The sequence below is a fragment of the Manis pentadactyla genome, chromosome 11, assembly GCF_030020395.1.
Source record: "Manis pentadactyla isolate mManPen7 chromosome 11, mManPen7.hap1, whole genome shotgun sequence".
In the NCBI taxonomy this organism is placed as follows: Eukaryota; Metazoa; Chordata; class Mammalia; order Pholidota; family Manidae; genus Manis; species Manis pentadactyla.
The window spans coordinates 82539926-82783718 of NC_080029.1; the positions used below are offsets into that span (position 1 = coordinate 82539926).

Sequence of the window (243793 nt, forward strand, 5' to 3'; positions counted from 1 at the left end):
AGAATGCTTTAAAGATTTTGCACAACATCCCTCAATCTCCATCCAAAGCCTAATCTGCCATTCTCATCCCAGCAGCCTGACTACATGGATGTGTTCATACCCTCATTAATGTTCTCCTGTTTGTGATTAAGCGCTACTATTTTTGTATGATTTGTTCCACCTCAATCTCTTTACAAACTACAGATCTTCCTCGACTTACAGTGAGGTTACATCCCAATAAACACATCACAGTATGAAAATAGTAAGTAGAATATCCATTTAATACACCTAACCTGCTGACATCAACACCTTAATCCAGCCTATATTAAACATGCTAGAATACTTACATTAGCCTACAGTTCAGCAAAATTATCTAACACAAAGCCTATTTTGTTTTTGAGAGGGCATCTCTCATATTTGTTGATCAAATGATTGTTAACAACAATAAAATTCTGTATAGGGGACTCAATGCACAATCATTAATCAATCCCAAGCCTAATTCTCAACAGTCTCCAATCTTCTAAAGCATAACGAACAAGTTCTTACATGGTGAACAAGTTCTTACATAGTGAATTAAGTTCTTACATGGTGAACAGTGCAAGGGCAGTCATATCACAGAAACTTTCAGTTTTGATCATGCATCATGAACTATAAACAATCAAGTCAGATATGATTATTCATTTGATTTTTATACTTGATTTATATGTGAATCCCACATTTCTCCCTTATTATTATTTTTTTAATAAAATGCTGAAGTGGTAGGTAGATGCAAGATAAAGGTAGAAAGCATAATTTAGTGCTGTAAGTGGGCAAATGTAGATGATCAGGTCTGTGCCTATAGACTAAGTATTAATCCAAGCTAGACAAGGGCAACAAAACATCCACGGATGCAGAAGATTTCTCTCAAAACAGAGGGGGGTGAGATTCTAAGCCTCACCTCTGTTGATCCCCAATTTCTCACCTGATGGCCCCCCTGTGACTGTGCCTGTCTTAGATTGTTCCTCCCTTGAGGAATCTTACCAGTCTCTGGCTAACCAGTCATCTTCGGGGGCCATACAGGGAAATGTAAAGTTGGTAAGTGAGAGAGAAGCAATATTCTTTGAAAAGGTTAGCTGTGTACTTCTTTACAGATTTATGCCCTGTGGCTTCTATGCCTAGCATTTGTCTTGAGGTATCTTTACCACTTGGAAGAATTATGATACTCGGTAATTTTCTATATGAGGCACGAATTCTACTAAAGGGTTGTAATTAGGAAGGAAGAAGAAAAGCTATAGAAGTAGCAGATGGAAAAAAAACATGGGAAGATTGATTATTTCTTTGACATATCTTCTTGTAGAGTAATATAAGCATGTATAGGTTTTAACAAACTACTAATTAAATTGCGTACACTCATTAACAGAATAGGAATACAGCTACATAACAAAAGCAGGCCTACAATTACCAGCCATATCCAGTGAAACCAAGAAAACCAGTTAGACACCCTAGGCATTTGTGAAAACTTATCAATGATATGATGGATATTGTCTAACTGAATTTGAATAGTTTGAGAAAAGCCAGACAAATGAAAACAAACAACACATTCCTGGGAACTGTTCCCATCCCATATGTTCTTTTAACAGTAGATAGTCTATAGTCGCACGATTTTGGAGCACTGCAACTTGCACTTCTCCTAATTCTTGGTTGAGTACCAACAGTGTAGATCCAGTCCAATTTGTTGTTTAACTGTATGTACAGGCCAGCTTAGATATCTCCTTCTTTATTCCAATGGGAAGTCCAGGAACCGGTGGGATGAATGCAGCTACAACTGCAACAGCACCAGTATCTTTGTTGAAGTTTTTTGATGATAATCTTCTGGAATGACTCTTCCAGAGGATGTTGATGTTGGAAGTTCTTCATATCGTATCTTAATTCATTTTCTGGGTAGCCAAATTAGACTTTGATCCTCTGTATAAACACAAACAAACCTTTTGCCCACACTTTGATATGACCTTTATACCATTGTGAAGAACTTATTGGAGATCACCACACAGGGACTGCTTCTTTTTTTTTTTTAAGAGAAAGGAATATTATCAGAAAAATGTACTTCCATAGCTGATCATCTGACACCCTTTAAAAGATCAAAATTAAGGTTATGTAAAGCATGCAGTAATCGTTGATTTGCAGTTAGTTTTATCCTATCAGGGAGTAATCCCCCTTTTCTTTCTCTTTTTTTTTGTTATCTTAATCTACAATTACATGAAGAATATTATGTTTACTAGGCTCTCCCCTACACCAAGTCCCCCCCACAAACCCCATTACAGTCACTGTCCATCAGCATAGCAAAATGTTGTAGAATCACTACTTGTCTTCTCTGTGTTGCACAGCCCTCCCCTTTCTCCCACCCCCCCATTATGCATGCTAATCATAATACCCCCTTTCTTCTTCCCCCCCCTATCCCTCCCTACCCACCCATCCTCCCCAGTCCCTTTCCCTTTGGTATCTGTTAGTCCATTCTTGGGTTCTGTGATTCTGCTGCTGTTTTGCTCCTTCAGTTTTTCCTTTGTTCTTATACTACACAGATGAGTGAAATCATTTGGTATTTCTCTTTCTCCGCTTGGCTTATTTCACTGAGCATAATACCCTCTAGCTCCATCCATGTTGTTGCAAATGGTAGGATTTGTTTTCTTCTTATGGCTGAATAATATTCCATTGTGTATATGTACCACATCTTATTTATCCAGTCATCTACTGATGGACACCTAGGTTGCTTACAGTTCTTGGCTATTGTAAATAGTGCTGCGATAAATATAGGGGTGCATCTGTCTTTTTCAAACTGGAGTGCTAAAGCCTATTTTTTTTTGTTCTTGTTTTTTTACTTATTTATTCATTATTCACTTATTACTTTTTTATTAAAGTATCATTAATATACAATCTTATGTTGACTTCAAATGTACATGACTGTGGTTCAACAGTCCCCATGACAACTTATATTATTATTGTGAATTATTGTGCCCTTTTAACCCCAATTCCCTCCCCCTGCACCCACCCCAATCCATCCACCTTATTAAACACTAGTCACTTCTCAATGTCTATGAGTCTAATGGGAAACAATCTCTTTATCTTAACTCTGAGTCAGTTAGCATATGCAGTGGACACACTGTAGAGTGGCCTTATGATTCCTGCCTCCTTAGAGTGCATGCTTTTGTGGAGTTCCCTCCTGTGGAGTGAGGCCAAACCTGTAACTTGCTTATAACAATAGAATAAGGCAAAGGTGAACGTATTATCAGTCACATGATTATGTTACATTATAAGACTAAAGAGAATGGATTTTGCAAATGTAGTTTAGGTCCCTGGTTCCTAATTAGTTGACTTTAAGTTAGTCAAAAGTAATATTATCCTGGATGGGCCTGATCACACAGAAAAGAGTGAGGTGACAATGCTGAGATGAGTGGGATCCAAGCCCTCCTTCACCCCAGCTTACAGGCGGGAGAAAGAGGAACAGAGTGGGGAAGGGGTTGGAGCCCAGAAGCACTACATACCTGGTGCTGGAGATCGGCTCCAGGATCATGAGACCACATTGCATTGGGGGCTGGTGATTACTGGGGCTGGACATCAGGGGAAGGTGGAACACTCTGGGAGACTGAGACTCCAGCCAGTGTGGAGGACGGGCATGCTCTGCCAGTACTGGGACCCAAAACAGAGGCGTCAGTTTGAAAGACTTTCCAGCAGTGGGGAACCCCAGGAAGACAACAACAAGGCATATAATAATTAAAATGGCAAAGATCAAGGATAAGGAGAGAGTGTTGAAAGCAGCCAGAGAGAGAAAAAAGATTACTTATGAAGGAAATTCCATCAGGCAAAGTTCTCAACAGAAACTCTACAGGCCAGAAGGGACTGGCATGATATGTTTAATGTACTGAAACAGAAGGACCTCCAATAAGAATCCTCTAACTGGCAAGATTATCCCTTAAACTTGAGGCAGGCATTAAACAATCTCCAGATAAGCAAAAGTTGAGGGAATTCACCATCACTAAAGCATTTCTACAAGATCTCTTAAAGGGGTTGCTCTAGATGGAAATACTCCTATGACTAAACAGCTTTCACCAGGGAAAATAAACCCACAGTAAAGGCTGTTGACCAATTAATTGCTAAGCAAGTATGAAATTAAAACAAAAGAAGCAAAATCAACTATACACAAAATCAGTCAAAGGATACACAGAAAGTGCACACTGTGACATCTAATATGAAAAATGTGAAGGACGAAGACAAAGAAGAAGGAAAAAAAGTACCTTCAGATTGTGTTTGAAATAGAGTAATCAGCAAAATTAAGATAGACTATTACATAGTAAAGAAGCTATCCTTGAACCTTTCATAACCACAAAACTAAAGCCTACAATGAATACGCACACACACAAATAAATTAATTAAAAAAGAAGAGAGAAATCCAATTTCAACACTAAAGAAAACCATCAATAAAAAGTGAAGCATGTAAGAGAGGAAGAAAGGAAGAGAAAGGAAGAAAGGAAGAGAGAGGAACTATAAAAAATAGACAAAAAACAATTAATAAAATGGCAATAAGTACATATCTATCAATAATCACCTTAAATGTAAATGGACTGAATGCACCAATCAAAATGCATAGAGTTGCAGAATGAATAAGGAAACAAGACCCATCTATATGCTGCCTACAGGAGACTCATTTCAGACCCAAAGACATACACAGACTAAAAGTGAAGGGATGGAAAACGATATTCCATGCAAATAATAGGGAGAGAAAAGCTGGATTAACAGTACTTACATCAGACAAAATAGATTTCAAAACAAAGAAATTAACAAGAGACAAAGAAGGACATTACATAATGATAAAGGATCAGTCCAACAAGAGGATATAACCATTTTAAGTATCTATGCACCCAACATAGGAGCACCTAAATATGCAAAACAAATACTAACAGAATTCAAGGGGGAAACAGATTGCAACACATTCATTTTAAGAGACTTTAACACACCACTCACATCAATAGACAGATCAGCTGGATAGAAAATACATAAGGAAGCAGATGCACTGAACACTACATTAGATCAATTAGACTTAACCGATATCCACAGAACACTCCACCCAAAAGGAGCAGGATACACATTTGTTTTAAGTGCACATGGGATGTTCTCCAGAATAGATCACATACTAGGCCACAAGAAGAGCCTTTCAATAAATTCAAAAAGATTGAAAATGTATCAATCAGCTTCTTGACCACAGTGGTATGAAACTAGAAATAAATTACAGAAAGAAAACAAAAAGACCCACAAACCTGGAGTCTAAACAACATGCTTCTAAATAATCAATGGATGAATGAACAAGTTGATACAGGGATCAAGCAATACATGGAGACAAGTGAAAACAAAACACAACAACCCACAATCTGTGGGAGTCAACCAAGACAGTTCTAAGAGGAAAGTACATAGCGATACAGGCTTACCTCAAGAAACAAGAACAATCCCAAATAAACAGTCTAAAATCACAGTTAAAGAAACTAGAAAAAGAAGACAAATGAAACACAAAGTTGGTTGAAAGAGGGACATAATGAAGATCAGACCAGAAATAAATAAAATAGAGAAGAATAGAACAATAGAAAAAATCAATGCAACCAGAAGCTGGTCCTTTGAGAAAATAAACAAAATAGATAAACACCTAGCCAAACTTATCAAGGAAAAAACAGAGTGTACACCTAAACAGAATCACAAATGAAGAAGGAATAATCACAACAGTTACCACACAAATACACAGAATTATAGAGAATACTATGAAAAACCATATGCTAATAAATTGGACAACTTTGAAGAAATGGACAAGTTCCTAGAAAAACACAACCTTCCATGATGAACCCCAGGAAGAGACAAAAAATCTGAACAGACCAGTTACCAGCAATGAAATCGAATTGGTAATCATAAAATTCCCCCAAAACAAAACTCCTAGAAATTTATCCCAAGAGAACAAAATCCCTGATTTGAAAAGATATATGCACCCTTATGTTTATTGCCACACTGTTTGCAATAGCCAAGATATGGAAGCAACCTAAGTGTTCATCAGTAGATGAATGGATAAAGGGGATGTGGTACATATACACAATGGAATATTATTCAGCCATAAAAAGAAATCCTGCTATGTGCAATACCATGGATGGACCTAGAGGGTATTATGCTTGGTAAAACAGAACTGTTGGAGAAAGACAAATACCCTATGATTTCACTTATCTGTGGAACATACAAACAAAGCAAAACAGAAGGTACAAAATAGATTAGACTCATAAACAGTGAGATGTGATTAGTTGTTATCAAGAGGGAGGGGAGTAGGTGGGGTTGGTGGGAGGGGGAAGATGACTGTTGAACCACTGTGGTGAACATTTGATAATAATAAAATAAAATAAAATAAAAATAAAAATAAATAAATAGTACTTGTGGTTGCCAAAATGTTGTCAGGCAGTTTAATCCATGGAGATCTCCCTGCACACTAGGTGAGATGACCTCAAACTGAGGAGGGGTTCTTGATTCTGATCCAAAGAATTCATGAGCAGGTCATGCAGGTAAAAGCAAAGAGTAGTTTCATAAAGCAAAGTACACCCTCAAGGAGGAAGTGCAGGTGTGCTCCAGAGACAGACACTATGGTGAGGTTTGGGTTGGGTGGTCTTTTAACTGGAGTTTAAGCAAGGGTGGTATATTCATTGGGTTAGGTGGGGTTTTCTCAGAATAGGGAAGGGACTTCTGGGAAATAGTGTGGCACCCTCTTTTTGTCCTTAGATGGTCTTTCTCAGAATTGGCGTGGTGCCAAGGGTCTGATTTTTACTTTGAAGTGAAGTCAGGGTCAAGTTCTCCATGTTGGAACTAACCTAGTCAATTTCGGCAGGTCTGTTATCTGTGCCCTCCCTCCCCACATCCCCGAGAACAGTTTACACAGCATATTTAAAACATAAACAAGCATCTAACCAAATGTAAACACTGGCCAAAGTCCCCAACCCCCTTCCTGCTCATGTCTGCTGTCCACCTCCTACAACACTAGCTAAGCTGTGTCTGGACTTCTGACCTAGAGAAACTGTGATATTAAATAGGGGCTCTTTTAAGCTGCTAATTTTATGACAATTTGTTACACAGCAACAGAAAACTAATACAGCGGAGTTTTTTTGCATATAATTGAATCTCTGACTAGGACTGGCTTGATGAGCAAGGAAATTTATTTCTCACATAACAGAAATTCCAGAAGTACTTCAGAGTTCAATTTGGTTTGTTCAGAGGCTCAATTCTGTCATCAAAGGCCCATATTCTTTGTATCTCACCTCTCTGCCATTCTAAGTGGTGGTTGAACCTCACAGGAGCAGCAAGATGACTCCAGCAGTCATAGGTGTCACATTCAGAAACACCCAGAGGATAAATAGAGAGGGTTAATGTGTTAGGCATTCTCATCAAGAGTGAGGAAACTTTCCAGAAGCTCCTCAGAGGACCTCCCTTCATGTGTCCTCCTCAGGGTCACATGTCCATTCCAAATCAGTCACTGACAGGAGAAGAGGATTACCTCAGAGGGGTCCCCCCACCCTGGCTGCCCTGAGGCAAATGGGTGTGTGGCACAGCTAGATATCTGAACTACATCAGGGCTCTGTTAAGGAGGAAAAGGAACAAAGGACCAACATGTCCACTACAAATCCCATAGAGTTACTCTACACAAAAGACAAAATGTGTCAAACTGTTGGAGGCTCTGACCAAGCCAAACTCACTCTATTTTGAAACAAGCTAAGAAACTAAACCTCTCCCTCCATGTTGCCCTGTTTCACGAGTTTCAAGAATTCATCCAGAGTCCACTAGAAACTGCATATAAGAACATTCTTTTCTCAAGGCAATTTCAAAGTAGTCTCCTTGACACCAGCGAGTCTGCTGGAGACACCTTGATTCTATGAAGTTCCTTTTTAAAATACTCACTTTGAACCACCCTTTGGAGATGGTCTTGGGACACTAGTTCACCATCCCAGATTGCTGGCTTCCTGAATAAAGCAGCCCTTCCTTTTCCTGGTCTCTCAAGTTTCGGCCTTTCAAACGATGAGCAGCTGAACTTGGGTGGGTCTTGTAACAAAATCTCCCACCCATCAGTCTAGCACTGGCAGAATGAGTAATACTAGTGTGTAAATTAGAAAAAGGCAGAGAGAGTAGAAAGGCAAAAAGCAAAGAAATATTATGTGACAATAAGCAACTACATTTGGAGGACATTTTAGCAAAAATGAAGACTTATTTAAAGTATTTAAATACTAAAACTGCCACAAAGACTGAGATTGCACTGCAGTCATAGAAGAAATCTGAGACAATGAGTAACATGACAGGGAGTAATAAGGAACAAGAATATTGCAAGACATATAGAATAAGAACAAAACAAATGATGGAAGAATAGAAACCTACACCTCCTGTTATGGTTATAGATAATTACATTAATATTAAAGGCATAAAGCAAATTATTCCTAATTATGCATTTAATGAATTGCCTTAATGGAAGGAAAAGAAATTATTTAAAAAACTGGAGCTACCTTGCAAAACCTAAGATATACAGAAACCTGTGCTTCCTTAAATAGTAGATAGAAGATATACATGTATCTATCTAATCAGCACATCGTACACCTTAAACTTACATGTTACATGTCAATAGTTTCTCAAAGCTGGAAATTATTTTTAATAGTAGGTAAAAAAAAAAGTGCTATTGAATCTTTTCTGAGAACCTAAGTAAATAATTCTCGACTAGGATACCCCTTTATTTCTGAGAATGCTGACTGCTCTCTTAAGAATATAGGCAGGTGTATAAGAGTAAAGTATGGCGCAGGAAGGGAAGAGGGTCTAGATAGAAGTAGAGGTCTTCTGGCTTCTGCCTGGCTCCCCTTCCAATAAAAGATTAATGGTATCTAATGATCCGGCCGCCCATTGATCTTCCATTGCTCCCATGACCCTCATGAGACTGCAGCTGAGGGATGCAGAAGTGAGAACGAAAACAAGAGGAACTGAAGGCAGCTTCTTCCACACGCAATGAGGCTCTTACCCCTTTTCTGTCATGAGTATTATTTTTCTTGCATTATTTGCTGCGGATCACAAAGTCGACCCAATTCCCTGACATCCAGGGACTGGCCAGTTCATGAGTTTTCTAGTAGAGTTTGGTAGTTGCTTTGTCCTCTCACTGACAGTGGAGAGAAACGAGAAACCAGGCGGAAAAAGACGGCTGCTACCAGGGTCACCCCAGCTTTCAGGGTTCCCACTGTCCCTCCCCAGCCAGGCCCTGTCCGACTCATGGGAGGCACAAGGGCCCGCGTCGCGAAGGCGCTGGCGCCTCGCGGACCCCAGGAATCCCCCCACAAAAACAGGTGGCCCTGCCTAGCGCAGGCACGGTGTGAGGCGCAGCGCGGCCGCCAGAGGGCGTGAGCGTCTCAGAACCTCGGGGAATGCCGCCGCCGCGGCCTGGAAGGAAAAGTGGTAGGCGGACGAGGAGAGGGGGGCTGGGACAGAGAGCCCACGGGGAGGGGACTGCCGTCCCCGCCTCGCCCCCCAGCTGCAGCACCCGCCCTTCTTTCCCCGTCCGCCCGAGGCCCCACCCTGATCTGTGCTCGCGGGGTGACCTCCACGTGCGGGCGGGGTCATAGCGCGATCTCGGCTCCGCGCCCACCCCGCGGCCCCGAACCCGCCCGAGCCGGAGGACTGCGGAGAGAGGGGGCTGCCGGGTCTTGGGAGAGGAACGCCGCAGGGCCGGGCCCGGGACAGCCTGCAGGCTAACGCGGCACCGCGGCATCCGGCCGCCGCAGAACAATGGCCGGAGGGGCTGCGGGCGCCGCGGCGGGGAGCAGAGCGACTGGGGCCCTGCAAGCCCCGCCCCTCGGCCGTCTCCCTGACTACGCGGGCCTGCCGCTCCGCCCGCTCCCCGCCCCCCGCCTCCAGGCGGGGCCGGGTCCTGAGTGCCGCCGCCGCCGCCGTTGCAGCAGCCCCTACTCTGCAGAGCGGGGCCCGGGGCCGGGGCCGGGGCCGGGGCGCCCTCCCTCCCACCTTCTCCCGCCGCGATGAGCCAGAGAAGTCCGGGTGACTGGGCCCCCCTCGACCCCACCTCCGGACCCCCAGCGCCCCCCAACCCCTTCGTGCATGAGTTACATCTCTCTCGCCTCCAGAGGATTAAGGTAGCGTGTGGGCGGGGGCGTTGCGAGAACTCGGGGGGATCGGAAAAAGGCCGTTTATAGTCCTGGCAAAGATGGGGATGGAGATCCGGAAAGGCGGTGGGTGAGAGGCTTGCGGGGCGGGAGTCAGTGGAAGCGCACGTGGGGGCGGCGGGGTTTGCGCGAGTTGCCCTGCAGGTTTAGGCGATACACGAGACCGAAGGTGTGGAAGAATTGACTGGGAAAGGATGGAGGGCTGCAGGGGACGCAGGGATAGGGGAGATGGAGCTTACTGGGAATGCGGATTACATCCTGCGAAGGCCACTGCTAGGATGGAGGTGAAGGCTGTGGAAGGCCGGGGGTGGGGGCGGGGGCGTGCTGAGCGCTTCAACGAGGCTCTGAATTAAAGGGAGGAGGTTTGTGGACGCGGAGCCTGCGCCCCTGTGCCTCCCCAACACCTCTTTTCACTTTGTCTCTTCGCACTGCAGCGTCTCCTGGTTTGGGGGAGGGAAGCTGAGAAGCAGGTTGGCTACAGGAAGTGGAGGGCCTGCATCAGCCTAGGGGAACTGGGGAGTGGTATGGAAAGGGAGTGTCCAAGGTTGGCTGCCATCACCTCCCCTGAGGCGGGCTCCTGGGGCCCCATTTGTTTACCTGCGCTGTCCCCCGGGCAGCCCCTAGTCACCCTGGCTCCTGGCAACCCCCACGCTGCCGAGCAGGGCCGAGCTCCTCTTTCTCTCATCCTCCCGTACTAGGGGAGCGCTGTTGGGCAGAACTAGAGACTGGCGTGCGGCCCGAAAAGTGGACCTCTCCGTGTGTTTTCACCCCTCTGACTCCCAGGCCCAAAGTGGGAAGAACTGTGCCCCTGGCTTCCCAGGGACATGGGAGCTATTTATGGAATGGGGCTTGGGGGACGAGGACCTGTCTCCACAGGCACTTTACGTCGAGCAGTGTGCTGGGCTTGTTTTTCGGGGGTTATCATTAAATCTAATTAGCAGCTAGATGCATTTTGTGACGCTCAGTTATGTACGTGTTGTGGGGACCAATTGAAAGACAGGAAAATGAGGTCCCTGATCCTATTAATCTTTATTCTCTTGCCCTCATTGGTATCTTCATCGCACCTTGGATTCTAGCCCCGTCTCCTGTGCCCACACCACCTGTTTCCAGGTCTACAGGGGCTGATGGCTGTCTTCTCCTGGGCCCCTCGTTGGAGAGGGGGAGCTGGGGAGGGCGGCCTCCTCGCCCTGCAGTGGCATTCTCTCCCGCTCTTCACAGTTCTGCCTGCTGGGGGCACTGCTGGCCCCCATCCGAGTGCTCCTGGCCTTCGTAGTCCTCTTTCTCCTCTGGCCCTTTGCCTGGCTTCAAGTAGCTGGTCTGACTGAGGAGCAGCTTCAGGAGCCAGTTTCAGGATGGAGGAAGTAAGTGGGGGAATCAGACCCGAGAGGCCCCACTGCTCACTTCTTTTTGATGCTGTTCATTCCACTCCCTCTTTGATAGAAAGAGGAGGGAGGCTTCTGAAGCTCTCCTACCCAGTCTGGGGAGGTGAGAGGGGTTAGCCAGGCTCTGACCTGGTGCCAGGACCTCAGCCGTTACGTGGTGCACCCCACTATGTCCCGAAGTAGCCACAGAGACTTCAGCCCCTTGGCCCCAGTAATAGAGGGCAAAAGAAGAACACCTGCTTTCCTGGGTCCCTAAGCATGGGGGTGAGTGAGGGTGAGGATCTCTGCCTGCACTGACAGCCAGCCTTGCCCTGCAGGACTGTGTGCCACAATGGGGTGCTCGGCCTCAGCCGCCTGCTCTTTTTCCTACTGGGCTTCCTTCGGATTCGAGTTCGAGGCCAGCGAGCCTCCCGCCTTCAAGCGCCTGTTCTTGTTGCCGCTCCCCACTCTACTTTCTTTGACCCCATTGTTCTGCTGCCCTGTGACCTACCCAAGGTTGTGTCCCGAGCTGAGAACCTTTCGGTGCCTGTCATCGGAGGTGAGACAGTTTAAGACGTGTGAGGGGGAGAGAGAACAACTCTGGGCGAAAAGACAGGAGTCAGAGATACTCTGGAGAGAAGACCTGGCCTCCTGGAGATAGAAATTAGAGGGAATACTGACTGATGCTGGCAAGTGAGATGCAGATCAATGCCATTTGTGAACCAGCCTCTGACTTTGAGGGCTGGGGCTTAGAGAAGGCGTTAGAAGGGGCTCTGGTCTGTTCCTTAAAAGGACAATGTACAATAAAAGGAGCATCCCAGAGTCAGAGAGATAACTGCGAAACATCTCTGTGGAGGAAGGGGAGGCCACAGATATTAATACCCCCCAGGTAGGAGCCAACTGACACCTTGTATCCTCTCCGGACCCCAGCCCTTCTTCGCTTCAACCAAGCCATCCTAGTATCCCGGCATGACCCAGCTTCTCGGCGCAGAGTGGTGGAGGAGGTCCGAAGGCGGGCTACCTCAGGAGGCAAGTGGCCCCAGGTGGGTAAGGGGGTTCAGATCTCCTCCCCTTCCGTGTGCTCCCAAAGAGGCTTCTCCTCCCTTGGCTGGTTCTCTTCAGCCTGCCCTACCTCATTCTGGCCCCTTGGTGTTTTCCCCAGGTACTATTCTTTCCTGAGGGCACCTGTTCCAACAAGAAGGCCTTGCTTAAATTCAAACCAGGTGAATAAAGCAACACTGGGTAGGAAGGCTATAGGAAAAAGGAGCCCCGGATTTGGAGAGGGACTCAGGAAAAACCCAGGAGGTGGAGGCAGGGTTGGGGGGAGACGGAGCCTCCAGCTGACACTGAAAAGACTCTAGGAGTCATAGAGACAATTGTAAATGAAACGGCACCAGGCCAGGTCTCATTTCACAACTGCCCAAGACCCTACACTTCATGCCTCTAGTTCCCTCTATGCACTAACCTCTGCCTGGGGGGTGGGGGTGGAAATGGGATTTAGGAGCCTTCATCGCAGGGGTGCCTGTGCAGCCTGTCCTCATCCGCTACCCCAACAATCTGGTGAGTCTGACTCGGGGACGGGGGCACAAATCCACACGAAATGGGAATTGGTGAAAACCTGAGTGTCGTGGTGGGGTGTGGAGGTGGAGCAGGAACGGGTTCAGGGCTTCTGCTGATGGGGTGGGCCCATTCCCGGAAGAAGAGTAATGCCTTTTCTCCCCTCACCTCTGCTCCTCCTGTAGGACACCACCAGCTGGGCGTGGAGGGGCCCTGGAGTGTGAGTTCTGGTGTTCCTGGGGTGAGGGTGGGGAGCAGGGTCCCTCAGAGAATTCCTGGCCCCATCTTCTGATCTCCAGACAAGGTGAATGACCCTCTGGCTCTGACAGAGAACTCTAGAGAAAGGGAAGCCAGTTTCCCTTGGTTTTGTTCTGATCTCTCCATAAAATCTGGAAGTGCTTTCAGCTATTCACTGAATCATTCCTCCTGTGATTGTAGCTTCTTTTTCCTTACTTTTGAGTTTCTTAGTGATTTTGTCCCTCAGTTGCCCCCTCAGAACCACCACATGGGCCTGCCTCTCGCCTTTGCCCAGCTGCTGTAGCCTCCTCTCGCCTGCAGCCCTTTCTCAGGCCTGCCTCTGCAGCACCTCTCCTTCCCCGCCTTCTTTCTGGTCCCCGCACTGTCCTGGGGGTTGGGGCAATCGCAGCGAGTCCATAGTCGGACATTGGTGAGTATCTGAGGTCTCTCTTCTTTTAGACTCAAAGTTCTCTGGCTCACAGCCTCTCAGCCCTGCAGCATCGTGGACGTGGAGGTATGACCCCGTGGGTGGGTAGGAAAATGGACATCTGAGCCCTGAAGCTTTGGGAAAAGGTTGGGAATGGTCAGCCCTAGCTTTGAGGCCCTGGTAAGAAGTGTGTATGTGTGCATGTGTGTTTCAGTTTCTCCCCGTGTACCACCCCAGCCCAGAGGAGAGCAGGGACCCCACTCTCTATGCCCACAACGTCCAGAGAGTTATGGCACAGTGAGTGGCCCACACTATTTCTGGGGGTAGATACCACTGGGTGGAGGAACCACCGAAGCAAGGGTCTGAGGTCCTAAGGCCGAAGATGGGGCAGTTGGCAGTGGGGGGTGGGGGCTTTGAATGGCTAAGGCTGAAGGGAGCTGGTTAAAGGAACCAGCCCTTTCCCTAGTAAAAAGACAAGCCAGTAGTGAGCCTTCAGAAGATCTTTCTGCCTCATCCCCTCCCTCCCATCTCTCCTTGTGGCAGGGCCCTGGGCATCCCAGCCACCGAATGTGAGTTTGTAGGCAGCTTGCCTGTGATTGTGGTGGGCCGGCTGAAGGTGGCGCTGGAGCCACAGCTCTGGGAACTGGGGAAGGTTCTCCGCAAGGCTGGGTAAGTGACCTTGAGATGAGGGTGTGGACAGTGTCCCCAAGAGAAAAGGAGGAAAGGGACAGGTGGGAAGGAAGAAGGAAAGGCTTCAAAAAAAAAAAAAGATGGGAAGATAGAGGAATTTTTTAAGATAACAGAATTACCGGAAGGAGGGAAAAAGAATTACAGGAAGGAGGGAAAAAGAAAAGGCAAGATATGTAATGACCTCAGTGAAAAAAAGAGAACTGACTCTCAAGGGACTATGAGTCAGAGTACATCTTAGGAAAATGCCAGCTGTGTTTATGCTGGAAGAACTCTTGGGGCTGGGGCCACAGTCCTGCTGGGTGCTGTGTCCTTCAAGAAACTGAGTCAGCTCTCTGCCTTCCAACAATTCTAATGCAGGCTGTCCCCTGGCTGTGTGGACACTGGAGCAGAGCCAGGCCGGAGTCGAATGATCAGCCAGGAAGAGTTTGCCAGGCAACTACAGCTTTCCGATCCCCAGACGGTGGCTGGTGCCTTTAGCTACTTCCAGCAGGTAAAGGAGCTGGGACACAAGCGGGCAGAGCCGAAGGCTTGCTCTCCAGGCTGACGGCTCGGAATTTAAGAGTGGTGTCTGAGTGGTCATGTCAGTTGCTTGGATGGCCAATTTGGAGTCTGTGCTGTATATTCTAATAGGTAATCCTGGCATCTGTTGTTAAATGGCCATCTTCTCAGGTGCATTGGGGGATTCATTTCTTAAGAGAGTATTCAGTGCATTGAAGAGCAATATTTAACCTTTGTGGGGAATGATGGAGAAATAGTCAGTGAGGTCCGAATTTCTGAAGCCATGTTAGAGATTGGCAGATAGGGAGTCATGACCTTGTGGGGCACAATGTGAGGTTTCAGAGAAAAATCATGAAGGTTAAGTGGGAAGAAGACACAGAGAAGACAATGCCAGACAGGTCTGAGTTTGAGACCCAGAAGTAATTTGCAATCCTTAGGCAAGTTTTTTTTTAATTCCACAGTTTCTCTGGGGGATTCCTGAACTTTCTCAACAATCTTGGCAAACTATATATTTCCTGGGACTTAACCAAGTTTTTCTGTCCAATTAAAATAATCCCAGAAGATTTTTAATGTTCACAAACAACCACCAGTGATCCCATGGAGCTCTTTGTGATCTAAGGTGCCCACAGTGGATCTCAACGTCCTCCAAAGGGACAGAGTAACCTGGGTGTGTTGGTTCCTCAGATTGGATCAGACTGTCCCTGGTGAGAGCTTTTCCACTTAGTCTGTAGCAGAACAACCAAAATACGAATGCCAAGGTCCCTCAGTGTCGTTACAGCATGCATCCTCCTCGGGCTTTTCTTCTAAGAAATTATGCCAGTAGCCCCCTTTCAGTCTGCTGGACCAGTTCCTCCACATAGGCAGTCAGACAGAACCAGTTTTTCTAGCTTGAGGGCCATGAGGGCCATCAAATTCAGCATTCATGAGGGCTTCCCTAACATCCCTAGGAGATTCCATTGTAGGGACGTTTTGTCACCAGGTGACTGGAAGGTATAGCTTGAGCAAACACATTACCCAAGAGATCTCAGGGTTCATAGCTCTGAGGAAAGCAGACCTAGGGTTCACCCTCATGCCTGCCATGGAGGAAGAGGGAGAAGCCAGGGGTGGTCGTCACATTTCCCTGGTTTCTTTTTTACTCTCCAGGATGCCAGGGGTTTAGTGGACTTCCGAGATGTGGCCCTTGCGTTGGCAGCTCTGGATGGGGGCAGGAGCCTGGAGGAGCTGACGCGCCTGGCCTTCGAGGTATCAGGAGATTGGAGGGGCACATGTGGCTCTGCTTACCCCACGCGGAGACCTTTGGGATGTGCTGTTCCCAGTATCTTCTAGAAAGTAGGTGCTGGCCACCCCAGTGCCACAATCTAAGCTTCATAGCCACGTGTCTCTATGTTGAGGCCTCATTGGGAACAGGAAGAGGACCACAGCTATAAAGTTCACATTCTGCACAAAGGGCCCAGGGGTGTGGAGAGGCCCTGTGCTTTGCACTCTTAGAAACAGCTTGTTGGGCAAACCTGAGGGGCAGTGGCACAAGGCAGTGGCTTGACTCACGTCCCTTTTCTCTCCCAGCTCTTTGCCAAGGAGCAGTCAGAGGACCCCAGCCGCCTGCTGTACAAAGATGGCTTCAGCGCCATCCTGCACCTGCTGCTGGGGTCACCCCGCCCTGCTGCCGCAACTTTGCATGCTGAGCTGTGCCAGGCGGGAGCCTGCCAAGGCCTCTCCCTCTGTGAGTCAGCGCCTTCCGGCCATGTGGGCACTGGGCTGGTGGCCAGTGCTGGGGGTCAGAACACCTGAGAGGCAGCCTTGGGGGCAGCGGCAGGGCTGGGAGGAGCTGGCTGGGAAGGCAGAGAGGACAGAAGCTTGGCTCTGAGAAGTGAAGCAGAGATGAGAGGGCTTGGACATAGCAATTCTGAGAAAAGAGTAGGGGAACCCTCTTCCCCTCTTTTCCAGACCATTTTTCTCATCCCCATCTCACTCCTGTCCTTCCAGGGCAGTTCCAGGACTTCTCCCTCCGTGACCCACTCCACAGGAAGCTCTTCAGCACCTACCTGCGTCCCTCCCAGATACTGAATGCTTCGTCCCCAGGCAGCCCCAGTGCTCTGGCCAACGGGGCTGTGCCCGTGCCCAAGCAGAAGGGCGACTGAGCACCTCAGCCACCCCGCTTGCATCCAGCCTGCAGACTCAGGGCAGCACCGGGGGTGCGTCCCAGGCCTCAAGCCCATCTCTGCTCCTGCTTGGTTTTTGTTATTGTTGTTTTGTTTTTTAAGTTGATTTTCCTTTTTTTTAATGTAAGAAACTATTTTATATATAAATATATATCTATATCTATTTAAAAAAGTGATGTTGAGTCATGTTGCCAGTATCATCAGCTGGGAAGGAAATGAGTGAATGGTTGGTTGAATCCTGAGGGTTCCCAAGGTCAGTCCTCATAACCGCAGCTGCATGAATCCTCACTTCCAGCTGGATAGGCCTCTTCCTGCCCAGTAATCACGCAGTCTCATCTCCCCCCTCCTACTGTCATATCCTACAGCAGCTCATTTTGACAGGCTTGCTCATGAACCGCTTTTCAGCCTATTCCCTCTTGTTCTGTCCTCAATTAGAGATTAAAAAATAGCTAACTACCATTTCATATTTAATCTACTGAGAATAATTTCCCCTCCCATACCAGGAGCAGAGAGCTGTGTCAGTCAGTGGAGCCCAGCCTCCTCCGTGCAGCACAGAACAGTTCCACAGGAGGGTTTTCTGTCGTGGGATGAGTTGAGAACACTGAAGTCCAGCCTCTAAGGAAGAAGAAAACAAGTACCACCCCCCAAGAAGGTGCTGCATCTAGATAAAATTACAGAAAATGAATTAGATACCTGTATCAGACAGAGATCTGGCAGGTGAAAAAAAGCATCTTTCCATCTAGACTTTTAAAGGGAGTTAGTTAATGTTAGACCCTCCAGAGAAGTCCTTCTTTTGATGTCCAGGCTTTTGATGAGGGAGGAATAAGGTGACCACTGGGGACAACATGTCAGGCTTGCCAGGGAACCTAGATAGGGCGGGGGGCTGAAAAGGTAGCGAGTTCTGTCAAATCCAGAACCACCCTACTTCTTGCCTCGTTTCAGCGCCTTACCCATTTAGCAGCAAAGACATGAGTACAAACAGGCATATTGAGAGCATTTTCCAACAAAAACATCTTTATTTTTTTCCCGTACTCCTCCAAAGGTACTTACCCCTATCTCCCACCAAGGTGACTACCTCCAAACTAGACAGTCTGATGACCTAGCCCATGCTCACCCCTTTCACAGAGCAACAAAACGGAGGAAAGCTAGCCTGTTGGTGTGCGGCTGGGGTAAAATCTACTTGGAGGGTTTGGCAGGTGGGACAGGATGGTCCCACTTCCTACATTGTTTCTTCTTTCTGCCTGTGCCATAAGCGTCACACTGCCTTTTACAAGGCTGTGAGGGTTGAACACCTCCCGGAGCCTGGGATTTCTCCCCTGAGACCCCAGCCTCAGCTCCCACGTAGTGTTTCTCTTCAGTAAGGGCTGGACCTCCAGGTAGAGCTCGCTTCCCAGACTTGGCAACAGGACGTGGAGGCTGGCCAAGGCCTCTTCTCTCAGCAGAGTGGGAGTGGGATGCTCTCTGGACCCCCCGACCTGTGGAAGGCAGGCCCGTGGCAGGGTGAGGACCGAGCGGAGGCCTCTGTGACAGGCTAAGTTTAGAAGCCAGGAGGTAGGCAAAGGTGGAGAGTCCCTCATCTTCCTCTTCCTGCTGCTCCTCCTTTCCTTTGGCCCCATCTGCTGAACTGTTTGTTTCACTGGCAGGAGAGGCTTTGCTCAGAACTAAGGCATCCCTGGTTCCCCAGCTAAGGAAAGTGCTTCCAAGGCCCTGGTGAGGAGATGTTGGCTTGGGGTTCCCAGGTGCAGAAGGCTCTTGATTCCCTGGTAAGGGAACTAGGTCCTTAGGCTTGGATAAATCACTGACTTCCCTGCCTTCTCCCTGGGGGTCACAAGAATAAAGGTTTGGTGGACAAGTGTCTTCACTGACCCCAAGCTGGAAGCCATAGACATGCTTATTATCTAATTTGTTAATGTGTTTTGTGGTTTCTAACGGAGGAGAAATGGAATTGCCTCTGTTCCCTCCCTCCGGGCTGGTCTGGAAGGAAGAGGTATCCTGAGTCCCCAGAATAAGGACCTTGCCTTCACATGCAGGCAGGGGGGTTTCTTTGGAAGCCCCCAACGTGGAGGCACCAATTCTGCTTAGCAATGGGGAGAATCCATTAGCCCATGGATCACTGGGATCCCATATGGTCTCAGGGCTCTGCTCTCCATTTTCTTTAGGGCTCAAGGCTGGGCTATTGGCCCTCAGAGGTCCTGACAAGCTGCAGGAGTTTTTCTTTTCTGGGGCATCTGTGGTGTCTGTGCCTGCACAGGGAGTTGTACTGTTCCCCACAGCCCCAGGTGGTGTGGCTTCTCCAGGACCCAGAGAAATGTTGCTTCCAGAGTCTAGTGCCTGGCAGCCTCCCTCATGCTCAATTACACATTCCACATTGTGCTTCTCTATGACCTCGATTTGTAAGGGCAACTCCAAGCCTACAGAATCCATCTCACTGCTCAGCCCAAGTCCTGGACAGAGAGAGGTCCCATCCCCATCCCTGTCTCCATCCCCAGCTGCTCTAGAGGAAGTGTTGGGATCATAACTCTGAACCATGGGAGGACCTCTGTCATCTCCCCACATGGCTCCTGAAGAGCCTTCCTGGGACACTGCTAATGGCTCCTTCCCTTGGGGAGGCACTCCAAGACCCACTATCTGTTGTCCTGTCTGCAACTCAAGGACCTGCTTTTCGAACGCCTGTCCTTGCACAGGAACCAGCTCTGCAAGCCCAGCGTCCAAACTGGGAACTCTCTCGAGCTGGGGATCTTTCTGCCAGCAAAGGGGCAGAGCCATGGAAGTCCTGTCAGCCACCTGGGAGTGCCCAGGGGACGCAGCACCTCCCAGGTGGTCATTTTGATGGGATATCTGGTTTGTAACTTCCCCAGGCCCTCTTCTCTCCCTACCTACAGGCCCTTGAGTTCTCTGTGGACCTGCAAGTTCTAGCTGCAGGTCCCAGCTGCTGGGAGCTGGCAGAGTGTGCCCATCCCTGTGCACCCCCCTCAAGCTGTCTAGGGCCTGCTCCTGCCCACCATGCACATCTCTTGCCCTCTTCCCTGGAGAGGCAGGCTTTCCAAGACGAACAGTACCCCCAGCCACCCTAGGCCCAGGTGAGGGCCAAAGCTGCCCACCCCCATCTTCGTCCTCATCAAAAACAGAAGGGCTTGAGTCTGATTGAGCTCCACTGCAACTTGGAGGTGCCTCTGCAACCTCCTCTTCCAAGGCCAGGAGTCGCTTCTGGACCAGCTGGAAGGAGAAAGGACAAATAGCATTCTACACATGGTTGTGAGAAGGGGTAGCTGTCAGGGTGATGAGATGGCACTTGGGCAGGGCAGAGAATGTAAACAAGTGGCTTAAGTAGTTGGTAACATACTGTAACTTCTTTTCTGCCTTTTTGGGCCTTATTCCTCTGCTTTGAGCCCTCACACACACCCCTTTTCCTGCGTTTCCACAGTCCCTTGCCTACTTGTTCTGCATACAATACCCAATCCTGAAGCTGTTCATCTCCAGAAGTCATACCAACCAAGTCAATGTAGAGTTAAATGAAATCCTTTGAGCTTCCTGCTCTAATATACCCCACCTCCCAGGTTTACCTCGTCAAGACTGAATTCTTCTTCTTGCTCCAGCTCCTCAATTAAGGCCAACGGATCCCTCTCTTGTTCTGGGGACAGCAGATCTTCCAGAAATCGAGGATGAATGACACCCTCCACCTAGGGAACAGAAGGAAAAGTGATATGAGTCCTTAGGAAGTAACCTGTGAGCCAAGAGGCTCTAGAGAAGCCCTGTGCACCCCTTGCCACAGCCCAGATCCCCCACCACTACCATCCCTCGGAGCTGTTACAAACCATGACCACCACCAGCTACATACATGTGTTTGTGCATGCACACACGTTTTCAGAGTATAGTTCTTAAATGCCTTGGGCAAAACCAGTGTTTGGTTCCATGGAGTTCCCACCCCAGGATCTGCTAGAAACCAGACACCCAGGCCCAGCTCACCTTGGAGACAAAGGCCTCCTGAGAACACAGCTCATCAATATAGCTCAAGAGACCTGGATCTGGATACATCCCATCCTCCTGCTGCTGTTCCTCCTTTTCCTGTTCTCCATCTGACTCCCCAGCGGCCAGGTGACTCCTCACCAGCCCTTCCATGATGTCAGCATACTCTTTGACAGCTTCTGTGGGGATCTCCTTGGGTGCCTTGGGAGCTGGAGGCTTCACAGTTTTGCGCTGCCGCCGGCGGGGCGCCCGTGCTTTGGCGGTTGTCTTGGGAATGTACACTGAGGGAAGAGATGGAAAGGAAAAATAGGATGCAGCCAGTGACTGCGGCATCTGCCTCCCAACCCTATGTTTGTAAGGGCAGTAAGTGAGTACACTGAAATGGTTCTGGCTGGATCAGGCCAACCTAAAACAGTACCAGTACCAGCTGTGGGAGAAGATTTTTAGGAGCTAGAGAGTCTAAGAGAAGCACCGTATGAGGAATCTAGCAACCCCTGAAATTTCAAAAAAATCCCCTGATCCAACCCTCGTTTCTGAAGCAGATAAAGCATTTTGTGCCTTATTTACAATCTCAGTGAGCAAGTAGCTGGTTCACTTGGCCAAGATCAGTACCTAGTCTGGGACAAAGGGAACCTAAGAACCCAGCCTCCTATGTCTGTCCTGTGTGAGGGAAAGTGACAGAAGAGAGAGCAATGCCTTCCCTAATCCATGACTGGTTTCTGCACACCAGAAAGATTTTGAGTCTTTGGCCCACAGTTCCTAATGGAATTGGGTAGCCTTACCTGGCTGCTGGGAAACCTCAGGGGCCAGGGGCCCTGGAGGGTCAAGTTTCAGAGGTGTGGCAGGAGGTGGGCCCTGGGACCCATTCATCAGTTGTGTGTTCTGTATCTGCATCTCCTCCTCGGCCTCAAACTCCATGAACCTGCAGAGGGTGAGGAAGGCCCAGGCATTGCTGAAAATGCCAGACCCATTAGAAACTGAGATGCCAGACACCAGCAGGGAGCAGCTGAATAACACTTCTGGGGAAAACTTACAATGTCACCACAGAGTCCTTTCACTTGCAGTCATCATTTAGGAAGCTTGTTAAGAAAATGAACCATCTAGAGTTTACAAACTTCTCCAGGACAGACCATGGCTTTCACTTTTTTTCATACCCTAGCTTGCCCGGCATCACAGAGGGTATAAGGCAGCAATTAATACAGACTTGTTGAATTCAACCAGGCCTCTGCCCCTGCTCCATAAAGAATGGCCAAAATCCTGAAGCAGGGCCTCGGGTTGCAATTCAAGAAAGTTCCCACCAGAAGGCAGAGCTGAGATCCATGAGTCCTGAGGCTGGGACTGGGGCCCTGGAAGGGTAAATCTAGCAAGTCTGGGTCCAGATTTGGTGGAGAAAGTGGAAGATAAGCTTGGAGGAAAGGGTTCATTTTCCTCAGAGCTGTTTTTCTGACCAAGGAGATTGTCATGGAGAAATGGGAGATATGAACTAGGAGACCACTCTGGGAATCTAGGACATTCCCCTGACCAACCTCTTCAAGAACCAGCCCCTTCATGAGATGATGAGGTAAACTATTTCTGTGCCACTATTTCCAGAGGAGTGGTCCCAAGGTCTGCATCAATGGCCACTTGCTACCTGGTTAGTGAAACAGAAAAGAACCTGCCTAGTAGGGCCTGCTTCCTCATTGCTAGGTCCCTTCAGCATGAAATTTTTACATCAACTGGGCTCCAATCCCATCCTACCAGCTTCAGTATCAAGGCCTCTACATAATTCAAGACGTGGAGAAGGGGGAGCTTCTGAATGGAGATAGCACAGAAAAACCCAAGAGTCAAGGTTGTCAAAGCAGCAGCAAGGATCCAGGAAACCCTATCCTAGTCTACACCCCTCTTCCTCCGATCCCTTTTTAAATCACCCATACAGCCAGACCTAGGCCTTGGTTACCTGCCCCCATTCCTCAGCCACTCACCCCATCTGGGGGGAAGAGGGTTAGTCAGACTCACTTTTCTGCCATGTCATAAAAGATGATCCGGTCATAGTTGCTGGTGTGCTCCCACTCCCAAACAGCCCTTGACAGTCCCTCCTCCAGGGTCACAGTGGGCTTCAGCCGAGTCAGGGACCGAAGCACTGGGCTAAAACAGCCACTGGGTCAGTCATGTTCTACAAGTGTGACCCCATCCACCTGTCCTGACACCCACCTTGATACACACTCCCTGCCCCTCATCAGATCTGACATGTCCCTCAGTCCCTGCCACTTCCCACATCTGATGAGACTTCCAGACCCCAGACCCCCATCCATTCATTCACCATAACTGACCTTTCTTCCTACTGAGATTTACAAATCCCATACAAATCAAGAAGGTGATTCTTTTCCCCACCTTTTGAAATCAAGCACCCTTAATGCTCACAGTACTATCCTCAACGAAACATTAGGAAGAAAGCACTCCTTATTAAATGAATGGAGTTAATTGTAAAGTAGGCTTGGCCTGCCCAAAGGCTCTTGCCTTAAAAAAAAAAAAAGGCACTCACTAACCCAAATTATCTCTAATTAAAGGTTGTGTGGTATTTTTATTTGTTTATTTTTAAGTGATGGTTACATTTGGGATGTAGCATCTAACAAGTATGGGTCCAGATTTGGGGGAGAAAATGGAAGTTAAGCTTGAAGGAAAGGGTTCATAAGGAGTCAAATATCAGGACTCTTTGAGGTCTTTGTGATTCACAAAGACCTTCTGACTTCCCAGGAATCCTCAGCATTATTCTGCCTAGAACCTGGACAGGCTTTTTATAAAAATGGGTTCCAGTGCCTCTCCCAGGACTGAGCATTTTACCAGCTTCCCCGGTGACTGCTGCAGAGTGTCTGGACTATACCTGCCTACTGCTCCTGAGCATGGAGAGCAAGAATAGGCCAGGAGTTATAAATTCAGCCTACTGTGCCCTGACACAGAACTCAGAGTTATCTGGAGAAAGCAAGGAGTCAGGAAGATGATCTACCCCAAGGACTCTGAGAGAGCCTTCTGATTAATTCACTCCAGGGCAGAAAGGGAGATAGATTCCTTTAGAAATTCAGTCACTGGGGGAACAACACGTACATTTTTTTCAATCCAGTCAAATGCAGAATGCGTTAATAATGGTTTACACAAAATATTGCGAATACAGTGCAGTTGAGTGAGGCAGCAGGTCTGGGTGGGAAGAAGAGAAAATTCCCCAGAAGGCTAATGACTGCTTTATTAACACCACAGACAGCCCATGGCCTCCGGCTCCTTGGCTAAACATCCACTCACACAGACATTCTGGCCTTTTGTGAGATTTTTTCCTCTTCTAGATTGCCTTTTTGTAATCATTAATAATAATAATAGCAGCTACCATTTAATGAGCCATTCTCTGTGCCAGGCATTCTGCTAAGCACTTCACATATGTTAACTCATTTTATCTTCTTAGCAACCCTCTGAAGAGGAATGATCAATCCCCTTATAGATGAGAACACCGAGGGCCAAGATACTAAATGTCAGGCCCAGGATCACAATTCTAATGAGAGGTGGAGCCTAGGCCCTTGACCACTAGGCAAGGTTTACCACCTCCCTATTTCAACTTGAATTCTCCTGAATAAAATAGAGGATGGTGGAGGGAGTGACACATACAGGTTCTTTGCCTAACCCTGCACTGACCTCCCCCTCCCACGGAAATGGGTCAGGGCCCCGCACTCTGCATTCTGGCCAATGTGGATGGTTCAGCCCCATGTCAGAGGTGGTAAAACAGAACAGAAGGACCTGGCACTTGGTGTCAGAGACTTAACTTCCAACCAATGCTCCCCGCTTTATGGCAGTAAACCTCTCTGAGCTTCAGTCTTCTCATCTATAAATGAGATGATCATAAAAATGCTTGCCTGAGCTCACAGGGTTATGAAGAACACTTGAGAAGGCCACCTGCAGGCTTGTTACAATCAGGAAGTAGGTAAAGAGGCTTATCACCACCACCATCATCACCACCTTGTCATCATTACTCTTTGTTCTCAGAGCATCTCCACTGCACTCACGGACTGACCAGCCTTCAAATGCCCCTACAGAGCCTAATCTCTTTTCTCATCCCAAAGCCCTCCCTATTTAAGAGCCCTAGATAATTAATCTCAAGTCTCCCCACTTACATAAGAAAGCAGGAAAGTGCTTCTGTATCAGGACTTTGGGGTAAGTGCCTCCGAGCCAAGGCTTTGTGGCTCTGCCAGCCACGGAAATTCTCATAAACACCCTTGGAGGTATAGCAGAGGTCACCCAGTGACAGCTTGGGCCAGGCAGATGCAGGACTTCCTTCCTCAGCAGCTTGTGGCCCTAGCCAAGCCTTTTCCCGGGGCACAGTGGGGGCCAGTTGGGCAGCTGGTGGTGGAGCCTGAGCAGGCAGGCCTGGGAGGCCCTCCTGGATCCTCCCAACAGCCTTAGTGGACAGAAGGGTCTTCACATTAGAGGCTGCCACAAATTGAGGGGGAGTATCCTTAGGGCCCCTGCAGGGAGTGTCTGAAGTAAGCCAATTGAGGGCTGTCTGAGTAAGAAGAAAGCTCTGGGTTTGAGACGGCTCAGCTGGCCCTCCTTCTGTCTTGACTTTGACAATAACTTTGCCAGCTCCAGCCCCACTGGGGCCAGAGCCCACATCCCCTGTCACCAGCAATGGGCTGGGGAGAGCAGAGAGCATCACAGGGGTGCCTGGAGAGAAGGCTACAGGCACAGGGGGCTGTGGAGGTGGCTCCCAGGGTGGTTGATCTGGTGGGCCAGGAGCAGGTGGGGGGAAGGGAAATTCAGAGAAATGAGACAGGGTGGCACCAGGTGTCATGGTCATATCTGATCCTGGCAATGGAGATGCTGTTGAGACAAAGAAAAAAGGTGTGGGGGGAAATGGAGTAGGAGAAAAGGACACTAGAAGTTAGGCCATCAGAATTCTACTTTAGTCCTGAAAAATCAGAACACTGATTCTCAACAGGGAAGGGAGGGGAAGAACTATGGAGAGGGAACTTAAATGGTTTACAAATGTTCCCCAAGTAATTTTGATGTCCCTTATTCCTAACTGAGAATTATTGCACTAGAGAAGTTGAAGTGACCCTTGGAGCCATGAACTCATACCCCACAGCACATGCCACCCAGCGAAGAGGTAGATCCCTTAATCCCCCCCATTCCAAACTCATTCCAGCCACCTGAATCCTGCTCCTAGCTGCACTGTGGTCCCACCACCCACAGAAGCACTGTTTCCAGAAGTGGGTGTGTGGATTAGATGTTCAGTTCCCAGAAATGTTGTTTCTTAACAGCCAGAAATGAATAGAGATAAGGGCCAGGAAAAGTGAGGTGAGGGCAGTCTGGGGAGAGAGATGTCCAGAGCTTTAAGTAGCTGCTGGACATGTTAAAATTTGGCAATGCAGACTATCAGCAATCCTTCTGCTTGGAGATCCTGCCATCAGAAATGTAAGGCCCATACAAGGGAAACAAAGGCAAAAATGAACAAGTGGGACTATATCAAGCTGAAAAGCTTCTGTACAGCAAAAGACACCATCAATAGAACAAAAAGACACCCTACAGTATGGGAGAATATATTCATAAATGACATATCCGATAAAGGGTTGACATCCAAAATATATAAAGAGCTCACACACCTCAACAAACAAAAAGCAAATAATCCAATTAAAAAATGGGCAGAGGATCTGAATACACACTTCTCCAAAGAAGAAATTCAGATGGCCAACAGACACATGAAAAGATGCTCCACATCGCCAATCATCAGAGAAATGCAAATTAAAACCACAATGAGATATCACCTCACCCCAGTAAGGATCGCCACCATCCAAAAGACAAACAACAACAAATGTTGGCGAGGTTGCGGAGAAAGGGGAACCCTCCTACACTGCTGGTGGGAATGTAAACTAGTTCAACCATTGTGGAAAGCAGTATGGAGATTCCTCAAAAAACTCAAAAAAGAAATACCATTTGACCCAGGAATTCCACTCCTAGGAATTTACCCAAAGAATGCAGCAGCCAGTTTGAAAAAGACATATGCACCCCTATGTTTATCGCAGCACTATTTACAATAGCCAAGAAATGGAAGAAACCTAAGTGTCCATCAGTAGACGAATCGATAAAGAAGATGTGGTACATATACACAATGGAATATTATTCAGCCATAAGAAGAAAACAAATCTTACCATTCTCAACAACATGGATGGAGCTAGAGGGTATTATGCTGAGTGAAGTAAGCCAGGTGGAAAAAGACAAGTATCAAATGATTTCACTCATATGTGGAGTATAAGAACAAAGAAAAAATCTGAAGGAACAAAACAGCATCAGACTCACAGAACCCAAGAATGGACTAACAGGTACCAAAGGGAAAGGGCCTGGGGAGGATGGGTGGGAAGGGAGGGATAAGAGGCAAAAACAGGCATTATAATTAGCAGACATAATGTAAGGAGGTGGTAGGGGGAAGGCAGTACACACAGAGAAGATAAGTAATGACTCTATAGCATCTTACTACACTGATGGACAGTGACTGTAATGGGGTATGTGGTGGGGACTTGATGATTGGGGGTGTCTAGTAACCATAAAGTTGCTCATGTAATTGTAGATTAATGATACCAAAAAATAAAAAATAAATAAAAAATAAATAAATAAATGTATGGCCCTTAAGAACAAGCCATGAAACATGAAGTCTGAAGCAAAGTACGTGCAGAGGAGAGCTATGTAGAGTCCAGTCAAAGCAAGGATAAATACATAAAAAACATACCTAATTAATCAGGACATGTGCCTCCTAGGACTTAAAAATAATAATAGAATATCATCGGCCTGATTTCATGTTACTCTCCTCCCCCTTATATAAAGAATATTCCATGGGCAAACTAACGACACTCAGCTTCCACTTCCTAAGCATGAAGGAGCCATGGAATATGAGGAAACTCAGCTTCTCAACCATAGAACACAGGGCCGGGAGTATTCTACCCAGCACGCAACACAATGAGAGGGGTCTGAAGGCCTGAGTTCCATAAAAGGTAGAAAAACAGAGCATTTCCGGCAAATACCAGCTCTCATCCTGGCTGGAGTGACCCACCTCCACTGGCCCTGTGGAATCAAGGAAACCTAGTTGCTCCTCTAACTGAAAGAGAGCCATGTTTGGGACTGGAAGGAGCTATGAGGCTTTGAGCAGAGGCACTTAAAGAACCTTCCAGTCTAATTTGTGGGAGGACATTTCTCTACAGACTTGGCAACAGATTTCCAGCTAAGGCCTCCACACAAACCCCATGACCCCTCCTCCACCCCAGTAAGGTTAAGAGTAGTTCCAGCTTAATTCTCTAAGGGCAAAATTCTAGAGCAGGCTCCAGTTGCCTGAAGAAGACACAGGAGCCTGCGCCTTTCCCCTGAACCCTCTCTGTGCCACTATACCGCACAGGAAGTTAGGGGTAGGGCCAGGGTCCCTATTCCAGAGAAGTAAGTTGCTAACTGCAGTCTCTTCTCTATGCTCAGCCCGTTGCTCTAAGGTGCTTTGATCTGCCTCCCAGCGGACTCTCCATCCCACAACCTCCTCTTTAAGTGGTACCATCTTCCTCCCTAGCCTCCCCAAGTGTGAGGCCTTTGCTGAGGTCTAGTACCCTCACAGTCCTCTAGGTCTGCCCCGATAACTCCTTCCCAGGTAAAGTGTCAATCTGAGTCTCCAAGGATATAAGCAAGTGGCAGGGACTATCCACCACCTGCTGACTTTCCTTCTTCTGAAGCCATACTCTCAGGTTTTGGTACTAACCATGGCTGTCCAGAAGCTTCCAGAATGAGACAGTCAGGTTGAGCACCCAGAGAGTAACCTGGCTGCAGTAGATACACAGGGATCCAAGAAAGAGAAGGGAAAGATCAGATCAAAACACAACTAGAAAGGGACTGGGGAGGATGGGTAGGAAGGGAGGGACAAGGGCGGGGAAAAAGAAAGAGGGCATTACGATTAGCATGTATGGTGTGGCGGGGCACGGAGAGGGCTGTGCAACACAGAGAAGACAAGTAGTGATTTTACAGTTCTTACTACGTTGATGGACAGTGACTGTGAAAGGGGTATGTGGGGGGGACTTGGTGAAGGGGGGAGCCTAGTAAACATAATGTTCTTCATGTGATTATAGATTAATGATACCAAAATAAAATAAAAATAAAATTTTTTAAAAAATGCTCTTTACCGAATGAGCATTTCCAATGAAAAAAAACAGAACTAGAACCTAGGACTCAAGGCATTCTACAATGGGGGAGGGGGGAGGAAGATATTCCCCAAAGGGCTCTGGTAAGTAGGCAGTAACCAGGAATTCCCTCCAACCAGAATATTGGCAACTCAATTGTTGTATACCTCTGTGGGCAATTTGCAAATTCTTTCTCATATTCCCAACACTATGGTTTTACATCTCGGTTATCTATACAATTCTTCATCAATATATCTAGTTTGTCCCCTTCAATCCCACACAGTTCTGTAACTGACTTCCTTATTAGCACCAGGATGTGGCATACTCTTGACTTATTTCTATGTTGGCTAAATTTTCTGAACAACGATCAGAGCACATAGTCTGTATATTTAAGGATCAAAGGAACAGAATGTTTGAAATGAGGATTGTCTCAGAAGATCCTATGGTGTTGGGACTGCTGTATGCAGATCGTTTCCTTGGAAAGCTGTCCTCCAGTTCCCAAATCCAAGAAGGCTCAGCCTTACCCTTGGCTGAAAAGCCCCACTTCATCAAAAACTGCCATTCAGCCTAAAATTTCAAACTCCCAAGGTCCTTCTTTTTGTTTGCTAAATTATTTTGTTGTTTAAAATTTTTGTTAAATAATTTAAAAATTTTAAATAGTTGAATCAGCGCGGTTCAAAAGTCAAATTTCAAAATGGAACACACAACGAGTCTCCCCTCTGACTCCTTTCCTCTGGAACCGAGTTCTTTATCCCAGAGGAAACTTGCAGAACTATTTTATGCAACTACAAGTATATACAAATATTCTTAAAAGAAAAATTTTCATATTTTCTGGTTATAAAATTAACATGTTTCAACGGTTTTGCCATTATAAAAAATACTACAAAGATATCTTTCTAATGATATTGGGGCTCTTCAGTTACCACTTTTTTAGAGTCCTATAAGAATTTCTACATTTGTTGAGAAATTCTAAACACCCCCAGCGTGCATCTTATTATATTATAATTACTCACCACTAAAAGAAAAAGCGCTGAATTTGTGGTAAAGAGACCTGAGTTTGAATCTTGGTTCGACCACTAAAACATACTTCACCAGTTTCATAAAATCACTTCAGCGCTTTCTTCGCTGTACATAAGACCGAATACCCGTCATGCAGTCTTTACCGCCAATACTTTGCAATTGGGCAGGAGAACTGGACGTAAAAGAGGGGAGGAATAAAACTTTCTTCTTTCTTCCTCAAGGTAAAGGGGCTCTGAATCGTGGACTTCTTGTTTCTCTAGGCACTAGAAAAACACTGCCCCTGAAATGGGTGTGTATCTTGGGATAAAGACAGGATTTTATTCGTTAATATTCAAACCATCCCCATCCACACCCCCCTCTAAGTCATAGCAATGTCTGGTACACGGTGGGCACACTCCCCGTGTCTTAGAACACCTGCAAAGTTGCAACTGGGAGCCAACGCCCTCAATGTTGCAACTGGGCCAAGTCCTGCACTCTTCTGTGCGCCCCCTTCTGGCCAGCTGGAGAAAGGCCCAAACGGACTACATTTCCCGGCATGCCCTGAGAGAGACGTCCGGCTATTCGGAAGGAAATTGAGGAACACGTGAGGCAGTTAGTGAGACCGAGCTGCAAACCGAGCGGAACCTCTGGATTCGGTGTGGTAATGTTTCTCCAGTATTACCTCAACGATCAGGGAGACCGGGTTTATACACTGAAGGTAAGGAGAGGAAACAGGCTGTACAGGGGTATGACGAGAGGTGCAGGTGGGAAGAGCGGTCGGGACCAGCCCCTGAGCTGCCCAGCTGGCTGAGCGGAACTGGGGAGCCCAGGGGCCAGGCGCGGTAGAGGCCGGAGGGAGTGGCTCCTAGACCTGACGGTCCCGGCTCGTCTTCCCGTGTGCCCTTTATCGCGCGGCCCCCTCCTTATCCCAACCTCCGTCTATTGACGCCAGCGATTGAGTTTTCGTACTAAGATTTTGTTCTCACTTTTTTTCTCGAGCAGAAACTTGACCCTATGGGACAACAGACCTGTTCGGCCCATCCTGCTCGATTCTCCCCGGACGACAAATACTCTCGACACCGAATCACTGTCAAGAAACGCTTCAAGGTGCTCATGACCCAGCAGCCGCGTCCTGTTCTCTGAGGGCCCCTTACGTTTCATGCCTCGATGCCGCCTGCTGCCCCTCAGAGATAACGAAACCAGGCTCTTCAGTCTGTCAGCCTTGAAGCCTTCTTACCGCCCTTGCTCTTTGTAATCCGGTCTCATCACTGCATTTGATCATGCTTTTGTGAGGCAATCGCAGTAGCATCCCTCTTCAAGGGAACAAGATCGAATCTTTTCTTATTTTGAATCACTGCCCGGTTATTAAAATGATTTGAGAGAGCTCTTATTTTGTATGTTGTGGGAAGAAAGGAGTGGTTTAAAAACAAAAGCAAAAATGGGGGAGATGAGAGTGAAGAGTATCCCGGGCATACAAAAGACCACCTTGAAAGAAAAACCAGTCACTGCTGAAGCAGGAGTGCTGTGCAGTTAGTGATAGGTAGATGCTGGGGAAGAGGAGGAAAGGTGGAAAACTGTCAGCATCCACTGGAAAATACCTGTTGTCAGGTGATTTCTGGGTCCTTTAAATGACATTTTGACTCGGAAGAGTTATTGAAAAAAATAATAGCTATAATGTAGAAGGGAAGGCATTACACAAAGATTCTGCCCTGTGTGTATGACTTTCAGAAAGTCAATCTGTTTAATCCCATTTTTCTCATCATTTCTAAATTGTCTTCCAACTCTAAACTTGGTAGGGTTCAGTGGTGGATCTTAGTATGTCTACAGTGTTTGTCCAGTGCTTGTGAATAGGAATGCTTTTTTGCACATTTATTGCCCCTCTGGTAATATTACCAGGCGTTTAGTTCTCTGCATCAAGGAATTGTCTTCTAGGTGCATACCTAACTATATCTCTTTGGCAGCTAGCTGCTATGTGCAGCTCTACATAGATCTTAATTTGAAAGATGAGATATGAAAAATTCAAGCAGGTAGTTTGTTGTCTTTCAGGCTATAGTTGGGGATTAAAAAAAAAAACAACCTGGGAGATTTCTTTTGGACTTGAGCTTCTGTCATGGGTCAACCATAAAATTTTAGTCCAATTCATATTTAGGGATGATGAGGTGAAATATAATATACAGACATTCAAAAAATGCTAGCTTGCTCATTCCTCTCCTTACCAAGTTAATGAACTCATTTCCCAGTCTTCTCATTCATGGCTTTGACAATGGATTTGAATGTTTGGTTAGTACCACTGATTTAAAAATTGCCTTGTGGAGATGTGTTCTAATTGTGCATATTTTGGACTCCAGAAGCAGTTGTGACTCAGTGCAAATTTATCAAGACTGGACCTGGAAAGTGGTAGATACGTTTCTCTCAAACTTTGGTATCTGACCATCACAGCAGAAAAGTTTAGGTTGTTGAATGCTGAGAAAAAAAAAATCTCTATGCTTGGGTCACAGTAAATAGAAGACAGATGATTTTCAGATGAATTAGGAGAATGGTGAACTGAGATACTTGTTTCCTGTAAAACAACTTTTTATTTCTAGCCTACACTTACAGAGTTCTTAGCATTGGATCTGAGAGATTTTAAAGAGTTATTCTAGTAAAATAATAGAGATTGAAGAAATGTTAAAAATTCTTCAAATGATCAGGAAAAGGATCTGATACGGAAGTTTCTTAAGCACCAAAATTGGTAAATGAATTCTGCTACCAGTTTTTTTTAATGTTAACTGTAATTCTAAATTACATACACCCTGCCCTTTCCCACCCAAGACAAAGGATTCCATTGGTCCTTGCTACCTTCTGTGTGGACTGACATGAAAATACTTGAACCTGGAAATAACCCTAATCAAAGTTGAGGGGAAGAGCCAAACTGGTTTGAATATACTGAGGACTTTTTACTTAAGAGATCCCGAAGGTATTAACATCTTGAGATATGCTTAAACGGGAGAAGAGTCTTAAGAGGTATAGTATATTGGTATTAGGTAATATATGTAATTGAATGAAAATACATACGGTTTGAAACAAAATTGGATGTTGGAGAAACCTGTTTCTTTATAAAGGGAAAGCCTGTGAGATTTGAATGAACAGCAAACCTGCCAGAGGAAAAGGGAAAGCCTGTGAGATTTGAATGAACAGCAAACCTGCCAGAGGAAAAATTGATCCCTCAGGGAGGTGAATTTTTTGCTTCCTGAAGGAAGAAAGCTGTGAGCCTGAATCAACAGTCACAGGCTTTATAAGGAATCAAGCTTTGACGGGGTTTACATTTTAAATGGAGATTTCTCATTTTGTTACCTAGATCTTTTTAACTGGCCTTTGTTGTTTGATAAAAGGGGATTTCCTGGCTCAGGTCTTAACAGTTCTGATCCTTGTAAGGAGAAAAGTGTTAAATTTAAGTCTTGAACAAACTATAGGAAAGAACTTTCAAACAAAACATTGACGAGTTAAAATTTATTGAACACTTCTATTCATGCATTAAATAAACATGGTAAAAATATTTTGGCAGTAGTAGGGAAAAATTCAAGAGTATTTCATTGCCTTCTCCAGGTCCAAAATTGAGTATGTTTTCTGTAATGGAACTTTAAGTTTGACCAGAAAGTGGAATAGCACTGTTCCAGCTTTACTGAGGTGTTACTGACAAAATTGTATATACATAAGGTGTACAACAGATAATTTGGCAGACGTGAAATACTTTTTTTTGAGGACAGGAAAAAAAAAAAGCACAAGTCGTGTATAAATTGAGGATACAATGCTTGAGAATAGACTTATACATACAAATTTCAATGAGGATCATACCTAGATAATGTGGTATTAGGAGGTTTTTTAAAGAAACTAGGAATGGTATTTTCAGAGACGCTTTTATTACAAAGAGATGGTGTTTGAGGTTAAGAGGGCAAGGGGCATCACCTGCCCCCGAGATGCCTCCAGAGTGAGTTTATACAACACAGCGGGACCAAGAAGGAAGAGGATTTGTTTTCTCAGGTGCACGACCCTCGGGCCCTCACGTCCAACTACGATTCCCGTCGTGCTCCGGGCCTCCTGCGTTCCCGCCCCGGCCTTCGCCCGCCAGTCCTGCGGCGACCCGGGCGAGCGCCTGCGCACAGCCCACTCCTTACTAGGCTTCAGAGGCTGGGCGGGGCTCCCGGGCGCTTGCGGGACGGTGCCGCCCTCCGGCCGCTCCCCCGGCTTCTCTTCGGACCGTTAACCTCTGAATGAGGAACGAGCGGGGAGGGAAGGGTGGGGCTGCGGCGGCGCAGGCACAGCCCGCTGGGCCCGGGGCCGGAGGCAGAGAGGTCACGTAGCGGCAGCTCTGGCGTCTGGCCCGGGAGGGGGCGCCCTACCCGGCAACCCGAGCCCTCCTCAGCGTGCCGCGGCTCGGAAACGGTTACCGGCCCGTAAACAACAGCTGCGCGCTCTCCCGCCTCAGCTGGCGCCGGGACCCGCAACTGCGACTTCCTCCCCTCCTCGCCGCCGCCTCCTGCTCAACCGGGGCCAGCCTGCGAGGTCATCTCCTCTTCTCCGACCCGAAGGAAGAGCGGCGAGGGGCTGGCCTGCGCGGCGGCCCCGTTAGGGGAGAAAGCGTCTCCCCGTAAAGGGGCTGCCCGTCGTGTCACAGGCAGGAAAAACCCAGTGAGCCGACGGTAGGCTCGATGGACTAGCAAGACCTGCCACGACCCTGAACTGCAGTCCGAGGTGTCTCGATCCGCTGGCCGCCTCGCCCCGACCCCAGGACCTTTCCTCGCGAGAAGAGCGGGCGGGCCATCCCCGCAGACCTCTCGGAGGCAGGCTCCGCTCTGCCCCCGCATCCTCCTCTGCTCCTGCATCCTCCTCTGCCCACCCTTCTCTCCTCATTCTCCTCTATCCAGTAGTGTTGGTTATTTTCCCCGTTATGCATGTGCATCTCTCGCACCAGACCCAAGTGGATTTTCGGCCTCAAAAACATCGGGTGACTGTACACACACCTCCCTGCCAGACCTGCGGGGTATTCACCTGATGTACAACAGGTGGCCAGGTGTATGTTTTGCAATCTGATCTATGCTATATTCACGTGGTAAGGGTGGGCCTGCACGCACTTAGCTCAACGAGACCCGTGTGTCATTTACCAGATAAAGTACTACCTCGGCCGAAACCTGAGGGTCGAAGGGAGAAAGGCTTCACCTGCTTCTGTGAGACCATGGCACTGAGCCCACAACTCTGGACTAGGGGAGATACCTAGATAGCTCTTCATTCCTAAGGAACGAAGTTACTTCCATCGTTTTGTCTTTTTTTTTTTTTTAATTCTTAAATATTTTTGTCAGCTACTGGTAGTGCACTTTATAGGATAGTCTGCTTGAATTCTGAGTAGAAGGGTTCTTATTAGGGGCTTTTTTATGTGGTGTGAATCAAGATAATTAAGGTTTTTTAAAGTTATCTTTTCTATTTTTACAATCAAAGTAGCTAGTGTAGGTGGAGGGATTTTGGGGGGTTGTCCTTTTTTCTCTATCCTTATAAAAAGGAAAAGAAAAAGAAATGCATCCTCCAGAAACCACCACCAAGATGGCTTCAGTTCGGTTCATGGTGACTCCAACAAAGATTGATGACATTCCAGGTTTGTCAGACACCAGCCCAGACCTCAGTTCTCGATCCAGTTCCCGAGTAAGATTTAGTTCCCGGGAAAGCGTGCCGGAAACAAGCCGTAGTGAGCCTATGAGTGAGATGTCTGGGGCCACCACTTCACTGGCAACTGTTGGACTGGATCCAGCTAGTGACCGGACCTCTAACCGCCAGGATGTTACTGAAGGTAAGTAGAAACACAGATGACTGGATACTTTGATTACCGACTTATTTATCCAGGATAACTGTCTACCAGGAGATCATTTTTCCATTACACAAAAATCATCAGGAACCGAAGTCCCCTTTTGGAGATGCTTAGGAACCCTGTGGAATCATTGGTAACATAGTGGCTCTCTGCGTTAGTAAGAGCATGTGGGAAGGTCTGTGGCAAGTAGGAAAGTAAATGCATATTTTGGGTTCCTTATTTTTGTCTCCTTAGACTTAAAATGGCTTGTTTTCGTTAAGGATGAATATCAAAGACTTTAGTGGTTTTTCAGCATAGAAGATCCTAAGTTGTAAAATCTAGTGAAGAGCTACCTTTAGAGCCCTATTACAGTCTGCTTTTAGGCCTGTTACAAGGAGTAGTTATTGATTATATCTTAACAGCTTTCCTGCAAAGACTTCAGCTACTGTACCACAAAATCCTTTTTAAAAAGTTGTATTTTACAGCGACAGTGGTTCAAGTAGCTAAACTCACTCAGGGTGAGGCTAGGTAGATGTAGTGTGCTATCCTCTTCAATAGAGAAATTCCAGAGAGGCTTTCGGGCCTGATTTCCACATAATTTTTTCATAATTTTTTGAACTTTAGATGGAATGTGTTGAGTTTTTGTAATCAGGAAGTAGCACACAAGCCACTTTTGATTTATGTTGACCACTGCAGACCTTTAGCTTCCCAGAGCAATTTTTGTCAGCTGGCTTTGGAAATTTTCATTGAATTTAGTGGGAAGAGGTGATGGAAGAGAGAGGTGAGATAAAATGGAGAGGTCATAACATTTTTCAGACTCTGAAGTAGAAAAATTTGAGAGCTGCTACGCTGCTTTATATATGTGGTTTTTTATATGCTGTATTCTTATTAATGTAAATCTGTCTGGTAGTGACATTTTGTCTTAAGAATCTTAAAGACTTAAAATGATACTCTACCCAAATTTGGAAATGATACTCTACCCAAATTTGGAAACCATAGCTTCAGCCACTGACTTGTCATTTTCCGGTGTGAGGAAATATGGTTTCTCCTACTCTAAAGGTTGCAGGAACCCAGAATGATATTTAGTTCCTTATTTCTGTTTGTATTGTTTAATGTTTGGAGACAAGGTAGATTTGGTAAAGTTTACAATCTTAGGATTCACTTACCCTTGACTAATGGTTTTTGTGTGTGTGGAGGTATTACAGATAGATTCCTGGACTTAATTAACTATCTTCAATTTCTTGAGAAATTTTATACTGTGTACCAGTGTTAAAATTACACTATGGAATAAAAATTTATTTAACAGTTCCTCTTCCTCCAAATTAATTCTAGATTATAGTTTTCATTTTTACCATCATACTGTATTTAGGTTGTAAAAGTACCAGGTAAAGACTATAACTGTTAATTGTTTTAATGCTAAAATTGTCATTAGGAAATTACAGTTAAGTGTTGTTAGGCTTGTGACTTATGGAATTGTATTTTTATTTTGCTTTTAAAAGTGGACTTATTCAGTAATATGTTAGCTTTGCAGAACAGGATCCTTATCCACGCTGCTGAGAGTATCACTTCTGTAAAAAAAAAATTTAAGAGGTATAGCATGTTAGGGACCCTCAGATGACCAAGAATCAAATTCTGGTCAAATCCCATTTTAGACTGTGAGGAAAGTAATTCTTACAGAGAAGGATGTTTGTTGACTACAAGTGGTAAAGCCAAGACTGAAGTGCAGGCCTCCTGCCTTCCATCCATGTTTTTCATTATATCATTTTGCCTTTACCGTGACAAACATATTTACATTTGCCTCAGTACCATTTCGTTAACTAAATGATTGTTAAAATAATACTAAAAAAGAACAGGGAACATTTTTATGTTTTATACAGACTCTAATACATTTCAATCTTTTATAGTTTAAGAAATGCTCTCTGAGGCTCTGATATACACGAGGCATTCCAGTGGTTGTTACAAGAAGTATTCAAGTGAGGTATAGGTTCTGTCTTTGGAGAGCTCATGGTATAATGGTGAAAATGACTAGAACACCACTATCCATTCCTTCACCAAACATTTACTAAGCACTAAACGAATTTAGGCCCTGCTCTGGCTGTTAAGGATGCAGAACTGAGAAAAAGAATCACTGTTCTAATAGAGAAAGCAAACAAATTTTCATATAAATTATAATGCTGTATGATACATGCAACAGTAGAAATATACAGCAAAATACAAAAAAGAAAAATACAAATTTTAGAATAATACTATAGAAAAATATGCAAAGAAAATGAACTGAGGTAAAATGGAGACACTAAGAGACTGGAGGACTTGAGGTAAAATGATAGTGAAAGATGTAGAAAATTAGACTGGTCAGACATGGAATGTTGGAGTTGATGGTTTCAGAGATGGGGAAATTTTGATCACGTGTACAACCTTGAGAGAGGTTTCTGAAGTTGCATAAAAGTAAAAGCCAGTTGACTCAGGGAACTCTATGTATACCAGTCTTGAGGTTGGCTGTTTCCATGTTTTTACTGAGGGATGATAGGAGGTAGAGGCGCAAAAATAATTTAGATAATTCGTCCTTCAAAGAGTCAGTTTTTTTCTGAACTTTTTGTGATTCAGCCCCACACCCAGACAGAACAGATCAGTTCTTAATGTCCCTATATCCCTTACACATGCTTATTACTATAGGACCTATTTCACTTAACTTTGTTGTTTTTGTTTACATACCATCTTTTTTTAACAATATTCACAAAAGTATTTAATCAAATTAAAGCTGTACCACATTTGAAGATTTAAAAACAATTTATTTTTGTTAAGTGACACATGGCATCTAACAATCAGAACTTTACATGTTTTGTACTTATCAGTCACATTCTCTTAATTCAGCTGTAAGTTTCTTGAGGACAGGGACACAGAATTGTCTTTGTATCTTAACTGAGTATAATGCATGATGCCACATATAACTTGTATGCAAAAATATATCGAGTTAAAGATCATCTACTAGAGCAGTGATTATTTGGCTGCCTGTTGGAATGAGCCAGACATCTTTTTTTAAAAAAGAGTTGCATTCCAATCCCCATTTAATTGCATCAGTAGTTTTTTAAAGCTCTTGAGCTGATTCTAATATAAAGCCAGAGTTGAGGACCATAACTCAAACAGAAGAGTGATTGATGGTATACTCAGGTGAAGCACTTTTCCACCTGAATGGGGCTTTACCAGGATGAGCAGAAGTCCTCTATGTGCATAAGGCATAGCATGCTTTTCCCTAAATGTCATTAGGTCTTACAGAATATTTGTCTGCGCTTGGAGCCATTACTTTATACATGGATATTAAGCCTACTTGGCTGATTTACCAAGTCTGTGTTATCGGTAGGTCTCATCAGTTCCTCATGCTAGGGTTAAATCAGGGTTATGTTTGACCAAGAAACTTGGAAATCTATCAGTTTTTTTTTTTCATAAGAACATGTTTCAAAGTAACAAGGATTTTTTTAATACTTAAAAAAAAAAGTTTAGTTTTTTGCCCCAAACCAGAATAAGTAGATTACATTGTATTGGAAATCACAGTTGACTATTACCCTTCTTTTAAATATACCAGTCATATTATATGGTTATTGAATACTATCCATTTCACTTAGGCATTCCAAAAGTGAGCCTAACATTATATAAGGTTAAGATGGAAAGTTTTATAAAGACACATGGATTTGGTTCCTTATGAGCTCAACTGATAGCATCCTCTGATAGATTTATTTTTTTTAAAGGTTTTCATTATCATTTGTCTGAAACATTTTGGGGATAGACCATATCTGTATTTCCCCTCTTCTCCACACTCCATAGCCAATGACTAAACTTTATAATATACTACTTTATATCACAAGAAACAATCAGCCAAATCCATAATGGGAAATTCTATTGGATAACTAGACTCTTCAACAAATAAATGGCATGGAGTAGAGGAGAAGTGAGAGCTGGAAAGGGAGGGAAAGCTATTACAGATTAAAAAGCATTTCAACCAGATGCAATGTGTGCATTTTGGATCCTGTGAACAAAACAGCTGTAAAAAGACACTTTTGAGATAAGGAAATGTGACCATGTACCTGGTATTAAATGATACTAAGGAATTATTTTAAATTTTCTTAGGTATATTTATAACATTGTGGTAAAGTCAAGTGCTTATCTGTAGAGATGCATATTGAGGTATTTACAGGTGAAATGAGATGTACTCTACACCCTCAAAAAGAATTGAGAGACAGAAGATTGGCAGACCCTTATAATTTGTTGCATCAGTAAAAGGTACTTGAGGATTCATGTTACTGTTCTCTCTGCTTTTGTGTTTATTTGAAAATATCTATAGTAAAAACTTTCAGAAAGTTGAACTGCAATTAAGAAAGCTGCTTTAATTGAAAGGTCTTCTATAGAGTCTGTCCTAGAATACACTAGATATTTGATTAAATGTTGATTGGTAAAGTAATTGCTTCAACTCCTTGTCTTTTCTCTTTGGTGGTCTCTTCTATGTCCTAATTCTTTCCAGGGTCCTCATTCTTTTCCTGTCAGTGGCATGTTTCTTGATTCCATATTCTCATAAACTTTGCTTTGAGTATTACCTGTACCGAATGGCAAAGAAGGAAGAGGACACACCTGGGGATCTGGAACCTTATAAAAGTCATGCTGTTTAAGTCATGTTGAAGTCAAGTCATGTTCCAGTGAAGTTAAATTCAAGTCATATTTAAGGCTGTTAGAATATGGGGAATGTTTCTAATGCTGACATTTAAGGCATTTTCTAATGACCTGTGAGGATATTATGCTGTAAGCCTTTGGATGGTGGCTACCTCTCTTTTTGCCTCCTTTACTTAATCAAATACTTCTGGACTAGCACGACCTTTGTGCAAATTCTGAAAAGGCATCCCTTGCGAGCTCACTGGAGACGGCAAACTGGATTTCAGCCCCCACCCCTTGCCCGTTCGGCATGACACGATCTGCACACCTGCGCCTGGTGGACTTGTTGACTCAGAATAATGCAAATATTATGTGTTTAAGTTGTTCGCAATGTGTTTCTTAACAGTAGGTTTTGAAAATTTGGAGCACTGTATTGTAGGAATTGTGAGAGCATTTATTTTGTGAATGTGTAAGACAATGTATTATTTCAATGAAGTGTTATAAGTAAATGGAAAAACAAGAAGCTATTCCTATTAAAACCCTGTGATTAGTGCTTTGGTGTATTTGGTAGAATCCCAGCAATTATATATGAAGATACAAGCACAAAACTGCAAAACATACATAATACACACGTGTGTGCGTGCACACACACTCACCTTACTTTAACCAGAAATTCAATAGTTCACTAATCAAAAATATTACCATATTTGCTCAGTTTTAAGGTGTGCATATGTCATTTTTAACATTTCTGATATTCATGTTCATTTTGCTTCTGAAGGTACTGTTAAATCATTGGTGGAACTTCAAATTAACAGAATTTCAGAGTCAAGTCAGTATTGTAAATAAATCAGTCTCAGAGGCTATCAAAACCTGAAATTTTGAAGTTACTTTTGGATTTCTTAGCTGAAAAAATGTAAGAGCTGAAGCCTTTTTTTCTTCCTTTTAAAATTGAATGTTTTGTAGCTGAAAGACACAGAAAAAGAAAAAAGCTGTATTAAGTTATTAGGAAATGACAGGTGTGTTTAAATCTGAATTCTCACTTTAGTGTTTTGGTTTTTTTTTTAATTTCCTGTTATTTTAGCTCAGAACTGGGTTTCACTCTCCAGTTTCCTTGCTAAATTCATCAGGGGCAGCATCTGTTTTGCATTTTTATTAATGCATTGCTAAGCCTTATAACATCTCTAATGGCCTTGATAAATCTATGCAAGATATTCAATTGATCGCATTCATCTGTTTATAGTCAGACCCATTTGGTTGATAGCTTTAATTTTTGGCATAGTACCACCTGAATTTCCTCCATTTTACCAGGTAAGTCTGCTTTTACTATGGGATATAGCTATTCGGTTTTCATATTCTAGTTTAAAAAAAAGAAAGCACCAGCGAGGAGCTATGAGAAATTGAATCCAGCTGAAATTTACTTTATTCTATTTTGAGAACATTTGCATTGAAAATTAAAGCTTTTTAAAAAATATATCTAGAAATAATACTTATTTTCACAATTGGCTAACTTAACATCCTGAGATACATGTAAAGCTATGCTCTGTTGATTTTTTTTTCTAGTTTAGTGGTGTGCTAATTTCCAAATAAGAATTACTAGGAGATAGAAAACATTCTTCCCTATTAGAGAAAACATTCTTGCCTGTTAGATGACATTTATTCTTTCCTTCACTGAAAAAAATCAATTTTGATATTTTTCCTGTTTTAAAAAAGTTTTCTTCTGAGCTAAGATGGGATTTCTTATAAAGAAGGAAATTGAAGCTACTAAGTAAGGCTAAGTAACCCACCCAAGGTCATACAAATAATAAAATAATAGTGATTTGAACACAGGTACGTGTGATTCTAATATCAGTATTCTTGTCATTACACTTAACTAACAGTGGTTGACGCTACTGGAACGTTTGTAATGGTTGCAGTGGTAGAGTAGAGGAGGCATAAAAGAAATGCAACTTTTATGTTCTGTGTACATTTTTGCAATTATTTTGCCTGGCATTGGGAGTATGAAAGGAAATACTTTTTTTAAAAAGTGGAAAAATTAAGAAAAGGACGTTTTCTGAATAACAAGATTCTGTGTTCCTAAAAGTTAATAGGCCTAAGGATAAGTCTTTCACTGCCTTTTACGTAAATGATTTGCAAATATGCAGGGCAGTGTAGTAGTGTTGAATTACATGAACAGTTATAGATTTAGTTACAATAGTCCATCTGTCCTAAAGTTAATGAATATTCATATTTTGACCCAAGTTTCGGCAGATCTATTTTAAAATGGAGTTTTGTTGCAGGAGAGGGAGGAAGCAATAAATTATAAAAGTACTTGTCCTCTGAGGTGAAATAGACAAGGAATTTTTTGAATTGTTTTCATTTTCCTCTACTTACATTTTTAGAATATGTCCTAAGTTTTGACAACATCTTGCTTAATAACAATTTTATTTTCTCTACACTGCCTATAGTTGACTAGAAGCTCATCTGGCAAGTATTTCATAATAAAAGAATGAAATGTCACACATCAGACATGGAAGTCTTAAGTTACTGAGCAGTCCCATGTTCATCACTGCTTCCAGTGCTGCCCCTTTGGTTTGTGCTTCTTGGGTCTTATCATACCTAGGCTACAATGACAGTAGACCAATGAAACAGATGGGCAGCGTTATTTATATAGGGATTTGCAATCTTGTGAAAAATACTACAGTAGAGACTGAGGGTTCTGAGTACTCAGAGACCTTTGATAATGCCTTCTTTAGTATTTGGATGAGCAGCCAAAATGGTTGACATAGCTGTCATATTAGCCAACCGTCAACTATCCCATTGCATTCTTTCCTCCAGTGAAGACTCCTGTGGGTAAAATTGCATTATTTCCAGAATCTCTTGCCTGGCTTTAGTGCATCTCCATATCAACAGGCGTTTCCTAGAGGTGGAGAGAAGTAGTCCATCTCCGTATCAGTGGGCTTATCTGAACCTGAGAGGTTGGGGGGAGGATTCCCTTGCTTCTGCCAGAGCAGGAGAGAGATGGCCCCTGGACCACAGTGTGTAAGCAATAAACGGGTTTTAAACTTTATTTCACCCTTTGACTGATTTCAGTTTTAGAGATATTTTGCCCCAGTATTACCTCTCCCCAGGGTTAGAGCTCCCAATTTTAAGTCCCTTAGGTAAGTAACCAGGCAAGGTGGTAGTGTGTTGTGCTCTCAAATTCTTTCTATACACATACTGTATTGTACTTAGAGTCCTGGTTTTATATTGCTCTTTATTGTGTAGTTAAATGGATAACAAGACTGTTCCCTCCTTGAGGCTATTTTCTGGCACATAGTGGCCACTCAAATATATATTGAATAAATGCATGATTTTTTTAGCTTCAGTAATAATGCATGAGGTTTTCTTGATGTTTTGATTTGGAGAACTCTTTATCTTCCTTACACTACAATATTATGAATCCATATGAAAATACGTCTTTTTGTATTTATTTTCTTTCAGTTGTTAGCTCTAAAATACATTTTATGTTCATCACTAATGCTGATGCCGGCGTTCTTGTTTGCAGAGTCAAGAATGAACTTAGCAAACAGTCAGGGTAGGAAAGCCAGGGAGAGGCTTTTATTTAGAGATACAGTGAGAGGACAGAGCTTCTGGCTCGCGCTAGGAGAGGACGAGAGCCCACAGCGATGAGTTGTCTAGGGGATCTATAGGCGGTTGAGAGACAAAGGGCTAGGGATGCAGACCCACCAAATGGTCTCTAAATATTTATCTTTGAAGAGACACTAAGTTTCTTATCAGTTTTCTGGATTGTTTTGCAGAGTTACCTTAAGAAATTTACTGCTTTGATTCTTTCCCAGAATAGCAGCTTCTTAGTTTGGGAGCATATCAATCAAGTCTGCCTGTCCTGCTCCCAAGGTGAGCTGATTATTGTCTGTTTGCTAAATTGTAAATTAAGAATCTTACTTCTTAACTTCCTGGGTGTTAAAATGCAATCTTATCTTTAAGATGGAATCCCTCCTGCCTTTTACTATGTTGTTTATGGCTGGGCCTGCATGCTTAATTAATTGCCCGTTTGCAAATCACCTCATCAGGTCTGAAGAAGGAAAGACAGCACATAGTCCTGGGCCTTTTAGCATGCTAAAGTGAATCTTACACATGATTACAAATGATGAGCATAATAAAAACATGTGCTACTCTTCTTTGGGGAATATTAACTGATCTCACTGAAGAATGACTCTAGAGCTTAATGTTTAACACAGTTTTGATAGGGGGTTTCCTTGCATGTTTACATTGCTCAGACTGTAAATATCCTGCCTTGCTTTTTCCAGAGGCCCTCACCCTATTCTGTCTAAGCTCATGGTCCCTGTCTCAATGCCATTTTATAAAAATCCGTTTTCATATACAGTTTTATGTAATTTACATTATAGAAGTTTTAAATCCTTACTGTCCATGATAGTTGGTCCTCACCAAAACAACTGACTTAATTATTTCTATAATTGTCTGGATATTAAGGCAAAATTTAGAATTTTGTAATCACTTTGCTATTTTAAACTACTATTTACTGTCCCAGTATCTGGGGAGAAAAAGGGTTTGCTGAATATGGTAAATAAGGAAAATGTATATGCATTTACCTTGAGAATCATTGTACTTTCAAGGCTCCAGCTATAGCTCTGAATTTAAGTAGTGAACTGCTTGTCCTCTTCTAGTAAAATGATTTTTTACAACAGTCTCTAACACAAAGCTAATCAGAGGGTAGTATATAGATGGAGCTGGTCCATGAGCAATGTATTACCTGTCTGTGAGGAAATAAATTCAGAAATTGAGTTTTTAGAAACTTGTAAAGTAGTTTGATAGAGCAATTTTATGTCTGTTGAATCTAACAACAAAAATTGAAACTTGTGTTTTGTATATTTATTATTTTCTACTAACTCATTTTTATTTTTTTATAAAATTGTTAGCCCACAGTGAATTGGGAATTTAAAGAAAAAGAGTCCTTTACCAGAGATAATTTGCAAACACTGTTCTAAAGCAATGTTTCACAGCGTTTCAAATGTCTGTCTAAGCTTCTGAATGATACCATATTCAAGGGTAGTGTGAGGTAGTATTTCCCTACCAGTGGCTCTTGAAGTGTGGGGATGGGAGAGTTGTTAGTCTTTCTTACAAAGTCTCATATTTTCCTTAAAAGTTGCGCTCTAACACACAACCTCCTTCCTCTCTCCATATTTAAAGATAAAGTTTTAAAATTTGGAAGGTCTGTACTTTTTTTACAAGTTATGTAATTCAAGTATTTTAAAGAAGTTCTATAATTCAGATCTTCCTCAAGCATTTCTCTTAGTAAGATGAGTTATTGCAGATTTATTGTGATAATTACTTATAGAATAAAGAGTGTGAAGGATTTATAACTGCAGATAAAACGTAATTAACTTTTGTTGCTCAAAGTTCTTCATAAATTTATCTTGATCAAGAAAATTATAATGTAGTTAGTTTTCTACTTGTATATAGCTGCTGGCTAGTGGTTACAATGATCCAATAAGAATGTTCACCCTAGTATGGGAGGGCGGGTGGGGAGGGAGGGAGAAGGGGACTGAGGGGTATTATGTTTAGTACACATGGTGTGGGGGATCACGGGGAGAACAGTGTATCACAAAGAAGGGACATAGTGGATCTCTGGCAACTTGCTGCACTGATGGACAGTGACTGCATTGGGGTATGGGTGGGGACTTGATAATGTGGGTAAATGTAGTAACCACATTGTTTTTTCATGTGAAACCTTCATAAGAGTATATCAATCATACATTAATTAAAATTTTTTAAAAAGAATTTTAAAAAATTAAGAAAAAAAAGAATGTTCACCCTAAATATTTTGAAATAACTTACATTAGAAGCAACTTCTTGGAAGTAAATTCCACTTTCTTTAACTGTTTCTTGTAAAAACACCATTTTTAATAAACCAAATACTGTAAGCACAAACTACTAAGTGGTTAAAATTTTAAAGGTTCCTTCATGTGTGGCCAGATCACAAGAGGGGACAAAGCACTCTGAATGGTGTCTTCAAACTATCAGAGTTCAGGAGAGGTTCCTAAGATTGGAATCTGTTTCCAAGCCAGAATCTGTTGTTCTTTGCTCTGCACTTCCGTTGAGTTGAGTGAGTGTGTGTATGTGATATGGAGAGAATTCTGTGAAAAGTTGGAGACAGATAAGGTGAATTAAGTCTGCATTATTAGTGCCTGTGGAAGCTAGATTGTTCTATTTTATATTTTTCCAGCTTTCTGATAGCTTGCTGGTACTTCTGATCATGCTTTAATTGCATTTTTTTATTAAAAGAAAAAGAATGCTTTTGAATATGTTACTAAAATATTAACATCATATCTACAAGATGCTCTCAGAAATGAACAGAATGAAATATGGTAAAACTCACGTATTCAAAATGTATGTGGCTTTTTAATCCTGGGGATTTTGCTTACTGCTCACTTACTGTAGTAGTTTTTTGCATCATGGATCAATTTTTAGCATGAACTGTTAGACTTTTTGAGAATCATTTGAACAATGAGATTGCATGGTTCTAGATTATTTGTATAGCTTTTGAACAATGCAGTTCTCAGTTTTTGAGAACTAAGAGGAAATACATAAATGATTTGCTCTAAAATTGAGTGATTTTTCATGATATAGTATAACAATGTAATACAACCTGATAGAGAATCCTTATGTTAAAAATAATTTCCCACTGGCTTTCCCTTAATGTATCAGTCTTTTCACTAACTAACTTATCTTTGTTTTTTTAAACAAATGTGTTGAATAAAACAAAATGGTGATTATCGTGGGTTGTGATTAAAAATAAGTAATTGAATAGTGTAGCATGGTAAATTTTACTTTAAAAATATTACCCAGAGTAGACACATTATCCTAAAGAATGGGAATGCTTTTTTTTAAAAACAGACATAACATAGTCACAAATAGTATTTTACTGAAACTAATTAGTAAAATAAATATATGTAACACTTGGCCTAATGTATAAAGTACTGTGGAAGTAATGCCATTATAAATGCCCTTTTGGCTCTAGCCTGGCCTTATGTCTTTAAAATAGTACACATTTTTTAAAAATGTGTTTCAAACTTGTATGATAGTGACTCATTTCAAACAGCATTCAACACTCTAAAATAAAAGTACAGGAAAAGTATTTCTGCAAACTGTCAAAATTTTATGTAAAAGAGATTTTGACCTGTAAGTGATTTGCTTTATAGTCAGATCCAAAGATCTTTAGATTTCAATGAACTTAAGTTCAATATATATTTTTTATAGTATTTATTTGAAATTTTTCAAACATACAGAAAAGTTGAAAGACTTATATGGTGAACATCAATACCTTATCCTACAGATGCTATCGATTACCATTTTGCTATATTTGTATAAACGTGTATTTATTATCCCTTCCATTGACCATCTATTTCTTGAAGTTTTCAAAATAAGTTGCAGACATCAGTGTGCTTCACCCCTAAACACTTCAGTATGCATGTAATGTATAACTTACAATGTTTTGGGGATTCACCCATGTTGCTGAATGTGTCAGTAGTTCCTGGTTATTGTTGGATTATAGTATGTTAAACAAATTCGTCCAGGTTGTTAATCCTATTGATGGGTACTTGGGCTGTTATGAATACAGCTGTTATAAACATACTTGTTTAAAATTTTTTGTGGATTTAACACTTTTATTTCTCTTGGGTAAATATCTAGAAGAGAAATTGTTAGGTCATAGGGTTAGCATATGTTTAAATTTACTTTAAAAAACTGCCGGATCTTTCTCCAGAGTGATTGTACCATTTTATGTTCCCCATCATTTGTTTAGCATCCTTGCCAACAGTTTTCATTGTGATTTTAATTTGCATTTCCCTCATGGCCAATGATGTTGAATACTTTCTCAAGTGCTTATTAGACATTTATATAACTTCCTTTGTGAATTGTCTGAGTCTTTTGCCCTTTTTATATTGAGTTATCTTTTATTACTGAGTTGTAGGGGATTTTCATATAGTCAAGATACAAGTCCTTTGTCCAGCACATGTTTTGAATATTTTCTCCCAGTCTACTTGCTTACCCATTTTCATAATGGTTTCAGTTTATTGTACTTTTTTCAACATTATGAAAATTTTGAAACAAAGCTGATGCTTATAGTGAACACCTGGACACCTACCAACCAGAGCCTATTGCCTACATTTTATTTCACTTTTCCTATCACAAACTAGCCGTCTTACTGTATGCATTTCAAGGTAAACTGCAGATATCTGTTCACTTCCCCCAAACATTTCAAATACATATTAATAATTAGAGTTTCATATTTGAAGCTTTTTTTCTTTTGAGGTAAACTTCTTACAAAGTGAAATACACAAATTTTAACTGACCAATGGTTGGGTTTTCACAAATGCTTATGCCTGTGGAACTCTAAACTTTGGCAAGATGTAGACTGTCTTGTAGGAAACCATCACTCTGGAAAGTTTAATCATGCCCCATCCCGGTTAATCTCCACCTCCATCCCTCCAGAGGCAACCATTGTCCTTGGGGGTATTTTGCGCCCTAGATTAGTTTTGCCTTTTCTAAACCTCATATCAATGAATTCATATATTATGTAATCTTGACTTCTTTCACTTAGTATAATGTTTTTTGAAATTCATCCATATTGTTGCATGGATGAATTTTTATAGCTGAATAGTAGTCCTTTGTATGAATATATCATAGTTTGCTTATCCAGTTTTTGGCTATTACTAATGAACTACTATGAACATCTTTGTACAAGTCCTTTTGTGGAAATAAGTTTTATTTTTGGGGGCAGTAAATCCCTAGTAGTGCAGTTGTTGAATTTTAAGGGAAAGTACTAGACCCTTTCCAAAGTGGGTGAAGCAAATTACACCTCTAACAATGTATGAAAGTTACTTTTGTTCCACATTCTCACCAAATTTGGTGTTGTCAGTTTTCCCCAGTTTTAGCCATTGTAGTGGACGTGTAGTGGTACCTTACTGTGATAGTTCACTGTACTGGGCATGGCTATTTCTTAGATCCCACCTTCTCTATCTAGCCACTCCCCATACATGCACTGTCACACCTCAGCTTTACCAGTTTTATTTCAGCTTTTTCTGTATCACTTTGCTTTCAAATTTTTATACCCCCTGTACTTTTAACTATAGCCCACTTTAGGAAAGGCCTATTTTTAAATTGCTGACTACTGTGATACCAAAGCATGAAGTAGAAGGAATTTATTTCTATTGTAGATTAACGGATTTGTTACCTTCTTACTTGTTTAGTTTGGGTGTTTTCTTAAGAGGGGAGAAGTGAGAGAATAACATTTATACTTGGGTTTATATGTGCAAATTGTACTTTACAGTATATTTTGTAATATATACTGTGCATATATAGTATACTATGTATATTATGTACTATACGTAGTATATATTATGTAGTATAGTATAGCTGTATAGACTATAAACGTAAGTTGTTGTTGCTGTCCAATACAGAAGATTAGCCACAGTTCAACTCTATATAATAAACACAAAAGGCAAAATCCCACTGGAAATATCCAGTGGCACTAAGGTGTTAAAGAATTTGGAACCCAGGCTATAATAGTAAAATGTGTGACAGCTTGGTAGTTTTAAGTTACTTTGAATAAATTAGTAGAGTAGCTACCTGAGTAAATATGGAAAAATCATCAAGGATACTATACCACCTGACTTCATTTCATTCAACAGTAACAATAGTTACAAAGAATTTTCAGGTAATAAACTTTTCTTTTTCCTATATAGTAGTAATTTTTGTGTTGCACGTTTAGAACCATGCGGGAGAGGGGCTTTTAGAAGTCTTGTTACCCAGGCTCTACTCCTGAGCAGTTAAACCAGAATATCTGGGATGGGACCCAAGCATCACACTTTTTAAACTATCCCCAGGTGGTTCCAGTGTGCAGCCTAACCCGTGCTGTGCAGGAACCCGTGAAATAAAGTTGAGGAGAGTGTGAATGTTCTCCTCCTAAAGCTGCTTCCACGAAGCTAGAAACTTCGGTGCTGCCTGCCAAAAGGGGAGTAGAGGTTTCCAGTTGGGCTTCACCATTTGCTGTGACTTTGGACAAGCTCCTTAGCCTAGTGTTTCTGTTGCGATGATTCAATGAGAGTATAATGAAAAGTTTCTAGTGCAAGGGGCAGAGCACAAAGTAGATCATTAACAAGTAGAATAAACTTGGGTTATAAACCATCAGTCCTTCTCTGTTAAATTTAGTGGCAGTCTTATTTGTCAGATGCTACTAACAAAGCCCTTATGTTACATCAACATGGAAATTCACACAAGGCTCAATTTACTGAATTGCCTTAATCCTAGTGCAGAGACAGGGCCTCTTAGTCTAAAGTCATCAACGGAGACCTTGATATAGTTATCTGATGAAATATACAAGAGTTAAGTGTATTACTTGAATTGTGTGCTTAGTCACACTTCTTAATCAGATGGGTTTTCCAGTTTTTTGTTCTCATCTGAAAGAAAAAAATTTGTATTTGATTTGTATGACTATTTTCCATATGCTTTGAAATAAAGCAACAAAGTTTACAAATTACATGTTTTATTTTCTAAATTGTAGTGCCAAGCTTTCTTTAAAGAGGAAACTTTGTAAAGTGAACTGTTTACGAATCTTTTTTCTCTAGTGAAATCTGAGGGTAGAGGCTGATATCATGACGGGCACAGAGGGAAAGAAAGAAGTGAAGGGAACAAGTGGGCGAGCACACAGTGGGTGGCACGAATTCGGCTCACTACAGCTGTGGCAGCTCTGGGAAAGCAGCCTAAACAGTTCTTGGGATTCTTGAATTTAGTAACAGTAATAAGGGGTGGGGCGCTTAATCCTTTTAAGTGAATAATAAACACTATGGAAGGCGTGTCTCCCAGTGCTCCGCTCCCTTGGGCAGTGGGTCACGTGGACTGAAAGTACTTCCCGATTCCCAGCCTCCGTCTCCCGCAGGCAGTGATCAGAGTAAGCTAGGGGCACCCCCAGGGAGAGGCAGGGTAGGTAGACTGGAAGGAAGTTTAAATACAGAAAGAGTGTGGGATTTCCAACTGTAACAATGCCACACTTTACCGTGACCAAGGTAGAGGACGCAGAGGAGGGGGCAGCAGCTTCGGTCTCCCAAGGAGGGGAGCCCGGTTTAGCCCGGATTGAGCATTCAGATGAACCTGGTGAGTACTCAGTTTGGGAGCTTTTGAAACCTGTATAGTTTTTCGCGAAACAAATGGTGACTAAAATATTAAGGATGGAGGAGAAGCACTGTAGTTAAAAGTTTTTCAATCAGGTGTTTCACTCCCTTGTATATCTGATAACTTATCTTTTTTCACATTCTGGTTTGTTTTTCTCCACAATGAGTTCTGTGTTCATTACCTGCAGGTGAAACTGAACTAGTGGCAAAGTATGAAGAGTTTTAAAGCAAAAAAATGGCATAGGAAAGTCAATTTATGCGGAATTTAGAATTAACCCTTAGCTCAGCTAGTTTAAATTTTATCTGGAAAAGTACATAAAGAGAGACTATGGTTCAGTAGTTTTGTACAGTGGACTTTGCACTTGAGACTTCTCAAGTTATTCAGTATTTTACCTCAGTTTACCGGTTAAACAGTAATTCAGTAGTGAATGGTCCAAGAATTCTTTAATGAAAGAACAAAAGTACAATAGATTATTATGGTGACTAGCAGCATAGCATCAGGTTTAATAAATTTGATTAATGAGATTATCCCTATTATTTTCTCTAAATGGTAACAGTTAATACTAGCTGGGGGAATTGTGGTTTTGAATTTTCAAACACGCAATTAAAATGTTAGTATTATGGTATTAAATATAGTGCTCATTTGAAGCCCTCTATTTTTTTAAGTATGTAAATTTCACAACTTGTCAAATTCCTTTTAATTGCATAATTTCAGTACTTTTCCTTATAGCAAGCAGCACATCACAATTCTTTACTGTAAAGAGCTGTTGACTCACTCCCATCTGAACAAATCTTCATGAATTTTTAAGAATCTCTAACTCAAAGATAGTACTATCAAAAAAATACTACTTTTGTTTATTTTTTTCTTCTGAGAGACTTTACCAAGGCAAGATAAGAAGGTTTTATGGCAACTCTTTGTTTGCTAGGTTATTTTCATTTTGCTGAACAGTAAATTTAACCTACTTTGAACTTGAACCTGATTCTTAACAACTTTAGCTCAAATAAGTTAGGTTCTCCTTTGGGGAGTGTGTATATTTAAAGCTGTACGTTTCTTAGTTGTCTTTAGGTTTTAATCCCTTTAGGCTTTTGTCTTTGTTATGGTCTTCATTAATTTCACAAAATGGAAACAAATCTATCTGTACCTCATTTCACTTCTCATTGTTTTTAATTTCTTCACCACCTCTATTTTATTATTTCATCTTTATGGTCCCATAACATATGGGGAAATCTGCTTTATTCAGATTAGAACAGTGTTGAAATTACTTAATCTATTAGTAACCACCTAGAAAAGCCATAAAAAATTTTGATAGCTGCCAAGTTTGTAATAAGTGACATTGTTAGGTGTAACTAATTTTCTTACATAGTAATTGCTTTGAACAAGGGAGAAATGACAGATTAAATTTAACTTGAATTTAATAAGGCTTTTTTTTTTTAAACACTTTTTTGTTATTTGATTTCATTAATAGTATCAGAGTTCTTAGGTTCACAAGTTTTATTGTTTTATACAAATAAGGTATTTTTAGGCCATGTATATTTATTTTTAATTCTCTTAAAATTCTCAAAATCAGTGATGTTTTTTATAGAAACATTTCATGAGTTTTAATAGTCATTGTATAACCCCTAAATGAGTTTGCTATAACATGTCCCTAATTGAAACTGGAAAATTCCTATGCTATTTTTTGCAATGTGATATTAATCAAAAGATTAAACACTCCACATTGCTTTCATCCATAAGCAAAAACTTTGTTAAAAGTAAATGATTTGTAAAAAAAAGTCAGTGAAAATCAGAAACCCAATGACATTGTTATTTTTTAGATAGCTCAGTTATTCTGCAGTTTAGAAAGTATAGTCTCCCAAGTTTACTATATAAGCTTAATTAAAGCTCTGTGATTCTACTTACTAGTTTTCATCCTCAGATGAGCTAGAATGATCTGCCAGTGATTGATGTGACTCCTGACTGAGGGTCTTATTGTCCAAATCTCTTGAAGACCCTTTGAAACAGCTGAGTAAAAGTACAGAATCCCTGCGTGTGGAAGATTTTTTATATTGATTGTTCAAACTCTGAAGAATTTGATTCCTTACATCATTTTTGTTCTTTAAACACTAGGTTGCTATAGAACATTTTTATTTAGAAGCCATGAAGTTTGTCTTTAAAAATAATAAAACAAGCAACAGACTGAACTGATCAATGAGTAACTTTATTTCCATTAGATTCTTTAATTTGAAAGTGGTTGTCTCATTTATTTATTTACTTGCTTATTTACTTTTTGGTGTGGTATTTTTAAGTTAGTTTTACTTATATACTTCACCTAATTATACTTAACCTTCTTATTAACTTTTATTTCCACTTTGTGTAAGATATTTGTAAATACTTGAAAATGCATCCTACTCTTACAATCCAAGTTAAGAACAACTCTGATGGGGCAAAATGAAGTTATAGCTTCCCTGAGCATGACAATAATATGTGAAAATAGAGAACATAGAATTTTTATTTATTTGTTTTTTTTGAGAGGGCATCTCTCATATTTATTGATCATATGGTTGTTAACAACAATAAAATTCTGTACAGGGTACTCAGTGCACAATCATTAATCAACCCCAAGCCTAATTCTCAACAGTCTCCAATCTTCTGAAGCATAACGAACAAGTTCTTACATAGTGAATAAGTTCTTACATGGTGAACAGTGCAAGGGCAGTCATCACAGAAACTTTCGGTTTTGATCACACATCATGAACTATAAACAATCAAGTCAGATATTATTCATTTGATTTTTATACTTGATTTATATGTGAATCCCACATTTCTCCCCTATTATTATTATTATTATTATTATTTTTAATAAAATGCTGAAGTGGTAGGTAGATACAAGATAAAGGTAGAAAACATAGTTTAGTGCTGTAAGTGGGCAAATGTAGATGATCAGGTCTGTGCCTATAGACTAAGTATTAATCCAAGCTAGACAAGGGCAACAAAACATCCACGGATGCAGAAGATTTCTCTCAAAACAGGGGGGATGAGGTTCTAAGCCTCACCTCTGTTGATCCCCAATTTCTCACCTTATGGTCCCCCTGCGACTGTGCCTGTCTTAGGTTGTTCCTCCCTTGAGGAATCTTACCAGTCTCTGGCTAACCAGTCATCTTCGGGGGCCATACAGGGAAATGTAAAGTTGGTAAGTGAGAGAGAAGCAGTATTCTTTGAAAAGGTTAGCTTTTTACTTTTTTGCAGATTTATGCCCTGTGGCTTCTATGCCCAGCATTTGTTTTGAGGTATCTTTATCCCTTGGAAGAATTATGATACTCGGTAATTTCGATATGAGGCACGAATTCTACTTAGGGGTTGTAATTATGAAGGAAGAAGAGAAGCTATAGAAGTAGCAGACAGAAGTAAACATGGGAAGATTGATTATTTCTTTGACATATCTTCTTGTAGTGTAACATAAGCGTGTATAGGTTTTAAATTACTAATTAAATTGCGCACACACATTAACATAATAGGAATACAGCTACATAACCAAAGCAGGCCTACAATTACCAGCCATATCCAGTGAAACCAAGAAAACCACTTAGGCACCCTAGGCATTTGTGAAAACTTATCAATGATATGATGGATATTGTCTAACTGAATTTGAATATTTTGAGAAAAATCAGACAAATTAAAACAACACATTCCTGGGAACTGTTCCCATCCCATATGTTCTTTTAACAGTAGATAGTCTATAGTTGCAAGATTTTGGAGTGCAGCAACTTGCACTTCTCCTAATTCTTGGTTGAGTTCTGACAGTATAGATCCAGTCAAATTTGTTGTTTTACTGTATGCACAGGCCAGCTTAGATATCTCCTTCTTCATTCCCATGGCAAGTCCAGGAACCAGTGGGATGAATGCAGCTACAACTGCAACAGCACCAGGATCTTTGTAGAAGTTTTTTGATGATCATCTTCTGGGATGACTCTTCCAGAGAATGTTGATGTTGGAAGTTCTTCTTCATATTATATCTTAATTCTTTTTCTGGGTAGCCAAATTAGGCTTTGATCCTCTGTATAAACACAAACAAACCCTTTGCCCACACTTTGATATGCCCTTTATACCATTGTGAAGAACTTAGGAGATCACCATACAGGAACTGTTTTTTTTTTTTTTAAGAGAAAGGAATATTATCAGAAAAATGTATTTCCATAGCTGATCATCTGACACCCTTTAAATGATCAAAATTAAGGATATTTAAAGCATGCATTAATTGGTGATTTGCAGTTAGTTTTATCCTATCAGGGAGTAATCCCCCCTTTTTTTTTTTTTTTGTTATAATCTACAATTACATGAAGAACATTATGTTTACTAGGCTCTCTCCTATATCAGGTCCCCCCCACAAACCCCCTTACAGTCACTGTCCATCAGCATAGCAAAATGTTGTAGAATCACTACTTGTCTTCTCTGTGTTGTACAGCCCTCCCCTTTCTCCCACCCCCCCATTATGCATACTAATCATAATACCCCCTTTCTTCTTCACCCCTTATCCCTCCCTACCCACCCATCCTCCCCAGTCCCTTTCCCTTTGGTACCTGTTAGTCCATTCTTGGGTTCTGTGATTGTGCTGCTGTTTTGTTCCTTCAGTTTTTCCTTTGTTCTTATACTCCACAGATGAGTGAAATCATTTGATATTTCTCTTCCTCCGCTTGGCTTATTTCACTGAGCATAATACCCTCTAGCTCCATCCATGTTGTTGCAAATGGTAGGATTTGTTTTCTTATGGCTGAATAATATTCCATTGTGTATATGTACCACATCTTCTTTATCCATTCATCTACTGATGGACACTTAGGTTGCTTCCAATTCTTGGCTATTGTAAATAGTGGTGCGATAAACATAGGGGTGCATCTGTCTTTTTCAAACTTGAGTGCTGCATTCTTAGGGTAAATTCCTAGGAGTGGAATTCCTGGGTCAAATGGTAAGTCTATTTTGAGCATTTTGAGAAACCTCCATACTGCTTTCCACAATGGTTGAACTAATTTACATTCCCACCAGCAGTGTAGGAGGGTTCCCCTTTCTCCACAACCTCGCCAACATTTGTTGTTTGTCTTTTGGATGGTAGCCATCCTTACTGGTGTGAGGTGATACCTCATTGTGGTTTTAATTTGCATTTCTCTGATAATTAGCGATGTGGAGCATCTTTTCATGTGTCTGTTGGCCATCTGTATTTCTTTTTTGGAGAACTGTCTGTTCAGTTCCTCTGCCCATTTTTTAATTGGATTATTTGTTTTTTGTTTGTTGAGGTGGGTAAGCTCTTTATATATTTTGGACGTCAAGCCTTTATCGGATCTGTCATTTACAAATATATTCTCCCATACTGTAGGGTACCTTTTTGTTCTATTGATGGTGTCTTTTGCTGTACAGAAGCTTTTCAGCTTAATATAGTCCCACTTGTTCATTTTTGCTGTTGTTTTCCTTGCCCGGGGAGAGATGTTCAAGAAGAGGTCACTCATGTTTATGTCTAAGAGGTTTTTGCCTATGGTTTTTTCTAAGAGTTTTATGGTTTCGTGACTTACATTCAGGTCTTTGATCCATTTTGAATTTACTTTTGTGTATGGGGTTAGACAATGGTCCAGTTTCATTCTCCTACATGTAGCTGTCCAGTTTTGCCAGCACCATCTGTTGAAGAGGCTGTCATTTTGCCATTGTATGTCCATGGCTCCTTTTTCAAATATTAATTGACCATATATGTTTGGGTTAATGTCTGGAGTCTCTTATCTGTTCCACTGGTCTGTGGCTCTGTTCTTGTGGCAGTACCAAATTGTCTTGATTACTATGGCTTTGTAGGAGAGCTTGAAGTTGGGGAGTGAGATTCCCCCCTACTTTATTCTTCTTTCTCAGGATTGCTTTGGCTATTCGGGGTCTTTGGTGTTTCCATATGAATTTTTGAACTATTTTTTCAAGTTTGTTGAATAATAAGCCTTTTTATTTTGGCTTTTTCCATGACAGCCCAGAAAGTATCTACTTGAATGAACTATTGTTTGGTAAGTGAACAACTGATGGAAATGTATTATCTGAATAGTGTTTGGTATATAGGAAAAAAACCTAAAAGTTTTTTTTTTGTTGTGTTTTGTTTTTTGCTTATGAGTAAAATGCTCTTGAGAATAGATGGTATTTTCTGAGCAGTTGCTTGAAATACAGTAAGTTTTTATGGCAAGTACTTCTAACACTAGCCAGTTTTGTAATCAGTTTTTCATTGAGTGCTTTTCCTTCTGTATGTGTGAGAAGAGAAAAATATGTACATAAATTGAACATTTTTAGAAAGCACATCGCCCTTTAAAATGTGTTTTTTGAAAGATGAGGTTTATTTGAACTAGACAGGTAATTTGAGATTAAGTGGAAATACAAATATAGAACCTAAACTAATTTTAAGCAGAAGTACCTTAATCCCTGCCATACTAGCTGCTAGAATGCCAATCTAGTAGAACCCTGCTTAATTTTGGTTTTGAAGGGAAAACAGAAGTTCAGGCTTCCCTAACATTTTTCTAGACTGTTTTCTTCCTCCCTAGTCTAGTTTAGGTGCCTCTCCTATGTTTTCTCAGCAATCTGTCCATAGAAATAGCACATGCCACACTGTATTGCAATCAACTGTTTACTTATATGTCTCTCCTCTAATACACCGACTATAGGCTCTTGTCAAGAGAGCCTATAGAGATCTTGTCAAGTCATTTTTATATCTCCATGTCCATACATGGAGGTGCATTGTACATAACAGGACATTCAGCGAATAGACTTGTTCTCTGCCTTCTTTATTTACCAAACATGTGTTCAGTGCAAATGTCATGCCAGGTACCAAAGTCAGCAGAATGGCTTTGGAACCAGGGACTTGGCTTTGAATCCCTGTCCTAATAATTACTACTAATTAGAAGTAGTGATAATTTGTATTAATTATTAATTAAGTGACTTTGGATAAGTTAACTCCTCTAAGCTTTTACTCATTGATAAAACAGGGAATAATCACCTACTTTACAGGGTGGTTGTAAATTACATGAGAAAATGAATACAAAGCACTCACAGCACTCAGTTATTTACTCTATCTGTTAATGGTTTGATAACAACAAAAAGAAGCCACTTTGGATAACAAATGATGGAGAAAATGATATTGCCTGGAGGGGACCTTGGACAGGTATCTCGAAGGATGGGACACAACTGATTCACAAGGGAGGTCTAGAGAAGGAGATTACAGACAGTAGGAACGGTTAGAAGGTATAAGAAGATGGTATAGTGCATGTGGGAAACAAAAGTTAGCACATTGGCCATGTGGTAAAGAGATAAGAGATGCAGCTACTTATTGAAGTGTTACCAGTTTTATCCCCTCCCCACTCTATGGGATTGTGGGTGCTAATTGCCTTTCTAGAGATAAAGAAACAGGCTGTTGACAGTAAGTAACTTGGCTCAGACTACATGGTGAGTAGCAGCAGAGCTAGTGTCAAATTCCTAAATTTTATTTGCTTTCCATCATATCAAGTCCTAGCTGTTTAATAAGAGACAGAAAGTTACTTCATATCTTAATGTGCATGGGCCACAGGATTTTATGTGAGCATTATCAAATCTGTGGTGTTTCCTGTAGGAGCAATACAACAGAGTTATACTGTTCATTGTATTAGGTATGTTTCATTCATTTATTTAAATACTGAGTTATTCTCCATCACTCCTCAGATCTTCTTAGTGTCTATGGATTAGGCAGATTTCAACTGCTGGACTTGCCTTCACTGGATACAGATAGAAGACTGGAAGATTTTTCTGTTCCTTTCAAATAGGGTTCTAAGGAAAATTTCAGAAACAGACCTATATCAGAAAATAAAGGAACCTGTATTGGTATTAAAAAGCATTTCCAAACATTAACTATCAGTTGATCCAAATGATATGAGAGCATACTTTGAGAGAGATGTCATGTTAAATGGAGTTTAAATTTTATGAACCCACAAGATATTAGACTGGTAACTAAAACATTAGTTCTGCTTGTTACCCATGAAAGCTTATGTTCTAAATAAGGTGATCTGACCACCTTCCTTTATTGACTAACATGAAAGTAGGTTGAAATAGAAAACTAAAGAGCTTCTGTGTATTGATAAATATTTTCTGTAATGAAGATTTAAAGGCTTTATTTTATTTTATTGTCCTTTAAACTATTCACATGGGTTTTTACCAACCTACTAACAGGAATTCACATCTGCATGTTTTAAATCTTAGGATCAGAAGTTTAACCTCAAACTTGGCTTGATGAGGCATGTTCTTCTGCCTCTCTGCTCCTCCCCCCAATATTCCATAATTGTCAGAAAGACTAACATCACTCCAAAATAACTTTCCAATTCTTTTTTTAAATTCATCTCTTTATTGCATATTGCTATTAAAAAACATGAACAGTCTCATAACATATACAACATTTTTTCTTGGTACTATAACAACAGTCTTGTACCTAAACGCTAAGTAGTTCCAACTACGAAGCTAATAAAGTACAAGACATAATCAACTTTACAAATCATAATGCTTTTCCTTTTTGGCATTAATTTAAACAAAACAACAAACAAAAAATTTTTTCCAACAGTGGCACATGGAATCACCTGCACACAGCTTTTGGGGAAAGAAACCAAAAATTCTTCACAATTCTTTCTGCTTTTTTTTTTTTAAGCTGTATCTAAAACCTTGATACAAGAATACAAATTTGAGTCTGATTTTAGTTCTTCACATCTTAAAACATTATTTTAGATCATTAACCCTTCTTTGTCATGTTATACTTTTTCAATTTTGAACCTTTCATTCAATTTCAGTACTGTTATCATCAATTTTTTAGACTCTCTCAATCCCGAAATTTTTCTTTCCATAACCCTCTGTGTTCTGACACATTAACCCCACAGAAAATATACCAGATCAAAACTGATTTAATTCTAGAAAAGATAAAATTTCTCCAACATATATACATGTGCATATTGCAAAGTATTTTTATATTCTATACTCAAAGCAACATTTAATTTAGAATTATAAAAACATAAGTATGACATTTGTAAAATACAAAGTTTCAAATTCCACACTGAATCTGGACTTTTAACGTAGATAACAAAGTAGAATAAAAGCTGATAAATTTTTAAGAATTGAGCATTTCTTGGTGTTTCGGCATCTATGCCAGCTGGGAGTGTCCGTGCCACTTCCTGATGGAGGCATGGCTTTGGTGGCTGCAGCCCCTGGGCTGTGATGAGCCGTGATCTCAGTGGAGGCAGGGGAGTGGAGCCAGAGCCATGGCCAGTACAGCAGCAGCAGTTACACTGACCCTTGATGTTGAACGGTTCACAGGTCATTGTTTTTTGTAAGCCATGAAGCAAGTGGAGCCTTAAGTAAAACAAGTTTTTCAAAGTCTGCCAAAATCTGCCCTCAGTGGTGGCTATTACAGAGGTGAATTTGAACCCACAATGACAGAATAGGAAGCAGTATTAATACTAGGTGTAAGCCTACTGCCAATAAAAGCAAAATAAGAGGTGCTCATCGATGAATTATGTTTTTTTGTTTTTTTGTTTTTTTTAATTAATTAATTTATTTTTTTGTGTGTGTGAGGGCATCTCTCATATTTATTGATCAAATGGTTGTTAACGACAATAAAATTCTGTATAGGGGAGTCAATGCTCAATGCACAATCATTAATACACCCCAAGCCTAATTTTCGTCAGTCTCCAATCTTCTGAGGCATAACAAACAAGTTCTTACATGTAGAACAAATTCTTACATAATGAATAAGTTACATAGTGAACAGTACAAGGGCAGTCATCACAGAAACTTTCGGTTTTGCTCATGCATTATGAACTATAAACAGTCAGTTCAAATATGAATACTCATTTGGTTTTTATACTTGATTTATATGTGGATACCACATTTCTCTCTTTATTATTATTATGTTTAATAAAATGCTGAAGTGGTAGGTAGATACAAGATAAAGGTAGAAAACATAGTTTAGTGTTGTAAGAGAGCAAATGTAGATGATCAGGTGTGTGCCTGTAGACTATGTGTTAATCCAAGCTAGACAAGGGCAATAAAACATCCACGTATGCAGAAGATTTCTCTCAGAACAGGGGGGGTGAGGTTCTAAGTCTAAGCCTCACCTCTGTTGATCCCCAATTTCTCACCTGATGACCCCTCTGCGACTGTGCCTGTCTTAGGTTGTCCCTCCCTTGAGGAATCTTACCCGTCTCTAGCTAACCAGTCATCTTCCGGGGCCATACAGGGAAATGTAAAGTTGGTAAGTGAGAGAGAAGCCTTACTGTTTGAAAAGGTTACCTTTTTACTTCTTTGCATATTTATGCCCTGTGGCTTTTATGCCCAGCATTTGTCTTGAGGTATCTTTACCACTTGGAAGAATTATGATACTCGGTAAATTTGATATGAGGCACGAATTCTATTTAAGGGTTGTAATTAGGAAGGAAGAAGAAAAGCTATAGAAGTAGCAGGCAGAAGAAGACATGGGAAGATTGATTATTTCTTTGACATATCTTCTTGTAGAGTAAATTCAGCATGTATAGGTTTTAAACTACTAATTAAATTGCGCACACACATTAACATAATAGGAGTATAGTTACATAACCAAAGCATACCTGTAATAACCAGCCATCTCCAGTGAAACCAAGAAAACCAGTTAGGCACCTTAGGCATTTGTGAAAACTTATCTATGATATGGTGGATATTGTCCAACTGAACTTGAACAGTCTGAGAGAAATCAGACAAATTAAAACAACCCATTCCTGGGGAATGTTCACATCCCTTATGTTCTTTTAACAGTAAATAGTCTGTAGTTGTAAGATTTTGGAGTGCTACAATTTGCACTTCTCCTACTTCTTGGTTGAGTTCCAACAGTATAGATCCAGTCAAATTTGTTGTTTTACTGTATGCACAGGCCAGCTTAGATATCTCCTTCCTCATTCCCATGGCAAGTCCAGGAGCTGGTGGGATGAGTGCATCTACAGCTGTAACAGTGTGTGGATCGTTGTTGGGGTTTTTTGATGATCATCTTCTGGCATGAGTCTTCCAGAGAGTGCTGATGTTGGAAGTTCTCTTTCATATCGTAACTTAGTTCATTTTCGGGGTAGCCCAATTAGGCTTTGATCTTCTGTATAGACGCAAACAGACCCTTTGCCTACACTTTTATATGCCCTTTATACCCTTGTGTAGAACTCATTGGAGGTTACCACACAGGAACTGCCCCCCCCCTTTTTTTTTTTTTTTGGTATCACTAATCTACACTTACATGACGAATATTATGTTTACTAGGCTCTCCCCTATACCAGGTCTCCCCTATAAACCCCTTTACAGTCAATGTCCATCAGCATAGCAAAATGTCGTAGAATCACTACTTGCCTTCTCTGTGTTGTACAGCCCTCCCTTTTCTCCTACCCCCCCATGCATGCTAATCTTAATACCCCCCTACTTATCCCCCCCCTTATCCCTCCCTACCCACCCATCCTCCCCAGTCCCTTTCCCTTTGGTACCTGTTAGTCCATTCTTGAGTTCTGTGATTCTGGTGCTGTTTTGTTCCTTCAGTTTTTCCTTTGTTCTTATATTCCACAGATAAGTGAAATCATTTGGTATTTCTCTTTCTCCACTTGACTTGTTTCACTGAGCATAATACCCTCCAGCTCCATCCATGTTGCTGCAAATGATTGGATTTGCCCTTTTCTTATGGCTGAGTAGTATTCCATTGTGTATATGTACCACATCTTCTTTATCCATTCATCTATCGATGGACATTTAGGTTGCTTCCAATTCTTGGCTATTGTAAATAGTGCTGCGATAAACATAGGGGTGCATCTGTCTTTCTCAAACTTGATTGCTGCGTTCTTAGGGTAAATTCCTAGGAGTGGAATTCCTGGGTCAAATGGTAAGTCTGTTTTGAGCATTTTGATGTACCTCCATACTGCTTTCCACAATGGTTGAACTAACTTACATTCCCACCAGCAGTGTAGGAGGGTTCCCCTTTCTCCACAGCCTCGCCAACATTTGTTGTTGTTTGTCTTTTGGATGGCAGCCATCCTTACTGGTGTGAGGTGATACCTCATTGTAGTTTTAATTTGCATTTCTCTGATAATTAGCGATGTGGAGCATCTTTTCATGTGTCTGTTGGCCATCTGTATTTCTTTTTTGGAGAACTGTCTGTTCAGTTCCTCTGCCCATTTTTTAATTGGGTTATTTGTTTTTTGTTTGTTGAGGCGTGTGAGCTCTTTATATATTCTGGATGTCAAGCCTTTATCGGATGTGTCATTTTCAAATATATTCTCTCATACTGTAGGGATCCTTTTTGTTCTATTGATGGTGTCTTTTGCTGTACAGAAGCCTTTCAGCTTAATATAGTCCCACTTACTCATTTTTGCTGTTGTTTTCCTTGCCCGGGGAGATATGTTCAAGAAGAGGTCACTCATGTTTATGTCTAAGAGGTTTTTGCCTATGTTTTCTTCCAAGAGTTTAATGGTTTCATGGCTTACATTCAGGTCTTTGATCCATTTTGAGTTTACTTTTGTATATGGGGTTAGACGATGGTCCAGTTTCATTCTCCTACATGTAGCTGTCCAGTTTTGCCAGCACCATCTGTTGAAGAGACTGTCATTTCGCCATTGTATGTCCATGGCTCCTTTATCAAATATTAATTGACCATATATGACTGAGTTAATGTCTGGATTGTCTAGTCTGTTCCATTGGTCTGTGGCTCTGTTCTTGTGCCAGTACCAAATTGTCTTGATTACTATGGCTTTATAATAGAGCTTGAAGTTGGGGAGTGAGATCCCCCCTACTTTATTCTTCTTTCTCAGGATTGCTTTGGCTATTCGGGGTCTTTGGTGGTTCCATATGAATTTTTGAATTATTTGTTCCAGTTCATTGAAGAATGTTGCTGGTAGTTTCATAGGGATTGCATCAAATCTGTATATTGCTTTGGGCAGGATGGCCATTTTGACGATATTAATTCTTCCTAGCCACGAGCATGGGATGCGTTTCCATCTTTTAGTGTCCCCTTTAATTTCTTTTAAGAGTGACTTGTAGTTTTCAGAATATAAGTCTTTCACTTCTTTGGTTAGGTTTATTCCTAGGTATTTTATTTTTTTGGTGCAATTGTGAATGGAGTTGTTTTCCTGATTTCTCTTTCTGTTGGTTCATTGTTAGTATATAGGAAAGCCACAGATTTCTGTGTGTTGATTTTGTATCCTGCAACTTTGCTGTATTCCGATATCAGTTCTAGTAGTTTTGGGGTGGAGTCTTTAGGGTTTTTATGTACAGTATCATGTCATCTGCAAATAGTGACAGTTTAACTTCTTCTTTACCAATCTGGATTCCTTGTATTTCTTTATTTTGTCTGATTGCCGTGGCTAGGACCTCCAGTACTATGTTAAATAACAGTGGAGAGAGTGGGCATCCCTGTCTAGTTCCTGATCTCAGAGGAAATGCTTTCAGCTTCTCGCTGTTCAATATAATGTTGGCTGTGGGGTTATCATAGATGGCCTTTATTATGTTGAGGTACTTGCCCTCTATTCCCATTTTGCTGAGAGTTTTTAACATGAATGGATGTTGAACTTTGTCAAATGCTTTTTCAGCATCTATGGAGATGATCATGTGGTTTTTGTCTTTCTTTTTGTTGATGTGGTGGATGATGTTGATGGACTTTCGAATGTTGTACCATCCTTGCATCCCTGGGATGAATCCCACTTGGTCATGGTGTATGATCCTTTTGATGTATTTTTGAATTCGGTTTGCTAATATTTTGTTGAGTATTTTTGCATCTACGTTCATCAGGGATATTGGTCTGTAGTTTTCTTTTTTGGTGGGGTCTTTGCCTGGTTTTGGTATTAGGGTGATGTTAGCTTCATGGAATGAGTTTGGGAGTATCCCCTCCTCTTCTATTTCTTGGAAAACTCTAAGGAGAATGGGTATTATGTCTTCCCTGTATGTCTGATAAAATTCCGAGGTAAATCCATCTGGCCCGGGGGTTTTGTTCTTTGGTAGTTTTTTGATTACCGCTTCAATTTCGTTGCTGGTAATTGGTCTGTTTAGATTTTCTGTTTCTTCCTGGGTCAATCTTGGAAGGTTGTATTTTTCTAGGAAGGTGTCCATTTCTCCTACGTTTCCCAGCTTTTTAACATATAGGTTTTCATAGTAGTCTCCAGTAATTATTTGCATTTCCGTGGGGTCCGTCGTGATTTTTCCTTTCTCGTTTCTGATACTGTTGATTTGTGTTGACTCTCTTTTCTTTTTAATAAGTCTGGCTAGAGGCTTATCTATTTTGTTTATTTTCTCGAAGAACCAGCTCTTGGTTTCATTGATTTTTGCTATTGTTTTATTCTTCTCAATTTTATTTATTTCTTCTCTGATCTTTATTATGTCCCTCCTTCTGCTGACCTTAGGCCTCATCTGTTCTTCTTTTTCCAATTTCGATAATTGTGACATTAGACCATTCATTTGGGATTGCTCTTCCTTTTTTAAATATGCTTGGATTGCTATATACTTTCCTCTTAAGACTGCTTTTGCTGTGTCCCACAGAAGTTGGGGCTTAGTGTTGTTGTTGTCATTTGTTTCCATATATTGCTGGATCTCCATTTTGATTTGGTCATTGATCCATTGATTATTTAGGAGCGTGTTGTTAAGCCTCCATGTGTTTGTGAGCCTCTTTGCTTTCTTTGTACAGTTTATTTCTAGTTTTATGCCTTTGTGGTCTGAAAAGTTGGTTGGTAGGATTTCAATCTTTTGGAATTTTCTGAGGCTCTTTTTGTGGCCTAGTATGTGGTCTATTCTGGAGAATGTTCCATGTGCACTTGAGAAGAATGTGTATCCTGTTGCTTTTGGATGTAGAGTTTTGTAGATGTCTATTAGGTCCATCTCTTCTAGTGTGTTGTTCAGTGCCTCTGTGTCCTTACTTATTTTCTGCCCAGTGGATCTATCCTTTGGGGTGAGTGGTGTGTTGAAGTCTCCTAGAATGAATGCATTGCAGTCTATATCCCCCTTTAGTTCTGTTAGTATTTATTTCACATATGCTGGTGCTCCTGTGTTGGGTGCATATATATTTAGAATGGTTATATCCTCTTGTTTGACTGAGCCCTTTATCATTATGTAGTGTCCTTCTTTATCTCTTGTTACTTTCTTTGTTTTGAAGTCTATTTTGTCTGATATTAGTACTGCAACCCCTGCTTTCTTCTCGCTGTTGTTTGCTTGAAATATGTTTTTCCATCCCTTGACTTTTAGTCTGTACATGTCTTTGGGTTTGAGGTGAGTTTCTTGTAAGCAGCATATAGATGGGTCTTGCTTTTTTATCCATTCTATTACTCTGTGTCTTTTGATTGGTGCATTAAGTCCATTTACATTTAGGGTGACTATTGAAAGATATGTACTTATTGCCATTGCAGGCTTTAAATTCGTGGTTACCAAAGGTTCAAGGTTAGCCTCTTTAGTATCTTACTGCCTAACTTAGCTCACTTATTGAGCTGTTATATACACTGTCTGGAGATTCTTTTCTTCTCTCCCTTCTTGTTCCTCCTCCTCGATTCTTCATATGTTGGGTGTTTTGTGCTGTGCTCTTTCTAGGAGTGCTCCCATCTAGAGCAGTCCCTGTAAGATGTTCTGTAGAGGTGGTTTGTGGAAAGCAAATTCCCTCAGCTTTTGTTTGTCTGGGAATTGTTTAATCCCACCATCATATTTGAATGATAGTCGTACTGGATACAGTATCCTTGGTTCAAGGCCCTTCTGTTTCATTGTATTAAATATATCATGCCATTCTCTTCTGGCCTGTAGGGTTTCTGTTGAGAAATCTGACGTTAGCCTGATGGGTTTCCCTTTATAGGTGACCTTTTTCTCTCTAGCTGCCTTTAACACTCTTTCCTTGTCCTTGATCTTTGCCATTTTAATTATTATGTGTCTTGGTGTTGCCCTTCTTGGATCCTTTCTGTTGGGGGTTCTGTGTATTTCCGTGGTCTGTTCGATTACTTCCTCCCCCAGTGTGGGGAAGTTTTCAGCAATTATTTCTTCTAAGATACTTTCCATCTCTTTTCCTCTCTCTTCTTCTTCTGGGACCCCTATAATACGGATATTGTTCCTTTTGGATTGGTCACACAGTTCTCTTAACATTGTTTCATTCCTGGAGATCCTTTTGTCTCTCTCTATGTCAGCTTCTATGCGTTCCTGTTCTCTGATTTCAATTCCATCAATGGCCTCTTGCATCCTATCCATTCTGCTTATAAACCCTTCCAGAGTTTGTTTCATTTCTGCGATCTCCTTTCTGGCATCTGTGATATCCTTCCGGACTTCATCCCATTTCTCTTGCGTGTTTCTCTGCATCTCTGTCAGCATGTTTATGATTCTTATTTTGAATTCTTTTTCAGGAAGACTGGTTAGGTCTGTCTCCTTCTCTGGTGTTGTCTCTGTGATCTTTGTCTGCCTGTAGCTTTGCCTTTTCATGGTGATAGGAATAGTCTGCAGAACTGGGACGAGTGACGGCTGGAAGGACTTCCTTTCTTGTTGGTTTGTGGCCCTCCTCTCCTGGGAGAGCAGCGACCTCTAGTGGCTTGTGCTGCGCAGCTGCGCGCAGACAGGGTTTCTGCTTCCTGCCCGGCTGCTATGGAGTTAATCTCCGCTGTTGCTGTGGGCGTGGCCTGGCTCGGGCAGCTACTCCAAAATGGTGGAGTCGCGTTGGAGCAGGAGCTGCTGGGAGGCTATTTATCTCCGTAAGGGCCGTCCCTGCTCCCTGCAGCCCAGGGGTTAGGGTGCCCAGAGATCCCCGGATTCCCTACCTCTGGATTAAGTGACCCGCCCTGCCCCTTTAAGTCTTCCAAAAAGCACCCGCCAGAACAAAACAGCGACCACCAAAAAAAAAAAAAAGAAAAAAATTTTTAAATTAAAAAAAAAAAAAAAGTTTTTAATTAAAAAAAAAAAAGGTGGTCGTTCGTTTTTCTTTATTCTCCGGTGCCAGCCTCAGGCCTCTGCTCACCGGTTTTTCTGCCCTGTTTCCCTAGAATTGGGGTCCCTATCCCTTTAAGACTTCCAAAAAGCGCTCGCCAAAACAAAACAGCAAAAAAGCAAAAAAAAAATGGTCTCGCACTTTTCTTATGTCCTCCGACACCCGTCCTCCAGTGCCCGCTCACTGTTCTTGCTGCCCTGTTTTCCCAGTATCGAGGGCCCTGCACTCTGGCCCGGATGGCTGGGGCTGGATGTTCGGCAGCCCTGGGCTCCGTCTCCCTCCCGCTCTGCCTGCTCTTCTCCCGCCGGGAGCTGGGGGGAGGGGCGCTCGGCTCCCGCGGGGCCGGGGCTTGTATCTTACCCCCTTCGCGAGGCGCTGGGTTCTCTCAGGTGCGGATGTGGTCTGGATATTGTCCTGTGTCCTCTGGTCTTTATTCTAGGAAGGGTTGTCTTTGTTATATTTTCATAGATATATGTTGTTTTGGGAGGAGATTTCCGCTGCTCTACTCATGCCGCCATCTTCCGCCCCTCCCCCGATGAATTATGTTTTTAAATTACCCTGACACGGGACTATCTCCTTACATAGCAGCCAAAATCAGTGAAGATTTACTAGAAGATCAAGCTAAAAAAATGAAATTTTAAGTTCTCATTAGTTTATGTGTATGAGTAACAGCTTATTATAATAAATGCTTCAAAGCTAAAAAGAAAAAATCTAGCATTTCTTGGTTTTGCCAGATTGTAAGAGGAATCAATTTACATAAAGAAATCAACATTATAGCAATAATTGTTGAGCATCTACTATATGCTAGATGCTTTACAAATATTGGTTATTTCATCCTCACAACAGCCAGGACTAGTAACCATTACCACCTTTTTCAGAGATGAAGAAATAATTATTTTTAGGATTAGTCTATAGGACTTATTTTTCAGAGAGGGTGCTGGGAAGGTGTAATCACACTATCTTTCTGTCCCTAATTCCAGCCCATATTTGCCTCTCTTAAGCTAAGTGGCCCCTGGATCCAGTGAATAGTTAGAAGCAAGTAAGGCCTGGGCTCTGTAGGAGTTCTGTCAGCAAGAGCTGGCATAGGACTTGTTCCTCAAGGGCTGGGTAATAGCCTCAGTGTGAGCGTAAGAATGGCAGGTCCATGAAAGAACTTGTTTTGGTAGTGATCCCGGGACTCCCCAGGGGGGCACTGGGGAGGAAAAAGGGAAAGAGCCAGGAGACCAACATCTCCCAAGTCTCTGAGGCTGGGAAATGTAAGGAGACCTGAGAGTTGGGAGGCTTCCTCCTGGGCTTCCACAGGGCATGCAGCTTGCCTGCTGCACTGCCCACCTACAGGCATAGAGACTGCTTTGCCTGTCTGTTCTCTTGAGACTGCTACCACTTGTGGTCCTCCAGCAGTGAAACCTAAGCCCCTCTGAAGTAACCAAGGAAAACAACCCATCTGGGAAAGCCAGACAGCCAGAAAGAGAAAAATCAGTTAGAATAAACAATGTAATGGACTAGCTAAGTAGAAATGCCAGAAAAGACAATGACTTGAATACGAAAATAAATGGAGCATTTAAGGAAGTTCAACTGAAGTACAAAAGACTTTATGGAGCAAAAAATATGGTTTCCCAACTAAATGCATGCTACCACTTGACTCTCAATTCATATAGACATACTTCTTTTTCAAAACTCTCTTCACTGAAATGTAAGCACTGTAAGAGCAGGAGCTTTTTCTCTTGTATACACTGCTGACCTGTTGTCAATACTCAATGTCTAGAACACTGTCTTGTATACAGTAAGCACCCAGTACATAATTACTAAATAAAGGAATGAAAGAGTATGATCATATTGGCCTAGAAGATCCAGTAGAAGAAATACGTCAAAGCACAGAGCCAAAAATACAAAGAGCAAAAAAATGAGACTTGGAGGATAGATACAGGGTACCTAATGTGGCTAATACAGATACAAGGAAAAAAGAACAAATGGAGGAAAAGCAATCATTTATTTATTTATTTTTTTATTTTGGCATCATTAATCTACAATTACATGAGTAACATTATGTTTACTAGATTCCCCCCTTCACCAAGTCCCCCCCACAAACCCCATTACAGTCACTGTCCATCAGCATAGTTAGATGCTATAGAATCACTACTTGTCTTCTCTGTGTTGCACAGCCCTCTCCGTGCCCCCACACACATTATACATACTAATTGTAATGCCCCATTTCTTTTTCCCCACCCTGTCCCTCCCTTCCCACCCATCCTCCCCAGTCCCCTTCCCTTTGGTAACTATTAGTCCATTCTTGGGTTCTGTGAGTCTACTGCTGTTTTGTTCCTTCAGTTTTTCTTTGTTCTTATACTCCACAGATGAGTGAAATCATTCGGTACTTGTCTTTCTCCGCATGGCTTATTTCACTGAGATTAATTACCCTCTAGCTCCATCCATGTTGTTGCAGATGGTAGGATTTGTTTTCTTCTTTATCCATTCATCTACTGATGGACACTTAGGTCGCTTCCATTTCTTGGCTATTGTAAATAGTGCTGCGATAAACATAGGGGTGCATCTGTCTTTTTCAAACTGGGCTGCTATATTCTTAGGGTGAATTCCTAGAAGTGGAATTCCTGGGTTAAATGGTATTTCTGTTTTGAACTTTTTGAGGAACCTCCATACTGCTTTCCATAATGGTTGAACTAATTTACATTCCCACCAACAGTGTAGGAGGGTTCCCCTTTCTCCACAACCTCGCCAACATTTGTTGTTGTTTGTCTTGGATGGTGGTGATCCTTACTGGTGTGAGGTGGTATCTCATTGTGGTTTTGATTTGCATTTCTTTGATGACAAGCAATGTGGAGCATCTTTTTATGTGTCTGTTGGCCATCTGAATTTCTTCTTTGGAGAACTGTCTATTCAGCTCCTCTGCCCATTTTTTTTTTTTTTGAGAGGGCATCTCTCATATTTATTGATCAAATGGTTGTTAACAACAATAAAATTCTGTACAGGGTACTCAGTGCACAATCATTAATCAACCCCAAGCCTAATTCTCAACAGTCTCCAATCTTCTGAAGCATAACGAACAAGTTCTTACATGGTGAACAAGTTCTTACATAGTGAATAAGTTCTTACATGGTGAACAGTGCAAGGGCAGTCATCACAGAAACTTTCGGTTTTGATCACACATCATGAACTATAAACAATCAAGTCAGATATTATTCATTTGATTTTTATACTTGATTTATATGTGAATCCCACATTTCTCCCTTATTATTATTATTATTATTATTATTATTTTTTTTTTTTTATAAAATGCTGAAGTGGTAGGTAGATGCAAGATAAAGGTAGAAAACATAGTTTAGTGCTGTAAGTGGGCAAATGTAGATGATCAGGTCTGTGCCTATAGACTAAGTATTAATCCAAGCTAGACAAGGGCAACAAAACATCCACGGATGCAGAAGATTTCTCTCAAAACAGGGGGGATGAGGTTCTAAGCCTCACCTCTGTTGATCCTCAATTTCTCACCTGATGGCCCCCCTGTGACTGTGCCTGTCTTAGGTTGTTCCTCCCTTGAGGAATCTTACCAGTCTCTGGCTAGCCAGCCATCTTCCGGGGCCATACAGGGAAATGTAAAGTTGATAAGTGAGAGAGAAGCAGTATTCTTTGAAAAGGTTAGCTGTTTACTTCTTTGCAGATTTATGCCCTGTGGCTTCTATGCCCAGCATTTGTCCTGAGGTATCTTTACCTCTTGGAAGAATTATGATACTTGGTAATTTTCTATATGAGGCACGAATTCTACTAAAGGGCTGTAATTAGGAAGGAAGAAGAAAAGCTATAGAAGTAGTAGAAGGAAGAAAACATGGGAAGATTGATTATTTCTTTGACATAACTACTTGTAGAGTAACATAAGCATGTATAGGTTTTAACAAACTACTAATTAAATTGTGTACACACATTAACAGAATAGGAATACATCTACATAACAAAAGCACACCTACAATTACCAGCCATATCCAGTGAAACCAAGAAAACCAGTTAGGTACCCTAGGCATTTGTGAAAACTTGTCAATAATATGATGGATATTGTCTAACTGAATTTGAATAGTTTGAGAAAAATCAGACAAATTAAAACACATTCCTGGGAACTGTTCACATCCCGTATGTTCTTTTAACAGTAGATAGTCTATAGTCGCACGATTTTAGAGCGCTGCCACTTGCACTTCTCCCTCTGCCCATTTTTTAATTGGATTATTTGCTTTTTGTTTCTTGAGGTGCATGAGCTCTTTCTATATTTTGGATGTCAACCCTTTATCGGATCTGTCATTTATGAATATATTCTCTCATACTGTAGGATGCCTTTTTGTTCTATTGTTGGTGTCCTTTGCTGTACAGAAGCTTTTCAGCTTGATATAGTCCCACTTGTTCATTTTTGCTTTTGTTTCCCTTGCCCGGGGAGATATGTTCATGAAGAAGTCACTCATGTTTATGTCCAAGAGATTTTTGCCTATGTTTTTTTCCAAGAGTTTTATGGTTTCATGACTTACATCCAAGTCTTTGATCTATTTCGAATTTGCTTTTGTGTATGGGGTTAGACAATGGTCCAGTTTCATTCTCTTACATGTAGCTGTCCAGTTTTGCCAGCACCAACTGTTGAAGAGGCTGTCATTTCCCCATTGTATGTCCATGGCTCCTTTATCATATATTAATTGACCGTATATGTTTGGGTTAATGTCTGGAGTCTCTATTCTGTTCCACTGATCTGTGGCTCTGTACTTGTGCCAGTACCAAATTGTCTTGATTACTGTAGCTTTGTGGTAGAGCTTGAAGTTGGGGAGTGAGATCCTCCCCACTTTATTCTTCCTTCTCTGGATTGCTTTGGCTATTCAGGGTCTTTGGTGGTTCCATATGAATTTTTGAACTATTTGTTCCAGTTTGTTGAAGAATGCTGTTGGTAATTTGATAGGGGTTGCATTGAAACTGTATATTGCTTTGGGCAGGATGGCCATTTTGACGATATTATTTCTTCCTAGCCAAGAGCATGGGATGAGTTTCCATCTGTTAGTGTCTTCTTTAATTTCTCTTAAGAGTGTCCTGTAGTTTTCAGGGTATAGGCCTTTCACTTCCTTGGTTAGGTTTATTCCTAGGTATTTTATTCTTTTTGATGATATTGTGAATGGAATTGTTTTCCTGATTTCTCTTTCTATTAGTTCATTGTTAGTGTATACGAAAGCCACAGATTTCTGTGTATTAATTTTGTATCCTGCAACGTTGCTGAATTCCGATATTAGTTATAGTAGTTTTGGAGTGGAATCTTTAGGTTTTTTGTGTACAATATCATATCATCTGCAAATAGTGACAGTTTAACTTCTTCTTTACCAATCTGGATTCCTTGTATTTCTTTGTTTTGTCTAATTGCCGTGGCTAGGACCTCTAGTACTATGTTGAATAACAGTGGGGAGAGTGGCCATCCCTGTCTTTTTCCTGATCTCAGAGGAAAAGCTTTCAGCTTCTCTTTGTTCAGTATGATGTTGACTGTGGGTTTATCATATATGGCCTTTATTATGTTGAGGTACTTGCCCTCTGTACCCATTTTGTTGAGAGTTTTTATCATGAATGGATGTTGAATTTTGTGGAATGCTTTTTCAGCATCTATGGAAATGATCATGTGGTTTTTGTCCTTTTTTTTGTTGATGTGGTGGATGATGTTGATGGATTTTCGAATGTTGTACCATCCTTGCATCCCTGGGATGAATCCCACTTGGTCATGGTGTATGAGCCTCTTGATGTATTTTTGAATACAGTTTGCTAATATTTTGTTGAGTATTTTTGCATGTATGTTCATCAGGGATATTGGTCTGTAATTTTCTTCTTTAGTGGGGTCTTTGCATGGTTTTGGTGTTAGGGTGATGTTGGCTTCATAGAATGAGTTTGGGAGTATTCCCTCCTCTTCTATTGTTTGGAAAACTTTAAGGAGAATGGGTATTATGTCTTCTCTGTATGTCTGATAAAATTCCGAGGTAAATCCATCTGCCCCAGGGGTTTTGTTCTTGGGTAGTTTTTTGATTACCGCTTCAGTTTCGTTTCTGGTAATTGGTCTGTGTGGATTTTCTGTTTCTTTCTGGATCAGTCTTGGAAGGTTGTATTTTTCTAGGAAGTTGTCCATTTCCTCTAGGTTTTCCTGCATGTTAGCATATAGATTTTCATAGTATTTTTAAATAATTCTTTGTATTTCTGTGGGGTCCATCGTGATTTTTCCTTTCTCATTTTTGATTCTGTTGATGTGTTTTGATTCTCTTTTTCTCTTAATAAGTCTGGCTCAGGGCTTATCTATTTTGTTTATTTTCTCAAAGAACCAGCTCTTGGTTTCATTGATTTTTTTTTTCTATTGTGTTATCCTTCTCATTTTATTTATTTCTTCTCTGATCTTTCTTATGTCCCTCCTTCTGCTGACTTTAGGCCTCATTTGTTCTTCTTTTTCCAATTTTGATAATTTTGACTTTAGACTATTCATTTGGGATTGTTCTTCCTTCTTTAAATATGCCTGGATTGCTATATACTTTCCTTTAAAGACTGTTTTTGCTGTGTCCCACAGAAGTTGGGGCTTTGTGTTGTTGTTGTCATTTGTTTCCATATATTGCTTGATCTCTAATTTGGTGGTTGATCCATTGATTATGTTGTTGATGCTCCATGTATTTGTGAGCCTTTTTGTTTTCTTTGTAGAATTTATTTCTAGTTTTATACCTTTGCGGTCTGAAAAGTTGGTTGGTTGAATTTCAATCTTTTTGAATTTATTGAGGCTCTTTTTTGTGGCCTAGTATGTGGTCTATTCTGGATAATATTCCATGTGCACTTGAGAAGAATGTGTATCCTGTTGCTTTTGGATGTAGAGTTCTGTAGATGTCTATTAGGTCCATCTGTTCTAGTGTGTTGTTCAGCACCTCTGTGTCCTTACTTATTTTCTGTCTGGTGGATTTATCCATTGGAGTGAGTGGTGTGCTGAAGTCTCCTAAAATGAGTGCATTGCATTCTATTTCTTCCTTTAATTCTGTTAGTATTTGTTTCACATATGCTGGTGCTCCTGTATTGGGTGCACATATATTTATAATGGTTATATCCTCTTGTTGGACTGACCCCTTTATCATTATGTAATGTCCTTTTTTATCTCTTGTTACTTTCTTTGTTTTCTAGTCTATTTTGTCTGATACTAGTACTGCAACACCTGCTTTTTTCTCCCTGTTGCTTACATGAAATATCTTTTTCCATCCCTTGACTTTTGGTCTGTGCATGTCTTTGGGTTTGAGGTGAGTCTCTTTTAAGCAGCATATAGATGGGACTTGCATTTTAATCCATTCTATTACTGTCTTTTGATTGATACAGTCAGTCCATTTACATTTAGAGTGATTATTGAAAGATATGTACTTATTGCCATTGCAGGCTTTAGATTCATGGTTACCAAAGGTTCAAGGTTAGCTTCTTTACTATCTTACTAACTTAACTCACTTGTTGAGTTATTATAAACACTGTCTGATATTTCTCTATTTCTCTCCCTTCTTATTCATCCTCCTCCATTCTTTACATGTTGGGTGTTTTATTCTGTGCTCTTTTGTGTTTCTTTTGACTGCTTTTGTGAGTAGTTGATTTTATTTTTTGCCTTTAGTTAGTATTTGGTTGGTCTGCTTTCTTGCTGTGATTTTATTTTCTCTGGTGACATCTATTTAGCCTTAGGAGTGCTTCCATTTAGAGCAGTTCCTCTAAAATACCCTGTAGAGGTGCTTTGTGGGAGGCAAATTCCCTCAACTTTTGCTTGTGTGGGAATTGTTTAATCCCTCCTTCATATTTAAATGATAATCGTGCTGGGTACAGTATCCTTGGTTCAAGGCCATTCTGTTTCAGAGAAGCAATACTTTAAGCAAATAGAAAAAATTTCCTGAGCTAAACGACTTAGGTATGCAGAATGAAGTTCCAGGGAAGATCAATGATAAAAGCACACACCTTGGGTTATCCTGGTAAAATTTTTGCCAAGCTTCATCTTGGAGGCTTACAGAAAGAACATGCTGTATTTATAACATACCATATATCAGAATTGTAATTCAAAATGCTGAAAATTAGGAGACAATGGAAGAGTATCCACAGATTACCAAGAGAAAAAGACTCATCCCAAATCCCTGTTTTCAGTGAAGATATCATCCCCCCTGCAAGGGGTAAATATATTACAAGTACACAGAAACTTAGTGAATTATTACCAATTTAATCCCTCTGAGAATATTTAACCAAATATTTTTATATTTGAGGTTTATATTTGAGAAAGGTTTTTAATCAGATAAATGAGCCAGAACAGAGACCTCAAGATTAGAAGGAAAGAGAAAATAAAGACCCTCTGGGAATGTGTTACATAAATGCTAATAAATAAGGATACTCATCTAAAGGACATATTTGAGGAAACAATTCAATAATAGTTAACGGTGTAAAAGTACTAAGTCAAAGCAAAATCTCAAATTTACAGGAGGAAAAAAAGGTAACTTTCCAAATGGAGATGAGAGGAATAAGTTCCAATAAATACATGTCAAACTGCTCAGCATCACTGGTTATCAGGGAAATGCACATCAAAACCAGAATGAGATACCACCTCACATCTGCAAGGATGGCTCTGACAGAAAAAGTGGACAGTAACAAGTGTTGGCAAGGATGTGGAAAAACTGAAACTTACTCTTCCAAAATCTTTTAAAATGAAGGAAACATGAAATATGTTTTTCTGCAATGCATGAAAAATAGTTTGGATCATTCAACAATCCAAAAAAGGACATAAGGTATCAACAGTCTTCTTGAATGTTTGCAGCAATCCTCAAATCCTTTCTTCCTCATTGGTACTTTCTGGTGAGATTTTTCTATTCTTTTTAACTGTGCAAATACTGCCCTCTTCTATCATTTATACTTGTCTTGGCTGTTCAGTTGTTGGATTTGTCTTAAGAAACTGTCTTTACCTTTGTTAAATCTGCTTTCTGTTATTAATGCTACTATCTTCCTAGTGTGCCTTACAGTCACAACTATCTTTACCACAGATGAATTCTTGAATTTCTAGTAGACTTACTTCCATATATTTAGAAATAGTTTCAACAAAACTTATTCAAATGAGTTCAAAACATAAATTCACATCATTTTCATTTTCTTTACACAAATTTGAAGCCCACACAAAAAAAGTGGCCTTCTAAGAACATTTCTGTTGCTTGGGACATCTACTGAACAGCCCTGGTTTCCTCAAGGGCCTCTATTAATCTATATACTTAGTGCTTATACTTAGCATATGCACCAGAATTTGAGGGATATTGTTGATGAACACCAGGTACTGGTGGCAGATCTGCCTGTACCTCCTAGTGTCTCCTTTGGCTTCTTGCTGCCTAGAGCGGAATATTTCAGTTTCACCTCCTCCAACATTAGGCTCTCCCACTCTCTGCATGACAGTGGGCCCCTGGTGTAAGAGATGGGCTTGAGTGGCCGGATAAGACTCATGCCTGGTCCTCTCTAGCTCAACTGCTTGCCTGCTAGCCGCTGTTGTCTCACCATCTTTCCTTTAAAGCACATCGGATGGATCAGAGGAAAGATTGCTCATAGATTTCTTCAGGATTTATGAAAGGTGTTCACTCCCATAGGCATATTTGGCTCTGTATTTTCATTACTGCCTACCTTAATGACCTTTTCCTTCCTTTTAGTGTTTACATTTGTTGGGGAAATTGGCATGACAGTACTGAGTTATTTTAGGAATTTTTTTTTTCCTGTTTCTTTCTGTGGTTATACTTTCTTCTGTCTAGTATTTTCCAGGGCTTGATCTCAACTCCTCTGTAAGCATTGGCTTTCAGGAAAGTATATCCTTTTATCTTCAACTCTATGTTTTGATGGTGACTTAAACTTTGTTAACCTTTTTTTGAAACTAGTACTGAATTTCTATCTCTGAGTATTTTTCTTTGAAACCACTTCACCATCAGTCAGCTAACAAACTTGAATTGAACATTTATAGCATGTACAAAGTTCTATGTTACAAAAAGTTGTAATGGTCACAGCAACATTAAAACAAAGTTCTTGTTCTTAAAGCACTTACAACCCTCTTCTCCCCCTAAACCTTCAACTCTATATTGACTCACTGAGCCTCCTCCCATTCTCTTTTACTCTTAAAAATTTTTTTTACTCATGTATTTATTTCCTCATCTCAATCTTGGCAGTGGTGTTGCTGGGGGAGGGACTGGGGGTATCTTACAGCTATGAAAATTGCTTTCACCACAAATTTACCATTTCCAACCTCAACTGCACTGCATACTATTCAGAAATTCTTCTTTGTAATCCTAGTTAACTTTGTTGGGGAGGAAGAATTTATTTCTACCTTTCAAGGTTCTTATAGCTAGTCTAAGAATCAAATTGACATGAGACAGATTATTAGAAGAAAAAGCCAGTTTAATTATGTATATACAGAGGCCCAATAATGAAATTAAGACCCAAAGAAATGACCAAGGCATGCAGCTCTTAACATATTTTAGACAAACATAATGATGTGAGGAATTAACAGGACAAAGAAAACTTATGTTTGAGAGCTTCAGTTAGTAAGGAACTCTACATAGCGTTTGGGCTGGGGTAGTAAATTTGTAAAAAAAAATAACAAGATTGATTCATTGGCCTTGAATTCCCTGTCTCTGACAATAAGGACATCTCTCCATCTCCTGGTGCAGAGAGAGCACCTTTCTTTTCCTCAGGGAGATTTATTTCCTGGTTTCAAGGCAAAGGGGACAGAGGTGGGTCAAAGAATCCTCCTGCTGTTTCTCCAGTTGTTTTAAATCAAAGTAATCAGTATGCCAAAGTGACACATTTTGGGGCAGCTTGGTCCCTAGAGCCTTCTTTCTCTAAATTCCTCACAAAGCTCGAAAGGTTCATTAAGCCCCCAATCCTCCATTCTCTTACATTCAACATATGACTGAACTACTTCACACAGTAAATTATTTCCTGAATGCCTCTTCCCAAGTGCTACCAACATCTGTCTGTATTGACACTATCCATCACCTTCTTCCTTCTTCAGTGTTACCCGTACAGTTGTGCTCTAGAGCCATTCTAGCTTCCTCTCACCTGTGTTTTCTGTTCATTGACTCCTCCACAATGTCAAAATACTCAATCTCTCACTCTCCCCATCTCTCCCTCTTTTCCTCTTACCTTCTCTTTCCCTCTGTCTCTCACCAGTTGTTGCCATTTAATCACAATATTTCTCAAATCTGCCCCTTTCTCACTGCTACTACATTAACTCCAGATTGTACATTGTCACTCCTTGTCTAGCCTCCTACTGTCATTACAGTTACTGCCAGAGGAATCTCATCCTTTTACTCCCCCATTTAAAACCCTGTAATACCTTCCCCATTGCCAACAGAATAATGTCTGCACTGCTTAGCAGATCATACATGTACCTTCATGATCTAGAACATCCCAACTTCACCTGTCCATCACTCTCATACATACTACACATGAGATACAACAAATGTTCTCAAATGTGTCTGTTGTTTCCACACATTTGTTTCATCTTCCTGAAATATTCTTTCCTCCAATTACCAAGCAAACTCTTCCTTCAAGATTAAGCTCAAATGTCACTTCTTTCTTAATGGCTTCTTTATTACATTCCCCAGTGTGTAGTATAATGTACACACTCCTACATCTCTATCATTACCTCTAATATAGTACTTTAATCACCCTCATGTATTTACTTGTTTTATTCATATGTGCTATAAGCCCCTTAATGTTAGCTACTGAGTTTTATTTATCTTTGTATATGCCCCAGTGCCCAGCATTTAGTCTGACACTTATAGGTGTTTAGTAAATTTATATTGAATTAATAGGTTGATTAATTAAAAAATATTACAAGGCAGCAAGCATATAGCCAACAGTTCAGGGGAAAGATTAATACACCCATTGGAAAATTAGCTCAGGATAGGCCTGAAGAAGGAAGAAGCACTTGAGTTGGGCCTTTGAAGGCTGTATAGAAGTCAGGTAAGTGGAGAAGAAAGAGGAGGAAATTTCCAATCAATGAAAAATTGATATAAGCAAAGATTTATGGGTCTAGAATCAAGGCTCACAAGGCATTCCAGAGAGTGTGAAACAGAGGGTTCATCAGTAAGAACAGTAAATCAGAAACTTAGAGAGCTAGTGCTAGATTATAAAGGGACCTGAAAGCCAGGGTGAGGGTTTTGGAATTCATTTTACCCAAGGGGTCCAAACAAGTAAACCAGGATCTGTTTATAGGTTTTAAAGCCATTAACCTCTGCTACCAAGCCCACATCCACCTTGAGAATTCACAGTAGGAATGGAGAAGGAACCTGCAAAGTAGAGACCTTCTGTTTCCTGGGAGGGACTTAGATCCGTCCCCCACATGAGTCAGGCTATATATAAATAAACTGGGAGTGGGGAGGAGTTTGGGGACTCCTGGCACCCTGTCTAGGAAGCCTTTGAAAGGGTTTCGTTTTTTAAGCAATGAAGTAGCCATTGTTAGAGGCAGAATTTCAGGATTATTAATCTGGAGGAAAATGCAGGACTGTTTGAAGATGGAGAATTGGTGTCAGGGAGAATAATTGAACTCATTTTAATGGTCCAAGCTGGAAAGGATGAGACTCTAAATGGCAGTTCTGCAGAAAAGAAGAGATTGGTATGGAAGCCACAATTGGCTAGATTTGGTTTATGAGGGAAGGGGAAAAATAAAAGTTGGAAACATGCTGACTGGTTCTGCTGCTTAACTACTTTGTCAGTATCATCTCCTTTCCTGTTCATTGGGTACATAGTGTATGTAAGATACAATTTACTTACATGTATGATATTATAGACTAGTATGTGTTATATATGCATACATTATTAGATATAATAATTTCTATATCTCCAGAACTTCTCCCTTAGCTGTGTCCTATTTGTAGTCCCTCTGACTCTAGTGTTTCCCCTTCTCCATTTTCTCTCACCCATTCTGCTTTTTGATGAACAAGCCATTCTTGAAGATTTAGCTTAGATTCCCTTGACACCATCCCTGACAGCTGCTTTATTTATTTTCTTTTCCTTTCCTTTTATTTTCGATTCCCACAGAATTTCTTCCTATACTATAACAATTACTTTTATTGTTTCCTTATTGTTTGCATATTTCCTCTCCAAACTTCTTGGGAACAAAGGGTCACTCTTTAGGTATCAGTAATGCCTAGCACAGTACCTGAAACAAAGTAGCCATTCAGATCATTAATAATGAATTAAAAATAACAGCAACCTATTTCCTACTATCCTAGAGACCATGCTAGAGCTGCTTGCTAGCAAATCGATAAATTTAAGTGGTCTAATAATGATTATGCTTGCCTGTCTATAATTGTAGGATTCATTTTATTTTGCACATAGTACTTGTGTTTTCTAAGTACCGCTTTCATTTGTAGACATCTACATAGAGAAATTCGGTTGTTCTCCTCCTTTAGCTTCCAGGACTTTTTCTCTAATATGACTCAGCTCTTTTAAGCATACCATCCCAGACATGTGCTGTGTCTATTCCTCTCCTGTGGTTTCTTGAGTTCTCCATGATTTTTAAGATTTTTTTAAAGTTCTTAAACCTCATACTGCTTCTATACATTTTGCTTCTCTCCTTCTTTGGACTTTTGCAGCACTCAGGGCTATCCCACAGGTTACTGGCTGTACCATGTTAGGCAAATTGTTTCTGCTTTCTCTGAGCTAGTTTCTTCTGGAACATGGGAATAAATTCTTCCTTACAGGCTTGCTGTTGTAGATGTGGTATGGTGATAGTAGAAAAATGTTCCTAAATTAAGTTATTCAGATTTCTTTATAATTTCTACATTTTTATGTATCATCTTTGCATTTATTTAATATTTTTTTCTTAAATTGAGTCACTGCTTTTCTGGTTTCCTTTATAAAAGAAACTTTGTTACTAAATTAAATACCAAAATGCTTGCCACTCTATAGAGTATAAACTAAAAATAGATGTAATAAAAAAGATACTAATCTTTCTACATCCTGTTGCCAAGCAGAGGCTCTGAGTGTTAAAAAGAGATCAAGGGGGTGGGAGTGGGCATTATGGGGGTTAGTAGTGTTTCTGAACTCTTTATGTTGCAGTGGGCATGATGTGGCCATCTGCAGTTGCCACGTAGTTCCACACACTGAATACCTATTTTGTTGATTTGTAATCTAATTGCTTCATAAATACCTTATAATTTCTTTTACCTCAGTTATTTCATCCTTAAGGTATTATACTGGATAATTAAGAGTTAACTATATTACTAATATTCATTCTTGTACCTAAATTTTATGAACAACCAGCATAATGTAATAGAAAAGTCAGATTCCAGGTCAAGTATGTCTTGGAAATTTATAGTCTGTATGCCTTGGCCAAACAACTGAGCCTAACTTAGCTTTTAGTTTCTTTGCATTTCCTCCCTGTATCACAGGGTTATGATGATAAAATGAAACATGTGAAAACATTTTTAAAACTGTAAAATGGTATTAAATGTGAGAAACTGTTATTACTACCATTCTCTTTTAGTTTCTCATCTTGAATTTGATTAAACTAGATTATAAACTGATTAATATCAGGAAATATACTCATTCTCTTATTCCTCACAATATCCAACGTAGTTTTAAGTGTGTAAAACATGGAATTAAATTGTTATTGTTTACTTGAATTGAAGTCATTAATAAACTTGTATGGGAATGTAATACACTCCTGGGCAATTCTATTGTAATTACTTCATTTAAAAAAACCCAAGTCCCATATTTAGCTGAAACTACAAATGTATCAAACTTTGAAATAAGACAAGTAAATCAAACTTAATATCACATGACTCTACATTTTAAGTTAATGTGTATATCAGTCCAAGGATTCACCACATTACTTTAATTTTCTCCTCAGTATTATTTTCCTGCAAAATGTTTAAACTTCCAAGAAATATCACCAGCTACATAAATTCTAATTTTTTTCAGTTATTTGCAGCATTACAATTTTACTTGACAATTCCATGACTTGTCTCAGATTTCTTAGTTACCATTTAATGAGTATCTACCATCTCTAATCCTCACAATAATTTTCTGTGGTGTAATATTATTCCTGTTACATAGACAGTAAATTAAGGCTAAGAAATATTAAATCATTTTCCCAGTATTGCATAAATAGTACATCGGTAGAACTAGGATCTCATCAAAGCTTTGTCTGCCCCCAAATCCTGTGTTCTTTTTTCACTGTGCCTCCTGTTTGCTCCTGGACAGCCTCACAGCCATCAAAGTGGGCCTCCTTTCTCCACTTTCCTTCAGCATCACCACCATTACTCTTCTCCCAGTCTTCCACAGCTCAGTAAATAGCATTTGTTTGGGTAAATTCCTCTGGAAAAAACGTTAACTTCTTTCTTTCTCTCCCACCCCATATCCAGTCAGTCAGGCACACATGTCTTGTGAATCCTTCCTTTGAAACAAACCCATCATCTCACTGCTTTTTAGCACCTCCACTACTTCTGACCCGATCCACGCTACCAGTATCCTTTTTGGGACTATTACAAAAGTCAAACCATTTCCTGCAGATTATAGGTTGGCCTCCTTTAATCCAGTCTACGCACAACTACTAGAGCAATTATGTTAAAGTATAAATCAAACCTTCTATTGGCTTCCTAGCTCAAAGTAAAATAAAAAATCCTTACTCTTGTTCTCAAGGCCCCACATGATCCTTGTCCCTTTTCCCACCATACACATCCATTTTTTTTACCCATGTCTAATCACTTCTTTTTTAAAATTTTGGTATCATTAATGTACAATTACATGAGCAACATTATGGTTACTAGACTCCCCCCATTATCAAGTCCCAACTCCATACCCCATTATAGTCACTGTCCATCAGCGTAGTAAGATGCTATAGAATCACAACTTGTCTTCTCTGTGTTCTGCCTTCCCCGTGTCCCCTCACCCAACCTGCTACATTATGTGTGCTAATCGTAATGCCCCCTTTTCCCCTTATCCCTCCCTTCCCACCCATCCTCTCCAGTCCCTTTCCCTTTGGTAACTATTAGTCCATTTGTGGGTTCTGTGAGTCTACTGCTGTTTTGTTACTTCAGTTTTTTCTTTGTTCTCATACTCCACAGATGAGTGAAATCATTTGATATTTGTCTTTCTCCACCTGGCTTATTTCACTGAGCATAATACCCTCAAGCTCCATCCATGTTGTTGCAAATGGTAGGATTTGTTTTCTTCTTATGGCTGAATAATATTCCATTGTGTATATGTACCACATCTTCTTTATCCATTCATCTACTGATGGACACTTAGGTTGCTTCCATTTCTTGGCTGTTGTAAATAGTGCTGTGATAAACATAGGGGTGCATATGTCTTTTTCAAACTCGGCTCCTGCATTCTTGGGGTAAATTCCTAGGAGTGGAACTCCGGGGTCAAAAGGTATTTTTTTTTTTTTTTGGTATCATTAATGTACAATTACATGAGCAACATTATGGCTACTAGACTCCCCCGACTATCAAGTCCCCACCACATACCCCATTACAGTCACCATCCAATAGCGTAGTAAGATGCTACAGAATCACCAGATATTTCTGTTTTGACTTTTTTGAGGAACCCCCATACTACTTTCCATAATGGTTGAACTAGTTTACATTTCCACCAGCAGTGGCGAAGGGTTCCCCTTTCTCCACATCCTTGCCAACGTTTGTTGTTGTTTGTCTTTTGGATGGTGGCCATCCTTACTGGTGTGAGGTGATATCTCATTATGGTTTTAATTTGCATTTCTCTGATGGTTTGCGATGTGGAGCATCTTTTCATGTGCCTGTTGGCCATCTGAATTTCTTCTTTGGAGAAGTGTCTGTTCAGATCCTCTGCCCATTTTTTAATTGGATTATTTGCTTTTTGTTTCTTGAGGTGCATGACCTCTTTATATATTTTGGATGTCAACCCTTTATCGGATATGTCATTTGTGAATATATTCTCCCATACTATAGGATGCCTTTTTGTTCTATTGATGGTGTCCTTTGCTGTACAGAAGCTTTTCAATTTGATATAGTCCCACTATTTTTGATTATTTAGAAAGCATGTTGTTAAGCCTCCATGTGTTTGTGAGCCTTTTTGTTTCCTTTGTACAGTTTATTTCTAGTTTTATACCTTTGTGATCTGAGAAGTTGGTTGGTAGAATTTCAGTCTTGAATTTACTGAGGCTCTTTTTGTGGCCTAGTATGTGGTCTATTCTGGAAAATGTTCCATGCCCAGTTGAGAAGAATGTGTATCCTGCTGCTTTTTGGTGTAGAGTTCTGTAGATGTCTTTTAGGTCCATCTGTTCTAGTGTGTTGTTCAGTGCCTCTGTGTCCTTACTTATTTTCTGTCTGGTGGATCTGTCCTTTGGAGTGAGTGGTGTGTTGAAGTCTCCTAAAATGAATGCATTGCATTCTGTTTCCTCCTTTAATTCTATTAGTGTTTGTTTCACATATATATGTGCTCCTGTGTTGGGTGCACATATATTTATAATGGTTATATCCTCTTGTTTGACTTCCCCCTTTATCATTATGTAATATCCTTCATTATCTGTTGTTACTTTCTTGGTTTTGAAGTCTCTATATTTTGTCTGATAGAAGTACTGCAACACCTGCTTTTTTTCTCCCTATTGTTTGCATGTGTATGTCTTTGAGTTTGAGGTGAGTCTCTTGTTAGTCTGTGTATGTCTTTTGGTTTGAGATGAGTCTCTTGTAGGCAGCAAATGGGTCTTGCTTTTTTATCCATTCTATTACCCTGTGTCTTTTGATTGATGCATTCAGTCCATTTATATTTAGGGTGATTATCGATAGAAATGTACTTATTGCCGTTGCAGGCTTTGGATTTGTGGTTACCAAAGGTTCAAGGGTAGCTTCTTTACTATCTAACCATCTAACTTTAACTTAGTTATTACGCTATCATAAACACAGTCTGATGATTCTTTATTTCTCTCCCTTCTTTTTCTTCCTCCTCCACTCTTTATTGTCAGGTGTTTTATTCTGTACTGTTTTGTGTTTCCCTTGACTGATTTTGTGGATAGCTGATTTTATTTTGCATTTAGTTAGTGTTTGGTTGGTCTACCTTCTTTGCTGTGATTTTATTTTCCCTGGTGACTTCTGTTTAGCTTTAGGAGTACTTCCATCTGCAGTAGTCCCTTTAAAATACACTTGTAGAGGTAGTTTGTGGGAGGTAAATTCCCTCAACTTTTGCTTATCTGGGAATTGTTTAATCCCTCCTTCAAATTTAAATGATAATCTTGCCGGGTCAAGTATTCTTGGTTCAAGGCCATTCTGCTTCATTGCATTAAATATATCATGCCACTCCCTTCTCGCCTGTAAACTTTCTGCTGAAAAGTCTGATGATAGCCTGATGGGTTTTCCTTTGTAAGTGATCTTTGTTCTCTCTCTGGATGCTTTTAATACCCTGTCCTTGTCTTTGATCTTTGCCATTTTAATTATTATATGTCTTGGTGTTGTCTTCCTTGGGTCCCTTGTTTTGGGAGATCTGTGGACTTCCATGGTCTGAGAGACTATCTCCTCCTGCAAATTGGGGAAGTTTTCAGCAATTATTTCTTCAAAGACACTTTCTATCCCTTTTTCTCTCTCTTCTTCTTCTGGTAACCCTTATAATGCGAATATTGTTCCATTTGGATTTGCCACACAGTTCTCTTGATATTCTTTCATTCCTCGAGATCCTTTTATCTCTCTGTGCCTCAGCTTCTCTGTATTCCTGTTCTCTGATTTCTATTTCAATAACAGTCTTTTGTTCCTCATCCAGTCAGCTCTTAAATCCTTCCATTGTTTGTTTCATTTCTGCTATTTCCCTCCAGAATTCATCCCTTAGCTCTTGCATATTTCTCTATAGCTCCATCTGCATGGTTTTGACTTTTATTTTGAAATGTTTTTCAGGAAGATTGGTGATTTCAGTGTCACCAGACCCTCTCTGGTGTTTGAGGGATTTGGTACTGAACCAGGTTCTTCTGCCTTTTCATGGTGATAGAAGTGATCGCCAGTGAGTGGCGCATGTGTCAGATGGGAGAGGAAAGTCCCTTCCTGCTTGCTGATTGCTTTGCCAGTCTCTGCTGCCTGTGCTGGTCAACCTCACACCGGTAGCAGCCTCTGGGTTAATCCCCTGAATTGCCCTGGCCGGGGCAGCCCTTGTGGTGGCCTAGGGAACTGGTGTGGATTGCAGGTGAGCAGTGTGTGTTCTCCTGTGAGAATGGCACCCCTTCATGCTTTCTGGACTCTGTGCCAGTCTCTACTGCCTGTTCCGGGCAACCGCACACAGAGTGTAGCCTCTGGGTTGATTCCCTAAGCTGCCATTGGCAGGGCCACCCTTGGATGGCCTAGGGCACTGGCAGTGTTTGCAGGCAAGCAGCACATGTTCACCATGAGAGCAGAGCCCCTACGTGCCTTCTGGATTCTGCGCTGGTTTCCTCTGCCTTCTGCTGGTCAACCAGGTGCAGGTGGCAGCCTCTGGGTTAATACCCTGAGCTTCCCTGCGCTGTGCGGCCTTTGGGATGGCCTAGGGCACTAGCAGGGGTTGCAGGCAAGTAGTGTGTTCTCCTCAAGAATAAAGCCACTTTGTGCCTTCTGGGCTCTGTGCCGGTTTCCACTGTCTTTGCTGGGCAGCTCTGCATAGGGGGAGCCTCTGGGTCTGGCCCGGTTAGCTGTGTGCTGGGACAAGACTCTGTGTGGTTACTGTGGGCAAGGCTGCTCCCCGGCTGTTCCGCAGCAATGGTGGGTCAGCTGGTTTGCTTGCAGTGCCAACAGGGGGGAATGTATAGCAGTCTGTTTATTGCCATGAGGGGCTTCAGAGCTGCATTGCCACCCAGGGGATTAGGATGCCTGAAGTTCCTTAAAGTTCCCAGCCTGCTGGGCTGAGTGTGCCAGGACAATTTTGTCCACCTGTTAAACCCTTGTCGCTGTAAGACTTTTAAAGCACCTGCTTTTCTTTTGTCCCAGGGCAGCCGGCTGTGAGGACCTGTTTGCAGTCTTAGTCTCGGATTTTGCTTTTCCGTTTCTCTAATATCCAGTACACCATGCAATGTGTGTGTGTGCTCCCAGTGCAGATTACTAGGGCTGGTTATTTAGCAGTTCTGTGCTTCCACTCCCTCCCCACTCTGATTCTTTTCCTTCCACTGGTGAGCTGGGGTGGGGGAAGTGCTCAGATCCTGCCGGGTCATGGCTTTGTATCTTTTTTTTTTTTTTTTTTCATCTTTTTTTTTTTTTTTTTTAGATAATTATTTTTTATTGAAGGGTAGTTGACACACAGTATTACATTACATTAGTTTCAGGTGTACAACACAGTGATTCAACATTTATATACATGATAATTCTAAGTACCAGCTATCACCATACCAAGTTGTTACAATATTTTGACTATATTCCTTATGCTATACATTACATCCCGGTTGCTTATTTATTTTATAATTGGAAGTGTGTACTTTTTCTTGGTTGTTGTTGTTAGGGCATCTCTCATATTTATTGATCAAATGGTTGTTAACAACAATAAAATTCTGTATAGGGGAGTCAATGCTCAATGCACAATCATTGATCCACCCCAAGCCTAATTTTCGTCAGTCTCCAATCTTCTGAGGCATAACAAACAAGTTCTTACATGGAGAACAAATTCTTACATAGTGACTAAGTTACATGGTGAACAGTACAAGGGCAGTCATCACAGAAACTTTTAGTTTTGCTCATGCATTATGAACTATAAACAGTCAGTTCAAATATGAATACACATTTGATTTTTATACTTGATTTATATGTGGATACCACATTTCTCTCTTTATTATTTTTAATAAAATGCTGAAGTGGTAGGTAGATACAACATAAAGGTAGAAAACATAGTTTAGTGTTGTAAGAGAGCAAATGTAGATGATCAGGTGTGTGCCCGTAGACTATGTGTTAATCCAAGCTAGACAAGGGCAATAAAACATCCACATATGCAGAAGATTTCTCTCAGAACAGGGAGGGTGAGGTTCTAAGCCTCACCTCTGTTGATCCCCAATTTCTCACCTGATGACCCCCCTGCGACTGTGCCTGTCTTAGGTTGTTCCTCCCTTGAGGAATCTTACCCGTCTCTGGCTAACCAGTCATCTTCCGGGGCCATACAGGGAAATGTGAAGTTGGTAAGTGAGAGAGAAGCCTTATTGTTTGAAATGGTTAGCTTTTTATTTCTTTGCATATTTATGCCCTGTGGCTTCTATGCCCAGCATTTGTCTTGAGGTATCTTTACCACTTGGAGGAGTTATGATACTCGGTAAATTTGATATGAGGCACGAATTCTATTTAAGAATTCGTTGTAATTAGGAAGGAAGAAGAAAAGCTATAGAAGTAGCAGGCGGGAGAAAACATGGGAAGATTGATTATTTCTTTGACATATCTTCTTGTAGAGTAACTTCAGCATGTATAGATTTTAAGCTACTACTTAAATTGCGCACACACATTAACATAATAGGAGTATAGTTACATAACCAAAGCATACCTGTAATTATCAGCCATCTCCAGTGATACCAAGAAAACCAGTTAGGCACCCTAGGCATTTGTGAAAACTTATCAATGATATGATGGTTATTATCTAACTGAATTTGAATAGTTTGAGAAAAATCAGACAAATTAAAACAACCCATTCCTGGGCACTGTTCACATCCCATATGTTCTTTTAACAGTAAATAGTCTGTAGTTGTAAGATTTTGGAGCGCTACAATTTGCACTTCTCCTAATTCTTGGTTGAGTTCCAACAGTATAGATCCAGTCAAATTTGTTGTTTTACTGTATGCACAGGCCAGCTTAGATATCTCCTTCATTCCCATGGCAAGTCCAGGAGCTGGTGGGATGAGTGCATCTACAGCTGTAGCAGTGCGTGGATCTTTGTTGGGGTTTTTTGATGATCATCTTCTGGCATGAGTCTTCCCGAGAGTGCTGATGTTGGAAGTTCTCTTTCATATCGTTTCTTAGTTCATTTTCGGGGTAGCCAAATTAGGCTTTGATCCTCTGTATAAACACAAACAGACCCTTTGCCTACACTTTTATATGTCCTTTATATCATTGTGTAGAACTCATTAGAGGTCACCACATAGGAACTGCATTTTTTTTTTTTAATCATTAATCTACACTTACATGATGAATACTTACGAATACTTTGTTTACTAGGCTCTCCCCTATACCAGGTCCCCCCTATATACTCCTTTACAGTCACTGTCCATCAGCGTAGCAACCTGTTGTAGAATCACTACTTGTCTTCTCTGTGTTGTACAGCCCTCCCCTTTCTCCCACCCCGCTATGGATGCTAATCTTAATACCCCCCTACTTCTCCCCCCCTTATCCCTCCCTACCCACCCATCCTCCCCAGTCCCTTTCCCTTTGGTACCTGTTAGTCCATTCTTGAGTTCTGTGATTCTGCTGCTGTTTTGTTCCTTCAGTTTTTCCTTTGTTCTTATATTCCACAGATGAGTGAAATCATTTGGTATTTCTCTTTCTCTGCTTGGCTTGTTTCACTGAGCAAAATACCCTCCAGCTCCATGTTGCTGCAAATGGTTGGATTTGCCCTTTTCTTATGGCTGAGTAGTATTCCATTGTGTATATGTACCACATCTTCTTTATCCATTCATCTATCGATGGACATTTAGGTTGCTTCCAATTCTTGGCTATTGTAAATAGTGCTGCGATAAACATAGGGGTGCACTGATCTTTCTCATACTTGATTGCTGCATTCTTAGGGTAAATTCCTAGGAGTGCAATTCCTGGGTCAAATGGTAAGTCTGTTTTGAGCATTTTGATGTACCTCCATACTGCTTTCCACAATGGTTGAACAAGTTTACATTCCCACCAGCAGTGTAGGAGGGTTCCCCTTTCTCCACAGCCTCGCCAACATTTGTTGTTGTTTGTCTTTTGGATGGCAGCCATCCTTACTGGTGTGAGGTGATACCTCATTGTAGTTTTAATTTGCATTTCTCTGATAATTAGCGATGTGGAGCATCTTTTCATGTGTCTGTTGGCCATCTGTATTTCTTTTTTGGAGAACCGTCTGTTCAGTTCCTTTGCCCATTTTTTAATTGGGTTATTTGTTTTTTGTTTGTTGAGGCGTGTGAGCTCTTTATATATTCTGGACGTCAAGCCTTTATCGGATGTGTCATTTTCAAAGATATTCTCCCATACTGTAGGGTTTCTTTTTGTTCTATTGATGGTGTCTTTTGCTGTACAGAAGCTTTTCAGCTTAATATAGTCCCACTTGTTCATTTTTGCTGTTGTTTTCCTTGCCCGGGGAGATATGTTCAAGAAGAGGTCACTCATGTTTATGTCTAAGAGGTTTGTGCCTATGTTTTCTTCCAAGAGTTTAATGGTTTCATGACTTACATTCAGGTCTTTGATCCATTTTGAGTTTACTTTTGTATATGGGGTTAGACGATGGTCCAGTTTCATTCTCCTACATGTAGCTGTCCAGTTTTGCCAGCACCATCTGTTGAAGAGACTGTCATTTCGCCATTGTACGTCCATGGCTCCTTTATCAAATATTAATTGACCATATATGTCTGAGTTAATGTCTGGATTGTCTAGTCTGTTCCATTGGTCTGTGGCTCTGTTCTTGTGCCAGTACCAAATTGCCTTGATTACTATGGCTTTATAATAGAGCTTGAAGTTGGGGAGTGAGATCCCCCCTACTTTATTCTTCTTTCTCAGGATTGCTTTGGCTATTCGGGGTCTTTGGTGGTTCCATATGAATTTTTGAATTATTTGATCCAGTTCATTGAAGAATGTTGCTGGTAGTTTCATAGGGATTGCATCAAATCTGTATATTGCTTTGGGCAGGATGGCCATTTTGACGATATTAATTCTTCCTAGCCATGAGCATGGGATGCGTTTCCATCTGTTAGTGTCCCCTTTAATTTCTTTTAAGAGTGACTTGTAGTTTTCAGAATATAAGTCTTTCACTTCTTTGGTTAGGTTTATTCCTAGGTATTTTATTTTTTTTGATGCAATTGTGAATGGAGTTGTTTTCCTGATTTCTCTTTCTGTTGGTTCATTGTTGGTATATAGGAAAGCCACAGATTTCTGTGTGTTGATTTTGTATCCTGCAACTTTGCTGTATTCCGATATCAGTTCTAGTAGTTCTGGGGTGGAGTCTTTAGGGTTTTTTATGTACAGTATCATGTCATCTGCAAATAGTGACAGTTTGACTTCTTCTTTGCCAATCTGGATTCCTTGTATTTTTTTGTTTTGTCTGATTGCCGTGGCTAGGACCTCTAGTACAATGTTAAATAACAGTGGGGAGAGTGGGCATCCCTGTCTAGTTCCCGATCTCAGCGGAAATGCTTTCAGCTTCTCGCTATTCAATATAATGTTGGCTGTGGGTTTTTCATAGATGGCCTTTATTATGTTGAGGTACTTGCCCTCTATTCCCATTTTGCTGAGAGTTTTTATCATGAATGGATGTTGAACTTTGTCAAATGCTTTTTCAGCATCTATGGAGATGATCATGTGGTTTTTGTCTTTCTTTTTGTTGATGTGGTGGATGATATTGATGGACTTTCGAATGTTGTGCATGGCTTTGTATCTTAACCCTTCTCATGGGATGTTGAGTTCTTGCAGATGTAGATGTAGCCTGGCTGGTGTACTGTATCTTCTGGTCTCTCTTTTAGAAATAGTTGTATTTGCTGTATTTTTGAAATATATATGGTTTGGGAGCAGATTTCCACCACCCTGCTCACACCACCATCTTGAAAATCTCCTGTCCTATAACTTTTACCCTGCTATTCTGTTCCATAACCTGGCCTCCTTGCTGTTCATTGAACATGCTAACACACACCTGCTTCAGGGTCTTTGCAGTAACTTTTAACTTCTACCTTGAATGATGTTCTGCAGAAGAAACTTTTTTAGACTTGGTATCTAAATTAGCACCGCACACACACATTTATTCTATTCTCTTACTTTGCCTTTTCTTGATTTATAACTTGTATCATTCTTGAAATGCATGTTGTTTATTGTTTGTCTCTTCATCACTAACATGTAAGCTCCTTGATGGGAGGGGTTTTGTTACTACATATCTAGTAATTAGAATAGTTTCACATGTATATGGTGCTTAAAATATATTTATTAAATAAATGTATGAGAAGTACAATTTTAAAGTAACATGTACATTACCTTTGAAGACTAACTCATGAGCTCTTCTTCCAGATGTCATCAGTCTCTCAACTTTCACCATCTTCATGACAGTTTATGATCATATATAACACTTATGCAGAATCCCAAACTGTTCCCATGAGACTGAATCACTAGGATAAGTTATGTGACCCAGGAATTTGTAATTAACAAATATTCCAGTTGATTCTTTTGATAGACAAATTTAGAAAATAGTGGTTTAATGGAAATAGTGCTGAGTGAATGAATAAGTGTGAATGATGATTCAGGGAGTTATCTTGTAACTTTAGTATATTGACATGAATTAGTTAAACATTTCCCAAAAGTGTATATAACATTGAACACTAATTACATAAGACGTTTGATGAAAAATGAGGTATCTCTTATCACATTTAAGAGCACCAAATATTGTTTTGGAGATCAGCTTGTCAGCTATTAGCATATTAATGGGTCTGAGATATTAAACATTATAGAAATCTACCTAACTGTTAAATAGATACACCACATTTACTTGCCATCTCTGCCCTAAAACATTTTCTCACCAAGTCCCTGTTGATGTATGTACTAAGGAATATTCACCGCACATGAAGTACAGCCCATGGCTTGGGTGCTGCTACCGTAGCTTATTCTTGCCATGTGTTAGCTCTGAATCACTCACATGGCAGATAGTTTGGACTAAACTCTAAATCTCAGCAAAAATTACCTTTTTTAGCAGAAGTATACTGTAAATATCTTTTTTTTGGTATCATTAATCTACAATTTACATGAAAAACATTATGTTTACTAGGCTCCCCCCTTCACCAAGTCCCCCCCACATACCCCTTCACAGTCACTGTCCATCAGTGTAGTAAGATGCTGTAGAATCACTACTTGTCTTCTCTGTGTTGTAGAGCCTGCCCTGTACCCCCCTACATTATACATGCTAATTGTAATGCCCCCTTTCTTTTTCCCTCCCTTATCCCTCCCTTCCCACCCATCCTCCCCAGTCCCTTTCCCTTTGATTACTGTTAGTCCATTCGTGGGTTCTGTGATTCTGCTGCTGTTTTGTTCCTTTAGTTTTTCTTTGCTCTTATACTCCACAATATGAGTGAAATCATATGGTACTTGTCTTTCTCCACCTGGCTTATTTGCCTGAGCATAATATCCTCCAGCTCCATCCATGTTCTTGCAAATAGTAGGATTTGTTTCTTTTATGGCTGAATAATATTCCATTGTGTATATGCACATCTTTATCCATTCATCTACTGATGGACACTTAGGTTACTTCCATATCTTGGCTATTATGAATAGTGTTGTGATAAATATAAGGGTGCATATGTCTTTTTGAATCTGGGAACTTACATTCTTTGGGTAGATTCCTAGGAGTGGAATTCCTGGGTCAAATGGTATTTCTATTTTTAGTTTTTTAAGGAACCTCCATATTCCTTTCCACAATGGTTGAACTAGCTTACATTTCCACCAACAGTGTAGGAAGGTTCACCTTTCTCTGCATCCTCACCAGCATTCGTTGTTCCTTTTCTATGTTGGCCATCCTATGTTGCTGTGAGGTGATATCTCATTGTGGTTTTAATTTGCATTTCCCTGATAATTAGCAGTGAGGAGTATCTTTTCATGTGCCTGTTTGCCATCTGAAGTTTTTCTTTGGAGAATTGTCTCTTCATATCTCCTGCCCATTTTGTGTTTGGGTTATTTGCAATTTGGGTGTTGAGGCATGTGAGTTATTTATATATTTTGGATGTTAACCCCTTGTTGGATATGTCATTTACAAATATATTCTCCCATACTGTAGGATGCCTTTTTGTTCTGTTGATGGTGTCCTTTGCCGTACAGAAGCTTCTAGTTTAATGTAGTCCCATGTGTTCATTTTTGCTTTTGTTACAAGGAGATGCATTCAGGAAGTTGCTCATGTTTATATTCAAGAGATTTTTTACTATGTTGTCTTCTTAGAGTTCTACTGTTTCATGATTTACATTCAGGTCTTTGATCGATTCCGAGTTTACTTTTGTGTATGGTGTTAAACAATAATCCAGTTTCATTCTCTTGCATGTACCTGTCCAGTTTTGCCAACACCAGTTGTTGAAGAGGCTGTCATTTCCCCATTGTATGTCCATAGGTCCTTTAATTAATTGCCCATATATGGTTGGGTTTACATCTGGGCTCTCTATACTCTTCCATTGGTCTATTGTTCTGTTCTTCTGTCAGTACCAAATTGTCTTGATTACTGTGGCTTTGTAGTAGAGCTTGAAGTTGGGGAGCATAATCCCCCAGCTTTATTCTTCCTCCTCAGGATTGCTTTGGCTATTCAGGGTCTTTTTGTGGTTCCATATGAATTTTAGAATGATTTGCTCTAGTTCATTGAAGAATGTTGTTGGTATTTGGATATGAATTGCATTGGATCTCTAGATTGCTTTAGGCAGGATGGCCATTTTGACAATATTAATTCTTCCTATCCATGAGCATGGGATGTATTTCCATTTATTGGTTCTTCTTTAATTTCTCCCATGAATGTCTTGTAATTTTCAGAGTATAGGTCTTTCACTTCTTTGGTTAGGTTTATTCCAAGATATTTTTTCTTTTTGATGCCAATTGTGAATGAAATTGTTTTCCTGATTTCTCTTTCTGCTAGTTCATCATTAGTATATAGGAATTCAACAGATTTGTGTGTATTAGTTTGGTATCCTGCAACTTTGTGGAATTCAGATATTAGATCTACTAGTTTTTGGATTGGATTCTTTAGGTTTTTTTATTTACAATATCATGTTATCTGCAAACAGGGACAGTTTAACATCTTCCTTGCCAATTTTGATGCCTTTTCTTTCTTTGTGTTGTCTGATTTCTGGCACTCTGCTAATAACCAGAGCACCATGTAATGTAGGTTTGTGCTCCCAGAGCAGAGCTCCACAGCTAGGTGTTCAGTAGTGCCAGGCCTCCACTCCCTCCCCTCTCCATTACTCTTCCTTCCCCTGGTCAGCTGAGGTGGGGGAAGGACTTGGGTCCCACCAGGTCCCGGCTTTGGTACATTACCGTGTTCCGTGAGGTTTGTTCTTTTCTCCAGGTGTATGCAGTATGGTGCAGCCTTCTTTCCCGCTGCTCTTTCAGGATTAGTTGTATTAAATATATTTTCTTATTATATGTGGTTTTAGGAGGTGGCCTCTGTCTCACCTCTCACCGTGCCATCTTTAATCCTAGAATGCATATGTCTTTTTAACTCTGAGATCTTGTTTCCTTTGGGTAAATTCCTAGGAGTCAAATTCCTGGGTCAAATGGTATTTCTATTTTTAGTTTTTTGTAGAACCTCCATATTGCCTTCCACAATGTTTGAACTAATTTACATTCCCACCAACCGTGTAGGAGGGTTCCCCTTTCTCTGCATCCTCACCAGCATTTGTTGTTGCTTGTCTTTTCTATGTTGGTCATCCTAACTGGTGTGAGGTGATATCTCAATATGGTTTTAATTTGCATTTCCCTGATAATTAGCAATGAGGAGCATCTTTTCATGTGGCTGTTGGCCATCTGAATTTCTTCTTTGGAGAAATGTCTGTTCCTATCCCCCACCCATTTTTTAATCAGGTTGTTTGGTTTTTGGGTGTTGAGGTGTGTGAGTTCTTTATGTATTTTGGATGTTAACTCTTTGTCCGATATGTCATTTACAAATATTCAAATAATGATCTTTTGACTCTCCTTTATGGGGCAGGCTAGAAACATAAAAACTAATGATAGTAACTTTTTATGTGTCTTGCTTTACATTGCCATCTTTCTGCTTAATTACTTTGCCTAAAATTGCCTAATGATTTTCACCCATCTATTTATTTAAACCCCATTAATCACATGTAAATTTTTTTCTAAGTCTACCTAGTTTCATTGCAGTAAGTTCAAAATCTATATAAAGAGGATAGGCTTTTCAAATTTTAACCCCATTTCAACTTGTTCCCTCTTAGGTTTCCCACCAAAATGAGAACTGACCCTTGTAGTAAGGCAGAATCTAATAAATGTGAGTGTTAGAGTAATTATCTTTGGTTCCATCTTTAATCAGCTTTGCCTGATTTCTGGGTCAAAATGGTTTCTTATGCTTATGCTGCTTTGGTTCTTTAGAAGTTGGAGTCCAGAAAATTAGGAACATGTCGAGTGATGCTTTCAGGTATTTAGCATCCTGAAATATTTTTTGTGGTATAGATAGTGTTTTGTGTCTAGGCAGTATAGACAGTAGTGTAAGAAGCTAATTCTCCTGATACATACACACTTGGTCATGCCTACTTCCTTTTCTAAACAATTAGTCAAGTTTCCGCTGTTACTATTTTATAAAATTATTGATTCTATCTTTAATGAAGACTAAAATCTTCATTAGTTTTACATGCAAGGTACAAACTAGCCTTTATTTGCTTCAAATTCCTGTCAAGAGTGGCAGATGAAATGATAACCAAAGGAAATTCAGAAAAAGACTATTGCTATGGGCAAACTAAGGGAGATACTAAGACTTTTCAGAAAAACTATTTTCAGAGACAGTTTTGCATGTGAGCACCACCCACAATCATTTTTCTTTCTCTGTTCTCTAAGGCACATGCCAAGACACTAAATAAAATTTCTATTCTTTTCCACTTACTCAAAATAAATTAAGTATATTGAGCAAGTGCCTATTTGTAAAACTGCTATATCATTACTGTTACAAGGAAATATTTTTGGTTCATTTCTGTGATAGCATTTATCTGTTGTGAAAAGTACATGTTTCTATTTTGTATTTTGACTGGTAGAGTACCAGAGGCTTTTGAATATAATGTGGTTATATTAGGACCTAGGAGAAACTTAATTTATGAAAGCCATTGAAGGTAAAAAGCGTTACATTATTGGCAAATTGTTCCTATTACAGGAAGTAATCTGTTTAGACTAAATTTAATTTTGAGTAATATTTAGGACAACTCCCAGTCTTAGGCAAACTTGGGTGTGCCCTCAGCAGTGACACAGGCAGGAAAAATGTTAAATGAGTGAGTTCAGTGAGGACAATAGAAGGCTGCCCAGACATACTTCAGAGCAGTGTTACAATGTTAACTACACAGTTTGGATTGCATACCTGGAAACTCCCTTCAGGTTAATCCCCTTTACCCAGTTGTGATTTTTTCAAGCATAGCTAGTTTCATTCTTGTGGAATGAGACTGTTGACTCTTAGATTTGCCCTTGTTTCAGCTTTTACATACACTATTGAAACATTTGCAGGTTCTTGGAGGTTAGTCTTCAGATCACCAAATAAGTATCAAGTAGAGATTGCCCTGTATTCTTTTAATTATAATAAATAAAAATCAAAAATCTAAGTTGAACTTGTAGGGAACTACACAAAAGATATTTCTATTTATCTGAAGTATAGGAGGGTGTTTAAAGGAAAAGTCCTGGCTTGACTAGACAATACACGTAACGTGTGCACTAGTCAGAAGGCAACAAAGTATATTACACAGTGTAAAAGGAGGTAATTCTATTTCCAAAAAACAAGTCATTTATATTCCCCCCTTCTAAAATCATACCTATTCAGCCTGAGTTATCTGAGATGTTTTTCTATTTTTATTCATAGATACAGTCCTTGGCAATTCTAGATAACTTGCTTTAGGCTATTGTACTTTGTTTTAGAGCAATAAAGTTTACAATTACAGAATATTGAGAAGCATGAGCATAGGTTCTCAAAACATCATGACTCTATCTCTAACCTTTCTCTTTTGTCAGTAGCATGATGTGTCTTTGGCTATTCACTAACCCAAGCATTTAACTTCTCAACTATAAATATTAAGCTCCAGGATTCCCAACTGTGTTCTGTTCTATCAAACCTGAGATACTGGCATCATATTCCCAGATATATCCAACTTTTCCTTTAGAATCACTAGAGTAGATCTAGATGATGACCAAAATTCTTCACATTCTAAACTTCTATGCTTCTTTCTCTACTCTTCTTTCCATGCTTACAAACAGGTCTGTTTCTCTATAATGATAGGACCTAGTTTTTCCCCTACATGAGAGAGAAAGAGAGAGCTCTAATATTGTCCTAACAGTACTATAGAACTATTATTTCTGCTTTATCTTATGCATGAGAACAGCCCATATTCTTTATTTAGGTAGCAAGTTAAGATGAGTTTAAATTTAAAAATGGGAATTCATGTTATTAAACAGAAATCTGTTGCATTCCTATATACTAACAATGAACTAGCTTAAAGAGAAACCAGGAAAACAATTCCATTTACAATTGCATCAAAAAGAATAAAATATTTAACCTTGGAGGTAAATAAACCTAACCAAGGATATGAAAGACCTATACTCTGAAAACTACAAGACACTCATGAGAGAAATTAAAGAAGACACCAATAAACAGAAATCTATCTCATGCTCATGGATACGAAGGAATAATATTGTCAAAATGGCCATCTTGCCCAAAGTAATTCACAGATTGAATGCAATCCTTATCAATATACTAGCAGCATTCTTCAGTGAACAAGAATAGTTCTAAAATTCATATGGAACCACAAAAGACCCTGAATAGCCAAAGCAATCCTGAGGAAAAACAAAGCTGGGGGTATTACATTCCCTGACATCAAGCTATACTACAAAGCTACAGTAATCAAAAACAGTGCGGTACCAGTACAAGAACAGACCCATAGATCAGTGGAATAGAATAGAGAGCCCAGATATAAACTCACATATATATGGTCAAGTAATATACAATAAAGGAGCTATAAATATACAATGGGTAAAAGGCAGCCTCTTCAATAACTGGTATTGGGAAAACTGGACAGCTACATGCAAGAGAATGAAATGGGATAGCTGTCTAATTCCATGCACAAAAGTAAACTCAAAATTGATCAAAGACCTGAATGTAAGACATGAAACCATAAAACTCTTAGAAGAAAACATAGGCAAAAGTCTCTTGAACATTAGTATGGGCAGTTTTTTCCTGGACATATCTCCTCAGGCAAGGGAAAAACAAAAGCAAAAATAAACAAGTGGGACTACATCAAACTAAAAAGCTTCTGTACAGCAAAGGACACCATCAGCAGAACAAAAAGGCACCCTACAGTATGTAAGAATATATTTTTAAATGATTTGTCCAATAAAGGACTAACATCCAAAATATATAAAGAACTCACATGCCTCAACACCAAAAAAATGAACAACCTGATTAAAAAAATGGGTGGAGGACCTCAACAGACATTTCTCCAAAGAAGAAATACAGATAGCCAACAGGCATATGAAAAGATAATTCACATCACAAATCATCACATCACACCAGTTCGGATAGACACTATCCAAAAGACGAGAAATAACAAGTGTTGATGAGGATGTGGAGAAATAGGAACCCATCTACACCGTTCAGGGGAATGTAAATTGGTGCAGCTGTTGTGGAAAGAAAGTAGTATGGAGTTTTCACAAAAAGCTAAAAACAGAAACTCCATTCAACCTAGTAGTTCCACTGATAGGAATTTACCATAAGAAAACAAAATCCCTGATCCAAAAACACATAAGCATCCCTATGTTTATCACATATTATTTACATAACCAAGGTATGGAAGCAACCTAAGTGTCCATCAATAGATGAATGGATAAAGAAGATGGTCGTACATATACACAGTGGAATATTATTCAGCCATAAAAAGAAAAGAAATCCTGCCATTTGTGACAACATGGGTGGGTCTAGAGAGTATTGTGCTCAGTGAAATAGGCCAGATGGAGAAAGACAAATACCATATGATTTCACTTATTTGCGGAATCAAAAAGCGAAGCAAAACAGAAGGAATAAACAGCAGTAGACTCATAGATGCTGAGAATTGACTAGTGGCTACCATGGGTGTAGGGATGGGATGGTGAATGGGGACAGTGATGGGGATAAAGGGGCACAAAAATTGTCAATCATAATATAAGTTGGTCATGGGGATAGTAGTACAGAATGGAGAATATAGCCAGTGACTCTGTAACATCTTTCTATGTTGACAGATAGTAACTGCACTAGTTGGGATGAAGATTTAATAATATGGTAACTGTTGAAACACTGTTTAGTATATTTGAAACTGATATAAGATTATATATTAATGATACTTCAATAAAAATTACTGGGAATTCACTTGCTAATATATTGAGGAAAATATGTTAGAATAGAAAATAAGATATTGTAGAATAGAAATTGAAAAGGATTTCTCTTTTTCAAAACAAAATTAAGAAAGAAAATTTGAAAATGTATCTTTAAATGTTCACATAACATTTAAAACTTCAGTTGTAGGAATCAGATTTCTACCTTCCTCGATTAGAGTGTAGAGTATATTCTACTATATACGTCAGAAAACAATTTAAGCATTCTCATTGGTTCTTCCTATCTGGGATGCTTAAAGTATTAGGTTTAATTAAATCATATGAAAACATTTATAAACACCATGGAAATTATTATTTGAATTTTGTTGAAAGCAGTAATTCTTAAGGTTTCTTTTGCAACTTGAATATCTTAGGCAATTTGAACCATATAAATTCCTTCTCAGAATAATGTTTTTAAATGTGTCAAATAATACACACACATAGATATATATAGGACTAAAAAGAACCCTATTATATTAAAATACAGTTATCAAAATACTGAATTTGTGACCTAATAATGTTAAGTGTTTTATCGATGCATTGAGTAAGATCTAGCAGCCATTCTAGTAATTACCATAATTTCAAAGTCATATTGAATTTAAAAGAGATATATACAATTATGATATGAAATATCAGATATTGTTAAAAAATCACAAGTACTTTTATGTAATTTGTTGCTTACATTGTATTTGGAGAAAATGCTAAACTTGAATTAAGTTAGTGGAAGTCAACATGTTGACTTATTTTCCCATTGCTCATAGACCCCATACTCTAAAATTATTTTTATTCCCCAGGCACATTCAAGAAAGCCATATGTAATCCCTGGTATCTCAGGCAACTTTATCTTTGAGGGAAGGAAGCTCAGAGTGTTTTCCATATTTAGTCCTTAATGCTTTTCAAGCTTTTAAAATAAGCAAGTGGTTGGTTGTTAAATGGTGATGATCAATATCTCTTGCATTAGGAACTTGGCTTATTGTCACTAATTTTATTATAGATTGCTGAAGAAGTACTTATAAAAACCAGCTAAGTCGCTTTAAAGTCAAATCAGGACATTTCTGCTAGTAGTAAAACATGCTTATTCTTGACTTTGAGCTGCTGTGGCCATATGTTCCTTTGTCATTAAAGAGAAAATATAATTCATGTTATAGACCCTGAATCATCCTTCCACTTGATGGAATTACTATTGTTTGGTCAAATCTGTGTGACTATTTTTTAACTAACTTTTATTGTAGTAAAATATATCTAACACAGAACTTACTATTTTAACCATTAATTGTATTCACAATGTTGTGCAACCATTACCACTATTTCCAAAATTTCTCATTATCCCAAATAGAGACTCTATTCATTAAGCAACAAAATCCCAGTCCCTAACTCTTACCCACCAACCCAAGCTTTTGGTAACGTCTAATTCACTTTCTGTCTCTATAAATTTGCCTTTTTTAGTTATTTCATATAAACAGAATCATGCAATACTTGTCCTTTTGCTTCTAACTTGTTTCCCTTAGCATAATGTTTTCAAGGTTCATCCATGTTGTAGATTGCATCAGAACTTCACTCATTTAATGGCTGAATAATGTCTTTTTGTATGAATTTACTACATTTTTGTTTATTCATTCATCTTTTGAAGGACACTTGGGTTGTTTCCACCTTTTAACTATTGTGAATAATGCTGCTGTAAATATTGTTATAAGTATCTGAGTCCCTATTTTCATTTGTTCTGGGTACATACCAAGGAGTGGAATTGCTGGTTCACATGGTAGTTATATTGTTTAACTTTTGAAGGAAGCTGAGTGATCATTTTTTATAACAGTTCATTCTGTTTTTGTTATCCGTTCATTGAGCATTACATTTTTTTTGCTTATTTTCTTCATTGACTTTTGTTGCTGGTTTTTAAGAAATTATCTGTTTTAGTCATTCATTTTTTTCTTTTCTTTTCAATTGTTTGTTTTTCAGACCCGAGTCAGAACTCCATCACAGGGGAACACAGCCATCTGTTAGGTATAGTATTACTGTGGGGATTGACTTTCTCCTAAGTCACCCTTTTCCTGCTTATACTAACCGACATTACTCCCTTCTCTAATTCTATTGTCTATCCCTTCTTTTCTGTATTTCACTCATCACCTTTTTTTCCTGCTGTTTCTATTCCCAACTTGGTAAGTTTTGGGAAAATACCTGTACAATTGATTGCTAAGACTCAACTTTTTTACTTTAAAAATAATTTTACATAGCAGCAGACTCATGGACTCCAAGAAGGGACTAGTGGTTACAAAATGTGAAGGTAAGGGAGGGTGGGTGGGGAGGGAAGGAGAAGGGGATTGAGGAGTATCATGATTAGTGCACATGATGTGGGGGGCTCGTAGGGAAGACAGTGTAGCACAAAGACAAGTAGGGACTCTGTGGCATTTTACTACACTGATGGACAGTGACTGCAATGGGGTATTGGAGGGGACTCGATAATAAGGGTGAATGTAGTAACTACATTGTTTTTCTTGTGAAACCTTTATAAGATTGTATATCAATGATACCTTAATAAAAATAATGGTTTTACATGATCTACAGTTTAAAAATCTAAGAATTCAAGCTTCTTTTTTCCAACATAATTTTGAAAAGAAGACATTACAGTACTCTGTAATTTGTCTTGGGCTTTGCTGCTACTTTGCCACTTTTACTATGTTTCTTGGTGTTTTGCTCACCTTCATTTTAATTACAGAAAGAACTTAATAAATGGCATGACCTTAAGTGAGCCATTGAAATTAATGTTGTAGTTCCTTATCTGTGAAATAAGTTATGGAAATGAATTGATTTCTTCTAGGTATCATTTACTTATATCTCAGAAAGCTTGTAATTTGACAAAAATTTCACATCTCAGAACTGGTAAAATTTTTAAATATAAAAATAAAACATACTCTGTTGAGGAATTCAGACAACAGAAAAAGTATATGTAAAGAAAGTGCAAGTCCTTTAAAGTATCTCTTCTCTACTACCTCACCTCTAAGATACTTGTTATTGACACTCTTTTAGGAATACTTCTAGAGATTTTTAATTACAAATTTTTATATTATATATCACTATCTTTTTTCCTTTTTCTGTCAGTGGAGTCATACTATACAGACGGTTCTTTGACTTTCTGTTTTTCACTTAAGATTTTATATTGGTCATCTCATATCAACACATAAAGCTCTACCTCATTACTTTTTTACTGGTAGAAAATAGTATTAAGTTGAATTCCTATATCTATAATTTTACTCAGCTAGTTTCCAATTCATAACCATTTGTAAGGTATTTCCCAGGTCTTTTGCTGTTAAAAATTATGTTGCAGTTAACATCTGGTACATACTTCCTTATACTCTCTTTGCCAGTGTATTTGTAGGATAGATTTCTAACAGTGGAATTTCTCGGTCAAAGAGTATGTACATTTTCAAAAAGATATATCAACTTTAACTCCTACCTGTAAGGAGTATGGAGGCATAACTTCTTTCCCTATCATCTAAAATAGATATTATCAATCTTGAAATTTTCTCTTTACCTAATAGGTAAAAATGACATCTCTAGTTCTTATTTGTATTTCTTTAATTATGGGTGAGGTTAAGGACTTTCAAATATGTTAACAGCCATTGTGTATGTGTGTGCTTTGATTTGAGGCTTATTTTGTTTTGTACATTGCTGAATTTTTAGCCGTTTGAATATGTGCAAAGCAGCTATGGAAAGTATCAAAAGATCCAAAGTAGGGAAACTACTTGACTTGTTCATTATAGGTTCAGAGTATATTAGTTGAAAAGATGGGGTACTCCTTTTCTGTTCTTTCTATATTAAGAACATAAGTTTGTGGTCTTAATTCTCACTCTTTTTAGAGTTTATGTGCTGGAATGGTAGCTGACACCCTAGGTACTCAATACATACTTGTTAAGTAAATGCTTTGACATAAACACATAGCTAGAAATCTGATCACCAGGGTCCTAGCCTTGTAGTACTAGGACTGTTACTCTTCTCTTTTTAAAATATTTTTTTGTTGGGTAGTTTGTTCAAACTGTTCAAAATCAGTCTTCTATATATAAAAATTTCATATTTGGACCAGGAATGGTTAAAATTTCATCAAAAGATTTTGGAAGACCATGAAAAGTACATTCCCCCACTAGATTATTAAGTTGCATCCATCTGTGATACATGCCAGACAGGTAGAGAAGTTTGAGAGTAGTTCATCTGACCAGGACCTTATGTGTAATAGAAGTAGGGAAGGACTTACCTAAAGAAGTGGACAGATAGAGGTGGTACGCATAACATACTAGTGTCCTAAGCTGGATTTTATTTCCAATTAGGCACTTGTAGGTAGTTGACAAACTGTAGGCAAAAAGAAATAGTATGTGATTGTGAAAAAGAGTTCTCTTAGTCCATATTAGCTAAAAACCCTAGTAGTATCTACAAAGAGACCACCCCACACATTAGTCTTAATTGGCAACCTACTCTAGCATTCAATTTTAAGCAAACTTGGGAATTTATCCAGAGTCTTCTAGCTAGATTCTCAGGTAAGTTCATCTTAAATACCTGGGGTTCTTTCCCCTAGGTTCATTAAGTCAGATTATATTCTTTTTTCTTGTGCTCTTACTACCATGTTCTGTCTCCTGTCCTAAGTATCTTTGTTTTAACAGCTGCCTCAAAATCCACAGAAGACTGGTTTACTTAAAAAAAAACAACTTGAGTTTGTAAAAGACTGAAAGATGACTTTTTTCTTATATTTTCTAACCATCTTATAATAGTTCCTCAGAAAGGGCATTGGTAGCTTGAATTTAAATCTTGCCAGCTCTCTATAAAAATCATGTTCAGGATAATTTGGCTTAGGTGAGAAACTGCTTCAGCTGCCTTGCTTGCTGATTGGAATTTTATAGTAGCATTTTTCAGGCCTTCTAAATGTTTTTTTCTGTCAACAGGGTGCAATTATTTTAATGTGTCTGCTGTTCCCACTGACTCATCAGATCTCTTGCAAAATCTCAGGGTCAGGCTAAGATGTATGGAAGGGTGAAACTCCTGCTGTGATAAAGAATCAAGCTGTACACATAGGATTTATGAACTTTGTGTGTGTATAATTTTCAATTTAAAACATCTTAGAAAGCAAGCAAGCAAATGAGCAGTGGGCCCTGACATTTTTATGACTATTTTTATCAGAGATTTAAGGAAAAATAATTCCACTCTTCTACAGCTTCTCTCAAGGAATAACAAAACAAGCAAACACCCCCCAACTTTTGGAGGCTTACATAACCTCGATACTAAAACTTAACAAAGACAGAAAGAATAGGCCGGTTTTACTTACAAATACAGAGAAATATCCTAAATGAAATATTTGCAATCTGAATCAAGCAATATATTGTTTTTAATTACCCTGTGACCAGGTTGGGTTTCTTCTGGAAATACATGATTGGCTTATTATTAAAAATCAATTTATGTAATTCAGTATAACAGATTAAAGAAGAAACATCATATAATCACCTTTATTAATAGAAGCTGAAGAAGCACTTGCTTTAACACATATCCAATATTTAAATTCATGAGTTCACAATGATACTTCAAGAAACTAACTGGTCACCACTGAAATATTCTAGTTAATCAACTCATTATTCTAAGAATTTATCAATAAAGGGAAAGAATGAAGTATTTCTCTTGCCTTTAACTATGCCACCAGTAACCAAATAGTATATTAGAGCAAATGTCTCTTTATAAAAGTACTTCAGCAAGTAAATTGAGGAAGATAAAGTATATTGGCATTTTGTAACCCCTTATAAATGAATGGATCTAGGTATTAATCATTAACAGTTGCTAATATCTCAAAAAGAAAGACAACCAGATGACATGTACTTCCTGAGAGAAGATCAAAATACTACTATATAGCAATTTTCTTCCCTTCCCTCCAAAAACAATGCTGTTAGGCCTCTAGACCCACTTACTAATTAATAGGAAATAACAAAACACAAAACAGTATGCTACATCATATGGATACCATCATCAAAATCCAGACTATCAAGAACTCTACTGAACACATGACATGATTTCTTCAATAAATTGTAAAGAAAAAGATTAATAAGCAATAGACTTCAGAGATACAGCAACCAATCATAACCTGTGCCTCTTACTTGGCTACTGATACACACAAATTATAAAATCAAAAACATAATTTAGAGCATTTGAGACAACCTTTTTTCACACAGCCACATAGTTCAGACCTAAACCTGTACCAAGGGAAATTAAGCACATTTACTGTTATTTTTCCATCCAGCTCAGATTAGCAAGACCATTTGAGAAGAACAAGAGGTTAAGCGAGGAATCTGAGATTTATCTTGGTCCCAAATTATACTGTAAATGGTAATTGACAAAAGCAACAGTATAGACATAAAAGCACCATAACGATAAAGTTTTTATAAAGAACAAGACCTTTGGTATATCATTTTTCTATTTATCAAAAAAAAATTGTGTGCCATAAAAAAATGGAAATCTGAAATCATCAGTAGAATCAGTTTTCATTTGAATCATTCAATGAAACACCAGTAACTTTCCCATTATTTGGTTAGTAAAATGAGAAAAAAGAAACATAGTAGTGATCTAGTGCTGTTTAATTCAAAGCATTACTGAGCCCAGTCTCAGTAGGTGTCCTCCAAAAGAGTGTCTTAGGATTCTGGACAATTGTAAAACAACCCTAGGATACGGATTTGGTTCTCCATTCCTGCAGAGTAAAAATTAGTTGCTATTCAGAAACTCTAGAACTTCCATTCCATTTGGGATTTCCTGGGGTCACAGTAGTGACCCACACTTCTGAAGCAGCATGATTTCCCACCAAAATATTCAGACCAAGAATTCATCCATGCCTTTCAGTTTAACCTTTCCATTAACCACTCGTAATGAAAGCTTTATTCTTTGGCTTGACCTTTTATGATTGACCCAAAGCTCTGTGGGACCCTCCCATTCTAAACCACCATAAGTAGACCCTAAGTAAGGTAATCCTGGAGGCATCCTTGACATCATAAATGTAGGTGAAGTTTTGGGAACATCTTTCATCTCCCAAAAATTAAGAAAGCAAGCTAATAATTTAAGTCAGGCCAGAAACATCCATGACCTTAGATACACGTTTAAACTTCAGACTAGATCCAAATGTAGAGGCAACAGGGCTACAGCAGGGGGAGCCAACGTTGTTAGGACCTGGCGTGGAGCAGCAGGTGGTGGAATAGAACAAGACTGTTCTGAAGCTAGATTTTTATAGCAACGACATTGTAAGGCTTTTGATCATCAGGTAAGTAGTGTGCTGAAGCTGGGACTTAAACTGTATTTTGATCTTATTCCTGAGTCTATTCCTAAGCACAGTTCTAGGATAAAATGAAGTCCTGAGTTGGATACAAAACTATATCACTCCAAATCAATAAAGGATATATTTAAGAAGATGAGCATACTTGGGAATGACTGTTTAGAAGGAAAACAAATGAAATTTGAATAATATTAAAATATATAATTGATATGAAAAGTGAGGTTAAGCAGTATAGAAATTATAGGTTAGAAACAGGTGAAGGGTGTATGTAAACAGAACTACATCTAGACATATCTTAATGAAACTTCAGGACACTTTAGATCCTGAAGGCAGCCAGAGAGACAGGACAGATCATCAAAGGAATAACAGAATAACAATTCTCAACAGTAAAACAAAGCATTGTCTTAAAGTATTTGCAAAAATTTTATTATCCTAGAATTGTGCTTAGTAAGAGACTCAGGAATAGGATGAAAACAGACAATTGTAGGTTGTATACAAAAGCCAAGGCTATTTTTCACTGTGAGACTTGCTCTAAACTAGTTTAAACTAGGGACAGTTTTGCCTCCTAGGGGATATTTGGAAATGTTTGAAAACATTTTTGTCACTACTGCAGATGCTACTGGCATCTGTGACTAGAGGCCAGCATCCTTCAGTACACTGGACAGTCTCCCACAATGAATAATTACTTGTTCCAAAATTTTATAGTGCTGAGTTTGAGAAATCCTCCTTTAAAGGAATTCTAAAGAATGTACCTTAAGTAAAGGGAAAATGATCCCAGACTTAGTACCCTGAAATGCAACAAAGAATATTAAACAAATGAAAAATATGTACCCTGAACAGAGTCACTGTCTCTGTGAAATAATTTAGTGTCTTTTGTGGAGTAAAACCATTGTGTGTGTGTATATACATACATATGTACTAGAAATATTGGACATTATTATGTTAAGTCCAAAGGAGAGAGTTGAAACTGAAGGGTTTGAAAGTCTTTGAAAGGTGTTTGGGAGGATGACAAGCCTATCGTTTAAACTCACTTAACATTTTAATTTTAAGTAAAATATGTGGCAAAATTTTAAGTGTAATTACTAAAAAAATAGAAATAGAATATGGAAACTCCAAAGAAGGAGAGAGAAGGAATGGAGTAAGGGAAAAACAAACCAAAACTCCAGAAAGAGGAAATGAGAATGAATCGTAAAGAACACTAAATAGAAATAAAAAAAGATGTTACAATCCAGTCTAAATTTATTAATTACTAAGGTTGATGGACTAAACTTGACAGTTAAAAGGACAGATGGTCAGATTTTTTCAAGTACAACTGTCTGCTATTGACAAGCACTCTGCCTAAAGCATAGGACCCAGGAAAAGTAATAAGTCAAAAGATAGGAAAGGACAGTAAACCAAAAGACAGCTGATACATGTATCATTACCTTTTTCCCTCTACTGTCTCAGGATTTATTCTATTCTTTCTGGCTTCCTGACATAGGTACTTAGCTCACATATTTTATTCTTTTTACTTTGCTAATGTAAAATTTTAAACCAATAGCTTTCCTCTGAAGTGCTACTTTTGCTGGATATTATATTTCAGTAAATAGTGTTTTCACTGTCATTCAGTTTTTAAGTATTTTAATCTTTGGCCCCTGAGTTGTTCAGTAGTGTTTTTTAATTTCTAAATTTGCAAAGATTTTAAAGTTTTTTTAATAATTAAATTCTAACTTGCTATAGAGCAGGGTCATGGCCTATAATATACCTGTTTGAAATTTGTTTAGTCTTTAATCTAGGACATGATAATATTTTATAAAAGTTCTGTGTTTTATTAAAATATTTATTCTCTAATTTTGGATGCAGAACTCTATGTTCATTAGGTGAAGATTCTTCATTGTGTTAATGCCTATTTTCTGTCTTCTGTCTACTTGAGTATGTGCACAGTGAAAACAGTCTTTAACTGTCTTCTCCACTAATGTATCCCCAGGAACTAGAACAGTGCCCAACACATTGTATGAATATAATAAATATCTGTTGAATTAATTGAATAAATGAATTACTCAAAACTGGTGATCATTTTAAGCTATGTCACTCTCTTTGGAATTTTCTGGAACCTTTAGATGTAATTCATTTCTTGTAACTTTTAATTATAGAAATTTCCAAAACATATACCATAATGAACCTCCATGAACCCATCAACTAGCTCAACAACATTGTGAATCTGTTTTTAAACACTCACCTAATTTTATGCTGGAACATTTTAAAGAAAATTCCAGATTCATATGATTTTACTTACCCTTTAAAAAAAAAGTCCACATTCAAATTTCTCTGATTATTTCTGATTATTTCATGAATGAACATGGAAGCAACCTAAGTGTCCATCAGTAGATGAATGGATAAAGAAGATGTTGTACATATACACAATGGAATATTATTCAGCCATAAGAAGAAAACAAATCCTACCATTTGCAACAACATGGATGGAGCTAGAGGGTATTATGCTCAGGGAAATAAGCCAGGCGGAGTAAGACAAGTACCAAATGATTTCCCTCATTTGTGGAGTATAAGAACAAAGGAAAACTGAAGGAACAAAACAGCAGCAGACTCACAAATCCCAAGAAACAAGCAGTTACCAAAGGGAAAGGGGATGGGGGGAGCAGGCAGGAAGGGAGGGAGAAGGGAATTAAGGGGCATTACAATTAGCACACATAATGTAGGGGGGTCATGGGGAAGGCAGTATGGCACAGAAAAGACAAGTATAGCATCTTAGTATGCTGATGGACAGTGACTGTAATGGGATATATAGCGGGGACTTGATAATAAGGGTGAATGTAGTAACCACAGTGTTGCTCATGTGAAACCTTCGTAAGATTGTGTATCAGCGATACCTTAATTTTAAAAATTGCAAAAAAAATGTCTAAACAGACTAGGGGTTGTCATGTGGGGTAGAAGAGGGTGGGTGAAATGGGTGGAGGAAAAAATTAGAATGTTTGATATCTTGATCTGGATGATGGTTAAATGAGTTTATATACATGTTAGAAATCAGACTGTACACAGATTTGTGCATTTTGTATATACCTCAGTTTTTTTGAGTCTCAATAAAAAGGAAAATGAAAAACCAAAAATGTGTTTTTACATTTGAGTCAGGATTCTAACAAGTTTCACACCTTGCAGTTGTTTGGTATGTCATATTAAGTCTCTTAATTTATAAAAGTTTGCCTTTTTTAGATTATGCCATTTATTTGTTGAAGAAATCAGATTCTGTCATGTAGAATTTCCCACATTCTAAACATGATTGCAGCATCTTAGTGAAGATGTGTAATATATCCCTCCTCTGTTTTCTGTGAACTGGCAGTTAGATGTAGAGGCTTGGTTAGATTCAACTTCCATTCTTTTGTTAAGAATACCTCATGGGTTGCACAGTATTTTTACATTGTATTACATTAGGAAGTTATGTTTTCCCACTTTGGTGATAACGAAGATTAATCAATGGGTTCCAGATTACCCTGATCCATCCATCCATCACGAAGTTAGGCCTCTGCCTTTCACCTGATTGTTTTAGCAACCATTGAGGGTCATTGCCTAGATCCATTCTTTCATTAGGGTTGAAAAGTGGTGATTTTTTTCTTATTATTCCATCTGCATTTATTAGCTAGAATGTTTCTATAATCAAGAAATTTTCTTAACTGTTTGTTTACTCTGAAATACAGTTGGTTCAGGAAAGACAGGATAATTGCTTGATTCTTCCATTTCTTATTTTTCAGTTACATGTTGTTTTCTTAACAACTCTGCAAAGGTTGACTAGTTTTATAAAATAACATTTCGGATGTTTCATGTGTTTGCTTTTCAGTTCATAACATTATTTATTTTTAGAGCTCATATTATACCATTTTTAGCCAGTGGGAACCCCTTCAGGTTGGTTGTTATGTCCTTTGACATGACCCAGTTATTTTGATAGCTTGTTGGCTCTTTCCCAAGGTCATCTTATATATTTATAACTTATAAGGACTATTAATAAATTTATAGGGCCAAATGACTGTTAGGGCTATAACAATTTATAGGGCTATAAATTTTAAAAAATTTTAATATTGATATCTATGTCTTCAGTATTTAAAATCTTACTTCTTAATGACATCTGCACAATTTCTATTTTCTCTCTCCTACCAGATGATTGTAATAACTGTAACACAAAAAAAAGGACCAGAAAGGAAAATACTCAATACAAATTCTTCTTAGGTTGCCCAGTTTCTTTTTCATTCTTTATAGTTGATTCACCAGATTCTTGTGGGGTGTATATATACACCCCATATATATATGGCAGGATTTATGTAAAAATAATTCTTGATTAAATGACCTAATGTCACTTATAAAAGATTGGTCGGCACTGGAGGCAGAGAGCTTTTACAACATTGTGTAAAGTCACCCATGCCTAGCACAGTATTGCACATTGAGTGGTTCCTTAATAAGTATTCCATTTTTCCATCCTAGGTTTGGGTGACTCTATAGGCTGGAATCCTAAGAGAAAAATATTTCAAGAGGTCTTCCTATTGTTGAAAAAAGGGTATGTTTATTTCTTAGAGATTCTTTTTGCTTCAGCTCAAAGGGAGCTGTTCTCCAAGCAGTGCTGACAGTTTTGGCCACTCTCTGATCAAAGTGTGGTAAGGCAACAGTCATTTGGTGTTGATGCTGCCTCAGTACCAGTGCGAAACTGAGTAATTTCACTTTTTTTTCTCCAGATGATGGGCATAAGAAAGCTCGAAATGCTTATCTCAATAATTCCAACTATGAAGAAGGAGATGAATATTTTGATAAAAACCTGGCACTCTTTGAGGTAATATTTGGGAGAGAACAGGGCAGAGATTTGAGGAACAGATTTCAAGGTACCTGTCTTCTACCCCATTTGGTTTTAAAACAGTATAGATTGGATAATTTCATGACTAACAGTTAGAATACAATACTTATTATAACGTGTCATTGTTGAGTCAATCTCTATGATCTAATCGCTACTAATTAACACTTGACCACTAAATCAAATGTCTATGAAATGAGGAAGAGGAATGTTGGCATTGCAGGCATATAAAAACCTTGCTGTCTAATTGAGCTAGGATTCTAATTCACCTAGGATTTAAAGGTTTACCTTGAAATTATCTAAGTATAAAATAGCGCATTTTTGAAATCTGTGGGAAGACTGTCATTTACCTTGGAACTACAAACCAAAAATCATGTAGGAAGCAAGCTGCTAAAGAGAACATACATGCCTTATCTGACTAGGACAGAATGGACTCTGATAGGCTCTGCAGCTGGATTGTTCAAATGAGCCTCGTTTAGTCCTGCACTGCCTTTGTCTGGCTTTGGACAATGATGCGAGTGCCACTTTTCTCAGCGTACCTATTTTTTAAATAATGTTTTCTCATCTTCCTTAAAGAAAAGGTCTGAGATGAGAAAAGCTCAGTTAGAAAAGTTCTTCATTTACCTGTCTGTGCTTGGTGCTCTAAATAAATGTTAGTAGCCTGACAAAGGGTGTCCTGTGGGTAAAGACCATACTTTCATTGTTCTTTGCAAGATTACAACTGTCTGTAGGAGACAGTGTGATTTTGTTTTTATGTAAAATTAAGCTATTAGAATCGTCTTTTTATTTAAGAATTTTATAAGGATTCATGTAGTCCTGATTAAGGGATATTTAAATGTGGGGGAAGAATAGTCTCATTGATAAGTTTTCATAAGTATTTACCTGTGAAATATTTTCTCATTTACTTTGCAGTTTTCTGGTAGGGGGTTCATTCTGATGCTTATTTCTAGTGTTCTTTATCACTCATTTCTTCCATACTTCTGGTTTTTTAGGAAGAAATGGACACCAGACCAAAGGTGTCTTCCCTCCTCAACCGCATGGCCAATTATACTAATCTGACACAAGGAGCGAAGGAACATGAAGAGGCAGAGAACATCACTGAAGGGAAAAAGAAGCCCACCAAGGTGAGGCCTTAGAATAACGAGGTTAATTAAAAAGAGCCCCATATGTAAGAAAGGAGGAGATATACAGAGCACTACTCTGTGCTCAATGACTACTGAATGCTTGATATATGCCAGGCACACGGGTCAGAGCACAGGCAGAACATACAATGTCCTGTTGTCATGCAGTATCAATTCTAGTGTGGGGAGACAGTCCTTAATCTGTCTTCTATGTCAAAATTTATAGCATATTAACAGCTGATAAATGTTCAAAAAAATATATAAGCAGAGTAAAGAGATTGGGACTGACCAGCAAGAGAGCTGGGAAGTCTAGTGGGTGAGGGTTCTGTTAGGGAGGTTGGTCAGGGAAAGCCTTCTGACAGGTTGGTATTTGAGCAGAGACTTAACTAATGTGAGGAAGTGAGCTGTGTAAAAGCTGGGAGAAGAGCGTACAGGGGAGAGGAAATAGCACTTCAAAGAGTGTCCACACCCATCTGCTGGCGCCATCTTTCTGTTGTGAAGTTGTTGGGTTTTTCAAAGACCAAAAAACAGTTTTTCTCAAAATGGAAATATTGAACAATATTACAAGTTAGCTTCCAGGTTGTTCAGGAGAAAGACAACACTCAGGTCTTCATTTTACCAACTATATTTATTAACTACTAGGAAGGATTTATGCCAAATTCTGAAGGAATGTCATCAAATCATTATTCTGTTTTTAAATGAAAAAAGAAAGCTAATAACTCTAATGAACAGAAAATTTTTTTAAGTTGGGGGTGCACTTAAAAGCTTGTGGTCAAAACCCTACAATAAAAACATTAAGCGACCTATGTAAAGTAAAACCGTATAGCTCTCAGAATAATATAAGGTATGGTGATAGACATTTGTAAGATGCAGATTTTATATGTACCTCTTTCAAGGTACCGCCTAAACTTATCTCTCCTTTATGATTAATATGGTAGTTAGGGAGCAAGTTTTTATATAAAAGTAAAATGGTAAGGATAAGAGCATCTTATCCTTATGGGACTATATAAATTTATTCTTTTGCAACATCTTTCTTTCCAGACTCCCCAGATGGGTACCTTCATGGGTGTCTATCTCCCATGTCTACAAAATATTTTTGGAGTGATCCTGTTTCTACGCCTTACATGGGTAGTAGGCACAGCTGGAGTTCTTCAGGCCTTTGCAATTGTCCTTATCTGCTGCTGCTGTGTAAGTTCTGAATTGGCTTCTGGAGATCACCTGGAACATTGCAAGAGCTCAAGAGTATATGCACTTGACCTCTTTGGGAATAAAACAAGGAGTACTAGGGAAAGACACATGATCTCAGCAGAAGAGATTATTCTGATACTAAAATCCAATGGATTTTTCAGTTATTTACTGTCAGTTTTGCACTGCCTTCATCTGTGATAATGTGTACTAGAAATTACAAAGGAAGACTTCTACAGGAAGTAGAAGATAGAGTCCCTGACTTCAGAGGATTCAGAATATAAACCCTTTGAGCTTGATAGCACCAAACTTGTGACAGAAGATATGTTAGAAAATGTGATGTACTATTCCAGTGTAGTATTGAGAAACAAAGCTGATTGTTTTGGGGGTTGAGGGGATTTCTTTCGTTTTGAAATATGACCCCTTATCGCTTCCACAGAAATTCAGGTGTTCTTCCCAGGTCTTCTCTCTACTACACTGAGACCATTCTGGCTTTCCCGTAATTTAAATTCCTCTTTCTATGTATCACAGCCACACCTATCAATTTTTTTATAAGTTCATAAGTTGTTATAACAAATTTTATTATTATTCAGCTGTCTACTGACTTCCTTTATTACTACCACCATTATACTCTTCCTGTGCATTGTGCTTAGCTGAGTACTATACAAAGCTGGGTATGTAGACATCATCTGTATCATTAATAACTTAAATTTAATGGTACCACCTTTTTTTTTTTCCAGTTTCTTAGTCTTGACATTTCAGGGCCATATTTGGTGACTCGATTGTCCACCCACATCGAGTCAGCTACCAAGGCCTATCAAGTCTCCCCCTGAAATTTTTCACACTCACCCCTTCCTTTGTATTCCCACTCATATCACTACAGTCCTGACCTGTAACTGAGTTACTGTAATAGCCTACTAATGAGTCACTATGCCTCCATCTACTCCCCATCTGCAGTCCATTCTGTACTCTGTTGCTACCAGGCAGTGTTTTTAAATACAGTTCTTAGGAGCTCAGAAGTTTTCAGTGGTTCCCCTTCTTATTAAATAATGTTCTTTTTCTTGTAGCTAGTCTTTAGTCAGTTGCCAATCTGTATGTGCTTTCCAAGTTGTTTAAGTAGGAGACAGGGCAAGATCAGTGGTTCTTAACAGCGCCCAACCTACCGATGACAATGTAGGGGCATTTTATCAGAGTGCTCCAGATAACAGTAGTGTGACTAATGAGTTGAACCACATCATCACATTTCTGTACCTTTATATGACAGGCAACTGCCTCCGTGAGGGTAGGTACACTTAAATATTTGGTAAGTGCTCTGAGATCCACAGATGGAAAAGTAGTACAGAAATGTCATCTTTATACAGTAACACTCTTCCCCTTTCCCTTCCTTTACAGACACTGTTGACTGCTATTTCCATGAGTGCCATTGCCACGAATGGAGTGGTGCCAGGTCAGCAGGCTAAGATTGGATTTTAGGAATTGTCAATTATTACTGTATGTTTATGCTATAAAGCCAAAGGTGCAAACTTCCAACCAATAGAATACTATTGAGTTTGTTGGCCATAGACACTAACAATATTTGACTTTAGAATACCTTCTTTAAAAATCTCTTTATGTTCTAAGCTAGAATCCTTAATTTCTGTTGTACTCTTAGCTTCTTTTAGTTACAATATCTGTTACTGGGCTATCTCATGCCTATAGTAAATATTATCTGATATTTTTCTAATACTGAAAAATTGGGTTGCTTCATGTGCAGGATTAGGTGTGCAGTGTATCTACCAGAAAGGTTTCATCTTTCACTTCCCACTAGCAAATCTACTTTTTATCACATTCAGGATTTTCAAAAACCTGAAACATTTATCTTTTTTACTTATGCCTTGTTTACCATCCTCTTACTAATGTACCTTCTTTCTCCTGTTCACCTTCCATTTTGTCTTTTAGCTGGGGGTTCATACTTTATGATTTCCCGGGCACTGGGCCCAGAGTTTGGTGGGGCTGTTGGCCTCTGCTTTTATCTTGGTACCACATTTGCAGCAGCCATGTATATCCTTGGAGCCATTGAAATATTTCTGGTGAGTAATGGCTTAATTGTGGTCTACAGTGTAGAAAGAACAGATTTGGATTTATTGTTGTTGGATATCACATCTCTTGAGAGATCAGCTATAGGAATCAGTCAAGTCATTGACTGCTAGCCTGTTACTCACCTCCTGTACTGAATATGAGTCAGAAAGGTTGAGGGTGTTCTTTGCCTCTCTCTCTACTGTTTCCCCTCCACCTGATCACTACCACCCTACCTCAAACAAAAAGTCAGTCGCAGATGCAAGAAATGTGCCAATGGGGATAAAAAACAAAATAAAGTTTGTCTTTTTTGATATCCTTGTCCCAGTGAAATAAAATGTCCTTCATTCTTTTACTTATTCACAGGGACATATTTTTTACTATTTAATGATAACAGAAATAGGACTCAAGATACTCATTATAATCATTTTATATCACCCTTCAAGTAAATTATTAATATATTCCTTGTTTTTTTCCATTTGGAAATGTAAGTATTCAGAACAGCAATGTAGACTTAAAAAAAAAAAATCAATAGTATCCCATTCTGTAGTCATTCTGAGTCCAAATAGGAATTAGGCTAAGTCTCCAGTCATTTTCTGTACCAGCTTTGCTTTCCTTTGTGAAAACAAATGCAAACTACAGCAGCTGTTGTTTTTGATTATTTGAAATGACCTCATTTCCTACTCCTTTTGCTTAACAGGTGTATATTGTCCCCCGAGCCGCCATCTTCCATAGCGATGATGTGCTCAAGGAATCAGCAGCCATGCTGAACAACATGCGAGTCTACGGCTCAGCCTTCTTGGTCCTCATGGTGTTGGTGGTGTTCATCGGTGTGCGCTATGTAAACAAGTTTGCCTCACTTTTCCTGGCCTGTGTCATTGTGTCCATCTTCGCCATCTATGCAGGAGCCATCAAGTCTTCTTTTGCCCCTCCACACTTCCCGTACGTGCCAGTCTCTCTGACTAGCCATCATTATTGGGCGACAGTATCCAGGGATGGGATCATTTCCAGTTGAATTTCAGTCTCTCTGAGATTTCCCTCTTGAATAAGCCCAGTTAGTGTCTAGGCAGGAAGCCTCCCAGCAAACTCTATCATGTTTGTCCCCTTCCTTGTGCCCAAGCACTGACTGACAGATGTTACCATCATTTGGATATAGAGACTAGTTTTTTTTCAAAATCCCCTGATAATGATTGTGCATACTTGAACTATTAATGAAGGGCTTTACAAACAGTATAGTTGTTGCAGCAACCTTTAAAAGTATTTAAATGTTGGATTCCTTTTATCAATGAAAAATCTAGAGTCAAAGAAATGTAAATCCCTACCTAAATATTTGTAATTAAGGTTTTTATTCTGCTGTTAGTACCATAATGGACTTTCTAATCATTAAATAAAGGGAAATAAATGTCACATCATTTGCATATCTCTCTCTATATGGTTTATATTACATACCATTAGTGCAGATCCCTTAAAGTTTATTTTTGAAGTAGTATTGGATCTGTACAGATTAAGTGAGTCACGGACTAACCTGTTTTCCATGTGGTGGCATCAGCACTAGCCAGCACTGAGGGTCATTGGCAAGCTTGTCATAGAGATCGTCTTTGACAAGTCATCTTGATCATCCAGGAATCAGACTCGTCAGTCCTGTGTTGATTTAGCCTGATGATTACAGAAAAGCAGACTTGTCAAGATGAGGAAACAGGTCCATAGAGATTAAATGACTTCCTCAAAGTTAATTAATGGCAGAGCAAAAACACAAACCCTCTGATTTCCTGGCTCCTAATCCAGTATTCTACTGTGCTCTACTACTGCTACACTGTCAGCAATAGAGTCCATCATAAATTCTTAGTCTGCTCTCTTAGGGGCTGCAAACTAGCTGGAGATCCATTTTAGAGTCATAAGAGTACTGAAGGCTACATTCTGGCTATTTTTAACTTGGGAAATTCCATTTTTGCCTGGAGTTCTCCTTTGATGCTTCTCCCATATTTTTGCTGGATAAAAGGTCATGATGCATGGTATTTTGTTCAAAATGTTCCATCATCGGGGGAGGGCAGGTGGGAAGGGAAGGAGAAGGGGATCGAGAGGTATTATTAGTACACATGGTGTGGGGGGATCATGGGGAAGACAGTGTAGCACAGAGAAGACAAATAGTGACTCTGTGGCATCTTACTGCATTGATGGACAGTGACTGCAGTGGGGTATGTGTCGGGGGACTCGATAATATGGGTGAATGTAGTAACCACATTGTTTTTCATGTGAAACCTTCATAAGAGTGTATATCAATAATATCTTAATAAAAAAATTATTTTAAAAAATGTTCCAGCAAAACAAAAAAAACCTAGTGGAATGCACAAAACAAAACTAGGAAATGTTGAGAGTTGTTGAAACTGAGTAATGGGTGCATGGTTTATTATGTATGTATTGTTTTGCAGATTTTAAAAAACACTTTGTTCCTCCTGAGAGGTATTTTAACTGTGGATGTATTATTCCTTTGTTCTTATTTATATCTCTGTGTTAAAGAAAAAAAATAAATCAGCAGTTAATGTTTGTATTATCCTTAAATACCCTCACTCCCACTGGGCCTAGGCGTAAGTTCAAAAACAGTTTTCTGTTAGGCCAGAGAAAGATGTGCTTTTTAATTCTAGCCAAGCTGTCTTCCTTGAAACAGTAGCCAGAAGGTTTGATCTTTAGCATAACACTTTCAAGGGGGTTGTTATGAACATAAGGCTTTTCTAGGCCAAAAAAGGCGGTGGGGGGAGGATTTTTTTTTTTTTTTTTGTAAGAAGAACAAAAAGACTCCAAGATTCTTTTAGACCTAACAATTGGTTAATAATTAGACATTTTGGAAGATGAGTTGGTATAGTGTTTTCAGGCAGTTCTTTGATTTCTATAACTACCGCCTACCCACCTGTATGGCCTCAGGCAGACTGCTTTATCTCCCTAAACTTAAGTTTCTCCATCCACAATCTAGGAATACTAAAATGTATTTTGCAAGATTGCTATAAGGATTAAACTGGTGAACAATGTGAGTCAAAATTTACAGAGATAATCAATATTAATTCCTTTCCCTTCCAAGACAGTAGAAGCTCTTAGAGATGAGATTTTTTTCCCTTTTCTAACCTATTTCTAACCTGTTACCTTTTTTTAAATGTTTTTCCCCCTTCATCTTTCTCCCTGTTTGTTTTCACTTAGGGTCTGCATGCTGGGTAACCGCACCCTGTCATCAAGACATATTGATATTTGCTCAAAGACCAAGGAAATGAACAACATGACAGTACCATCAAAGTTATGGAGCTTCTTCTGTAACTCAAGTCAGTTTTTCAATGCCACTTGTGATGAATACTTTGTTCACAATAATGTCACTTCAATTCAGGGCATTCCTGGATTGGCTAGTGGTGTCATTACAGGTAAGTTAGGACGTTTTTGGACAAGTTTTTAATCTCTAAGGAAAGCAGGCTTTGCATTTTAAACTCTTTGATTGTCCAAGACTCACTGCCATGGGGTCACTCTTCCTCAAGTTCAGCACATAGCTCTAAATTCAACATCTTTCTGTTATTCTTTTAGTGAATTTATCCTTTTTCAAGACTCTGTTGCAGCATTGTCTGCTAAAACTTACCTTCTTTTGAGAACAGAGCTAAGCAAATAACTTTTTAGCCTAGGATAAGACAGTAAAATATTCTGTGTGTTACTATAAAATTGCCAGTGTTTTCTCCACAGTGACTACTAGACTGAAAGTATTTTAATATCACCACATCCACTTGGATGTTTTCCTAACTCAGCTAAATTTCTGAAACTCTTAAGTAATTTGTATCTTAAATGTTTGGTCCACAAATTTCCTTGCAAATAAGCAAGAATTACACAAGTGTGTTAGAAATAGCATTGATAATTTACATTAGTAAATTTAACTGCATTTGTAGGTGCCAAAGCATACTATCAAATCACATTTGAACCAGATAAGGGCACTGGACTTTTATTTATGTGTGCCTTATTGTGCAGTATGTATGTGCATGTATATGTGCTCATGTAGAAGCAAACATACCTTTAAAAACTATATAAACGAGGAATCTGATTTAGAGTGTTGTTTGAGTAGGAAATTTTCTTCTTTCCATACTGCTTCTCCTTAAATACTTTTTTTCCCCACTGCAGAGAATCTTTGGAGTAATTATCTACCAAAGGGAGAGATCATTGAAAAGCCCTCAGCCAAATCTTACGATGTCTTAGGCAGCTTAAACCATGAGTATGTCCTTGTTGACATCACCACTTCTTTCACTCTTCTGGTGGGAATCTTCTTTCCCTCTGTCACAGGTAAGTAGAAGTGCTGTTGTCTGTTTAAGAAGCCATCAGATGAAGGGAGTGACTTTTCTCAGGAGAGAGAATTATATTCTCAGGGTTCCCAGATCTACCTCTAATCTTTATCAGTATCAGTATGAATACCGAAATGTTCAATAACTCAAGAGGTTAACTTGTTCTCTTTTCCTTCTCTAAAGGTATCATGGCTGGATCAAACAGATCCGGAGATCTGAAAGATGCCCAAAAGTCTATTCCTATTGGCACCATCCTTGCCATCCTGACCACCTCCTTTGTCTGTATCCTTTTCATGGATCCCATCTGAGTCTAGTCATAGGAACATCTATAGAACATGGCAATAAGTATTCTTCCCTGGTAATAAAGATACTCACTTTATATCACCTCACTTCTCAGCAGATAATATACCTACCTCATCTCTAAAATTTAAGAAAGAACTTATAAGATTAGTGAATTTAGCAAGTCATTTTACTGAATGAAGAAATATCCTGTGTTTACTTTCTGTCTCATCTTAGAAGGTGAATGTCAGTTTCCTTGACTCTCTGTATGGTAGATTTAAGCAATGTTATCCTTTTTGGAGCATGTATTGAAGGTGTTGTTCTCAGAGACAAGTGAGTAGTTGATTTCCTTTGTAACAGTCATGTCTGTCTTCTTTTGTCTGATCATTCCACATAGCCTCAAGACAGTTATACTCAAAACCCAACCTGAGATATATCGTGACAAACAATTAGAAAACATATGAATGTAGTTGCCAAAAAGGCGAGTAATAAGGGCCAGCATAATGGTTATAAATATGTGAGATGCCATGAATAGAGCACTTCAGAAAAAGCACTCTCATAATAACCTCCTTGTACATTAAGAGCTGAGTTGGAAAACTAAGATCAAAAGTAAAGGAGAACAAGTTAAAAAAAAAAAAAACTTTCAAGTATCTCTGGTATCTCCTCTATGAGACATAAGTACATATCTCTTTGGCATTTTAATAAAAGGTTGAAACTTAGTTTCTTCATTTCTTTGGGAAGGCTGCTCCGTGTTTTTCCTTTCCTCTTACCTATGAGTATAAAATAAATTTTTGCAAGAGATACCTAGAAAAATCTTTCCCCCAAACCTGCTACATCACTTTCTGTTTTCTCCATCTTGGGGAGTTAATAGCTTCACCATCCACACCTTTCTCAAAACAGAAACTTAGGTGTCACCCTAGACTTTCTCCATCAATTCCCTTATGCAGTTGTTTCTAAAGCCCTGTAAATTCCACCTTTCACCTTAATATATCTCATTTTTTCCACTGTTCTTTATCTCCATCCCTTCAGGAACTTTTCCTAAATGACTGTAATAATTTCCCTTTCAGTGTTAGCACCTTTTAATCTTTCTTCAGTGCTGCTACCAGAATGATTTTTGTAAAACACAAAATTTTATTGCAAACCTTCCTCCTTCAGAGCCTTCCAAAGCCCCCGAAAACCCATTACTTTGATCTGGTGCAGTCTCCCTGTTCTAGTCTCATCACTTGCCATTCCCTCATAGATTCCCTCTGCTCCAGCCATGATTTAAAGTTAAATATGCCCTGTTGTTTCAGATCTCCATCCATCTACACATTGGTTTGTATGGTTTCTTCTGCTTAGAATGGGTTACTCTTACCTGGCAGAGATGTTCATCCTCTAAGAATAGACTAAGTATCCTCTATCCTGTGAAGCTCTCTCATGCTTACCAAGAGAGAGAACACTCCTCCCTTTGTTCAGCTACAATATTGAACATAGTACATTATTGCACTGACCATATAGATTGCAGCCACCAGAGTTCTTTAAGGACAAACCTTAATAAATGCTATACAAATATAGTTGACAAAAATAAGTAGCATAGTTTATTATTACTATACTGTTGTAACTTAAGACTTACAAATTTAAAGAATTTTAGTAAATTATATTTGGTAATATAAAAATTATCAAAAGTGTAAATTGGAATACTGCTTTAGGAAACTTGGTCGTTATCTCCTCAAGTTGAATATACACATACCTTATGACCTGGCAGCTCCCCTGCTGGGTATATCCAGTATCCAGCAGAGGCACATGCACATATACATGAAGAATCAGCCACAAAAATTCTCACAGCTGTATTATTATTATTATTAGTCAGAACATGGGAATATTCAAATGTCCATCAGTAATAGAATGTTTTTCATGCAATGGAAAACCACACAACAATGAAAATAAATGAACCACAGCTATATACCCCCCAAAGTACAATGAATTTCACATTGTTGAAACACAGAACATATATACTGTTTCATTTATTATCAAGTTTAGAAACAGGTAAAACTACATAGTATTAAAAGTCAGCATAGTGGGGAGGAAGAAAGGGGTAGTGATTGGGAGTGGCCATAAGAGAGGCTTTTGGGTGCTGCCAATGTTCTGTTTCTTGATTGGATGGTAGGTACATGGATGTTTGCTTTGGGAAAATTCATTGAAATGTACATTTATTTTTTTGCACATTACTGTTTGTATGGGATAGTTAATAAAAAACTGTTAAAACCATAAATAAGCAATGAGATGCCCCCATTAAATTAGCAATGACTTAAAAATTTTTAATGCCCATGATTGATGTGAAATAGGTATGTGCTGTAAGACTTGAACCTTCATATGCCTCCAGTGGGAATCAAATTTAGTATAACCTTTCTGGAAAGCAGTTCGGAAGTAATTTTGAAATATTTAAAACCACTGATTTTTTTTTTTTTTTGCAGTTAATGCCTCTGATTAAAGTACCATAAGGAGAAAAATATGAAGTATGAATGTCAATATGTACATAAAGAGATTAGTGATAGTATTTTTTATAGTAGAAAATTAGTACTAGAGGAATGGATAATGTACTATTATTGAAACCACTAAAATTTTTTAGAGTTTTTCATGACATAGGAGGATGCTTATCAGTTTAAAAAGAGTACAGAATTGTAGGTGCAGTGTGAACTCATCTATGTTTTTAAAAACTATGCAAGGTATGCTAAATATTAGCAGTTATGTTACAATTATGGATTTCTTCCCTGAGTTTTGCATTTTATTTCCAGTTTTTCTATGAAGAGCAGATACTTCTATAATTTACAGGGAAAGCAGCAGTTGAAGCTTAACTTATTTTTTGGCTCTACACGTTACTTTCTCTTAAAGGTTAATAGTGACTTTTGATAATTCTACCTAACTTTATGTTTCTTAGTATTCATACCTATCTCAATTTTGATTCTCTAAAAATTATGAATAGAAAAATTGGGTGACTGTCTCTCTAGTCTTTCAGTCTAAAGTTATTTTCAGTCTAGTTATTTTCAGATTTAATTTCCCTTCTCTTCTCTCCCAGATTTGGGGATGCTGTGAAAGGTAATCTTGTGGTGGGTACTTTATCTTGGCCATCCCCATGGGTGATTGTTATTGGCTCCTTCTTCTCCACCTGTGGGGCTGGACTTCAGAGTCTCACGGGTGCACCTAGGCTACTACAAGCTATAGCCAAGGATAACATCATACCCTTTCTGAGGGTAAGTGACCTTTCCTATGCTCCCTTCCTTTTTTCTCAGGTTTATGAAAAACAGTGTGGTTTTCCTAGGCTTAGGAGTTACTAGATCATATAGTGTGAAGACAAGTGAGTTTTTAGTACAAGACCCTGTAAACACCTACTATAAGTTATATGGAGTGCGCTAAAGGTATTTAAGATATCACAGTTGTAACACTATTATCTTTCAAGTATCTGAAACTAACCTAGAGCAGTCAGGGAGCATTGACTCAGATACTCCCCTTACTGCTTTGTCTGATATTTCTCTTCTTTCCACAGGTTTTTGGTCACAGCAAAGCAAATGGGGAACCTACCTGGGCTTTACTTCTAACTGCTGCCATTGCAGAGCTGGGAATCCTTATTGCATCCCTGGATCTTGTGGCCCCAATTCTTTCAATGTAAGTCCAGTTATTCTCTTCACTTATTCTCGTTTATATGATACATAATACTCATTGGTTTCCATCGGGCATATAACAGTGATAACAAGAGAGTGAGCCAGGTACAGATGTAAGTTCACCTAAATAATAAACATCCCTGAGAAGGTTATGTAAGCCTGACTTTTATGGATTGTCATGGTTTCTTCCTACTTATATAACTTCAGTTTCCTTTCATTTCTAATTCATTACCAGCTGGTTGTAGCTTTTAATACCCCTGTTTGCTTTTATTCATTTAGCTGTGACTTACTGATGACTTACTACCAACCTGGAACTGGGCAGTATTCTAGGAATACAAAGATGAATAAGACACAGTCTTAAGGAACTAATAGTAGATCAGGAAAGCAGTGATCCTTGTTAGTGTGATAGTACTGTGGTAAAGTGAGCACCGAGTGCTGTAAGAACTCTCAAGTGAGGCATCCAAGTGAACTGAGACTCAAGAAATGTTTTCTGGAGGAAGTGACACTTACATCTTGAAGGAGGGCTTGTTATTTTCTAAACAACTCAAGGATGAAAGATGTTCCAGTGAGGGAATGTGTGTAAAGGAATTGAGGAATGAAATAATGCAACACATCCAGAAAGCTGAAAATAGTTTAGCTTTGATAGAGTGGAGGGTGTATGTCAGAGAGCAGCAGAGCAGGAAAGTAGGTAGAGCCAGATCACAAAGGACCTGGAACTTGTACCTGGAAGCAGTGGGCAATCCATTGAGAGCAAAATGATCATATTTATGTTTTAGAATGACCAATTCAGTATAAAAGATAGGTTAAAAGGAGGCTAAAATTGAGCTGGGAATGCCAATTGGAAGCTTATTTGACTAAGCCAGCAAGGAAGAAATGAGAGCCTAAACTAAGGTGATAGCAGAGATGGAAAGGAAGAAAAAAGATCAGAGACTTGTAAATAGGTAGAATCCATAGGACTTGATAAGTGAATTTGTAACAAGGATGAGTAACAAAGATGAAACTGGGATAATCCCAACAACAACTTGATGAAGAGTGGTTTGTCTCCCAGTGAGCGAGAACCAAGGAGGAAGAGCAAGTTAGTGGAGAGGTCTCCCTACTCCCTAGTCTTAATCAAAGGCTGGCGGGCTAGAGCAAAGGCTAACAACCCTCGAAGAATCATCTTGCAGTAATACTCATTCCTTTTGCTTTTTTGTGTTCTGCCAGGTTTTTCCTCATGTGTTACCTCTTTGTGAACTTGGCATGTGCCTTACAAACATTACTTCGAACACCCAACTGGAGACCCCGGTTCCGCTACTACCACTGGTAACTCTGCTTTTTTTCTTCTTCTTCCCCACATTTGGAAAGAACACATCATTGAACAAGAAAACTAAGAGATTCTGGGTTCTCAATACAATATTTTTCTTGGCCAACCATTCTATACTGTTTGACCTTCCAATACTTACCTGAATTTCCACTGCGTACCACGTTTTCTCATACATTGCTTTAGAATAATTTGAAACATCTTCTTGAGAATAAATATCAAAACTATGAAATAAGTATTTCCAGTCTGCTACATTCTTCAGGTTAAAACAACCTACCCTTTGCATGTTTTCCCATTTCTCTCTTAACTAAGCACTGGACTTCAACCCCTTCTGTCTTTATTCTTGTATTCTCATCAGTTTTCATTCTCAATCCCTCTTCCTTATGACCATTTCATTTAGTAGTTAGGGGAGTATGAGCTATGGAGTTAGATGACCTAAGTTCAAATGTCATCTCTACTATTTCATAGCTTTGTGACTTTCAGCAAAGCATATAACCATATAAAATTTCATTTTATTCATTTGTTAAATAGGACTAATGATACTATGTATCTCATAGGGTTTTTTTTGAGATAATCTAAAGTGTCTGGTACATAGTAAAGCTACAGCTGCTGCTGCTCTGTTCAATCTCCTCAGTCCTAAAGGAGCCATCACGGTTTTAGCCACCATCCATCTCTTTCCCATTCCTTTCTGTCATTGGTTAACATTCTTTAATATGTCCTGTATGTACCTTTTGCTACATTTCTTTGTAGCAAGGAGGAAGTTTGGTGACTTCCTCCTTGACCTTTTCTGGCTTCACTTACCAGTGGTGGGCAATGATGTGACTTCCATGTGGCAAAAATTAGATCTTTAGCTGATCTTAACACTACTAATCCTCTTTCTAGCCTTAACTTAAAGTTAAAAGTTCATTGTGAACTTTTTTTTTTTAAGATTCATTTGTTGATTTTTTTTTTTAATGTTTGCTACAGGTTTTTTTTTTAATTTTATTATCATAAATCTAAAATTACATGAAGAACATTATGTTTACGAGGCATTTGATACTTGTCTTTCTCTGCCTGGCTTATTTTGTGGAGCATATACCCTCTAGCTCCATCCATGTTGCTGCAAATGATAGGATGTGTTTTCTGCTTATGGCTGAATAATATTCCATTGTGTATATGTACCACATCTTCTTTATCCATTCGTCTACTGATAGACCCTTAGGTTGCTTCCATTTCTTGGCTATTGTAAATAGTGCAGCGATAAACATAGGGGTGCATCTGTCTTTTTCAAACTGGGCTGCTGCATTCTTAGGGTAAATTCCTAGAAGTGGAATTCCTGGGTCAAATGGTATTTCTATTTTAAGCATTTTGAGGAACCTCCATACTGCTTTCCACAATGGTTGAACTAGTTTACATTCCCACCAGCAGTGTAGGAGGGTTCCCCTTTCTCCACAACCTCGCCAACATTTGTTGTTGTTTGTCTTTTGGATGGTGGCGATCCTTACTGATATGAGGTGATATTTCATTGTGGTTTTAATTTGCATTTCTCTGATGACTAGCGATGTGGATTTTTATGTTACTATTTGCTTTTGTTTTTTTTTCCTTCCTCTTTACCCTCTATTTTTATTAGAACCTAATTTTCTCTCAATTAACAACGCTCCTATTCATTCTTTGAAATTTGCCGTAGAGCTGAAAAGTTCTTTCTGTACACAGAAGAACTTGAGTTAATGTAGTTATCTAATTTATTTCTCTGCCAAGTCTCTTTTATGAAATTTTTTAAGTGGATCTGCAGTTATGCTAATAAATGTTATGAAGTTTTTAGCAATATTACATGAGACACTTTTATTTTTAAAGATCATAGAGTTAATAATCTGACTATATGCTACATCCTTGTAGGTATTAATTGTTCATATAATTATAGATAACTTTTCTGCTATTCTACTCTTTTATGTGTTTTTCCAGCAATGGGAAACATCAGCACAAAGGATGGTTTGGGTCTCGGTGCAGAACTGCTGACCATTGACAGTCCATGATAAGAGAACTATAAAAGCTGAGAAGAAGTGTTTGTAAAACTTCTATAGCAATTAGACATTGTCATAGCATCCAGACATATAATTTTTCTAGTAGTTCATTTGTATTGCATCTTAAAATCCAGTCTGAAATATATTGAAAAAAATGTTTTTAAATAATCCTTTACCAGCTTAAGAGTGAACCTCTAGCAGAGGTTTCTATTTTGCTGCTTAGAAAACACTTTGTTGTTTGAGTTTTTCTTTTTAATTTTCTAGGGCCCTGTCTTTCATGGGAATGAGTATCTGTCTGGCTCTGATGTTCATTTCTTCCTGGTACTATGCCATTGTAGCTATGGTAATAGCTGGTATGATCTACAAGTACATCGAGTACCAAGGGTGAGTCTGTGGATTTGACCATGATCACTGCTAAAAGTAACAAAACTGACTAGTTTGGTTAGAACCAGCCCAATGAAAATTGTGTTAAGGGTCCAGATAACTTCACTCATCCATCACTGAACGTTGTATCCTTCATTCTCTTCGCCATCTTACAGACACAAGTTTTTGATCACAAGGGGAACCTGTTAAGGAAGTATTAGTGGATTAATGAGAAAAATAATAACAATGAGTACCGAACAAAGTATAACACAAATATAAATATTTTTGCTGATCTCTTAAGTCAAGGGATTGTCTCAGAAATGAAAAAGAAATTAATCCTGGGTAACTTTGTAACAACTAAGACTTCACTAACAACCTTAAAAAATAAAAATAAATGACACTATGATTCAAAGGTTACATTGAGTTTTGCTCTCTCCCCAATATTTTCAAAATAACTTAAACTTTGGATCTACAGTAATTTCCTAATCCAAATTGCTATTATATATTATTGCTTTTGGATATTTACATAGAAGGACTAATGACCCTTCCAGCCTTTTCTGGCTGTGCAGTGCAGTCTGGTGATGAAGGATAGTGTTGGTTTGCTTGCAGTTGGTTCATTATGTTAGTAAAGAGCATTATATAAACAATTAATACAGGTTTTAATCTTCTTCCTTGTGTACAGAGAAAATAAACTTTATTTTTTGAAGTTGTTACTTGCTATAGTTTTATTCTGTCCTTTTTTTCCCAGAGCTGAGAAAGAATGGGGTGATGGTATCCGTGGGCTGTCTCTCAGTGCAGCCCGGTTTGCTTTGCTTCGGCTGGAGGAAGGACCGCCACACACTAAAAACTGGAGGTAAAGAAATCAACAGAGCTTAGTGCTTAACATACAGAAATGTGTGCTTCATTGATTACAGGATAAGGACATCATGTGGCTTAGAAATTGCTGTAATGCACCTGTTTTGAATGTTTCCAAATTCTTCACCCTTTATTCCCTTTTCTTCATGTGTTATGTGATCTAGATGTCTTATCATTGTTACCCTTCCTTGAAGAGTGATCAATTTGAGATAATACAGGGATAATTTTAAATAACACTATACCCTTATCCTGTCATTTCTTATCTCTTCCTCTGGCAAATTACATGTTTTGTACAGATTTCCTGAATTAAAGGGTAGAATTTTCATTCTGTTCCCCAGACCGAGAGTTTTTCTCCCCTCCAACCTATCTCTACCTCCACCAACCTCTTTGCAGGCCTCAGTTGCTTGTATTGCTGAAACTAGATGAAGACTTACACGTCAAGCATCCTCGCCTCCTCACCTTTGCTTCACAGCTTAAAGCAGGAAAGGGTCTCACTATTGTGGGCTCTGTCATCGTGGGGAACTTCCTGGAGAACTATGGGGAAGCTTTAGCCGCTGAGCAGGTAAGAGTCAGGACTTGTGGGCTCAGTGAAGTTTAGCTTGTGGTTTTTAATGTTAAGTAATAAGAGCTCAGGTTTTTAAGTGAATCCCTTTCATGAATGATCTGGGAGCTTCCCTTCTTAGTGCTGACTTTTGAACAGTCATATTCTCCCAAATAATAAGATGAACTAAAAGATAGTAATTTATTCTCTCTTCCCATTTAAAAAGCATTACTAAACTGTAAGATTATTGAGGCTAAGCACTATTTTCAAATAGGCTCCGAACACTGACTTGACCCTGAGAGAAGTCATGAAAATAAATCTTCCCCTTGAACTGTGGAGGTGGTTCCTCTCAATCTTGTGATAAGGAGCAATGAGCACTTTCTTCCTCTTTACTAATCTACACATGGTATCATGAGCAAGATTCCTTTGCTGCTTCTGATTAGCTTCGTATTGAATATTACAGTTTATCTCTGAAGGAAAAGTAGTTTCCACTCTAATACTTAACTATACATGATGAAACTAACCCTGTTGTTTGGAGTAACTTTCAATTACATTTCAAAAATGTTACTGGATTTCATTTTGGAATGCTTTGAAACCCTGAAAACTAATGTGCTGAAGAAACATAAATCCAGGAAAATAAAAGTATAGGACTGGAAATCAAGAGACCCTGCTTATTATCCTAGCCAACCACTGACTTAGACTGTGCCTTTGGGAAGATCATATCCATTTTCCACACCATTATTCCCTTTCTCTTCCTACCAGGACAGTAGAGTAACAGGAAATAAAATATTATCTCCAAATTGGCTTAAATGAATAAAAGAAGAGAAAAGTAAATATTAGTGTCACAAATGATCATGATTAAAATATCAAAAAGGATACAGAAATAGGAGAAACAAACAAAAAATACCTGAGAAAATTCTAAAATAAAACTGAATCATCAGATCAAATTTCTAGTAAGATGAGTCAGAGCTTGACTGGGACTGAGGAAGGAGAGCATGTTCACACTCATCCTGGCCAATTAAGAAAGAATATTCAATATTCCCTTTATGAAGATCCCTGTTCTCACTTTGCTTGTTACAAAGAAAAGCCCAAGAGGAAAAGGCAGAGGAACTGCATGTAGACAGCCAGCTATTAATAAGCACTTAGAGAGTGAAAAAGGCAAAGGATAATGAAATTTCGCTGGGATAATTTTAACTTTTGTACTTTTCTGTAGGAGGTGTGGTCTTACACAGTTTAGAAAGAGGAGGGGGATGTACTGTGGAGAAGGAGGAGTAGGTTAAAAGGTCCAGGATGAAGCAATTCAGTGTTGAGGTTCTGTCTCTCTTTCAGACCATAAAACACCTAATGGAGGCAGAGAAGGTGAAAGGATTCTGCCAGCTGGTGGTGGCCACCAAGCTCAAAGAGGGCATTTCCCATCTCATCCAGTCGTGTGGCCTTGGGGGCATGAAGCACAACACAGTAGTGATGGGATGGCCTAATGGCTGGCGCCAGAGTGAAGATGCTCGAGCTTGGAAGACTTTTATTGGTACAAAATATTTTTTATACAACCTGAGGGCCCAAACAGGGCACAGTTAAATCCCTGTTACTCTAATCCAAATCCCTAGCCATTGCTGAAGCACAGTCTTACAAAGGCTAGGGATTTGACTAGTAGCAGAGCCCTGATTCTGCTCATCCCCTCCAACTTTATTATGTCCATGAATTGTTTCTCTCAGTTAAGTCTTGTGTTAGGAATGATCTCTGAGATTGCCTTATTTTCATTGTTATCTCCCACACTGACATTCTCACAGGAATTGCAAGTATTGTCCTTCAGCATCAAAATCTCCCAAAGCCCCCTTCTCAATCTAACTGTGCTAGCTAGTCCTACTTTTCTCAATGGCTTTTGTACTTGATGAGGTATCACCTCCCATGTAAACAAGGAAACGTAAAAGAGCAGTTTCCTGCTTTCCTAATATGAGAGGAAACACAGCAAGCCTAAGGATTCTTCTCTGCTTATCCTGATTCTGTTTTCTCCTTAGGCACAGTTCGAGTGACAACTGCTGCCCATCTGGCCCTGTTAGTGGCTAAAAACGTGTCCTTCTTTCCCAGCAATGTGGAGCAATTTTCTGAGGGCAACATTGATGTGTGGTGGATTGTGCATGATGGGGGGATGCTCATGCTATTGCCGTTCCTACTCAAACAGCACAAGGTACTGTAGACACCTTTTTAAAAAGTCTCTCCCTTAGCTTATCCTGGTTCACTACCTCTTTGTTTCTGTAGTGTTGAATCTTAGAGTCAGAAGAGTTGAGAATTATTCTTGGCTATCCCATAATACCAGTTTCAACTTTATAAGAAAAGGTTTTTTTGTAGTTGATACCTATCTACAAGTGAAATTCAGCAAATTAATAAAGTTCCATATGAGCCCTTGGAAAAAACATAACAAGTGAACACATCCTTTAAAAAAAAAAGCTCTCTCAAATACTGGAAACCTAAGGATGTGTGTGTGTGTCTTACATATACACATGCTCATCCTTTGGTAAGACTAATAAATTGAAAGGTAAATAAAAATTTTTAAATACCATGGTCTGCACCTTGTCATCAATATGCCTTCTAAATAAAGCAGCCTCTTAATGTATCACAGGCCATGTTTTCTGTTTTGCCAGGGTTTTTTTTGTCATGAAATTAAGAACTCCTTAAAACTGTATTTAATGTGTTCCTTAGTCAAGCTTTTGTCTTAGTACAATAAGGCAGAAAGTAAGGAATTTAAGAACAGATACCCTAATAATATAGCAAGGTTGTTCCAGGCAAAAATGCCTTGTCTTTTAGAAAAAAACTTTTTTTTTTTTTTTTTGCCTTCTTGCATCTAATTTTCCATGTCTGTATGGTACTGTCACAGGTGTGGCGAAAATGCAGCATACGGATCTTCACAGTAGCCCAGCTAGAAGACAACAGTATTCAGATGAAGAAGGACCTGGCCACTTTCCTGTATCACCTGCGCATTGAGGCAGAGGTGGAAGTGGTGGAAATGGTGAGAAAGCAGAGTTTGGGATCAAAAAGACCACCCTTCCCCATCCCACGCCCAGTCTTCCTAGAACCTTTTCTGGTTTGAGAAACTCTTCAGCTGCAAATGTAGATTAATCCCTTACCTAACTGACCTAGATAAGTACAGTGTGTATGTAATATATATTTGGTGCTGTTTTTATTTTTGCTTCATTGTTACATAGCCTTTATATTTCTGTCAGATTCTTGTCTAATGTAGTTTTATTAATTTTTAATTCATATATTAATGTTAAAGTTCCACCTTTTTTTGAGATAACATGACAATATTAAAAAATTAGAAGACTAGACTTTGTGTTTCAAGGGAACACATATGTGGTGAGATTATGGAAAAGGTTCTCAGGGCTTTGGATTTGATCTATGTACAATCCACAGTTTGTATTTATGTAGCTCATTGATAAAATAGGACTGAACCTTAGGTTGATACTGTGATACTTTCTGTGGCTTAATTTAGTGAGTGGAAAGGAAAATGTGTGATTCCTCTTTCATTGTCCCTTATGCTTACTGCGTGATACCTGTGGCAGCATGACAGTGACATATCAGCTTACACCTACGAGCGCACCCTGATGATGGAGCAGAGGTCCCAGATGCTCCGGCACATGCGACTGTCCAAAACAGAACGGGATAGAGAGGTGAGACCATGTTGTATCCATCTAATCTGACCCAATGAAGTCCGTCTCTGAAAGGGGTGATACCTAGTTGTTCTCATAGAATGACAGTTTCTTTCCTTCTCACTTTGTCCATCATCTCACTATAACTACATTGGTGTTTCAAAATAATTGAAGGTAAAACATTAGAGGCAATTGGGTATAGTGCCATAGCTGTGTTGGGCCTACCCTCAGGCACAGTTGGTGAAAGACAGGAACTCAATGCTAAGACTGACCAGCATTGGCTCCGATGAAGATGAAGAGACAGAGACTTACCAGGAGAAGGTACACATGACTTGGACCAAAGACAAGTACATGGCATCCCGGGGACAAAAAGCCAAGTCAATGGAAGGATTCCAGGACCTGCTGAACATGCGTCCGTAAGTTTTCCAGCTCACAAGCTTATCACATAGATGGTGTCCTAGTCAGTGCCATAGATGTGACACTGCTTGGATACACCTGATGGAGTCTGTTGTTTCACCCCAAATCCAGCCATCTCTTTATTGTTTGCCTGTCAGTTAACACTGTACTATACACAAGCTATCCATCCTTTTTCCTCTCCATACAGTGTTCCTGGCATAAAACAAGCACATGTAGAATGAGAAAACCCAGGATGTTATTATAAGGAAATTATTTGTCATTACCTTATTCATAGGCAGCCACACAAAAGCTCTATATCTCAAAAGTTTTCAAAAGTTGACTATATGCCAGTTTTTCTTTGCTTTAACCACCTCTATTTCTCCCTGTTCCCCTCCCCCAGCGACCAATCCAATGTGAGGCGGATGCACACAGCAGTGAAGCTCAACGAAGTTATAGTTAACAAGTCCCATGAAGCAAAGCTGGTTTTGCTGAATATGCCAGGGCCGCCCCGAAATCCTGAGGGTGATGAAAACTGTATCCTTTCCAATAGTAGAGCTACCAGTAGAGAAAGTCTTAGCCTGTTTCTTAGGTGAGACCACCAGGTAAAAGTCATTGTGCCTATTTTCCTCTTAAGGAAGGAAGGCTGTTAAAATGCCTTAGGCAACGATTCTTACAATAGTGAGGTTTGTCTCCTTTTGGGGAGTTGGGGGTGTAATGTTCTCTCTGAACCCTAATGAGACTTTTGGTGGTGCACTTGCAACATGATTTCTAATATTCAATGTATAAAACCCTTTCTGACAGTTCTAGAAATGGAATACCCACATCCTTTCTCCTCTTCTGGCTCTACCCGCTTTGCAAAGCCTTTTTCTTTTGGATGGAGTTAGGGGAGCAGCTGAAGTGGAACCTCCTCTGAGGGGGAAAAAAGAGATAAGGGGGTTTCTTCATACCCAAGATTGTTTTTATGGGACCCCTTTAGTACTACAAGTGGCATAGACTGGCCCTTTCTCACCATTACAGAAAAGAGGTTAAAAGGAAAAAAACTGGCAGAAAACTCCGACTTGAGCATCTTCCCTTAGAAATCATGAGGGTCCTCTCTAGGAATTGTACGGCTGCCCTTCCTGTTGTGCCTGTTTCTTCTTTTTTGGCTTATTTTTCTGTGTAGTAATAATACATCACTTGTGGGTTTCCCCCATTTTTAATAACATTTAGGGAAAAAAATCTAACAAATGAGAGTCTTGTATATGCAAAAGGACTAAATTCTGGATTACTTCACAGGGTTAAGCTGAATCCAGAGCTCAGATTTATCCAATTCCGAGTATATAATAATTAAACCGGGCATGTTGATTTTTCAGCTTTGCAGTCATAAAACTCAGATTATCATGCCTGGTTGTAAAGCATGTTATTCTCCTGCCTATTGTCTCCTTGACAAATTCTGAAGACATGGAGTTTCTAGAAGTGCTCACTGAGGGACTGGAGCGGGTCCTCCTTGTCCGAGGTGGTGGCAGTGAAGTGATCACCATTTATTCATAATCCACTCTGAATGACTCTGCTTGGCCTCACTTTTCTTGAAGGGCTTCCATCCTCGGTGGAAGTGCCAGCTTTTTACTACCGCTTCCATCAGATAGACGCCTGTGTTCTGTACACATCACAGTGAACTCTTGACAAGCTGAGCCTCAAGTACTAGTGCAAAAAAGTACAAATAGATCTGCTCTTTGCTTTTATATGATCTGTAGCAAATATTCCCTCAACATCAGAAAATGGTCAAGTCCTAAAAGACATGTCTGGACCAGCTGAAGGCAAGTTAGAATTAACAAGCAAAATGAATAAAATGAATTGGTAGAAGGGTTACTAGAAAATGAACTCAAGACAAAAAGCCAGTATGTATCCAGCATTAAAGATAAAGCTCCAAAGTCATGGTTCCTTGATGACAGCACGGGGGTAACAGCCAGAGACACAGCCTCATTATACTCGAGTTCATAGCCAAGTATATGGGGACGTAACATCCTTGTGGAGATCTGTGGCAAGCCAAGATGAAAAACCTTTTTTTGCTAATTTTCCTTAAAGTATCCACTTGCTCTCCAGGACTCTAATTTTATATTAGGGAACTAATAAACAAGAACTTAAATATGGCCACAGCCTCTACTTGTTTCTCCAAAATTCCCCCAGAATATCAGGCTTAAGTATATATACTGTGTTGTATATTTCTGTTTTTATTATCAAAACCCCATTCTGTGGTTAACATTGTAATACAGGCAATGTTATGGAAATTGTTTTTTAAAGGTGAAGTAAAAACTATATCATTTCAAATGTCCAAACTAAAGGAACTCCAAAAGGTAGCTTTTAAGATTTACTGAAATACAGTCTGTGGTTACCTATGTGACAAAGGTGAAACATATAAGCTCTTATCTAAGAAACAGAGATGATGATGCACATTGACCAGGAGGTTCTCCTTTCCACCTGGGTTAGGTCAGAAATCAGAGACAAACACCGGGAACAATGGCTAAGATCCTTCCCTGAGGCTTTAGCCTGTCTTTTGAGGGGGAATCAGCAGTTCCAGAGCTGCCCTCCCCCGCTACAGTGCCAGCGTGACTAAGCTGCTGCTACTCCCCTTGCCTGCTGCACTTAAGTGGCATACAGTCGGCATTGGCCTGATCCAGGAGACTTTTCTTCCACTGAGAAACCTGTGACCTCATTTCCAAAGCCATAATGAAGGTTAAATGTCCAGAGTATGAGCATTTTTCTTTATCCCTTTCAATTTTATTCTTCATTCTAACTGCAGAAACTTGGCTCTGAACTAAGAGATTACCCAAGCCAAAAGTCTTCTACTTCACGTTCTCAAAAAGCCCTAAATGTATCGAGGAAATATTTATGCAGGCTTAGCGTTTCTCTAATTTACTGACTGCAAACAACTGGCTTTCAAGCATAAGGATTTAGAGAAACTATCTTGCCTGTATTCATGGCCGCTTTTGAATTTCACTTCATTAAACGAATGCCACACTTGTTTGATTACCCAGTAGGAAATGAAGCAAGCTGACCTAGGGACCAGCAGATTATTCATTTGACCGTTCTGGATAGAGGAGAACACCCTTCAATATGGCTTATGAAATTGAGTCATTTTTGATGTGTTCCCTTTGCTTTCTTTCAACCTCCAGACCAGTCAGGGTAGCAAAGAAGACATCTTTTCAGTCTTTTCTTCTGCTCCTTGCTTCTGCTCCTTGCTGCAGAGGGTAGAAACATTGTTTACAACTTCCACTGCAACACTCCATTGCTTAGTTGAGACCAGCAGTAGTGGAATAGGTCCCATAGGACCCTAGATTAATATTAAAGGCCCGAGCTTTAAAGGTCAGCCTGCCCAGGAATTCTCTACATTTACACACACCCTCTGGCCAAAACGATATATGTATATTAATTTTCCCACTTAGAAAAAATGTTTTAGAAAAGCTTTTTGTGGTTGAGCTCTGTAATATTTTAAAAGGATAAGGGAGTTAGTGGCTACTAATATAGCTGCTACTTCATCCCTTAAAACATAAAATCACAGTTACATGGGGAAATGGTTATTAGGCCAGATTTAAAATCATTTCTGTCTAGAGCATTTCATGTTTATGTGTTGCTTATGTTGTTTGTCTGCAAAGTATCTTGTCTCTTTTAATCACTGCATATATAGCAATACAGAAACTTGATTAATGAGAATGCACCTTAGGGGAAAGGGCTTTGTGTTTCAAGGAGGAGGAGATAGGAGAGATCTCCTGCCTTTTGATTAAGATCCAGCTTTTAAGTCTTAGCTATGACTTTACCAGGGCAGGTTGAAATACACATTCTCCAGCTGCTGGCCCTCTGCCTTCTATAGCTGTCTTAAAAGCTGAAGTTTGATTTGCAGCATCTGCTTGACTACCTGGCTCCTCTTGGCAGAGGAAAGGTCACTACTTTCTATCTTCCATTGTCTCCGATTCCTGTGGCCCCAACAATCCCACCAATCCTCATTCCCCCTAAACGTGTTAAAAAAAAAAATTATTGTGGATATTAAAGTAGCAATTACACTGTAAGCATATTTATATGCTCTTTTTATCTGGTTTATTTTTTTCATAATGTATAATCTGAATCCAGCATTAATTTCTCACATCTTCACAAGTATCTCCAATAGAATTTTTATGTCCCTGCTTGTGTTAAATAAAAGTGAAATATTAGGGAAGGTATAGATTTAAAGGAAACTGTGCAACTCTTTTTTTTTTTTTTTTTTTTACACATTGTTCTCAGCCATTTAATTTATATTGAAAGATGCTGCTGTGGTTCTTGATTTAGCAGCAACCATTCTTTTGTTTACATAGAGTTAGGGTTTTATTTGTTGTTTTGCTCTGTACTGGAAACATAAATAAAGTTTTCTACATTATTTTCAGTCAAGGGTTGTGGCACAGTTTCTTTTGTGATTCATATGCTGTCTTTCTAAGATTTTGTCTCTTCCTCACCATGGGAAAAAGAGCTTTTGGTTCTTTTTGCATGAGTATTAATATAAAGGGTTAGTGTGCTGAGGAGGAGCTCGTAGGCATTACAGAAAGTTGTATGTGAGATCCAAGTATGTAGGCACCATGTGCCACTTTCTCAGGTTCACAAAAGCAGTCCTCCACCACTGAACTCCATCCTCTGAAACAAGAAAAAGTAAACAGGTGAATGGTGACTGAGTGTTGAAATAACTTCCTGAATCAAGTATTTAATACTTTAATCACAAACACTATTTTGCTTTATCCTTAAAAAAAAAACAAAAATACTTCCAAACTCCTAATCGATCTTATTTCTTATGAAATGAGCTTTCCTACAGATTCTTATGAAATGAGCTTTCCTACAGACTCTAATCCCCTACCATCAAATAGGTATTATTTACTGTACATTACAACTGCCCAAAATGTAACTTTTCTTTTGCCTTACCTCAGGAGGCTCAATGAAGGCTAACCAATCTGACGCATGTGTAGGCAACAGTCCCATTGACTGGCACTTGTAAACAGCCAATGCCAGACCCATGAGGTTCCCAATGAGATACACCAAACCCTGAAGAAACTTCTGGCTTGAACTTTCTAGCATCTTGAAGGCTGTTGGGGTAACAAAATATCAAAACCAAAAAAACTTTTTCAATATGAATCAGGCCATATATTAAAATAATAGAAATAATATAGACAGACCATAGTTAAGACAGTTCATTTAAGGTGAACAGAAAAACATGATAAGCATTTTCCCTGCTCCATGCCACCACCACTACCAGCACTACCCTGCACACCCTCCCCCTGCCAACTAACCAAAAGCTCCGCTGAAGACTTCCAATATGAATTTTACCTTAGAATTTGCCTTTAGCTTTTAAAACTTAGGAAGAAGTTATTATTTCAAGAATACTTACTGGCTGAAATGGCCATAAGGGCCTGAATGGGTCGCCAAGCCATCATACACACCATCATAGTGGGGAAGATGGAGATAGTATTGCCAGCCATGTACATGATGAAGAGGTTCATGGGAATCTGTTTGAGGGGACCCAAGGCGATGTCCCAGCAGCGCTAAAACAAACACAGTTTTAACCTCTGGTCTGTGTTCTCAGTCCCACATTTATCATGAACTGATATTAAAATCCAATGAACACAATTCCCAATTCTGTGCTTCTTACGGGGTTGACCCCACAGTTCCACCACATCTGCCTTTCTCCATATTGCCAGAGGAAGCATGTTCTTCTAAAGATAAGGCATTACCTTTTGTTTTGTTTTTCTCTATGGGTTTTCCAAATGTCATTTTCCCCATTATTTTGGGGAAAGAAAACCCTTCCCTACTTTTGTACTTCTCCATCTATCATTGTCCCATCTACAATGGAAGGAATAGATAAATCCACATAGTGGGAGATTAGTCCACCTTAATAACTAATAGAAGAAACAAATCAAGATATAGAAAATTTGAATGACATTAACAAACAACTAACAAAGAACATGGCACCCAACAGTTGCAGAATTTGCATTCTTTTCAAACACAGGACATTTTAAAAAACTGACCATTTGCTGAACCATGGAAAAAGTATTAGTAACTCTCAATTCAAATCATACAAAGCATGTTCTTTGATGATGATGCTATTAAACTAGAAATTAGTAACAAACTAGAAAATCCCAAACAGAAGATACACAGATAGATATCCAACAGACACATGAAAAGATGCTCTACATTGCTAATCATCAGGGAAATGCAAATAAAACCACAATGAGATGTCACCTCACACCAGTCAGAATGGCTATGATCAGAAAGATAAATAACAAGTGTGGCAAGGATGTGCAGAAAAGGGAACACCCCCCAACACACACACACACACACACTCACTATTGGTGGGAATGAAAAATGGTGCAGCCACTGTGGGAGTATGGAGTTTCTCAAACTAAAAATAGGAATACCATACAACTCAGTAATTCCACCTCTGGGAATTTACCCAAAGAAAACAAAATCACTAATCCAAAAAGAACATACATGCACATGTATGTTTTTGCAGCATTATTTACAATAGCGAAGATAATAAAAGTAACTTGAATATCCATCAATAGAGGAATGAATAAAGATGTGGTACATATACACACTGGAATATCAGCCATAAAAAAGAATGAAATCTTGCCATTTGCCTGGACCTACAGGGTATTATACTAAGTGAGTAAGAAAGACAAATACCATCTGATTTCACTTACATGTAGAATCTAAAAAAAAACAAATAGACTCATAAACACAAAGTACATGTACAGACTGGTGGTTACCACAGGGGAGTGGGTAGGATGATGGTTGAAATAGATGAAGGGGATACAGAGATACAAACTTCTAATTATATAACAAGATTAGTCATCCAGATTAAAGTACAGCATAGGGGTTATACTCAATAATCTTATAACATCTTTGTATGTTGACAGCTGGTTAACTACAGTTATAGTGGTAAACATTTAGTAATGTATGCAATTGTTGAAGCACTATGTTGTACACCTGAAACTAAAATATTGTACATCAACTACATTTCAGTTAAAAAAAAATGTATTTAAATTTTCTCTCTGAAAGGGGGATGCTTAAACACAGTATGAGACATTCAAAGAACAGAATACTATATAGTGACTAATAATGATGCAATATACATAGATTTTTTGAAAATCACTCAAAATGTTAATAGTAAAAAATAAACCCATTACTAAAAAAAAATCCCCTATGTGTCAGAATTAACAAATGTACTCTAACCCATGAATCAAAGAAATTACAGTGGGAAACAGAAATATTGTTAAATGATAACAAAAAATATCACATATTTAAACTTATGGGATACAGGTAGAGCTTTGAGAAATTTATAACCTTAAAATTAGATGACTATACCCTCCTACACTGCTGGTGGGAATGTAGGCTAGTTCAACCATTGTGGAAAGCAATATGGAGGTTCCTCAAAAAACTAAAAATAGAAATACCATTTGACCTGGGAATCCCACTCCTTGGAATTTATCCAAAGAATACAACTTCTGAGTCAAAAAGACATATGCACCCCTATGTTTATTGCAGCACTACTTACAATAGCCAAGATATGGAAGCAACCTAAGTGTCCATCAGCAGATGAATGGATAAAGAAGATGTGGTACATATACACAATGGAATAGTATTCAGCCATAAGAAAGAATCAAATCCTACCATTTGCAACAACATGGATGGAGCTGGAGTTACACTCAGTGAAATAAGCCAGGCCGAGAAAGACAAGTGCCAAATGATTTCCCTCATTTGTGGAGTATAACAACAAAGCAAAACTGAAGGAACAAAATAGTAGCAGACTCCCAGACTCCAAGAAGGGACTAGCGGTTACCAAAGGGGAGGGGTGTGGGAGGGCAGGTGAGGAGGGAGGGAGAAGGGGATTAAGAGGTATAATGTTTAGTACACATGGTGTGGGGGGTCATGGGAAAACAGTGTAGCACAGAGAAGGCAAACAGTGTATTTGTGGCATCTTACTACACTGATGGACGGTGACTGCATTGGTGTATGGGTGGGGACTTAATAATATGGGTAAATGTAATAACCACATTGTGTTTTCATGTGAAACCTTCATAAGAGTGTATATCAATAATACCTTAATAAAAAATTAAGACAAAAAATTGGATGACTATAACATCTGTTTTAGTTTCATTTTTTTTGTTGTTAGAAAAACAAACTCAAGGAAATGAAAAGGAAGGAAATAAAAATGCTGGCAGAAAATGAAATTTTCTTTGAACCAACAAAGCCAAAGGTGTTATTTTGAAAAGATTAATAAAATCAAAACTGCTAAGTCTGATAAAGATAAAAGGGAAGATGATAAATATTCAACATCGGGAATGAAAAAGGGCTACTTCTATTGATCTTACAGATATTACAGTGATCACATTACAAGTTTTGGGAAATAAATTCCTAGAAAAAATGGCCTAAGAAATTGGAAATTTAAATAGTCTCATAACTGTTTAAGAAACAATCTATAATGACGCCCAGACGATTTCCCTTAGCAAATTCTAGACACTTAAAAAAAAAGTCAATCTTAGACAAACTTTCAGACAATAAAAACATTCTACAACTCATTATATGAGGTCTCATAAATTCCAAAACCTGACAAGGACATCATTTTAAGAAAGATTATAGACCAGTATCATTTATAAACCTAAATACAAAAATCCTAAACAAAATATTAACAAAGCAAATCTAGCTACATTAATAATACACCACTATCCATTTGGGCTTATTCACATTAAAAATAAATAGCTGTATTTGTAAACAGTTTCCTAATGTGTCATTTACATAGACCATTTATCTGGCCATTTAAATATCATATCATCTACACAGTGAATTGTTCTAAAAGAAGTATTTTATAATAATCTATGTTTAGCAGCAGGCCATTTAAAAAATACTATCATGTATTATTCATATTAGACTTTGATGTACCAAGATGAAAATGGTTGGGTGATATATGTCAAAAAGCACTGATAACAGCTCTGTCATTTTCAAGTTGTGAAAATCACTGCATTTCAAGAAACAAAAATCATTTTGTACTGAACAATATTAAGGGTGAGGGGAAAGGAAGTGGCAGGTACAGTTCTAGGTACTTGGAAGACAAAATCCTGTTACGGAGTTTATAAGAGTGAAAAGACATAATAAAGTAATTTAAAGCTGTATCACTGAATGATATGGAGAAACAAAGTAAGAGAACAGTTAAGGGAGTGCCGTGAGGGTGGGCTTCACTAAGAAGGTAACATTTGAGAGACCTACAAAGATGAGAGGGCAAGTCGTAAAGGTATCTGGGAGAAGAGTATTCCAGGAAGAGGGAAGAACAAGTAGAAAAAGCCCAAGGTGGAAGCTTGCCTGTAGTATTAAAGTGGCAGCAAGGAGGTCATTCTGACTAGACTGGAATGAACACAGGGGTAAGTGGTAGGCGATGAACTGGCTTATTACAGATGACAGATGAAGGTAAAAAGAAGTAGTAAGTAATAAGATTCTGAATCTATTTTGAAGGTAAAGCCAACAATATCCTGACTACTTGTGTGGTGTAAGGTAACTAGAGTAGAAAAGGATGACTTAAATTGGCCACCAATAGATAATTTTCAACATATTTTCTTTCACCTTATGTTGGACCATCTTTTATTTCCCCATTAAGCATTTTTGGAGCTAATATGTCAATTATTGTAAATAACACTATTCTCAAGCAGTTTGGCTACCCAATATTCGTAAAAAGGGCTATTTACAGTAAGATACTCATAGGCTGCCTGGGCGAGGAAGGTGATACGTAGATAGGCCTGGCCCAAGGACTACGGTGACATCTATACCTCTGTACCTTCTCCACCAGGATCCGGTCTGTCTCTTGCACGCTGGTATCAGGCACTTGCTTGTCCAAGTAACCGACTGGATACAGAGAGTCTCCCTGGCCGCCGCCCCGGTCACTTCGGCCCCTGAAGAACCAAAACACGAAACTAAGGCTGCAGCCTCTCGCACTTCATCTCCCACAGTTCTTGTTCTACTAATCACAGGAATACAGAACCTTAGATGAATCTACCCAGATCAGAGCAAGGCCTCTGAGTTCGTCAGTCCTTTGCCTACTGCGAGGACTGAAATAAGCATCCTCTGGCCATAGAAATTTCCACAGCCGAGAAGCCACTAGCTCCCTAGCAGTCGTCTTTGTGCCACCCATCCTTCCAGAGAGGTGTACCTGTGGGCTAAGGTCCCATTCCTCTGGGGCAGTTCCGGGGTGAAGGCTCTGATACCGAGCTTCTCCCTGGCTCCTCACCTGCTGCCACCTCCAGGCCCGCTCAGCTCAACGGCCCACTTGAAGCGCCGGCCTCGGTTGGCCACCAGGCTACCCTGGGCCGTCATGGCAACAGCCGGCTACCAAAGAGGCGATGCTCCTTATTCTGTAAAGTGTGGCGGAGGATCAGGCCCCAACACCCACGATTTTTCTCGTCTCACTCTGCAAGCCCACTTCCGGCGCGTGGGTACAAACGTCACTTCGCCCGGAAGTTGACAGGTGGTGTATTGGAGAGAGTACTTGGAGAGAAGTAGTGGGCTACCTAAAGTGTCATCCACGCACTTCCTCCTTTCTGGAGGCCTGTTGATTGTTCCTTGACTCCTGAGGTGCGCTTTACGGGACAGAGGGAAGGTACATACTAACTCGTTAGTAAGTGAAACCAAGAAAAGCTTCCTGAGCTCTTACGCGCTCCTGGGAACACAAGATTCAGGTCTCCGTTTAAATCCTGGCTTCATCATGGATTGGGTGACATTGAGCGAGTTTTTTAGTAGCTTCCGAGTACTGCCTACCTACCCTGTTTCAGGAGCTTTGTGTATTATGTCTTAATCTCACGGTAACCGTGCGAGATAGATTCCTGTTCTACACGAAAGCTAGGAGGAAGGGTGGGTGTGAGAAGGCTCCCAGGGCTCGCGATTCAGATGGCCTCGTATTGAATCTCGTTACTTAACTGGGTGACCTCGGGCAGATTAAATCTGTGTTTCACTTCTTCATTTGTAAAAGTTGGGTCGTCTACCTTCGTTGGAGGCTTGTGAAGTTAAATGGAAGAGTGCCCACTGCATAAGCGTGTTGTTTTTTTAATGTCATTAAATCTGCATTATTCGTGGTGGTTGAGTTTTGTATTCAGTGATATACATACATAATAATTTAATCTGTTTTAAGCGGTTTCCTGTCGCCTCCCCCTTACGAAGTGTTGCTGTAAACATTCTTTAATGACTTTTCTTATTTTCCTTAATCAAAATTCCCAGAAGTGCAATTGCTGAATCAGAGTATGTACGTTTTTAAGGAATTTTCATTTTAAATGTCTTACGGAAAAATTGCACTCATTTACATTCAACAGCTTTATAAATTTTTTTATTGCCAGTTTAAAGATAATACTGTATTATTTTTCTTTTTTAATATTTTTAATGCTTACCAGTTCTTCCCACCCCCACCTTAAATTATTTAACACATTGGGGCTAAAATAAAGTGGGGGAAAAAAAAGACTGTCAAGAAAACCACATCTTTTCTTCCTACTTTAACACTGGCCTCCAAATGTTATTAAAAGAATCATTACCTTGGGGAGAATTACTGATGGAGAATGCAAAAAGACGGTCTGGTTTCTTGGCTAATGGGAATGTCAGTGGACTTAATTGTATATTATGTTGCATTTTAGTTCTGATAGTGCAGTACTTTAATGCCTTATACCTGAAAAACTGAGCTTGAGTTTTTAAAAAAATGTAAATAGCCCCTCTGGTTCCAGAAGGAAAACTAGTCTAGTTTGTTTAGTACATCTGTTTCTTATCAATTCATGAAATCAGAGCACATGCACAAAACAGGATCATAGTCACCAAGAGTTGTTAAAACTATAAACTACTAGGCATTGAAAATACCACATATAAGATATAATTCCATACTGAAAAATGTAGCAATGTCAAGAAAATTGGACAATTTAAAAAATCTTACTTGTTAAAGGCAATTCTCATAAGTTGCACTTAAAATCATCCATTTTAACAGCTCCCAAAAAAGTTGAATTTATTATTTTACATTAACATTATGGTATTTAAAGAGAATAATCAAGTCATCTCATGGACTGGAAGGTAACTTATTAATTCCTTTTCATTTCCAAACCTCATCAAGCAGTCACTACATTTATGGAGGTAAGGTCAGCCAAATGCTTGAAATCTACATGAATTTTAAGATCTTCAGTCCGTCCTGTTGAATATTCACAGTATTGACATAAGCCAATCCCTTCAGATAAATGCAAATTTAAATCTTTGCAATATTCTAGCCATACTTGAAAAGCCTTTGCCACAGTCATCACAAACAGGAAAAATTTTAGTATGTTCAGTAGCAACATGCATGTTAACATTTGTATGAAGTCTACTCCTGAAACCACATACTTGACATACAAAGAAGTTCTTATATTTGACAAAGGTAATTTTTAAGAGGCTGTACTGTCCATGTTCTCCATTGTTATACTTATCACTTAATTCTGTTTGTTTACATGGATGTTCATTTACCACATGGCTATGCAAGTCTTCTAGATAACTTGTTTCATGTTCACAGAACTGACACAAGTACTGTTCACCACAGCTGTGCTCCTAGAAATGTAGGTAGAGTTCACTGCTTGAGGAGAACTTATATCACACATTTCACACCATTAAAGGTGATCACGAAAATGAGTGTCTGTAATGTGCTGGCTGAAGTTCTTAAAAATTATTGTCTCATAATCTCAGTATTTAAAAATGTAGGGATCCTCTTCATGCAGTTTGGTGTGTTTGATCAGAAGCATATTGGTAGAGAAACTTTTCTTACATACTTGATGATGCCAGGGTTCTTGTCACGGAGTTGAAGAATGAACTTCACAAACACTCAAAGTAGGAGAGCAAGTGAGAGGCTTAGAGAGAAAGTAAGAGAACAGCTCCTGGCTCACACCAGGAGGGGACAAGACAATCAGGGGTAGTGCATTGTCTAGGGGATTTATAGGCAGTTGAGAGACAAAGGGCTAGGGATGCAGACCTGCTAAATGGTCCCCAAATGATTATCTTTGAAGAGACACTATGTTTCTTAACAGTTTTCCAGATTATTTTGCAGAGTTAACACAAGAAATTTACTGCTTTGATTCTTTCCCAGAATAACAGCTTCTTGGTTTGGGAGCATATCAGTCAAGACTGCCTGTCCTGCTCCCAAGGTGGGATGAGTTATTGTCTGTTAATGTTAAGAAACCTATTTTTTTACTTCTTGGGTTTTAAAATGCAATCTTATCTTTAAGGTGGAGTTTTTCCTGTTTTTTACTATGTTGTTTGTGACTGGCTTGCTTGCCAACTGGGCTTGCTTGCCATATTAATTGCCCAGGTTATAAATTACTTGATTAGGGGCTAGAGGAGGAAAAAAACACCTCCAGGTAAAGTTAAAGAAAATAAGCTGGGCCTTTTAGCAGGCTAATGTAAATTTTATAATAGCATGATTTAATTGACACAATGAAGACATGGGCTATACTGACCTCATTTTCTTGTCTGGGGATATTCAGACATTCCAGGCCAAGTTATTCCTGGCTTTTTAGTTTAAACCTCACTGAAGAATGCTTATATTCCTAGTTTGATATTTTACTTTAGGGAATTAACGTGACTCTGGCTTTGCTTAATTGTTTAAAATGGAGTTTTGATAGGGGTCTTTTTCTGGAGGCCCTCACCCTACTCTGTCTAAACCCACAGTCCCTGTCTCATTGACACACATTTGAATCATTACGCTTATGCTTCAGGATCGTATGCTGCTTTAGATCAGAAAAATATGTGCTGTTGAACTCACAGAGCTCACATTTATAGAGGCCACTGCTATTAGCTCTCAGTAAAGGTTATTTCTGCTGGGCAGTCCCATTCACAGTTTGGTTCTTGTCAAGACTTTAGCAAGGTTTAGCTGGTGAATCTTCATCAGTTTGGTCTTGAAGACTTTCAGAAGAATTGGTTTCTGTCTCTATGTCATAATCTTCAGAAATAGCATGCACTTCTGAAGCAACTGGAACATCTTGAGCAGTGTGAACTTCTATAAGACTCCCCTGAGTTTGCTGGTTGACTGATTCATATTGTATTATTTTTTTTTTTAATTGAAGGGTAGTTGACAACAGTATTACATTACAACACAGTGATTCAACATTTATATACATGATAATTCTAGGTACCAGCTATCACCATACCAAGTTGTTACAATATTTTGACTATATTCCTTATGCTATACATTACATCCCGGTTACTTATTTATTTTACAATTGGAAGTGTGTTTGTATATATATATATATATATATATATATATATATATATATATATATATATATATATATATATATATTTTGTGAGGGCATCTCTCATATTTATTGATCATATAGTTGTTACCAACAATAAATTTCTGTATAGGGGGGTCAATACTCAATGCACAATCATTAATCCACCCCACGCCTAATTTTCGTCAGTCTCCAATCTTCTGATGCATAACGAACAAATTCTTCATATTGTATTATTTTTTAATTTGCATTTTTCTGACTAGTTGTTTGATAATGGTCTAGGGAGGTGGGGGGAGTTCTCTGAGAATGTAGTTGGGAGGTAAGCCTGAAAAGGGCCAATTAAAGGGTTTGAATTCTGAAGGTAATGGTGATCTAGAGATTCTAAAGATTTCCACTCCCACTTTGTTTTCTCATTTAAAAAATCATTTATGTTCAGAGAAGACAAGTAATGACTCTGGCATCTTACTACACTGATGGACAGTGACTTCAATGGAGTATGGGGGGTCTTGATAATATGGGCGAATGTAGAAACCACAAAGTTTTTCATGTGAAACCTTCATGAGAGTGTATATCAATGATATCTTAATAAAAAAATCGTTTGTGTTCATTGTGGACTGTTTGAATAAGGCAGTAAATGAAAAATGATTTTCCCCTTCCAGTCCATTCTAAAATGTTAATCTGATCATAGGAAGATCCAGTTTGTTAATTGCTTTCCTGCTTCTTTCTACTTTTCAGTCTTTGTTATGGGTGTTTCTGATGAGCCTTTGTCATCTCAAGTTCACAAGGGCTTTGGCCCTACTGAGCATTTTTCTTCGTCCCATTATATTCTGCATAATAGCACTTATCATATTATATTGTGTTCGTTGACATGCCTTGGCACTTATTTCTACACATACACCCCAGCTACACCCTACCCTAAATTCCTTGAAGGTAGAATCTGTATGTTAATTATCTTTGATTCTACAGCCTATTGCCTTGCACATAAAGTATTAGATAAAGCTTAGTGAATGTGAGTAAATTTAATTGAAAGTAAATAAAATACAAAACTGAATAAACTATAATTATATTTATGTAAAATAAAATGTCAAAACTATAAGGGAATACATTTTAAAAGTTTTATATTTTATCTAGGTAATGGCTTTCATGCAATTTTGTCTGATTTTAAGGTATTCTTATGCTTTTCTTTAATTGAAGTATTGTTGATGTACAATTTTTTATTGATTTCAAATATGCTGCTTTAATAAATTTTAAAGGAACACTTTTGAAAACATTGCCATTCCAATCATATAGTCCTTCCCTGTTAAGGTACCCCACCACCACCACCACTCACTATAAAAATTTTAAAACTGTAACCTGAATCAAATTTGCTTTGGCCTCAATAGGTTGCTCCAGGTCCTGTTTATTCCTTTATCCTAGGAATCCTAATAGTGTTGCCAAAATGTGTCCCAAAGAATATGAAGATATTGGAACTAAGGTGAGGGAGGGTTCCAAGATCAATAAATTTGAGAAATACTACAGACTATATTCTGCAGATACACCCCAGAGATTCTCAGTGCTATTAATACAACATATTAAAAGTATGAGAAATGATTGAGTAAAGAATGTCCTTTAATTTTTTCAGTCCACTCAAATGAGAAACGCTTTTTCTTACCATACCTATTACTTCCAGTGGAGTCAGTGTTCCATAGAATGCAGTGGAGCATGTTGCTATATGCAGCCTAGAATACTTAGGGAGAAAGATGAAAGTATTCGCTATAAAGGTCTGCTTATTGTTTTTTTTAACATTATTAGAATATCATTAGAAATAATAAATCATTTATAGGAATGGAGTTTCAAGTTGAAATTTAACTTTTGAGGATTTGTATTTTTGTACAAATTATGTTTTGTATGAAAAATAAATGAAAGTCTATATTCTAATCCAGACTCCAAATGAACTACCTCAGTTATTTTGAGTCAGGAACTCCCTTGGCTCTAATTTCTTCATCTATAAAGTAAGTGACTTATACTAGATGACTTCTAAGGGTACTTTCTAGTTTTAAAATGTATTTTTTAAAAACATTTTGCATATTATTGTTTCACATATATTCACAGAAAAAAATGATAAACACAAAAGAGTAATGGTATTTAAGATAATTTTTAAAAAATGTTTTCCCATAGTTTTCCTAGTTCTCTGTATTGTGCAGGTACCACTTTTGAATTTAGAAAAAATAGTAACTATAACATGACTTTAGACATTGAAGCATAATGGTTCTCTGTCCTAGATTCACAGGAGAAAAACCTTTTGGGAGCTCTTAAAAAAAACAAACTGTTGCCTGGCCCCCATTTCCAGAGATTCTATGCTTAGGGTGGAGCATGGGCACAGGATTTGTTACGGTTCTCCAGCTGATTGTATTCTGTAGAACAGACTGAGAAACACTGACTTAGAGAATTTTGCTACCCTAAAACAACAGGGCTTGAAATTACACAAAGTAATTTAAACAATCAGTAGTTTTTGAGAGCCTCCTTGCATGGCTCCCACTGGGTTAAACTTGAATTAGAAAATGATAGGAATACTGAAATTGTACAAATAAATGTTAAACTTCCCTTACTTTGTGCGATTGAGCAAATATGATTTTAATTAAAGAAACTATAAGAAGGCTAACCATGGTTCCATAGGTCATAGGAGTTCCTTTGTCTGACGTTTATAATGTGTGCCACCTACACAGTTTTTCTACTCATTTTTTTAATCTCACCCTTTACCTCTTTTTAGAGGTCTAAGGAGCTATTATTAATACTTCATGCCATTTTTTTTTGAACACTTGCTTCTGGATTGAAATTTGAACAGGAAATTTTTTATTCAAACAACCAGATTTGCAAGAATGGATTCCTCTAAGGGAAAAAAAAACTTTTATAGATGTCTTCAATTTTTGGTCCATGCCATTTAACAATGTCTCTAAAATAATTCTGTTTAGCTGTCCTCTCTGGCCCAACCCGTTCCTCCAGTGCACTCTACAAGATCCTAAGACTTTTGGCAGCTTCAGTAAAATAAGCTTCCATTGTAAATCCCAGTTACTTGTGGTGTTTAACTCTGGTATCATTACTGCCTTCTGAAAAGGACCCCTTTACACTGTTATTCAAGATGCATTTATTCTGTATCAGTAATGGGATCTTAACAAGTTGAAACTTTTTCTCTCCATTTTGACTGCATTTCCAAACCCCTTTAGTGAAAAAAAAATTTTGGTGGCGGGGAGTAAAATCTTCCTTTGCTAGTTATTGTTGGGTTTCTGCATCATTTCTGGATGGATTATAATATTTTTCAATTTCTGATTCATGGCTCTGCAGAGTCATGAAATGCCCCTGTCAGGCATGACATGAACTAGTATGTTGCTGGGAGAAGAGGTTAGTTAGAAATAGTATTCTTCCTTAGCAATTACCTTTTTTTTTTCATTTCAGGGTGACTGTTCAATTCACATTTTAACAAGTTCCTATTATAGCACTTCCCTCCAGCACTTGCTTAGGAAACTGGGAGGACTGCCATTCCCACAGATCCCATTAAAGGATAAGAATGACAACTACGGCATGAGTCATGATACATTACTGATGACCTAACATGTTTCTTCAAGCTTGGTTACTCTAGATTCATCCTGGAGATTAATTTCAGCTATCTTGGAAGTGGGTTAAACTGTCTCTACATCAACTATCTGCATGATGAATCCAGGTCCTTTGTGGCATTTTTTTCCTATTTGCTAGTTTTAAAAAGCCCCTATTGGTTCAGATATAAAGCATTGTTTTGTAGCCTGACTTTTTTGGAGGAAGGATTGTTATGGACTGAATCCATATGTTGAATCCCTAACCCCCAAAGTGATGATGTTTGGAGATGGGGCCTTTCGGGGTAATTAAAGTTAGATGAGTTCACGCGTGTGGGGCCCATATATGGGATTAGCGTCTTTATAAGAAGAGACACTAAGGAGCTCACTTTCTTACTCCACCACGTGAAGACAGTGAGAAGGTGCCTGTCTACAGGTTGGGGAGAGCTCTCACCAGAAACTGAACCAGTTAGCACCCCAATTTTGGACTTTCAGCCTCCAGAACTGTGAGAAAATAAGTTTCTGTTGTTTAAACCAACCAGTATGTGGTATTTGGTTATGGCAGCCTAAGCAGACAAATACAAGGATATAGGGGGATTCAGAAGAATCAAAGGAGAACCTTTTGGTACTTGAAAACAAAGCCATCGCTTAACACATATACATAAATGTAGGGTTTTTTAATTTGTAGGAGCTTATTATGTAAATGAAAATATGCTACACACTGTCTACTGACTTGTTTTTTCACTTCTTAAATCTATCTTGGATGTCTTCCAGTCTGTCACCCAGATTTACCTAATTCTTCTTAAGGGATAGAATATGCTTGGCAATGTCTGATTTAGTTAACCAGTCCCCAGCTGATAGGCATGAGGTTATTCCCATTTGTCCCTATTACAAAAAATGGTATTGTAAATGTCCCTGGGTACCTTGTCAACACAGTTCTATGGGAGAGTCATACCACTGGGGTTGCTTACCACAGAGGTTTACAAAGTTAAAATGTCGATAGAATTTAAATAGGTCCTCCAAAATGTGCTAACTTAAACTTTTAAGGGTTTGTGCAAAAAATTACTTCTATAGTCTGGTAGTGAGTGAATAGGGTACCCCCAAAATTCACATCAACCCAGAACTTCAGAATATGGTTTTATTTGGAAATAGGGTCTTTGCAGATGCCATTAGTTAAGATGTGGTCATACTGGATTACGGTGGGTCCTAAATCTGATGACATGTCTTTGTAAGAAGAGGACACACATGGAAGAAGTCCCTGTGACAATGGAGGCAGATGAGTGGTACAGCTGCAAGCCAATTGCCAGAGCCACTAGGAACTCAGAAGAGACAAGGAAGGATTCTTTACAAGAGGCTGCAGAGAGAACATGGCCTTGCCAACACTGATTTTTGTCTTCTAGCTTCCAGAGCTGAGAGAGACTATACTTCTGTTGTTTTAAGCCACCCAGTTTCTGGTATTTCTTTACAGCATCCCTAGGAAAATACAAAAGTTTTTTTCTAGAAGAGGTTCCATTTAAATGAATTAAGCTAACCAGGGTTGGCCTAAGTGGGAAATAATAACAAGTAATAAATAAAATAATATTGCCAGAGCTGCTGAATCAAATGCTAAGCTTTCAAAAATTTGGGGCACAAAATATTTAATTTCCTAATTGCTTATGGTTGGTTCTTTTACTAAGGTGACTTGAAAAGATATCTTTAATTATGAAAGAAGGACATTTACTGTATAAAATGGGAAATACAAATAAGTCAAAAAGAAGAAACAAGTCCTACCATGCAAAAAACAAAATAGTAATTTCCCCTTTCATTTAGACTTATTTAACATACTATTTTATAACATGCTTTCCATGAAAAGCCGTACTTTTATTTTTTAAAAAGACAAAAGAGTGTGGCTAAATTTTTATTTCAGTTTTTTTTTCTAATTACTCTGGCAGATGTTCAGGCTCTGTTGCTTTCATCCAGCCCTGCCCAAGATCACGAGGCCCCCAGCTGAGTTCCACACCCCGCACCCAGCCTGCAGCTGGAGCCATACTCCATTCCCCAGGACCTGGACTAGTCTGCTGCTCTTTTTGGATGACAGTAACTCTTTAGAATATTTATGCACTCTCCTTTAAAGGATACAGAGTTCAGGTAAATTTGGGGCAGCACTGCATATATGGTTTTGCCTTTGTGTCCAGCTCCAGGAAATGAACTTCAGTCTTGGTAACCTTCCTGTGCCTCCATCTCTTGAGGCTGGGAACCTGCTTTATTCTTTCAAGTCTTCTTCCCAAGGACATTATCATGCCCCTGATGATTGTTGTCTTGCCTTTTCCATTTCCTGCCTGCCTGTTTCATTTCCACCCTGCCCTTGAACTCCTCTCCACTATGCCTGTTTGTTATGAGGCCCCATACTGAACCCACTAAAGCTGCATGATTGGACTTGTTTTGCATGTGGTCATAGCTTTCAGGTGCCCTCTACTAATAACCAGGCAATCAACACCACAGTGAGTGCTGTCTCCCAGCATTGCCCCTCCCCCTCCGGAGCTGGTCTAATTCACAACTCTGCTTCTCCAAGGCAGCAACCAAACTGTTCTCTTTATCTTTGAAAAATCAGTGCTCAGACAAAGCTAGGGGTGGGGAGTATTTTGCAGAAAGAGACAAAATCATTGTGTTAGGTACTGCTGAAGTGCTTTATGTAGGCTACCCTATTTCCCAACATCCCCTGAACTATTTCAGAAGAGTAGTAGTCTTCTCAACAGAAACCATAAAGACCAGAAGAGAATGGCATGATACATTTAATGCAATGAAACAGAAGGACCTTGAACTAAGAATACTGTATCCAGCATGATTATCATTTAAATATGAAGGAGGGATTAAACAATTCCCAGACAAACAAAAGTTGAGGGAATTTGCCTCCCACAAACCATCTCTACAGGATATTTTAAAGGGACTGCTCTAGATGGAAGCACTCCTAAGCTAAATAGATGTCACCAGAGAATATAAAATCACAGCAAAGAAAGCAGAAAAACCAAATACCAACTAAAGGCAAAAAATAAACTACTCACAAAGGCAGTCAAAGGAAACACAAAAGAGTACACAATAATACACCTAACATATAAAGAATGGAGGAGAAGGAATAAGAAGGGAGGGAGAGAAATAAAGAATCATCAGACTGTGTTTATAATAGCTTAATAACAGAGTAAAGTTAGATGATTAGATAGTAAAGAAGCCACCCTTGAACCTTTAGTAACCATGAATCTAAAGCCTGCAATGGCAATAAGTACATATCTTTCAATAATCACCCTAAATGTAAATGGACTGAATGCACCAATCAAAAGACACAGAGCAAAAGAATGGATAAAAAAGAAAGACCCATCTATATGCTGTTTACAAGAGACTCACCTCAAACCCAAAGACATATACAGACTAAAAGTCAAGGGATGGAAAAAGATATTTCATGCAAACAATAGGGATAAAAAGCAGGTGTTGCAGTACTAGTATCAGACAAAATAGACTTCAAAACAAAGAAAGTAACAAGAGATAAAGAAGGACATTACATAATGATAAAGAGGTCAGTCCAACAAGAGGATATAACCATTATAAATATATGTGCACCCAATACAGGAGCACCAACATATGTGAAACAAATACTAACAGAATTAAAGGAGGAAATAGAATGCAATGCATTCATTTGGGAGACTTCAACACACCACGCACTCCAAAGGACAGATCTACCAGAAAAAAAATAAGTAAGGACACAGAAGCACTGAACAACACACTAGAGCAGATAGACTTAACAGACATCTACAGAATGCTACACCCAAAAGCAGCAGGATACACATTCTTCTCAAGTGAACATGGAACATTTTCCAGAATTGACCACATACTAGGCCACAATAAGAGCCTCAGTAAATTCAAAAAGATTGAAATTCTACCAACCAACTTCTCAGACCACAAAGGCATAAAACTAGAATTAAATTGCCCAAAGAAAACAAAAAGGCTCACAAACACATGGAGGCTTAACAAATCCTTCTAAATAATCAATGGATCAATGACCAAATTAAAACAGATCAAGCAATATATGGAGACAAATAACAACAGCGTAAAGCCCCAACTTCTGGGGACGCAGCGAAGGCAGTTTTAGGAGGAAAGTATATAGCAATCCAGGCCTACTTAAAGAAGGAAGAACAACCCCAAATGAAAAGTCTAAAGTCACAATTATTGAAACTGGAAAAAGAAGAACAAATGAGGCCCAAAGTCAGCAGAAGGAGGGACATAATAAAGATCAGAGAAGAAATAAATAAAACTGAGAATAACAAAGCAATAGAAAAAAATCAATGAAACCAAGAGCTGGGTCTTTAAAAAAGTAAACAAAGTAGATAAGCCCAGAGACAGACTTATTAAGAGAAAAAGAGAATCAACACACATCAACAGAATCAGAAATGAGAGGAAAAATCATGACAGACCCTACAGAAATACAAAAATTTATTAGAGAATACTATGAAAATCTACATGCCAACAAGCTGGAAAACCTAGAAGAAATGGACAACTTCCTAGAAAAATACAACCTTCCAAGACTGACCAAGGAAGAAACAGAAAATCTGAACAGACCAATTACTAGCAAAGAAATTGAATTGGTAATCAAAAAACTACCCAAGAACAAAAACCCTGGGCCAGATGGAGTCACCGCTGAATTTTATCAGACATATAGAGAAGATATAATACCCATTTCCTTAAAGTTTTCCAAAAAATAGAAGAGGAGGGAATACTTTCAAACTCATTCTATGAAGCCAGCATCACTCTAATAACAAAACCAGGCAAAGACCCCACCAAAAATGAAAATTACAGACCAGTATCCCTGATGAACATACATGCAAAAATACTCAACAAAATATTAGCAAACCGAATTCAAAAATACATCAAGAGGATCATACACCATGACCAAGTGGGATTCATCCCAGGGATGCAAGGATGGTACAACATTCAAAAATCCATCAACATCATCCACCACATCAATAAAAAGAAGGACAGAAACCACATGATCATTTCCATTAACGCTGAAAAAGCATTCGAGAAAATTCAACATCCATTCATGATAAAAACTCTCAACAAAATGGATATAGAGGGCAAGTACCTCAATGTAATAAAGGCCATATATGACAAAACCACAGCCAACATCATACTTAACAGCGAGAAGCTGAAAGCTTTTCCTCTAAGATCGGGAACAAGACAGGGATGCCCACTCTACCCACTGTTATTCAACATACTACTGGAGGTCCTAGCCATGGCAATTAGACAAAACAAAGAAATACAAGGAATCCAGATTGGTAAAGAAGAAGTCAAACTGTCACTATTTGCAGATGACATGATATTGTACATAAAAAACCCTAAAGACTCCATTCCAAAACTACTACAACTAATATCTGAATTCAGCAAAGTTGCAGGCTACAAAATTAATACACAGAAATCTGTTGCCTTCCTATACACTAACGATGAACTAACAGAAAGAGAAATCAGGAAAACAATTCCATTCACAATTGCATCAAAAAGAATAAAATATCTAGGAATAAACCTAACCAAGGAAGTGAAAGACCTATACCCTGAAAATTACAATACACTCTTAAATTAAAGAGGACACTAACAAATGGAAACTCATCCCATGCTCTTGGAAAGGAAGAATTAATATTGTCAAAATGGCCATCCTGACTAAAGCAATCTATAGATTCAATGCAATGCCTATCAAAATACCACAACATTCTTCAACGAACTGGAACAAATAGTTTTAAAATTAATATGGAACCACAAAAGACCCTGAATAGCCAAAGCAATCCTGAGAAGGAAGAATAAAGCAGGGGGCATCTGGCTTCCCAACTTCAAGCTCTACTACAAAGCCACAGTAATCAAGACAGTTTGATACTGGCACAAGAACAGACCCATAGACCAGTGGAACAGAATAGAGAGTCCAGATATTAACCCAAACATATATGTTCTGTTAATATATGATAAAGGAGCCACGGACAAACAGTGGGGAAATGACAGCCTCTTCAACAGCTGGTGTTGGCAAAACTAGACAGCTACATGTAAGAGAATGAAACTGGATCACTGTCTAACCCCATACACAAAAGTAAATTTGAAATGGATCAAATACCTGAATGTAAGTCATGAAACCATAAAACTCTTAGAAAAGAACATAGGCAAAAATCTCTTGGACATAAACATGAGTGACTTCTTCATGAACATATCTCCCCAGGCAAGGGAAACAAAAGCAAAAATGAACAAGTGGGACTATATCAAGCTGAAAAGCTTCTGTACAGCAAAGGACACCAGCAATAGAATAAAAAGACATCTTACAGTATGGGAGAATACATTCATAAATGACAGATCCGATAAAGGGTTGACATCCAAAATAAATAAAGAGTTCACACACCTCAACAAACAAAAAGCAAATAATCCAATTAAGAAATGGGCAGAGGAGCTGAACAGACAGTTCTCCAAAGAAGAAATTCAGATGGCCAGCAGACACATGAAAAGATGCTCCACATTGCTTGTCATCAGAGAAATCCAAATTAAAACCACAATGAGATATCACCTCACAGCAGTAAGGATCGCCACCATCCAAAAGACAAACAACAACAAATGTTGGCGAAGTTGTGGAGAAAGAGGAACCCTCCTACACTGCTGGTGGGAATGTAAACTAGTTCAACCATTGTGGAAACCAGTATGGAGGTTCCTCAAAAAGCTCAAAACAGAAATACCATTTGACCCAGGAATTCCACTTCTAGGAATTTACCCTAAGAATGCAGCAGCCAGTTTGAAAAAGACATATGCACCCCTATGTTTATTGCAGCACTGTTTACAATAGCCAAGAAATGGAAGCAACCTAAGTGTCCATCAGTAGATGAATGGATAAAGAAGATGTGGTACATATACACAATGGAATATTATTCAGCCATAAGAAGAAAACAAATCCTACCATTTGCAACAACATGGATGGAGCTACAGGGTATTATGCTCAGTGAAATAAGCGAAGCGGATAAAGACAAGTACCAAATGATTTCTCTCTTCTGTGGAGTATAAGAACAAAGAAAAAACTGAAGGAACAAAACAGCAGCAGAATCACAGAACCCAAGAATGGATTAACAGTTACCAAAGGGAAATGGACTGGGGAGGATGGGTGGGAAGGCATGGATAAGGGGGGTGGAAAAAGAAAGGGGGCATTACGATTAGCATGTATAATTTGGGAGGGCACGGGGAGGGCTGTGCATCACAGAGAAGACAAGTAGTGACTCTATAGCATCTTACTACACTGATGGACAGAGACTGTAATAGCATTTGTGGGGGGGACTTGGTGATGGGGGGAGTCTAGTAAACATAATGGTGATGGAGGAAGTCTAGTAAACAATGTTCCTCAAAAAAAAAATAATAAAATAAAATAAAAAAGAAGAGTAGTAGTATCCTGTTATGCAGTTAAGGTAAGTGGAGTAGAGAGGGCCCAAAGGCAATGATCTTGGCTTCCCATAGAGATGCTTGCTCCAAAGGAAATGTTCTTTCCACTCTGCTGCTGCTCTCTGCCATCTTCCACTTGGTGACAGTGTGCTGTAATTGCAATACATCTACTTAGGGGAGAAGGGAAATAGCCTCTTGGAATTCAGATTTGAAAATCTATAAATAGCAAACAAACATTGTCACCTGCTTTCCAGTTATCAAGGTGTAATAGCTGCATCAGAAACAAACTTTTAACAGGAGGATCCCCTACCACTAAGCACTCCCCATTCTCCAACCCCCACCACCCCACAAAGATAACCCAAAAAACCACCCCTCTGCCACCAAGGTGGGCATCAGTACTGTGGTGGTGTTTGAAACAATCACAAATCTTGTAAACTAGGAGTGAGAGTTGCTTATTTCCACTGCTACAGGCTTATTGGGAAAGTTCCCTACTGCCTTTCCTTCCTCAGTCTGCACTGGAAGACGGGGAAGGGAGGAGCAGAAAAAGGATTAGCATCTCACTTTGCCAAAAGTCAGCTGCTCAGAATTCTCCAAAGGCTCCTTCCAGAGGCTGAGCCTGGGATGCAGTACTTTATGGAGTGGATGAGCTACGGCTGCCTTGGAGGTCTCTTCAAGCATTGTTCTCATCAGGCTGGCCTGGCATCGGTCTGAGTTGCTGAGAATGACATACAGCACAGTAAACTTCTGGTCTGAACTACTCTTTCATAACTAAGGTTTTGCCATTACTGGAGAGGAAGAAATTTCCTCTACCCCTTGAGGTTCTTCTAGCTGGTCTAAGAATCAAACTTATATGAGATAGATTAAAAGGGGAGAAAAAAGTAATTTAATTATGCAAATATGGGGAAGCCATAGATATGGGTTCCAAAGTAAGGGAGAATGAGGTCTAAATGTCATCCTGAATCAAAGAGAAGGGGGTAGGGGTCTGCGACTTCAAGGGCACAGGGAACTAATTCACAGGAATATGAAAGAATAAATGTTTGATAAACAAAATACTTGATGGGCCACACAGAAACAATGGAGCACAGAGAAAAATTTTAACAGACTTAGCCACATCCCTCCCTGTCTACAACACCTAGCTGACATTGTAATAAAGCTGTCTGTGGTGCTAGCTCTCCTGGAGTAGTTCTTCTATCTAAACTCTTTTGACACAGTTGTGTGTGTGTTTCTTTGTTGGGGAGGCCTAAGTGTCCTGAGTCTTTTGGGCCTTGATGGTTTTCAGTTCAAAATAATCTGCATGTCACAATGGCACATCCTGGGGCGGATTGCCCTTGGCCCCTGAACCATCAGCACTCCTTTCTGCCCTCCCACTGGCTGTCTTGCATCCTGGTGACAGATTAATTCTTCTAAGGTAGTGATTTAGTTCTGTCACATTCTGCTCAATGCCTATGCCTTTTTTTTTATTAAGGTATTATTGATATACACTCTTATGAAGGTTTCACATGAAAAAACAATGTGGTTACTATATTCACCCATATTATCGTGTCCCCCCCATATCCCTTTGCAGTCACTGCCCATCAATATAGTAAGATGCCACAGAATCACTATTTGCCTTCTCTGTGCTATACTGTCTTCCCCATGACCCCCCCCACCATATGTGCCAATCATGGTACCCCTCAATCCCCTTCTCCTTCCCTCCTCCACCCCTCCCCTTTGGTAACCGCTAGTCCCTTCTTGGAGTCTGTGAGTCTGTTGCTGTTTTGTTCCTTCAGTTTTGCTTCATTGTTATACTCCACAAATGAGTGAAATCATATGGTACTTGTCTTTCTCAGCCTGGCTTATTTCACTGAGCATAATATCCTCCAGCTCCATGCATGGTGTTGCAAATGGTAGGATTTGTTTCTTTCTTATGGCAATGCCTATGTCTTTAAAAAAAATTTTTAACTGCCATTTTTTTTGTATTGATTGATACAGATTGGCCCATATAATATGGTATTTATTATAAAAAAGCAGTTTGCAAAGCTATGAGTAGGAAATTATCTCATTTCTGTTCTTAAATATAGTTACATTTGCATAGTAAAATATCTGGGGAAAAAAATCTTCAAATGGAAATAGTCCTTATCCATGAGTGTAGACTTTACGGGGTTTCTCATGGTTTTTCCCTTCCCAAACTCCTTTGCTCGGTCAGTCTAAATCTTCACAACTTGTCGGGTGACTGTATTTTTTCAGTCTTTGTTCCTGCTGTGCTCCAGAGGCCTCGCTTTTATACTCAAATTGGGATTGTTATAGTAGGTGGAGAGCCAGACAAGAGCAGGAAGGGCACTGGGGACTTTGGCTGGTGTTTACATTCAGCTAAGATGCCTGTTAATATTCTAAACATTCCCGGTAAACTCTTCTAATGGGATGCAGGGAGGGATGGTATAGATAACAGACCTGCCAAGAATGACTGGTTTCAACATGGAGGAGAAGCTGACCCTGCCTTTGCTTCAAAATACGTTATACACTCGTTAGCATAGTAAAATCACACCCCTTGGTGCCAGTGCCGGTTCCCAGGCAGACCACCTGAAGACAAAGCGAAGGTGTCCCTCTATTTCCCGGAAATCCCCTCCCTATTCTGAGAAAACCTCACCTATCCTGATGAACATTCCGCCTCCTGCTTAAAATCCAGCTGTAAGACCACCCAATCCAAACCCCACCATGCTGGTCACCTCTCTAGTCCTCATGCCTTCCTTGAGGGTGTACTTTGCTTTATTAAACTACTCTTTGCTTGTACCTCCTCCACCCGCTAGTGAATTGGTTCTCGACCAGAGTCAAGAACCCTCTCCAGGGTTGAGAATTTCACCTGGCGTGCAGGGAGATCTCCCTGGACTGCATTTCCCAAGATGGTCAGTGGTCCTGGAACTCAGTTTACACTTCCCCAGCTCTGTCAGAAACACTGCCTGTCAAAATCCTTTTGCTTATCAGGCCTGCCTCAAACTTACCTCTGCGATTCCTCCCATGACTCCACTCACACGTGTACATACAACTTTGCAGCAGAGTGCTTTTCACACGTGGGCATTTCTATGTATTTCTGAAGTATCAATATGAAGGTAAATTTCTTCATTTTCACCTTCAGCCACATGAGATCTACAGGCCAGAGCAGCTTATCAGTGGTGTAAACCTCAGAACCTGAGTCTGGAGGTAAATCTGCCTGCCACACTGTGTACTAAGAAGCTCTGGAAATGAGAACATCAAGATTCTTCTCTGGCCTTCAGAAAACCCGAGGCCTTGTTTTAGGTGAGATCCTTCAACGTTAATGCAACAGATTCTCTGTGTCCTGGGGCTCCGTTATCTGTCTTATCTCATCATCCAGCCTCCCTTGAGGGTAAGTACTGTGTCTTACATTCTCTTTACCCTCTTCTGGTGAGGCCTTGCACAATGCCTTACATAGTGGGTTATGAAGAAATTCCTGTTGACGATGATGGTGATGAAGAAATAGCTTGAGAGGAAGTGACTTCACCCATATGTGTTGAATTTTTATTTTCTTTAAAGTAGCATGCCTACTTACTGGAAGCCATGCCCAGGGAATATTCTGTGTGGCACACACTTAGAACCCATGGCTACTGCTCCCTTCATTCACTCACCCTGCTGAACTCCAGCAGTCGCACCTCTTAACAGGAGTGGCCCAACACATAGGCACGTGCCTGCTTGTGCTTGGTATATAATCTGAGAAGGTTCTCAAAGGCAATGCTTATGCAACACAATTCCTAAAAATACTTCTCCCACCAACCTAAAGTAGTGTCCCAAATTTTCACCATTATTTTTTCACATTAAGTTCTCCCTGTTACTAGGAGGACAAAATACATTGTTATTATCACCTAATGACATTTTAGCTCTGATTAGTTTATCTGCTAGGTCTCCCATGGCTCTGAAATCCCACAGCATTTAGGATATACCTTTTATCATGGCACTCCCCTCAAGTGTATTGGAATGATCTCTTTCCCCATTTGTCTAAGCCATTGTGAGCTCCTCCATGCTATCTCCATCACGAGGTGAAATGTCAGCCTGGTACATAATGCACCCTAAAAAATATTGTTGAACCAAACTTAAGCAACCTGTTTCTTAGGCAAGCCCTGGAGAGCTGAAAGGAGTGCTTAAGTCAGTCAAGTGACAGTCTTGTAGTGAGGAAACTGTCCGTCAAATGCACTACTTGATTGGCTTTTGTGGAGGTGAGGGGCCCATGAAAGGTAAATTTGCCCTGCCACAAGATTAACCTTAACGAGTGGCTTACCTTTGAACACGGGTAGGCTCTGCCTCCACTAAGATGAAAAAGAGAATTACCCTCAGTAATTAAAAGCACATCAGGAACAGACTCAACCTAACCTCATACTCTAGTGTTCCCTATCCCAAAGAGACTGAGCCTACTTTCTGGGGACAGGGTCTGCATCATACACAATTTTTGTGTTCTTAAGAGTGTAACAGAGTCTGGCAGGTATTAGGTAATAAAAGATAATAGCTAGCAATTAAGTAGTGCTCACCATGTGCCAGATACATTCCTCAAAGCATTTTATATCTGTTAGTTCATTTAATCCTCACAGTTAGGAGGCAGACACTATCATCATCACCATTTTACAGATGGGAAAACCCAAGCACACAGATTATATAACTTGCTCAAGGTCACATAGCTTCAAGCCATCCTAAGTATTTTACTTTAGTGCATATAAATGGAAGTGAATGAATAAATCTCTCCCTGCACCATTTTTTACAGCAGAATTTTGCACCTCTTTGTACAACACTTAAGGTGCGCTTTCCCCTACTAGACTAGCTCAGGGACTTTCTTTGACCCCTATCCACCATCAGTTCCCACAGCACTATCTGGCGGCACTGCAGCAAGACTACCGTGCGCACATGCGGTCACCAGAGGGCACTGTGGCCACACGTCCTCCTCCCCTTCCTCCGCCACCCGAGAGGGGCAGAACCAGCGTTGGGCGGGGCCTGGCCCCGAGCGGAGCTTTCCCGGCGGGCCGCGCGTGCGCCGCGTTTGAATGGCCCTGTGTGGGGCTGGGCCCGCGCGCCGAGCTTCGCCGTGGGCCGCCTGGCGCAGCTGGTCAGCGCCGGGTCTGAGCTGAAGCGCCGCGGTACCATGAGGCGCCGGTAAGTGGCGGCCGCACCTATGCCAGCCCCGCGTCCGCAGCGGCCGCGCCGGGGCAGGTCTCCTCCCCGGGCCCGGCCGCGCCCTGGGCCCACCTGCAGGCCCCGCGGCGGCCTCCGCTTGGCCGGGCTGCCGGGAGCGAGGGCGGGGGGGGAGGCCTGCGTCCCCCGGCCGAGCCCCGTCTGCCCGCCACCCGCCCGCGCGGGGAGGGTCGCGGCCGGGGTGCTGGAGGACGCCGGGGGGACGCCGGGGGCCCGGGCCGGGAGAGCGCGGACGGAACCTGCTGTCAGGTATTTACCTTCCGGTGGAGCCGACATCTGCGCCCGGGAAGGGGAGGAAGGAACGCGCCCGAGAGGATCTGTTTGAGGAGAGGCTTTCCTGAGAGCCGCCTGGGCCCGGCCGTGGTATTTCCTTATTTTCTGACGGGTCCTTGATTTCCTAAGAGAGAAGCTTTTGTTCAAAATTGCAAAAACATGACATAACTGCATAATTGCTGACTGCAACTTTAAAACCCTCATTGTTTTGTTCTGAAAAGTTGTTCTGTAACAGTACCTAGGCTTTGACCACGCTCTTAAATTGGCTTAAATATGGAGATAACAAAGACTTAATTTGTTTTCTTGTGGCTTGTAAAGTTCCTTGAACACAGAGTTGTCTGTGTCAATTTCTCTTGCAGATTAAAAAAACACAAAACTGTAACAGAACGTTAGTTCTGTAAAAATCACCTGTTTAGTAACTAGCAAAAATTCTGAGAAACTAGGCCAGGTAATAGCTTAACTTGTGTGAACAATTTGTCCTGCTTTTTTGTTTAAACCTGCTTCAGACTTGAATCAGAACTTAATACATTGGGGCTTTTATTTGGCTAATAATGGCATTGTAATAGTAACAGTGGTTAATGTTTCATGCTTTTTGTATGCTAAGCACTGTTTTGAGGGCTTTGCTTTGGTACAGATACTTTTATCTCCATTGTGACGAGGAGGAAACTGAGGCACAGAGAAGTCAAGTAACTTGTACAAGGTTACACAGCTAATAAAATTAGGACCCAAGCAGGTTGCTTCTTGCTTTTAACTATGTGGCCCTCTTTAGTTTATAAAGGCTTTCATTTCATTTACTTCTCGTAGATGGGGGTACAATGTATGTTTTTGTGACACACATACATTCACACATTGAATCAAGTTCTCTGTTCTTGTTAACCATACTTAAGTTTTGTGCACTGAGTAAAAAATCTATTGGATATTTGAAGAGATGGAGTTCACAAAATTCATATTTGTGTGTGTGGTTTATAGTTTTAATTCCTTTGTGTTATTTCTTGAAAGTGTAGAGTAGATTGAAAACTATTCCTTAAAATGTAACATTATATATTAATGTTTTTCACTCTGAAAACTTAGTGAGTTACTCTGCACTTGGAGTGCTTATACTTAAGTGTCAGCTACATGACAAAAAATAAGGCCAAAAGCAAAAATCATTCCATAAGAAATCAGCAGTTTACACTTAACTACAGTAGAGCATTTGACTTTCATTGTTTATCAAGCTTTTGATTGCCTCTATGCCCAGCGCAGTGGTAGGCCCCATTGGTTATATTAAAAAACCTTGCCAGGGCAACAGATCTTACGGAGGTTAGTCAAGTTTGCATAGGAGATTAACCGTAAAAAATTGTGTGTGTATATGTATCAGTTGGGCATACAGTGAACTGAACTGAGTGGCTCAGTAATGCTTCTGCAAAGAACCAGTAATTGAAGGATGGTTGTGGGACATTGACGGTGTGTTCAGAGACTTGGACTTGAGAATGAAATGATTTCCCTAGTCTGATCTATTTGGAAAGTTCCTATTCAGAAAAATAAGATTATGTAGGTAAGACTTGAAGAATTGTTGTGTAAGACACATATGTCCAAGAAGTTAAGTTTAGGTCTGATCTATTTATATTTGAAGAGAGAGAGAGATGATTTTGGAAGTTTTAAACTTGTAAATCAGTGGTTCTGTACTGGGGACAGGGGGACATTGGCAGTGTCACCACTGGCAGAGGGGGAGGTGCTAATGGCAGCTAGTAGGTGGAAGCAAGGAATGCTAACACCCTACAATTTGAGTGCCCCATCATAAAAACTAGTTACTCCAAATGTCAGTGGTGTTGAGGTTGAGAAACCCAGTTTTAAGCTGATGGTTTATATGGCTAGCCTTTGCTTCTATGTACTGTAAATAGGTATTAATGATGAATTTTAGGAGCATGACTACAAGCTGGGGCAGAGCTGGCTCAGAGACCTGAAGGAATTTGTTGGAGACCTGGGGGAGGGGAGAGGCTATAAGGAGTTAGGATGGGGGCAATGAGAATGGATTAAAATAAAACGATTATTTAAATAACATTTTTTCTAAGTCTGAAAATAATGCATGTTCATTGTAGGGAATTTAGGAAATGTAGAGAAAGTGTGAAAAAAATTAAAACCACTTATAAAACCCCCTAAGATGAAAACCAGCTGTTAACATTTTCATTCCTTTCAAATCTTCTGCTGATAACTATTTTCCTTTTTATGAAACAAGGCTTATACGTTTTTTTCTCCCTGCTGTTTTTTTTTTTTGACCCAGGATATCATGAGTATTTCCCATTCTTTGAAAAATGTTCTTTTTAATGGTCAGTCTTTGTTTTTTTGTGTGTGTTCTTTTAAAATTGGGTATTTTGCTTTGTATTCAAGAGACATTTTGAAGGAGGAAACAAACATGATGACTGATGAATTATAGAAATAGTGGGGGTAAAAGTCTGGTATCTCCAAGGTTCACTTTTCAATTCTTAACGAGTCTTTCCCTTTCCCCTTGGAAAGGTTTTTTAAAATGTATTTTCTATTACAATATTAAATAAGGCTCAGGTTTGTTTATCATGTGTCTTTGAGAGCCTAGCCCTTTTGGACTAGTTGGGTTTTCAAATATATAGATTGCTACAGTTTATAAATGAGATGAGTTTAATTCTTTGAAGAATTATCCTTAAAAATGCCTTATAACATCATACCAGTCAATAGTACATTGCCATTTTATCAGTCATACTTGTTGATCTTGTATTAGTTAATTTCTTGCTTTCTGGAAAATGTATTCAGTAAATTTTTTTTTTAAACCCTTAACCTAATACAAATGATACTTTTCTGGATTCAGATGCTGTGTTTACCACTTTGTGCTCCAAGTATCTGCCCACTGATAGCTCATATCCTTTAATTTTGGAGAAGTTTTTTTATTTCTTGTCTCTGTTCTTGGGACATGATGAGGGTAGAGATGAGAGAACGGGTCTTCTGAAAGGGCCCCCAGTTTGCCTCCCCTATAACTATCTCTCTCCCCCTCAGTTTTACACACTCTGTGAAACTCACCCAGAAACCTACCACCTGTGTATGTATGGATTATGAATGCCCGTTTTAGCATCTCTATTCACTAGTATAATCTGAGAACAGACAGCTTGATGTTATATGAAAAAGGCATTAAGAGTGGAAGTCACAGTTCTAAGCCTGGCTCTCTTTTTAGTGAGTGTGTGTTCTTCAGAAAATCCCTTAATTTCATCTGTAAACTGAAATTATCTCCAAGGTCCTTTCCAATGCTAAGAGTCTGTGCATCTGTGAGTTATTTGCTTTACAAGAGTAATTACCTTTGGGGAGATTGTTAGTCTCTCACATCTTAGTGTGAATTAATCATAGATGATTTCATTCAAAGACATTTGTAAAAGTCACTCCCATATAATAGGATTTGGGGGCAAATTTTAGAATGGAATTTAAATGCCATTAGAATATAAACTCCAGGAGGGCAGGGATTTTTTTTTTGTTCACTGATGTTTCCACAGTACCTAGAATGGTAATTAGCCTGTAACATATGCTTAATATTTGTTGAAGGAATGAATTGTAGTTGAGGAAAGCTTGTTGGAGTACTGCACAGATGCCCTGAGTACCTGAAAGAACTCAGAATACAAACCAACCTGATTACAACCCTGTCGTTACTACAATATAAAAATTCCTCCTGGTGGTAGTAAAGCATCCATTGTTCACTTGGTTGCCTTCAAAACTATTAAGTAATTATTGCCTTCACTGCCCTTCAGACTCACAAAGTAGTTTTGCCCATCATCAGATTTTACTTCAATGCCAGCTTGACTTCTCATTGTGCCTTTACCTCTTGTTTGCATATACCTGTGCCCTGCTTATTTCCTGTACATCACTAACAGTATGTTTAGCATTGTAGTAAAAATAAATCATACATATTGATTAGAATTTGGCATTTCATCTATGGAGGATTTGTGGCACAGAAGTTGGAAATTCTTGACCTTCCCATTGCAGTCATCCTAATTCTACAACTGCCATATAAAATAGTCTTCAAGAATAGTTTGTAGTAACATGATTCCTATATTAGCTTCTCAGTAAGTCTACTTTTTCTATAAAAGTAAAGTCTAGATTCCTGACACAGCTTTCAAGTACTTCTATATTCCAGCCACTCTACCTTTCTAGCCCATTTTCCTTATAGTGACCTGGACTCAGTACATATTTGATTATTGAATAGTTGGTGTAGATAATAATGAGATGAAAAGCAGTCATTCTCACCATGTTACCAGATAAGGAAAGGCTGGTACACTATTTCTCAAGGAGCCTGTAAAGGGTGGCATTCATTATTTGGGGAATATTTACTGAAAAATAGCATCAGGGACAAGAATCCTTAAAACTTCACATGAACAGTTTTTTCTCTCCTTGGTTACCAGATCTATTTGGAAACCAAGTAGGAATAATAAGGAAATTAAGTATGTATATTTAGAGTGGCATCAGTTGACTGCCTAGTGAGACTGACTGCGTCATTCCATGCTCCCACAGCATCGCTTAGATGGTCTATCAGCCTGGATGCGTTAGGGTGCTTTGCAGTAACAACCTCCAAATGTCAGTGACTTAAAATAACAAACATTTATTTCTCTTCAGTTCCTCTTACATGTGAGTTGTCTGGGGACTCTCGGGGCTCTGCTGTATGTTGTCCTTGCTCAGGAATGTGGATAGATGAAACCTTAACCTCTGGCCTTGTGCTGGTTACCATGATAGTGGGAAGGTAAAAGGATTAAATGAAACAAAGTGGCTCTTAAACTTGTGTTTATATTTCACTGGACAGAGCAAGTCAAACGATCATGCATAATTCAAGGTGATGGGCAAGTATGAACCCTCATGTATCTGAAATATCATGAGAACTGGAATGTCATGGCACAGCTCTAATGTTTGCTATAGTTGGGCACACTCATATTGACATTTTAAAATACATTGTCACTTCTCTCTACTGGCTGACCATTATCTTTCACTCTGAGGTAGTCTTTCTTTAGACATGTTAATTAATCAACTGTTCATTACGCATCCACTATATGCCAGGCACTATTCTAGAAAAAGTGAATATGGTTTCTGCCCTCATAGAGCTCACAGTCTAGTGGGAGGACAAGGACAATAAGCAAATAATCAAGCTAATTTCAAGTAGTGATAGGTGCTATGGAAGGGAGAAAATACAAGGCACTGCTATAGAGGTTGATTGGAGGTAAGGGTGGGATTTTTCTTGATTGGGTGGGCAGGGAAATCCTCTCGTGGCTGATTGTTGAGCTGAGAAGCAAAAGCTCTAAGGGTACATGGGAGGAATATTTTAAGCAGAAGGAGTAGTGTGGCCACAAAATGGAAATGAGCATGGCAAGTTTAAGGACAGAAGGTGAGTGTGGCTGGAGCATTTAGGAGGAAATTGGTGTTATAGTCCAAGGGAGAGATGACTGTACTTTGGTCTAGGAGGGTGGTAATGGAAATGGAGAGAAATGGACAGTTTGAGAATACAGATGACCCTTGAACAATATGGGTTTGAACTGCATGGGTCCACTTTATGTGGACTTTTTTCAGTAAATATATTGGAAAATTGGAGATAAATAAACCTCTGAAAATTAAGAAAAGGAAACCTTACTAAATTGGAGTTGGAGGCCAGCAGTGGGTGTCCTCACACCCACCACTCCTAGTAAATCCCAGAATAAGACAAAACCATATCCATGTCTGGAGAACAAAGGAGGGCTGCTCTTTTACAGAGAAGGGCCCAGTTGGGAGGACTGTTCTAAGCAAAAAGTCCTTTGAGTAAGTTGGAGATTCACGTGTCGTGGCTTCTCACTGGCTGAATTTTGACAGTCTCTTACAGGTTAAGCTGTTGCCTGGAAGGGGCAGAAACCTTCCTCCTGCTGGGTAGTAAAGTGGCTGAAACACTGTCTGATGGTAAGGTGCCCATTTCTTGCACTGGGGTCTCAGATTTGGGAGGAGTATGGGCGTGAGAGCTCCTCCTGCTGGCCTCCCAGCTCCAGTCCAGTGAGGTTTCCCTTTCTTCATTGTCATAGCGGCAATTTGAAAAATCATTTTCTTTTCTCTAACTTAATTTTTTTGTAAGAATACAGTATATAATACATACAACATACAATATGTATGTGTTAATTGGCTGCCTTTGTTATTGCTAAGGCTTCTGGTCAACAGTAAGCTATTAGTAGTTAAGTTTTTGGGGAGTCAAAGGTTATATGTAGATTTTTGACTGTACATGGGGTTGGTGCCCTAATCTCAACATTGTTCAAGGGTCAACTGTATTTTTTTTTTTGGTATCATTAATCTACAATTACATGAGGAACATTATGTTTACTAGACTCCCCAATCACTAAGTCCCCCCCACAAACCCCATTACAGTCACTGTCCATCAGTGTAGTAAGATGCTGTAAAATCACTACTTGTCTTCTCTGTGTTGCAGAGCCCTCCTCATGCCCCCCCACACTATACATGCTAATCATAATGCCCCCTTTCTTTTTCCCCACCCTTGTCCTTCCCTTCCCACCACCTCCCCAGTCCCTTTCCCTTTGGTAACTATTAGTCCATTCTTGGGTTCTGTGATTCTGCTGCTGTTTTGTTCCTTCAGTTTTCCTTTGTTCTTATACTCCACAGATGAGTGAAATCATTTGGTACTTGTCTTTCTCCGCCTCGCTTATTTCACTGAGCATAATACCCTCTAGCTCCATCCATGTTGTTGCGAATGGTAGGATCTGTTTTCTTCTTATGGCTGAATAATATTCCATTGTGTATATGTACCACATCTTCTTTATCCATTCATCTACTGATGGACATTTAGGTTGCTTCCATATCTTGGCTATTGTAAATAGTGCAACGATAAACATAGGGGTACATCTGTCTTTTTCAAACTGGAGTGCTGCATTCTTAGGGTAAATTCCTAGAAGTGCAATTCCTGGGTCAAATGGTATTTCTATTTGAGCATTCTGAGGAACCTCCATACTGCTTTCCACAATGGTTGAACTAATTTACATTCCCACCAGCAGTGTAGGAGGGTTCCCCTTTCTCCACAACCTTGCCAACATTTGTTGTTTGTCTTTTCGATGATGGCGATCCTTACTGGTGTGAGATGATATCTCATTGTGGTTTTAATTTGCATGTCTCTGATGATTAGCGATGTGGAGCATCTTTTCATGTGCCTGTTGGCCATCTGGATTTCTTCTTTAGAGAACTGTCTATTCAGCTCCTCTGCCCATTTCTTAATTGGATTATTTGCTTTTTGTTTGTTGAGGTGTGTGAACTCTTTATTTATTTTGGATGTTAACCCTTTATTGGATCTGTCATTTATGAATATATACTCCCATACTGTAGGGTACCTTTTTGTTCTATTGATGGTGTCCTTTGCTGTACAGAAGCTTTTCAGCTTGATATAGTCCCACTTGTTCATTTTTGCTTTTGTTTCCCTTGTCCGGGGAGATATGTTCATGAAGAAGTCGCTCATGTTTATCTCCAAGAGATTTTTGCCTATGTTTTTTTCTAAGAGTTTTATGGTTTCATGACTTACATTCAGGTCTTTGATCCATTTCGAATTTACTTTTGTGTATGGGGTTAGACAGTGATCCAGTTTCATTCTCTTACATGTAGCTGTCCAGTTTCACCAGCACCATCTGTTGAAGAGACTGTCATTTCCCCATTGTATGTCCATGGTTCCTTTATCGTATATTAATTGGCCATATATGTTTGGATTAATGTCTGGAGTCTCTAATCTGTTCCACTTGGTCTGTGGCTCTGTTCTTGTGCCAGTACCAAACTGTCTTGATCACTGTGGCTTTGTAGTAGAGCTTGAAGTTGGGGAGCGAGATCCCCCCACTTTATTCTTCCTTCTCAGGATTGCTTTGGCTCTTTGGGGTCTTTGGCGGTTCTGATGCCGGGATTCTTGTTTGCAGAGCCGAAGAATGAGCTTCAGAAACAGTCAAAGTAGGAGAGCCATGGTACAGGTTTTTATTTAGAGATAAAGTGAAAGGACAGAGCTCCCAGCTCATGCCAGGAGGGGACCAGAGAGTCCATAGTGGTGTGTTGTCTAGGGGGTTTTATAGGCAGTTGAGGATTTTTCGAGAACATGAAAAAACTTAGGGGTGGGGAGTTGTTAAGTGGTCCTTGAATATTAAAAATTAAGTTAACGTAAGGTATTTCCTGCCTTGATTTCTGTCTGGGACAACGGCACCTTGGTCTGGGAGCATATCAAAATGCTGCCTGCCCAGCCCCAAAGGTGGGCTGAGGTATTGTCTACTTGCTAAAGAATCTTGCCTCTTGAACTTCCTGGGTTTTAAAATGGAATCTTATCTTTAAGATGGAATTTTTCCTGCCTTTTACCATGTAGTCTACAGGTGGGTCTGCATGCTAAGTAAGTTGCTCAGTTTGCAAAATCACCTTGTCAGATCTGAAGGAGGAAAGACAGCACATAGGCCTGGGCCTTTTAGCATGCTAAAGTGAATCTTGCACATGGTTACAAATGATTAGCATAATAAAACATGTGCTACTCTTCTTTATCTGGGGAACATTAACTGATCTCACTGAAGAATGATTCTAGAGCTCAATGTTTAACACAGAGTTTTAGTAGGGGGGTTTCCTTGCATGTAGTTACATTGCTCTGACTGCAAATATGTCGCCTGCCCCCTCCAGAGGCCCTCACCCTACTCTGACTACACCCACGGTCCCTGTCTCAGTTTCATATGAGTTTTTGAACTATTTGTTCCAGTTCATTGAAGAATGCTATTGGAATTTGATAGGGATTGCATCGAATCTGTATATTGCTTTGGGCGGGATGGCCATTTTGACGATATTAATTCTTCCTAGCCAGGAGCATGGGATAAGTTTCCATTTGTTAGTGTCCTCTTTAATTTCTCTTAAGAGTGTCTTGCAGTTTTCAGGGTATAGGTCTTTCACTTCCTTGGTTAGGTTTATTCCTAGGTATTTTATTCTTTTTGATGATATTGTGAATGGAATTGTTTTCCTGATTTCTCTTTCTATTAGTTCATTGTTAGTGTATAGGAAAGCTACAGATTTCTGTGTGTTAATTTTGTATCCTGCAACTTGGCTGAATTCCGATATTAGTTCTAGTAGTTTTGCAGTGGAGTCTTTAGGGTTTTTTATGTACAATATCATGTCATCTGCAAATAGTGACAGTTTGACTTCTTCTTTACCAATCTGGATTCCTTGTATTTCTTTGTTTTGTCTGACTGCCATGGCTAGGACCTCCAGTACTATGTTGAGTAACAGTGGGGAGAGTGAGCATCCCTGTCTTGTTCCCGATCTCAGAGGAAAAGCTTTCAGCCTCTCACTGTTCAGTATGATGTTAGCTGTGGGTTTATCATATATGGCCTTTATTATTTTGAGGTACTTGCCCTCTATGCCCATTTTGTTGAGAGTTTTAATCATGAATGGATGTTGAATTTTGTCGAATGCTTTTTCAGCATCTATGGAGATGATCATGTGGTTTTTGTCCTTTTTGTTGATGTGGTGGATGATGTTGATGGATTTTCGAATGTTTGTACCATCCTTGCATCCCTGGGATGAATCCCACTGGGTCATGGTGTATGATCCTTTTGATGTATTTTTGAATTCGGTTTGGTAATATTTTGTTTAGTGTTTTTGCATCTACGTTCATGAGGGATATTGGTCTGTAGTTTTCTCTTTTGGTGGGGTCTTTGCCTGGTTTTGGTATTAGGGTGATGCTGGCTTCATAGAATGAGTTTGGGAGTATTCCCTCCTCTTCTATTTTTTGGAAAACTTTAAGGAGAATGGGTATTATGTCTTCTCTGTATGTCTGATAAAATTCAGAGGTAAATCCATCTGGCCCCGGGGGTTTTGGTCTTGGGTAGTTTTTTTATTTCTGATTCGATTTCATTGCTGGTAATTGGTCTGTTTAGATTTTCTGTTTCTTTCTGGGTCAGTCTTGGAAGATTGTATTCTTCTAGGAAATTGTCCATTTCTCCTAGGTTTTCCAGCTTGTTAGCATATAGATTTTCATAGTATTCTCTAATAATTCTTTGTATTTCTGTGGGGTCCGTCGTGATTTTTCCTTTCTCGTTTCTGATTCTGTTTATGTGTGTTGACTCTCTTTTTCTCTTAATAAGTCTGGCTAGAGGCTTATCTATTTTGTTTATTTTCTCAAAGAACCAGCTCTTGGTTTCATTGATTTTTTTTCTATTGTTTTATTCTTCTCAATTTTATTTATTTCTTCTCTGATCTTTATTATGTCCCTCCTTCTGCTGACCTTAGGCCTCATTTGTTCTTCTTTTTCCAATTTTCATAATTGTGACATTAGACTATTCATTTGGGATTGTTCTTCCTTCTTTAAATATGCCTGGAGGAAATATGCTTTCCTCTTAAGACTGCTTTTGCTGCGTCCCACAGAAGTTGGGGCTTTGTGTTGTTGTTGTCATTTATTTCCATATATTACTGGATCTCCATTTTAATTTGGTTGTTGATCCATTGACTATTTAGGAGCATGTTCTTAAGCCTCCATGTGTTTGTGAGCCTTTTTGCTTTCTTTGTACAATTTATTTCTACTTTTATGCCTTTGTGGTCTGAAAAGTTGGTTGGTAGGATTTCAGTCTTTTGGAATTTACTGAGGTTCTTTTTGTGGCCTAGTATGTGGTCTATTCTGGAGAATGTTCCGTGTGCACTTGAGAAGAATGTGTATCCTGTTGCTTTTGGTTGTAGAGTTCTATAGATGTCTATTAGGTCCATCTGTTCTAGTGTGTTGTTCAGCGCCTCTGTGTCCTTACTTATTTTCTGTCTGGTGGATCTGTCCTTTGGAGTGAGCAGTGTGTTAAAGCTCCCAAAATGAATGCATTGCATTCTATTTCCTCCTTTAATTCTGTTAGTATTTGTTTCACATATGCTGGTGCTCCTGTATTAGGTGCATATATGTTTATAATGGTTATATCCTCTTGTTGGACTGAGCCCTTTATCATTTTGTAGTGTCCTTCTTTATCTTTTGTTACTTTCTTTGTTTTGAAGTCTATTTTGTCTGATACTAGTATTGCAACACCTGCTTTTTTCTCTCTGTTGTTTGCATGAACTATCTTTTTCCATCCCTTGACTTTTAATCTGTGCATGTCTTTGGGTTTGAGGTGAGTCTCTTGTAAGCAGCATATAGATGGGTCTTGCTTTTTTATCCATTCTATTACTCTGTGTCTTTTGATTGGTGCATTCAGTCCATTTACATTCAGGGTGATTATTGAAAGATATGTACTTATTGCCATTGCAGGCTTAGATTTGTGGTTACCAAAGGTTCAAGGTTAGCTTGTTTACAACCTTACTGTCTAACTTAACTTGCTTATTGAGCTATTATAAACACAATGTGATGATTATTTCTCTCCCTTCTTATTCCTCCTCCTCCATTCTTCATATATTGTGTGTTTTATTCTGTGCTCTTTTTAGAAGTGCTCCCATCTCGAGCAGTCCCTGTAAGAGGCCCTGTAGAGGTGGTTTGTGGGAGGCAAACCCCCTCAACTTTTCCTTGTCTGAGAATTGCTTAATCCCTCCTACATATTTAAATGATAATTGTGCTGGATACAGTATCCTTGGTTCAAGGCTCTTCTGTTTCATTGCATTGAATATATCATGCCATTCTCTTCTGGCCTGTAAGGTTTCTGTTGAGAAGTCTGATGATATAGCCTGATGGGTTTTCCTTTGTAGCGGACCTTTTTTCTCTCTCTGGCTGCCTTTAATACTGTGTCCTTGTCCTTGATCTTTGCCATTTTAATTATTATGTGTCTTGGTGTTGTCCTCTTTGGGTCCCTTCTGTTGGGAGTTCTTTGTGCCTCTGTAGTCTGAGCAACTATTTCCTCCCCCAGTTTGGGGAAGTTCTCAGCAATTATTTCTTCAAAGACACTTTCTATCCCTTTTTCTCTCTCTTCTTCTTCTGGTACCCCTATAATGCGGATATTGTTCCTTTTGGATTGGTCACACAGTTCTCTTAATATTGTTTCATTCCTGGAGATCCTTTTATCTCTCTGCACATCAGCTTCTATGTGTTCCTGTTCTCTGGTTTCTATTCCATCAATGGCTTTTTGCATCTTATCCATTCTGCTTATAAATCCTTCCAGAGATTGTTTCACTTCTGTAACCTCCCTCCGGATGCCATCCGTTCGCTCTTGTATATTTCTCTGCAGCTCCGTCAGCATGTTTATGATTTTTATTTTGAGTTCTTTTTCAGGAAGACTGGTTAGGTCTGTCTCCTTCTCAGCGGTTGTGATTTTGGTCTGTATCGAATTTTTCTGCCTTTTCATGGCAATAGAGATAGTTTGTGGAGCTGGCACAAGTGATGCCTGGGAGAATGTCCCTTCTTGTTGGTTTGTGGCCTTCTTCTCCTGGGAGAACACTGACCTCTAGCAGCTTGTGCTGGGCAGCTGCGTGCAGACGGGGCTTCTGATTCTTGCCTGGCTGCTATGGAGTTTAGCTCCGTGGTTGCTGTGGGCGTGCCCTGCCTCAGGCTGCTGCTCTGATATGGCAGAGCCGCATTGGAGGGGAAACAGCCAGGAGGCTGTTTATCTCTGTGATGGGCCTCCGAGCTGCCCTGCTGCCCAGGGGGTTAGAGTGCCCAGAGTTCCCCGGGATTCCCAGCTGCTGGGCCAAGTGTCCCTGAACGCTTCCGTCCAGTGGTGGGGTCCCTGTCCCTTTAAGACTTTCAAAAAGCACTCGCTTTTCTTTGTCCTGGGGGTGCCGGCTGCGTGGATCCGCTTGCAGTTCGTACTGTCCTGTTTCCCTAGTTTCCAGCACCTCATGCATGCACTGTGTCTGCACTCTGGTGTGGATGGCTAGGGCTGGCTATTTAGCAGTCCTGGGCTCCCTCTCCCTCCCCGCTCCGACTCCTCTCCGCCCTCCAGGAGCTGGGGTGAGGGGTGCTGGGGTCCCGCCGGGCCGCAGCTTGTATCTTACCCCCTTCACGAGGCGCTGGGTTCTCGCAGGTGTGGATGTAGTCTGGTTGTTGTCCTGTGTCTTCTGGTCTCTATTTTAGGAAGAGTTGTATTTGTTGTATTTTCAAAAATATATGTGGGTTTGGGAGGAGATTTCTGCTGCTCTACTCACGCCACCATCTTGGCTCCCTTCTCCTTGAATCACTTTTAAGAAAACCAAGGGAAGTTATATGGGATGTATATTCATTTCTTTTACATTTTATATTTAAATGTTTAAGGTACATGTATACATCTCTTTTTTATTGAATCCCTTTTAAATGATTTTTTTTTACCAACTACCACTGCCAGTCACATTGTATGGAAGTGCTTGTACCTTAAATTTCAGGAGTTCTGTAATCATATTTTTGAACCAGTAATGTGTTTATCTAAAAGAAATAATCTAATTTGTACACATATTTAGTTATATGGATGTTCCTTTAAGTATTTTCTGTAATTGCAAAAATAAAAATAAATAACATGCATGTGATGAAGTAGTATTTATATGCATTTAAGTAATTTTCAAAAAGACATTTTAATACATAGGAAAATATAATTTTAATGACAAAATGCAGCATATAAAACTGCATGAGAGAAAAGCAGAATTTGTTACAAAGGAAGTATAAAGTAAAAAAATGTCCCTTCTGTTCCCCAGCTTTTCAGTTCATCTTTGTGGAAGCATTCACTGTTGGGGTATTCTAAAGTGAGAGAGATCATTTTTATCTGTGTTCTTTTCTGATTTTTTTTCCTTTTATGCAACATACTTCCTTCTGGTCCCCAAATCCAGGGATGTGCAGTTGAAAAGGGAGGCACAAGACATAGTGTTCTTAGCACATCTGTTTTTGTTTCTTTCCTCTTCCTTTCACATTACTCTTGTTGAGATAAAATTGACTGTATCTACAGTCATTAAGGGAGCACTGCCTCTAGCCCAAAGAGCAAAGATGTGCCATTTTAATATATCATTGCAGAACATCCCTTTATAAATACATACATAAACTCATAAATATATACATACATCTCATAAGTAAACTATTTGTTAAAGTAGTCTAATGTCTTATCTATTTCTTTTAGCTTAAGGAAATTCTAATCATGTGGAAAAACAGTATGGTATAAAGAACATACTGTACCAGTTTCAACAATTACCAACATTTCTTGTTTCATTGGTTTTCCTGACTGTTGCAAATCCTAAGATCTCTTTCCTCTAAAAACTCTTCTTTTAAAAAAATGTTATAACCACTATGCCAGTCAACTAAAAATGATTAACAATGATTAACAATAATTCCTTACTCTTACACACTGCTTATGGGAATGTAAAGTGGTACAACTTTTAAAAGTTTGGCAATTTTCTTAAAAAGTTAAACGTACATCTACTGTATGCCCCAGCCATTCCACACATAGGTATTTATCTGAGATAGAAAAGTATCTGTTCTTGTTAAAAAAAAGTCATCTGTACATGACTAAAAATAGCTTTATGGAAACAATCCAATTGTCCATCAACAGGTGAATGGATGAACAAATTGTGGTATATTCACATAATAGAACACTGCTGTGCAATAAAAAGCAATGGGCTGTTGATACGTTTAACAGCACGGATGATACTCAAAATAATTATGTTGAGTGAAAGAAACCATACCACCTCCAAAAAAAGTATATACCATGTGATTACATTTACTTAAATTCTAGAAAATGCAAACTAATCTATAGCAACAGAAAGCAGATCAGGTGGTGGAGAGGGATTACCAAGGGGCAAAGGACATTTTTGAAGATGATAAAGATAGGTTCACTGTCTTGAGTGTGGTAATTAATGGTTTAGTATGTGTATATGTCTGTGTACATATATCAATAACTTCAGATATGTACAGTTTATTATATACTAAAGTTGTAAACAAGTAATTCCTTAATATATACCCAGTCAATATTGAAATTTCCCCAATTCTTACACATTTTAACAGTTATATTTTTTAAACTAGGATCTAAGCAATGTACATACATTGTAATCAATTGATAAAGCCTCTTTTATTTTTATTTTTTATTAAAGTATCATTGATGTACACTGTTATGAAGGTTTCACAAGAAAAACAGTGTGGTTACTACATTCACCCTTATTATCGAGTCCACCCCCAATGCCCCATTGTAGTCACTGTCCATCAATGTAGTAAGATGCCACAGAGTCACTACTTGTCTTCTCTGTGCTACACTGTTTTCACCTCACACACACCATGTACACTAATCGTGATACCCCTCAATTCCCTTCTCCCTCCCTCCCCACCTGCCATCCCCAACTCCTCCCCTTTGGTAACCACTAGTCCCTTCTTGGAGTCTGTGAGTCTGCTGCTATTCTGTTCCTTTAGTTTTGCTTTGTTGTTATACTCCACAAATGAGGGAAATCATTTGGTATTTGTCTTTCTCTGCCTGACTTATTTCACTAGCACAATACCCTGTAGCTCCATCCACGTTGTTGCAAATGGTAGGATTTCTTTCTTATGACTATATAGTATTGATTGTGTATATGTACCACATCTTCTTTATCCATTCATCTACTGATGGACACTTAGGTTGCTTCCATATCTTGGCTATTGTAAATAGTGCGATACAGCCTCTTTTAATATGTAGGTTCTCACCTCCCCCTCTCCCTTCTCACCTGAAGTATTAGTTGAGGAAACTGAGTTTTGTGTCCCAAGGAATTTCTGTTTTCTGGATTTTTCTTATTACAGCCCATGGTAGTGCTTACCATGTTCCTCTGTTTTTATATTTCCTTTAAACTGGTAGTTAGGGTAGATTTTTTGGCAAGAATACTTATTAGTAGCATTTCCTATTGTGGCACATCAGGAGGCATGTAATGTCTGGTGACCTTGTGTTTTGTGATGGTAAAGGTGATTGTCTATGTATTCATCTTTAATCTCTCATATCAACTGAGAGATAGCATAGTGTATTTATTGTATTTATTGCTTAAAAGAGGAGGCATTGGTGACAGAATGCCTGGGTTCCAGTCCTGACTCAGACTTTTTTGTTGTTTGGCCTTGGGCAAATAATGTAATCTTTCTGTGCCTCAGGTTCCTCATTTATAAAAAGAGCATTATATGTATCTACAATGCTCATGTCTAGCATATAGTAAACTTTTGATAAAGGTTACTTGTGATTTTTAATGGTGTTATTAAAACTAAACTAAAAATAGAAATACCATTTGACCCAGGTTAATGGTGTTACTAAAACTAAACTAAAAATAGAAATACCATTTTGATAAAGATTACTTGTGATTTTTAATGGTGTTACTTGATTAACACCATTGCAATGGAACCTCCCTCCCTCAAGAAAAGTCCTTCCCCCTTATATAAAAAATAGTGGTATGTTTTGCAAGTTTTCCCTTCTAATTAAAAAAAATATTAATCTTTAATAATATGGTGCTTGATTGTGAAGGCCTTCAACATTTAGATAGTTTAGTCTTATTGTAGTAAATCTGTTGCACAAACTGTTTCTTGGAACATCTGCATCTTTTGTATTTATCTGTCAAATAAAAAAAGTAGGATGATGGCTAAGTTTGGGAATCAGAGTTAAAGTTATGCAGGCTTCTCTGAGCCATTTTAATTGTATTTAATTAATTTCCAAGAACTAGTTTATTTTTATGTATAAATGTACACTCATTTCTGGAATATATCTTCCAGATAGAAGTTAAAGGTCTCCCACCTTGAGGTACCCATATTTTCAGTTCCTGAGTGGCATGGTGGGAAGTGGGGAGGCCTGGAGGTGGGGCTGCTTACTAACAGTTCCTCACATGCAGGGTGCCGCTTGGATGGGCGGTATGCCACATGGGGACTTGCCTGCAGGCTCAGCCTGGGAAAGAAGAGGTTTAACATGCAGCATATCCAAATTTATGTGGATAGAGTAAAATGTCCATTATAATCTATACTTTAAACATAATTTGGGAAAGTCTGTAGTAAATATTAGGGAACTATTGGAAATTTGCGGATTTTGACATGAACACTGTAAGTTATAAAGAACGACTTGTAGGAATAGGAAGAGACTAGTAGCAGGAAAATCAATTCTTACAGCAGTTTAGGCTTGAAGCAAAAGGGTGTTTTTCTTTTAAGTATTGGTATTACACATTCTTACATTGGTTTCAAGTGTATACAGCACAGTGGTTCAAAAGTTACCCACATTATAAAATCCTCATCCCAACTAGTGCTGTTACTATCAACATAGAAAGATATTACAGAATCATTGGCTGTATTCTCCATGCTGTCCTACCATCCCTGTGATCAACTTATATTGTGATGGAAAATTTTATTTTATGGCTTTCTTTTTTATTTTGGTATCATTAATACACACTTACATGAACAACATTGTGGTTACTAGATTTCCCCCCATTATCAAGTCCCCACCACATACCCCATTAGAGTCACTGTTGATCAACATAGTAAGATGCTATAGAATCACTACTTGTCTTCTCTGTGCTCTACTGCCTTCCCTGTGCCCCTCTCACCCTACATTATGTGTGCTAATCGTAATGCCCCTTTTTCCCCTTATCCCTCCCTTCCCAACCATCTTCCCCAGGCCCTTTCCCTTTGGTAACTGTTAATCCATTCTGGGGTTCTGTGAGTCTGCAGCTGTTTTGTTCCTTCAGTTTTTTCGTTGTTCTTAAACTCCACAAATGAGTGAAATCACTTGAAACTTGTCTTTCTATGCCTGGCTTATTTCACTAAGCATAATACCCTCTAGCTCCATCCATGTTGTTGCAAATGGTAGGATTTGTTTTCTTCTTATGGCTGAACAATATTCCATTGTGTATATTCCATTGTGTATATGTACCACATCTTCTTTATCCATTCATCTACTGATGGAAACTTAGGTTGCTTCCATTTCTTGCCTATTGTAAATAGTGCTGCGATAAACATAGGGGTGCATCTGTTTTCTTCAAACTGTGCTGCTGCATTCTTAGGGTAAACTAGAAGTGGAATTCCTGGGTCAAATGGTATTTCTATTTTGAGCTTTTAGAGGAACCTGCATACTGCTTTCCACAATGGTTGAACTAATTTACATTCCCACCAGCAGTGTAGGAGGGTTCCTCTTTCTCTACATCCTTGCCAACATTCGTTGTTTGTCTTTTGGATGTTGACCATCCTAACTGATGTGAGTTGATATCTCATTGTGGTTTTAATTTGCATTTCTCTGATGATTAGCGATGCAGAGCATCTTTTCATGTGCCTGTTGGCCATCTGAATTTCTTCTTTGGAGAAGTGTGTGTTCAGATCCTCTGCCCATTTTTTAATTGGATTATTTGCTTTTTCTTTGTTGAGGTGCATAAGCTCTTTGCATATTTTGGATGTCAACCCCTTATCGGATATGTCATTTACGAATATATTCTCCCATACTGTAGGGTGCCTTTTTATTCTACTGATGGTGTCCTTTGCTGTACAGAAGATATTTAGTTTGATATAGTCCCACTTGTTCATTTCCTTTTGTTTCCTTGCCCATGGAGATAGTGAAGAAGTTGGTCATGTTTATATTCAAGAGAGTTTTGCCTATATTATCTTCTAAGAGTTTTATGGTTTCATGACTTACATTCAGGTCTTTGATCCATTTCAAATTCACTTTTGTGTATGGGGCTAGACAGTAATCCAGTTTCATTCTCTTGTATGTAGCTGTCCAGTTTTGCCAATACCAGCTGTTGAAGAGGTTGTCATTTCCCCATTGTATGTCCATAGCTCTTTTATCGTATATTAATTGATCATAAATGCTTGGGTTAATATTTGGACTCTATTCTATTGTCTATGGGTCTCTTCTTGTGCCAGTACCAAATTGTCTTGATTACTGTGGCTTTGTAGTAGAGCTTGAAGTTGGGAAGCGAGATCCCCCCACCTTTCTTCTTCCTTCTCAGGATAGCTTTGGTTATTTGGGGTCTTTTGTGGTTCCATATGAATTTTAGAACTATTTGTTCCAGTTCATTGAAGAATGCTGTAGGTTTTTAATAGGGATTGCATTGAATCTGTATATTGCTTTAGGCAGGATGGCCATTTTGACAATATTAATTCTTCCTAGCCAAGAGCATGGAATGAATTTCCATTTACTAGTTTCCTCTTTAATTTCTCTTAGGAGACTCTTGTAGTTTTCAGGGTATAGGTCTTTCACTTCCTTGGTTAGGTTTATTCCTAGGTATTTTCTTCTTTTTGATGCCATTGTGAATGGAATTGTTTTCCTGATTTCTCTTTCTGCTAGTTCATTGTTAGTGAATAGAAAAGTCTCAGATTTCTTTTTTTTTAAATTTTATTTTGGTATCATTAATCTATAATTACATGAAGAACATTATGTTTACGAAGCTCCCCCCTTCACCAACTCCCCCCCCACACCCCATTATAGTCACTGTCCATCAGTGTAGTAAGATGCTGTAGAATCACTGCTTGTCTTCATTGTGTTGCACAGCCCTCCCCATGCCCCCCCATATTATACATGCTGATCGTAAGGCCCCCTTTCTTTTTCCCCGCCCTTATCCCTCCCTTCCCACCCATCCTCCCTAGTTCCTTTCCCTTTGGTAACTGTTAGTCCATTTTTGGCTTCTGTGATTGTGCAGCTGTTTTGTTCCTTCAGTTTTTCTTTGTTCTAATACTCCACATATGAATGAAATCATTTGATACTTGTCTTTCTCCACCTGGCTTATTTCACTGAGCATAATACCCTCTAGCTCCATCCATGTTGTTGCAAATGGTAGGATTTGTTTTCTTCTTATGGCTGAATAATATTCCATTGTGTATATGTATCATATCTTCTTTATCTATTCATCTACTGATGGACACTTAGATTGCTTCCATTTCTTGGCTATTGTAAATAGTGCTACGATAAATGTAGGGGTGCATCTGTCTTCTTCAAACTGGGCTGCTGCATTCTTAGGGTAAATTCCTAGAAGTGTAATTCCTGGGTCAAATGGTATTTCTATTTTGAGCTTTTTGAGGAACCTCCATACTGCTTTCCACAATGGTTGAACTAATTTACATTCCCACCAGCAGTGTAGGAGGGTTCCCCTTTCTCCACATCCTCACCAGCATTTGTTGTTTGTCTTTTGGATGGTGGCGATCCTTACTGGTGTGAGGTGATATCTCATTGTGGTTTTAATTTGCATTTCTCTGATGATTAGCAGTGCGGAGCATCTTTTCATGTGCCTGTTGGCCATCTGAATTTCTTCTTTGGAGAAGTGTGTGTTCAGATCCTCTGCCCCTATGTTTCCCTGAGCACTGTTTTAGCTGTGTCTCACAAATTTTGATGTTATATTTCCATTTTCATTTTCCCCAGTGTATTTTCTTGATTTGCCTTGAGATTTCCTTTGACCCATGGATTGTTTAGAAGTGCAGTGTTTAGTTTCCAAATGTTCAGAGATTTCCTGTTATTTTACTGATTTTTAGTTTGATTTCATTATAGCTGGTGAACATAATCTATAGGATTTCAATTATTTTATAATCCAGAGTGTAGTTTCTCTTGGGATATGTTCTGTGACATTTTAAAATAATGTATTCTGTTGTTCTTGAGTGGAGTGTTGATAAATGTTGGTTTGGCTGTATTGGCTGATGGTATTATCTTATGGCCTTGCTGAATATCTGTCTATTTGTTCTATCACTTGTTGAGAGGGCATATTGAAGTCTCCAAGATTATTGTGAATTTGTCAGCCCTCTCAGTTTTCACTTTATGTATTTTTCAGCTGTATTGTTTGGTGCATACACATTTAAGATTGCTTTGTTTTCTTGATGGATTGGTTCTTTTATCATTATGTAATGTTCTTCTTTATCCCTGATAATTTCTTTTGCTCCCTTGACATCTTTATCTGATACTAATATATAGCCACTTCTGCTTTTTAAATATTTGCATAATACATCTTTTTCCTCCCCTTCCTTTCTCTTCCCTTTCCTCCCCTCTCCTTTGCTTTCTTTCCTTTTTCTTTCTACCTGCTTAAATATCATTATATTTGAGGTGAATTTCTTGTAGACCACATATTGTTAGGTCATGTTGCTTAATCTACTATGCAATCTCTGGTTTTTAACTGATAGATTTAGATGAATTATACATAATGTAATTATTGATGTTTCCACCATTTTATTTTTTGTTTCTGTTCTTTCATTTCTCTGTTTTCTTTCTCTTCCTTTTCCTATAGGTTATTAAGCACTTTTAAACAATCCGTTTTTATCTAAGTATTTTTGAGTATATCTCTTGGTATGGCTTTTTTTTTTTTTTTAACTAATAGCTCAAAGTATTATATTACAGGTATATATCTTACCACAGTCTACTACTGGTGCTGTCATTTTACCATTTTGAGTGATGTGTGGAAGCTTTACCTCTCTTTATACCCCATTGTCCTTCCCCACTTGCAACATGATTATCTTAAATATTCCTCTACATATATTTTGAACCACATCAGATAGTGTTAATAATTTTTGCTTCAACCATCAAACATAATTTACCTTACTGTTTTCTTTTTGTCACCCTGATGTTCTAAGATTCCTTCTTTAATTTTATTTCATCTGAGAATATCTTGATTTCCTTTACATTCTGGAAGACTATTTCCTTTGAATATGGGTTTCAATTTGTTTAGCGCTCAAAAAATGTGCCACTTCTTTGTGACTCGCCCTTAGTTCTCTCCATCTCTCTACTGAGCACCTGTTATTAAACAATTTCATTTATGTGAATACTTTTTAGAGAAGTCTTGCTAACTTGCCCCAGTGGTTATCTCACTCTTGGTGCACAGCCTTCATTCTGGGATCTTCTTTCATAGCCATCCTGGGAATTCCTGTGCCATCTCTTTTCTTGGGTCTCCATTACTTGTGTTTCTCATTTTTGTTTATTCTCTGACTGCTACTGGAAAGAATTTTTTTGGAATTTTGAATGTCTGAATCTCTTTCTCCTATACTCACATTTGATTGATAATTTGGTAAATGTAGAATTTTAGATTCCCTAGAAATTTTGAAGGTATTGTTCTATGTCTATATGTGACCTGTTTTGGGTTTTGGGGTTTATTTTTTGTTTGATTTGCTTTTTGTATGTTTTTACCTTCTGTAACTTCTCTAGTGCTCTGAAATTTGTCAGTGATATGTTTTATAGATCTATTTCATCCACAATTCTGACCCTTGGTGTACCCTTTCAATTTGTAAATTCATCAACGTCAGGTTTATTGAAGTATAATTTACATACAATAAAAATTCACCCTTCTTAGGGCATAGTTCTGTTAACTTCCAGTTAGATAACTGCCACCATAATCAACATGTAAAACAGTTCTTTGGAATTTTGACCATCACTGATGATCAAATATTTATATGTATATGTGTGTGCACTCACATGTGTGTGCTTTCCTCTGGGACTGATCAGAGCTCTCAAAGAAGCATTCTCTGCACTCTTCCCTGGACTGTATAAAGTTGGCTGCAAGCCTGTCTGAAGCAAATGGTAGGATGAAAGTTAGTGATATCAGCATTTAGTATGTGAACTTTCACTTGATCCCCCTTTTTGAATATGCTCCTCTCACCCTCATTGGTACCTAGTGTTTTCCATCCCAAGGACTGTGTTTTAAATTTTCCAAACAGTAAAACTTTGATTGGAATGGGGAAGGGGATCTAAGAATCTGACATATCTTAAATGGATATTCAGTCATTCCATTTGTTCTTAAACCCACCTTAGTCCCCACTCAGTATTGTCAGTTCCTCAACCTTTTGGGGATTCTGCTTTTCACCATTCCTTATTGCTGATTTAGAATTTGGCTTTTTCAAATATGCTAAGTAATTTATCACTTCTTTGCAGTTTCCAAACTGCTATTGCTATCATCTCATCTTCTTTGTCTCTCAGGGCTTCAAGCTTTAAACAATCCTTGCCTGTCATTGTAATGGGATTTCAGAGAAGGGTAGAAGTAATTGCATGTGTTTATTAGTTCATTACCTTTAATAAAAGTCCCTCTTTTTTAATTTTTTTATTTTGATATCATTAATGTACAGTTACTAGAACAACATTATGGTTATTAGACTCCCCCCATTATCAAGTCCCCCCCACATACCCCATTACAGTCGCTGTCCATCAGCGTAGTAAGATGCTATAGAATCATTACTTGTCTTCTCTGTATTTTTTGCCTTTCCCATGTCGCACCCCCCTACATTATGTGTGCTAGTCATAATGCCCCATTTCCCCCATAATCCCTCCCTTCCCACCCACCCTCTCCAGTCCCTAAAAGTCCCTCTTTCTTAAAAAAAAAAAGGCTAATCTTATGGACCCTTTATGATCTAGTTTCTGCCTGTCTTTCCAGCCTCATTTCTCTGCTGCAACCACCCCCAGCCTAAGCTCCAGTCGCATGCATCTACTTAAGAGATTGCCAAACAAATCATGTTGCTCCATGCCTTTCAGCTCTGCACATGCTGTTTCCTCAGTGTACTGCTTGTCACTTTGCTCAGTGATGTTTTGCTGACTCACATGTATGCCCCTCTGTCAGAGTGCTTATTTATTCCTGCAATTATTTACTAACTTTTTTTTGTTATTGTTATCATTAATCTACAATTACATGAAGAACATTATGTTTACTAGAGTCCCCCCTTCACCAAGCCCCCCCACAAACCCCATTACAGTCACTGTCCATCAGCATAGTAAGATGTTGTAGAATCACTACTTGTCTTCTCTGTGTTCCACAGCCCTCCCCATGCCCCCCTCACATTATACATGCTAATTGTAATACCCCCTTTCTTTTTTCCCGCCCTTTTCCCTCCTTTCCCTCCCATTCTCCCCAGTCCCTTTACCTTTGGTAACTGTTAGTCCATTCTTGGGTTCTGTGATTCTGCTGCTGTTTTGTTCCTTCAGTTTTTCTTTGTTCTTATACTCCACATATGAGTGAAATCATTTGGTATTTGTCTTTCTCCATCTGATTTATTTCACTGAGCATGATACCCTCTAGCTCCATCCATGTTGTTGCAAATGATAGGATTTGTTTTCTTCTTATGGCTGAATAAATTCCATTGTGTATATGTACCACATCTTCTTTATCCATTCATCTACTGATGGACACTTAGATTGCTTCCATTTCTTGGCTATTGTAAATAGTGCTGTGATAAACATAGGGGTGCATCTGTCTTTTTCAAATTGGGCTGCTGCATTCTTAGGGTAAATTCCTAGAAGTGGAATTCCTGGGTCAAATGGTATTTGGATTTTGAGGTTTTTGAGGAACCTCCATACTGCTTTCCATAGTGGTTCAACTAATTTACATTACCACCAGCAGTGTAGGAGGGTTCCCCTTTCTCCACAACCTCACCAACATTTGTTTTTGTTTGTCTTTTGGATGGTAGCCAACCTTACTGGTAAGAGGTGATATCTCATTGTGGTTTTAATTTGCATTTCTCTGATAACTAGCGATGTGGAGCATCTTTTCAGGTGTCTGTTGACCATCGGAATTTCTTCTTTGGAGAATTGTCTGTTTAGCTCCTCTTTTTGTTTGTTGAGGTGCGTGAGCTCTTTATGTATTTTGGATGTCAAGCCTTTATCGGATCTGTCATCTATGAATATATTCTCCCATACTGTAGAGTACCTTTTTGTTCTATTGATGGTGTCCTTTGCTGTACAGAAGCTTTTCAGCTTGATGTAGTCCCACTTGTTCATTTTTGCTTTTTTTTCCCCTTGCCCGGGAAGATATGTTCATGAAGAAGTTGCTCATGTTTATGTCCAAGAGATTTTTGCCTATGTTTTTTTCTAAGAGTTTTATGGTTTCATGACTTACATTCAGGTCTTTGATCCATTTCGTATTTACTTTTGTGTATAGGGTTAGACAGTGATCCAGTTTCATTCTCTTATATGTAGCTGTCCAGTTTTGCCAGCACCATCTTTTGAAGAGACTGTCATTTCCCTATTGTATGTCTATGTCTCCTTTATCATCTATTAATTGACCATTATGTTTGGGTTAATATCTGGAGTCTCTATTCTGTTCCACTGGTCTGTGGCTCTGTTCTTGTGCCAGTACCAAATTATCTTGATTACTGTGGCTTTGTAGTAGAGCTTGAAGTTGGGGAGCGAGATTCCCCCACTTTATTCTTCCTTCTCAGGATTGCTTTGGCTATTCAGGGTCTTTGGTGTTTCCATATGAATATTTGAACTATTTGTTCCAGTTTGTTGAAGAATGCTGTTGGTAATTTGATAGGGATTGCATCAAATGTGTATATTGCTTTGGGCAGGATGGTCATTTTGACAATATTAATTCTTCCTAGCCAAGAGCATGGGATGAGTTTCCATTTGTTAGTGTCCTCTTTAATTTCTCTTAAGAGTGTCTTATAGTTTTCAGGGTATAGGTCTTTCACTTCCTTGGTTAGGTTTATTCCTAGATATTTTATTCCTTTTGATGCAATTGTGAATGGAATTGTTTTCCTGATTTCTCTATTAGTTCATTGTTAGTGTATAGGAAAGCCACAGATTTCTGTGTGTTAATTTTGTATCCTGCAACTTTGCTGTATTCCGATATCAGTTCTAGTAGTTTTAGAATGGAGTCTTTAGGGTTTTTTATGCACAGTATCATGTCATCTGCAAATAGTGACAGTCTGACTTCTTCTTTACCAATTTGGATTCCTTGTATTTATTTGTTTTGTCTAATTGCCGTGGCTAGGACCTCCAGTGCTATGTTAAATAACCGTGGGGAGAGTGGGCATCCCTGTCTTTTTCCTGATCTCTGAGGAAAAGCTTTCAGCTTCTCGCTGTTCAGTATGATGTTGGCTGTGGGTTTATCATATATGGCCTTTATTATGTTGAGGTACCTGCCCTCTATACCCATTTTGTTGAGAGTTTTTATCATGAATGGATGTTGAATTTTGTCGAATGCTTCTTTAGCATCTACGGAGATGATCATGTGGTTTTTGTCCTTCTTTTTGTTGATGTGGATGATGTTGATGGATTTTCGAATGTTGTACCATCCTTGCATCCCTGGGATGAATCCCACTGGGTCATGGTGTATGATCCTTTTGATATATTTTTGAATTTGGTTTGCTAATATTTTGTTGAGTATTTTTGCATCTACGTTCATGAGGGATATTGGTCTGTAGTTTTCTTTTTTGGTGGGGTCTTTGCCTGGTTTTGGTGTTAGGGTGATGTTGGCTTCATAGAATGAGTTTGGGAGTATTCCGTCCTCTTCTATTTTTTGGAAAAGTTTAAGGAGAATGGGTATTATATCTTCTCTGTATGTCTGATAAAATTCCGAGGTAAATCCATCTGGCCCAGGGGTTTTTTTCTTGGGTAGTTTTTTGATTACCGATTCAATTTCATTGCTGGTAATTGGTTCTTTTAAATTTTGTGATTCTTCCTTGGTCAGTCTTGGAAGGTTGTATTTTTCTAGGAAGTTGTCCATTTCTTCTAGGTTTTCCTGCTTGTTAGCATATAGGTTTTCATAGTATTCTCTAATAATTCTTTGTATTTCTGTGGGATCCATCGTGATTTTTCCTTTCTCGTTTCTGATTCTGTTGATGTGTGTTGGTTCTCTTTTTCTCTTATTAAGTTTGGCTAGAGGCTTATCTGTTTTGTTTATTTTCTCAAAGTATCATCTCTTGGTTTCATTGATTTTTTTCTATTGTTTTATTCTTCTCTATTTTATTTACTTCTTCTCTGATCTTTATTATGCCCCTCCTTCTGCTGACTTTAGGCCTCATTTGTTCTTCTTTTTCCAGTTTGATAATTGTGATGTTAGACTGTTCATTTGGGATTGTTCTTCTGTCTTTAAGTATGCCTGGATTCCTATATACTTTCCTCTTAAGACTGCTTTTGCTGTGTCCCACAGATGTTGGGGCTTTCTGTTGTTGTTGTCATTTGTTTCCATATATTGCTTGATCTCTATTTTAATTTGTTCATTGATCCATTGATTATTTAGGAGCATGTTGTTAAGCCTCCATGTGTTTGTGGGCCTTTTTGCTTTCTTTGTACAATTTAGTTCTAGTTTTATATCTCTGTGGTCTGAGAAATTGGTTGGTAGAATTTCAATCTCTTTGAATTTAGTGAGGCTCTTCTTGTGGCCTAGTATGTGGTCTGTTCTTTAGAATGTTCCATGTGCACTTGAGAAGAATGTGTATCCTGTTGCTTTTGGGTGTAGAGTTCTATATATGTCTATTAGGTCCATCTGTTCTAGTGTGTTATTCAGTGCCTCTGTGTCCTTACTTATTTTCTGTCCAGTGCATCTATCCTTTTATTTACTTACTTTTTAAACAGTTTCATTCTACAGGTTTCTTAACTTTGGTGGGAGGGCTTTCTGTAAATTAGGAGCAGGAAGTCTTAGAATACCCTGAAATTATTTGCAAAAATTTCATGTTTGTACATATTTTTGGAAAATTCTCTAAGATAGATTTTCTGCTAGGATAATGCATCAAAAATACTTGGGGAGCTTTTTAAAAATATAATTGCTTTGGGCTTCACTCCTGAGAACTACTGAGTTACAGTTTGAAACTTGGGCCCAGAAAGACATGTTTTCAGAAATCTCCCTAATTAGAACTAGATATCTATCCATCATCTACATTAACTCAAGGGCCTGGCACATAGTGAACATTGAGTAAATGTTTAAAGAACAAATGAGGGAGTAACTTGGCATTCATAGCATGATCTGAACTAAACTTCTTATATAAAACCTGAGTGCAAATATGGAAATAACTGATTTTCCTCTGTTATATAAAGGAAGCCATAGCCTGAATAGGAGAGAGTGGATTATTTTTTCAAAGGCAGAGGGAAGCTTTGGAGAGCTAGCTGTAAGAATGAGAGAAAAATTGAAGGATCAGGCATAAAACAACATGTATATATATATCTATATATCTGGTCTAATTTTGGTTCCTCTAGCTGCTTTTAATTGTATTTGACCCAGTGTCTTGATTCCAAATTGTATGTTTCTATACATTTGGATGTCACAGATATCACTACTATATAGACCTAATTTCATAAACTGCAAACTTAAATTTAATATATGGGTAGCAATGTGGAAAATGGAGAGATTGACATGTGCACTGGGAAAAAATACATGCCGTACTATTGTAATTAAATAATTTTAATAAATCATTGCAACTAAAGAATGAGAATAGAAGGAACCTTAATTTTCTGGAATGCTGTCTTGTGCTTCCTCTCTGTTTAAGGTTTGAGAAAAATGTGTAGATCAGAACTATGTCCTCTGCTTTACTTCGAAGCTTCTTTTATGTAGTGTGGAGCTGTTAGTATATTTTTATATGTGTGTGAAGGAAATCGTCAGGCTCTTTTGCTTTTTGTATTTTCTATTTATTATTTTTATTTTGTTGTGTAGGTATTTAAGAGATTATGGCATCTGAAACTCACAATGTTAAAAAACGGAACTTTTGTAATAATATTGAGGATCATTCCATTGATCTTCCTAGAAAGAGGATCTCTAATTTCACTAATAAGAACATGAAGGAGGTAAGTCCATAGTTTTTAGGTAACAGATAAGATGGTAGCTTAGTCTGTTCAGGCTGCTGTAAAAGAATATACACTGGGTGGCCTATAAACCACAAAGGTTTATTTCTCACAGTTCTAAAGAGGCTGAGAAGTCCAAGATCAAGGCCCATCCAGATTTGGTATCTGGTGAGGGCCCACTTTCTGGTTCACAGATGGCCATCCTCTTGCGGTATGCTCATGTGGCAGAAGGGGCAAGATAGCTCTCTGGGGTCTCTCTTATAAGGGCACTAATCCTATACATGAGGGCTCCACCCTCTTGACCTAATTACCTCCCAAAGGTCCTACCTCCTAATAACATCACTTTTGGGTTGGTGGGTGGCATTATAGGATTTCAACATAGGAATTTTGGGAGACACAATCATTTAGTCTATCAGACAGTTTACACTGTTTGGTCTGTAGATAGTTTTGGTAAATTATTTTAAACAACGAGGGTGTCATAATTCCGCTTAACTTCCCAGAATTAAGTATAATTAATAAATATTGAGAACTGTTTATATTCTAAAAGCTCTAAAAACTTTCTTGACCAGTATACTGTTTGACATAATGTAATTTGAATATATTAGCTTAATTTTAAGGAGAACTCTCAGAGGTGCTTTTTGTTCACTATTGCAAGGCTCATAGCACTGATGTAATTTTTTAAGCCACATTAAAATTCAACTCACTTATTAAGTACCTTTTAAGTATAATACATGACTAGTGGCATGGAAAACAGGGAGTTGGATATATTGTTCTATCGAAAATACCTGTATGCAGTATTGTTGTAACTAATGATTGAGACTGCCATTAGAACAGAAAAGGTTTTAATCCAAAAAGCTTAACCGTTGAATATCAGATTTATTGATATCAATCACAAAGTTTATATAGCTTCACTAAAAAATTTAAATATGCTGCAGCTACCTACTTTTATTTTTCAGGTTAAGAAATCTCCAAAACAGTTGGCTGCTGACGTAAATAGGTAAGAGCTTCTTTAAAGTTTCTGGGAAATGGCAAATACTGAAAGCTGGTAAAAGTGACAGTAGGGGGAAAAATAAGTGTTCTCTTTTATATAATAAATTAACTAACTGTCAGACATCTCCTTTGTGTCAGGCACTCTGCTAAGCATGTCAGTATTATCTCTAATCCTTAACAAAAGTCTTACTAGGTAGTTATCATTACTCCAGCAGTTGATAAGAAAAACTAAAGAACTGTGATTTGTTCAGGGTCAAATACCCAGAAAGTGGTCAGAATGATCCTTGTTCTCAGGTCTGCTGAACTCTAAGGTACTTTCTACTAAACCATTGGTTCTCCAAGTGACCATAAATGAAGTGTCACTTATAGAGAAACTCATAGACACTTATAGAGTGTCACAATAAAGAAAATGAAGTGGTTCTTGAAACCCTTTCAGGGAGTTTTTGAGGTCAAAACAGTATTTGCAACAATACTAAGACATTATCACCTTCTTCATTTTCACCTTTAAGTATAGTTTTCCAGAGGCTATAAAATATTTGATATCACAATAGAATGAATACAGAAGCAGATGCAAGAATCCAGCTGTCTTCCATTAAACCAGATATTAGAAATTCTGCACAAATGTTAAAACAGTGCCATTCTTCTCACTGTATTTTTTGTTTGGAAAACTACTGGGCTTTTTTTTTTTTGTAAAATAGTCTATGTTAATATGTAATGAGTCTAATACTTCTAAATGAATTAAATTTTCTCAGTTTGAGTTATTGCCAACATGAAAAGGGTTCTTTTGAGACCTGAATAATTTTGAGGAGTATAAAACATTTGAGAACCATTATACTAGATTATGAGTTTGCTGTATTGTTTTATCTTACTCAAACATACTTCAGCTCAATCAAAATAAGTATTGCTTTATTATATATTAAAATATATGTTCAGACTTGCACAATTATTGTGTCACTTTGTTAGAAAAAGATTAGGTAACTAGAAAGTGTTACAATTTTCTTACTTCCTGGGTGGCCTGTAATATGTCATTTTAAAAACATCTAGTTAATATGCCTCTTCATTTTCTTTTGATATGAATTATTATCATTTTCATTGCTTCCCGTATGGATTGAAATTCCCTTTTATTTTCCTCTTCAATCTAAGCGTTTTTTAAATTCTATTTACTTCTAATTGAATTATCACAAAATGTGGTTTATTAAATTTTTCTGTTTAAAGACTTTTAATGGTTTTCACTTAAGAAAATCAATTCTTTTTACAGAACAGTTGGACAAGCTGTGAAAAGCCCTAATAAACTACTTAAGGTGATCTATCGCAGGAAGAAAGTTCATCATCCTTTTCCAAATCCTTGTTACAGAAAAAAACAGTCCCCTAAAAGTGGGGGCTGTGACATGGCAAATAAAGAAAATGAACTGGCTTGTGCAGGCCACTTGCCTGAAAAATTACGCCATGATACTCGAACGTACTTGGTTAACTCCAGTGATTCTGGTTCTTCACAGACAGAAAGCCCATCATCAAAATATAGTGGAGGTTTTTTTTCTGAGGTAAGTAAGTTAAGCTTAACTTTATTCCTTTAAACTCTTGGCTTTTTTCTTTGCCATTTTCTATTAGCAGAATAATTCACTGCCCATTGCATTCAGACTTACTTGAATGATTGTAACTTTCTAGACAATTTTTTAGATTAACCAAATTTGAATCAGTAGTTTATTACATTTCTCTAAGTTAGTGATATCTGAGATAGAATGAAATGATTTGATAAGGTACTATAAAAATCCAGACTGGCAAGTTGGCTAGAAGATTTAAAGGAAGGGGAAAGAAGATATCTTGCCTTAAAAGTGGCCCACCAAAGCCACTTATCCAGGCACATTTTGTTGGGTTCTCAAAACTGCCAGTGGAAGCTTTGTTCAGCAAGTTTGCTGCTCTTTTGGCTCAGGCAAAATTAGTTTTTTGAATAGGCTCAAGGGAATATTTTTTTGGGGTGATGGAAATATTTTAAAACTGGATTGTGATGATGGTTGCAAACTCAATAAATTTATTAAAAATCATTGAATTACTTGAAACATGTGAATTTTATAGTATGTAAATTATACCTCAAAATAAATTTTTCAAAAAAGTTATTTGAAGTAGTTTCATAAAAATTTATAAGTACACATATATGAGTTTATAATAGTTATTATTACATGTTTATTGTATATGTTGTGGAAAGTAAAACCAAAAGAAAATATTATCCATAATCTCAACATTTGGAAATAATAGTATTAAATTTTTGATGTACCTTTTCTCTTCATGTTGTAACATAGTTTAATAACTTGATTTTCATATTAAGTAAAATTTAGATACTTTACCATGTAATTAAATAATACTTCTACAATTTTTTAGTGTATACACAACATTATATTACTTGAACGTACCTTGATTCTTTAACTGTGGATTGGTAAATTTAGTGTTGTTTCTGTCTGTCATGACAGTTTGAAAGCATTTTCTGAGGCATTCAAGCAGGAAAAAAAAAACCTCAAATTAAAACGGTCATAAGTATGTAGATGAATGAAAATAAGCCTCAGATTTAAGATAATTATAAGTAAATAAGAATAAAGGTAGAAAATAAGTGTTGTTGACTAAAACCATAACGAAATGATACAAAAGAAGATTCTATTTGCCAGTAAAGTGTTGTAAAAATAAGAACTTGTAAAAATAAAATTTTAGAGTAATAGATCTGTTAGTGATACTACAAGTGAAGAAAGTAAATATAGTATCTATGAAAAAAGACTGAGCAAGGAGAATTTTATTTAATAGTGAATTATCATGAGCCCTGGATAATAGGATGGTAATTCAACCTTAGTGTTAAAGAGAATCATTGCCTTATTAATTTATTCATAGATATTTATTTAGGGCTTCCTGCTGTATAATGCATTCTGTAGGCTCTGAGGAGATAGCTTGGTTGGTGCCCCTATTTTCATGTAATTACAGAAGGGAGGAGGCCAACACTAACTAGATAATCAAGGAAACTGCATACCCTAAAGCCGAAAATCATATATATGACTATATCACAGAAATCTGGCCTACATTGGACCTAGGTTGGTTTTCCAGTTGAACTGAGGGAATAAACATTCTGAGTGCAAGTGTGCACAAAAAAAAATCATACATTTGGATTAGTGCCACAGTGAGACATTTTTTCAAGACCCTCTTTTTTACTTTACTCTCATTTTAACTACTTTTCACAATCCTTCAACTTCACACTTAACTATTAGGTTTATTGATTGTTCTTTTGTTGTTTCAAACCTTTTTTCCTGATTGATTAGTGCCTTCTATAAAAACCTAAATCTAAAAGTGGTGCCATATTATTTTGTCAGAGTTCAAATATCTGTAACTTTTTGTCCCACAGATCCACTCCTAGGTATTTACCAAAGAGAATTGAAAACCTGTCCACACAGATACTTATAAACAAATGTTCATAAAACATTCATAATAGCCAAAAGTGGAAACAATCCAAATGTCCTTCAAGTGATGTGTGGATAAACAAAATGCCATAGATCCATATAATGGAATATCATTTGACCATTAAGGAGTAAAATACCAACATATGTTACGCCATGTATAATCCTTGAAAACATTATGCTGTGTGAAGGAAGCCACACTATAAAAGGCCACATATTATATGCTTTAATTTGTATGAACTCTCTAGGTTAGGTAAAGTTACGGAGACAGACAGTAGATTAATGGTTGCCAGAGGCTGTAGAGAGGGAAGAATAGAGCAGAGCCCAGGGTTTCTTTTGAGGGTAACAAAAATACTCTAAAATTGATAATGGTGATGATTGCACAATTCCAAGAATGCACTAAAAATGACTGAACTGTACATTTTAAGTGAGTATATTTTATGGTATATGAATTATCTTAATCTGTTAGTTTAAAAAGTTGATCTAGCTGTTTCAATTCTAAACTTAATCCTATGGAAGTATTTGTACAAGACACATATTTATATACATAAGGATGTTCATTGATGCATAGTTTTAATAGGGAAAAACCTATAGAATCAATCTAAGTAAATTATGACACATAAAGACTGGAGAATATGTAATTGCTTTTTAAAAACAAGGTAGGTCTGTGTTTTGACACTGAAAAATCTTCATAATATGTAAGTGAAAAAACAAGGTTTTAAAAAATGTTGATAGTGTAATATTTTAGTTTTACATCTACCTAATCTGTCTTTGTCTAGAATATAGTTTGAAAATATACATACCAGCCTGTTAACTGTGATCACTTCTGAGGAGTGATGTTAGATGCTTTCATAGAGAGTATTCACTTTTCATTTGATACAGTTCTGTGCTATTTAAACTTTTCACAACAGGCAAAATTACTTTATAATGTAGAAAAAATGAATGAATAAATATAAATACTTGACACAGAGAGAATTTTTGTGATTCTCTTCTCATTCTGTTCAGTTGGTAATGACTAGCCTATATGTTTTTTTCCTTTAATCCACATTATAAATCAAGTCTTAGGTTTGTAGGTGTGCTAAAATTACTGAGATATAGAAGGAAAATGGCAGCAAATAAAAAGTTCTTGTAAAAAGTTACCAGGTACTAAATTTAAATTTATTCAGATTGTTTATGATGCTCAACTGCATTATTCTTTTAAGTGGGCCAATAAATCACCTTTGCATAATTCTAAAATACATCTACCAGATAGTTTAATTGAAAAAAGTGGTTTCATGCCGTGTGTCAATGTATTTCTTAACAAATTAGATAACTGTCTTTCAGGTTTCTCAGGACCATGAGACAATGGCACAAGTTTTGTTCAGCAGGAATTTGAGATTGAATGTAGCTTTAACTTTCTGGAGAAAAAGAAGCATAAGTGAACTTGTAGCTTATTTGGTGAGGTAAGTTAAAGTAATTTCCATTGTGTAATCTAGACGTACCTCTTTTTTTTGTTACACTAGCTAAAATTTTAAGCTTCCTATGTTTAGCTTCAGTAGCAGATATGTTTTAAATTACATTCATCACGAGTCTAAGTTAGCAAAATACAGAAAATCATGTGTATTACCAGATTGAACAAAGCTTCTCTAAGTTTCCTATCTATAAAACTGAGAGAGAGAACCAGGTGGTGGTTCTTAGGAACCATATTCTCCAAAAGATGGAGGGAAAAAGTTGATTGCAGATTTCGTTATAAAACTGAGAGATACAGTATGGGAAAGCTAACCTTTTAAGAATCACCTTTGAGTGAAAAATTTAAGCCTTACCTCCTCAGTGTATTCAAGTCTCTTCTCAAATGTTAACCGCAGTGAGGCCTTCCTTGACCACCTTGTTTAAAAATACATATTTTTTCACCCCCCATCTCTCTCTTTCCTGTTTATTTTTCTCCATAGCATTTATCATCTTGCTATAAAATATTTATATTTTATAAATATGCTATAAAATATTTATGAAATAAATATTTTACTTGTTTATTATCTGTCTTTGCCTTCTCCCACCCCCTATACTCACACATATTCTGAAATACAAGCCCTATCTCTCTATTCGCTGCTGTGTTCCAGGCATCTGGCTCATCATAGATTCTCAGATCATTTGTTGAATGAGTGGATTTCTCAAAAGCAGTGTGAAGGTTTTAATATGAAAGTAAATAAGGAAATCAGCTGTCTAAGCAGTTTTGTACCCACAGGATAGAAGACCTTGGAGTTGTGGTGGATTGCCTTCCTGTGCTCACCAATAGGTAAAAAGAATATTTTTCAGAAAAAAATAGGTTTAAAGAGAGATAAATTAGGGCCTGTTTGTATTTTTATAACTTAGTATTTATTTTAGTTTACAGGAAGAAAAACAATATATCTCACTTGGCTGCTGTGTAGACTTGTTGCCTCTAGTAAAGTCCCTACTTAAAAGCAAATTTGAAGAGTAAGTGCTAATCTGAATCTCAGTTCATTTTTTTTTCTTTAAATATCCTTGATTTTGTGCCTTGTGGGTGCATAGTGGTAGATTGAGCTCTATGAGACATAAAATGGTTTCAGTATTTAAGGAGCTTATAGTCCAATTAGGAAAAGAGTATGAATTGACTAAAGAACAATTACAAAAGCATCTATAAACAAGTTACATAAAGTATAGTTTTGTGAAAGTAGTAAAATAAAATTTTTAAGGGGAATCCTCAGTATATGTGTTTTTTTGATGGGAGGAGATATATCATCTTTTGTAAAGACTTCTTGGATGAAAACACTTGAATTTGGTTATAAAATGTCATTTCAGATACATAATAGTTGGTTTAAACTGGCTTCAAGCAGTCATAAAAAGGTGGTGGTCAGAACTGTCATCCAAAACAGAAATTATAAATGATGGGTGAGTATACCTTTAAAAATAAATTCATTCTACTAAAATATTTTTCAGAAAAGCAGCTTGATTAAAGGTGATAATTTTTATTCCATGATCATCATGATCATCAGTATATATATTCTCTTCCATTTTCAGAGAAATATTAAATGGGAATGATATTCATATGTAAAAATTACACATGGAAGTTGAATTCCACAGACTAGGAACCCACTGTATCTCTTGTTCTGCTAGAAGCCTACTTTTCATTTTAGGAGGAAAAAGCACAGGAGTGGTTTAACCCTTATAGCCATTATGAGTAAGGGAGAGAAAAAGAGATGGCCTTTAGTGGAGTAAGTATTAAGGCACAGGAATGGAGGCATTCTCAAGTTAATGGCTACCTAGACATTAACCTGAGAATCAGTATGGATTATTACAATTCTAAAAGCTACACTGTTAGCATAATTTGATGTGGTCAGTTTGCCTTGATGTGAAAATGTGTGAGTATTCTACCAAATGAGCCAGATTATCATGAAACCCCCCAAAAATATCTACCATCAGTCTTCTTAAAGTCCATAATTTTCTTTCAAGGATCTCAAAATTTTCCCACTTCATACCCAAGAACAAGCTGTCCAAATGCTCCAAATGCCCAGTGGTTTTCTTAGTGGCTTTACCAACCAAGTAATCTTAAATTGCCGTGGTTGGCATTTGCTATTTTAAAGAGTTGCATGACTTCAAATGGTATAATTTTCACCTGATAAATATTTGAAAAATTTTAAACTTTAAGTATACTTACTACTACCAAAGCCATATCCTGCTATATTTATATTTTTAATTCTTTTCTTCTAGAAATATTCAGATTCTAAAACAACAATTAAGCAGATTGTGGGAACAGGAAAACCATCTTACTTTGGTTCCAGGATATACTGGCAATATAGCTAAGGTAATCTTTATTTCAGCTTAATCTTAAAATCTACGTTTAAGCTTAATTAAAAATTAGTAATAATATTATATTAGTATTATGCATTCATAAGTGAATGAGCTTTTCAAATATCCAATTCAGTACTATTCTAATAAAGTTCAAAGTCATTTTCATATTTATATATGCTTAAGATACCCTGAACATGAATATGACGTTGTCAGGGAACACAGGAATTAGCCATTGAATGTGTTTCAGAAAGAGACATAGAAATAATGTGCTAGAGGGCATTTAATGACCTTGTTCCAATTAGAGAAAAATATATGAGGAAAAGTTCTGAATCCAGCTTAGGAAGACATCTGAAAACAGACAATGACACTCAGAAAGCAAGAGGTAAGGAACAGAATCAAATGGTTTTGGGGTGTTAATAATTTACTTGGCTTTTGCTAATGTCGTGGTTTTTGGGAAAGTAAACTTCAAATCACAGTATGAATTTGACATTATTCTTTATTTATCTGTTTGTCTCTTAAAGGAAAAGATACATTACGAGTGTTTGGATTTTAATATTTATACTCCAGGAAACATTGGGTAGTTAAAATATAATTATAGGAAAAAATCATAGAGAAATATTTTCACTGTTTTACTGGGCATACTCATTTCATAATTAGGCATTAGCCAGAAATACAAAAGCATTCTTTGTTTAAAAAAATATAGTATTGTAAATAAGAGGATTTTTGTCATGGACTTACTGGTAAAATTCTTCTTAGATACCATTGAGGAAAAAAGGGCAAAATTATGTGTCAAGCAAGGATGTTACACTATATATAATTTTACCCTGTAGAATTCTTGATGAAAATCTTAATAAACAGAAATCAATTTCTCAGAAGTTTTTTGTTGTAGTTTGTTTTCTTTTGATAATGGGGGAAAGGAAGTAAAAGTTGATAGCAAATGGAATACTTTTACAGCATGATACATCATCACCTTGTTCAGGAGGCACCTTGTATTCTTGGTAGTAATACTGAAAAATTGTTTCCTTAAAAATTTGCTTTTAATTGTAAATTTTTATAAAGGGAGAAACTTAATTATGAACATGACCTTAAGATACTGTATTACTGAAAACAATATTGAGTGATGAAAAGTTATATGAAGTTCCTTAAGCTGTGAGAAAAACCTCTTTTACAACAACCTCAGCTGTAATTTTTTGAGGGTAGAAATCAGAAAGGCTATCATCAAGCTGGCCTAGAGTTTCTTATAACACTGAAGGAATCACTATGAATGAATTAATGATCTTGCTGAGGTATTTGATCACAGGAACCAAAAACCTTTAATCAGCAAATAAACAAATGCAGGTAAAATTTGAGTAAGACATCTTTTCCCTCAAAAGGTCACAAAGGGAAACTAGACAAATCAAGTACCAAAAAGGGAGAAGAAAATGAGGCATGTATTTGTGTATTTACTCTACTGGCTAATGAAATGTTTTTATTTTATTTTCTAAGGATGTAGATGCTTATTTATTGCAGTTGCATTGAGAGACACTTCATCTACTAAAGAGCATTTGGTTCTTCAAACATCCCTGGACTATATGATTTTCCCTAAATGTCTCACCTGAGAACTGTGAACTGTGGAAGAAATCAAAAGCATTTTTTTTCTTCTTTAAAAAGCCACATAACTAAACCACTAATGAAATCCTGTAATCTACTTCACATTGAAGTGGAAAAATATCCAAAAGGAGCAGCTTCAACTTTAAAGAGGTGAAAGTGCACTATGAAGATTGTTCACCTTTGCTGCGCTTGGGATTTATATGGTTATTTGGTAACATTGTTTAAGAACTACTGGGTCTTAATGCAATCCTGTATAAGAATATAATTTATATTATGTGAAAAAAAAAGAAAGACAGGACTTATTACTAGGAATCACAAAGACCAATCATCATTACTTTTTTTAAGATTGTGTTTTATATATAAGAAAACACTTAAATGTACGCAGCTATTATGTTGAAAAGACTTTGAAAGTTTAAAATGTAATAGCAAATAATCTATACTAAAAGTTTTTTGTCTGCACTGAGATATTGTGTATACAAAATGCCTTAATTATAAGCCAATATGTATGATACCAATACCTGTTTAAAAAAATTTTAAACCAGCCATGCTTCTGGCATGATAAAATCATGGAATTAAATCAGGGGTTTCCATTCATGTAGAATGTTGTTAAAAAAACAGCATTTTTAAAACTTGAGACTATTTTTAGTATCTCCGATTTTTTTCCCCAGACTCATCATGTCATGTATGTATATGTTATTCCTATATAAAAGAAAAAGGTTAACATGTATTTGTATGAATGCTTAACTGGAAATGTCCATGGAGTTGGCTAATTTATATTCACTTTTTATTGTATGTAGATTTCTAATATTTTCAGTTCTGTATCATTTACACTTCTTTCATTTGAGTAAATTCACTAAATATTTCTAATTATTGCTTTTTTAAATTCTGACTTTATATGAATTCTAATTCTTTTTTACTACATATGTTTTAAAGAATTATATACCATGCTTTCTAAATGTTTACAATTAGTACTGACTTTGTATTTTAAATTCCAACACTTTATATTACTACCTCCTCTAATTGGTATGAATGCCAGCAGACTGTATGAGGTCTTTTTTTTTTTTAATTCATTTTTGGTGTCAGTGAACCCACTTCTGGAATGTGTTAACAGCTGTTATATCTTACCTTGAAAGTGATTAGGGTTTAAATATCACTGTTGGTGGTTTTGTACATCATCTCATCTTTAATAATTGTGAAAGGTATCTGAGCAAAGATTTTTAGTAATCGAATTACTCTGCAATAATCTTCAAGTACATGAATGTAAATCTTTAGCATTTATCTATTTAGCCACTACTGATATAAATCCCAAACGAACATCTTTCTTGTTTTAAAAATGTTGTCTTTCACTGAGTTCTATTTTTATGTAGCAGTATTTCATATAGCTATGTATTCCTCAGAGTGAGCATCAACTGTAGTGATTGTTTATTTTCTTAAATCTTTAGACTACAATAACTTCAGATTACTGCACTTCTGTGATATGAGAGTTATTTAAGAAGTTGTTTTTCAGGAGGTGGGAATTTGAATCATAAGCCTGTGTCATCTCTGTGAAACATTAAGATGATGAAATAGGATATTTCTTTGTTCCTATTCCTTGAATTATCACTGTCTTATCTAATAGTTTGAACCAGTTAGCTCAGTTGCAGCATGGTGCTAATGAGGCTAAGGACAGTTCAGTCGTTTTATAGATTGATGAACTTAACACACACACACAGAGAACTATTCATGGCTACATATTTTATCTTCTCTTAAGAAATTCAACTCTTGGTCACCAGGAAGACGGTGTGTAAACCATCTTAGCATAAACCCTTCACCTCAAACAGGAAGATAACTCAGATACTTGGTGTATGTCATAGGGCAGACTTGAAATCTAGTATTTAAGATGTACCTAAAATACTATGGCACTGTAATTTTCTCTGGGTAAGATCATTGATTAAACAGTATCTTTCAAAAATCAAGTTTCAATAACTCAAACTTCAGTAAAACTTAAGTACAAATATAAATGATACATAGTAAGGAATGGTATTATCCTGTTAATAAAGAGTTCCTGTGCCTAAGTTTGGGTTTGTTGAAGAAAAGTAATAAAACTTCGTTTTATTTACTAGGAACTATATAAGGCAGCATTGTCTTTAGCTTACAAATATTCACACACTCCTCATTTCTGTTCTTGGCCTTCACAGTTTACTTTAGTACCTACCTCAGTTACTGAGTTATGATTAGCATGCGGTGATTTTTAGATTCCTGCATAAATATCGTTGAACACTTCAGTTGCTATTAAGCTCTTCTCATGCTGTTTAATCATAACAGTGTTAATCTCCAGAAAGAGCCAAAGAAAGTGTCTACAAAGTATTTTGGCTGTTTTATTGACCTAATTAGGACAATTACTATCTGTCATTGCTCATTTTTGCTGTGCTATTAAACAGTATACAGAGCTGAGGTCTCTATGCCTTTTTACCTCTTCTACTTCAGGTTTTCTCTACTTCACAAGCCTAGGGACAGGTTGTTTATTGAGGTGATAGATGGTTATAATCAAGTAATTCTAGGCAGAAAGTGACTGGATTTTGTAATGAGTGATCATGATTAGAATAAGGGTTAAAAGTTAGGAAGCAAGAATTATCCAGGTGGTTTTTAAAGTTAATTTTTTGGCAGTAATTTCAAAGGTAATTGACACAGATTATTTACATGAATCTTGAGATATGAAAATTGGATATAAATATCCACTTTGGGGAATCATTAATATTAGTACTGAACTTTAATGGCTGCTGAGGAGTTAAATCCTAATGCCTCTAAACATACTTGGTACCTGTCATGCCCTAACCTTAAAAATGGTTGTATGAGTTCAAAGCTGTATTTCTGGACTTTGAAGTAGTAATTTTCTTAAACTTAGAACATTTCTATATTTGGCAAGTTGTTGATGTAATTAACATTTATGGATAACAGTAATAACTATTAGCTATTAAATGCTGGTAATAGAAATCATTTAAATGTTTACTTAAGTTTAATTAAGGGGTTTGAAACATCAAAATTTTAGTTAATATTATGGTAGTCATTCCCAGTTATCTTTATTCCTATTTAGGAACAAAATAGAAGCTTCAGGTTGCCTTTGTTGAGATAAGACAAAATATTAAAGCAGCTGACTAAACTGGAGTGATCCATTTGGATGCACTACTTAACTTTAAATACGGACTTTATGTTCTGGACTACTTCAGATGGAAATAGTATTGCTGAACATTTGTTAGCAGCTTTTTACTCCTATGTTACTGTTTCTCCCTTAATTTCTAATTCTTCTAACTATGAAAATGGTCATAAAACTTTGTGACACATTATTCCCTCTCCTTTTTTATTCAGTAACAGGAATATAGAATAAAAAGTTCATGCCCAGGCACTGTATGCTTCTAATTTGTAATATAGCTTGATTGATTTAGTGACCATGCCAAGTATAAGAATAAAAGGAAATCCTGCATATCATATACTTTCCAATACTGTCCTCATAATAATATTTAAAATATTATAGTCATTTTAATTTTCTCTGGGTCAGATCATTGACTTAACAATATCTGCTAAAATCAAACTTCAGGAAAAATTAAGCACAGCTACAAATGAAACATAGTATATACCACAGGATTTTCTCTTAGAGACTGTAATTAATCATAACATACAAAAAGATATAATTACTGTGTAACAGTAGTTCTGTGGAAGGGCAGCCCCACAGCTGCCACTGTTTTCATAGCAAAGCTTGTTATGTATTATTACTTTGATATACAGAATTCTTTGAACTATGAAGTTTTCAGATGGAAGATGCCAGGAGTCTGGATAAGGATTCAGCCCCCAAATACACTTGAACTAGTGTTGATTCTTATGCTTTACGGTATTCTGTATTTTCATTCATATGTAAATCAGGATTTTCTTTTTTTTATTTCAAACGTCCTGGACCTGGCCAAGACTCTGACACTATGGATTTACACCAAAGCAAAGAAGAATTGGTCCAAAGTATTTTCTAGGGCAAGGAAGTGTTGTAGAAGTCCTGCAATACACTGACTTGATAGAATTACTCTGTCGCATTTATGAACCAAACCTGCAACATGGAGCCTGGATTGGAATTAGACCTCACCTTCCAGAAGTCAAAAGCACATAGCATCCATTTGCTTTTCTACTTTCGTTTTATAATGAAAGAAGGAAAGAAAAGAAAAAACTTAATTAACTCTTTGTATAAAATTAGTTGAACAGGTGAATGAGGACCTACTTCACCTCTGACTTGCCTTGAAGTACACTCACCAGTTCCTCTCCATACCTGTAGCTTAGTCTCAACAACAGCAGAAAAAAATGAAGGTTAATACCTTTCTTTAAGGCAGGTTCTAATGCTTACATTACATTTGGAAGAAGCTCATCTTTTCCCCTTAAGCATCCAGATTCCTTTTCTCTTACTTAGATGATAAGAAGTCAGTAAAGGGGAGAACCCACTCACTTTTCAGTTCTCTTCTCTTGAAGCCTTCTCTGCCTGTCTCTTAGACGTTGGTGTTCTCTACTATCTAAACTTCTGTTTTAAGGTTTCTTCTCTCTACCATTACCCTGAGAAACATTGTTTATTCCCATGGACTCCTTTACTATCTACATTAATTGTTCTCATTTTGGGGGTGGAAGGGAGGCCAATTTTTGGTTGATAAATATACATGTGTTTTTTCTAATGTTGGGCAAACATTGAATTGTATGTTTATCATTCTCAAATACATATCTTGCTCTCAACCTCTTAGCTCATAAACTTTATATCCAGTTGCCTAATGTAAACATTCATTGGGATAGCTAAGACATCTTAAATTCAGTATATCCATAATTGATCTCATTTGCCACCTCTGCTGCATCAACTCTATCCCCCAACACCCACAGGGAGAAAAAAAAGTTGCCTGGGTCCTGGGTTTCTATTATCATTGGATACTTCTAATATCAATGATAATATTAAGTCACAAACTTTTGAATCATCTCTAAATCGCTCATCAAATCCTGTTGGTGCAACCCCCTAAATTTCTCTGATCTTTCTACACTTCTCCACCTCTCCTGCCTCTATCTTGGTGTTCGGTATTCCAGCAGCCTTCTGTCTGGTCTCTCTGGCATTGGTCCTCCATCTCTGTAACCTATTCTCCACGCACGCTGCCCCAGAGTAGTCTATAAAGCACACATTTACCATGTCACTCATTAAGGCCTCTTAGGAGAGAGTCTACACAGTATGATTTACAATCTTGATAACACATCCTTCGCTCAGCTCCCAATGTTCCAGCTAGAATAAACTTGTTCCTGTTTCTGGAAAACATTACACTTTCCCTGCAAATGGTTTGTTTGCCTGAATGCTCTTCTCTCTCAGGTTCTCCCGTTTATCACCTTCTTAGCCTTCCAATCTCAGCTTAAACACAGTTCCTCTGGGAAGCCTTCCCTGAAACCTGTTAGGCTGTTACAGTGCTACACACTTGAATCTCAATCCTGTTCTTCTCTTAACACTGCTTATCATTGTTTTGTAATTGCTTATTATCTGTCCTCCCATGAGGCCAGAGATTGTATTCTCTGTCACATCCCCAGTACATAGCATAAGCCTGGCAAGTAGTAGGCATTTAATTCTTAGGAATAAAATGCAAGGATGTGGCATCTCTGGCCATACATTGTACAAGGAAGTACTTTAATAATCCAAAGTTATTTGTGATAGCGTAACAGCTAACAGTGAGTAGTTCTAGAATTAATCAGTTTTCTTCTCTGTGTTTTAGGAAAGTAACTTATAGAAGTTGATACTACAACAAAATAAAATCTTAGCTAAAATGTATTTGATTCTTAAAGGTTATATTTGTTTATTCTATGGTTTCTACATTCCACACAAGATCCATGCGAGTGACGACCATCTACAAAGAGTAAAATTACAATATTTTGTATAATGTGTAAAATATACATAAATTTTCTTAGAATTGAGGCACTCACTTTGGTGTTTTGTGTTTCTACTTTAAACTAATTGAAAGTCATGTGAGATATAGTGTCTTTTACTTTAAGTCCCTTTTTTAAGTTTCTGAAGTAGTTCATGCCTATTTCTGAAAATTAGAATAGTAAAAAGAAGAAAATTAAATACCCATAATGTCATCCACCTGGCAGAACAAGTGTCTATCCTTCCATATTTTCCTCTTTGTGTGTGCATATTTTTAATGCAAATGGACTCATATTACCCATACTGATATTTGGCATGTTGTTCCCTACTTTCCATACACTAGAAATGGTAACTGAAAAACTTTTCCCTATTAAATTAAAGCTCTATGTTCTGAGCAGTACCTTAATTTCATTTGGGAAAATTGTAAGAGGCCAAAAAAATATTTGAGAAGTACTGTTGAAGACTTCTCAATATAGAATTCTGTTTTCTTTGACCTTTGCTAATCATTACCTAATTTTTTTTAAGTGTTAGGAAGAGGGCTTATAAGGAAAAGCAATATATTTTTTTATTTTGAAAAGAACACATAGGTTTAAGTGCTCCTATTTAGGAACAAAATTCCAACTTACACTGTGGTGTATGTCCTCTAGCCATCAAAAAGCTTTCTAAGTAAATAGTAGCTGAGTCCTTATTTGTAAAATAACATAACATTAAGCAAGTCTATGAATATTGAGTCAGTGTAGAACTACAATTGATTTTTAAGATTCACTTCATCTGGATAAGTCCATTCCTAATCTCTCAAAGCATCTTCTGTAAAGCGTTTATTTAATGAGGTGTTTCTAACCAAATAATTTTTTTCTTCTGCCTAAATAATTGTTCTCTAGATGCTATATTCTTCCTTTAAAAGTAATCACTGCATTCCATCTTGGAAGAAACTCACTTAATGCTAGAAATGGTGAAAAAAATAATGGTGAATAATAGTAACAGGTAGGTAAAAGCTAATGATTTTATACACATACACTCATAAAAAAAAATGAATATTATCCTGTGCTATAATCAACCATAATTGTTATATCTTTGTGTAGATAAAGGGAAGGAAATTTTCTTACAAATGTTTGCGCTAAGGACTTACTGAATAATGATCACTCTCTATAGCATTTTTGTGTTGTTAACATTACTAACCAGGCAAAAATCCTTGACCTGCATCAACTCTTTCGATCACACTTTATATTGGGTTGTTTTCACAAAGAACCACTGAAATGTTTGTTTAAAGGACAATAATCTTTATTCTCCACATTTATAAAGTAATTGGTGATTTTACCTGGTATAATTTTGTTTTGACTCATACTTACTAAACCTACTAATAACAAAACAAATCAACAGAAATTGTTAGTACCCTTCTGATTAATAATTTTAAATACTCCATTATTTTGTGTAGATTTTTTTTGTCTTTTACAAACTGTAAAAAATAAAGATAAAATTAGTTTTTAAAGGTGACTATATAGCAACTAAAACAAACCTAACATGTTAGACTTTTAAGAATATCTGATAGTATTGATTCAGGGCCATATTATTATTGCCTTAAGTCTAATAATTTTAACCATTTCTGCTTTGTCAAAATCCATGTAATGTTTGTAATGACTTCATTCTACAAATCTTTCAGAATATGAAGCAGCAAAAGTTTGCTTTAAAAATTTCTCTGGCAAAATTACGTAAAGTAATTTTCTGTAAATGCATTACTTAAATATTGATACAAGTTTGGAATTAAATAGTGGAAGTTACAGTGAGTATAATAATTGACCTGTTTGGTGTAGCTTCTAGAAAATAGCTAATGTTTTAGAATAGTATTACACAATATATCTTTCAAGATTTTCTTGGACAGATAATATACTTTTGTAATTTGAACTAAATGAAAATAACATGACTTCTTTTTCTGTTATCTTTATTAGGTAGTGGTACTAATAATTCTTTGAAAATACAAGTTGATATGGGAGGACTCAGTTGTAAATTTTGTGTTTAAATCACATAAAAAGTGCTTTTAAGTGTTAATTCAGCAGCTGACTTGTGTAATATTTGAGGAAGTATATTGTATCTTTGAAATCAAATACTTTAATTAAAAGATATTTATAAAATACACAAAGCTTCCATGAGCTTGTAGCAGCTGGCATAACCCCATTTGTCATATCACATGTGGTATGAATTTCATGTGTACTATTATTATCTCTTGATCCATCTTTTAAGAAAAAAGCAACAGCTGGCTATATAGAAGAGAAAACTTCCTCAAGTATATCCTTGCAGTATTTATTAGCAGTGATATGAGTAAATTGTAACATTTGGACAGTTTGGAAATGTACATACACACACACACACACATATAAATATATATATAACCATTTTAAGCCACATGTTCACAGATACCAAAGAAACATTTGGTTCAACATTCAACAATTAAGTTGTTAACAAGTGTTTAAATCTACATAAAGATGTGTTTTAAAACAATTTGAATCTATGGCATTTTTTTTCTTCCATTTAGACTAATACAAATTTCTTCTGTTAATCTTTCTGATTATACAGATCTCTAAAAGTCATCTTTCAGATAAGTTTCTCAACACTTTTATTGGAAAACTGAGAAGGTGGTTTTATGTCCCAATAAATACTAATAAGTATGATTGAGGCTATGTCTAAAGTTCTCTATTCATAACATTATTTCCTGATGCTAAACAGAGGCAGCATTAAGCTACCAGATGCCCATTGGGTAATAAGATTCAACTGGTTGAGGTAGTGAAGGCTGCCCATAATCAACAGATCACTTGCTGTGTGCTTGTTGATGTTAAGCACAAAGGTTAGGTACAGTCCCCGTCCTCAAAGAGTTCTAAAATCCTAAATGTACTGTGACCCTAAAACCATGCTTTTGGGAATAACTTTGCAACTTTTCACACTCAAGTACATAAGGTAGTATATTGAACATTTAAAAGTTATTTTCTTTATGTTCTATGTTACTTTTTACTATATGACTGTCTGCAGAAGAAGGAAGCTATTTGCCCTGGTGTTGCTAAGTCCCTCCCAGCTTTATAATCAAAACTCAAGTAAAGTTGAAGAGGGTGTTTTGTGTATATATTGGCTATCCGTGTTTATTTCTAAATTAGATGGATGATATTCATTCTTTATATTAGGGGGGCGGAAGATGGCGGCGTGAGTAGAGCAGTGGAAATCTCCTCCCAAAACCACATATATCTATGAAAATATAACAAAGATAACCCTTCCTAGAATAAAGACCAGAGGACACAGGACAATATCCAGACCACATCCGCACCTGAGAGAACCCAGCGCCTCGCGAAGGGGGTAAGATACAAGCCCCGCCCGGCGGGAGCCGAGCGCCCATCCCCCCAGCTCCCGGCGGGAGAAGAATAGGCAGAGCGGGAGGGAGACGGAGCCCAAGACTGCCAAACACCCAGCCCCAGCCATCCAGGCCCAGACACAGTATGTGCGCAGGGGGCCCTGGATACTAGGAAAACAGGGCAGCAAGAACAGTGAGCAGGCACCGGAGGCCGGGCGCCAGAGAACATAAGAAAAGCGTGCGACCAATTTTTTTCTTTTTTTTTTTTTTTTTTTGCTGTTTTGTTTTGGCGAGTGCTTTTTGGAAGCCTTAAAGGGATAGGGACCCCAATACTACGGAAACACGGCAGCAAGAACAGTGAGTGGGCACCTGTGGCCTGGCGCCGGAGGACACCAGAAAAGCAAGCGACCATTTTTTTTTTTTTTTTTGGCTGCTGTTTTGTTTTGGCGAGCGCTGTTTGGAAGTCTTAAAGGGACACGGCGGGACACAATCCAGAAGTAGAATCCGGGGATCTCTGGGCACCCTAACCCCTGGGCTGCAGGGAGCAGGGAGGCCCCTTATGGAGATAAATAGCCTCCCAGCTGTTCCCCCTCCAACGCTACTCCACCACTTTGGAGCAGTTGCCCGAGCCAGGCCACGCCCACAGCAACAGCGGAGATAAACTCCATAGCAGCCGGGCAGGAAGCAGAAACCCTGTCTGCGCGCAGCTGCCCAGCACAAGCCACTAGAGGGCGCTGTTCTCCTAGGAGAGGAGGGCCACAAACCAACAAGAAGGGAAGTTCTTGCAGCCGTCACTCGTCCCAGCACTGCAAACTATTCCTATCACCATGAAAAGGCAAAGCTACAGGCAGACAAAGATCACAGAGACAAAACCAGAGAAGGAGACAGACCTAACCAGTCTTCCTGACAAAGAATTCAAAATAAGAATCATAAACATGCTGACAGAGATGCAGAGAAATATGCAAGAGAAAAGGGATGAAGTCCAGAGGGAGATCACAGATGCCAGAAAGGAGATCACAGAAATGAAACAAACTCTGGAAGAGTTTATAAGCAGAATGGATAGGATGCAAGAGGCCATTGATGGAATTAAAACCAGAGAACAGGAATGCATAGAAGCTGACATAGAGAGAGACAAAATGATCTCCAGGAATGAAACAATATTAAGAGAACTGTGTGACCAATCCAAAAGGAACAATATCCGTATTATAGGGGTTTCAGAAGAAGAAGAAGAAGAGAGAGGAAAAGAGATGGAAAGTATCTAAGAAGAAATAATTGCTGAAAACTTCCCCAAACTGTGGGAGGAAATAATCGAACAGACCACGGAAATACACAGAACCCCCAACAGAAAGGATCCAAGAAGGACAACACCAAGACACATAATAATTAAAATGGCAAAGATCAAGGACAAGGAAAGAGTGTTAAAGGCAGCTAGAGAGAAAAAGGTCACCTATAAAGGAAAACCCATCAGGCTAACATCAGACTTCTCAACAGAAACCCTACAGGCCAGAAGAAAATGGCATGATATATTTAATACAAAGAAACAGAAGGGCCTTGAACCAAGGATACTGTATCCAGCACGACTATCATTCAAATATGATGGTGGGATTAAACAATTCCCAGACAAACAAAAGCTGAGGGAATTTGCTTTTCACAAACCACCTCTACAGAACATCTTACAGGGACTGCTCTAGATGGGAGCACTCCTAGAAAGAGCACAGCACAAAACACCCAACATATGAAGAATCAAAGAGGAGGAATAAGAAGGGAGAGAAGAAAAGAATATCCAGACAGTGTGTATAACAGCTCAATAAGCGAGCTAAGTTAGGCAGTAAGATACTAAAGAGGCTAACCTTGAACCTTTGGTAACCACGAATTTAAAGCCTGCAATGGCAATAAGTACATATCTTTCAATAGTCACCCTAAATGTTAATGGGCTGAATGCACCAATCAAAAGACACAGAGTAATAGAATGGATAAAAAAGCAAGACCCATCTATATGCTGCTTACAAGAAACTCACCTCAAACCCAAAGACATGTACAGACTAAAAGTCAAGGGATGGAAAAACATATTTCAAGCAAACAACAGCGAGAAGAAAGCAGGGGTTGCAGTACTAATAACACACGAAATAGACTTCAAAACAAAGAAAGTAAGAGATAAAGAAGGACACTACATAATAATAAAGGGCTCAGTCCAACAAGAGGATATAACCATTCTAAATATATATGCACCCAACACAGGAGCACCAGCATATGTGAAACAAATACTAACAGAACTAAAGGGGGAAATAGACTGCAATGCATTCATTCTAGGAGACTTCAACACACCACTCACCCCAAAGGATAGATCCACCAGGCAGAAAATAAGTAAGGACACGGAAGCACTGAACAACACAGTAGAGCAGATGGACCTAATAGACATCTATAGAACTCTACATCCAAAAGCAGCGGGATATACATTCTTCTCAAGTGCACATGGAACATTCTCCAGAATAGACCACATACTAGGCCACAAAAAGAGCCTCAGAAAATTCCAAAAGATTGAAATCCTACCAACCAACTTTTCAGACCACAAAGGCATAAAACTAGAAATAAACTGTACAAAGAAAGCAAAGAAGCTCACAAACACATGGAGGCTTAACAACACGCTCCTAAATAATCAATGGATCAATGACCAAATCAAAATGGAGATCCAGCAATATATGGAAACAAATGACAACAAGAACACTAAGCCCCAACTTCTGTGGGACACAGCAAAAGCAGTCTTAAGAGGAAAGTATATAGCAATCCAAGCATATTTAAAAAAGGAAGAACAATCCCAAATGAATGGTCTAATGTCACAATTATTGAAATTGGAAAAAGAAGAACAAATGAGGCCTAAGGTCAGCAGAAGGAGGGACATAATAAAGATCAGAGAAGAAATAAATAAAATTGAGAAGAATAAAACAATAGCAAAAATCAATGAAACCAAGAGCTGGTTCTTTGAGAAAATAAACAAAATAGATAAGCCTCTAGCCAGACTTATTAAAAAGAAAAGAGAGTCAACACAAATCAACAGTATCAGAAACGAGAAAGGAAAAATCACGACGGACCCCACAGAAATACAAAGAATTATTAGAGAATACTATGAAAACCTATATGCTAACAAGCTGGGAAACCAAGGAGAAATGGACAACTTCCTAGAAAAATACAACCTTCCAAGACTGACCCAGAAAGAAACAGAAAATCTAAACAGACCAATTACCAGGAACGAAACTGAAGCGGTAATGAAAAAACTACCAAAGAACAAAACCCCCGGGCCAGATGGATTTACCTCGGAATTTTATCGGACATACAGGGAAGACATAATACCCATTCTCCTTAAAGTTTTCCAAAAAATAGAGGAGGAGGGGATACTCCCAAACTCATTCTATGAAGCTAACATCACCCTAATACCAAAACCAGGCAAAGACCCCACCAAAAAAGAAAACTACAGACCAATAGCCCTGATGAACGTAGATGCAAAAATACTCAACAAAGTATTAGCAAACCGAATTCAAAAATACATCAAAAGGATCATACACCATGACCAAGTGGGATTCATCCCAGGGATGCAAGGATGGTACAACATTCGAAAGTCCATCAACATCATCCACCACATCAACAAAAAGAAAGACAAAAACCACATGATCATCTCCATAGATGCTGAAAAAGCATTTGACAAAGTTCAACATCCATTCATGATAAAAACTCTCAGCAAAATGGGAATAGAGGGCAAGTACCTCAACATAATAAAGGCCATCTATGATAAACCCACAGCCAACATTATATTGAACAGCGAGAAGCTGAAAGCATTTCCTCTGAGATCAGGCACTAGACAGGGATGCCCACTCTCTCCACTGTTATTTAACATAGTACTGGAGGTCCTAGCCACGGCAATCAGACAAAACAAAGAAATACAAGGAATCCACATTGGTAAAGAAGAAGTTAAACTGTCACAATTTGCAGATGACATGATATTGTACATAAAAAACCCTAAGGACTCCACACCAAAACTACTAGAACTGATATTGGAATACAGCAAAGTTGCAGGATACAAAATCAACACACAGAAATCTGTGGCTTTCCTATACACTAATAATGAACCAACAGAAAGAGAAATCAGGAAAACAATTCCATTCACAATTACATAAAAAAAAAAATACCTAGGAATAAACCTAACCAAAGAAGTGAAAGACTTATACTCTGAAAACTACAAGTCACTCTTAAGAGAAATTAAAGGAGACACTAACAGATGGAGACTCATCCCATGCTCGTGGCTAGGAAGAATTAATATCATCAAAATGGCCATCCTGCCCAAAGCAATATACAGATTTGATGCAATCCATATGAAACTACCAGCAACATTCTTCAATGAACTGGAACAAATAATTCAAAAATTCATATGGAAACACCAAAGACCCCGAATAGCCAAAGCAATCCTGAGAAAGAAGAATAAAGTAGGGGGGATCTCACTCCCCAACTTCAAGCTCTACTTTAAAGCTATAGTAATCAAGACAATTTGGTACTGGCACAAGAACAGAGCCACAGACCAATGGAACAGACTAGAGAATCCAGACATTAACCCAGACATATATGGTCAATTAATATTTGATAAAGGAGCCATGGACATACACTGGCGAAATGACAGTCTCTTCAACAGATGGTGCTGGCAAAACTGGACAGCTACATGTAGGAGAATGAAACTGGACCATTGTCTAATCCCATATACAAAAGTAAACTCAAAATGGATCAAAGACCTGAATGTAAGTCATGAAACCATTAAACTCTTGGAAGAAAACATAGGCAAAAATCTCTTAGACATAAACATGAGTGACCTCTTCTTGAACATATCTCCCCAGGCAAGGAAAACAACAGCAAAAATGAATAAGTGGGACTATATTAAGCTGAAAAGCTTCTGTGCAGCAAAAGACACCATCAATAGAACAAAAAGGAACCCTACAGTATGGGAGAATATATTTGAAAATGACACATCCGATAAAGGCTTGACGTCCAGAATATATAAAGAGCTCACATGCCTCAACAAACAAAAAACAAATAACCCAATTAAAAAATGGGCAGAGGAACTGAACAGACAGTTCTCCAAAAAAGAAATACAGATGGCCAACAGACACATGAAAAGATGCTCCACATCGCTAATTATCAGAGAAATGCAAATTAAAACTACAATGAGGTATCACCTCACACCAGTAAGTATTGCCACAATCCAAAAGACAAACAACAACAAATGTTGGCGAGGCTGTGGAGAAAGGGGAACCCTCCTACACTACTGGTGGGAATGTAAGTTAGTTCAACCATTGTGGAAAGCAGTATGGAGGTACATCAAAATGCTCAAAACAGACTTACCATTTGACCCAGGAGTTGCACTCCTAGGAATTTAGCCTAAGAATGCAGCAATCAAGTATGAGAAAGATCAGTGCACCCCTATGTTTATCACAGCACTATTTACAATAGCCAAGAATTGGAAGCAACCTAAATGTCCATCAATAGATGAATGGATAAAGAAGATGTGGTACATATACACAATGGAATACTACTCAGCCATAAGAAAAGGGCAAATCCAACCATTTGCAGCAACATGGATGGAGCTGGAGGGTATTATGCTCAGTGAAACAAGCCAAGTGGAGAAAGAGAAATACCAAATGATTTCACTTACCTGTGCAATATAAGAACAAAGGAAAAACTGAAGGAACAAAACAGCAGCAGAATCACAGAACTCAAGAATGGACTAACAGGTACCAAAGGGAAAGGGACTGGGGAGGATGGGTGGGTAGGGAGGGATAAGGCGGGGAGAAGTAGTGGGGTGGGGTATTAAGATTAGCATGCATGGGGGGGTAGGAGAAAAGGGAGGGCTGTACAACACAGAGAAGGCAAGTAGTGATTCTACAACATTTTGCTATGCTGATGGACAGTGACTCTAAGGGGGTTTGTGGGGGGGACCTGGTATAGGGGAGAGCCTAGTAAACATAATATTCGTCATGTAAGTGTAGATTAGTGATACAAAAAAAAAAAAGGGGCAGTTCCTGTGTGGTAACCTCCAATGAGTTCTACACAAGGGTATAAAGGGCATATAAAAGTGTAGGCAAAGGGTCTGTTTGTGTTTATACAGAGGATCAAAGCCTAATTGGGCTACCCCGAAAATGAACTAAGATATGATATGAAAAAGAACTTCCAACATCAGCACTCTCTGGAAGACTCATGCCAGAAGATGATCATCAAAAAACCCCAACAAAGATCCACGCACTGCTACAGCTGTAGATGCACTCAACCCACCAGTTCCTGGACTTGCCATGGGAATGAAGAAGGAGATATCTAAGCTGGCCTGTGCATACAGTAAAACAACAAATTTGACTGGATCTATACTGTTGGAACTCAACCAAGAATTAGGAGAAGTGCAAATTGTAGCGCTCCAAAATCTTACAACTACAGACTATTTACTGCTAAAAGAACGTAAGGGATGTGAACATTCCCCAGGAATGGGTTGTTTTAATTTGTCTGATTTCTCTCAGACTGTTCAAGTTCAGTTGGACAATATCCACCATATCATAGATAAGTTTTCACAAATGCCTAAGGTGCCTAACTGGTTTTCTTGGTTTCACTGGAGATGGCTGGTAATTACAGGTATGCTTTGGTTATGTAACTATACTCCTATTATGTTAATGTGTGTGCGCAATTTAAGTAGTAGCTTAAAACCTATACATGCTGAAGTTACTCTACAAGAAGATATGTCAAAGAAATAATCAATCGTCCCATGTTTTCTTCCACCTGCTACTTCTATAGCTTTTCTTCTTCCTTCCTAATTACAACCCTTAAATAGAATTCGTGCCTCATATCAAATTTACTGAGTATCATAATTCTTCCAAGTGGTAAAGATACCTCAAGACAAATGCTGGGCATAGAAGCTACAGGGCATAAATATGCAAAGAAATAAAAAGCTAACCATTTCAAACAATAAGGCTTCTCTCTCTCTTACACCAACTTTACATTTCCCTGTATGGCCCCGGAAGATGACTGGTTAGCCAGAGACGGGTAAGATTCCTCAAGGGAGAAACAACCTAAGACAGGCACAGTCGCAGGGGGGTCATCAGGTGAGAAATTGGGGATCAACAGAGGTGAGGCTTAGAACCTCACCCCCCCCCCCCGTTCTGAGAGAAATCTTCTGCATACGTGGATGTATTATTGCCCTTGTCTAGCTTGGATTAACACATAGTCTACAGGCACACACCTGATCATCTACATTTGCTCTCTTACAACACTAAACTATGTTTTCTACCTTTATCTTGTATCTACCTACCACTTCAGCACTTTATTAAATATAATAATAATAAAGAGAGAAATGTGGTATTCACATATAAATCAAGTATAAAAATCAAATGAGTATTCATATTTGAACTGACTGTTTATAGTTCATAATGTATGAGCAAAACCGAAAGTTTCTGTGATGACTGCCCTTGTACTGTTCACTATGTAACTTATTCACTATGTAAGAATTTGTTCTCCATGTAAGAACTTGTTTGTTATGCCTCAGAAGATTGGAGACTGACGAATATTAGGCTTGGGGTGGATTAATGATTGTGCATTGAGCATTTACTCCCCTATACAGAATTTTATTGTTGTTAACAACCATTTGATCAATAAATATGAGAGATGCCCTCACAAAAAAAAAAAAAAAAAAAGGACAGACTTCCAATGGTAAAATAAATAAGTAACCGGGATGTAATGTATAGCATAAGGAATATAGTCAAGATATTGTAACAGCTTGGTATGGTGATAGCTGGTACCTAGAATTGTCATGTATATGAATATTGAATCACTATGTTGTACACCTGAAACTAATGTAATGTAATACTGTGTGTCAACTACCCTTCAATAAAAAATAATTATCTATCATTCTTTATATTAGCTCATTATCCACTGATGTCTTTTTAGAATAGTGGCATCAAGTAAATAAAGGAACAACTTTCACAGACATTTTGTGATGGGTTCCCTGTAAGTTGTTTAACAGGTAAGCTGCTGGGAACTTTTCCCCATGAGAACTTGACCTAGAAGAACTGATTACACCAGATCATCCTAGGCTTGTTTTAAGTTTTTTTACAGCTTTTTTGAGGTGTAATTGATACACAAAAACTTAGTGCAGACATACACTTAATGCATATAATTTGATGAATTGGACATATACACAGGTGTCTACCTGTGATACCATCACCACAAAGTAATAAACATATCCATCACCTCCTCCACAAGTTTCCTTATGTCCTTTTGTGTGTGTGTGTGGTAAGAACACCTATCATGAGATCTACCCTTATCAATATTTTAAATGCACAATATAGCATTATTCACAATAGCCAAGGTAAGGAAATAACCTAAGTGTCCATTGACAGATCAATTTGTTATGTACACACAATGAAATATTATTCAGCCATAAAAAGTAAGGAACTCAACCATTTGTGACAACATGGATGGACCTGGAAGATATGCTAAAGGAAATAAGTCACAGAAGGATAAAAGCATGATTCCACTTCATGAGGTAGTTAAAATAAACTGAAAAGGCATAAAAAATAGAATGGTTGCCAGGGAATAGCAGGGGTGGGGGAGGAATGAAGAGTTGTTTAATGAGTGTAAACTTAAAATTATACAAGATGAGTAACTTCTAGAGATCTGTAAAACACAGTGCCTGTAGTTAACAATAATGACTTGTTTAGCCATTACTACCTTGGGAAGCTGAAATGAATGCTGCTTTAAAAAACATTAAAATTTTCCTAAAAAACTTTTTTTCACCCTCCTTTACAATACTTGGATTTTCTACTACATGTCATGTACATCCTTGTTTATATTTTAGATTTTAGGTCTGCTAGACTACACATGCCTTCACTGCTTGTGTCCTGCACCATACTGAGGTAAATGGCTACTTGGTGAATTCTAAGTATCCATTTTTCACTTTTTCTTTCCTGAATTGTTGCAGCAACAGTCTTCCTAAATTGCTACTTTTGGCTCTTCAGGGAAAAGTCATGTTTTAATTATAAATGATATGCAAAAGCAAAACTAGATCTCCTTTGAGTTTGTGATGATGCCATTATCTTTATGGGGTGAAAAATTTATATGTAAATTATATAAAATCATATCCTCTAAACATACCTACCCATCACCTCCTCCTCCCTGAGATGATATTTTACCTAAAATACCATTGGTTGGTGAAACTGGCACTCTACAGTGGTTATGCACTGACTGCAGATTGCATTTCTAATGCATAAGATAAAACTATAGGCTAAAAACTCTCTTGTACGGGTGTGGTTAGCCTAGCATAATTATATTCCCTAAACTGTCCCAAATGAAACTGATGAATTTTTAATTCTGAAGTTGCTTTGTTCACAGGAACTTGAGTTTTTCCTTTTAGATTTAGAAGGAAGCTCTTCATTAGCACATGCAAAATCAAGTAATGTAGCAGAGGGGAAAGACCACTGGACTAGGGTCAGGGGACCCTGAGTTTAAACACTAAAAACACTCAGATTATTAAGTGAAGTAGGGTTTTTTTACATGTATTAGAAAAAATGAGCCTGATTCAGCTCAATACCCCAAAATAGTAATTAACTGTTTCATGATAAGCCCTCAGCATACTATACATCAGCATACTAAACATACTGACACCACAGAGGAAAAGTATCTTGAAAAAGTGATGTCAAATTTGGCTTGGGAAGATAGATTTAGACAATGTTTTGTATCAACTGAGACCTTTTTTATATTTCTGAAGCCTGGGCCTGAAGCTGAGCTAAATCCTTCATCTTTAACAAGTTTAGCTCCTTTGCCTGACTTGCCTACTTTTTGTATACTTAAGATGTTAGAGATCTTAATAAATATACAACAGTTGATTATAAGCTTTGAGTTTCTATAATTATAGAAACATTATAACACTTAGTTTGGAAAAGCACTCAATAAATGCATTGCCTTCCACTAACAGGATTTGCTGAGTCACTTGATTTCAGTTTGTGATCTTTTCAGCACTTGTAGGGAATTTAAACATTTCTGTGGAGCCCCATCAATGCTGTAATCATGTCCCACAAGCGCATTTTGTGCTCCTACATTCAAATCTTGATTTCCATTCATGAGCTCCTCCAACATTTTACACCTGTTTACCCAAAACAGTTTGACCAAGTCAGAGATTTATGAGAATCAGGTGATTTTTTTTTCCTCCTCCCTTCTCCCTTTTTATTCTCCCAAGAGTTGTTAGTGTTTGATTGCAGTTTTACATTAATACAAATTTTTCTAATAATAAAAATCATTTCTAATCAGAATCAGATATTGTATATATGTATGTGTTATTGCAGATCAAAGGCAATGCTAAACAACACAGATATTTCATCCTTTTTAAGAGCCCTTGCTGTAATGGAAGGCCCTCGAAGAAAGTTTCTGGATAATAATAGCAAACACTGAACACTGTGTGCCAAGCAATGATCTGAGTATTTCACATGTATGAACTCATTTTGTGCTCACCACAACCATACGGTAGGTACTATAACTGTTATGAGGAAATGGAAGTGCAGACAATTTAAATGACTTACCCAAGGCCACATAGCTAAAAGTGTCAAAAGTAGACAACCTGACTAGAGTCTGTGCTCTTAGCCTTTAAGCTAGATTCCTCTCCCAGAATGGAAGACAAAGGAGGTGGGAAAGAGAAGTGGAGGTGGCACATTCTAGGCAAAATTTGACCTTTGAATAAGGCATTTAATTAAATAGCTACTACTGTAATCCTTGCCATATTTGCAAATTTTGTGAATCTTCAAATAGTTTTATTCTCTTGGGACATGTGTCTACTATTTTTACTTTTGTGTGATACTTATTAAATAATATGGATGTTTTGATCAGTTTCTATGAAGTCTCAATTGTTCTTGATAGCCAAAATTTCCTCTAAGATCTAAAATATATCTTATGTGCTTATAACTGTTATATATACTTTTTTTCATATTCATTTTATTATCATTAATCTACAATTATATGAAGAACAATATGATTACTAGACTCCCACCTTTACCAAGTCCCACCCAACAAACCCCATTACAGTCACTGTCCATCAGCGTAGTAAGATGCTGTAGACTCACTATTTGTCTTCTCTGTGTTGCACATCCCTCCCTATGCCCCCCCCACACACTATACGTGCTAATCATAAGGCCCCCTTTCTTTTTCCCTGCCCTTATCCCTCCCTTCCTGTCCCTCCTGCCCAGTCCCTTTCCCTTTGGTAACCGTTAGTCCATTCTTGGGTTCTGTGATTCTGCTGCTGTTTTGTTCCTTCAGTTTTTCTTTGTTCTTATACTCCACAGATGAGTGAAATCATTTGGTACTTGTCTTTCTCTGCCTGCCTTATTTCACTGAGCATAATACCCTCTAGCTCCATCCATGTTGTTGTAAATGGTAGGATCCGTTTTTTTCTTAAGGCTGAGTAATATTCCATTGTGTATATGTACTACATCTTCTTTATCCATTCATCTACGGATGGACATTTAGGTTGCTTCCATATCTTGGCTATTGGAAATAGTGCTGCGATAAACATAGGGGTGCACCTATCTTTATCAAACTGGAGTGCTGCATTCTTAGAGTAAATTCCTAGAAGAGGAATTCCTGGGTCAAATGGTATTTCCATTTTGAGCTTTTGGAGGAACCTCCATACTGCTTTCCACAATGGTTGAACTAATTTACATTCCCACCAGCAGTGTAGGAGGGTTCCCCTTTCTCCACAACCTTGCCAACATTTGTTGTTGTTTGTCTTTTGGATGGTGGTGATACTTACTGGTGTGAGGTGATATCTCATTGTGGTTTTAATTTGCATTTCTCTGATGACAAGCAATGTGGAGCATCTTTTCATGTGTCTGTTGGCCATCTGAATTTCTTCTTTGGAGAACTGTCTGTTCAGCTCCTCTGCCCATTTTTTAATCGGATTATTTGCTTTTTGTTTGTTGAGGTGTGTGAGCTCTTTATATATTTTGGATGTCAACCCTTTATCGGATCTGTCATTTATGAATATATTCTCCCATACTATAGGGTACCTTTTTGTTCTATTGATGGTGTCCTTTGCTGTACAGAAGCTTTTCAGCTTGATATAGTCCCACTTGTTCATTTTTGCTTTTGTTTCCCTTGTCCGGGGAGATATGTTCATGAAGAAGTCGCTCATGTTTATCTTCAAGAGAGTTTTGCCTATGTTTTTTTCTAAGAGTTTTATGGTTTCATATCTAACATTCAGGTCTTTGATACATTTCGAATTTACTTTTGTGTATGGGGTTAGACAGTGATCCAGTTTCTTTCTCTTACATGTAGCTGTCCAGTTTTGCTATCACCATCTGTTGAAGAGACTGTCATTTCCCCATTGTATGTCCATGGCTCCTTTCTCATATTAATTGACCATAAATGTTTGGGTTAATATCTGGGGTCTCTATTCTGTTCCACTGGTCTGTGGCTCTGTTCTTGTGCCAGTACCAAACTGTCTTGATTATTGTGGCTTTGTAGTAGAGCTTGAAGTTGGGGAGTGAGATACCCCCAACTTTATTCTTCCTTCTCCAGATTGCTATGGCTATTTGGGGTCTTTGGTGTTTCCATATGAATTTTTGAACTATTTGTTCTAGTTTGTTGAAGAATGTTGTTGGTAATTTGATAGGGATTGCATCAAATGTGTATATTGCTTTGGGCAGGATGGCCATTTTGATGATATTAATCCTTCCCAGCCAGGAGCATGGGATGAGTTTCCATTTGTTAGTGTCCTCTTTAATTTCTCTTAAGAGTGTCTTATAGTTTTCACGTACAGGTCTTTCACTTCCTTGGTAAGGTTTATTCCTAGGTATTTTATTCTTTTTGATGCCATTGTGAATGGAATTGTTTTCCTGATTTCTCTTTCTATTAGTTCATTGTTAGTGTATAGGAAAGCTACAGATTTCTGTGTGTTAATTTTGTATCCTGCAACATTCCTGTATTCTGATATCAGTTCTGGTAGTTTTGGAGTGGAGTCTTTAGGGTTTTTTATGTACAATATTATGTCATCTGCAAATAGTGACAGTTTGACTTCTTCTTTACCAATTTGGATTCCTTGTATTTCTTTGTTTTGTCTAAGTGCCGTGGCTAGGACCTCCAGTACTATGTAGAATAACAGGGAGAGAGTGGGCATCCCTGTCTTGTACCTGATCTCAGAGGAAAAGCTTTCAGCTTTTCACTGTTCAGTATGATGTTGGCTGTGGGTTTATCATATATGGCCTTTATTATGTTGAGGTACCTGCCCTCTATACCTATTTTGTTGAGTTTTTATCATGAATGGATGTTGAATTTTGTCAAATGCTTCTTCAGTATCTATGGAGATGATCATGTGGTTTTTGTCCTTCTTTTTGTTGATGTGATGGATGATGTTGATGGATTTTCGTATGTTGTACCATCCTTGCTTCCCTGGTATCAATCCCACTTGATCATGGTGTATGATCCTTTTGATATAGTTTTCAATTCGGTTTGCTAATATTTTGTTGAGTATTTTTGCATCTACGTTCATCAGGGTTATTGGTCTGTAATTTTCTTTTTTGGTGGGATCTTTGTCTGGTTTTGGTATTAGGGTGATGTTGGCTTCATAGAATGAGTTTGGGAGTATTCCCTCCTCTTCTATTGTTTGGAAAACTTTAAGGAGAATGGGAATTATATCTTCTCTGTATGTCTTATAAAATTCCGAGGTAAATCCATCTGGCCCGGGGGTTTTGTTCTTGGGTAGTTTTTTGATTACCGCTTCAATATCATTGCTGGTAATTGGTTTGTTTAGATTTTGTGTTTCTTCCTTGGTCAGTCTTGGAAGTTTGTATTTTTCTAGGAAGTTGTCCATTTCTTCTAGGTTTTCCAGTTTCTTAGGCTATAGGTTTTCATAGCATTCTCTAATAATTCTTTGTATTTCTGTTGGGTCTATTGTGATGTTTCCTTTCTCTCGTTTCTGATTCTGTTGATGTGTATTGATTCTCTTTTTCTCTTACTAGGTCTGGCTAGAGGCTTATCTATTTTGTTTATTTTCTCAAAGAACCAGCTCTTGGTTTCATTGATTTTTTCTATTTTATTCTTCTCTATTTTATTTATTTCTTCTCTGATCTTTATTATGTCCCTCCTTCTGCTGACTTTAGGCCTCATTTGTTCTTCTTTTTCCAATTTTGATAATTGTGATGTTAGCCTATTGATTTCAGTTTGTTCTTCCTTCTTTAAATATGCCTGGCTTGCTATATACATTCCTCTTAAGACTGCTTTCTCTGCTTCCCACAGAAGTTGGGGCTTTGTGTTGTTGTTGTCATTTATTTCCATATATTGCTGGATCTCCATTTTAATTTGGTTGTTGATCCATTGACTATTTAGGAGCATGTTGTTAAGCCTCCATGTGTTTTTAGGCCTTTTTGCTTTCTTTGTACAATTTATTTCTAGTTTTATACCTTTGTGGTCTGAAAAGTTGGTTGGTAGAATTTCAAAGTTTTTGAATTTACTGAGGCTCTTTTTGTGGCCTAGTATGTGGTCTATTCTGGAGAATGTTCCATGTGCACTTGAGAAGAATGTGTATCCTGTTGCTTTTGGGTGTAGAGTTCTATAGATGTCTATTAGGTCCATCTGTTCTATTGTGTTGTTCAGTGCCTCTGTGTCCTTACTTATTTTCTGTCTGGTGGATCTGTTCTTTGGAGTGAATGGTGTGTTGAAGTCTCCTAAAATGAATGCATTGCATTCTATTTCCTCCTTTAGTTCTGTTAGTATTTGTTTCACATATGCTGGTGCTCCTGTGTTGGGTGCATATATATTTATAATGGTTATATCCTCTTGTTGGACTGAGCCCTTTATCATTATGTAATGTCCTTCTTTATCTCTTGTTACTTTCTTTGTTTTGAAGTCTATTTCGTCTGGTACTAGTACTGCAACACCTGCTTTTTTCTCCCTATTGTTTGCATGAAATATCTTTTTCCATCCCTTGACTTTTAGTCTGTGCATGTCTTTGGGTTTAAGGTGAGTCTCCTGTAAGCAGCATATAGATGGGTCTTGTTTTTTTATCCATTCACTGACTCTATGTCTTTTGTTTGGTGCACTCAGTCCAATTACATTTAGGGTGATTATCAATAGGTATGTACTTATTGCCATTTCTGGCTTTAGATTCGTGGTTACCAAAGGTTCCAGGTTAATTTCCTTACTATCTAAGAGTCTAACTTAACTCACTGTTACAAACACAATCTAAAGGTTCTTTTCTATTTCTCCTCCTTTTTCTTCCTCCTTCATTCTTTATATATTAGGTATCAAATTCTGTACTTTTTGTCTATCCCTTGATTGATGTTGAGGATAGTTAATTTAATTTTGCATTTGCTTGGTAATTAGCTGTTCTACTTTCTTCACTGTGGTTTTATTACCTCTGGTGACAGCTATTCAACCTTAGGCACTTCCATCTACAGCAGTCCCTCCAAAATAGACTGTAGAGATGGTTTGTGGGAGGTAAATTCTCTCAGCTTTTGCTTATCTGGAAATTGTTTAATCCCTCCTTCAAATTTAAATGATAATCTTGCTGGATAAAGTAATCTTGGTTCCAGGCCCTTCTGCTTCATGGCATTAAATACATCATGCCACTGCCTTCTGGTTTGCACGGTTTCGCTGAGAAGTCTGATGTTAGCCTGGTGGGCTTTCCTTTGTATGTGATCTTATTTCTCTCTCTGGCTGCTTTTAGCAGTTTGTCCTTATCCTTGATCTTTCCCATTTTAATTACTATGTATCTTGGTGTCGTCTTTCTTGGGTCCCTTGTATTGGGAGATCTGTGGATCTCCATGACCTGAGACACTATGTCCTTCCCCAGATTGAGGAAGTTTTCAGCAACTACCTCCTCAAAGACACCTTTTATCCCTTTCTCTCTCTCTTCTTCTTCTGCTATCCCTATGATGTGAATATTGTTCTGCTTGGATTGGTCAATCACACAGTTCTCTCAATACTCTTTCATTCTTAGAGATCCTTTTTTCTCTCTGTGCCTCAGCTTCTTTGTATTCCTCTTCTCTAGTTTCTATTTCATTTATTGTCTCCTCCACCATATGCAACCTGTTTTTAATACCCTCCATTGTGCTCTTCAACGATTGGATCTCCGACCTGAATTCATTCCTGAGTTCTTGGATGTCTTTCTGTACCTCCATTAGAATGTTGATGATTTTTGTTTTGAACTCCCTTTCAGGAAGAGTCACGAGGTCCATATCATTTAAATCTTTCTTGGGAGTTGTATTAATAATTTTACTCTGGAAGAGGTTCCTTTGGTGTTTAATATTTGTATATGGCGCCCTCTAGTGTCCAGAAGCTCTATTCTGGAGCTGCTCAGCCCCTGAAGCAATGTCGGGCGTCCCAGGGGAGCGGTACTGATGCCTGGGGGTAGGAAAGAGCTGTTCCCCACCTCCCGGCTGCTGTGCCTGTCTCCACTGCCTGAGCCAGTGGGCCGGTCACACAGGTATGTTTTTGTCCCAGAGCAGCCAGATATGGATCCCTGCTTTCCACAAGCAGCCGGAATCCCAGTCTCCCCAGGAACTCTGCCTGTATTAACTTTCCAACCCGGTAGTCATGCGAGTCACATGAAAGCACCATGAAATGTAGGTTTGTGCTCCCAGCGCAGATCTCTGGAGCTAGGTATTCAGCAGTCCCAAGCCTTTCACTCCCTCCCTGCTCCGTTTCTCTTCCTCCCGCCGGTGAGCTGGGGTGGGGGAGGGGCTCGGGTCCCGTGGAGTCACAGCTCTGGTACGTTACCCCCTTCGCTGAGGTCTGCTCTTTTCTCCAGGTGTGTGCAGTCTGACGCAGTCCTCTTTCCTGTTGCTCTCTCAGGATTAGTTGCGCCAATTAAATTTTCTAATTTTATCCAGTTTTAGGAGGAATCCTCTGTCTCTCCTCTCAGGCCGCCATCTTTAATCCAATCTTCTGTTATATATACTTTTAACCATGTATGTTTGCTACTACACCACACAAAATCACTGTAATGGTGCTGTGCCTTTCTGGGTATAGGTGGAGCAAGAAAATAAAAGGTTCCATTTAAAATTTATTTTGCTAAACATGGCAAGAAATCAAAGGTGTTTGATTTTTCCTTAACTATGGAGGTTCTAGTAGATATCAAAACCTTTGCATCAGAATTGGCAAGATCAGGTCTAATCTGTGGCTAAGTTGTCACCCACCAATAAAGGTAAGGAAAAATAAGGAAATTGATGCTAAAATAACTAATAAGCCAGTCAGTGCCTTAAGGCAGAGAAAAGAAATAATTATGCTACTATGATACACAGTTTGATTTTACTACAGTTTGTCTCACTGTACATCCTTTGTATATATGAAAGATATTTATTATTCAAATATAACCATAAAGCAGAATATCTATTGGAAAGGACACATGTTTCATGAGTGGGAGTCAATTTCACAAAAGGCTGGCCTCCTTTCATCAGGGGAGGCTTCAGGATGGAGAAGCAGTGGTTCTATTTTCTACCTCTTCCTCCAAAAGTGTATCTGGAGACTAAATTCCAAAGTTAAACCAAACCTTTTCAAGCTTCGATTTCTTACCTTCTCTCTTTTATTTGGACACTGTTCACTGGTGTGGTAGGTGTTAGGAATGTGAAGAACAGTCAGACTTGGTCTGTGCCCTCAAGCAGTTTCCAACTTTGGCATAGTGTGTTAGGCTCACTATGGACAGTGGACAGAAATGAAGGACTTGATGGGCTCACACAGGAAGAACATCTAAATCCAATGGAAAGGAGGCCATAAAGAAAAGATTCATGGAAGTATCCCAAATTGGAGATGAGTAGGGGTTAGCTAATTGAGGAAAGGCAGTCTGGGCAAAGTAATCAGTGTGTCTGAAGGCACTGTGGTATGAAGCCAAAGGTCTGCTGTGGAAGGTGACATTGTCATATGAGGGAGCAGATAATAAAAGATTTTGTGAGCTTTGAGAATAATATTCCAAGCCCTTAGATGTCAGTTACTCAATGATTCAAAGTGAATAAATCACATGCAACTTTATGTTTCAGACAACTCATTCTGGCAACAGTGTAGAAGAGGAATTGCTGGAGGGATCAACAAAAGCAGGAAGCTCTGTTAGAAGGGTAGGGGATGACCCAGGCCATTAAGGGAGAGGCCCTGAACTAAAGCAGAGGCAATGAAATAAGAATAGGATAAGGAAGAGGTTAAGATGGACATTGTAGGAATAAATGAAAGATGCTCCAGTTATCCCATGCCTTCAAACTTTTTGGCATATCAGTAAGGTTGCAGAATACAAGATCAACATAGAAAAATGGATTGTATTTCTATACAGTAGCAATGAGAAAAATGAAGAAAACTGTCCCATTTATAACAGCACCAAAAAGAATATAATACTTATAAATTTACAAAAGACATTTTATACTCAACACTACAAAATATTGATAGAAAAAATGAAAGATGTAGATAAATGGAAAGACATCCCATGTTAGTAATGGTCTGGAACATAGATAACAGTTCTCCTGAAATTGATCTACAAATTCAAAACAATTACTATCAGTTCCCCCTATAGAAATTGATGAGCTGATCCTAAAAGTCATATGGGAATGCAAGGGAACCAGAAAAACCAAAACAACCTTTAGAAAGAAAAACCACATCACAGGACTTACACTTAGTACAAAACTACTACAGTAATCAATACAGGTGACACTGGCATAAGAATAGAATGGGATTGAGATTCTAAGGGAGAAGCCCTCACATTTATGGCCAGTTGATTTTCAACAAGGATGTCAAATTAGGAAACAATAATCTTTTCAAGCAGTGTTGCTGGGACAATCACATCTATATGCAAAAGAATGAATTTGGACCCCTCACATCATCCACAAAAATTAAATGGGTCAGAGACCTAAATACAAGAGCAAAAATAAAAATCTTAGAAGAGGACATAGGTATAAGTCATTGGCCTTGAGTTGGTTAATAATTTCCTAGATATGACACCAAAAGCATAAGCAAGAAAAGAAAAAAAATCAATTAAATTGGACTTCATCAAAATAAAACAACTCTTGTGCTTCAAGGGACACTATCCACTGAATGGGAGGAAAGATTTGCAAATCATATATCTGACGAGGGACATGTTTAGAATATGTAAAGAACTATTACAGCTCATTAATAATAAGATAACCCAATTAAAATATGGGCAAAATTACCAAGTGTTGACAAAGATGTGGAGAAATGAACCCTCATACACTGCCAGTGGGAATGTAAAATGGTGCAGTGACTTTGGAGCACTGGTAGTTACTTAAATGGTTAAACAGAGTTATATGATCTAGCTGTTCTGCACCTAGGTATATACCCTAGAGAAATGAAAACATTTCCACAAAAAAAAAATGTACACAAATGGTCATAGCAGCCTTTATTCATAATGACCAAAATGTCTGTTACTGTCTGAATGTTTGTGTCCCCCTTAAATTTGTACGTCCTGCCCCTCAAAAGTGATGGTATTAGGTGATTAGGTCATGAGAGTGGTGCCCTCATGAATGGGATTAGTGACTTTATGAAAGAGATCCCAGAGAACCTTCTTGCCCCTTCCACCTGTGAAAAGATAGCCATTGATGATCCAGGAAGCAGGGTCTCGCCAGACACCAAATCTGCCAGGGTCTTGATCCTGGACTTCCCAGGCTCCAAAACTATGAGAAATGTTTGTTGTTTAAACCACCCAGTCTATGGTATTTTTGTTATAGCAGCCTGAATGGACTAAGTCAATAGTAGACAGCTAAATGCCCCTCAACTGATAAATGCCTTAAGTAAAATACTGTGTATCTATACAATGCAATGTTATTTGATAATAAAAAGGAATAAAATACTGATAAATGGATGAACACTGAAAATGCTATGCCAAGTGAATGAAGCCAGTCTGTGGGGAAGTTGAGGTTCCTATGGCCAGGATCCTCAGTGAACTTAAACCACCTAATGATGTAACTGGCCTGTTGCTAGGCTACCACTTCCACACCTTTAGGCAATAAGCTATTATTTGCGCTATATCGAGCTCCGCCCAGTGCTCTGGGCGAAGGCACAGATGCCAGTGCTTGACCTACCACCAGGAGAACAAGCCAGGTAATAAACCCTTTCACCCCAAAGAATGTTTTGCTGTCAATTTCTTTGGTCACACTGAATCCATAGTGAACTTGCCTGGGGCTGAAACCCATTGATAAGACAACTGGCGAAAGTCGGCAGGGTTCACTGTTGATCAAGGAAAAAGACAGGCTGCCCTTATGGGAGGGGTGCTTCAGCGGGCTGCCCCTGTGAATGGGGAGACAATGGATCGTCCCCCAATGGGTATGTGGTCTGACTGGCTTGCCTCCTAGAGGACTGGGCCCACCCCAAGACTGGAGGCAGATGGAGGTGACACCTGAGGCTGTAGGGGTGGCCCTTGGTATAGTAAGCAGATCCTTTGTGCCCGTGAGGCAGCAGGAACTGTGGTTTGGCTGCTTCTCAGTCTTAAAAAGGTCTACAGAGGAGACCCAAGAAATGGTGGCACGAGAACGAGAGCTGCAGACTTCTGTGGATGCCCTGAGGAGGGAAGTGGCATTGATGCGGGAGGAGGTGGCACGAGAACATGAGCTGCAAACCTCTGTGGATTCCCAGAGGAAGGAGATGGCCTTGATGCAGGAGGAGGCGGCGGGAGGAGGCAGCACAAGAGCACTGGCAGCAAGGAGCCATTGGAGACGACACGGCAGCGCTGCCAGGTGTCCTGAAGGAGGCAGAGGCCATCAAGGAAAAAGACAAACTCCTGAGGGAAGCCCAGGCAGAGGTAGCACAAGAACGTCAGCTGAGAAGCATTGAGCTGAAGGTAAGAGACCTGAAGACTGAGGGTAGCATTGCTGCGAGGCACAGTAGAAAAGGTAAAGGTTGTAGCAGAGGAGGCACTTGGGGGAAGGGAGAGAGAGGTGCCATCAGCCCCAGAAATGGAGGAGCTAGGGAAGGATGAAGGGAAGGTGCCGGAAGAACTGGCCCCTCCTGTATTGAAAGCACGCCCAGTGGTTGTAAAGAAAATTACTAAGCCCCAGCAGCTGAAAGTTCCCCAAGGAGAGGAACAGCCCCCTTCCCAGGTCATGGGGCACTCTATGGTCTGTCCCTATATTCTGGGTGATTCTGATGCACCCGAATCAAACCACGGGTCTCAAATTGTACAGCAGGGTCCCAGCTTCCAACAGGTGAAGATTCTGAGTCTCCCAGCAGGATTTACAAGGTCATTTGGTATGTACTTTTAAAAATGTGGATGGAGATTCCACTGTTTTTGAAAGTTTAGTATTAGTGGTGACTGCCAAGAACTCATAAGTTCTATCAAGCATCAAAACTCACAGTAAGAGGCAGGATTGAAAGTGATACATATGAGGCAATCAGCTAAGCTGGGGGTAGTGTGGAAGGAGACCTGGGTTCAGTCGCCAGCCCAGCCATTAAGCAGCACCTCTCTGGGCTTCAGATAGGAAAACCAAGTCTGAGAACATGCTGCTGATATCGAGGAAGCCTGCACTTTGCCAAAACCCCTCCCCTGCCAGGACTGCCATTGTTCTTCTCTCACAGTGGGATCACAGAAAGTCCAGGTAAAGGAGAGTGCTTGCTAAGAGTTTTCATGATCTCTTATTTTCACTACTCTCCAGGGGCACAGAGGTAAACAGCTTTTCCTGAAGCCATCCTTTACATGGACGGAATTTACTCAAAACTGGCAAACCTCAGGATTTGTGAAGATAATTATCTGAAAGTTTCCAAGGATGGAGATTGCTGCAGAAGGCATCAGAGAAAGCAGGCATGATATTGCCCAGTTTTTGTTTCCAAAATGATTCCATATGAGTTTCTAGCCAAATAACACTTTTAAGTGTTTTTTGGTTTTTTTTTTTTGTAGCAAAGCTTACATGTTTGAGCAAGTAAACCAATTGAGGTGTATAGGGAGCAAATTAATCACCACCCCTTTCCCACAGCCAATTTTAAACAATATTGAGTTTTGTGTGTCTTTCCCCATTTTTCTCCAAGGTCATACACATAGAACTTTTTCTTTTTTAAAATCAGATTAGGATCACACTACATATGATACTGTGCAACTGGATTTTATTTACATTTACTGTATCGTGAACATCTGTGGAGAACATGGAAATGCCTATGGCCAGGATCCTCACCTGACCCTAAACTTCTTGATGATGTAATTGGCCTCTTGCCAGGCTACTGCTTCCACACTTATAGGCAATGAGCTACTATTGAGTCACTACATAAAGAGATCTGCCCAGGGCTCTGAGCAGATGTAGATTACAGACCTGCAAACTGATGGATATAGACATGATCTTAATGCTCGGCCTATGCCTTGAGAGTGAAGCTCAGTATAAACCCTTTAACCCAAGAACATCCCATTGTCAATTCTCAGTTTCACTGAATCCATAGTGAACTTGCCTGGGGCTGAAACCCTCAGGCAAGGCAAGATTGCTTGCAGAAAAATCCTTAGTATGGCTATACCCTACTTTATTCATCCTACTGATGCACCTTCATGCTGCTTCTAGGTTATTTACTTTAATAATCGTGCAATAAACATCCTCACACACAGATCCTTATTACTTATGTTTTTATTTCTGCAAGACAGGACTCCAAATATGGGACTGCTAGGTCATACTTTCATGCACCTACAAAACTTTTGCAGAAACCATTTGTTTTCCCTAAATGTTACAATTCATATTCCTACCAAAGAGTTGCCCCCAAAACATCTAGTAAAGGATGTTACCAGTTTTCTAAAAAGTGGGTCAATTGCATAGACAGAAAACTAATCTATTTGCTTTTCGTTTTCATTTCCCTGGCCATTAGGGAGGTTGAGAATATTTTCCCATGTTTATTGACCGTTTGTAATTCTTCTTTTGGGGATTGCCTGTTCACATCCTTTGCTCATCTTTCTGTTGTGTTGTCCTTCAAATATTATTTAGTCACACGCTGATATCCCTCCCTAATCTATTAGATAGAGAAAGTACAAAAGAATATCATCCCATTGGAATTCAGTGTGTGTGGTGAGGGTCAGGGATGTCTTCTTAGCATGAAGTACACAGGAAGCCTCAAAACCAAGTGCTGCATAAAGGAATAGAAGACTTAAGAGAAATTCATGTGATAAGACTGAGGCCACAAATATTTATTACTTTTCTACATATTCAGAACAACATCACTTTGGATGAAATTAAATTGTTGGTTAGGGAAAAAACAAAACTATGGCCTTGGCACTGACTCTGAAAATTCTCTATGAAATGGGTGGCAAATGAGCCCATCCCTAATTCACAGTTCTGGGTGATATATCAAGGCTTTCACAACCAAAATATTTTGTACCCAGCCTTGTCCACCATTTCTCATTCAAATGGCACCTGCCACTGAGCCAAAGGTTGCAAGGAAGGTGAATGAACAGGAGAAACCTACCTTAAGCATTTTATTTCTTTTTTGTTGTTTGTTTGTTTGTTTTCTCTCCATCGCCTCAAAGATTGTTTTCCTCTCAAAATCTCCAGCTTACTGGGAAGAGGGGTGTTGGGAGGGCCTGCAGGGGGAGTCTGACAATTGACATTCTTTAACTATTTTAACTTTAGGCAAAACGTGGTTATACCCACCATTTATCTCCATTATTTGTAATAGTTCTGTTTGGCTTATGTTTTAACTAGTCTCCTTATTAAGTATAAAAGTAATAGGATTAATCGTTCTGGGAGAAAGTGCTGTAATTAAAAAGGCACCAGTTGGGTATGTTAAGCTCTAATTCTGGTCCTGCTTACTAAGTTTTCCTCCTTATCTTTAAAATTTCTTGGAACCAATAAAAATAACTTTCAGTTATTTAACTCTTTTCTAGTACTTCCTGTATTGACAACACACCACCCCAAATCTCCAAGAAAACATTATGACTCAAAAGTTCTGGGGCGATAATGTCACAGGTCACAAGTTTTAGACGCTGTTCCAAGAGTCTGGGCATGCCACACCACAACACACATAACACAAAACAAAGCCCGGTAAATTGACAGACAACTCTTCAAAACTTATAAGCATTTTCTAACCTTTTGAAGTGACAATGTCTTCTTAAGGAAAAAAAAAAGAACTTTCATCAAACCATGAAGCTGTAATAAGAATCAGTCAAGAGGCAACATAGCACAATTTATAACACTTTGTTAAGAGAGGCATAAGAAACTAGATAAATATTAAGGCAATGAACTTCAGAATGAACATTGTAGGGTTTGCAATAAAACTTCTTTAATTTTTTATTTCCACTTTATTAAGAAACTTTTAAAAAGTTAATTTCTATTATATAACATCTAGCACATACACAAAAATGTGACATATATAGCTATGTTGCATAATGCTAAAATGAATAAATACATGCTTAGTTTTTTTTTTTTGAGTTGGTGAAAGTTTAGATTGTTCATGACTTGTAACCATCCTTAACTGCTCTTGGGGACTAATGATCTGCTGGGAGTGAGGTTTGGAGGAGCAGGGGAATCAGTATAATTTTGAGGTATGAAAGATAGAAACTGGGTGGGGAAAAAACACACACACATACATCTTTCTAAAACCTGACTTCACCTAAAAATACTTTGGGAACAGTGTTTGAAAAATACTGCACAAGTAAGTTTGGCAGTAAGTGAATACAAGACACACACCAATATGCCTATACCTGTAAAGAACATCCCTATCCAACAGGGTCAAGTTCACTTTCCCTTTGGAGGTTGAAGTACAACATCAATGCCAAAAATGGAGGCTCTAATAACTCTGCTATTTCCTTGATAATGAGTGGGTACAAAGGCTGAGCAAAAACAGTGACTTGCCCAATACAAGGAGGCCTGTGTTTCTGCGATTCAAGGTACCACCTCTAAGACTGGGAACCTCACAATATAGATGGGGATTTTCTGCAGCTGATTTCTTTCCAAAATTGGTTATGCTAATTTTAGATAAGCATACCTTGGACTGTGGATGTTTTCCACAATTCTTGGACTCAATGAAAAGAAAAGAGCATTCATGCAGATATCCCTCCTCTCTCAAGGCTATTTGTAATTTCCACTGCCCCGATTTTCCCATAGATATCCCAAAGCAGCAATCAAAGAAGATAACATCTTGTAAACTCAATGGCTAACATTCACCTTGGAGGCACTTAATGAAGTGGAGGAGGAAGAACGGGTGGAATCCCTGACATCAGGGGGCGTATCTCCCAGACGAAAGCTTACCCCCATCTCCGCCCACCCCACCCCCACTCCCACTTCTGTGATCCCTTGAATTCTCTCCAGTGATGAAGCCCCGAAGTGCTGACATGACCTCAATACTATGGCATCATTTCAGTAAGACGCCAAGGAAAAAGACTGGCACATTCCTGCTCTCAGCTGATTGTAGGTCAGCACACACGCCCTTCGCTTGCCCCTTCACAAAGCAGAGACCACAATCTCTTTAAAAAATAAAGGTTCCCCACCACCTGACTTCCAAGAGGTCGCTGACTCCAAGCTCTGGAGTAGGAAGCCACCTGACGGAAGCCACAACACAGTGCACCCAGGTGGTACTTAGAGCACCAGGGGGGCTGTAATTTTTGTATTTGGGTCCATTTCTCCAGTACATCACCCCTACCCCCCTGTTCTTGGACAACGCCGAACACTTCAGCTCATTCCTCTCTCATCTTCTGGAAAAGACTGGAGATCAATTTTCACCGCGAGACACAGGGATTCTGAATCAGCTCCCTATCCGCGAAATCACCGCTACGCCTCACAGGTAGCAAAATTCCAAGTTTCCCCACGCGTCCCCTGAAGCCCCAACTTCTGGAAACGCCCCCCTCATGTCGCCTCCTAGAGCTGGCATCGCAGCGAGGACTGGGCACGCAGTCGCGGGCGCTGCTGCTGCCGCCGCCGCAGCCCGAGAGGGATAAGAGGCTCCAGCTGGTCTGCGGCCCCAAGCCAGGCCCTCGGCCTAGATCCGCTAACCCGGGCGCCTCCTTCGTACTCAGGGAGTGAGGTCCCGCGCTTTGCGGGGCGCCCAGGCGAACCCCCGGGCCTGGAGAACGCTCGGCACCCGGCGCCGTGCCTATGGGTGCCGCTGAGCGCCCGACTCCGGCGGAGCGCCGGGGCGGCGGGGATGGGGGCGTGTTCCCTGCGCCTGCGCGCGCGAACGCCGCGTCTCGGAGGGACTGGGGAGGGGGTGAGCGAGGCGCGCAGATTCCCGGAGCAAACCGCCCCTGCCCCTTCTGTGGGGGCGCCGCGCTTTCCCCGGGCCACGGAAACTGGTCGGCCCTTGCCCTCCGCAGCCAGTACACGCTGAAAATATGGCGTCCTCGAATGTCGTTCCTCGGCCCCCTCAGGGAACCCCGAGTTGCCGGACTCCAGAACCCCCAGCTCCCACTGGGCGCGAAATTTCAGGTCGTGGGGCTGAGGAAGGAGAGGGCGCCGCTCTTCCAGGGCGAGGCCAGCGGCATCGAATCCAAATCCCGCTCTGGCTCTCGGCCAGGTGCTGCCCCCTTCCCTCAGCGCCCAGCACTTTGCTGGTGGCGAGACTGCCGGACAAAGGGGAGTCGTGGAATCGGCAGGTCTGAGAGTCCAGCACTGGGTGAGGAGGGGCTCCGCACCGGCGGGCAGTCTTTGCCTGGAGCCTAGGACGGGGACTTGTTTGCAAAATAGCGCTGGAATGAAACCGCTCCGCCCATGCCAACTCTCCTGGCGCGGGGGCCCAGCCGGGGCTGCGGAGACACTCCATGCAGGCGGGGCCTCTTTTCAAAGCCCAGTTACCGGAAACCCAGCGGGAGCCCCGGAGGGGGACCGGCTGACCACGACCAGGAACTCTTTCTCGGGCGCCGGCTGTAGGGCTGTTTACCAACAGCTCTGCGCCCAGGTCGAGTGCAGTGAAACATACATATGCAATAGACAGGTGCATAATTTTTATTTTATTTTTATTTTCTGCAAAAAGCCCCCCTAGAATACCAAATCTGGGAGCTTTGAGGGTTTTTTTACTGCATTGGCATCGCTCATGGGATGCAAAAGCGAGGCAAAAATCACCCACATTTTCCTTCTATAGAGGGGAGGGAAAAGACCCGAGGAATTCATGCAACGTGCATGCAGCTGGAGGAAGAGGAAAACCCGACTGAGCCGTGCGCCTTACCGGGGGATGCATTTACTGTCTCACTGCAGAGCGCCTGCCCTGGAGTGCAGCCGGCGTCCCCCCGCGCGCCAGGCGACCGCTCCGCCTCTGCAGCTGCCTCGGCCGCGGCCGCTGCTGCGGGGTCCCGGCGCGGAACAAGGGTTGAGGGCGAGCGCGAGCGCCGGGAGGGCAGGAAGCGCGTCATCACTCGCGGACGTGAGGCACTGGTAACGCTCATTGAATAATAAGTGATAAAAGCCAGTTAAGATAAAAAGCGTTATTACGAAGTACAGTGTTTTATTTTTAGATTTGTAATCATAGGGAGTTTTTTTTTTTAAAGAGCAGGTGTTTTCCTATAAGATCAATGAAAAATAACAGATACGAATTTTTAAAAATAATTACTCAAGGCAAATACCTGTCAGCGGAGGAGCAGGTCCACCTTCGGCGGCAGTAATGACTCTCAGAGGCTGCCTTCTTGGGGCAGGTGAGCGTCGACTCCAACATTATGAGCCAAGTAACCCTTGGGCCACAGAGCTGGGAGGTGGGGGATCTCAGATCCAGCTGGGAAATCATGAGGTCAAAGACAAGCTTACACCTGTTTTTACAACTCCTTTCCCACCCATAAATGAGGGTGCTGAACTTGGGGTTCTTTATCATCCCCTTCGGTCCTAAAGTTCTCCCTTTCCTCACGATTGTGTGCCACACACTTGTCGTTTTCCTGTTTTTGCTTGTGTTGTGACATGTTTGTGTTTTTTAACTCTCTAACTGAATTGGGTCACTGCTCCACAAATCCAATTGTCAGTGTGTCACCTGTGGAAATGACCAGAAATACTTGATTACTCCTGCTGAGAACAGTGAAGTTGTGCTGTACCCATTGTTAGGAAAGAGTATAAAACCTAAATGTGATTTATTCCCACTAAGATGTTTAAACATTTTAACAATAAAGTAGTAACAAAAAGCCACGTAGTAATAGCTGCTCAAGCTGAGAGTGGGGGTGAGAGAATTGATAAGAGCCTGGCAATACCTGTTTGAGTTTTTTTAAACCTACCAATAATATTAAGACAAATGTAAAAGATATAAGCTTAAGCGACGTCCAAAAAAGAATGTGAACCCTGTAGTACTCAGCCAATGAAGAACCAGGAGAGAGACTCGCGTACTAAGAGATCATTATTAGCGCCAAACTTCCCAGGTGTGCCTGCCCACCAGACACCCGATCTTGCAAGACCGTCATTAAAGCCTCGCTCCGCTGTTCTCTTTGTCTCCATGTCCACTTATTAAATTTAAACCAGTGAGTGTGTTTCTCACACCCATATGCCCTGAGGGTTTTCCTCAGCTTGCATGCGGTACTAATAAATAGCAAAACTGATTCTGCCAGTCACACAGCCAAAATCAAGATTCTTATCATTATACCTCACATCCTATTCCTAATAAAAACATTTACTTCTAAGTTACTTTTCTTCTAAAACTAGATTTTAAGATGTCTCCTTTTTATTTTAGGATTGAGAAGTCAAATGCTGTTTCAAAGTAAGGGTGTATTATTCCTCGAAGACCCACTGAAACGTTGATTTTTATCTTTCTTTATAATAAAATTGTTTTAAAACCTTTTCTGGTTGCCACTGTACAATGATTAGACTTTGAACCTTTAAATATCAAGCACTTCCATTTAAGGAGATGAACAGTGCCTAGGAGAGTTCAGCAGAATTGAGATATCTGCTGGAAATGTCTCAGGGTGCTTATGAGTGACATTTCACTCACTTCTTTGCTGTCCGACCTTTGCCTAGTATTTCTGGACTTCTTTGACCTTTCACAATTTTAACCAATTCAATATTTGATTACAGATTTTTATGAATATTAACTCAGTTTTTCTAAGCCTAGTGTGCAGACATTTGAGAATAGAAACAACTCATTATGCTCATTAAAATGACAGATTCCTAACTTAAACCTAGACCCAAAAATTGTATTTCTGGGGTTGAGGATCTGAATTTTGGACAAGTGTCCCCCCACCAAGTGATTCTTATGTGCACTAAAATCTTAAAACTCTTGAACTTTATTATATTGTAGTTAAAAATAGCTACTCTGAATCATTTTATCTTCTCCCTGATAATCCCATTTTCCTTTTTACTGATACATCATAATTCCCAGGACTAATCTTTGAAATAGTCTCTGCAATTAACCTTTCTTCCTGGGTATCTGGTGGACTGTGTAGACTCCTGTGTGAACACAGCCATTGCATGGTATTTGATCCCAAGGCATCAAAGGCTATTTCCTCAGGATAATAAGTCAAATCCCAATCAAAGTAAAACCTCAGGGATTACTGGGGAATTTGGGTTCCCTTGAAGACCCTTGGCAACAGTTGGCTTGATTGTCCCAGGCTCTGGGTAACTGCTACCATGCTGGCAATGGAAAGCCACCTGGTCATCCTTCACTTGGCTGAGTGGGGTTGTTCACGGCCCTCCACAGTGGGGAGTGGGGAGAGTCCAGGCTTTGAGATGGGGTGTCGTTTGCTGGGGTACAGAGCATGGGCTGGGGGACTGTGTCCGACGAGGAATGGATGTGGAGGCGGAGAACAGCTTGGCATCTGCAGAAGGGAAGTATCTGTTTAGGCATGTCCGAGGTCTCCAGGTCTGGCTCTTTCCTGTTTGAACGTCCACAGTGGCTGGGAAGGGAGCCGGCCACAGCCGCGCCTTTCTCACCAGTCCTCCTCCCTCCTGCTCACAGCCAAGCACATCTTCACTCTTTCTGTAGTGCCGACAGCTGGGGTGTCACAGGGGGCCACCCGGGACTGTGTGAAACACAGGGCACCCCTCCTCGGCTGGCCTGCGCTGGACAAGGCCCTGTGCTGGGCATCTCCACAGATGCGGCTCC

At 39.0% G+C, this 243793-nt stretch overlaps 6 protein-coding genes, 1 long non-coding RNA gene and 1 pseudogene across 21 annotated transcripts; 6 read left to right on the forward strand and 2 right to left on the reverse strand.

Moving 5' to 3' along the window:
- The first annotated feature begins 10009 nt into the window (after nucleotides 1-10009).
- On the forward strand, nucleotides 10010-17275 carry LPCAT4 (lysophosphatidylcholine acyltransferase 4). The gene is made up of 14 exons (XM_036887589.2): nucleotides 10010-10142; nucleotides 11391-11533; nucleotides 11872-12092; nucleotides 12464-12576; nucleotides 12696-12756; nucleotides 13035-13093; nucleotides 13276-13310; nucleotides 13787-13841; nucleotides 13969-14051; nucleotides 14298-14423; nucleotides 14802-14934; nucleotides 16086-16184; nucleotides 16506-16662; nucleotides 16926-17275. The coding sequence occupies exons 1-14, from the start codon at nucleotides 10029-10031 to the stop codon at nucleotides 17078-17080; spliced, it is 1554 nt and encodes a 517-aa protein (XP_036743484.2). The 5' UTR covers nucleotides 10010-10028; the 3' UTR covers nucleotides 17081-17275.
- A 538-nt stretch (nucleotides 17276-17813) lies between these two features.
- NUTM1 (NUT midline carcinoma family member 1) lies at nucleotides 17814-30384 on the reverse strand. The gene is made up of 8 exons (XM_036887529.2): nucleotides 30364-30384; nucleotides 28765-28879; nucleotides 25201-25906; nucleotides 23063-23191; nucleotides 21850-21989; nucleotides 21068-21348; nucleotides 20665-20781; nucleotides 17814-20317 (listed from the first exon to the last, which is right to left on the reverse strand). Exons 1-8 carry the CDS (start codon nucleotides 30382-30384, stop codon nucleotides 18278-18280), a joined length of 3549 nt encoding a protein of 1182 aa, XP_036743424.2. The 3' UTR covers nucleotides 17814-18277.
- Nucleotides 30385-30811: 427 nt separating this feature from the next.
- Nucleotides 30812-31614, forward strand: NOP10 (NOP10 ribonucleoprotein). Its single transcript, XM_036887567.2, has 2 exons — nucleotides 30812-30949; nucleotides 31234-31614. The coding sequence occupies exons 1-2, from the start codon at nucleotides 30896-30898 to the stop codon at nucleotides 31372-31374; spliced, it is 195 nt and encodes a 64-aa protein (XP_036743462.1). The 5' UTR covers nucleotides 30812-30895; the 3' UTR covers nucleotides 31375-31614.
- A 3542-nt stretch (nucleotides 31615-35156) lies between these two features.
- Nucleotides 35157-140211, forward strand: SLC12A6 (solute carrier family 12 member 6). 7 transcript variants are annotated; one of them, XM_036887551.2, is made up of 25 exons: nucleotides 35157-36049; nucleotides 103976-104020; nucleotides 114023-114117; nucleotides 115128-115259; nucleotides 116298-116444; nucleotides 117834-117888; nucleotides 118380-118510; nucleotides 119197-119438; nucleotides 121686-121900; nucleotides 122640-122798; nucleotides 122981-123079; nucleotides 123352-123409; nucleotides 126132-126306; nucleotides 126600-126718; nucleotides 127918-128016; nucleotides 130279-130398; nucleotides 131126-131230; nucleotides 131626-131794; nucleotides 133103-133298; nucleotides 133789-133958; nucleotides 134646-134777; nucleotides 135331-135438; nucleotides 135649-135833; nucleotides 136214-136347; nucleotides 137252-140211. In XM_036887551.2, exons 1-25 carry the CDS (start codon nucleotides 35779-35781, stop codon nucleotides 137341-137343), a joined length of 3453 nt encoding a protein of 1150 aa, XP_036743446.2. In that variant the 5' UTR covers nucleotides 35157-35778; the 3' UTR covers nucleotides 137344-140211. The 7 variants fall into 7 exon arrangements, with proteins under 7 accessions (XP_036743446.2, XP_036743448.2, XP_036743447.2 ...); XM_036887553.2 differs by having other exon boundaries at nucleotides 137896-140211; XM_036887554.2 differs by lacking the exon at nucleotides 35157-36049 and adding an exon at nucleotides 51193-51835.
- Nucleotides 58251-69430, forward strand: LOC130679597 (mitochondrial import inner membrane translocase subunit TIM14-like; annotated as a pseudogene).
- On the reverse strand, nucleotides 139862-241095 carry EMC4 (ER membrane protein complex subunit 4). Of its 5 annotated transcripts, XM_036887563.2 has the most exons (6): nucleotides 240950-241095; nucleotides 166492-166631; nucleotides 145634-145748; nucleotides 141197-141350; nucleotides 140734-140894; nucleotides 139862-140451 (listed from the first exon to the last, which is right to left on the reverse strand). In XM_036887563.2, the coding sequence occupies exons 1-6, from the start codon at nucleotides 240959-240961 to the stop codon at nucleotides 140416-140418; spliced, it is 618 nt and encodes a 205-aa protein (XP_036743458.2). In that variant the 5' UTR covers nucleotides 240962-241095; the 3' UTR covers nucleotides 139862-140415. The 5 variants fall into 5 exon arrangements, with proteins under 5 accessions (XP_036743458.2, XP_036743456.2, XP_036743457.1 ...); XM_036887561.2 differs by lacking the exons at nucleotides 166492-166631; nucleotides 240950-241095 and adding an exon at nucleotides 146084-146287; XM_036887562.2 differs by lacking the exons at nucleotides 166492-166631; nucleotides 240950-241095 and adding an exon at nucleotides 146006-146175.
- KATNBL1 (katanin regulatory subunit B1 like 1) lies at nucleotides 165975-206556 on the forward strand. 5 transcript variants are annotated; one of them, XM_036887559.2, is made up of 10 exons: nucleotides 165978-166195; nucleotides 194681-194811; nucleotides 195765-195805; nucleotides 197057-197339; nucleotides 200553-200671; nucleotides 201451-201501; nucleotides 201591-201680; nucleotides 202026-202115; nucleotides 202935-203028; nucleotides 204501-206556. In XM_036887559.2, exons 2-10 carry the CDS (start codon nucleotides 194695-194697, stop codon nucleotides 204531-204533), a joined length of 918 nt encoding a protein of 305 aa, XP_036743454.1. In that variant the 5' UTR covers nucleotides 165978-166195; nucleotides 194681-194694; the 3' UTR covers nucleotides 204534-206556. The 5 variants fall into 5 exon arrangements, with proteins under 5 accessions (XP_057344627.1, XP_036743454.1, XP_057344628.1 ...); XM_057488643.1 differs by lacking the exon at nucleotides 165978-166195 and adding an exon at nucleotides 166207-166483; XM_036887560.2 differs by lacking the exon at nucleotides 165978-166195 and adding an exon at nucleotides 166467-166597.
- A 70-nt stretch (nucleotides 241096-241165) lies between the features above and the next one.
- On the forward strand, nucleotides 241166-242533 carry LOC130679547 (uncharacterized). Its single transcript, XR_008992551.1, has 2 exons — nucleotides 241166-241412; nucleotides 242426-242533. It is a non-coding gene; the product is annotated as an uncharacterized LOC130679547 (long non-coding RNA).
- The last annotated feature ends 1260 nt before the right edge of the window (nucleotides 242534-243793 follow it).

Coding starts and splice junctions, on each gene's coding strand:
- LPCAT4 (XM_036887589.2), top strand. CDS start 10,029: ATGAGCCAGAGAAGTCCGGGTGACTGGGCCCCCCTCGACCCCACCTCC. Junction 12,577..12,695: donor CAGGAGGCAAGTGGCCCCAG/GTGGGTAAGGGG, acceptor TGTTTTCCCCAG/GTACTATTCTTTCCTGAGGG. Junction 13,311..13,786: donor GCGTGGAGGGGCCCTGGAGT/GTGAGTTCTGGT, acceptor CTCTTCTTTTAG/ACTCAAAGTTCTCTGGCTCA.
- NUTM1 (XM_036887529.2), bottom strand. CDS start 30,384: ATGACGGGTATTCGGTCTTAT. Junction 20,782..21,067: donor AGGAGGCCTTTGTCTCCAAG/GTGAGCTGGGCC, acceptor TCTGTTCCCTAG/GTGGAGGGTGTCATTCATCC. Junction 20,318..20,664: donor AAGAATTCAGTCTTGACGAG/GTAAACCTGGGA, acceptor TTCTCCTTCCAG/CTGGTCCAGAAGCGACTCCT.
- NOP10 (XM_036887567.2), top strand. CDS start 30,896: ATGTTTCTCCAGTATTACCTCAACGATCAGGGAGACCGGGTTTATACA. Junction 30,950..31,233: donor ACCGGGTTTATACACTGAAG/GTAAGGAGAGGA, acceptor TTTCTCGAGCAG/AAACTTGACCCTATGGGACA.
- SLC12A6 (XM_036887551.2), top strand. CDS start 35,779: ATGCATCCTCCAGAAACCACCACCAAGATGGCTTCAGTTCGGTTCATG. Junction 118,511..119,196: donor GAGCCATTGAAATATTTCTG/GTGAGTAATGGC, acceptor TTTGCTTAACAG/GTGTATATTGTCCCCCGAGC. Junction 135,834..136,213: donor GACCTGCTGAACATGCGTCC/GTAAGTTTTCCA, acceptor CCCCTCCCCCAG/CGACCAATCCAATGTGAGGC.
- KATNBL1 (XM_036887559.2), top strand. CDS start 194,695: ATGGCATCTGAAACTCACAATGTTAAAAAACGGAACTTTTGTAATAAT. Junction 194,812..195,764: donor CTAATAAGAACATGAAGGAG/GTAAGTCCATAG, acceptor TTTATTTTTCAG/GTTAAGAAATCTCCAAAACA. Junction 197,340..200,552: donor GTGGAGGTTTTTTTTCTGAG/GTAAGTAAGTTA, acceptor ACTGTCTTTCAG/GTTTCTCAGGACCATGAGAC.
- EMC4 (XM_036887563.2), bottom strand. Junction 140,895..141,196: donor CCTTATGGCCATTTCAGCCA/GTAAGTATTCTT, acceptor TTACCCCAACAG/CCTTCAAGATGCTAGAAAGT. Junction 140,452..140,733: donor CCTTCATTGAGCCTCCTGAG/GTAAGGCAAAAG, acceptor TTCTTGTTTCAG/AGGATGGAGTTCAGTGGTGG.